The 286,519-nt window shown below is 46.0% G+C and overlaps 6 protein-coding genes across 12 annotated transcripts in view; 4 read left to right on the top strand and 2 right to left on the bottom strand.

Moving 5' to 3' along the window:
* The first annotated feature begins 7,882 nt into the window (after positions 1-7,882).
* UBP1 (upstream binding protein 1) lies at positions 7,883-65,469 on the top strand. Of its 2 annotated transcripts, XM_066351756.1 has the most exons (17): positions 7,883-7,976; positions 8,379-8,570; positions 19,455-19,606; positions 37,441-37,517; positions 40,962-41,067; positions 41,827-41,933; positions 43,711-43,863; positions 43,958-44,068; positions 44,511-44,618; positions 48,541-48,644; positions 50,572-50,626; positions 50,997-51,090; positions 54,194-54,284; positions 55,020-55,135; positions 57,454-57,596; positions 58,244-58,295; positions 63,733-65,469. In XM_066351756.1, exons 2-17 carry the CDS (start codon positions 8,458-8,460, stop codon positions 63,768-63,770), a joined length of 1,620 nt encoding a protein of 539 aa, XP_066207853.1. In that variant the 5' UTR covers positions 7,883-7,976; positions 8,379-8,457; the 3' UTR covers positions 63,771-65,469. The 2 variants fall into 2 exon arrangements, with proteins under 2 accessions (XP_066207853.1, XP_066207854.1); XM_066351757.1 differs by lacking the exons at positions 7,883-7,976; positions 44,511-44,618 and having other exon boundaries at positions 8,315-8,570.
* On the bottom strand, positions 64,923-107,493 carry FBXL2 (F-box and leucine rich repeat protein 2). 3 transcript variants are annotated; one of them, XM_066351758.1, is made up of 15 exons: positions 107,394-107,493; positions 99,499-99,560; positions 87,479-87,533; positions 87,131-87,205; positions 81,999-82,093; positions 78,511-78,579; positions 78,316-78,411; positions 77,761-77,887; positions 77,565-77,639; positions 75,473-75,603; positions 73,978-74,038; positions 73,246-73,290; positions 72,641-72,697; positions 68,586-68,798; positions 64,923-67,677 (listed from the first exon to the last, which is right to left on the bottom strand). In XM_066351758.1, the coding sequence occupies exons 1-15, from the start codon at positions 107,394-107,396 to the stop codon at positions 67,570-67,572; spliced, it is 1,272 nt and encodes a 423-aa protein (XP_066207855.1). In that variant the 5' UTR covers positions 107,397-107,493; the 3' UTR covers positions 64,923-67,569. The 3 variants fall into 3 exon arrangements, with proteins under 3 accessions (XP_066207855.1, XP_066207857.1, XP_066207856.1); XM_066351760.1 differs by lacking the exon at positions 87,479-87,533 and adding an exon at positions 99,262-99,355; XM_066351759.1 differs by lacking the exons at positions 87,131-87,205; positions 87,479-87,533; positions 99,499-99,560; positions 107,394-107,493 and having other exon boundaries at positions 78,316-78,430.
* Positions 107,494-123,024: 15,531 nt separating this feature from the next.
* Positions 123,025-162,054, top strand: SUSD5 (sushi domain containing 5). The gene is made up of 7 exons (XM_066350354.1): positions 123,025-123,057; positions 123,283-123,918; positions 124,088-124,202; positions 134,204-134,381; positions 138,141-138,259; positions 151,389-151,577; positions 160,666-162,054. The coding sequence occupies exons 1-7, from the start codon at positions 123,025-123,027 to the stop codon at positions 161,973-161,975; spliced, it is 2,580 nt and encodes an 859-aa protein (XP_066206451.1). The 3' UTR covers positions 161,976-162,054.
* A 9,485-nt stretch (positions 162,055-171,539) lies between these two features.
* On the bottom strand, positions 171,540-192,621 carry CRTAP (cartilage associated protein). Its single transcript, XM_066350913.1, has 7 exons — positions 192,053-192,621; positions 187,282-187,431; positions 185,674-185,845; positions 183,195-183,323; positions 179,279-179,424; positions 177,936-178,019; positions 171,540-172,494 (listed from the first exon to the last, which is right to left on the bottom strand). Exons 1-7 carry the CDS (start codon positions 192,527-192,529, stop codon positions 172,441-172,443), a joined length of 1,212 nt encoding a protein of 403 aa, XP_066207010.1. The 5' UTR covers positions 192,530-192,621; the 3' UTR covers positions 171,540-172,440.
* A 12,200-nt stretch (positions 192,622-204,821) lies between these two features.
* Positions 204,822-286,519, top strand: part of GLB1 (galactosidase beta 1) — an 89,365-nt gene continuing 7,667 nt past the window's right edge. Inside the window, exons 1-15 of the mRNA XM_066350945.1 lie at positions 204,822-204,996; positions 226,714-226,883; positions 229,705-229,855; positions 230,794-230,854; positions 232,350-232,444; positions 238,540-238,720; positions 241,651-241,709; positions 243,775-243,896; positions 243,995-244,035; positions 247,847-247,959; positions 262,997-263,071; positions 265,187-265,276; positions 269,578-269,691; positions 271,462-271,593; positions 274,339-274,590. Coding sequence (XP_066207042.1) covers positions 204,925-204,996; positions 226,714-226,883; positions 229,705-229,855; positions 230,794-230,854; positions 232,350-232,444; positions 238,540-238,720; positions 241,651-241,709; positions 243,775-243,896; positions 243,995-244,035; positions 247,847-247,959; positions 262,997-263,071; positions 265,187-265,276; positions 269,578-269,691; positions 271,462-271,593; positions 274,339-274,590 — 1,728 coding nt within the window. The 5' untranslated portion in view covers positions 204,822-204,924. The remainder of the gene's footprint in view (positions 204,997-226,713; positions 226,884-229,704; positions 229,856-230,793; positions 230,855-232,349; positions 232,445-238,539; positions 238,721-241,650; positions 241,710-243,774; positions 243,897-243,994; positions 244,036-247,846; positions 247,960-262,996; positions 263,072-265,186; positions 265,277-269,577; positions 269,692-271,461; positions 271,594-274,338; positions 274,591-286,519) is intronic.
* Positions 205,183-210,214, top strand: TMPPE (transmembrane protein with metallophosphoesterase domain). 4 transcript variants are annotated; one of them, XM_066350947.1, is made up of 2 exons: positions 205,183-205,272; positions 206,596-210,214. In XM_066350947.1, the coding sequence occupies exon 2, from the start codon at positions 207,146-207,148 to the stop codon at positions 208,490-208,492; it is 1,347 nt and encodes a 448-aa protein (XP_066207044.1). In that variant the 5' UTR covers positions 205,183-205,272; positions 206,596-207,145; the 3' UTR covers positions 208,493-210,214. The 4 variants fall into 4 exon arrangements, with proteins under 4 accessions (XP_066207044.1, XP_066207046.1, XP_066207045.1 ...); XM_066350949.1 differs by having other exon boundaries at positions 205,187-205,272; positions 207,037-210,214; XM_066350948.1 differs by lacking the exon at positions 205,183-205,272 and adding an exon at positions 206,115-206,299.

The raw sequence follows: 286,519 nt of genomic DNA on the forward strand, positions 1-286,519 counted from the left end.
TAATAACAGCTAAGTATTGTTTTGTATGTGTCCCGCACACTCCTTGCTTGTTGATCTTTACGGAAGATTCTTATAACAAATAACTACATCTTTGGCAACTCTCCAGTTATTTCTTTTTTTTTTTTTTTTTTTAATTTCTTGGGTATTTTTCTGAAGCTGGAAACGGGGAGGCAGTCAGACAGACTCCTGCATGCGCCCGACCGGGATCCACCTGGCGTGCCCTCCAGGGAGCTATGCTCTGCCCATCCGGGGCATCACTTTGCTGCAACCAGAGCCATTCTAGCGCCTAAGGCAGAAGCCACAGAGCCACCCTCAGCACCCGGGCCAACTTTCCTCCAATGGAGCTTTGGCTGCGGGAGGGGAAGAGAGAGACAGAGAGGAAGGAGAGGGGGAGGGGTGGAGAAGCAGATGGGTGCTTCTCCTGTGTGCCCTGGTCAGGAATTGAACCCAGGACTCCTGCACGCCAGGCCAACGCTCTAGCACTGATCCAACCAGCCAGGGCCTCTCCAGTTATTTCTTAGCAAGTTATTTTTTAATTGAATTTATTGAAGTAACATTGGTTAATAACAAATTTAAGGTATACATTTCTATAATACATCATTTATGTATTGCATTGTATGCTCACCACTCAAAATCTGGTCTCCTGTTACGGAACCATCTGAAATAGCTGAATTTAACCTAGTGACACTGATTCAGACTTCTGGCTCCTAGAACTAATACATTTGTGTTGTATTAAGCCACCAAGTTTGTGGCAGTTAGCTTCATGAAACTAATAGTAACAATTCTGAGAGAAATGGAATTGAGTTATCCTGTAGTATAAAGAGCAATTTTTTAAGGTCAGCTTTCCTGCTTCAAAATAGGCAACTTGCTTGACCTGTGGTGGCGCAGTGGATAAAGCATCGGCCTGGTATGCTAAGGTCACTGGTTTGAAACCCAGGGATTTCCTGGTCAAGGCACATATGGGAGTTGATGCTTCCTGCTTCTCCCCCTTCTTCTCTCTCTCCCTCTCTCTCACTACTCTCTAAAACAAATAAATGAATAAATAAAAAAAGAACTAAAAAAAAGTAAAGTAGCCTGACCTGTGGTGGCGCAGTGGATAATGCATCAACCTGGAAACGCTGAGGTTGCCTGTTCAAAACCCTGGGCTTGCCTGGTCAAGGCACATATGGGAGTTGATGCTTCCTGCTCCTCCCCCCTTCTCTCTCTCTCTCTCTCTCTCTCCCCTCTCTATAATGAATAAATAAAATCTTTAAAAAAAAAGTTTTAAGCCTGACCTGTGGTGGCGCAGTGGGATAAAGCGTCGACCTGGAACACTGAGGTTGCCGGTTCGAAACCTTGGGCTTGCCTGGTCAAGGCACATATGGGAGTTGATGCTTCCTGCTTCTCCCCCTTCTCTCTCTCCCCCCCCCCCTCTCTCTAAAAATCAATAAATAAAATATTTTAAAAAGAAAAAGTAAAGTAAAAAAAAGGTAACGAGCTTTTTTTTTTTTAAACAGTCAGAGAGAGGGATAGACAGACAGGACCTGGGTCCTCCGCATCCCAGTCCAACGCTCTATCCACTGTGCCACCACCTGGTCAAGCAACTTGAGCTTCTTAATGACCATTTCCATTAAGATCAGTTATCACCACCTGACTAGGTGGTGGCGCAGTGGATAGAGCATCGGACCCAGGTTTGAGACCCCGAGGTCACCAGCTTGAGCGCGGGCTCATCTGGCTTGAGAAAAAAAAGCTCACCAGCTTGGACCCAAGGTCGCTGGCTCGAGCAAGGGGTTACTCAGTCTGCTGAAGGCCCGCGGTCAAGGCACATATGAGAAAGCAATCAATGAACAACTAAGGTATTGCAACAAAAAACTGATGATTGATGCTTCTCATCTCTCTCCGTTTCTGTCTGTCCCTATCTATCCCTCTCTCTGACTCTCTCTCTGTCCCTGGCCGGTTGGCTCAGTGGTAGAGCGTCGGCCTGGCATGCAGGAGTCCCGGGTTCGATTCCCAGCCAGGGCACACAGGAGAAGCGCCCATCTGCTTCTCCACCCCTCCTCCTCTCCTTCCTCTCTGTCTCTCTTCCCCTCCCGCAGCCGAAGCTCCACTGGAGCAAAGTTGGCCCGGGCGCTGGGGATGGCTCCGTGGCCTCTGCCTTAGGCGCTAGAATGGCTCTGGTTGCAACAGAGCAACGCCCCAGATGGGCAGAGCATCGCCCCCTGGTGGGTGTGCCGGGTGGATCCCGGTCGGGCGCATGCGGGAGTCTGTCTGACTGCCTCCCCGTTTCCAATTTCAGAAAAATACAAAATAAATAAATAAATAAATAAATAAATAAGATCAGTTATCACCATACTAGCTTCAGAGCTTGAAGTTGAATGTTTTTGTAATCTGGAGCATGAATGTAAACAGACAAAGAATGAGGACCTACACCTTCAGTTCTTTCGTAAGAACCATTACTCATCTAGAGCCCTGAGTTGCATCTAGTGGTGTCCATGCCTGAAAAGTGCTTCTGTGTTTAGTATGTCACAAAAGCTGAAGCAAAGGAACACTGTTGTGACTTTATAAATATGTATATCCTTTTATGAGTGTTTTTCAGGTGCCTATTAGAAATACTCAACACTCCCAAATGAATCTATTTTCACAGAAACGAGTTGACATATAAATAACACCTTAAATCAAAAACGAAATCTATTTGGATGTAAAACAGAAAGATGTGAAACAGAATTGACAGAACATAGAAGGGAAATTTACAAAAAATCTTAAAGATATTTAGAAAAGAAGACAATTAAAATATCCAAAGTAAAAGAGGGTTTTGTTTGTTTGTTTTTAGAACACCTTTATGACATGAGCAAAGAAGAGGAGAGGATTTGTTTGCCTTTCCAGGCTTTGGTGTTTCTCAGCTGTAACCCCAGCTCTCGCCCTCTAGCGCAGAACCACCTGTTGGGCCACGTTGGCCTGGTCTTGAGCGACGCATGCAAGAGCTTGCCCTGCTGGAATTGCTTTTCTAGAACATTGCTGATTCGGGCATTCTTTTTCCTTTTATCATATTTCTTCTGAATTTTCTTTGATCGTTTTTTGTTTAAAATCCCTTCTTCCGGCCCTGGCAGGTTGGCTCAGCGGTAGAGCGTTGGCCTGGCGTGCGGGGGACCCGGGTTCGATTCCCGGCCAGGGCACATAGAAGAAGCGCCCATTTGCTTCTCCACACTCCCCCCCTCCTTCCTCTCTGTCTCTCTCTTCCCCTCCCGCGGCCAGGGCTCCATTGGAGCAAAGATGGCCCGGGCGCTGGGGATGGCTCCTTGGCCTCTGCCCCAGGCGCTAGAGTGGCTCTGGTCGCGGCAGAGCGACACCCCGGAGGGGCAGAGCATTGCCCCCTGGTGGGCAGAGCTTTGCCCCTGGTGGGCGTGCCGGGTGGATCCCGGTCGGGCGCATGCGGGAGTCTGTCTGTCTCTCCCCGTTTCCAGCTTCAGAAAGATACAAAAAAAAAAAACAAAAAAAAACAACAAAAAAAAAAAACAACAAAAAAAACCAGATTATCCAATTAGAAAAATTTGTTAATATTTTTATCAGAATTACATTGAATTTATTAGTTTAATGAGAACTACTATTACAATATTGGATGCAGTATTTTTTATGTTCATTTTGCTCACGTAGTACTTTTCTTATTAGGTTATTACCTAGATATTTTATCTTTTTAAATATTATAAATTGATCCTTTCTACCATTATATTTTTAAACATGTTTGTTTATATAAACCAAGTGATTTACAAACATTCATGGTATGCCAGCATGTTATTAAATTTTTACTTGTTTCTTATGCGATTTCCAGGTATCTGAGCATACTGTCTATGAACAGTGATAACTCACAACCTTCTCCTTTCCATGTACAAATCTCAAATTTGTTTTTCTTTCTTTTTTTTTAATTTTAATTTTAATTTTTATTTTTTGCATTTTTCTGAAACTGGAAACAGGGAGAGACAGTCAGACAGACTCCCGCATGTGCCCGACCGGGATCCACCCAGCACGCCCACCATGGGGCGAAGCTCTGCCCACCAGGGGGCGATGCTCTGCCCATCCTGGGCATCGCCATGTTGTGACCAGAGCCACTCTAGAGCCTGAGGCAGAGGCCACAGAGCCATCCCCAGCACCCGGGCCATCTTTGCTCCAATGGAGCCTTGGCTGCGGGAGGGGAAGAGAGAGACAGAGAGGAAGGCGCGGCGGAGGGGTGGAGAAGCAAATGGATGCTTCTCCTGTGTGCCTTGGCCGGGAATCGAACCCGGGTCCTCCACACGCTATGCCGACGTCTAATTTGTTTTTCTGATCTAAATCTGCGTTTAGCGCCTTCAGAAACCTACTAAGTAATAATGATTAATGTGGCTGTTCCGACTAAAAATATGTCTGTAAGTTCTTTTCTATTTATGCCTTCAAAAGATGGAGACTAATGATCCTGTTCTTAAAAGATTGAACTGAGTGAATTGCTTCTGTGGAATAGAAGTAGAAGATTGGCGTGTGGCTTTGGATATCAGGTCATAAAAGGCCCTGCAGCTTCCTTTCTCTCTGGGTTTACTTACTAGTTGCCATGTTTTGAGGACACCCAAGCAGCCCTGTGGTCCCAAATGTTGAGACACTGAAACTTCTGGCTAATAGTCATGCAAGCGAGCTTGAAAGTAGATCCTCTTGCCCCAGTTAAGCCTTCAGATTAACCCCAGCCGACATCTTGACTATCCTTGTGAGAAACCCTGACCCAGAACAATACAGCTAAGCCGTTCCCTTGGATATGTGTTGATGTTGTCTTATTTATTGGTGTAGATTATGAATTAATTCACAAGAAACTCACAAAGTTTAAATATGATCAGCTTGGACTGGGACAGTGACAGTACAACATAAAGAGAGGATCTCTGCACAACTATAGACAAGAAGCAGCTAAGAAAATTATTGACCTGTAAACATGGGCTACTTGTCATGGAACTGGAAAGGTAACTCAGGATGGAAGCAAGAGTCCAATGGATGGAGATAAGAGGCCCTTGGGTTCTCCCAGGAAATATGATGGAATCCTCATCAGGGAACTGGCAATGTTTATCCAATTGAATTTCCGAATTTATGTTGACTAGTGACCACAATGTGCCTTCTATTCACCCCTCTTTGAAGGGAAATGTCTTTAAAGGTATAATTTCCTGTGCTGCTCTCATCATTACATGCAATGTATGTGGTAGTGGTTGGGGCAGATCACTTGTCTTTTTTATTATTATTTTTAGAGAAAGGAGAGCGAGGGGAAGCAGGATGCATCAACTCGTAGTTTCTTCCTATATATGCCTTGACCAGGCAAGCTCAGGGTGCTGAACCAGTGATCTCAGGGTTCCAGGTCGACGCTTTATCCACTGTGCCACCACAGGTCAGGCACTTATCTTTTTAATTCCCAGCTCTTCATGTGGAAAGGAACCACTTAAGGAGTTACACCCAAGGAGCTGCCTTCAAAGAGCCTCACAAGCTTCGGTATGTCACAAGATCCTAGACCTTAATGCTGTAACGAAATGATAGTCTGTAAGGGTCCGGGGAGGTGATGAGTGTGTATTTCATGTGGGAAGAACTGAAAACATTTGTGGCCAGAAGGTGGATTTTAGAAATTTAAAACATGACCTCCACCCCATCGATCTGATTCAGTGGCTGTTTGACTAACAGAATACAATACAGAATAAAAATTCTGCATTAGTTTCTGGTCCCAGGCCTTAAGTGTTAAGGAAAAAATATTCAAAGACACTTGTTAAAGATGGTAAGACAGACTTTACTAAGGAGTTATCACATTATAGGGACCACTGCAATAGAATTTTGCAGTGAGGATTTGGGCTCCATATTAAGTGGGAATTAAAAGCTAAGGAGCAGCTTGGAGGTCAGTGCATGGAAAAGTACTAAGAGAAAAACAAGTTAATAAGGGGTTTCTGGGTAAACCCACCTTGCAGGATTCTTGTTGAAGGCATTCCAGCAGCCCCAATTGAGGTCTCAGTCAACAATCAGCATCAAGTGTTGTAAAGTAACTAAATCCACAATTCAGCGGGTGTTTGTAGAGGCACGTGGTCCATATAAGTTTTTGAAAAGTTTTATTAACAGAGAAAATTTATTAAATATGCCGGCCACATATGGCTGACACAGGGCAACAGACCCAAATTGTGCAGACCCCAAAAATAGTTCAGGGGCTGTTTATATACCCCTAATTATACTTGGGAGGGGAGAAAAACCTGACATCACAGCACAAGTTTATACCTTTTGTTTAGAGATATATACATTAACTACATGCTTTCAGGAGGGGACGGGTAGCTTCCATAGAGATAGATGCCTGTAAATAGTTCATCAGTATAAGAAAATATTTTAATTTAATCTTTTTCTTCCTGTACCTGGCTAGCTATTTACCCCTTCTCCCACAGGTATGGGGGAAGGTCACAGGATCCAAGTGTCCTTCCTCTTCTGCATTTACAACACAATGCCATCGGCCATCTTAGTTTTGAAGCTAATCACACAAGCATAGAAATCACACTTACAAAATCTTTCTGTACGCCTAGCCCAAATTAATAAAATGTACTTTATATTTCCTAAACTATTAATATTAATTCTGTAGCTTTTGGCACCTTACAACACAAGCAATAAACATGTGAGTACGATTGACCAATGGCAAATGAATCAGGAGACCTAGTTTTATTTACCCAAGGGTTTTAGGGTTTGCAAACCAGAAACACAACTGGATGATATTCAGACTGTTCTGAACAAGAAAGAAAAGCTAAGAATTCTTATAAATTAAAAGTATATTTAAGAAGAATCAGTCCCGGATTTTTAGCCTCTGGGTTCCAATATTGTAATCCTTTAGATGTCAGGTGGTTTGGATACCTGAACAGTCTTAGTCCTCAGGAGGTAATCAGAGGTTTATCTGAGGTTTGATGCATATACCTAAGGCACTGAGGCAGAACTGTCAAGTTCAAAAGTTTAAGTTCCCAGGCTAGTTAAAACAAGAATAGAATGGTTTTCTCATGTCTCAACCTACTTAATTTTAGTCATTTGGCAGATTGACTATAGTGAGACTCCATTTTATTTTGTATTCCTCAGTATAGAAGCCCTTGAGGTTACTTTAACCCCAGCCATCTGACTGCACCCACAGAAACATCTGTGAGGGAGAATCACTTAGCTAAGTCAGATAAGTCCCAGAACCACGCAAGACAACCACAGGATACCAGCTGTTAGTGCGACTAAACCAACACTCTAACTCAAGTCGGCCATATGGCTCCCAGCAATCAGCATTTGTGGGAAGACTTTCTAGAACCCTTTGTTGGGAGCGTTGATTGGCTTATATTTATGTCGATCAGCATTTTCTGCCCAATGGGCCTTTCGGTCCTCAGATACAGTGCGAACTTATTGGCTAAGACTCCAAGCACTATCTCATCTGTAGTGTGAACAAATTCCAGAGACTACCCAGAAAGGCCATAGAGGAGTAAAGCACCGCAGGAAATGGCGTTTAGGGACGCTTCCTCTCGTGCGGCCCAATGAACTCTTTCGGTGGGGGGTGGGGCGCAGCAATATCAGTCCTGGAGCCCGCCCAAGAGAAAGAACACTTTTATTGGTTGTTCAGTACCAGCCACAGAGACTCGCGGGAGCTTCACTAAGCGCTAGCTATTATTGTCCAGTTTACCTGTCAATCAACTAGCCTCTCCGGATGGGCGGAAACCGGCAGTCCTTTTGGCACCGCCTTTTCCTGGGCTGGTGTTCAGAGAGGCAGCAAGGCCGCAGGGGCTGGAAACTTGCCGTGTGGGCGGAGTCGCGCTGCACGGCTGGGACAGGGACTCCGCGGTGAAGCGCAGGGAGTGCTCCCAGCGCGGGGCCCTGCGGGGCGGGCCTGGGCGAGGGGTGATTTCGGGGGCGGGTCTTGGGCGGGGCCGCAGGAGGCGGAAGCGGCGAGTGAGCTCGAGCCGGAGCTGTACCGAAGCCGTCGTCCGCGCCCGCGGAGAGGCGTCGGCGGGGTTGGCCGGGGCGGTAGAGCCTGGGCGGGCGGGCCGAAGCCCGGGGGTCGAGGCCGGGGTTCGGGTGACGGGCGGGCTGAGCCCCGCGCGGTTGTTGGAGCGGGTTGAACTCCCGCCCCCGCGCAGTCCTGGGGAGGATGTAGCCGGGGGCCCCGGGGTGGGGCGGGCGGCGGCGGCGGCTGCAGCGCTAGCGGCGCAGGGGGCGGGCGGCGGCGGCGGCATGAGGCGCGGGGTCGGCCCCCGCGGGAGGGAGGCGCTGCCGGCGGCCCTGCCGTTCCCGCTGGAGCTCCTCGCCGTGCCCTGCCCGCGGGGCCCCGGCCGCTCTCGTCCCGGCCGCCGCCCGGGCCGCCGCTGGTGACCACTCGCCGCGCCGCCGGAGGCTTCACCCGCGCCCTCCCCCAGGACGCTCCCGCGGAGCTCTGGCTTCCTCGCCCCGCTCGCGGAGGCCGCGCTGCGCGCCGGGCGACGGCGAGTCCGGAAGATGGCCTGGGTGCTCAAGATGGACGAGGTGATCGAGTCCGGGCTGGTGCACGACTTTGACGCCAGCCTCTCGGGCATCGGGCAGGAGCTGGGCGCCGGCGCCTACAGCATGAGGTACCGGGCGCTCTGGGCCGGGCGGGCGGGCGGGCGGGCGGGATCCTCGGCCTCCTTGGGAAAGGCCTGCAGGACCCTGGGCCTTTGCCAGGCGCGCTGCCGTCAGTGGCACCCCGGCCTACCCGGCGTGGGGTCCGGGCCCTGCCGCGTGGCCGTCGGGACCGTGGACCCTCGCAGGCCTCTGCCCAGCCCGGCGGCGGCCGTAGAAGGACGGCCCTGCAACCTTCGACCCGGGAGCCGCGCCTGAGGGCTTTATTTTTGCTGTAAAACACACCCGGCAGTTAGGATAGTTGATGGGGGAAGGGGTTTCATTTCCTTGCAAGTGGTTTTCAGAGGTGGGATACAGTGTACGAAATTATAGGACTTACATTGGGAAAGGACTTTCCAAAGTTTTGATATCAGTTCCGACTCTGTTCTACATTATAATCTTTCCTAGTTGCAAATCTCAATCACTTGATGTTACAATAGTAGTAATTATATGTGAAAATAGCCACAGGGAAGAAAAGCACATCAACTTAGTTACGGGTTTTCGATTGTCTCAAAGTGAAATTTTTAATTTTGGGAACTACTCACTTTAGGCTGTTTTCTTTTGAAGAAGGTTTTAAGATGCAATAATTACACCACAAACAAGTTTGTTTAGTCCTCACTGCCTGCACCAGCAGCTATCCAATTTGTTTAATTTTGAGGGGTTGAAACCGACCTGAGTTTAGTCTCTGGCCTTTAGCCTGAAGAATACTGTTTTTTGTTTTTGTTTTTTTTTTAACTTCTGTCAGTTTGGCAGTTCTTTATTTTTATTCGCTTTTTCGGAATATAGTTTGCATACTATAAAATCACCCGATTAAAGTGTAATATCGATGATTTGGTAGCTTTTCGTTAATGCGAGTTAAGATTTTCCAAACCTGCTCTTTGAAGTAATGCCTGATGACTTTGAAGTGCTGTCCAGTGTCCCAGTACCGTCCGTGCGTCTCACGGAAGCGCTCGTGGTGGACGGGAGCATAATGGTCCTAAAGAAAAAGGACTTCTGGGTTAGAGTAGGTCTGGGTTGGCCTGAAATACTTCGGCTTTTAAATCTTATAAAGAAAGAACTCTCAGAAAAAGGTGATGTTTCTTAGGGTGAGGAAGTGTTTGAAGGAAAACGTTCCTTCAGCAGTGTGTCTGGCCCGGATTCGTCTCCGTGAACTTGGCACCTCTTCTCTCTGCAGTTGTGCAACTTGAAGGTTCTGGATGAGGTGGCTTGTTTTCTGGAACAACTGTTTTAGTTGAGGAAACTGAGCTACTGAAAGTCATAAGGTCAAACCGTGCGGGAGTGCTGAAGGCAGTGATTTTCTTGTGAAAAGGCGGGCCCCAAGGGCCTTGCTTAATTTCGTTGAGACTCAGCTGGACTTGCCCTTAAGGAATAAGGGGGCACGTGAAACAAAGTTGCTTCTCAATTATGACAGAATGAAAGTTTGCTGCTGAGAATTTCCTCACTTAAAGTTATTTTGAGCTTTTATTTTTCTTGAGTTCTGTTTTAGTGATTTGACCTACTAGTTAACTTTTGTTTATGGTTCATTCTGTGAAAAGGAAATAAAATCTTGGTATTAAACCTTCCCTTGACCTTTTTATTAAGTAATGTGTGACGCCTATGTAAGTGTGTGTGTGTGTGTGTGTGTGTGTGTGTGTGTGTGTGGTTTGTTTCTTTTCTTTTTTTTTTTACTTTCCATGGGGAAACTTGATTGTTTTTGGTTATTGGATATGTGGAGTGTGTCATTTAATCTAAAATTTTAAGTATATTTGAAGGCAAATACCATTTAGGGTTATTTTTTCATATATGTTTCCTCCTCAACATTTGCTCCTCAGCCACTAAGAGGAGCCATGAGAGTCTTTGCCTCTTGTAAATTCGAGACCCTTTATTTGAAATTTATGTTTAGGAAATTGCAAAACTGACTTAGTCTGGAGAAAGTCTGAAGAAGGCTTTAGGCTGTTCTGGCCCTTGACTGCACTTCCCCCGCCTGGACAGGAGCTCTGAGGGCCAGGTAGATGTCTGGAGTGCCCAGTGTCTTTCCCTGCTTGGGCAGTCTCTTTCCTCTGCTATCCAATGGGAAGTAAGGCTTTGATGCTTGTCTTTCATTTGTTCTCTCGAGTTCAAGAAGTAAACTTGAGGTGCTAAACTTGAACTTATTTGAAAAGTGACATCTTGATAAGTTACTTTGTAGCAGCTTTGCATTTTTCTTTCAAAGTGAAGTATACTTACTGTATTTGCTTTTGGCATGGTTTAAAACAAGAAGGATTTTTAAAGACTTTAGAAATTCATTTCTTCAGGTTCTGGGTAGCTGGCTTGAAATAGACCGTTTCTCTCAATAGTCTGACTTCACGTAGGAATACAGTTGCATTAAATGGTGTAGGTTGATCGTGTTGGGATAGGTTGAGGCTGATTTCTCACATTACTTTTGCTGCTCTCTTTTCCCTCAATTCATGTGTTTGTGCTTGTGTTCCTCTGTGTGTACTGTTGTACCACATTTGTATGTGCAGTATGAGCTGAAACCTGAGTGGTTTTTTGAATTTTAGTTACAACATCAAGATTCTAGAGATGAATGAAGAGACCTTAGAAAACTAATTGGGGCGGCGAACATACAATGCAGTATACAGATGATGTATTTTAGAATTGTTCACCTGAAACCTGCATAATTTTATTAACCAGTGTCACCTCAATAAATTCAATTTTAAAAAAAGGGAAAAGAACCAAAAGACCAGTCTTTTCTTAAACGTGAGTAAACCTAAGTTCACAGATGTTACAGTGATTGGTCCAAGTGGCCTGTTGGTGGCACAGCTATTACAAATGAAGGCTGAGTTCCCATTCACAGAGTGAACATTGGCTGAAACCCATTGTAACTTGAAATCTGGGTCATGTTTTGTGAAGAAGGACCAGATAACCAAATAATTTTAAAAAGTAAAACTCATTTTAAAACACCTAACGGTCTTTGGGGCCACTTTCCATCTTACTGTTCAATAAAGTTTAAAATCTGTAGCAAATTAATATTCCAGATTTAAGAAATGATGCAACTTCTTTAGATTACATATAAAAACTTTGATGTCAAATTATTACCTTACAAAGGACATTGGTCTGAGCCTTGTTAAGCTTCCCTATAATAGTATGAATCTGTTTCAAAACAAAAGTTATACTTTATATATTCTTTGGGAGGTGCACCTGTACGTAGTTTACAAATAATTTGCAAAATCAAAACTGCTTTGAGATGAAGACAAATTTCCTATATTGATTGATAGGTTAAAATGTCAGTTTACAGACTTTATGACAGGGGTCCCCAAACTTTTTACACAGGGGGCCAGTTCACTGTCCCTCAGACCGTTGGAGGGCCAGACTATAAAAAAAACTATGAACAAATCCTTGTGCACACTGCACATATCTTATTTTAAAGTAAAAAAACAAAACGAGAACAAATACAATATTTAAAATAAAGAACAAGTAAATTTAAATCAACAAACTGACCAGTATTTCAATGGGAACTATGCTCCTCTTACCACCAATGAAAGAGGTGCCTCTTCGGGAAGTGCGGTGGGGCAAGATAAATGGCCTCATGTGGCCCCCAGGGCCATAGTTTGGGGATCCCTGCTTTATGAGGTAATGGGAAATAATTCAATTTAATCAGTGTTAAGTTAGTAAAAGATTACTAAGGATATAGTTTATTATAGAGCTATTATTAGCAGATGATTTTCTTTTAGTCTTATGCTAAAACAATGTTTTTGAGTAGGTGATATGTCTTGGAAATATAGAAAAGTTTTAGAATCAGTGGAACTTTAAAATTTTATTATAGTGGTGCTTGAGACTACTTCCAGAATTGGGACTTATTTCTATAAAATGTCTCATTTCAAAGTTTTAAATCTTTTTCTAGATTTAATTTTGGCTGAATTATAAGAAAGAATTTATAAGTTGCTTATTTAAAAACATTGATTTCATTCAGGGTATTTTCGTGTGTGTGTGACAGAGAGAGTAAAAGAGGGACAGACAGGAAGGGAGAGATGAGAAGCATCATTTCTTCATTGTGGCACCTTAATTGTTCATTGATTGCTTTCTGATAATGTGCCTTGACGGGGTGGGGTGGCTAGGGCAACAGCAGACTGAGTGAACCCTTGTTCAAGCCAGTGACCTTGGGCTTAAGCTGGTGAGCATTGCCTAAAACCAGATGAGCCCGCGCTCAAGCTGGCGACCTCAGGGTCTCAAACCTGGGTCCTCCACGTCCCAGTCTGACACTCTATCCACTGCGCCACCACCCGGCCAAGCTAAACATACTGATTTCAGATAATAGTGTTTGAATTGGTTTTAAAATTTATTAACTTAAAACGGGTTGGCAAACCTTTTCTATAAAAAACCAGATAGCAAATATGTAAGGCTTTGTAGGCCAGAGAGTTCTGTCACACTTTGTTTAGTTTGTTTATAGCCCTTTTAAAAAATGTAAAAACCATTCTTAGATCATAATTGTACAAAAACAGGCTGGGTGAATTTGACCCTTGGACTGTAGCTTGTTGACCCCTGCTCTAGGATAGACCCTAACATTAGGCTTTGGTTACCTTGGGAAAAGATTTGCTGAGTATTGAAATCATATCTACAAGAAGTAACTTTTATGTAGACTAAGAATTCTCTCAATTAATTGACATTTTATTGCTTGTCCATAAGTTTTGTGTTCAATTTTGAAAATTAGAATGTCTCCTCTCCCTAATAAAAATAACAGTCAATACTGTTTGTATCTTTTAATTAGGGCTGTTTGAAACTTGATGGTTTATTGAATCTCATAAACTTGATATGTTTCATTACAGTGACACTTGCTATGTAGTGTCCAAAGCTGCTGTTTTGAAACATGTAAGAATTTTTGGAAGCAAAGATAGAAAATACCTGTGAATATTGATTAGCATTTAAAGGAGCTGTCATTTTCATATAATGACTTTGAGTAGAGTAGGACCACTGTGGGTGTGATTTTTATTCATTTATGGATACTTTGTCTCAATCTCAGATTACTTTGTTTCAATCTTGTTACTTTGTCTCAATTTCAAATTACTTTGTCTTTCATAGAATAGTATGCTGTTTTTTATAGTCCCTTCATAATCAAGAAATTTTTAAAATAACAATTACAAGCCATTATATATTATCATCTGTGTTTTCTATTTAAAAAACTATTTTCCTAAACAAAACAGTGAGAAAGTGCGCCATTATCTTATGCTTTTTGCTTATCTTTTTAATGTCTAGTTTAGAAAAACAAATAGATTCTCATATCTGCTATTGGAGTATATTGTTTTGGTTGACATACATGAAGATCCAGTTTCATATAGATATGCAGTTGGAAAAAGGAAGATTATTTTAAGAGCCCTTTTTTATTATACCAGCACTTGACAAGTGGAGGTTTCTTAAGGTTACAACTTGGAATTTGTAACTGTATCAATGTGCTTTTTGTACTGTTACATTAGAATCAATTGGTTTGTCTTGGATTTTGATCGATCCCTTAATCCTGCATAATTTTGAAATGTGTATGCATTGTTCATTTGGAAAACAATGGTTTCCTGAGTTATGCAGATCTTCTAAGTTTTGACACTTAAATATGCAGTATCAAAAAAATAACATTCCTTAATACAGGGGTCGGGAACCTATGGCTCATGAGCCAGATGTGGCTCTTTTGATGGCTGCATCTGGCTCGCAGACAAATCTTTAATAATAATAAAAAAACATTAAAATATAAAACATTCTCATGTATTACAATTCATTCATTTCCTACCGCTCATGTTCATGATTGCAGGTGGCTGGAGCCAATCACAGCTGTCCACGAATTTTTTTTTTTTTTTTTTTTGTTATTTTTCCCAAGCTGGAAACTGGGAGGCAGTCAGACTCCCGCATGCGCCCAACTGGGATCCACCTGGCACGCCCACCAGGGGGTGATGCTCTGCCCATTCCGGGGCTTCGCTCTGTCGCGACCAGAGCCACTCTAGCGCCTGGGGCAGAGGCCAAGGAGCCATCCCCAGCGCCTGGGCCATCTTTTGCTCCAATGGAGCCTTGGCTGCGGGAGGGGAAGAGAGAGACAGAGAGGAAGGAGAGGGGGAGGGGTGGAGAAGCAGATGGGCGCTTCTCCTGTGTGCCCTGGCCAGGAATCGAACCCAGGACTTCTGCACGCCAGGCCGACGCTCTACCACTGAGCCAACCGGCCAGGGCCTAAAATTTTCTGTTCTTGAAGATCTTTTCAGGCTTATGTTTTACATGTCTTTAGACAGAGTAAGCATAATTGTATACATATAATGTGAGTCCAATAATTCTAGCATCTTAAGTCTTTGGAGATATCAATCCAATCAGGAAAATAGAATCCATTTAGATGTGTCAAGCAGAGATGGTTGTAGGAAGTATCTGATTGCAGAGGTGCCAGAAAGATTTGGGGGAGAACCTGTTATTGGTTGCTCCTGGGGAACCTGCTGGAGGCATGGCTGTTGCTGCCCTGAAATTTCCTGCACCTGCAGTTTGTGCGGTTGCCTACCTCTGCCTTTCCTACTCCCTTTTAATTTTCCACCATTGCTTCCCTTTGGAGCAACCTTACAAGACTCCAGCTGGCAAGAAGTCTTGTTTGCAGAGTTTTCAGGCCTCTCACCCTCTGTAACAGGCAGAGAAGAGCTGAATACCAGTCGACAGAATCTGGAACTGGGTATATGCTATCTGTTGTTTTTGGTTTTGGTTCTTGTTTCTAGAGTCTTGTTTGTCTTTGTGTGCCTAGATATTTTGGGGTACTGGCATTTCAGAATTACTTGGAGCAATCTGAAGCCTTGAGGCTTTTCATTTTCTTGGGGATTACGCTAACAATTAAGTATTAAAACTTTCTTATTCTTTAGCCTAGTAGAAATTACGATCCTAAATTATCAGATGTTGTTTTCTATTTTAGTAATAATTGATCATGAGCCTGACCTGTGGTGGCGCAGTGGATAAAGCATTGACCTGGAAATGCTGAGGTCGCCGGTTCGAAACCCTGGGCTTGCCTGGTCAAGGCACATATGGGAGTTGATGCTTCCTGCTCCTCCCCCCTTCTCTCTCTGTCTCTCTCCTCTCTGTCTCTCTCCTCTCTCTCTCTCTCTCTCTCTCTCTCTCTCCCCCTCTCTCTCTCCTTTCTAAAATGAGTAATAAAAAAATTTAAAAAAATTGATAATGAATACTGCAGTTGTTTCTTTGCATCAGTACATATACTGCTCACAAAAATTAGGGGATATTTATCGCTTCGTATTCATTTTGAAATATCCCTTAATTTTTGTGAGCACTGTTTTTAAGCTCCTTATGCTAGATGCTGGGATCAGCAAAAAGAAACAAATTGGGGGTGGTTGGCTATATATCTGAGGGGGATATAATCCTAAGTCATGTACACTGAGAGTGACAAGCTTCGTGGATAAATAGAGCAGGAAAGGGGGATTTGGCAGTGTGGATGGGAGAATTGTGGTTGTGAAGTTGTCACCAAGGTGACATTTGAATGAAATGAGCCAGTAGGACATCGGTGGGAGAGTGGAGCCAGTGCAAAGCCCCTGACAGAGGCCTGGAAGGAAGCTGGTTTGGCTAGGGCAGAGGAAGTGAGGGTGAGCGGAAGAGGCCAGGGGCAGAGTGAGTCGGGCCTTGCGGGCACCCTGGTTGAAAGTGAGCTGATGGAAAGTTCAAAGGAATGAAAGGATCTGATTTCTGTTTGAAGAGAAGCAGTCTAGCAGCTGTGTTGATGGAATACATTATTTGGGATCTCAATAGTAAACAGTCTTTACATGTTTATATGTTAAGCTTATTTAAGAATTATTTAGCATCTACCATGAACATAGTATTTCCTGTATGGGCAATCCAGGCTGTACCCAACTGAATAAAATGGTGGCTGCCTTCTAGGATCTGAAGGAAATACAATTTTATTTACCATGCTTGAGTTTATTTATAAATAGCCATTCTTATTAAGTTATAAATCTTATTTGGGTCAACTCAAGCAGTTAGCATTGAGATCTTAAAATTGTTCCTCAAGGCCCTGGCTGGTTGCTCAGTGGTAGAGCATCAGCCTGGCATGTGGAAGTGTCCCAGGTTCAGTTCCCGGTCAGGGCACACAGGAGAAGCAACCCCCATCTCTCTTATCTCCCTGTGTCTCCTCTTCTCACTTGGAAATGGAAAAAAAAAGTTGTTCCCATGTCACCGTTCAGTATTCAGGGGGTCCATGGGTTACAACAGTCTTGACATATGACGTTTCGAGTTTATAACGCTCACTCCCATAAAAACTTTAAAAAATTGAGACATGAGAGTTTCTGTATCCACCATTAGCATGATACTTACAGACTCCATGGGCAAACTAGTTTGGTTGTGCACGGCAGAAGAATACACAATACAGTGTATGGTACAGTATATTTATGTCCTTTTCCTTTTTCTGTGGCTTAGTTGTTTTTATGTTCTAGATAGGATTTTACAAGTGTGTTAGGATAGGTAAGTGACTAGGCTAGGGTGTGTTTTGACTTACACCAAAATTTGGGTTACGTTACTATTATAGGAACGAACTGTTGTTACCCAAGGACCCCCTGTAATTAACTAATTTTTGAGTCATAGTTCTCATTCTTTTATTCCTCACCAAGAGGGCTTTAAATGTTTACATATATATGACATAGGAATATATATATACTTCCATCTATGGTAGAACCATTTTGACTGTTATGGATGATTCCATAAAAACAGCTGCTCTCTTTGTAAGTCTCCTGAAAAGTTTTTATATTTGCGTAAGGCTTTTCTGTCTGTTCACTTAAGTGGGACAAAGACTCTAGGTCACAGTATTAAGAGGGCTGGGGACCATCACTGTGCCAAAGCAGTGTTTTCATTGTTCCTAGGTATAAATAAAAGAGGAGAATTAGTGGTGATTTATTTTCTGAATAATCAGTTAGTGCTTTAATAGAAATGTATGCTAGAAGGAGGAAATACAGGGGTTTTATTTTATTTATTTCCACGTTTTGTTTGTAATTTAAAATTGATTATTTTATTATCCCATTTTATTTATTTCCACGTTTTGTTTGTAATTTAAAATTGATTAAAATGGGCCAGCCAAATATCTGACTTAGTCAGCTTGAAAAAAACAGAAGAGTAAATAATCAAATTCAGACAAACCTTTGATGTTGGTGTTACAGTAGTTACTTATTTGGATATTTTATTACTTTACTTTACATTGAGGAATAAACATAGAAAAATTATCAGTATATAAATATGCAGCTTAGTGAGTTATGTCAGTTACTTCATACATAGATGGTGGGAATGTGAAATGGTGTAGCCAGTTTGGAAAACAGTTTGGCACTTGCTTTATAAAGGTAAACAGTTACCATATGACCCAGTAATTCTTTTCCTGGTTATACATATGCCTAAGGAAATTAAACATGTCTACACAAAAACATATGCAAGTGTTCATAGCAGCATTATGGATAAATAGAAGGTGGTATATCCATACAGTGGAATATCAGCCATAGAAAGGAATGAAGTGTACTCATAAATGCTCTAACAATGGTGGGCTCTTCAAACAGACTAAGAAACAGCAGCTAATCCTAAAAGGCCACATGGTCGTATTTGCATTTTTTTTTATTTATTTTTTTGGTATTTTTCTGAAGTTGGAAACGGGGAGGCAGTCAGACTCCTGCATGCACCCGACCGGGATCCACCTGGCATGCCCACCAGGGGGCGATGCTCTGCCCATCTTGGGGCATCGCTCTGTTGCAACCAGAGCCATTCTAGCATCTGAGGCAGAGGCCACAGCGCCATCCTCAGCACCCGGGCCAACTTTGCTCCAATGGAGCCTTGGCTACAGGAGGGGAAGAGAGAGACAGAGAGGAAGAAGAGGGGGAGGGGTTGAGAAGCAGATGGGCGCTTCTCCTGTGTGCCCTGGCCGGAAATTGAACCCGGGACTCCTGCATGCCAGGCCGACGCTCTACCACTGAGCCAACTGGCCAGGGCCCTGTTTGCCTTTAATGTCTAGAACAGGCATAGCCACAAAGACAAAGTAAATCAGTGGTTGCCAGGTTTGGGGTATGGTGGAGGGAGAGGTTGCTAGTGGGTACGAGATTTCTTTTTGAGATGATGAAAATGTTCTAGAAGTAGTGGTGATGACTGTACAACTCTGAATATACTACAATCCTCTGAATTATGCACTTTAATAGCATGAATATAAATTATATCTCAGGTGTCTTGTTTTTAAGCGAACCAAACATCCATGTATGTTTATCCTCCCAGGTTACCAGAGAATATAGACAGTGCCCCAGAAGACCCCCTTCCAGTTCCCCCCCAATTTTTTTTTCTCTTGGGAGAAAAAATAGCAGCTGTTTTTACTACTACTGTTTGCTTCTCACAAGAAGCCATTGTTTTAGACTAAGCATGAAGCTTTATGCTCTCAGCATTACCAGGCTTAGCAGGAACTCTTTGTCAAGTACCCTGTTACTCAAATGCTTTGTGAGTTCATGGTGCTAATGTGACGTACCTTTGGCAGCAATAATAGTTCCTGCCTTTCAAAATAGGTAGCTCTGCGTTCTTGACTTGCTCTTTTTTTATGGAGACAATACAGAGTTTAAAGTATTTAAAGAATTTTTTAATGCCATTTTATTATTAGCGTGGTCTCTTTATTAGTATCATGGACTTTATTAACTATTAAATGCTTATTTATCTGCTTAATCATATCATAGTCATCCCTCCTCCCCACAGACACACTAGAGAGACAGGTTTAATATCATTATTTGGATGAGCCAGATTAGTATTAATAGATCTTTTATTCTGCATATCATTTCTGATCTTAAATTGTAAAAGAAACTACCCCTGAATGTGTTTATGTGCTTTTAAATATTTTAAACACACAGTAAGGTCAGTGTTGATTTTTTGCTTTTCAGTGATGTCTTGGCATTGCCCATTTTCAAGCAGGAAGATTCCAGCCTTCCATTGGATGACGAAACTAAAAACCCACCCTTCCAGTATGTGATGTGTGCCGCTACATCTCCAGCAGTAAAACTGCATGATGAGACACTCACTTACCTGAACCAAGGTTAGTATGGCTAGATCATATTTTGATGATAGAATTTGCAATAATCCTAAATGAATATTTTGTCATTACAACTTAGATTACTGGCTCTAACTTCAAGTTAGATTTTTTTTCCCTTAAGTTTTATAACTTTCATTCACAAAAATTGTAGGAATTTTACTGTGTGCCAACAAAGTTATAGTTTGTAGAAACTGATTTGCATAAAGGGGATCTGTGGAACAAGATTTATTATAGGGTTTTTCAGACAAATTCCAAAGGAGGAGCAAGTAGGAAAGGATGTCAGCTATTTTTAGGAGCAGCAGTTTCAGTGTGGAACTTGAGAATGAATCAGAAGTCCAGCTAGCAAGGAACCTGGGTCTCAGGCATGAGGCATGTTGTGCTGAAAATAGACATAAGCTACCAAGATGGAGACTGTGGCTAAAACAAATCATGTCAAATTCTGTCTACCCATATCTTGTTTATACTTGATGAGATACTATTATCTGGTGCTGAGCAATGAGGGTGGGTGGGTAAAATGGAAAATAGAGATGGGTATATTATAATTATTTCTGTCATTAAATAGAATCTTTACTGGAAAGAGCTACAGATTTTAGACTGTATACTTGTGACTAACATTCAGAAATGTGAAGGGATAACTGATAACCCTCAGTTCTTCAACTGAGGAAGACAATGGTGCAGTTTTGGAAGGATTACATCTGTGACTGCATTAGGAACCGTGCTTGAGATGATGTCACCTAGGAGTGTATGAATGGCATCCGGAAGAAGACACCGGATGTCTGTCCATGACTTCAAAGGATTTGCTAAGGATGAGAAGGTTTCAAAAATCAAGTCTGTGGTTGAGACGGCATATAGCTTTAACTTGGGTGTGGGTGGGGATGACTTAGAGGAGCCCCTAGCAGTGATTCCTGAGGAACTGACTAAGGAGGAGTTGTTGAAACAGAGAGGAATGATAGCTGAAGAAGAGGCAAGAGATACGGAAACTGAAGAAGAAATGAAAAATTCTCAATTCACAGTGAAGGGTTTAGCAGGAGCTTTAACAGATCTCAGCAAGCTCCCTTAAAAGTTTGAAAACATAGTCCCCAACACTGAAAGGTTTTTATTAATACAGGAGAATAGTCATGGTACATTATCTGCTTACAAGCAAACCACCACTAACATGTTTTCTAAAGAGTGACATCTCTTCAAGAAGAGCCTGCAGCAGGTCCTTGGAGGCAGTCCAGAAGAAGGCATTGTTAGAGGAGATGACAGCTCCTCTGTATTGTCCCTGGAGACTTTCCAGTGGGACAAGGTGTGGAGGTGGAAGACAGTGATATTAATGATCCTGACTCTGTGTTTCTGTTCTGTTTTTTTTTTTATAATATTTTTATTTATTTTATTTATTTATTTATTTTTTTACAGAGGCAGAGATAGACAGGGACAGACAGACAGGAACGGAGAGAGATGAGAAGCATCAATCATCAGTTTCTCGTTGCGCGTTGCGACTTCTTAGTTGTTCATTGATTGCTTTCTCACATGCGCCTTGACCGTGGGCCTTCTGCAGACTGAGCAACAACCCCCTGCTGGAGCCAGCGACCTTGGGTCCAAGCTGGTGAGCTCTTTGCTCAAGCCAGATGAGCCCGCGCTCAAGCTGGCGACCTCGGGGTCTCGAACCTGGGTCCTTCCGCATCCCAGTCCGACACTCCATCCACTGCGCCACCACCTGGTCAGGCTGTTTTTTATTTTTTATTTTTTATTTTAAATCAATAAATTTAGGCTTAGGCTAGATTTTATTTACTAAAGTAAAGATTAATCTTAGGCTGCATGAACTTGAAAACCATTTGGTTTAATTTCTAGATTTCTGAGAATTTTAGAATGCCCAATTTTTTTAATTTTTATTTTTTATTTTATTTTTTTTATTTTTGTGGCAGAGACAGAGAGAGTCAGAGAGAGGGACAGATAGGGACAGATAGGAAGGGAGAGAGATGGGAAACATCAATTCTTCGTTGCGGCTCCTTAGTTGTTCATTGATTCCTTTCTCATATGTACTTTAACCAAGGAGCTACAGCAGACCGAGTGACCCCTTGCTCGGGCCAGTGACCTTGGGCTCAAACTGGTGAGCCTTGCTCAAACCAGATGAGCCCGCGCTCAAGCTGGCGACCTCAGAGTCTCGAACCTGGATCCTCCACATTCCAGTCCAACTATCTACCCACTGTGCTACCGTCTGGTCAGGCTAGAATGCCAAATTCTTAAAAGTGCTTGCCATAAATTAATTTTGACAATGCCATCCAGAGGTATAAGATTGTTTCACATTTGCAAACAACACACATGCATGCAGTCATGCACAAACACACAAACAGAAACAGAAACCCAGACAGACAGACATGTACAAACAGACATTCACAGAGACTCTTTAGCCATGGGGTAAACTCACTAATGAAAGAACAATTGGATCCAAATTTTGCCCTGGGGGTATTAGCAAATCAAGTTCCAAATAACCTTCCCCCTTTTGAAAAATAAAGATAGTCAGCCCTGGCTGGATAGCTCAGCGGGTTAGAGCATTGTCCTGAAGCGCAGAGGTTACTGGTTTGAAACTCGATCAGGGCATATACAGGGACAGATGTATGTTCTTGTATCTTTCTCTCTGTCTCTCCCTTTCTTTCTCTAAAATCAATAAGTAAAAACTTAAAATAAGGGCAGCCATTTTTAACACCTCAAAGATTTGGGTTGGCCCTAACTAACATCATAGGTTGATCTATTTCAATCTTTTTTAGTTTATTTATTTATTTATTTATTTATTTATTTTACAGAGAGAAGGATAGATAGGGACAGACAGACAGGAACAAAGAGAGATGAGAAGCATCAATCATCAGTTTTTCATTGCGACACCTTAGTTGTTCATTGATTGCTTTCTCATATGTGCCTTGACCACGGGTCTTCAGCAGACAGAGTAACCCCTTGCTTGAGCCAGCGACCTTGGGTCCAAGCTGGTGAGCTTTTGCTCAAACCAGATGAGCCCGCGCTCAAGTTGGTGAACTTTGGGTCTCGAACCTGGATCCTTCCGCATCCCAGTCCGACGCTTTATCCACTGCGACACCGCCTGGTCAGGCTATTTCAATCTTTTTGAAGCTTCAAAAGACCAAATGAAATGTTTTCCATTCATTCTGCCTAATTTTACAGACAGCTTTTTCTAATTGTGTACACAAAAATCAACTTGCAAGTATTAATTTAATACTAGGAGGCACCGTTTCCTGTGTTAATTCTGAGCTGTGTAGAGTCTGAACAAATACTAGGGAAAACCAACCTTCACGGTCATGTCTCCAAACAAGCCAGTGTGAGTGATACCCCTCTAAGACTGCTTTACACCCCAGAGCAGTGGTTCTCAAACTTTTTGAAGTCAAGGCGCATTTAAAATCCTACAAATAATTGTAGATGCACTATATACAAATTTCTGAGAAATATGTTATAATAATTAAGTCAAATATTAAAGAAAAAAATATAAAGTCCAGGCGTGCTTTTATGGTAATTAAACGAAATAAATACAACAAAATTAAATTTATTCTGACATTAAAAAAATTTTTTTATGTTACATTTTTTGATTTAGGCTTTTTAGAATTTGTAAAAAAAAAGAGATGTTAAAAAATACAAAAACGGCTGACCTGTGGTGGTGCAGTGGGTAGAGCATTGACCTGGAATGCTGAGGTCATCGGTTCAAAACCCTGGGCTTGCCTGGTCAAGGCACATGTGGGAGTTGATGCTTCTTGCTCCACCTTCTCTCTCTCTCTGTCTCCTCTCTCTAAAGTGAATAAATAAAATCTAAAAAAAAAAAAAAATTAAAAAAAAAAATGCAAAACAGCCTGACCGGGCGGTGGCGCAGTGGATAGAGCGTCAGACTGGGATGCAGAAGACCCAGGTTCGAGACCCCGAGGTCGCCAGCTTGAGCCCAAGGTCACTGGCTCGAGCAAGGGGTTACTCGGTCTGCTGAAGGCCCACGGTCAAGGCACATATGAGAAAGCAATCAATGAACAACTAAGGTGTTGCAACATCTTTTTATATATATAGATACATTCTTAGTAAAATTTAGTAAATTTGGCAGGTCCCAGTGCGAATATGTTAACTTTTTTCATTCTTGTGTTTATGAGAAACATGAGCCTGATGTATCCTAGCGATTTCTTCAATGTTTGGGCATGTATTTGAAAGGCAAACTCTCATTTTCTTGTCAATACACTGAAGAATTCCTCTCTTTTTACTCTTAATTGAGGTTAGAAAATCCTAGTTCACATTATTAGGATGTTGAAAATTGTAGTAAAACAAAGCTTTTTTAGATATTGCCACATATTATTCTTTTATAGAAATCCAAACGGCTTCAGTAGACAATTTCTTATGTTTAATCATCAATCCAAAACTCCCACCATACATATCATCTTAACTTTACACCAAACAAAGGATAGAACAGGGGTCGGGAACCTATGGCCTGCGAGCCAGATGTGGCTCTTTTGATGGCTGCATCTGGCTCACAGACAAATCTTTAATAAAAAAAATAATGTTAAAAGTATAAAACATTCTCATGTATTACAATCCATTCATTTCCTACCACTCATGTTCATGGTTGCAGGTGGCTGGAGCCAATCACAGCTGTCCTCCGGGACAACACCAAGTTTTTATTGGATAATGTGTAACGTACACAGGTCATTGTATGGCTCTCACGGAATTACATTTTAAAATATGTGGCATTTATGGCTCTCTCATCCAAAAAGCTTCTCGATCCCTGGGATAGAAGAAGCTTGTGTCCAGTCTTTCCAGGGAACATGGGGGGTTGTGTAAACAATCTAGCGCCACAGTTTAACAGCCTTTTGCAACCTAATCAGGCAAGTGAGGTGGGGGGTTGGGCAGACTGTCAGCTTACAGCCAATTCCCCACACCTCTGTCCCCCAAAAATCTAAACTCCAAAAACCCTGTTGGTTTTTTGGTCCCCAACAGGCACATATTTCTCTGAAATACCGTAGTGTGCACCAGTGCGCCCTGGCACACACTTGGAGAACCACTGCCCTAGAGGAATTCTTTTCCTCAGAACCCCACAAAGATTCTGAGTCAATTAAGAATACCTGAGCAAGGGCTCGCGAGAGCCAGAATCATGACACTTTCTAAGGCATGGTCCCCAATCTCAGGCCCCTCTGTCAGGGTCAGGCCATTGCAGGGCACCCTGCCCTCTACCTGGGTTCCTGCCAGCTTCTCTGGGATCGGGTGTGCCACCACACTGGGTGACTCCCGGCCCCCGTCTCCACCACTCGATTCAGGGACCTAAACAACTATTGTGACCCTGTTGACTATTGAGGTTGGGGAAGTGTCCTTTCTCTTGCAGAGCTAAAGAGAGTTCAGTATTATTTAACCAGCAAAGATCTTGTTCAAACTGTCAATAAGCAATCCAGTTTAAAAGCAGCAACCCTTTCCCCCCCCTTGTTCCCTAGTTATCTCAACCCTGTCCACCTGAAGGATTTTCAGAGAACAGCCCAAATAAATGGCCTGCTGCTTAAAGCTAGGAGGCCCAGAGTTTTGAGAGAAACTCACCTAAGTTCACGCAGTGTGAAGCAGCTGATGAGGCACAATGTGTCCTTGTACCGAGCACCAGGTGCAGGTCTGCAGTGTAGTCCTGGGTGGCTTCTTGGAATCCTGCCACATACGCCAAGTTAAATGTCTATGTAAGAATGTCCAAACCTGTGGGCAGGTTTTTTTTTCCCTTTTTTTTTTTTTTTTTTTTGTATTTTTCCGAAGCTGGAAACGGGGAGGCAGACAGACTCCAGCATGCGCCCGACCAGGATCCACCCGGCACGCCCACCAGGGGCGATGCTCTGCCCATCTTGGGGCGTTGCTCTGCCGCAATCAGAGCCATTCTAGCGCCCAGGCAAACTTTGCTCCAGTGGAGCCTTGGCTGCGGGAGTGGAAGAGAGAGACAGAGAGGAAGGAGAGGGGGAGGGGTAGAGAGGCAGATGGGCGCTTCTCCTGTGTGCCCTGGCCGGGAATCGAACCCTGGTCTCCTGCACGCCAGGCTGATGCTCTACCACTGAACCAACCGGCCAGGGCCTGTGGACAGTTTTTATGAAAGTTTATTTGAGTCAAACTAATGACATATTACTGGGAATAAAATCTCAAATGCTTCCTTAGTGTCTTTGTTGTTAACAGAAAGTTTAAAAAGTCAGAAAACTTTTAAGTTTAGAAAAAAGGCAAAACAAAAAAAGTAAAGTTAGAAAAAATCTTATAAAGATAGAAAGTATTTTTGTACAGCTTTGTAATGTGTGTTTTACAAAAGAGTTAAGTTAAAATGAAGTATAAAAGTTATAGTAAGCTGTTAATTTGTTATTGAAGAAAATTTTTTTTTTTTTTTTTTTTTTTTTTTTTTTTTTTTCATTTTTCTGAAGCTGGAAACAGGGAGAGACAGTCAGACAGACTCCCGCATGCGCCCGACCGGGATCCACCCGGCACGCCCACCAGGGGGCGACGCTCTGCCCACCAGGGGGCGATGCTCTGCCCATCCTGGGCATCGCCATATTGCGACCAGAGCCACTCTAGCGCCTGGGGCAGAGGCCACAGAGCCATCCCCAGCGCCCGGGCCATCTTTGCTCCAATGGAGCCTTGGCTGCGGGAGGGGAAGAGAGAGACAGAGAGGAAAGCGCGGCGGAGGGGTGGAGAAGCAGTTGGGCGCTTCTCCTGTGTGCCCTGGCCGGGAATCGAACCCGGGTCCTCCGCACGCTAGGCCGACGCTCTACCGCTGAGCCAACCGGCCAGGGCCTGAAGAAAATTTTAATTTAGCGTAAGTACGTGTTTTTTGTGAAAAATTTGTTTTTAATTTATAAATTAAATTTAATGGGATGACATTGATCAATAAGAATATACAAGTTTGCGGTAAACTTCTCTATAGCATTTGAACTGTTGATTGATTGCATTGTGTGCCCAACACCCAAAGTCAGATCATTTTGCATCGTCGTATATTTGTCTCTCTTTACTCCCCTCCCCCAAATACAGTGTTTTTAAAGTATACAGTATTGTATAGTAATGTCCTAGGTCTTCACATTCACTCACCACTCTCTCATTGAGTCAGAGCAACTTTCAGTCCTGCAAGCTCCATTTCAATTCATGGTAAGTGCCCAGAGTAGGTACTATTTTTTATTTTTTATACCACAATTTTACTGTGCCTTTTCTTTGTTTAGATATTTTTAGGTACACAGATATCACTGTGTTACAATTGCCTGTAGTATTAAGTACAGTAGAATGCTTATAGGTTTGTAGCCTAGATGTGTAGTGGACTATACATTTAAGTTGTGTAGTACACTTTGATGTTTGCTGGACAGAATCACCTAACTGCATTTTTCAGAACTTATCCCTGTCATTAAGTAACACATGACTATACTTGAAAATAACAGTGACTATTAACAAAAGCATAATTATTCCTACTTTATGATGATATTAAAACTTTAGGAGTAATTTTTTCTACAGTTATCTATTTAGATGATTGAATATGCTTTTTATAAAGATTTAAACCCATAGTTTTCTGATTCCAAATTTCATTTTATTAACCAGTCTCTTTACTAGAATATTTCCAATGTTTTCTAAGTTTTAGTTAAGTGTAGCATTTTATTTATTTATTTTTTTTTTATTTTTTTTATTTTTCTGAAGCTGGAAACGGGGAGAGACAGTCAGACAGACTCCCGCATGCGCCCGACAGGAATCCACCCGGCACGCCCACCAGGGGCTACGCTCTGCCCACCAGGGTGCGATAATCTGCCCATCCTGGGCGTCGCCATGTTGCGACCAGAGCCACTCTAGCGCCTGAGGCAGAGGCCACAGAGCCATCCCCAGCGCCCGGGCCATCTTTGCTCCAATGGAGCCTTGGCTGCGGGAGGGAAAGAGAGAGACAGAGAGGAAAGCGCGGCGGAGGGGTGGAGAAGCAAATGGGCGCTTCTCCTGTGTGCCCTGGCCGGGAATCGAACCCGGGTCCTCCGCACGCTAGGCCGACGCTCTACCGCTGAGCCAACCGGCCAGGGCAAGTGTAGCATTTTAAATATAACATTTTAAATAAATGATTTATATTCATGGTTCAGAATTGAAAAGGTATGACAGGATATATCTTAGAAAGTCTTCTCCTGTCTCCCCGTTATCTGATTGGCTCATTTCAGGTAGCCACAAATGAGAACCTTTTTTTTCTAATCATTTCTTATGACAGTCTTTGTATAATGAAGATATTGAATAGTTACCATTTCATTGAATTTATTCCAATAAGCGTATCTGTCCCTGTAATGAGTGAATTACATGCTTAAATGTGCTTGTGGTAAATGTAATGGTTTTGTCACTAAAGGATGAAGTTTAAAAGAGAATTTCCATCTCTAAGGTGATACCTGGTAGAAGCTGTCATACATACTTGCCAAAGAATTCCCAGGATATATGCACCTCTACTACATATTGCATGTCCTTATGTACATTATTTAGAAACTTTTTTGTTTCTTTTCATTGTTTCAGCTAGTTATAGTGAGGAGTATTTATCAGCAGTCTCTAGAGTCGGTCTGCCTATGTTTAGATCCCATTCCACCATTTGCTAATCTGGGCAGGTTTCTTAATTTAATACCCTCACATAAAATAGTTGAGAATTAAAGTGAGGAATCTATATAAAGCATTTATAAGCAAGTTAGCATAATATGAACCTTTATTGCTGTTACTGTTATTAATAACTAGTCTTTAATGATTCCTGATTGTACTAGAAGACCAAGTATTTAGACATTGGTTGCTTATTAGTTTCAATGAGCAATTTTTACAAATGGTAAATAAGCAACCTTGGGGTTAGATACCTATGTAATGACTCAGGAAGTTTGCCAGGTTTGTTGGAAAATAATGATTATAATCTTTTAAATAAATCTGTAACAGTCAGAGTTTTGAACTATAGAAATAGCATGTTTACACTGCTTAGCAACTGGTAGGCAGAATAATGGTTCCCCAAAGATGCCCACATCCTAGTCCCCGGAACCTGCAAACATTTTACCTTATATAGCAAAAGGGACTTGGCAGCTGTGATTAAGTTAAGGATATTTTTAAAAATTATTTTTATTTATTCATTTTAGAGAAGAGAGAGAGAGAGAGAGAGAGAGAAAGGGGGAGGAACAGGAAGTGTCAACTCCCACATGTGCCTTGACCGGGCAAGCCCAGGGTTTTGAACCGGTGGCCTGTTAAGCGTTCCAGGTCGACGCTTGATCCACTGCGCCACCACAGGTCAGGCTCTAAGTTAAGGATATTGAGATAGATTATTCTGGATATTCTGGATAAGATGAGTACACTGAAATCACAAGGGTCCTTAAAAGTGAAAGAGGAGTCAGATTTGAAATGCTCTGTGCATCTGTCTTTAAAGATGGAAGAAGGCACCATGAATCAACAGTCGTAGGCTGTATCAAGAAGTAGAAAAAGGTGGCCCTGGCCGGTTGGCTCAGTGATAGAGCATCAGCCCAGCATGTGGATGTTCTGGGTTCAATTCCCGGTCAGGGCACACAGGAGAAGCACCCATCTCTTCTCCTCTCCTCTCCTCTCGCTCTCGCTCTCCTCTCCTCTTTTTCTCTCTCGCTCTCGCTCTCCCCCCCTCTCTCTTGCAGCCGTGGCTTGAATATGGCTCAAGCAAATTGGCTTGCTAAGGATGGCTCCATGGGCTCTCATTAGGCGCTAAAATAGCTCAGTTGCCAAGCAACAGAGCAAGCCCCAGATGGGCAGAGCATTGCCCCATAGAGGGTTTGCTGGTGGATCCTGGTTGGTGCACTAGCAAGAGTCTGTCTCTCTGCCTCCCCACCTCCCACGTAATTAAGACAATATTTTTTGACACGTGAGTGTTTCGGCTTATGCTGCCCCATCAGTGTCGTACTTACAGACTATGTAGGCAAACTAGCTTAGTTGTGTGTGGCAGAAGAATATGCAGTAACACAGCATATGAGGGAGGGAGTTGGACTTTTTCTGTGGCTTAGTTGTGTTTTTATGTTCTAGACTATGATTTTACAACTGTTTAGGCTAGGTAAGTGACTTAGGCTAGGGTGTGTTTCAACTTACACCGAAATTTGGGTTACGTCACTATTGTAGGAATGGAACTGTGTCGTAACCTGAGGACCCCCTGTAGTTTGAAGCCACTAAGTTTGTTGGAATTTGTTACAGCAGCAGTAGGAAACCAAGGCAAATGTGTACTAAGCAGGTGGATGCTCTTCACAGTAGTGCAAGATGAAACACTGCTATGTGCATCCATGTAGTTTCATAGGGTGGTCATCATTTACTCTAAGATTTTAGACAGACACTGCACCCACTGTACTGCCGCCTCCTAGCTTATCTCTGAAGGCCCTGTCAGAGTTGCGTCTTGTAAGGGGCATCTGATGAACCCTGAGCCCTTGGCTTGTGTGTATAAAATGTGTGCATATATGTATATTCAAATATATGGACTGTACATACATGTAATGAATATATGTGAACATAACTGTATTTGTGGAGCACACACATGTAATGGAGTGAGAGTGGTCCTCAACCTTTGCAAGATTTCCAGTCCTGTCAAACTTGAATGAAGTTCGGTTGCTTGTAAAGAAATCATCATGCAGTTTACTTTAAATAGCTTTAGATTGACTTAGTTCTTAATTTACAATAGATAAATTATTTGAAATAAAAAGGACTTTTGAAATCTTATTACCTGTAATGCTTTACAATGTCTCATATAACACTGTATTAAATAAATCTTATGCAAAATAATGCAAATATATAATCAGTCATTCAAATCAGGCCATTTTCTCTTTAGAAGAGTTTATGATAACATATCCTGCTGTATTTGTTCAGCTTCTGAGAAATGATGGTTCTTACCATTTTACTCAGAGCTTTTCTGAGTGTTGTTATTCCCAGGAGAATGTTCTGAACACCTTATGTTGGAAAAAGTAATGACTGGATATGTGTAGCTTCTCTAGCCTCATTCAGCATGCATTGGTGTTATTACCTAGAAGGCTTGTCAAAACATGGTTGCTGGGTCCTATAGTTTCTGATTGGTATTTCTGGAGTGGGGCTGGGGAATTGGCATTTCTGCTAACTTTCCAGGTAATACTGATGCTGCTAAACTGGGGACTGAGCTGATGTTTTTATTTTGAATATTCAGGCAAGTACGTGAGCTTTGCCTCACTACGTGTGTGTGTGTGTATTTTTCCAAAGTTGGAAGCAGGAAGGCAGTCAGACAGACTCCCACATGCGCCTGTCCAGGATCCCACCCGGCATGCCCACCAAGGGGCAATGCTCTGCCCATCTGTGGCGTTGCTCCGCTGCAACTGGAGCCATTCTAGCATCTGAGGTGGAGGCCATGGAGCCATCCTCAGTGCCTGGGCCAACTTTGCTTCAACAGAACCTTGGCTGCGGAAGGGGAAGAGAGATAAAGAGAAAGGAAAGAGAGGGGAAGGGTGGAGAAGCAGATGCGTGCTTCTCCTGTGTGCCCAGACCAGGAATCAAAGCCTGGACTTCCACACGCCGTGCCAGTAATGCTCTACCACTGAGCCAACCAGCCAGGGCCTCCCTCACCACCTTTTATAGATGGAGTTCAACAGAGGAGGATTGGCACATAGCAGGTGCTATGTACCATTCCTTGGCCATCACTTGGTCACTTCTGGTAGTTTCCCCTTAAAGTTCATTGCTTACCTTCTTCCTTTTGGGCAGCTGTTACTGAACAATAGTTACCATGGTGTAACACTGTAAAGAAAAATAATGAATAATGTATAGTCTAACTTAGTCAGAAATTGGAACAAGTTTTCCAAGTTGTATTATAGATGACTTCGAGTGTCAGTTTTTGTATTATTTTGAGCAATAGAAACACAGAGTTTGCCCTGGCTGGTTGGCTCAGCGGTAGAGCATCGGCCTAGCGTGTGGAGGACCCGGGTTCGATTCCCGGCCAGGGCACACAGGAGAAGCACCCATTTGCTTCTCCACCCCTCCGCTGCGCTTTCCTCTCTGTCTCTCTCTTCCCCTCCCGCAGCCAAGGCTCCATTGGAGCAAAGATGGCCTGGGCGCTGGGGATGGCTCTGTGGCCTCTGCCTCAGGCGCTAGAGTGGCTCTGGTCGCAACATGGCGACGCCCAGGATGGGCAGAGCATCGCCCCCTGGTGGGCAGAGCATCGCCCCTGGTGGGTGTGCCGGGTGGATCCCGGTCGGGCGCATGCGGGAGTCTGTCTGACTGTCTCTCCCTGTTTCCAGCTTCAGAAAAAATGGAAAAAAAAACAACCCTGTAGTCCGAACGTGGAACCACGAGAGGCTGGAGTGAGCACAGCTGGCTGGCTCTGCCTTGAGCAGGGATAGGGCTGGAATAGGCTGCCCCTGTTCTACAGCTCTAGCCGGGTCTGGGTGCTTTCACACCATATGGTATTAGTGAGACTTTTGATCTTAAACCCTTTCATTTCGGTTCATTGCTACTACTCAGTCAGAAATGCTTGTTCATTTGGAGGCCAGATTCTACTTGGAGAATCCTCTAATAATTATTTTGCAGGCAGGTTTTAGGCCCTAGGAAACACGTCTGTTGGACTTAAAATACTGTAAAATGATAGAAGCTTCAAAAAATAAAATACAATCGTGTCAATGACAGATATGTTCTGAGAAATGCCTCATTAGGCGATTTCTTGGGCATATACTCACACAAACCTAGATTATATAGCCTACTGTATACCTAGCCTATATAGGGGGTTCTCCGGTTACAATATAGTTCCATTCCTATAACAGTGACGTAACCGAATTTTAGTGTAAGTCGAAACACGCCATAGCCTAAGTCACTTACCTATCCTAACACAATTGTAATATCATAATCTAGAACATAAAAACCCAAATAAGCCAAAAAAAAGGGAAAAGGACATACTATACTGTAGTAACAGAAAAAAATGAGTGTAAAAAGAAGTTCTTACCTTTATCCCTGTGGTTGGCTTGCACACTGGAAGGGGAATTGCTACATGGGAGAGTGACCTATTGGGAAGAGGAAGCTGGAGAGGCAGGAGAACCTGCAGAAGGTGCTGGAGATACTGGGTCAGGTGAATCAGGATTGCCTAAGGAGCATGCAGGAGACGCTGGGGATAATTCCACCTGTACTATTGGTGTTTCATCTCAGGAAGCTGATGTCTGCAGAGGGTACAGATCTGTTACAAACCTTTTTTTTTTTTTTTTTTAATTTTAGAGAGGGTGGAGAGAGAGTAGGGAGGAGCAGGAAGCATCAACTCCCATATGTGCCTTGACCAGGCAAGCCTAGGGTTTCAAACCAGCGATCTCATCATTCCCAGTCGATGCTTTATCCACTGTGCCAACACAGGTCAGGCCCTCTCTACCTTAAAGAATTGTTCCAGGCTAGTCTGGAAAATTGATGACTACTTCTCTTCTAAACTAGTTCGCCCATGTAATCCATAAATATGATGATAATAGCGTGAGCTGAAACACTCAGGTCTCAGTTTTTTTTCATGTTCTTAAAGGAGTGAGCATCGAAAAGTCACATATTGGGACTGGTGTAACCCGAGGTCCCCCTGTATAAGCCTACTGCTCCTAGGCTACAAAACTGTACAGCACGTTAACTGTGCTGAATGATGTTAGGCAGTTGTAGTACAATGGTAAATATATGTGTATCTAAATGTAAAAAACGTTCAGTAAAAATATGGTATGAAAGATAAATGGTATAGAGCCCTTACCTAGACTAGATCTTACAGGACTGGAAAAGTTGTTCTTGGGGAGTCAGTGAGGAGTAAGTGAATGTGAAGGCCTGTAGCATTATTGTAATGCACTGTGCTAGGACTTGAGGATGGCTAGGATGTCACTAGGTGGTAAGAATTCAGTTCCAGTATAATTTTACAGGACCACCTTTGTATATGCAGTTTGTAGTTGACTGATACATCCTTATGAGGTGTGTGACTGTCTTTTTTGTTAATTTCATTTTACACCATCGTAGATTTCCTTGAGGTTAGCTCTGGTTCTTATTTTAAAGCTCTATTTTAGGACCTTAAAAATAAATGCTTTGAATTTAACCAAGGTAGGGTTGTCACATCTTGATTTCCATGTTGCTCAGAATTTTATCTGAGGAAGTTAGACTTATTCTACAAAGGTGGTCAGGGATGTGAACTCACAACAGTTGTATTTTTCAACTCTGTCAGTGCTTTTGTATTTCTAAACCAAAAAATGTAGTGAAAAATCAAAACATGAAAGGTAAATTCAGAAGCTAAAGCTAAAAACAGAACTAGCAACTAGTATACTATACACTAAAAACAAGTTGTATAATTTAATAAAATATTGCTGTTAACTTTGTACTTCATTAATAGTAAAACCTTCTTTACATTCCAGTTAGAACTAGATGGATATTTCAGGAGGCTATGTTACTAAAAGATTTATGGAAGGGGGTCAACTAAAAGAGGAAATTAAACCAATACTATTGAAGAAAATTGTTGGTGGAGAGGGATTTCTAAATGAGTCGAAGACATGAATAGTTTCCAGTAGGAAAATCAAGTGGAGCATAAGAATTACAGGGCTTTTTTCCCCCTTAACCTTTTGATTTTAGAATAAAATTCTGCATTGTTTTAATACAGGAGCAACAAATCATAAGATGTATAAATATTTGTGGAAACCATCTGTTTCCACAATCAAACTTTATTGAGCACAGAAGTATCCTTGTTAGATTGTCTAGGGAAAATAATATAAAAGGAGATAGGGCCATCAGGGTTTCTTCCTTAATTTGATATTTTGAGTTTTGAAGATCACAAGATTACCCTGGTAAGACAAGTTTTCTCTCCCTTCTTGGCAGTCAAATGAAACGGTTTCCAGATCACTGTGTAAATTATATACCTGCCATCAAACTGGCTGCTTTATTTAAGTTACTCTCTTTATCTTTGAGCAGTGTCTTGGCTTTCTTCTCTTTTTCTCTGCTCACCCCTTACATGATCCTGTCTTTAAACAGCTTTACCTAACAACTATATTCTGAGAAGTCCCCTATTAATATCTCCAACCCGATCCCTTCCCCTTAGCTCTATATCTGTGAATCAACTTGATGCCCCCAAACTACCTCAGACTTAATGTCTTCAATTGCACTCTTCATTTTCTCCCGTAAATCAACTTTTTGTGCTCTTCCCTGGGTCAAGAAGTTCCTTGGGTAAAAATCTGGAGTCGTCCTCAACTCTTCTCTCCCACTTTATATCTGATACACAAGAGAAGGCTTGCTCACACTCTAACTTCAAAATACCTCCAGAGAGTGCCCGCTTCTTCCATTTCCATTTTTGTTGTCATTCCATGAGTGCGACTCTTTCCCTTTAGCCTTGTCAGCTCAAACTAGAGATTCAGGTTAACCAGACAGGTGAAAAATTTCAGTGTGGTTTTAATTTGCAGTTTCTCTGATAGGGAACGAAAGTCTTCTAATACGTTTAAAAACTGTTGCCATTTCCTTTTGTTATGTATGTTCATGTCATTTTCTCATTTTTTTCTCTGATGGATGTTGGACGTTTATTAGCAATTTTGTAGATTTCTTTATATTAGGGAGATTAATTATCCCTTTGTGTGTATTGTGAGTTGCAAACATTCTCTTTTTTGCATTTTTTGTTTGTCTATCAGAATCCCTGAGTTGAAGGATATAATTAATATTTAACTTAACTGATGCAGCCAGATTGCCTTTCAGGAAGACTATGAATTTTTTTTTTTTAAAGGAATTTATTTATTTAAAGATTTTATTTATTCAATTTTCAGAGGAGAGAGACAGAGAGAGAGAGAGAGGGAGAGAGAAAGGGGAGGAGCAGGAAGCATCAACTCCCACATGTGCCTTGACCAGGCAAGCCCAGGGTATCGAACAGGCGACCTCAGCGTTCCAGGTAGACGCTTTATCCCACTGCGCCACCACAAGTCAGGCGACTATGAATTTTTTTATTAGTTAATATTCCCCCCATATTTTACATGCTTATTTCTCTTCCATTTTTGCCTACTTGATTTTTAATTAAACATTTTTTATCTGATAATTAGCACAAACATTTAAAATTTTATTCCCTGAATCCTTGTGAGATTGAGTGTAATTTTAAATGTATAATGATGCATTTTTCTCATCCAACTACTAACCAGGTCCGACCCTGCTTATTAGCTTCTAAGATCAGACGAGATCAGGCGCGTTCAGGGTGTAGACAAATGGTGTATTTTTCAAAGATGTCTGTTTGTATGCTTTATTTTCAAAATTATTTCTTATTGTTCTGAGTTCAGATCCATTGTTAAATATGCTGCAGATTTAACTTTTAAAAATTGTCTCTTGCCATAAAAGTGTTTTTTGTTAATCTCTCACAATCTGTTGAATGAATTTAAGGACTATTCCTTAGGAGCATAGTAGATATAGTTGTTTTCTTCACCAGCCTTGGAGTGATTTCGTTATATTTTGATGACTGTTCTGTTTTGATCCTATGATCTAGTACCCTTTGTATCCTTTTTATAAGCCCTATTGGGGTGTGGACAATATATACTGTAGTTATATGTTAAAGAGCCTCAACTTCATATGGTACTAATAGCACTCTTTAATTCCTACTGATTTTCTACATGGCAATTATATTGTTATTTTTATTATTTAATAACATGATTCAGAAATCATTTTTGTGGATTTGAAAGTACACTGTAAACTTTTGATAGCCGCCCATTTTCCTAATAATATAGATTGGTGTGTGAATATCCATTTGTGTTTTCTTACAGATACTAATTGAGCATGAGAAAATATGAGTTGGGTTTATTGGATTCAAGGGTGTGAAGGCTCTAGGATTAAAATTTGACTTGGCACCTGACCAGGCCATGGCGTAGTGGATAGAGCATCGGACTGGGATGCAGAGGACCCAGGGCTTGCCAGCTTGAGTGCAGGCTCATCTGGTTTGAGCAGGGCTCATTAGCTTGAGCCCAGGGTTGCTGGCTTGAGCAAGGGGTCACTCGGTCTGCTGTGGCCCCCTGGTCAGGGTACATATGGGAGAATAGTCAGTGAACAACTGAGGTGCCACAACAAAGAGTTGATGCTTCTCATTTCTCTCCCTTACTGTCTATCTGTTCCTCTCTCTGTCTCTGTTACCAAAAAAATTAAAAATTAAAAATAAAAAATAAATTTTTTGGCCTTGGCTCACACAAAAACTTGTACATATATGTTCATAGTGACATTATTCATAATAGCCAAAAAGTAGAAACAACACACATGCTTATCAACTGATGAATGGATGAACAAAATGTGGTATACTTATGCAATGAGTAATAATTGAAATAAAAAGGGATGAAATAATAATACACACTACACTATGCATGAACCATGAAAACATTATGGTTAGTGAAAGAAGCCAGTCAAAAAAGACCACCTGTTATGTGATTCCATTTATATCAAGTGTCCAAAGTGGGCAAATTCAGAGACAGAAAGTAGATTGATTAGTGGTTGCAGGGGGCTCGGAGATGGGAGTGGAAAGTAGTGAGTGCTGATTGCATCTTTTTAGGGTGACGAAAATGTTCTAGAATTGGTAGCAGTGGTGGCTGTACAGCTCTCGATAATACCAAAAGCCACTTGCATACTTTAAAAGGGTGAATTTTATAGTATGTCAATTATATCAATAAAGCTGTTATAAAAATTGGTCTCAGGTAATGGATGTATGTATAATGTAAATTTAATGTGAGAAGTGAAAATAAATTGACAGAAACTTCAGTCTTCTGTGATAGTGTAAGACGAAAAGGATTGTATGGTTTGCAAAGAGAAAGGTAAACCTTTCTAGCAAATTAACATTAGGTAATTATATGTTTTGAGAGAGAATTAATTTTTTATTTTAAACAGTGACGTTCTTTATATGGATTATTTTGATGCACAATTTCTTTACATAGGTCAGTCTTACGAAATTCGGATGCTAGATAATCGAAAAATGGGAGAAATGCCTGAGATCACTGGAAAATTGGTAAAGGTAAGGTAGATCCATTACATTCCTAATAGATACTGCCGTGGTTTTTTAAAAAGCAGTTTTGCTGCAAGAGTTTTTATTAAAAAATTATTTAATTTCACTTTAAGAAGTAATGGTTATTCTAAAGCTTCTTTTTGAGGTAATGTGAAAGTCCTTTGGAAAGGTACCATAGAAAAATTACTTGCAGTTATATGGGCAAAGACCTGCCAGCACAACAAAAACTTAAGTTTCTCTTTAAAAGTAAAGGATAATGGGAGAGAAAATATAACTGTTAAAATGAAACTTTTTAAAAGTCCTGGCCCTGGCCAGTGGTTCAGTGGATAGAGCTTCAGCCTGGCGTATGGATGTCCCAGGTTCGATTCCCAGTCAGAGCACACAAGAGAAGCAACCATCTGCTTCTCTCTCCTTCTGTCTCCCCCTTCGCTCCCTCTTCTCATCCCACAGCATTGGCTCAGCTGGTTCAGGCACGGCCCCAGGTGCTGAGGATACCTTTGTCCAGTGCCTACACCTCCTATACCTGAAATGACAGGGGATGTCCATGCACATCAGCCTCGGGTGCTAAAAGCAGCTTGGTACTAGAGAGTTGGCCCGGATGGGGTTGGCAGCTGGATTCCAGTCAGGGAACATGTGGGGAGTCTGCCTCACTGTCTTCCCTCCTTTCTTCTAAAAAAAGTTCGTTTATTTTACCTCTTAAAACTTCTCTAAGTAAAATTTGAAATCTCTGTTCACCCTCCCTATTGAGGTATCTGAATGAAGTAGTCATTTCAAGTATAGGAGGTGTAGGCATTGGCCAGCCAACTGCGTTGCTTTTAGGATATAGGTTCAGAACTGTCCGTACCACCTCCATTGTCACGCAGGGTGAGTCCTTCTACCCTCTACCTGTCCATGGTTTGTTATAAATTCCGTAGCATTACAGGGCAAGCATTATGGAAGAAGCTTAATTAGGAAAAGTCAGAACTTCAGTGTGGTCAAGTGTTAGCAAAAGAGATGTAGGCATGAGTTCTCTTGATCCTCCCCTCTCCACAGAGAGGCACGTGGCTCCCCGGTGCTGCTGGGTCGTCAGTATGGGTCTGCCAGTTTGGAGGGCGAGCATGTAAAAGGCAGCCTTGGTAGGGGGAGTGGAGACTGTGCTAATACTAGCAAAGTGGGGGTGTCTGGATAAGCCAGCTGCTCGGCACCTTTAGGCCCGAGAGTCTTTGGGATATTTTAGTGCTCCTCCCACTCCTGGGGCAGGAAGACCCTGTGAGAGCTTCAGGGAGAAGGTAAGGGGTCTAGTCTCCACTGGATCATTGTCTTGCCAACCTGGAATGCGCCTCAAACACACCTGGATTAGAAGGAGAGGTTATTGCCCATTTTCACATTTGCCGTCTGCTCTTTGAGTCTGTCATGTCTGTGCTCAGTCAGTGGGTATGGTCATTTCCCTAGAGGGTGAGTTAGATGGTCTCATTTTTTTTTATCTCCCCCCAGCCCCCCATTGTCATTCTGACCTGTAGCAAACATTGATTAGATTCACCATCTTAGAAAGTCATCAGTGTGGTTCTCAGTGAGACTGGACTCTAATGGCAAATAGCTGCTGCTTGCTCAGGAGCCTGTGTCTGGGAACAGAAGTGTGAAAATTTCAATGGCCTGTTTAATCCTATCCCTGGAATGAAATAGTAGCTGGTTCCCCAGACCTGTGGGAGGGGAAGGAGGGGGATGACAGGTAGAGAACAGAGACTTGGCCTAGAGTTTATGGAGTTGACTTTAAAGCCTTTCCTTAGGAACTTCTGTTGTATTTTCGTTTTATTTCTGGCTTTTTCCTTGCTTACCTCAGAAAACCTCACTTTTAGGTAAAATAGTTGAAGTACATTTTATATGTAGGTTCTTGGTGGAGGCAGATCTCTCCTCTTCCTCCTAGTTGACTGTCTTTTTTTGTTTTTGTTTTTGGTGACAGAGACAGAGAAGAGGACAGATAGGGAGGGAGATGAGAAGAAGCATCAATTCTTTATGGCAGCACCTTAGTTGTTCTTTGATTGCTTTCTCATATGTGCCTTGACTGGGGGCTACAGCAGAGTGAGTGACCCCATGCTCAAGCCAGTGATCATGTCATCATGTCTATGATCCCATGCTCAAGCCAGTGACCTCGAGGTTTCGAACCTGGGTCCCCTGCCCAACGCTCTATCCCAGGGGTCGGGAACCTATGGCTTGCGAGCCAGATGTGGCTCTTTTGATGGCTGCATCTGGCTCGCAGACAAATCTTTAATAAAAAAAAATAATAATGTTAAAAATATAAAACATTCTCATATATTACAATCCATTCATTTCCTACTGCTCATGTTCATGATTGTGGGTGGCTGGAGCCAATCACAGCTGTCCTCCGGACAACACCAAATTTTTATTGGATAATGCGTAATGTACATGGGTCGTTGTATGGCTCTCATGGAATTACATTTAAAATATGTAGCATTTATGGCTCTCTCAGCCAGAAAGGTTCCCGACCCCTGCTCTATCTATTGCACCACTGCCTGGTTGGGCTCTAGTTGATTGTCTTTTTAAAGACACTCAATCTTTTGCTGGCTAGCTCAGTTGGTTATAGTGTTGCCCTCATATGCCAAGGTTGTTGGTTCGATCCCCAGTCAGGGCATGTATAGGAAATCAATTAATGTATAAATAAGTAGAACAAATCAATCTCTCCTTCCTTACCTTTATCCTCTTCCCTCCCGCTTTTCCTCCCTCCCTCTCTCTCAAATCAAGAAATACAAATTAAAAAAAGACAACTATTATTTTAAATCAGTTTTACCATTGTGCCTGGGTTTCCTCTATTTTATACTATCTTTTCATTTTAGTAATTGCTGTGTTCATCCACTGTTTTCTTCATAGGAATGTTATTCTTGCTCATGAATCTTATGAGCATGTACCTTAATTTTAGAGTGGAGAGAGAAGGGGAGAAGGTGGGGAGGAGTAGGAAGCATCAACTTCCATATGTGCCTTGACCAGGCAAGCCCTGGGTTTCAAACCAGCAACGTCAGTATTCTAGGTCGACACTTTATTCACTCGCCACCACAGGTCAGGATAATATCAAATTTTAAACAAAAGGTATACCTGCCTGACCTGTGGTGGCGCAGTGGATAAAGTGTTGACCTGGAACGCTGAGGTCGCCAGTTCAAAACCCTGAGCTTGTCTGGTCAAGACACATGCAAGAAGCAACTATGTACTATGAGATGATGCTTCCCACTACTCCTCTTCTCTCTAAAAAAAAGAAAAAAAAAGTTATACTCAACCATTTTATCAGGCTTTTTATATTTGAATTCTAATTATTTGCACCAAATAAGTATACCAATAATACACGTACAGAAGAGCAAAACAGTTAACTTATCAAATTGTTAAAGCAGAATTTGTTTTTGTATGCTACTCTGCATTTTAGCTGGAACAGTTTAAAAGTACTCATTTCCCCCACTTATTCCCTAGAGCATCATACGAGTTGTATTCCATGACAGACGGCTGCAGTATACAGAGCATCAGCAACTTGAAGGTTGGAAGTGGAATCGCCCAGGAGACAGACTTCTTGATTTAGGTACAAGAGACCAACAGAAGGCCATAGAGCGAGATACGAAGGCATTTTAGCTGTTCCCATGTTGGCACCATGTGTGATTGTGTAGGGAGAGTTTTGGTGTGAGCAGGTCCTGTGTGCCATGAGTTGTTTTATAGTTTCAAATGTTGATCCTTGAACAAAGCTGGGGTTTGGGGCACCGACCCCCATGCAGTCAAAAACTTGTACATAACTAGACTCCCCCAGAACTTAACTACTAATAGCCTGCTGTTGATTGGAGGCTTTACAGATAATATAAACAGTCAACACATTCTGTATGCAATGTGTATTATATACTGTATTCTTAGTCAAGTAAGCTAGAAAAAAGAAAATCTGATTTTCAGAATCATAAGGAAGGGAAAATACATTTATAATATTTATTGAAAAAAATCTGTTTAAGTACGCTCATGCAGTTCACACTCCTATTGTTCGAAGGTCCGCTGTAGTTTTTAGTGCGAAGAGACCCTGAGCCAGGATTTTGATGAGTTCAAAACCACTTATGTAATTCTCTGTTGGCACTATCCATCACATTCTGATTTAAACGAAGTAGAAACCATGATGGGAGACAGTATGATACTCACTAGGTAGGTTTCAGTGTTGAGATTGTTGACCACGGAGAACACTGAAGAAAAAAGTTCAGCATGGAGGAATGACATTTTCACTAGAACATAATTATAGTAAGTTGTAAGCTTTGCAATTCTTCTCGGTAGATGAGCTTCTATGTAACTTCTTTTTAAAATATAGATATTCCAATGTCTGTGGGAATAATTGACACAAGGACAAATCCAAGCCAGTTAAATGCGGTTGAATTTCTGTGGGACCCTGCAAAACGCACATCTGCTTTCATTCAGGTTTGGATTTTTTACATTACTAGACATGCACTAGGCTAGTCATTTAGAGGGCTGTGGATGAGATTGAATTCATCATTACAGACTACACTTTATAAAGGCAATTGGATATGTAAAACATTATTCAGATGTTACTATTACCACTGATATTAACAATAATCAAAACTTCCATATTCATAAGGTGGATTTCTCTTAAACCAAAGTTGCCATTTAAAAGGATGTGATTGAAAAAGTATACTGTTTTAAGATTCTCTGTTAAAAACATTCTAATACTGAAATTTCAAATGTCTACAAAAGTTAGAGAATAATGACTCCCTTGTATACTCATCACCTGGCTTCAGCAGTTATTAGTAGCTTTCCCATTTTAACTTACTGATGACCACTTTAAAGCAACCCTGAGGCATTTCATTCCACCCATAAATACTCAGTTCTTTCTCTAAGAAATGAGTTTTTTAAAAACATAAATATATTGTTATATATAAAATAAAATCCACGGTAATTCTAATACCCAGGATGTTCAAATTTGTAAGTGGTAAAATTAAAATGACTGAGTAGGTGCTTTTATGTAGAAAACACTAGTGCCTAATTGCTGACCAGTCTAAGGAGACTGTGGTTTTTGTGAACAGAATCTTTGGTATTTTGAGTTTTTGTGGTCTGGCAAATATTGTCTTCCATTAATTAATAGTCACTAGGGACATGGTTCATATTCGTTGACTGTTTTCTCATTCCGTTTGTCTAACAAGATAAGTACTGATGAATGAACGTGATGTAAGAGCTGGCCTTCGATCTCGCATCGTGTACAGCACACTGCAGAGATCAGTTTTAACTTGGAGAGTCATTTGGAGGCAGGATGTGTACCAGTCAGAAATTGCCAAAATCTGTTTACTAATCCTGCGAGGTATCCTAAGCTGTCTTCATGGTGCAGAAATGGTGGAAGATGGGCGTGGTCCGTAGGATCCTTTGAGGGGTGACAGAATAGTTTAGATGGATACAAGTAGGACAAGTAGTGGGTTTTCTGAACTGCAAGTTCCCCAGGCAAAGTGTCCGAGGTTGATGTAGGTTGGAACAGCAGTAAGATGGTTGACTGGGTAGAGCTGGGGTAATGGCAGTAGAGGGCAGACAGTGGAAGCTCTGAATGATGAGGTGAGGATTGCTGTGAGTTTAGTCACATGGAAGACTTAGGACCATAGGTCTGAGAGCAGCATGGGGTCTGGGGTGGAGACGAGGGAATGAGGCAGGAAGCTGCTGTACTCGGTACCCATGATCAGAGCAAGATCTGCCTGAGAGGAGAGGCATTGGAATGGGGAAGAAGGGCTCATTCCCAAAAAGTTCTGAAAGGCTCAGTTGGATTTGTGAACAGAAAACCGTATATTAAAAGCAATCAGAAAAATTCATAATGGCCACCTGGCTAAGATGTGGGAGTTTTAAAGTAGTGGTCCCCAACCCCCAGGCCACGGACCGATACCGGTCCGCAGAGAAAGAATAAATAACTTACATTATTTTCGTTTTATTTATATTTCAGTCTGAACGATGTTTTATTTTTTAAAAATGACCAGATTCCCTCTGTTACATCCATCTAAGACCCACTTTTGACGCTTGTCTCGGTCACGTGATACATTTATCCATCCCACCCTAAAGGCTGGTCTGTGAAAATATTTTCTGACATTAAACCGGTCCGTGGCCCAAAAAAGGTTGGGGACCACTGCTTTAAAGCATATTGAATTCTAGAGGGAGCAGAATTCCAGTGGATGGTACTTTGACTCCGTCTCTAATTGTTCAGGTCCACTGCATCAGCACAGAATTTACTCCACGGAAGCACGGAGGTGAGAAGGGCGTGCCCTTCAGGATCCAGGTTGACACCTTTAAGCAGAACGAAAATGGAGAATACACCGATCACCTCCACTCAGCTAGCTGCCAAATCAAAGTTTTTAAGGTAAGAAGTGGAAACCAGGCTTTCAGTAATTAAGGCCCAGTTTGAGTGTGAAGGTGTTTGTAACCTGATGGATGAAATGTGCTTTGTTTTTTAGCCTAAAGGTGCAGACCGAAAACAAAAAACAGACCGAGAGAAGATGGAGAAGAGAACTGCTCACGAAAAAGAAAAGTATCAGCCATCCTATGATAGCACAATCCTCACAGAGGTAATGCAGAGCAGCGTCTCGGTGTCTGAAGAGAAGCAGAGGTTTGCATATTTGCACTATTTCTAAGGATGAGTTTCGCTACAAAGGGGTTGGGGAAGATTGGGGGGCATATTGACATGTTCTTTGTGAAATTTGTGGGGGAAATGTTTTATTTAAATTCTGGGGTTTTAGTGGATTAGTTTCCTGGGTGGGATCTTAAATAAGATGCTGAAATCCTAATCACGTCTCAAACAGACCTTAAAACCTTGAGGTTGGCAAGAGATTAAGTCGGGGCCTAGAAAGTGTGATTTTTTTGGTCACTGCTGGGGTTTTGCATTTTCTTTAACTTTGAATCCTGCTAGTCATGCAATTGTTTAATTGGACTACAGAGACAAAAACAGGGTATTAGGTCTTTCTTTGTATAATGAAAAGACATTGATCCCAATCTTTGGTGTTTGTCCAGATGAGGCTTGAGCCTATAATTGAAGATGCAGTTGAACATGAGCAGAAAAAGTCCAGCAAGCGGACTTTGCCAGCAGACTACGGTGATTCTCTGGCAAAGCGAGGCAGTGTAAGGGACTTCTGCTTCTCTTTTCATTGTGCAAGAAACCTTGTGCAGTGTTAGATATAGGACCTACTTCCACGAAAAGTAAAGCCAAATTTGTTGTTGATGTCCTTGTCTTGATTTAATTTGCTCTTGTTTAGACTTCCTGCTTTCTGTTTGTTCCTCACTGAGGAAAATTTCCTAAATCTAACACTTCAAAACAAAGTTGACCTTATTGGGTGGTTTTGGAGGGAAAAACGACCCTCAGAAATATGTTCCCTCACTGTCTCCTCCCTTTCCCACCCCCTCCTTGGCACACACACTTCTTCAAGAGCACCACAATTCACAGTACATTCTCGAGTGAAACAGTTATCATTTCTGTGTAATTTTAAAAGATTTTGCTTCCTCAGGTGTGTGAGTGATAAGAACATTTCATGGCTGTTTGGGGAAATGATGGCAGCAAGCTTGACAGTAAATGCACAGTACTTGTGTCCCGTTGCCCTGCATGCGTGTGAGAGGAGTGTCTGCTTCTGAGCGCCTGTTTGGCAGCATTGGGGCAAAGTCTTGGGCTGCAGAGCATTTCCTCTTGGCACTGCGTTGTGGACTGTGCTTCAGGCCGGGATAGTGCGCGTTGCTGTACTCGGACCGGTTCCCCCAACATACAGCCAGGGGACTTCTGGTTGAATACGAGCTTTGTCAGCTTAATTAAATTGCAGATCCTTACTTGACGACGCAACTCTTCATCTAACAGTCCAGAACAGCGATATAGCCACAGTAAACGGAAACACAGAGCATTAAACCTTGTCTTACATAACTGTAATCATCTTTATTAATGGCTACTTCGATTCATCACTGCAGTGTCCATAACATCAAGTTGCCAAAAATGGAATTTTCCTGCTTAAACATATATCTGCACATATCTGTAGATGATGAAAGTTACAAGCACTATCACTAGAACTTCACTTCCAAATTAAAAGCATTGAGTGAATGTTTTAAATGCTTCTCTATGAAGTAAAATGGAAAATGTACTTATTTGAAGGAGGGGAAGTGCGCTTGTTGCATTTTAACTGGGCTGATGTGAATCAGGTTATGTGGAACGGCTTCGTACTCCTTCCCCAAACGCCAGCCCTCCAATTTTGTTCTTTTCCTCTTCTGATTTCCCAGCTGAAGACTCATACGTGTTTCTTAAACTTTTGGAAAGAATCCTTGGTAACTCAAATCACTTTTCCCCTCTTGTTAAAAACTACTGAATTCAAAGAAATAGGTTCTAATCATTCACAGATTAAAGAAAACTATTCAAGCCCAGAACTAATCCGAAGATGGTAGAATTATTGATAAATTATTAATGATTCTTAAGACTAAAGTATGCAAAACGTCAGTTCATTGGCCTGGGATTTCATATTTTCCTAATGTGTGTTGCCCGCTGCCCTGGGCTGCATTTTGTTTGGTTAAGGTATTTCTAAGGGTGGTTAGAGCTCCTCTTAGAAACCCGTTTTTAAAAAAAAACAAGGTACAAGTTAATCCCTTAAGAAAGAAGGTCTGCAGCATTTCATGTATTTCTTCAAGTACCACAGAGGAAGCCCAACAGTTCTCGAATAGTTTCAAGGTGGCTGTCAGTAAAGAAAGCCCTCCAGACTAGTCTGTTAAGTCAAAAGTTGCTGTGTGGATGGCCCCACGCCGAACAGAGGCACTGTTGTTGGTCCTAAGAGCTGCTGCACAACAAAACCCATACTCAGTATGTCTATTGTTTTTGCCCCTGAGTGGTATTTTATTGTCACAGATCAGTCAGTGCTGCCAATTTCTGTGATCATTTTCGAGTCTACCTGAGGTGGGACTTTGTTCGCAGTAACCAAACCGTGACTACAAGAGCCTAGGCCAGGCAGTGCTGGAACCATAATGGATTACAGGTTGTCTTTAGGAACAGGCCCTGCACCGTCCCTTACTCTTAAGGACAGGGAAGAATGACAAGGTAGAAGAAACATTGTGAAAACAGTCCTTGATAGGCCTTCACCCTCCTGGGCTGAGGCTGCTAGAGAAACTTATAAAAATACAGGCAGGTAGGTCCTGGTGTTTCTTTCAGCCTGGTCATTTAAGAACTTGGAATCTGTTATTTCCTAAAACTAGAAGCTTCCCCATAGAACCAGTTTTGTAGTTCAGTAAATCAAGTCTCCTATTTATTGGGTCAGTTTTAGATGTCGTCAGCCCTATTCTCTACTGCTAAAAGAGTCTAGATGTATAAAAGTGAAAAGAGGTATGTTTAGGAAGGTTCAGTTTGGTGTCTGTCATGTTCCTCTGCCGTACTAACCTGAAGCTTTTGATGGCTTCATTTCCTTGGTAGACAGCTGGCAGTAATTACCAAAGCAAACTTTGGGGGGCTTGACATGAAAGGTTTGTTATTTAGCTGTGCATGTTATGCTACATTGTAGTTACTAGTATTTTGTATCTGATGAGCATGGGACACCCATAAGTTATTTGATCTGACAGTTTTGCTCACAAGATCCTGGGTTCCTCAAACTGTATAAACTGTAAGGTAGAAAGTAAAACAAGAGCGGTTGCATAAAATTTATAGTGATACTGGTATGCCCGCAATATATATATGTAGCAGTGCTGTCCAGTCAATAAATCCCTCCCTCCCTCCCTCCCTCCCATCCATCTATCTTTTTGAAAGTTGATAGTAGAAACAATACATAAAGTCATTTCCTCTATCTTCGAAGGGACATATGATGGGCAGTGTGAATAATAAGGTTCAAAATCTATCATGTATTTTCTTAGCATCTACCCTAATGGGTTTTTTTACTTGGATTTGGGGAGAGTCTCATGGCCACGGTGAGAGCTGAAGCTTGTTTTGTGTAGAACAGGAGAAGCGTGGCTATGAAAGGGGACCTTTGAAACCAAGGGCACTCTCGGGCAGATTAGTTTCCGAAAGGATCCATGGAGTGGAGTGATTGGATTCCCTTCAGAGCTCAGGTTTGAAGGCTTCGACTTGCTACCACCCTGACCTGCTCAGCATGCTTTTTTTTTTTTTTTTTTTAATACTTTGGCTTCTCTCTTTCTCGCTTGCTTTAATTTAATTTTATTTATTCATTTTTTAGAAAGTAGAGAGAGAGGGAGAGAGAGAGAGGAGAGAGAGACAGAGAGAAAGGGGGGGAGGAGCAGGAAGTATCAACTCCCATATGTGCCTTGACCAGGCAAGCCCAGGGTTTCGAACCGGCGACCTCAGCATTTCCAGGTCAATGCTTTATCCACTGCGCCACCACAGGTCAGGTCTCAGCATGCTTTTGACATCAATGTGCCTTTGTATCTTTGCTCTGTCTTTGGTCAGAATTGTGCCTAAAGCTTAAGAATATTTTTAGTTCACCATGCCCCTTCCAGAAACTACCAATAATAAACATGTGTGGTAGGTAGACAGGGCAGTTAGTCCCATACACAAGTTGTATTGGTACTGAACCAGTCTCGTATTATTGGGGGATATTAATCTTAGAGAAATCAAGGACACATGTGGGTACTGGTAAGGGCAAAAGGAGCACTAGGTAGGACACTGTCCCAGTCACCATGTGATGTCATATGTCGCTATTGAATCCTTCCTTGCCTCTGCTAATCTTCAATCCTGATAGACACCTTTTGGAGAATTGATAAAGAGGGAGGCAAAAAGTTCTTGAAAGCAAATTGTATATAAGCATACATTTTAAATGCCATCATAAAGTTTTGCTGCTACCATCACTTCCTGTCTTCTCTAAAATTGATCAGTGTCTAGATGCATACAGCAGGTAAAAATTTTCTTGCTACACAGAAGGAAATTCGATACGTTTCCATGAGGTTGCTTGATGAGTGTCAGGTGTCTTGTGTTTCATACTCTTCTTATTTGGCCAGACTAGAGAGTGAAATACGAAGTGTTTCTTCCACATACTTTAAAAGCACATCACTAATTTGTTTTTGTTTCTATCCTTAGTGTTCTCCGTGGCCCGATACCCCGACAGCCTATGCGAACAACAGCCCGTCCGCAGCGCCCACGTTCACCTCCCCTCAGCAGAGCACGTGCAGCGTCCCCGACAGGTATCTGCATGCGTCACTGTGCCTGAGGCTGGCTGCTGCTCGTGCTCGTTTCCCTTTCCCTCCGTTTGCAGCAGCCCCTGTCTGTTTATCTCAGTGCGTGTCACGGGAACAGCCTCTCGGATTTCAGAGGAAAACCACCTTTTCCTCACCTGCCAGCCTTTGCCCGGCTCCTTGCCCCCCACATTCACAGACTTTGGGCATTGTGGCAAGGGGCACTTTCAAGACACATTCTCTGTGAGATAAAAATAACATTAATGGGGTTCATAGAGAAAGAGCAGTGAGATTTGAAGGTGAAACTATGACTTGAATATGTTAAGATTGCAGTTACTATAAAGTACATTTGTCTTTAATGCTCACCATATCAAACAAGGGTTATTTCTGCTCCATTTCTTCTCCCTTCTAATAGATACACTCTTTTTAAAAGTCAGTGTTTAAACTTCAAGGAAGGACTTCGTTCCTAAGGACTTACAGTGTTTTAGAAATGGGAATGGTGGCCTTGGATTATTCTGTTACTGGCCTGGACTTGCAGCTCAGAGTCTCTCGTGAGCGCCGAGTGGGAGCAGGAGCTGTCTCAGCATCCTGAGGATGCCGCGATCCCCCAGGGGAATTTCCAGTTAGGTCAGGTCAGAACTCTCCTGAGGATGCCGCGATCCCCCAGGGGAATTTCCAGTTAGGTCAGGTCAGAACTCTCGTGTTGTCCGGAGGTTTAGGCCCCACCTCCTGATACTGTCTGTCATACTGGGTGGGGGGGAGGTTTCAGCATATGGTTTGAGGGAATGCAAACAGGGAAAGCTGATGAGGAAGCTTATTTCCGTTATGTGCTTTAAGAATAGAAAAACAGTGTGGCCTGCAGCGGCGCAGCGGTTGGAACCTCGGCTACGAGCAGTGAGGTCAGTGGTTCGAAACCCCAGGCTTGCGAGGTACCTTCAATAAGCCATCATGGACAACTAAAGAAAAATACTCTTGGACTCAGAGACAGGGAGGAGACCTGGAGACCAGCCTGAATTATCTCAGAACATGATTATTATACTAGAGATAAGCTGTGATTCATGTCCTGGCTGACAGTATTTCCTGAGAGCCCACAGTGCCCAGCACTGTTCCAGGTGCAGTGATAGTTAAGTGACAGGTCCCTTCTGAGGAGCCCAAGTTCTGGTGGGTAAAGGAGGATAGAAAACAGTCAACTATCAACATAATAAACCTATATAAAATAAAACTTGAGGACAAGTGCTAAGAAAGGAGGCGAGCGCTCGGGCGGCCACATTCCCTGGGCGTTCATTTTTGTTTTACCTCAGAAACAGAAGGACAATGGTATACATTTGTTTCCTTTGTTCTCTTGAATTTCACCCTTTTTAATCATGGCTAAATGTATTAATTAAAGGGACATCAATTTCCATTTTAATTTAGGATTATCATACCACTTCTTATACTTAGTTGTTTTCATTTATTTATTTTAATTTATTGATTTTAGAGAGAGGCAGGAACATTGATGTGTTTCTGTATGTGCCCTGACAGGTTCTATTCAGCAACCTCTGAGCTTCAAAACAATACTCGAACCAACTGGGCTGTCCTGCCAGGGCCATTGTTTTCTAAAAGTGCAGCTGTTTTCAATTGCTTATCTTTATTGATTTCTCACATTTTTTTTTTCAACTAAAATAAATGAATATCCTTCATTTTCTTGTTACCCCAGAGCCCTTTGGTTCCATACAACTTGAATCTCTTAGTAGGACAAAAGAGGCACAAATTAACAGCATCTTGTCTTAATATCATCAGCGTATTCACCCCTGACCAGTTGTGCCAACATTCTTATTGCAAGTTGATATTGTTCTGTCACACAGTGTTTTTTTAAATTTACCTAGTTTAAAAGCCTTGATTGTGTGTGTACATGTGACTGATACCTGTCTGTTCCTCCCCTCTTCCTTGTCCTCAGCAATTCCTCTTCCCCGAATCATCAGGGAGATGGAGTTTCACAAACCTCTAGTGAAGTAAGTTGCTTGTTCCTGAAACTGTCGGACGCTTTCGGGCCCTGTGTTTTTAAGGCTCTGACAGGGCCCCACTCATTGTTCAGGTCACCGAGTAGTCAGACCTAGGCTAGTCTTGGGCGTTCTTTTTACTTCAGACATGGAGGATTTTTGTGTTCTTCTTTAGAACATGCTAGTTCAAATGCCATAGAGATGTTTGCCTGAAACCTATGTGTTCTTATTGACCAATGTTGCCCCATTAAATTTAATTTCTAAATTAAAAACTATCATGATAATTGAAAAAAAAAAAGAACATGCAAGTGACCTGGGTGTTGTGGGGTTTTTTAAAGTTTAAATAGTTTCTTCTATTTATTTTAATTTTCTTTGTTAATAGCAACTTCAGCCTTCAGCGACAACCCAGGAAACACAGCAGTGGCTGCTCAAAAACAGATTTTCTTCCTACACAAGACTGTTCTCCAATTTTTCAGGTATGTGTGTGTGTGTACATGTGTGTAGGCATACACATGTATATTTTATATACTTGCTTCTCTCTGTACTTTTCATTAGCTTTTGTTGTTGTTGTTGTAATTTTAAAGTAATTATAGATTCATGAAAGGCTGTGAGCTGCTATGCAGGGAAGCCCCGTGTGCCTGTCCCCGAGGCTCCCGGGTGACCTCTTGCATACGTGCGGTACACCGTCAGGCTCAGGAACTGAAGCCCACTGCAGCGCCACCTCCCGGGCCTGGCTGCCCTCGTTTGTGTACAGGCACATACCCTCCTGCACAGTGTTTTTCACTATGTCTTATTTTGAAGTACTTTTTGCTTTACAGTAAATTGCAAAGATAGTACAGAGGTGTTCCAGGGTATAGCGTACCCTCACAGAATTCTTGTATAGTATCAGAACCATGAACTTGACATTGGTGCACTGTGCGCACAGCTCTGGCATTTCTCACACGCATAGATCCACACAGCCACTGACGGCGCAGAAGTGCGCTGGCACAGGGGTTCCTTTTTGAAACCCCCACTACCAATCCTCTAGTCCCTGCAACCAGTAATCTGTTCTCTGTCTGTGATTTTGTCATTTGAAGAAGTTAAATAAATGAAATATAATACAGTATGTGACCTTTTGAGATTGGCTTTTTTTTCACACTGCATAATGTCCTTGACTCAGTCTGAGTTGTGTGCAGCAGTAGTTTGTCCTCTATTGCTCTGTAGTGTTGCACGGTATGAGCGTGCTCAGGTGTGGTTTATCACACTGAAGTGGAATGTTGTACAGTAGGTTAAGAGAATACTTAGTGGAATTTTACAAGTGCTTCATCGGGTGGTGCAGTAGGAAACATAGAGGGACAGTAAGAGATACAGCAGGTGGGAGATTTTCCCCAAACGTATTTGGCCCTGGGATCCTTTTCCTACGAAACACTGACTGACATGTCCTGGCCACCAAGTCCTGAGAAACGCTATCCTTTGCCCGCCTGGCTGTGGGGCCAGGACAGTGCAGCTGGAGCTCTTTAAGAGGACAGAACGTGTGTGCACGTCCCCGGCCTGGGGAGGCTTGACTGCACAGAGAACGTGGCTTCCTTTGTGTCCGTTTACTGCAGTGCTTGTGTGATGGTTAGCCGTTCTTGTGTCGTCCTTTGTCTCTAAAATTAAAGGACTGGATGGAAGTCATGCTTCCAGCCACATTTCTGTATGATTAAATAAAACCTCTTAGCTGTGGAAAACGGGAAATTTACAAATTTCATTGTGTGGGATAAGGAAAAGCATCTGTACCCCCCCATAAAGACAGATGAAGAGTGAAACCCATACAGAAGCTGACTGTTGGAGCCTGACCAGGTGGTGGCGCAGTGGTTAGAGCATTGGACTGGGATGCTGAGGACCCAGGTTCGAGACCCCGAGGTCGCCAGCTTGAGCGTGGGCTCATCTGGTTTGAGCAAAAGCTCACCAGCTTGGACCCAAGGTCGCTGGTTCAAGCAAGGAGTTACTTGGTCTGCTGAAGGCCCGGGGTCAAGGCACATATGAGAAAGCAATCAATGAACGACTAAAGTGTCGCAATGCGCAACAAAAAACTAATGATTGATGCTTCTCATCTCTCCGTTCCTGTCTGTCTATCCCTATCTATCCCTCTCTCTGACTCTCTCTCTCTATCTCTGTAATAAATAAATAAATAAATAAAATTAAAAAAAAAAAAAAAGAAGCTGGCTGTTGGAACTGAGGGAAGTCCCAGGTTTGCCTGTTAAATTAGACAGATATGTATCTCCACCTAGAGACTTCTGAGCTCTTTCCACTGTGACCAGTGGTCACAGGGTATGGCCTCTTGCCTTCACCCTGAGCCTCTGGGCAGTAGAATGGTGAGGAACTGAGTTCACGCAGTCTGCCTCTTGAGCATCACATTTTGGAAAGGGTTGTGCAGTGATTGTCCAATTCTGTGGAGGGGTTCAGGATGTGCCCACACCCACCTCTGGTCACAGCTGTGAGCCCTGTTTTCAGAGGCATGTAATGAGTCCCGATAGGTTAAAGGGCCTGTGTTTGTTGAACTGACTCCATCAGTGCTCCTGTCTCAAGAAATGTGCTCCTCTGGCCTCCATTTCTTTTACGAACTATTAGGCTCTCACATTCAGAGCCTCAACAGTAGAGAGATAACCCCACCACCTTGTTATGTAGGTGAGTGGATATTTGTCCTTAGGTGAGAGGATTAAGGCTAGTAGATTTTGGAAGTCATGCCTTAATCAGAGAGGGCATCTTAATTCTCCCAATACAAACTACATCTTGAGTCTTAATAAAAGGAAAAAACAAGATTGTGGACACATTCAAACAGAAAGTACAGGGTAGAATGTGACAGACTCCTATATAACCATCCCCAGCTTCAAAAATGACCAACCTTTGGTTAGTCTTATTCTTTACCACTCCCTCCGCTTTTTGTTGTATTTTACAGCAAATCTAGACGTGTCATTTATACTTACCAGGCATTTGTGGGAGAGAGCTTAAGGTGTAACGTGCAGTCCTTTGCCCTGCTTCACCTTACATCAGGCCACTCTGACAGCTGTTACAGAACGGTGGGCACTCACTGCATGTGGCAGAAGGAGGCCGGTGTCTAGGTGTCCTACCAATTCGTGTGTGACTTTAGGCAAGTTCCCAAAACTCTGGGCTTCCATTTCCTCTTTTTGTAAAATAAAAGATTGGTCTGAATGATCTCAAAGTAAATTATTTGGGGTCAAAATTGTGTTTATCCACACAACCCTCTACACGGCCAAAATAGTGCAGGCGGTGACATCCTGTCCTGGGACAGACAGTCCTGTCAGCCCCACTCATCAATCTGATTGACCAGCTTCTGGGCATAGGCTCCTTCACACAGGATGTGGAAGAGGGAGCGTTTTTCTCCAGCTCTGAGAAAGGGGCGGGAGTGGGATGATGGGTATCTGTGTCCTTATATTATGTTGTTTACAGGAGACCGGGATGGTTTGTGCATGTCTGTGGGTGTAGTCTTGTGTTTTCGTGTCATTTAACTGTGTAGAGACAGATATCATCAAGCAGCCAGTCCTGCTGGCTCTCTTTCCATTTCTTTGAGAAGACTCTCTTTATGCTGTTCTCCAGGTGCTGACTTATTAAAACTGACAAAGGAAGACTTAGTACAAATTTGTGGTGCGGCCGATGGAATTCGGCTCTATAACTCACTGAAGTCAAGGTAAAAGGCCGCGTTTAAAGGACTGTCTCGCTTCCTCTGTGGGAGTTCGGGCAGAATGTGTCCCCACACTCAGCGGGCGTGTGCCTGTGTGCGCTGCGGAGCACAGGCAGCGCCGTGCTCACGAGAAGACTGTTTTGTGTACACCTTCAGGGCAGGCCCAGATATGATGCGGGCACTGATGAGGGCAGAGGTAGACTGTAAGACTGGTAGCAATGCACATGGGCAGTACTGAGTTCTTGAAGACGACTGGGTTTGTGGCCAAGAAAACAAACTTCTCATTTAGGTGAGCTATACAGAATCTATGGTTTTCAAGGTCATATTACTACTAAACATTTACTTAAAATGTAAACTCCTAACTATGAATTAAATGAAAGAACCGTAAACTGCTGGCTTTTAAAATTTACTATCATTGCTATTTCTAGACATGTGTGAGAACTCCATTAAAATTGAATCATACTGACTTTAAATTGTTGACTTAATCTTGAAACTTAAATTTACCAGCATCTGACAGACCATCTCAGTGGTTTAGAGTCTGGATCATCAGATTAGACCACCTGTGATAGTTGGTGTGAGGTGTGTGTTTTTATATTTTTATTAGTAAATTATTTTGCATAATGAAATAACACTGTCAAGTTCTTGTAAGGAACTAGCACTTAGATTCCTGTAGTTGTCATCTGTACGTGTAGGGAGGCAGCTTCCTCTCCCGGGCTCACGAGTGGCCTCTTGTGATTACAGGTCGGTTAGGCCCCGCCTAACCATCTACGTCTGCCAGGAGCAGCCGGGCAGCTCTCCGCTGCAGGGGCGGCAGGCTGCCGGCAGTGGAGCCGAGAACGGCAGTGGGACAGCCTATGGTAGGTACTGAGGGCATCCCAGCTTCCCATCTCTCTCTGGCGCTGGGGGACACACCGGAAGGATCTGCCTAGGACTTTGAAGGACTCCTGTCCATCAGGACCGGGGAGTTGCTGAAGCGGGAGTCTTGGCAGCATGAACTCGAGAGCCGCGGCCGGCCTTGGGGACTTCGGCCGCAGGACAGACAGCGCTCTGCTTTTATTGATACATGGCCCTGTAGGCCAGAATACCTAGTGAGGGAAGGGCGAGACTGAAGGCTTGGAGATTTGGCTGCCTTTTTAAAAAAACCTCAGGTGCAGTGATGAATATGACATTGGTATCTTGGCAAGAAAGCAGGCTAGGAGGGTTTTTCTTTCTAACCATTTTGCTAACTGGGGGAGAAAACCTATCACATGTGTACAGATGCATCTGTGCAGTGCTGACTGCAGGCCTGGTCTCAGACAAGCCTCCGGCCAGTATGGTGAGCTCTGTGGCAAGTCCGGTGTCAGGTCCTGTGTCATTGTAAATATACTGTTGTCGTCATCCTTGCATTGGGAGGCTTCGCTATCCTGCAGATTTCCTTGATTATATAATGAGAGTGGTGGATGGGGGCAGAGACCAAAACCCTGTACCCCCCCCCCCCAAACATGGTCCTTGGAAGAAAAAAAACGTGTGTATTCTCATTTGTGAAGTGGGTGTGTGGTAATCTCTGCCCTCTTTCCACATTCCAAAGCAGAAGGCAACATTCAGATCTTTTCAGGGGAAATGGACAAAGAGGCAGTTGCCTGTTCTAATTGGGCTAGAGCTCTGAAAGCTACTTTGTGGTTTGAATCTTACTAAAAACTCCCAGGAAAAGCATCACTGCTGTGAGCTCTCCCATGTGGGGTCATTTTCAAAATGAATATAAAGGGGATATTTCAAAATGAATATAAAGTGATAAAATATCCCCTAATTTTTGTGAGCAGTATACTTGGAAGGTGTACCCTCAAACATGCGTGTTTGCCTGACCAGGCAGTGGCGCAGTGGATAGAGTGTCGGACTGGGATGCGAAAGGACCCAGGTTCAAGACCCCGAGGTGGCCAGCTTGAGCGCGGGCTCATCTGGCTTGAGCAAAAAGCTCACCAACTTGGACCCGAGGTCACCGGCTTGAGCAAGGGGTTACTCAGTCTTCTGAAGGCCCACGGTCAAGGCACATATAAGAAAGCAATCAATAAACAACTAAGTTGTTGCATCAAAAAACTGATGATTGATGCTTCTCATCTCTCTCTGTTCCTGTCTGTCCCTATCTATCCCTCTCTCTGACTCTCTGTCCCTGCAAAAAAACCCAAAAAAACAAAAACCAAAACATGCGTGTTTGTCAGTAGGCATATGAAAAAATGTTTAACATCACTAAACATCAGAGAAATGGAAATTAAAAAAGGAAAAAAAAAAACCAAACGTGTGTTTGTGGAGGTGTGTGGAGATACTGGCGAATTTAACCCGAACGCGGATCAGCAGACTTTCTGTTAAAGGCCAGGCAGTCAACATCTTGACTTTGCAGACAGCTCTGCCATTGTAGTGTCAGAGCCCAAAGGCCTGGCTATGTTCTAATTTGACCCTGCACCCTGATTACAGTTTCAATTTCTAAGCTTTTCATAGTCTATAATTGGCAAAGGTTACTATACTTAATAAATACACAAGAAAAAACCCTCATTTGGGAAAGCAGAGTTCTAGCACTGATATTCCTGATGAGAACCTGGCTTGAGTCACTAGTAACTGAGCCGGACCTACAGGAATCAGCCCAGCTGCGGGATTCTGTGTTCAGGACAGTAGTTGGACTGCCTGGGACCTTCTGTAAAGTAGCAGGAGGCTTCATTGTCCCCATCCTTAGCTTTCTTTTTGCGTGCTATCTTTTTAATTTTGCAGGGAAGGAGAGACAACTTTTATTCCTTAAGATAAACTCCCAGTCATAGGATTAATGAATCAAAAACTATGACCTTTTTAGGTTTGTTAATATATTGCTAGAAACTCATCATTTTTTAAAAGAGCTTCCTTCAGATACAATTTATACGCTCTAATATCCTCCCATTGTAAACACATAATTCAGTGATATTTTAGTAGATGTACAGTTTTGCAGCCATGACTACAATCCAGTTTAGATCCATTACTCCAGAAAGAGCTCAGGGGCTCATTTGCAGTCAATTCCTGTTTGTTTTTAAGAAAAATTAAAACCTCAAATCCTTTTGTACAAAAATTACTGTTAATGTTTATATTTTTAGTACTTTGAAAGTTGTGATCTTCCTGTAGGTCCAAGTGGGAAACAAAGATTACTGCTAAAATGCTGTTATCTTTTTTATTTCAGTTTATCATGCAATCTACTTGGAAGAAATGGTTGCCTCCGAAGTTGCTAGAAAACTGGCGCTGGTGTTTAATATTCCTTTCCACCAGATTAACCAGGTTTACAGACAGGGTCCCACGGGTATTCACATTCTTGTCAGTGACCAGGTAACTTAAGTTGGCATGCCTGTTTGCTTCCCCCACTCCACTGGTGTTTACTTCTATACGTACCACTGAAGAACTATAGAAAAGTTCTGTGACTTCTTTTAACAAGTACTCAAGAAAATCATTTCAGAAAGTTAGGGATCAAAATTTGTAACAATTTATAACCAAGTTTCAGGTATCCCTGTGATATAAGGACTACAGACCACAGAGAACTGTGACTCACCTCTACTCTTAATTCAGACACTCACTGGGAGTGGGGGGGCACCGCAGGTTAGTGGGGCTTTGACCCTTTTATGGAGAGAGGCAGTTGATGTGTTTTCCTTTTGTCCACTATTTGATGACTAATTTTAAAAAACAGTGACGTTAGAAACACAGTTATTCCCAGGACCTAGGCGGAATGCTCCCCAGTGGGTCAGCTGGGTGACTGACATGACCCTGGAGGACCACCACGAGCTGCTGCCGCCAGTGCGCAGGTGTACATTTCTACCGCCTGACACTGCATTCAGGAAGTGCCGTTTGGGCCGTCATGTCCTGTACTTGTGCAGCAATATGGATATTGTGATCATTTTCCTTTACTTACTAATCTTAATCTTTTTAATCAGTCACAAAAAGACAGTTGGATCTTAACTACATCTGCTTTCTCCTTCTAGATGGTTCAGAACTTTCAGGATGAGAGCTGTTTTTTATTCTCCACAGTAAAAGGTACATTGAATGTGTGCATGTGTCTGAAAATGCTGGAGTTGTGGAAAATAATGTGTGCCTGTAGTCAGTGCTCATCTTGTGTTTACTTTTGAAATGCTGGCTTTGCTAATTTTAAGAAGAGTTTGAAAAATGAATCCAGAGAATATTTCTAATGGTTGTAATAGAAAGACACAGATGAGAAGTCAGTCCTAGATGACTGGGGGGAACTCTCAGTTTATTCAACCAGCGTTTCACTGAGCACCTTTGTCAGACCTCGTACTTGTGGTGCTAGAAAGGTCTTGAGCAAAACAGTCCAAAGAGCCCTCACTCCAGAGGGTGAAGCAAACCTGAGTGGCCCTCAGATGCACATACACTATATTAGATATTATGTAACTGAGTGATCATCCTGGTAAATCTCATAAGATGGGTCACTTTTAAAATCCATTTAGCCATCCTATGTCTTTTCATTGCTGCATTTATAGACTTTATTTTTTATTTTTCTGAAGTGAGAAGTGGGGAGGTAGAGAGACAAACTCTGGCATGCGCCCGACTGGGATCCACCCGGCATGTCCACCAGGGGGCGATGCTCCGCTGCAACCAGAGCCATTCTAGCACCTGAGGCGGAGGCCATGGAGCCATCCTCAGAGTTCAGGCCAACTTTGCTCCAATGGAGCCTTGGCTGCAGGAAGGGAAGAGAGAGAGAGGAGAAAGGAGAGGGAGAAGGATGGAGGAGCAGATGGGTGCTTCTCCTGTGTGCCCTGACCGGGAATCAAACCCGGGACTTCCACACACCAGGCCAACGCCCTACCGCTGAGCCAACCAGCCAGGGCCTAGACTTATATTTAAAGTAATTATTGATAAGTATGTACTGATTGCCATTTTGTTGATCCTTAAAAGTCTGTAAGAAGGGCCTGACCAGGCGGTGGCGCAGTGGATAGAGCGTTGGACTGGGATGCAGAGGACCCAGGTTCGAGACCCCAAGGTTGCCAGTTTGAGCGCGGGCTCATCTGGTTTGAGCAAAAGCTCACCAGCTTGGACCCAAGGTCCCTGGCTCGAGGAAGGGGTTACTTGGTCTGCTGAAGGCCTGCGGTCAGGGCACATATGAGAAAGCAATCATTGAACAACTAAGGTGTTGCAACACGCAATGAAAAACTAATGATTGATGCGTCTCATCTCTCCGTTCCTGTCTGTCTGTCCCTGTCTGTCCCTCTCTCTGACTCTCTGTCTCTGGGGGAAAAAAAAAAGTCTGTAAGAAGGGATTTTAAAATGCAAAATTAAAATGTAGATGGGCCTGACCTGTGGTGGCGCAGTGGATAAAGTGTCTGACCTGGAAATGCTGAGGTCGCCGGTTCAAAACCCTGGGCTTGCCTGGTCAAGGCACTTATGGGAGTTGATGCTCCCAGCTCCTCCCCCCTTCTCTCTGTCTCTCCTCTCTCTCTCTCTCTCTCTCTCTCTCTCTCTCTCTCTCTCTCTCCTCTCTAAAAATGAATAAATAAAATTAAAAATTAAAAAAAAAATGTTAGGTTAGCACAAAGGCTGCACCTTGAAGGGCAGGATGTCACTGTCACCCTTTCTTGGGAGTCACTCTTGAAGGGAGCAGCCCAAAACAGTGCTGAAAGTACGAGTTCGCCTTTGGCCTGATGTGCTGCGTATTGTGTCAGCTCGCCTGGAGGGCTGGGTGTTGACTCTAAACTGGTTCCCTTTATCTTTTACTCTCACAAACAGCTTCACCTTAATCCCATCTGCTTAAAGCAATACAGTTTTTCCTCTGCAAAGCTCACATTTAAAAGGGGGCATTCATACTGTAATTAGTTGCTTGGTAGCGCTCTGTGAAGTTGAGCACAGCCCTCTCTCAGGCAGCACAGGGCAATCCCTCCAGTCCCTGTGCCATTTCTCAGATTTCTATCCATGTGACAAAATTCCTTTGTTCCTTGATGAATGCCTATACTGCTTTCCCCCACTTCCTGAGGCACGGCCCTGCTCCGCACCTGTACCGCTTTCCCCCACTTCCTGACACACGGCCCTGCTCCGCACCTGTACCGCTTTCCCCCACTTCCTGACACACGGCCCTGCTCCGCACCTGTACCGCTTTCCCCCACTTCCTGAGACACGGCCCTGCTCCGCACCTGTACTGCTTTCCCCCACTTCCTGACACACGGCCCTGCTCCGCACCTGTACTGCTTCCCCCACTTCCTGAGACACAGGGCCCTGCTCCATACCTGTACCGCTTTCCCCCACTTCCTGAGACACGGCCCTGCTCCGCACCTGTACCGCTTTCCCCCACTTCCTGACACACGGCCCTGCTCCGCACCTGTACCGCTTTCCCCCACTTCCTGAGACACGGCCCTGCTCCGCACCTGTACTGCTTTCCCCCACTTCCTGAGACACAGGGCCCTGCTCCATACCTGTACCGCTTTCCCCCACTTCCTGAGACACAGGGCCCTGCTCCGCACCTGTACTGCTTTCCCCCACTTCCTGAGACACGGCCCTGCCCGCACCTGTACTGCTTTCCCCCACTTCCTGAGACACGGCCCTGCCCGCACCTGTACTGCTTTCCCCACTTCCTGAGACACGGCCCTGCTCCGCACCTGTACTGCTTTCCCCCACTTCCTGAGACACGGCCCTGCTCCGCACCTGTACTGCTTCCCCCACTTCCTGAGACACGGCCCTGCCCGCACCTGTACTGCTTTCCCCACTTCCTGACACACGGCCCTGCTCCGCACCTGTACTGCTTCCCCCACTTCCTGAGACACGGCCCTGCCCGCACCTGTACTGCTTCCCCCACTTCCTGAGACACGGCCCTGCCCGCACCTGTACTGCTTCCCCCACTTCCTGACACAGGGCCCTGCTCCGCACCTGTACTGCTTCCCCCACTTCCTGAGACACGGCCCTGCTCCGCACCTGTACTGCCCTGCTCCGCACCTGTACCGCTTTCCCCACTTCCTGAGACACGGCCCTGCTCCGCACCTGTACCGCTTTCCCCACTTCCTGAGACACAGGGCCCTGCCCGCACCTGTACCACTTTCCCCACTTCCTGAGACACAGGGCCCTGCTCCGCACCTGTACTGCTTTCCCCCACTTCCTGACACACGGCCCTGCCCGCACCTGTACTGCTTCCCCCACTTCCTGAGACACGGCCCTGCCCGCACCTGTACTGCTTTCCCCACTTCCTGAGACACGGCCCTGCCCGCACCTGTACTGCTTCCCCCACTTCCTGAGACACGGCCCTGCTCCGCACCTGTACCGCTTTCCCCACTTCCTGAGACACAGGGCCCTGCCCGCACCTGTACCGCTTTCCCCACTTCCTGAGACACAGGGCCCTGCTCCGCACCTGTACTGCTTTCCCCCACTTCCTGACACACGGCCCTGCCCGCACCTGTACTGCTTTCCCCACTTCCTGAGACACAGGGCCCTGCTCCATACCTGTACCGCTTTCCCCCACTTCCTGAGACACAGGGCCCTGCTCCATACCTGTACCGCTTTCCCCCACTTCCTGAGACACAGGGCCCTGCCCGCACCTGTACCGCTTTCCCCACTTCCTGAGACACACGGCCCTGCTCCGCACCTGTACTGCTTTCCCCCACTTCCTGAGACACGGCCCTGCCCGCACCTGTACTGCTTTCCCCCACTTCCTGACACACGGCCCTGCCCGCACCTGTACTGCTTTCCCCACTTCCTGAGACACGGCCCTGCCCGCACCTGTACTGCTTTCCCCACTTCCTGACACACGGCCCTGCTCCGCACCTGTACCGCTTTTCCCCACTTCCTGACACACGGCCCTGCTCCGCACCTGTACTGCTTTCCCCACTTCCTGAGACACAGGGCCCTGCTCCATACCTGTACTGCTTCCCCCACTTCCTGACACACGGCCCTGCTCCATACCTGTACTGCTTTCCCCCACTTCCTGAGACACGGCCCTGCTCCGCACCTGTACTGCTTTCCCCCACTTCCTGACACACGGCCCTGCTCCATACCTGTACTGCTTTCCCCCACTTCCTGAGACACGGCCCTGCCCGCACCTGTACTGCTTTCCCCCACTTCCTGACACACGGCCCTGCTCCGCACCTGTACCGCTTCCCCCACTTCCAGAGACACGGCCCTGCCCGCACCTGTACTGCTTCCCCCACTTCCTGAGACACGGCCCTGCCCGCACCTGTACTGCTTCCCCCACTTCCTGAGACACGGCCCTGCCCGCACCTGTACTGCTTTCCCCCACTTCCTGAGACACGGCCCTGCCCGCACCTGTACTGCTTTCCCCACTTCCTGAGACACGGCCCTGCCCGCACCTGTACTGCTTCCCCCACTTCCTGACACACGGCCCTGCTCCGCACCTGTACTGCCCTGCTCCGCACCTGTACCGCTTTCCCCCACTTCCTGACACACGGCCCTGCTCCGCACCTGTACCGCTTTCCCCACTTCCTGAGACACGGCCCTGCTCCGCACCTGTACCGCTTTCCCCCCACTTCCTGACACACGGCCCTGCTCCGCACCTGTACCGCTTTCCCCCACTTCCTGACACACGGCCCTGCTCCGCACCTGTACCGCTTTCCCCACTTCCTGAGACACAGGGCCCTGCCCGCACCTGTACTGCTTTCCCCCACTTCCTGACACACGGCCCTGCCCGCACCTGTACTGCTTTCCCCACTTCCTGAGACACGGCCCTGCTCCGCAGCTGTACTGCTTCCCCCACTTCCTGAGACACAGGGCCCTGCCCGCACCTGTACTGCTTTCCCCCACTTCCTGAGACACGGCCCTGCCCGCACCTGTACTGCTTTCCCCCACTTCCTGAGACACGGCCCTGCCCGCACCTGTACTGCTTTCCCCCACTTCCTGAGACACAGGGCCCTGCTCCGCAAACCGCGGCTGGTGAGCCACTTGCGGCTCTTTGGCCCCTTGAGAGTGGCTCTTCTACAAAATACCAGGTGCCGGCGCTACCTCGATAAGGAATGTACCCACCTATATAGTTTAAGTTTAAAAAATTTGGCTCTCAAAAAGAAATTTCAATCGTTGTACTGTTGACTAATGAGTTTGCCGAGCACTGCCTAGGGCATCAGGTAAAAGTAGTGATAAAGGTTTTAAATGTTTCAGATCTACTCAGAACTTATTTCCAGAAAGGTTGGCTAAAGCCTCAGTCTCCGTCTGCGTGGTGCAGAGCTGGCTGTCCCGCCCGGGGCGGGGCTCTCGCTGCTCTGCCCGCAGCCCCCTGCTGGAACGGGCAGGGCCTGTGGGTGCTGGGAGCCGACAGCAGGGCGGGCATAGTGTCTGACGAGGGTGTGCATGGGGCGTTGCCCGAGCGGGCAGGAGTGACAGCATGGTCATCAGTGGTCCTTGTTTTTCATTTATTCGAAGGGAACCTGTGTAGTGGGGGAGGAGCTTGTAGATTTCTGTGAGTTTTCAATTTAATCTTTATTTTCCTAAGTCTGGCTAAAAAAACTTATGTTCTTTCCTTTTTCTGCAGTTGAAAATAGTGGTGGTATCCACATCATTTTGAAATGATGTCTAATATAGTTGGAACTATATTCAGTACCAAATAAAGTCACACTTAAAAGTGTGTGAAGACTGAATCCAAGAAGTCTTGGAATTGGATTTTACTGTATGAAATGTTTCATATTGAAAACACAAGATGACCTTTCTAATGAGCTGTATGAGAGGCGAATCTCCTCACTGTCACTGCCATAGCCAAGCGTCCTCGTGGGAGTGAGCACGTCGGGACAGCAGGCTGCCTGCCTCTCTGGTGGAGGCCCGAGACCGACCTCCCAGAAGTGGCCTCCGTCTTTTTACACTGTATGCGGTTTGGAAATGAATGTAAAAACGTCTGTGGGCATTTACCTTTCTGTGCCAGTCCGGCCTTTATTGCCTGACCCTTCTGCTGACCGGGGGCTGGGGACAATGCTGTTGTGCAGCCAGCACGGGGTCTATCTGCGGGGACGTGGGGCGCTGAGACGGTGACTGCTGGGCAGGTAAGAGGCGGGGCGCCTTCTCAGAAGAAATCATGTCTAAGGCGTGCGTCACCCGTGACCATGCGTTTGGGGAAGAGCCACGTGGGAGGACGGGCTGGAAGCAAGCTGCATTATCAGAGTACCTTGGCAAGAGGATCAGCGTAAATCCTAATAGGTACAGAGACTTCTGTGTTTCTGCTTTGTCACAGATTTACTGAAAAACTTCTTGCTTCTGCTTCCATTTTTAGCATTTTGTTTCTGGTTTTCATTTTTGAAACCCCATTGCCTTTTAAGCTTACGTGGTTTTCTTTCTCTTTTTCCTCCATCCCTCTGTCCTCCACTGCCCCTCAGCTCACCCTGCACCTTCCCCTTCTTAAACATGTTTAAAGCCTTACCCTGACATTGGAATAGTGACCTAAGCAGAAGAGGTCGAGTTTCTGATTAGGTGTTAAGGGGTCTTCATTATCAACAAGTGGAAATAATTCTTGGAACACTAGACATCACAAATCAAACACTAAATTGTACCGTGAAAATTCCTTACACTTCTCAGATACTGAGCTTTACAATCATGAGTAAACATTCTAATGATTATTTAGAGGCTTTTTTTATACTCCACATAAATTTCTTTTTCTATAAAGATTGCCTCTTTCACAAAACTGAATGCTTGCCTACCCGTATGCTTCTCAAAGGGAACCCACTGTTTTTGCAATTTTTCCTATCTTTATCTCTTCCCTTCACCCAAAGCCTTTCCCAAAAGTCATCAGCAAGCATTTTGAGGCCTGTGGTGTAGCACGCCTACTTTGTTCTTAAACTTCAATTCCACTTTAATTAGAGCATCTCTGCCATTTAGCAGGTGTCTTGGTTTTGAATGTATTATTTGATCCTTATCTTTGTGGGACAGAAATAGGAATGAGTCATTTGGAATTTAAAATCTCTCCTAGAAGAGAAAACTACTTGAGTGGGTAAAAGCTTTGACACTTTGTTTTATTCATAAAGGGAGTTGTCTGATACAAAGAAGCACTGTGGCTAAGTATTTCCATCTTTGGTTTTAAAACATCTGTAACTCTCATAGGTCATAAAGTAGGAGAGCCTTCCTTTCTGTCATCTCCCCTTTGCTTTTGTATGACCCATGTTTTCTGTACCAATCACTTGGGAAAGGAGTGAGCTTCTATAATTGTTTTAGTTTTGCTTGTCTATTTAGCATTCCTTTTTGAGTCTCAAGATTTATGGAACAATAAATGTCATATAATGCTGTGTGCTACTTTGAATTCCTTATCAGGTTTTAGAAGTTGGATAAAAAGAATTAAAAGCTCATCAGACTTGAAATTACACCAAGTGGTGTTGAGCAGTAGTCTGTCCCAGTGAAACAAGTTAAATTATGGCACCAGCAAATTTGCTACTTTGTTTTCTTTTTTTTTTAAATAGTAGGATGTATACATTTCAGTATAATAAATGTTTCCGACTGTTTTGCAAACCTGTGTCTCATTTAAAATCCACGTTCCTGCCGGTGTCACAAGTCATAGAGTCGAGAGGCCCTGTGTACACGTTCTGAGTACACACCAGTCCAAATGTTAAATAAGAGGCGAGGCCTGTGTTGTTTTCTCAAAGCTCATGCAACTGAGGATGTGTTATTCCAGTAACTTCTACACCTGAAGCAGATTTTCTTTTCAGAGGTTCTCCTGTTTTGTGAATGAGGTCATGGGTCTTTGAGCAGTGAATACAGTAGCTGTGATGGGTTGTGTCCTGACTCAAGAGGACCCTTATCATTTACATAAAATAGAAACTATAATTCATAATCACTAAAGCACGTCTGTGTTATGTTTTATTTAATAGCGTCCTGCATCAGTCGTTTCTCCCCCTCCCGGTGGTGCAAATGTATATTTAAGTAACTGCTGTGGTATACACATTATTTTTAGACCAGTGAATACCAGAGTATATCATAAAGCAGTAAAATTGTCAGGTAATCCCACTGTGGTGGGATTATTGTGGTAATCCCACTTAAATTGATTTATGGGGTTGTATATATATGTGCCCTCTCTACCTAGAATGCAGCTGAGGCACAGTAATGCTTCTAAAACTTTTCATCTAGTCATGAGAAATGAACACTGTTCCTGGTGTGTTTGTTACTCCAGCTTCTCATGATCTCCGGCAGCTACCATTAACACAAGGTCACCATGAAGGTGGTGTGATGGGTTCCTGATCTTCAGTAAGATCACAAATGTGAAGAGCACAGGCATAAACTAGATCATCTTATCAGATTTTAGATAACATTAGGAAGATCTTGAATTTGGAAAATGGTTTTGCTCAGATAAATCTGCCATAGATTATAGCAATAAACCCTCTGATTTAGGCATTGTAGTGGATTATTCATTTTTATATTTCGAATCTAAAAGGTGCCAACACTTGACTGATCTGAGTTTTAAGTGTGTAAAACTTTTGAATAGTCTGGTGTAATTTGATTTCTAACATTTTAAAATAAACTTGGAAAAAACCACACCCATTCTACATGCATCCATTCATTATTTTTAATTGATTATATTATAGGTAACGTAAACCTTTTTCAATTCTATTGCTTTAAGGTCCCCCAAACTTTGTGAGATATGACATGATTAGCTTTTCTCCTGTAATGAAACTGTGCTAATAGCATATGCCAGAACTTAACATTTCCAGTCAAAGCAACACGAACTCAGAGTTGACTTTTTCAGTTTTTGGTTTTTTGGTCCCCAAAAGTGTATATGACAAGTTACAGAGGTGAAGACCCTGCTCCGCCCAGTTTAGAGTCCTCATTTCTTTGGTGTCTCATGGAAACTTCTTAACGTGTCTTCCACATAAGTCTCTACATATAAAACTATCAGGTATTATGAATTTGCAGTATAGTCACTTTGATAAAGTTGCTATTTAATCTTCAAAGTGGAAAAGTCCTGCTAATCAAAATGGAATCATTGTGGATTAAAGTAGGCCACTCTGAAGTATCAGGTAGAAAATCAGCAGCTTGTTTTCTCTGCTCAGTTTGTGCTAACACTGGTGGTCTGTCTGAGGAACGCCGGCAAAGCCGAGGACAGGACTTTGGACCTAGGAGGGCACACCCACCTCTTTAAGGACGCAGGTTTCTTGCACAGTCCTGGCTGCACTGAGACCACTCTTGCCACAAGGCTTTTGATTTGATTGCATCGCAGCAGAATAAAGGTGACAGCTATCACCATAGTTACTACAGTCCCTACAGAAGTCTTTACCTGTACGTGCCTTTCCCAGTGGAGAGTCAGCAGATTGTGGTGACGGCGGCGAAGGTGGGGAAGACTCGGGTCTTCTCTGGAGGAAGGGACAGCTCCTCGTGCGGGGGGCCCGGGCAGCTGCTGTCAGAGGATGACACAACACCTGCACAGCCGATGCCCACTTCCTCCCACTGCTGTCGGGGGCGTGACAGGCGCAAAGTAGGCGTGGACTTTGACATGAGGGAGTTGCGCCTGGAAATGAAGCGGAATCATCGTTAAATGCTGATGGCTTTGGGGTCACAGGCACAGTCCTAAAGAAGCCCATAGCTCTCCATGTAGAATCAGCCTCACTTTACTATTAGGCAAACAGTAAAGAATTTCTGGGGTGGGTTAGAGGTCTTCCTGTTTACATAACACACCCCCTAGAACAGACTGCTGCCCCTGGGTGGTCACTGGCCCTGGGAGCACAGTGAGGCAGTTCTCGGCTGCTGCAGCGTCCCGGGACTGTTTCAGGGCTCAAGGCCAAGGTCAAAACTTAAAGCATGGTCAGGAAAACGATGAGGGTGAGCTATGTGTGGAAAGAAGACCACATTCTAGGAAGCATTCTCACCTGGAAATGAGCCAAGACCACATTCGACCTCCTACTGTAATGACCTCAAGCCCCTTATAAGGGTGCTGATCACCTGTAATGCCAGTGGCTGAGGCCAGGCAGGTCCACACTGGATTCGGGCAGATGGTAGAGAAACTCCAGAGCCAGACAGCAATGGGCCATTACCATTTAATAGTCTCCCAAAGGCGGGCGGGCAGGGGAAAACCGCTTCTCAGGCAAACAAACAGCAAAATGGCCCTGCATAGTGGCGGGCGGGCAGTCCGCAGTCTGCCGAGGGCAAGACCTTACATAAACTACACACACGCGGCACTACCACATGCTCACACACTAGTGAGCAGGCCTCAGCTGTTTCCCCAACGTCACCAGACTGCGTGGAGCCCATTCTGGAAGTTGACCCCTCCAGGGTGGGCTCTGATTGACACTAGTGTAGCACATCAGTGTGCATGACCGTGGGTTTAGGACAGGACGGAGAACCTGGACGCAGGTTCTCGAGTGTTTGTTGCTGGCTTAGGAGTTGTGCCAGGTGTCCTGACTCCTGCCCCTCGCTCACCCGCATGCGCTTGATGCCTGCGCGGGTGACCTGCTGACAGTCATACAACTCGAGGCGCTCCAGGCCACGGCAGCTCTCCAGGTGTTCCAGGGCCACATCGGTGATGAGGAGGCAGTTGTCCAATTCCAATACTCGCAGCCTCTCGTGGCCACAAGTGCTGTTGCTCAGGTGCAGGATTCCATCATCTGTGATGAGCTCACAGTGGGACAAACTCTGCAGCAGGGACAAGAACAGGTTTGCAAGGCCCTCACTCCAAGGCTCACGGCCCAGCAGGAAACAGGAGGCTCAAACACAGAGCTGTGAGGCCCTCGGGTCTTGGTTAGCTGCAGCTGGGCAGTGGTCTCCCCTTTCATACTGTAAAAGCAAATTAACATCGCAAGGCTTGGTCTTATTCAAGATGGCGACGTAGAGGATCTTGACCACCTCCCATGAACAGTCCACAGCTATGGATGGTACAGCTTCTGGAAAAAAACCTAAAAACTGGCTGAGTGACTTCTACACACTGAGCCTGTGAGAGAAGGCCATGTGAAAGCAGGAGAGTGGTTGGGACACAATATGGCCATCAATGCCAGCGACCTGCAGCTGGACGGAACACAAACCCCGGGGCTTCTCCCTGCTGACTGAAGGGTTAAAATCCCACACTGGGCAACCCCGACTTTTAAGACCTATACCTGAGAGACAGACCCTCCAAAGAACTAGCTTGGAAAACCAGCAGGCTCAAGGCCACAAGACTAGCAGTCTGAGAAACCGTTCTTAAAGGGAAACACTTGGCCTCACCAGCCCTCAGACCCCCACATGGAAACGGCCAATCGGGGGGCACCGGGACAAATGGAGAGACACATTTGTTTTCCTGGAGCACCAGCCTGAGAGCAGGCTCTGACTAGACACCCAGTTGGGGGTCTTCTTGGTACTCTCTGGTGATAGAGACTAGTGGGTGTGATCTTGGGCACTCCTGCCTGGTGGGTACCATATCTGTGCACCCCCTCTGCCTCTCCAGCTGGTGGGCACCGTCTCTGCACTCACCCTCGGCCACACTGCGGAGTGCCATTGTTTTAGAGGGGAACTTTTACATGTCTGGTGTCCTGGCCGTATTTGTGGTGCCCAGTTACTGTGGCCAGGTGGGCTTCCACTGGTAAGTCCCACAGGACCAACCCACAGAGATAGAGTCTTAATTAAGCTGCTGCCACCTCAAGGGCACAGCAAGCGCCAACAGTCCAAGGAAGCTCAGTCTTCCTGCGGAAGAGGCCTATTAGCTTATCATCCTAGCTGCAGCCGACAGGCAGGCTTCAAAATCGCATCCACGCCTAAGGGCTGACTCGTCCCTTCTAGAGACCTCGGAAGGAGCTGCCGCTTTTGTGCACGCCCCTCTGCCATACTGCAGAGCGCTGGGCTCTCCTGGGGGTGCCAGAGCCATGAGGCAAGGGACAATGGAAGAAGTAAAACTGTTGCTATTTACAGAAAATATCACATATGGAAACTCCTACAGATGCTGCCAAAATTACGGTTAGAACTAACCAACAAATTCAGTAAAGCTGCAGTATATATACACAGTCAATATACAAAAATCTGTTGTGTTTTTATACACTAGTAACAAGTTAGCAGAAAGAGAAATTAAGAGAAAACAATCTAATTTACATTTGCATGAAAAAGAATAGGCCCTGGCCGGTTGGCTCAGTGGTAGAGCGTCGGCCTGGCATGCAGGGGTCCCGGGTTCGATTCCCGGCCAGGGCACACAGGAGAAGCGCCCATCTGCTTCTCCACCCCTCCCCCTCTCCTTCCTCTCTGTCTCTCTCTTCCCCTCCCGCAGCAAGGCTCCATTGGAGCAAGGATGGCCCGGGCGCTGGGGATGGCTCCTTGGCCTCTGCCCCAGGCGCTAGAGTGGCTCTGGTTGCAACAGAGCGACGCCCCGGAGGGGCAGAGCATCGCCCCCTGGTGGGCAGAGCGTCGCCCCCTGGTGGGCGTGCCGGGTGGATCCCGGTCGGGAGCATGCGGGAGTCTGACTGTCTCTCCCTGTTTCCAGCTTCAGAAAAATTAAAAAATGAAAAAGAATAAAATATTATACCTAGAAGTAAATTTAACCAGGATGTGAAAGGCCTATACAGTGTACTGAGAACTTTTAGGCATCAATGAACAGAACCAAAGATACAAATTCCACGCCGGAAAATTGTTAAAATGTTCAAACTACCCAAAGCAATACCTATCGAAATTCCATCGGCATTTACAAACAATCCTAAAATTTGTATGGAACTACACAAAAGACCCTGATAAGTAAACGCAATCTTATGAAGCTGGAGGCATCGTACTCCCTTATTTCAAAGTATATTATAAAGTTACAGTCATTTAGAACAGTACAGCATCAGCATAAACCACACCTGTTAGAATGGCTGTTATAGAAAAGACAAGAAATAACAAGTATTGGTGAGAATGTGGAGAAAGGAGAACCCTTGTGCATTATTGGTGGGAATGTAAATTGGTGCAGTTACTACTGAAAACAGTAATTTCCTTAAATTAAAAATAGAACTATTAGATGATCCAGCAGTTCCACTTTTGAGTATTTGAAGAAAACAGAAACGCCAATTCGAAAAGATTATATGCACCTGTGTGTTCAAGGCAGCATTATTTGCAAAAGGCAAGATGTGGAAACGGCCCTGGCTGGTTGGCTCAGTGGTAGAGCATCAGCCTGGCGTGCGGGAGTCCCAGGTTCGATTCCCGGCCAGGGCACACAGGAGAAGCGCCCATCTGCTTCTCCACCCCTCCCCCTCTCCTTCCTCTCTGTCTCTCTCTTCCCCTCCCGCAGCCAAGGCTCCACTGGAGCAAAGTTGGCCCGGGCGCTGAGGATGGTTCTGTAGCCTCTGCCTCAGGCACTAGAATGGCTCCGGTTGTGGCAGAGCATCGCCCCCTGGTGGGCATGCCGGGTGGATCCCGGTTGGGCACATGTGGGAGTATCTGACTGCCTCCCTGTTTCCAACTTCAGGAAAAAAAATGTGGAAACAACCTAAGAGTCATAGGAGAAGAAAATCAGAGACAGACACACACAGTGGAATAGTCAAATATTCAGCCATCTTAAAAGGAAATCTTGCCCTTTGTGACAACACAGATGAACCTTGATAGCATTATGCTAAGTGAAAGAAGTCAGAGAAAGATTTAAACCTTATTATGGTCTCACCTATGTGGAATCCAAACCAATTTTGAAGTCAGGACATCATTAGAACTATAAAATTATCTGTAATGTGTAGATGGGAAACTATTTAGCCAGAATCCGGATACAGGTAGGTTCCTGACTCATCTCTGAACTCTGACCCCAAACTTTTGTACAAGTCCCGGAGCTGTCCAAAGGGAAGAGAGCTGTGGACATAAGGAAAACGGTGGGCACAGTATCTCAGGGCCAAGTGGGACTTTAATGATGTTATAAAATTCTAGCCTTGACACAGCTGTTCAAAGACAACAGAGAAAGCTGGCTTAAGAAAAATCCGGTGTGTGTATCAGGACTGGGAAGACCAGACCCCGTGCCGCTCAAGAGGTCGGCCTCTGAGCAGCTGTGTAACTTGGAGAAAGTTCCTTTCCCAGATTTTCCAATAAAATAGGATGCCCCCAAGTCACTCAGGGCTGTGGATGGGACTGAGTGAGACTGTCTAGCAGGGGTGGGTAGCAGTTTCCAGGGCCCTGATTAATGAACAGGGATTCCCCTGCTCCAGGCACCCGGTCAAATAGCTGGGTGTGAAATGTGCGTGTGAGGGACAGGGTGACCCTGCTCTGCTCACTTTAGATCCTTTAACTCCGTGTGTATGTGGACATGAGATGCAGGTGCAGTTTTCACTGTGCCTGACATGCCGAACAGGAACTTGAGTGAAGTGTAAGGACACGGGTCCCTACGTTAGGTTCACATCCTAAAACGGAAGCAGTTAACACTTAGATACCCTGCCTCCCACATGAGCCCAACTAACACCTCTGGAACCAAGAATGAAGCCACCTTTACTGGCAGGAGCCCCGGGTCCCTGCCGCTGTGGGAGGGGCCCTCCCTCGCTGAGGGCTGACAGACACAGCCGCGCACTCACCAGGGCCTGCAGCTGGGGACAGTGCACGGAGAGCTGGATGAGCGTGCTGTCGGTGATCTGGGGAAAGACGAGCGGCGTCAGCGTGGCCCCACCAGGACTTCACCCCTCGTCCTGGCTGCTTGGCCCGAGAATTGAGGCGCAAAGGAGAATTAAAAACTCCTCCCAGGCACTCGGGCAGGGAGTGCCTCTCGTCATCAGCAGCCTCAACTCTCCCATTCCTGGAGACAGCTGTCCCCTGGTCTCTGCTGCCCTAAGGGGACCTCGGGGCAGGGGACAAAGAGGGAGTGGGCGAGGAGGATCCCCGGGATTCTGTGCGGTCACCTCATCACTGGACGTGCAAACATTTCTCTCCAGTTCTGTGAAAATGGGACTGTTTTAATGTTTAGCAAAAGATGGAGCTATTCTGAACTTGGCTGTAGCTGGCTGGTGACTGAGAACTGTCTGAAGTTCACACGTCCCACTGCCATGGCCTTCACAAGTCCCCAGGCCCGGACCCCCACACTGGGCAAGGCTTGTCCGAGCAATGGCCAGGCGGTGTGTCTGGCCACACCGGCTGGCTGGCAGGGGCTGAGGGACAGCCCCACAGGCTGCTGGCGTCCACTCACCAGGATGCATTCTTCAAGGTCCATCTTTTCCAGGTCGTGGCAATTCTGAAAGAGTCCACGGACATCACTCACCAGGCAGTCAGTTGTGAGGGCTACCCTGGTGGCTTGCCCTGTCCCTGAGTACTGGCCCAGTGTCCTGTTCCTAAGTGACCAGTCAGCCAGCATTTCTAGACGGCTGCCCTTTGAACGTATTCACTTGGGAATGGGAGGCCTGCCCGGGCTGCATCTCCTTCCCGTCCCGCAGAGGCCTGTGCTCCTCCTCCTTGCAGACAGCAGCGCAGGACGGGGTCTTTGAGGGCACGGGGTGGGGCGCTGAGAGAGAGTGGGCAGGTGAGGGCTGGGGTTGGAGAAGCAGTATCAGCACCCCCTGGAGGACAAGGGGCCCCGCGGTGGGCAGCCTCTGCAGGGCAACGTGGGAGACGAGCGGAGGCAGAGTGCCGCCCAGGCAGGGGCGGCTGTCGGAGGCTGAGCTGAGGTCTGTGCGAGGAAGGGAGGGCACCCTCTACTGCGGTCCCACCTGACCAAGGGAGAGAGAGGGGCCTGGACCTGCTACAAACCCGGCCCGCGCTCACTTTCTGACCAACTGAAAACAGGCAAAACAGCCGAGGAGACGCTTCTGCTTGGTGCTGCCATATCCGAAGGCAGGTGTTTGCACCCTCCAAAACCACTCCAAGTCACTTTGAGTGAGGGGGTGAAGTAGCGTTTGGTTACCTTTTAAGACCTAGGTCTTACCCGAGCTAAAAGTGTAAAGCCTGCGTCAGTCAAGTGGGAACACCGGGCAGCCTCCAAAATCCTGGGAGTGCAGGGGAGAAAAAGGCATGACTGGTTAACAGAAACCATGCTCAGTGACACAGGCTCCTTTATTCTCCTTGACACAGACTTGCTTCTGGGGAAAGCCCGAAGGGTTGTTGATGCAAATACCGCCCCGACTGGGAGGAATGCGGCCTGCCCCAAGCCCCGATGTCCCACCCCAAACTCGGGACAGGAAATCCAGGCATCTGCCCTCAATACCGGTACATTGTTGCTACTGTTTTGATTAAAAATAGTTTTCTAGTATTTTTTGACTTTTAAACAAATTGAATTATTTCTCAACAAAATTTTGTTAAATACTGCATTTATTGAAATTCTCAATTACCATATAGGGAAATTTAAAATTTTACAGCCAATGAAAGATAAGAGTTAATTCTCAATGCCCATACATAACAGGCATGGATGCATAAATGGTATTTTTAAGTTAAATACTCCCTTATAGCAACAATTTTGACCTCATTTCTGACCAGTTTTAATCACACAGATTCCTCCTACTATTCACAAATATCAAAATTATCTAGACTCTTCCCTAATGTAACAGTAAGAAAAATGGGCAAAAGACAAAAGTAGACAACCCTTAGAAGATATGTAACTGATGTAAGCATAAGAAACGGGTCAGTTTCGTTGGCAAATAAAATATAATAAAACAAGTATTCTTCTCTCTACTGTACAGGGCTGCAGACTGCTGGACCCTAAGGCCTGCTCCACAAGTCCGAGCTCCAGCTTTACTTCTTACTGACCATGTGACCCAGGGCAAAGGATGTGATTCTCTTTGAGTCTCAGTTTCTCCTCTTCAAAACAAGTGAGAAGAATAGTACTTACCTCCTAGGGATGTGGGGAGGATTAAATAAGAGGGAGGATTAAATAAGATACTGCTTATAAAAGAGCCTAACAGAGCCTGGAGTTTGATGTTAATTAACTATGATAAGTATTCTGAGCCATTATTAAAGATTATATATCCACAGTATTAGGTGGAGACACAGAAAATAAATCATTATTTGTTAAAACTTCTGTCTAGGAGGAGAGGACAGATGAGGCGACTGGAACGCCATGCCCCCCATTCCATTTAGAGGTGAGACCAGTGACATCTGGATGTGAGGCTGTCATCCTGCTCAAGGTCAAATCCGCCTGATGTCACAGTCCTAACAGGATGAGGTAGCTCAGGGGGGCCCATGAGTGCACTCCCTCAAGACAGAGGTGCCACTCCCTGGTGGGGGACAGTTCGGCACTCACTCCCCCCTTCCCAAAATGACCAGGATGCTACACTGTCCCACCCCAATCCATCCAACAACAAAACCACTGCCTCACCAGCCAGCACCTGTTCCACCAGCTGGCAAGCATTTCCCCTCCTCCAGGAAGCCCTCCTGGTCAGCCCAGCCACACTCTAAGCCGCCAAGCAGAAGGCATGCGCACTCACTGAAGCCTCGGGCAGTTCAAAGCCAGGGCTGTGAGGGAGGCGTCCGTGAGGTTGCTGCAGCCGGAGAGGCAGAGGGCCTGCAGCCGCTGGCAGCCCCTGCAGATCTGCACCACGCCTTCATCCGTGATGCGCTGCGGACCAGAGAGGAAGGCAAGTCAGAGGCCCCAGCAACCGGCCTGAGCAGCGGACGGGACCTCCCGTTGGCCTGTTAGCTTAGAGCGCTAGTTACGAGCATTTTATCCTAGTCATTGAAACAAAATAAGGTGAAGTGCATGGCAGACGTGTATTTGTTATTTCTGCACAGCTACAAAAATATTCTCACATTACTGATGAGAGTGATACTTTAATTTTTTTTTTTTTAAGAGACAGAGAGAGTCAGAGAGAGGGATAGACAAGGACAGACAGACGTGAACGGAGAGATGAGAAGAATCAATCATTAGTTTTACGTTGCGCGTTGCAACACCTTAGTTGTTCGATTGCTTTCTCATATGTGCCTTGACCACGGGCCTTCAGCAGACCGAGTAACTCCTTGCTCAAGCCAGCGACCTTGGGCTCAAGGTGGTGAGCTTTTTGCTCAAGCCAGATGAGCCCGTGCTCAAGCTGGCAACCTCGGGGTCTCGAACCTGGGTCTTCTGCATCCCAGTCCAACGCTCTATCCACTGCGCCTCCGCCTGGTCAGGCAAGAGAGCGATATTTTAAAATTCCACTTCCCTTCCCAGATTCACTGGATTATTTTTCAGGAAAAATCATAAACTTGCATTCACAATCAGATTAAATAAGGAGCTCATGAGACTTAAGTGACATTAATTTTTGGTTGAATTTCTATAGATTCATGCTTTAATTACCTACTACATAACTCCTGTGTGTCTATAACATGTCCTCAAATGTTTAGAAAACAGCAAAATTAAATCACTAAATTGTTGATAAATGAACATTCAAAATATCTTCTTTTTTTCTTTTTTTTACAGATACAGAGAGAGAGAGTCAGAGAGAGGGACAGACAGGGACAGACAGACAGGAACGGAGAGATGAGAAGCATCAATCATTAGTTTTTCGTTGTGCATTGCGACACCTTAGTTGTTCATTGATTGCTTTCTCATATGTGCCTTGACTGCGGGCCTTCAGCAGACCGAGTAAACTCTTGCTCGAGCCAGAGACCTTGGGTCCAAGCTGGTGAGCTTTTGCTCAAACCAGATGAGCCTGCGCTCAAGCTGGTGCCCTTGGAGTCTCGAAACTGGGTCCTCGGCATCCCAGTACGACACTCTATCCACTGCGCCACCGCCTGGTCAGGCTCAAAATATCTTTAAATAGACTAATCTCTGCGGAAATAAACATGCACATTTATCTTATACTTCAGAGATGGTCAGTGTTTTATCCTCCGTGCGATTTAAGGTCTAATTCTAAACAGTGCAGGCCCATAAAGTCAGTGTATGTCCAGAAGAGTTTTTCCTTTACCTCCCATTATCAGGGACCCTAAAGATTTATGATTCATTCAGTAAATGCCAAAGGGAAGAGACTTCTCTTTATTTTCTCAACATCAATGTCTGCTTTGAGAAACCCGGTAGGATGCAGAAAGCATCGTTTTCAGTGATCAGCACTGGCAATGGCAGGGAAGAAGGAACAGCAGCGTTCGTAGGATAACGCTCATGAAATTACACTTTGCTCTTGCATATGCCCTTTAAAAGCATTTTCATATCTGTTGTTTTTATTTATTGAAACAACATGAGAATTATCACCATCACCAGCTAGAAGTTAAAAAAAAAAAAAAAACCAAAAAGCAAAAAACAAAACCACGGAGACCTCACCATGATTTTGTTCAGGTTAGTAACAGCATTCCTGGTATCTTAAAATAACACCAAGACCCCGATCCAGATATATTATTTGTAAGGGAACGTCAGTGGCTTTGTAGTGGCCTCTCTGTTTAGCCTGTTACTGTTTCGTCCCGCGGCAAAGGGGCAGATTCTGGAAGGACGCGGGCTGAGAAACGGCGGGAAGGCCACCGTCCCGCCTGCGGGGGGTGCTTTGGGGCCGCAGCGATTCCGGCGGGAGGAAACCCGGAGCGGCAGGGTGCGCGCAGGGCCGCAGTACTTACTGAGCAGGACTGTAAGTTGAGGCTCACGAGCTCGTGGCAGTAATTCTGAATGTGTTTCAGAGCTTCATCTTCTAGCTGAGTAGACAGAGAAAACCAAAGAGGGATGGAACCGGGTGAGGGGCCAGCGAGGCCCCTACTGAAGCGCCCTTGCGGGACCTCGGCCGGTAAGGGACCGCACCGCACTGACCCTCCGTACCTGCGTGCAGCCCCGCAGCAGCAGGGCTCTCAGGCCGCGACAGCCGCGCACCAGCGCCTCGACGCCATCCTTGGTGATCTGGTCACACCACGAGAGGTTGAGGTACTCCAGGCTCCGGCAGCCCTCACTGCGAGCACAAGAAACAGAACCACACATGTACAGGGCACCCTGCAGGGAATTGTTTTTTTTAAACATTTTTATTAATTTTTAAAGAGAGAGCAGAAAAGAAAGAAACATCAATTTCTTGTACCACTTATTTATGCACTCACTAGTTGATTCTTGTATGTGTCCTGGCCAGGGATTGAACCTGCAACCTTGGCCTATTAGGATGCCACTCAAACCGACTGAACTTACCTGGCCGCAGCCTATCCTGCAGAGATTTCATTACCAACTTTGAGTTTGGTAAATCATAAGCAATTCAGCGGATAGAAGCTCTGTGACTTGTACGAGTCACCTACTTTCTGCTCCACTGGGACCATTAGAAAGGTTTCAGGCACACTACAGTGTTCATAGCTTTGGGTATTTTTCTTGATCACACACAACAGGCACTCTTACCTGATCCCCTTTAAGGAGCTGTTGGTGATGGACACACAGGAGGTCAGATCCAGATGTTTCAGCTTGGAGCAGAACCTGCTAAGGCTGTAACACGTGCTGGAAAAGAGCAGAGGCACTAAAGGTATTTTCAACTGTGTTTCTCTCCTCTCTGTCTCCCACAGCCGATTAGTCACCACGCTAATTTTCATCACTTACCTGTCAGTGATTTTTGTGCACCCATTGAGGTTTAAATGTTCGATGTTTCGACAGTTCTGTGCAAAGGTCCTGAAATGAGAAAAACATTTAAGAACTCCCTGCAAGTTGCTGGGAAGCCACTAGAGGGCGTGTGTAATCACATTTAGAATACTGCTCCTCGCCTGATCAGGCGGTGGCACAGTGGATAGAGCATCAGACTGGGATGCAGAAGACCCAGGTTCGAGACCCTGAGGTCACCAGCTTGAGCGTGGGCTCATCTGGTTTGAGCAAAAGTACACCAGCTTGGACCCAAGGTCGCTGGCTCAAGCAAGGGGTTACTCAGTCTGCTGAAGGCCTATGGTCAAGGCACATATGAGAAAGCAATCAATGAAAAACTAAGGTGTCGCAATGTGCAATGAAAAACTAATGATTGACGCTTCTCATCTCTCCGTTCCTGTCTGTCTGTCCCTGTCTATCCTTCACTCTGACTCTCTGTCTCTGTAAAAAATAAAATAAATAGAATACTGCTCCTCAAAACTTGATTTTATTAGGCAAAGAACATTAACATGATATCTACTTGCTGAACAAAATTTTAAATGTACATTATTGTTGACTATAGATAATAGTGCTCCTCTAACTTTAATGTACACACAAAAAGCCTGGGTTCTTATCCCAGTGCAGAGTCTGATGGCAGATCTAGGCAAACTGCTTGATAGCCAACAGCTGGAAGAAGCCCCAGGCATGCCAGGACTGCTGCTATGGGAACCACACTTTGAAAAGCAACGTCTCAGCTGTATGTAACTCCTTCAAAGCAGTCAGAGGGAAAATGACATGTTTCTGTATAGAGAGACAAAAATAAAGGTGACCAAAAATTTCTCTTTGGTAACAAAAAAGCAAGAAAACAGAAGCAGCATCTTTAGACAACTGAAAACAAAAACCTGTCAATATAGAATTCTATACTTGGCAAAACTATTTTTCAAAAATGAAGAAGGTAAAAAAGAGAATTATTTTTTCAGACATAGAAATGCTAAAAGAATTCATCAGACCCGCAATTCAAGAAATGTTCAAGAATGTTCTTCTGGCTGAAAAACGGTGACACCAGATGAACATTTGTGTCTACACAAAGGAACAAAGAATGCTGGCAACAAAGCCAATATTTTAGTTACTTAAAATAATTGTTAAAACATAAATATTAATAATCTAGTGTAAAGTTCATATCATATATAGAATTAAATGTTTAACAATAACAACATGAAGGCTGAGTGAGGAAAATGGAAGTCATGTGTACTATAATTTAAGGGTAGACAATAACTTAAAGATGTACATTATAAATTCTAACGCAACCACTCAAATTATGAAATGAGTTATAGCTACTAAGCAAAAAAAAAAAAAAAAAAAAAAAAAAAGATATAGAATGCAATCACAAAAAATAATCCAAAAGAAAGCAGAAAAAGAAGAAAAGGGGAGCCCTGGCCGGGTAGCTCAGTTGGTTAGAGAATTGTCCCAACACAGCAACTTTGCAGGTACATTTCCTGGTCAGGGCACACACAAGAATCAACCAGTGACTGCATAAGTAAGTGGAACAACAAATCCATGTTTCTCTCTCTCAAATCAATAAAAAAAAAAATTTTAATAATGGTTTTTCCTTTTTTTAATGTTTATTTTACTGATTTTAGAGAGAGGAAGAGGGGGAGACAGACAGGAACATCAATCTGTTCCTGTATGTGCCCTGACCGGGGATTGAACCAGCAACCTCTGCACTTCCAGATGATGCTCTAAAAAACCGAGCTATCTGGCTAGGGCGATAAAAAGAATTTTTATACAAAAGAGAACAAAGGAATGTATGTGACAAACAGAAAACAAATAACATACCATATCAATGACATTAAATGTAAATTAGCTGAACACCCAAATTAAAAAGCAGAGATTGTCATAATGGATCAAAAACATAAGACCCAACTATATACTGCCTATAAGAATCTAACTTTAAATATAAAGATACAAATCAGTTAAAAGTAACAATGGAAAAACACATACCATGTGGACACTAATCAAAAGAAAGTTGGATTGGCTATATTATTCCAAAGTAGACTTCAGAGCGAAAAATTTTACCAGGGATAAAAGAAGGCCACATGATAATGGAAAAATGGCCAATTCATCATAAAGACATAGTGATCTTGAATGTTTATATACCTAATAACTTCAAAATACATGAAAAAAGAAAATAATAAAACTGCAAGGGAAAACAGACAAATCCAAAATTATAGACAGAGACTTCAATACATCTCTCTCAATATTTCATCAATCAAGAAGTCAGAAAATCAGAAAAGGTAAAGAACACTATATCAACATTCTCGACCAACCGGACCTAATTGGTATTTATAGACCACTCCACCCAACAACAGCAGAATACACAGTCTTTTCAAGTGCACACGGAACACTTACCAAAATAGACCATATTCTTGGCCATCAAAGAAGTCTCAATAAAATTAAAAGGATTCAAGTCATACAAAGTATATTCTCTGATCATAATGGAACTAACTAGTAATTAATAACACAAATCTGGAAAATGTCCAAATATTTGAAAACTAATGTTTTCAAAATAAACCATGGGTCAAGGAAGAAATCAAAAGGGAAAGAGAATGCATTTTGAACTAAAAATGCAAACACAGCATTAACTTCCTGAAATGCTACTAAATCAGTACTTCAGTTGAAATTTATAGCACTAATGTTGTACATTAGTGAAGAAGAAAAAAAGGTCTCGTCCTGGCCTGTGGTGGCGCAGTGGATAAAGCATCAACCTGGAGTGCTGAAGTCGCCGGTTCAATACCCCAGGCTTGCCTGGTCAAGGCACCTATGGGAGCTGATGCTTCCTGCTCTCTGCCTCACTAAAATTAATTATTTTATTTTATTTTTTTGAGACAGAGAGTCAGAGAGAGGGATAGACAGGGTCAGACAGACAGGAATGGAGAGAGATAAGAAGCATCAACCATCAGTTTTTTATTGTGAGACCTTAGTTGTTCATTGATTGCTTTCTCATATGTGCCTTGACCGCGGGCCTTCAGCAGACCCGAGTAACCCCTTGTTGGAGCCAGCGAGCTTGGGTCCAAGCTGGTGAGCTTTTTGCTCAAACCAGATGAGCCCGTGCTCAAGTTGGCGACCTCAGGGTCTTGAACCTGGGTCCTCGGCATCCCAGTCCAACGCTCTATTCACTGCGCCACCACCTGGTCAGGCAATTATTTTTTTAAAAAAATCATCTATGAAGTTTTTAAAAATTAGAAACTGACTCAGCGAGGTGAAAAAATTTGTCCCAAGGTTATATCCCTAACAATGGAGCTCAATTTCTAACCCAGGCCTGCTGACTCCAAAGTCACGGTTCTCTCATTACTGTATGCAAATTACCATGGAAAGAATTCAACGGCAGAGAAGCACACAGTCTGCCCGGCTGGGTTCTGCTGCTACAGACGCCAGCTGCCCGCCAGGCCGGCTGAGCCCCGAGACCGACTTACTTCAGGGAGGAGTCCCCGACGCCGATGCAGCCCCGCAGGCTGAGCTTGCGCAGGAACCCACCACACCGCTTGGAGATGTTTTCCACCACTCGACCCTTGAATCAAGAAAGTTGGAAAGAAATTTTGTTTTTTATGCTGCTTACCTAACAGGACAATAACCTGAAATTTAGGAACTGTATATTTTTCCAGATGTAATAGAAGATATTTTGGAACATTCCTCCAATACCCCACGCTGTCCCTGACGCAGAAAGACGCGGCATGCACTGAAAAATGTTTTCAATTAAAACGTTGTGTTTTGTTTTTTTTTAAATGCATTACTTTTCGAAAGCCTCAACCCTGGAGTCAGATCTACCCAGGGTTCATAGCTACTCCACCAATTACAAGGCTCTCTGAGGTCCACTGTGGAAACGGGCTGTTGGGCAGAGATCTGAAACAATGTTGCTTAAGGAAAGAAATTCTATTTTAGTTAAACATGATCACTCCAAAGGTTTGAAAATGTGTCCTATAAATGTCTCCTCATTCTCCTTAGCAATAGCCTATTTAAACATACCTGTTTTGGAGGGAAAAGTATGGCTGACGACTGGCAGACAGAGAAGGAAATGGAAAATGAACACTGATTAAGCATTTTCTTTTCTTTTTCTTTTTGACAGAGACAGAGAGAGGGACAGACAGGGACAGACAGATAGGAAGGGAGAGAGATGAGAAGCATCAACTCATTGTTGCAGCACCTTAGTTGTTCATTGATTGCCTTCTCATAAGTGCCTTGACCAGGGGGACTCCAGCAGAGCAAGTGACCCTTCACTCAAGCCAGCGACCTTGGGCTCAAGCCAGCGACCATGGGGTCATGTCAATGATCCCACACTCAAGCCAGCAACCCTGTGCTCAAGGTGGTGAGCCCACACTCCAGCCGGCAACCTCAGAGTCTCAAACCTGGGTCTTCCCCATCCCAGTCCAACACTCTATCCACTGTGCCACCGCCTGATCAGGCAGCACTTTCATTTTTGCAGACTCAATTTTAACACTTTCTTGTGCCTATTATGGCCCATTTAATATCCACCACCACCTCCCAGACAAGTACTCCACATCAGAGGGAAGGGAGAGCACATCTGGAATTCAGTAGACCCTTTAGTATTAGCATGCCTCTGATTCAAGTCAATGGAAAACTGCAAGAAGCCAGTCCAGACAGGACTGTGAATGGCCCCCACGCCCCAGGAATGGGGGTCTGGGTCATCCCCCCCCCCCCACCGCCCCGTGAAGCACCAGGACCAGCCCAGGAGCTTGCTGAAGACAAAGGGAATGGAGAATGGGTAGTGGGAGAAGGCAGTTATAAATTCCAACGAGGACCACGTGACCAGTTTTTGGACCTGAGGACTATAACTGCCATGGGTATTTTCTCCCTGTTTTGTTGTAAATGTGCGTGTTTGAGCATACAAGGGGTCCTAGGGTCAAGACAGCCTCAACATACAACGTTTCGAGTTTACAATGCTCACAACCATAAAAACTTTAAAAAATGGAGATATGTATGTTTTGGCTTATGCCTTTAGCATCGTACTTACAGACTACGTGGCAGACTAGTTGGGTTGCACGTGGCAGAATACACAGTAACGCGGTGTATGAATGAGGGCGTTGGCGGCCCCCAGTACGCGTACTTATGCCATTTTGGACAGTTAAAAGCACAGTGTTCCATTTGTGTTAGGGTAGGGTGTGTTTCGACTTACACCAAAATTCGAGTTACATCACTGTTGTAAGAACAGAACTGTATTGTAACCCGAGGATCCCCTGTATATAAAGCAAACATACTTGTTTTCTTTCCTCTCTGGTTCTCTTATCATGCAATATAGGATGCATTAACTTTATATTATAGTATTTAAGAATTGCTAATTCTACGCATAGTACTTAAGCACAGGATATCAAAGAGAAGCATAAGCATCACTTAAATACTTGACCTCCTTTTCTGAAGCAGGGCTTAGTGTGTTTTAGGTGGGATTATGACCTTGTTATTTTCTTTATTTAGAGATTACGTCGTATTTGAGGAGATGCATATACGAGCCCAGCTGACAAGGAGTGATCTTGTAACGATTAACTTTATGTATCAACTTGACTGGTGACAGGGTGCACAGACACTAGGCCAAACATTATTCTGGTGTACCTAACATTTGAATCAGCAGACTGCGTAAAGCAGATTGTCCTCCCTGGTGGGCCTCGTCTAACCAATTGAAGACCTGAGCAGGGCACACAAGGCTAAGAGGAAACTCCTCCTGTCTGACTGAGCTTAACTTTGGTCTTTCCGGCCTTTGGACCTGTACTGAAACATCAGCTCCTCTCGGGTCCGAATCTGCCAGCACTCAGACTGGAATTCATTCATACCAGCGGCTCTGCTGGTTCTCAGGCCTTCAGACTCGGACGAGGCTGCCTCTGGGCTCTCCTGCGTCTTTAGCCTGAGGACAGCAGGTCTGGGGACTTCTCAGCCTCCACAGTCACATGACCCAATGCCTTACAATAAATCTCTGTATCTACATATACACATATCCCACCGGTTCTGTTTCTCTAGGGGTCCTGACTAATTCAGATGGGGTCTATGACCTTCACTTTGCAAATACAGAAATTAAATAATTACATTGCCAAGGTTACATGTTCATGAGTAGAAGTGCTGAGGTTCTGACAGGTTTAACAGATCCTACCTCCCTAAGGAAGGAGACATTGAAAAGTGCCGTTTTGTTTTGTTTTTAATACTGTTATCCTTCCTTTATAAAACAGCGGTCCCAGCACTGCCCCCTGTGAGCACTAAGAATTCACCAGGACACATCACACCACAGGACCACAGGGTCGGGACCCACACATACTGTCACCTGGCTAACAACTTAAGTTGAATCCAAACTCTGATATTGCTAGTAGCTTTATTTAAGCTTCTGTATTACTGAAGTTAATAATTAGTTGTTTGGGTTTTTTTTGTATTTTTCTGAAGCTGGAAACGGGGAGAGACAGTCAGACAGACTCCCGCATGTACCCGACCGGGATCCACCCGGCACGCCCACCAGGGGCGACGCTCTGCCCACCAGGGGGCGATGCTCTGCCCCTCCGGGGCGTCGCTCTGTTGCGACCAGAGCCACTCTAGCGCCTGGGGCAGAGGCCAAGGAGCCATCCCCAGCGCCCGGGCCATCCTTGCTCCAATGGAGCCTTGGCTGCGGGAGGGGAAGAGAGAGACAGAGAGGAAGGGGGGGGGTGGAGAAGCAAATGGGCGCTTCTCCTATGTGCCCTGGCCGGGAATTGAACCCGGGTCCCCCGCACGCCAGGCCGACGCTCTACCGCTGAGCCAACCGGCCAGGGCCAATAATTAGTTTTTGAAACAAAATTCTAGCCAACTGTAAAGTAAACCACTGTCATTGGGGGGAAAAATGACGATGACTTAGAAACCCAAGATAAATACATACTGAAAAAATAGCAAAAACAAACTCTGCAGCAATCTACAAATGGAGCACACAATATATTTTTTTCCATTTCAAGATAGTTAGATGTATATTAGCTTTCTATTCTTCCTTTCTTTGGTGTAAAAGTTGTTGTACTGGAATAAAAAAAATATACACCCAGAATTTTCTGCTCTATTGTTTCCAACTAAGAAAAAAAGTGAGCAAATTTTTTCTAAAAGCAAAATTCCCGTCAATGACTCTATATTCTCTATCAGGTGGGCTGCAGGTGTACATCTAGAATGGAGGGCCTAAATGGAGAGACCCTTTGCAAAAAAATTTAAAACAATGACTCTTCACTAGCCAGTAGAAATAACTGCAGTTCAGGCAATTTGATGTTCTCCTCAACATCACTAAGTAAACACAACGAATAAAGATCTAGAAATTGTCAGTTTGAAGAGTAATTACATGTCAGCACGTCTGGGAGAGGCACTGCTACAATCATTGCTGTTAAGTCTGGAAATAGCACCGCAGAACTCCTGATTCCGGGACCACAGTCCCAGCCAGGAACGAGAGCGTAGGGCTCCAGGACGGGGGTGAGGCCCTGAAGGCCCCTCCGCTTCCAACCCCAGAGCAGCGGAGAGGAAACCGAGGGTGGGAAGCCCCGTACTCGGCCCCCCTAAACACATTAATTTCCTTATCCATTAAAAAAGACACAAAACACATACTTTGGTGAAAACACCAGCTGAACATGCTCCATCCGTAACTGAATTAAATGCAATTCCACTACTGTGACTGAATTGGCTACTGGAAATGAATGAGATTTTATGAACACTGGGTAGATAATAAACTTCAGAATCTCCTGCCCCTTAAAACAGCACTCCCGACAATTGCTATGCACAGTGCTCTTCACTAAAGCCCGCTTTCCTTCTTTTTGGTTAGAAATGGGACTTTAATATTAAGTTGTTTTAAAAGTAACTTTTCTCACTTGGTCAGGTTTGTTTACTACTCTTAAATGGAGATACACATCTTTGCAGATGAATACACCAGAATCCAGGAATTACGAAAGACTTTAAAGATGACTTGATAAACAATAACACTGAGTGAGGCACTGAGAAAGGGCACGGCTCACGTGCCGGGCTGGAGTGTGACCGAACGGCTCTGCTTCAGCCATTCCTCCTTTCTTGACAGTGACTGAGAACTCTCAGTGGCTCTTTCAGATCAACAACTATTTGTCAACAGTCTCTGAATATTAAGGCGGGGAAGCAGGTGTTAGGAGGCACGCATGAGGCCTTAAAAAGCTGAGCGCTAAAACTCAGATTATAAATATGAACAAGGAGAAACAGTAATCTGCTACTATCCAGAGCAAAGTAGAATACAAGCAGAAATTTTATCTTGATGAAATACCTTCTCCACCACTCTATTCTACCTTGCCACCTCAACATTAAATCTAAATGCATGAACCTGGAACCCTGAGGTCGCCGGTTCAAAACCCTGGGCTTGCCTGGTCAAGGCACATATGGGAGTTGATGCTTCCTCCTCCTCCCCCCTTCTCTCTCTCTCTCTCTCTCTCTCTCTCTGTCTCTCTCTTCTCTCTCAAATGAATAAATAAAATCTTTAAAAATAAATAAATCTAAATGCAGGAACATAATAAAAAGGCAGGACAGAGCGAACCATTCACTTATGTTTAAAAAGTCTTTTTTCCAAAACAAGGTTAACTTAACTTACCTCTACATCTGTTTGAAAGTTAAAAAGGTCTATTCTTTGCCAGTTGCTTCCATCCAGGGCCAAGATGTTCCAAGCCTGGAGGTGGGCGTGGAGGAGGGGGATTGGCAGGGAAGAGAGACACTGGTTGAGATCATTAAAGGAAGTCTGGATTCAGCCTTTGTGTTTTCAAACTTTAGTCTTGATATACATTAAGTTGATCATCAAATATGAAATTATGACAATTATAACTGTGTTACGTTACATATAAAAGATGACATTTTAATTTTTAACTGTTTACTTGAACTAAAACTCATCCTCATTCTAATAAAATTTGATATTTACTGATTAAAAATCTGGTAAATATCCTACCTTGGAAATCTGTGCACATCGGCACAAAGTTACTATATCCAAGAAGGAAAATATTCTAGGAAGAAAGAGGGGGAAAAAAAACACACAAAAATGAGATGGTGTTAGACATTTAAGGATATTTATAACTTGAAACATATAATCTAATGCGTCATTTGGATATATGGGTTTTTTTCCCCAAGATTCAATTTGACTACACAAGTATGCTATAATTTTACACCCTACTGTGAAATATGAAATGTCTGCACGGTTCCAAGCTGTTTCAGACACACTGCACACATCCCCTTAAAACAAAACTCTTTAAACTTTTATTACCCTTGTTCTAGGCTTGGACACAAAACAGGTCATAACTTGTTCTATTCAAAGACCAGCTCTGTAATCCTGGTGAGAGCTCAACCCTTCTCATCCCGGTGCCCCTAACACGGCCAAACCCCTTCTGGTGACAGAGGCACTAGAACAGGTTCAGATCCCTGAGTCTCAAAGAACATGGCCAAGGAAAGTTCAATGATGAAGCCCATCCGGGCAACACAGTGGAGCTCAAGGTCTGTAAGTGACTGGGTTCCTTTCTGTGTGCAAAAGCCAAGAAGCCGCAGAAGATGGGAGCGACGGAGAACAGAAAGGCGGAGAGAGGCAAACAAAACCCTAGCTGACATCAATAAGGCCCCCAGAGGCGGCAGGAGCTGTCACGCAGTGTCTGAGCCTGGCCCTGACATTCTGGCCGTGGAGGAGATGAGTTGCTGATGACAGCAAGGTGGCAGCCAGCTGTGTGTGCCTTCAGCCTGCACAGCGACAGCTGAAAACAAACAACAGCTTTTCTAGGAGAAGACAGGTGGGCGGGGTGAGGTCAGGGACAATAATAGGATCTCAATTCTTAAAGTCCTGGATGGCAGACAGGAGGCTGTGCCTGTGTGTGGGGAAGGCGCCGGAGGGAGATGGCAAACAGCCACCCGCAAGTTCTTCAAAATTCTTCACAGAAATGATCAGAAGCTGACGATCACCGGCTCAGGGAAGAATGGTAATAAAACACGAGTTGTGCCCTATGTTGGGGCACCCACAAGCAGCAGCACAAGGCTAGTGTTGGCGTAAATACCATTCTACAATCTAGGCTGCAACCCTTTTCTAGTAAACAGCAAAGGACAGACGCACGAGGGCTGCGCCAACCTTGAAAGACACAATGGGACCTTGTACGCAGGAAAATGCTAGTGGCTGAAAATCTGTACTTAAATATATATGCGAAAACATACTTCAGGGCCTCTGCACACCTACATTGCCCCTGTGAGAATACATCTTGCCCCACCTACAAGCCCTCCTGCCTCCAACGTCTGTTCGGTGCCATATGACCATTCCGCAGGGAGCCACACTTATCGTCAGCTCCGTAAAAGCGAGGACCAGCAGAGAGACAAGCGTGCTACAGCAGAACCCTGTGTCCTGCTGGGCTCGGTTCTAAAGCACATGCTGAAGGTGGAAAAGGAGTTCGCTAAGTTCTCCTTGAAAATCCCTTATGAATGTACCACCCTGGAGACCACGTATTTGATCATCTCTCGGTAGTATAACGATAACAGTAGTTAACGCTGAGTGTGTACTTACCATGTGGTAGCCACAGTTGATCCTAGTCATTTAATTGTCACAACACTGCTCTGAGGTGTTACTATCATCTCCACTTTACAGATAAGGACACTGAGCACAGAGAGGTTAAGTGTCCTGCCCAGGCCACACAGATTGTAAGAGAGGAGCTACGATTTGAACCCAGGTAGCAGTCTGGCTTGTGAGCCCAAGCCCATAACCACTCTGCAATCTGCCTTGAAGTTTGACACAGCTGTTTTCCCTCAGGACTGGACTAGATGCTATTTCTTTAACTGAACAGCAGATGAAGCAGTCTGGGTTTAGTGAGCATGCTGTACGGAAAACACGTATCTTTAAACGTGAGCATCCTAGTAACCGAAGCAAGAGGCTCACACAGTCAGACACCCAGGAGACCCTGCAGCTGGAACACTAGGGCACACCTTTCATTTCATGCTTTCCACTCAATCTTATGGCTGCTGAGCAGAAGGGTGGAGTGTCTTTGGTATTGACATGATTTGGGTTGGATTTTCACAAGTTCACTGGCATGACAGGACTCCACACTGCCAAATATGCCAAATTCCTGAACCATGTGTCAATGAATGAAACAGATGCCGTGAGCGACAGAGCCGCGGACACCGGCAGCAGGAACGGGGGTCGCCAGAGGAGCTGGAGTGGCGGGGACACTGAGTTCTGGCACTTCAGAAATGTGTTTTTCTGGAAATTACTTCCGACCTCAGCTCTGAGCACTTCACCCTTAATCAGGAAAGTGGTGCAATGGCAACTTGGTAATCAATACATATATAGGAGAGTACAGAGAGCACATGTGCTTCTGGACTCTGCATTCTGTTCCATTGGTCTGTTTGTCTACCTCTGTGCCTATGAGACCACTTTAATTAGGAAGCTTTGTAAGTCTTTTTTTTTTTTTAAACTCCATTTTGCTCATGACATCTGGGGAAATTTTATTTGCTTCTTTAGTATTATTATTAAAATAATTTTTGATCATCTTCTTAACACTGAATCCTATGCTTTGTAAGTCTTGATGTCTGGTAATGTAAGTCTTTCAATTTGGTTCTTGATTCATCAAGATTACCTTGGTTATTCTTGGCTCTTCTTGGTTGTTTGAACTTTCACTTATGTTTTAGAATCAGCATATGAATTTCCAAAAGAAAACTTGATGAAATTTTTAATGGGATTTCACTGAATTTATAGGAACTTGTGGAGAACTGAGATCTTTACAATATTAAGTCTTTTGACCCAGAAATGCACCAATAACTACAAGAGAGGAAATCTACAGACCAGCCTCTCTTGGGAACATAATGCAAAAATCCTAAACAGCATATCAGATCAAATCCAGTGATACATAAAAACATTTAACATACGGTCAGATTTAACATTGATTTAACATTTTAAACCAATCAATACCATTTATAGTAATAGAATAATAAAACCCTATGATATCTTAAAAGATGAACTGTGGAGTAACTATAAAAGATGTAACACACACACACACTGCCTGACCTGTGGTGGCACAGTGGATCAAGCGTCGACCTGGAATGCTAAGGTCGCCGGTTCAAAACTATGGGCTTGCCCAATCAAGGCACATATGGGAGTTGATGCTTTCTGCTCCTCCCTCCCTTCTCTCTCTCTCTCTCTCTCTCTCTTTCTCTCTATCTCTCTCTCTGTCTCTCTTCTCTAAAATGAATAAAAATAATTAAAAAAAAAAGATGTAACACACACATAATGGCAATACCAGAAGAAATCCTGGAGGCAATAATGGCTGAGAAGTTTTCAAATTTAATGAAAGGCACCAAATCATAGATTAGGAAGCTCAGAGAATGCCAATCATGACAAATGCCAGCCTCTAATTTACAGTCTGTTTTTACAACATCCTCTGTCAGTTTGGTATTAATAATTCCTCTTAATCTCATCTTAAAAATCCCTTTTAATCTATTCTTAAATTTTTTCAGCTACTTTGCTCCAAATATTACCCCTCCTATATTATCTCTCATTCCTCATCTATAATTTCCTTTACACATATGTTGAATCATCTAATCCCATCTTCTACGTCTCTTAACCTTTATTTCCATATCTTTATCTCTCTATGCTGAATTACGTATAAATTCCCTATCTCTACTTTCCAGTTCTCTAAATTCCTTTTCAGCTTCATCTAATAGAGATTTAATTCATTTACTCTCCCTTATGGCAGGTCACTTCCTCGGGCAGCTTGTAATGTTTTATCATGACCTCATTTTCATCTGATTATTGATGTGGAAAGCTTACACATCTTGGATTTTGAGATGTCCCTAAAAAATTTTACATTTGATTCTGCCAAGTTCTCCCAAAGGTTTCATCTTTCTGGCTTAAATTTTACATTGATTTCTAAGCTTGGAATTTCTAAATCATGTATACATGAGATTAGATTTCTCAAAAAAGATTTTTTTCCCCTTCATCTAAAGCCCTGATCAGATACAAGTTAGTTTGTTTGTTTTCTGGGTTTTTGGTTTTTGTTTTGTTTGTTTGAGTCCATCTTACATAATGCAGGGAACCTTTCCAGGGTCCCTGCACTATGTTGTGGTCATACGTTCAGCTCCTCCCCTTGTTCACGCAAGGCTTCATCTCTTTGCCCAGGTGACATTGAAATCCCAGCCACTGCTGGTTTGCTAACCACTCCAGTTACAAGTACACTAAAATGACTTATTTTTTGAACTATGTATTTACTCTTCGTTTTAATTGTTTCTTCTTGTGCTTTCGTGCTAGCCCAATTATAAGGTTATGGGACCCAGAAGTCAGGTGTTCCTTTTCTTTGATGGCAATTAACAGTGTGGTATACAGAATGCTGTCTACAGGGTAGAGTATCAACCATCCTTCACTTCCATTACTGTAGCAAAAAACAGAAAACAAAAAAATAACTAGGTACATGGGCTAGTTTATTTTTGATTAGACATATGACCTCTAGTGCTGAATAATCGGTTAAACTGGAAGTCTTTCTCTGCTGAACAGAATAATAATTATATGCTTTATCTTTTATAGGTAGATATATATGAAGATATGTGAGGATTTTTGCTTTGGGTACAATCTTTTTGACTGAAGAGCAGTAAGATACAGAAGGAAGAACTGAAGATTTAGAGTCAACAGGCCTTAATTGAAGTCTCAGATCCACATAGACCAGGGGTCTCAAACTCAACTCAGCATGTGGGCCGCAGAGCAAGATCACAGCCGTTCGGCGGGCCGCACTAGGTCTACAAAAGGCAACTGTTACGCAACACTTTTCAGTGTCACAAAATGACCAGAAACTGTAGTTCGCATCACAACTGCTGTTAACTAAGCTAATATCTAGCTAGGATGCTAGAGAAATGAAAAATACAAGTAGGCCCCTAGGCTTACTTAATTTTATCCAAAATATTTTGAACTTCGTGCATTAGTCTGCGGGCCGCACAAAATTGTTCGGCGGGCCGCATGCGGCCCATGGGCCGCGAGTTTGAGACCCCTGACATAGACCTTTCAAACTTCAAATCTCATGTTTTTACCAACTGTGGAATCTTGATCAACTCACTCAACCTTTGAGCCTCGGACTTTCATCTATAAGCTAAAGATGATTTAAACTGTTCTACTTCAAAAGATTAGTTTGAGTATCAAGTGATGATTATGAAATTGCTACAGTGTATACTTTCTTTTCCCCCCCCAAATAATAATCAGTAGTAGACATTAGACTGGAGGGGCCATACAAACTGAGAACAATTTCTAAGAAAAAAAAGAATAAGTGGAAATATGGCCAGTTTCTTTCAAACTGGAGGCAGAACCTTAACAGAGCTTTGGGGAAGTGCGGGGAACATCACCCATGAACACCAGCTGTTCTGCTAGAAATCGCTGAAGGTTAAGAGTGGCAATAAGCCCCAGAATGTGACAACCGGGGGCATTTCTGTACTTGTACACTTCCTCCATATGCTTAGATCAGCTAGGATAAGTGATGCCAGGTCCTTCACTTTTTTTTTTTTTTTTTTTTTGTATTTTTCTGAAGCTGGAAACGGGGAGAGACAGTCAGACTCCCGCATGCGCCCGACCAGGATCCACCTGGCACGCCCACCAGGGGGCAACGCTCTGCCCACCAGGGGGTGATGCTCTGCCCCTCCGGGGCGTTGCTCTGTTGCAACCAGAGCCACTCTAGCACCTGGGGCAGAGGCCAAGGAGCCATCCCCAGCGCCCGGGCCATCTCTGCTCCAGTGGAGCCTTGGCTGCGGGAGGGGAAGAGAGAGACAGAGAGGAAGGAGAGGGGGAGGGGTGGAGAAGCAGATGGGCACCTCTCCTGTGTGCCCTGGCCGGGAATCGAACCCGGGACTTCTGCACGCCAGGCCGACGCTCTACCACTGAGCCAGCCGGCCAGGGCTCCTTCACATTCTTCAAAGAACTACCTAATAGAGTGATACCCTCAAAGATGAAAATACAGGCTCAGTGCTTTTGTGCAAATGAATAATCTTTGAAGTAGGAACACACACACACAAAAACAAAACTTTTCCTAAAGACCACTAAGCCTGTGTTCATACACCAAGGCACATTATTAACAAGGGAAAACTATGTTCGTTAAGCAAATGTTAAATTTGAGGTTTTAGAGTATTGGTTTAGTGGTGTTTTTTAATAGAAATAAAAACCTTTTAATTCCACGAGTCGTCTTTTAAAGGTATCTCCAAAGAACTCAAACGTGTACATCTACTTGAACTGCTGAGATGAGAAACTTCGTGCTTAATTCTGTCGTGCGTCCACATAAATTTTAAAAGGGAAAGAATGGTGATTTAAGTTTTTTAAAAATGTCTCTAATAAGAGGTTTCTTTCATTATTGTTATTAATAAGAGCTTTGTCTTCCCAAAATGCTTTAAAATATTTATTCTCAATAAATTCAATAAAATTAAAAATATATATACAGGGGGTCCTCAGGTTATGATAGTCTAAACATATGTTTTGAGTTTACAATGTTCACTCCCATAAGAGCTTTAAAAAATTGAGACGTGAGTGTTTTGGCTTATGGACTACCTGGTCCTCTGCTGAGGACCTTGTTCAGCTGGAGAAGCTGCTGATTGAAGAGGAAGAGACAGAAACCCCAGAACCCAAGAGATCTAGCAACGGTTTGGCAGAAGGTTTTTCTTTTTTATTTTATTTTTTTCCTTAAGTGAGAAGCAGGGAGGCAGAGAGACAGACTCCTGCATGTGCCCAACCAGGATCCGCCCAGCAAGCCCACTATGGGGTGATGCTCTGCACATCTGGGGCCCTCAGTCTGTTGCAACCGGAGCTATTTTAGTACCTGAGGCAGAGACCCTGGAGCCATCCTCAGCGCCCGGGCCAACTTTGCTCCATTGGAGCCTTGGCTGCGGGAGAGAAAGAGAGACGTAGAGAGAAGGGAGAGGGGAAGGGCGGAGAAGCAGATGGTCGCTTCTTCTGTGTGCCCTGGCCAGGAATTGAACCCAGGACATCCACACACTGGGCTGACGCTCTACCACTGAGCCAATGGGCCAGGGTCTGGCAGAAGAATTTTCTATGGTAGAGGGTTGGTTGGCAAAATTTCAGGCTGAGGACCCCAGAGATGACAGACTCAGTCAGGTCTACAGAGCTGTTATGGATGCCTTGCCATGCTATAGGCAGATTTTGGATGAGAAGAAGTCATCAACCTTCCGGACTAGCCTGGAACAATTCTTTAAGAAGGTAGAGAGGCCTGCAACAGACCCTGTACCCTCTACACCAGCTGCTTCTCGAGATGAAACACCTGTAGTACAGGTGGAATCACCTCCAGCGTCTCCTGCATGCTCCTTAGGCAATCCTGATTCACCTGACCCAGTGTCTCCAGCACCTTCTGCAGGTTCTCCTGACTCTCCAGCTTCCTCCTCCCAATAAGTCACTCTCTCCCACCTTGCAATGCCCCTTCCAGTGTACAAGCCAGCCACAGGGATAAAGGTAAGGATTTTTTTTTACACTGATTTTTTGTTATTTTTTTTCTGTTACTACAGTACAGTAGATTTATGTTCTTTTCCTTTTTCTGTGGCTTAGTTGTGTTTTTATGTTCTAGATTATGATTTTACAACTGTTTAGGATAGGTAAGTGACTTAGGCTAGGGTGTGTTTCAACTTATACCAAAATTCAGGTTACGTCACTGTCGTAGGACGGAGCTGTGTCATAACCCGAGGACCCCCTGTACATATTTACTGCATGTAGCACTCTCTATCTGTTGTGAAGCAATCTGCATGTGCTTTTACTTCATCATTAACATCTGAAAGCAAGCATAATAGAAGTAAAAACTTAAGGTCAAATTAATATTAAAATTTATAATGTGAGTCTGGAACCAGTATCTGACTCACATAAGACTCCTTTTCTCTCCTGGCCAGGTGGCTCAGTGGATAGTGTCCTGGCACACCGAGGTCACGGGTTTGATCCCCAGTCCAGGCACGTACGAGGAGCAATCACTGAGTGCACAATAAATGGAACGAGTGGAAGCTTCACTCTCTCACTCTCTCTCACATCAATGGAAAAAATTTTTTTAAAAGACACCTTTTCCCAAAAGAGGAATGATTTCTTCCAAGAGAATGCCTTTTTTATAATGCAAAATAACTATCAGTTGTTGTAATACCACCACTGATCTGCTTAAGCCCTAGCAGTGGTTGGTTTCATATCCGATGGTACTATGCACTGGCCACTGTGCACCAGATTGAGTTAGTCCAGGCTGATGAAGCACTGGGCTCCATTCCCTCACTTCCTAAGCAGGTTCTCTACTGACATATGGTGAGCAGCAGCAGCATATGGGAAGGGCCGTATCAGGACAGCTTGCTTTTCTCGGCTGTCTGCATTAAAACTGAGTGCATGGTTGAACAGCACTGATTAAGTATTCAGGCATCCAAAACTGATATTAATTAAAAACAATAAGCTAACATTTAGTTAACATTTATTAAATGCCAGGAACTCTAAGAGCTAGCAACAATCCCATAAGGTAAGAAATATGACTATTGCTATTTTATAGAAATGGGAAATTATGGCCCAGAGAGTTAAGTCACTTTGTGGTCACAACTGGTAAATGGGGAGAGCTGGAATCTCAGCCCCGTCTGGCTCCAAGAGTAGTACAATAATGAGGAAAAACATATGTAATGACAACACAACTCACTAACAGATATGTAGGTTACAAAAATGAAATACCCCCATTGTTATAAGCATTATATAACTGACTCCCAAGGACAGTAAAATTACAAACTGTATTGTTGAACCGTGTGAGTGAAGAGCAGAGAAGGAGAACTTGAACGCCTTTAATTTATGAGTGAAAGCTGGGTAGAAAAAGCAAAATTGTAAAAACATGTTAAGTAACAAGCTAAAAATGGGTGGTAGATGAAATCTGTGAATGAATAATACTGGGCTGTCTTAAAACTAGCAATAAGATGATCAGCTGAAAACACCAACTCACAGGTTTTTCTGAGTGATTCAAAGTGACAGAATTGGATGCAAAGAAGCAGGTGACCCCAGGCCACGCTTGTTAATGGTTCCAAAGGGAAAGCTGAGGCCCCGCCTGCTGTGGTCAGGAATGGAAGCCAGTGGCGAATCTAAGAGGGTGGGAAGAGGCAGTCAAAACGGCCGGAGAGCCGAGGGCCTCAGCTACAGGCAGGAAAGATTACCATCAGGTCAGAGTCACATCCACTGATGAAGTAAGACTGGAGGTGAACAAGAATTCACAGGAAGAGGAACAGCGGTCTGCACTGTCACAAAGAAGTGTACAATGTGAAATAACACTGTACGCCCAGGACAGGCTGAGAGAATGAAGACAGCGTTTGAGCAAAAAGAACCCACACTGAGGCTGCAGGAAGTGGACACTGTGACACTTACTTTACTGTGGGATCCACTGATGATGAACATGGCTGCTCTGGTAGTCGGGCTCATAACCCTTCAAAGGTTTGCTTAGAAAGGTTAGTTAGGCGAGGGAGAGCTACTATCACTGAGAATGGCAAGTCTGAGAGTGAACTGGCAGGCATGTTATAAAAGCCAACGGAAATTAAAATAGCATGATTGGCTAGAGTTCATTTTGAGACTCATGAGCGAGAGACCTGTACTGGCAGTAATTTAAAACTTAAATTCCTGCCTGACCAGGTGGTGGTGCAGTGGAGAGTGTTGGCCTGGGACACTAAGGAACCAGGTTCAAAACCTGGATGTCGCCAGCTTGAGTGCGAGATCATAGATATGACCCCAAGGTTGCTGGCTCGACGGGAGCCCCGCCCCACACCTTCAAGGCACATATGAGAAAACAATCAGTGAACAACTAAGGTGCCGCAACTATGAGTTGCTACTTCTCATCTCTCTCCCTTCCTGTCTGTCTGTCCCTGCCTGTCCTCCCTCTCCCTCTCTCTCAAAAAACAAACAAACAAAAAAAATCTTAAATTCCCCTTACAGACTCCAAAATAAGGACAGAAGTGGGAACACAAACCTATGAATAGATATATTCTGCACATGTGCTCTCACATGGCAATTCTTTTTGTAAAATTGATCTGTGTCTGAGCCTTGTGGCATGATTCAAAAAACTCTAATTCCAGGATTCTAAACAGCTGGCTCCATCAGGGATGTTTAGAAGAACTAAAATTTCTAAAACAGCAGTTTAGAAGTCACACTAGCAGAGGAAGTAATATAATGCCCCCTCCGTTTTGTGGATAATAGAGACTGTTCCATGGCTGAGTAGTGTAAAAGCTAAACCCGGAAGGGGAAAACTATGAAGTTAGCCGCCCTGAGTCAGAGACAGCAGCAGCGTTCACGAGCCCGGTGGACTTCAATCACACCCCAGTGCTGAATGACTAATACGGCTCTGCGTGGAGCTGGTGATGATTCCCCAGAGTAAAAGTGGCATACGCATATTAGTGCTTGATATCTGTGCTAAAATTTGTTCAGACCAAGAATGAAAAATCGCACTATTCTAGGGGACACCATCCGTTCTGTAGACTGTTGAGGATGGCAGCCCCCACAGCTGTATACTAACAGCCTGCCCACCTGAACCCAGCCATATCGGTTCTAATGACTTACTGTGCTTAAGCAAGGCCTATGGGCTTATCTGATAAACATATCGTTCCTTTCTAGTTACTACTTGCCTAACTTTAAAACAGTCCAAATGCCAAAAACATTGTCTTATCCAAACAGATGTTTGTTTTGTTGAAATATAATACAATCGATGCATTTTCCACATGATCCTGTCATGAGCTGATTTTCTTTTTTATTAACTGAGTTGAATGAGCTCATGACAACATGGACAAACACCTGATGACTAAGGAAAACACCCTCTGCAGCCCCTGAAATGTGATCACCACCACAAAGAAGCTAAGTCCTCACCCTGCTTCTGACTCAGGAAAAACAGTCTAACATACTGAGGACAGCAAAGGCTAGCAATCTGTGGCATTTCCAGACGGCGCTGCGGTGAACTCCAATATGTAACAAAATTCACACTCATTCCCCAAAACTTAACATGAGATTTAGCACAGCCCGGGAACAGAGTCATCTGGCTAATCTCTTACTGTATGTCAACATTGCCCCCCAATTTTTTCCACAGAATACTGAAAGGGTTGTCCACGGTAAGTTTAAAATGTCGCAATTCTCCATCTGGGAGCAGCACTCTGCTATGAGCTTACTGAGGCTCTGAGAAGTCAGGCTGTAAAGAAACGGGTTTTGTTAGCCTAGTGTTCCCCCATACTTCTTTGTTCACAAAACCTGTTTTTGTTTGGTGGAACATCAGTAATATAAGAAGAAATAGGGACATGCCACGCAAAGCTTACTATGTATATATGTATTAAATATTTGTAAACAATTAAAATGTAGCATCCAAAACTAAAATGCGATGGATTTTATGACTGCAGAGTAGTAAGGAAATTGCAGTGCCTCAGGGTCAACAGATGTTGGTTGAGAGATTTGGTAAAGTGACAAGGAAAACACCATTACTATACATTCAGTGATGCCAAAGGACAAAAAGCCTATTTTATATAGTACTCACTGTCACATCATAAAATGGATAAGAACGTATCAATTCTGGGTTGAGAACATTTTAAATGCTCAGTAAGAACATAAATGAACTTACTTTAAAACCAATTTTATCAAGAAAACTAAGTGTCTATGACTTCAGAAGCTCATAACCTTAACACTAATCTCTCCTCGTGTTATTAACTACATTGAGATTATCTACTGGTACCAAAACAACGGCACCAACTGAAGATTATTACAATACTTACCACATTACAAAAAGAATCCAGACCAATGCTATGCACATACTTAGTACATTCTGGATTAGACCAAGTAAAATTTAACAACAAGCTGAACAGCATTCTATAAAACAAAAACAAAAAGTCGGTTAGGCTAATTCTGTCTGTTTTTCTGTGCTATGGACTCATAGTGAGAAAGAAGACTCTCTTGGAATTTGATGATGGAATCAAATCTGAATTCTTTATCTAAAGCTTATCTACACTTACCTTAAAAGAAGTTCTTTGGGTAACTTTTTGTTAATAAGGCCTTCATCATTATTTGCGAAAACCTAAAAGAGGAAGAGAAAAGGAAATTGTTAGTGTTCCTCAATCAATTAAAAAAATGTTACCTGTCCTTTAGATCAGAACACCCAATCACTGTGCTACAGACAGGATACTAATTTGATGAAGCCACCACACTTCAATATTGAAAGATATAAGAACAGTTGATACTCTATCACCATTTTATTAAAATGGCAACACACAGCCATTTCTATACTATATTGTATCGGAGATTATAGCCAAGGTTATTAGGCAAGAACATAAATAAAAGGCATGTTGATCGGAAAGAAAGATGTAAGACAACCTCTAGTCACAGATGACAATCTTGTATATAGAAAAAAAAATTAAAACTATTAGAACTAATCAAGGAGTTCATCAGGGTTGCAGAATACAATATACAAATATATGATATACTTAGATAAAATAAATTATATTTCCATACATTAGCAATGAACCTCAAACTAACATTAAGAAAGAAATCTTGCCCTGGCCGGTTGGCTCAGCGGTAGAGCGTCGGCCTGGCGTGCAGGGGACCCGGGTTCGATTCCCGGCCAGGGCACATAGGAGAAGCACCCATTTGCTTCTCCACCCCCACCCCCTCCTTCCTCTCTGTCTCTCTCTTCCCCTCCCGCAGCCAAGGCTCCATTGGAGCAAAGATGGCCCGGACGCTGGGGATGGCTCCTTGGCCTCTGCCCCAGGTGCTAGAGTGGCTCTGGTCGCGGCAGAGCGACGCCCCGGAGGGGCAGAGCATCGCCCCCTGGTGGGCAGAGTGTGGCCCCTGGTGGGCGTGCCGGGTGGATCCTGGTCGGGCGCATGTGGGAGTCTGTCTGACTGTCTCTCCCCGTTTCCAGCTTCAGAAAAATACCAAAAAAAAAAAAAAAAAAAGAAAGAAATCTTATTTACAACAGCATTAAAAAGAATAAAATACTTAAGAATAGGCCCTGGTCGGTTGGCTCAGTGGTAGAGCATCAGCCTGGCATGCAGGAGTCCTGGGTTTGATTCCTGACCAGGGCACACAGGAGAAGTGCCCATCTGTTTCTCCACCCCTCCCCCTCTCCTTCCTCTCTGTCTCTCTCTTCCCCTCCCGCAGCCAAGGCTCCATTGGAGCAAAGTTGGCCTGGGCGCTGAGGATGGCTCTATGGCCTCTGCCTCAGGTGCTAGAATGGCTCTGGTTGCAAGAGAGCATCGCCCCCTGGTGGGCATGCCCGGTGGATCCCGGTTGGGCGCATGCGGGAGTCTATTTGACTGCCTCCCCGTTTCCAACTTCAGAAAAATACAAAAAAAAAAATACTTACGAATAAATTTAACTAAAGAAGTGCAAGACTTATATATCAAAAACTTATATGAAACATTAATGAAAGTTAAAAAGACAAATATACTCACATCCTATCTTCATGAATTTGAAGATTTAATAGTGTTAACAACATTTCTCAAACTGACCCATAGATTGAATAAAATCTCTATCAAAATGCCAAATACCTTTTTATTGAAAAATTTAAAAAATTGAACCTTTGAAATTCATATGGAAATGCAAGGGACTTACAACAGCCAAAATAAAATCATGTGCTGCATAACAATGTTTCAGTCAGTGAAGGACCGACCACATCAACAACGGTGATCTCATAAGATTGTAATGGAGCTGAAATATTCCTGTCACCCTAGCGATATCATAGCCATTGCAACATCGTAGCGTGACGCATTACTCATGCGTTTGTGGTGATGTTAGTGTACAATCTTTATAAAATCTACAGTAGTGTTACAGTAATGACGTAGGCCTTCACATTTATTCACCATTCCGATTCACTGACTCACCCAGAGCCACTTCCAGTTCCGCGAGCTCCCTTCACATTAAGTGCCTTATACGGATATACCATTTTTTTTCTCTTATACTGTGTTTTTACTGTATCTTTTTCAATGTTTAAATGTGTTTAAACACACAAATACTTACCATGTGTTACAGCTGCCTACAGTATTTTCAGTACAGTAATATGCTGTACACAGGCTTATAGCCTAGGAGTAATTGGGCTATATACCATATAGTCTAGGTATAAGCTGCACCATCTAGCTTTGTGTAAGTGCATTCTTTGATGCTCACACAATGATGAAATTGTCTAATGATGTATATCTCTTAATGTATCCCTTTCATTAAGCAATGCACAACTGTAATCTTGAAAAAAAAAAAGTGGTGGGATTCACACTTCCTGACTTTAAAACTTACCACAGAACTACAGGAATTGAAACACTGTGGTACTGGCAAAAGGACAGACACACAGCTCAATGAAATAGAACTGAGAGTACAGAAATAAACTCTTTGAGGGCAACTGAGCTTTGGCCAGTGTGCCAAGATAATTCAATGGAGAAAGAACAGTCCTTTCAGCACATGGTGCCAGGACAACTGGCTGTCTACATGCAAAACAACAAAGTTGATCCCTACCTCACATCATATAAAAAATGAACCCCAAATTAATCAAAGACCTAAATAAATATGAGTTAAAACTATAACCCTTAAAAGAAAACAGTATAAATGCTGGTGACCTTGAATTATGTAATGGTTTCTTAGATATGACACCTGAAGCACAAGCAACCAGAGAAAGAAACAGGTAAATCGGACTTAGTCAAAATTAAAAACCTTTGTGGTTTAAAGGGCATCATCAAGAAAGTGAAAAGAAAATCCACACAATAGGAGAAAATATCTGCAAATCACATATCTGATAAAAGGACTGTATCTAGAATACTGTATATATAAAGAATGTTCATAATTCAACAATAAACAGATAAATAAACCAGTTAAAAATGAGCATGGGATCTAAACAGACATTTCTGCAAAGATATGCAAATCACCAATAAGCACAGTAAAAAAAAAAGTTCAACATTATTAGTCTTCAGGAAAGTGCAAATCAAAAACACAAATGAGATACTTCACAGCCAGAAGGATGGCTCAAATCAGCCAGATAACAACACATAATGATGAGAACGTGGAAAATTTTGAACCCTCATATACTGCTGGTGAGAATGTAAAATGGTGTATCCACTTTGGAAAACAGTTCGCAGTTCTTCAAAGGTTAAACATAGAGTTCCTATGTGAACCAGACATTCCAACCATGGGTAGCTATCTAGAAGAAATAAAAATGTGTTCTTAAAAAAACTTGTACACGAACGTTCATAGCAGAATTATTCATAATAGCCCAAAAGTGGAAATAATCCAAATGGCTATCTGCTGATGAACAGATCAACAAAATGTGGTGTATCCATACAATGGAAAATCATTCACCAATCAAAAGGAACAAAGTACCAACATATATTACAACAGCAATGAGCCTTAACAATATTATGCCACATGAAAGAAGACACAAACAAAAGGCCACATAGTGTATGATTGTGACTCCACAAAAACTTTCCCAGTGACTTCCCTGTTCTGCTTCCTTAGACACCTGTGCTCCAGTCCCATCTCTTTCAGAGACACCCCAGTTCTGGAGGTGCCCGTGGCTGAGGTAGACACTACAAGGCAGACGTGAGACAAAAGTGAGGTGCGGAAGGCAAAGGTCAAAGTGTAGTCCAACCCAAAGCTATATCTGGGGGTGAGGGGGGGGTGGGGGGACACAGGAGGGAGAAGGGGAGCCAAGTAAATCCTGCGGGATGTCATTAGACAACTAGGAAGTTTGTCATAAAATAAAAAAGAGCTTGGTGGCTCCATGGATAAGACACTGAGACTCTTAATCTCGGTGTAATACATTCATACCAGGCATGGGCACAATCTTCAGTTTGGAAAGAAGCCATGGTGTAATGGTTAAGAAGCCAGACTTTTTTTTTTTTTTTTTTTTTTTTTTACGTTTTTCTGAAGCTGGAAACAGGGAGAGACAGTCAGACAGACTCCCGCATGCGCCCGACCGGGATCCACCCAGCACGCCCACCATGGGGTGACGCTCTGCCCACCAGGGGGCGATGCTCTGCCCATCCTGGGCGTCGCCATGTTGCTACCAGAGCCACTCTAGCGCCTGGGGCAGAGGCCACAGAGCCATCCCCAGCGCCCGGGCCATCTTTGCTCCAATGGAGCCTTGGCTGCGGGAGGGGAAGAGAGAGACAGAGAGGAAAGCGCGGCGGAGGGGTGGAGAAGCAAATGGGCGCTTCTCCTATGTGCCCTGGCCGGGAATCGAACCCGAGTCCTCCGCACGCTAGGCCGACGCTCTACCGCTGAGCCAACCGGCCAGGGCCAAGAAGCCAGACTTTGAAGACAGACGGGCTGAGTTCAAATCCTGCCTCAACCACTCGCCAACCACGTGACCTTGGGCACGTTGCCTAATCAATCTGAGGGTGTTAAATAGGTATAATGCCTATCTCCTAGGGATGTTGGAAGGGTTAAATGAGATGTGAAGTGATCAGCCTAAAACTAGGCACAGTGAAAGGCTCTATGAAAGAGAATTACTGTTACAATTAAATACTAAAAATTATGTTCCGGCCACAGTACAGACAAAAGGGAGACCAACATTGTCAAGGGTAAAAAAAAAAAAAAATTAATAGAGAAACCTCTTCTTTTCACAATCTATTAACATAGGTCTCATTATATAAGCTCTCTTGATTATATCATGTGATGGCAACAGAACAAAACTCTGTAGACCTTGGATATACTTTATTGTAAAGTTCCCCCCCACCTCGTGCTTCCCAACACCAGTATACAAAGAGAAGTGTCAAAACGGGAAAGTCCAAGAGAAGGAAGGAAAATGGGGAAACTGTACGATACAATGTTATTTTATGTTTCCAAAGAAGAAATCTGCCTGACAAGCTGAAGTGTTAATAACAAAAACTTGATGGCAATAAGTATCCTAATGTATATTTTGATCCATATGAGTTAAAGTATAAACAATTATTTGATGTCTTTTTGCAACAATTTTAGAACACACAACTAAAATAAATGTAATTACTATTAGGAAAAAATCCACAGAAAATTTTATTTCTTAAAAGTTTCATCCCCCGAGTCTAAATGGCTTTAGGTAAAGCACTGGTCTTTATGATTCTCAAAGAGTTAAGTGTCAATTCCTAAACACAAAGTGAAATGACAGGAGAAATTTACAATGCTGTTACAGCCCCGAGTATGAACCCTAATCTAATAACCTGTCTACATCTATTCCTTTTCATTCCATCTTTGTGAAAGAGGGGAGGACCAGGGAGGGGGAGGCGAGGCGAGGCATGCCTCCTCTGTTCTGTAGTATCTAGTCTACTGCCAGAAACACCAAAACACAAGTATTTCTCAGTGCTCAAGACTTTAAAATCCAAAGAAGAAAGAAAACTGATCTCCTAACATATATATGGCAAACATTTATATATTGGGAAACATATAAGATACGCTATACATTACAGTATAATCCAGTGTTTACATAAGCAGGTTCTGCGGCAAACTGACCCGTTTTGAAATCTGGTTCAGTTTATCAGCTGGGTGACCTGGGCAAGTTACTTTACCTCTCTGTGCTTCAATTTCCTCATCTCTAAAATGGGAGGGCTGTTGAGATGGTTAAGTAAGACATAAAGTGCTTAGGAAAATGTCTTGCTCATAGACTATACGGTACAAAAATAAATGTCAGCTGTCATTATTTTTATAGAGGCAACAGAAACAAGTGGCTTAATTGAAGAAATTTTCATAGAGAAATAGTTAAACAGAGTTCCAAAATCCACATGCAAAGTCATTTATATCAACTGCTAAAGTTGTATGTTTAAATCCAAGCATTTAATGAAGGGTAATGTTAAGATCTCGAATACAGTTTTGGGGATGATACAGGTGGCTTCCTCAAGCCCCCTCCTACAGCCACCACTCATCCCCCACGTCCCTTCGAGCCTAGGCATCAGCTTTTCACTCAACTGAGTCTCTTCCATGATATAAATCCTTAATGCTTAACGATATACAAAAAAGGCAAAGCACTTCTAAGTTTAGCAAAGCAACCACTAGTGTACAACTACAGTAAAATGCTTTTCTGTTAAGAGTAAATAAAGCTCCAGAATCCCTAAATGAATCAAGGTGGACCGTGGGTCAGAATGGAAGGGGTGGAGGAAGGAGAAGAAAGGAAAATGAACAGGAGGAATAGGAGACTTCAGAGACTTCAGAATTAATTCTTGACTAAGGTGACCACCTTTTTTACAATAAAAAGGACAAAAATAAATTGAAGAAAACAATATCGTAAATAAAAGAAACATTTTATTCATTGCAACAATAATATATCATAATATGATAAATGCATAATAAAAACATTTGTAATATTTTATATTGTAATTATGCTTACATGCCTATTAATTTTTAATAATAATTGTAAGAAAAAAGTATTCATTTAGATACAAATACGTCACATCACATGCAATGGATCGACTCTGCATTGATCGAATACAGACATTTACAGATTAGTCTTCCAATATCAAAAAGGAGGACATGTAGGAGGGACACTTTTCCAGGGAGGATGGAACTTACAAAAGGAGTGTCTTCCCTAAAGAAGGACGATTGGTCACCTTATTCTTGACTATTCTTCCTTCCTCCTTGCTATAACTGTAAGGGCTTTTCTCACATATAACCTATAAAAGTAAGTCACTGCAATATTTAAAACACTAGAGTTTTTTAAAATTCATTTTCTGAAACTCCTGTTGGCCCCATTCATTCGTCACTGTAAAGCAGCTCTAGATGAAAAAGAAACACATAAAATAAAGAAGACATTGCTGTTATTTGCCGGGAATGTTCTTCTCCTTGTTATCAACAAGCCACACACCTGGCACTTGTTTTTCCAGAGCCAGTGAGAGCTGGACTATCCCCCTTCTCTTCCTACAGTAACACCCCCTCCTTGGTTAACAAGAAAAAGACAGCACCAGCCCAGGGTTCCAAATGGTAGGTTTTCTCTCCAGAAGGCCAACTGGCATTCGGGAAGCACCCTGCATTCTCAGCTTATTAGTACTTCCACTAATCTACACTAAATTGCTGGTGATGTAAAAAAAAAAAAAAAAAAAAAAAATGTTTCCTAAAATCGAGCATTTCCTTATTACTCACCCTACCCCCTCTCAAAAAAGTGTCCGCAAGCAGATAGTCCAGCTCTTGTCTTCTCTTCCGGCCTCTGGAGAAAACACACCTTAGGTTGGCAGTTTCCTGAATCCTATTTAAGTCAACACGCAGCTGAGTCTTCAAAGCAGGTTTTCAAAAAGGAGCCGAGTGGGAGCCAGGTAGCACGCCCGCTCTCTGGTTTATTAAGTGAAGGTACTGACTTAAGACATCACAGGGTACTAGGCATGAAATTCCTGGGGGTGCTGCCCTCGGATAAAAACCTCTAGTTTAATGCTCCCTCTTTTTTTAAAAAAAAGGAGGGAGAAATCTCCAAAATTACAAATTTATATTTGCACATGCTAACATACCTGCCTAAAGAATGAGTTTAAAAGAAATACACGTATATTTTTTATATGTAACTGTAGAAACAAGACAGGAAGCACACAGACTGCAATAAATAGAGTGTTACTATGAATATCTATGATATTGATACATAGCCCTTTTTTTTTTTTTTTTTTTAACCACACCCTCTCTGGGTGGCTTCCCAGGCTCGCAGGAGCCAAAGAACGTCCCCTTGTCCGGCGGTCCACGGGGAGAGGGGTCCCAGCAGTGGCCCAGACATTCCACAGCCGAGACAGCTGGGTCGCGGTCGCCAGGGGCACGAGGCGTTCGGCGCGTCCCCCGGGTTCCCTCTCCCCGGGCCCGCCCAGCCCTGCCCAGCCCCGCAGGCCGCAGCCCGGCCCCTCCGCGACCCCGCCCGCCCGAACCCAGCAGGGGGCCTCGTGGTGACACACCGGGGTGCTGGGAAGGGCGGGGCGACCCCCAGACTCACCATGGCCGAAGTGCCGCCAGCGCGCCCACCGCCCCGGAGTCACAAGGCGCCGGCAACGCCCGTTGTCCTGGTGACGCCAGCTGGGCGCCCCGCCCCATCCCCAAGGTGGGCTTGGGCACTGCCATTGGAGACGGCGAGCACGTGACACGAAGGGGTGGTGCCCTTCGGACCGCCCCCACCGCCCCCCACGCCTTGACTCTTGGGCGGGGCCTTTTCGCTTTGCCTAGTTTGTACCTGGTCCACCGTCACCCGGATCACCTTGACATCCCTCACCTGACACATAACCAGGCAGCAGACTGCCCAGCTGGACAAGCCCTTTATGGATTCTTCACTTAAGAATCTGCTTACACAGGTAATACATAATAATTGAAGACATTTTAAATGAACTATAACAAGAATGAGAAAGAATAGAACCAGGCTAAATCCCGGCACCTGAGGTAACCCCTGCTTTATTTTCTGGTCTATCGGCCTCCAAGCTTCCCACACACACATAAAAAATGTTATATTGTGTTCTTAAAAATGGAAGCAAACCATATGCACTTTTATAATCCACTTTTTCTATTAAAAATTATCTTTGCATGTCAATTCATGGAATAGCATTGTATATGTACACTCTAATGAATTAAATCAATTGTCAATTTGTTGGATATTTCTAATATGGTCGAAGAGAACTTTAGGTATCCTCAAACCCAGGCCATGAAGTCTGTGAAGAGACATAATACCCACCCTGACATCTCCCTTGAATGTCTAATAGACATCTCAAACTTAATAAAGCCCAGATAAGGCTTTTTTTTTTTTTTTTAATTTTTAGAGAGGAGAGAGAGAGAGAGAGAGAGAGAGAGAGAGAAGGGGGAGGGAGGAGCAGGAAGCATCAACTCCCATATATGCCTTGACCAGACAAGCCCAGGGTTTTGAACCAGTGACCTCAACGCTTTATCCACTGCACCACCACAGGTCAGGCTCAGATAAGGCTTTTGATCCCAGTTTCTCACGCTCCAGTCTTCCTCATCTCAGTAAATGTTCCCACCATCCCCTTGGCTGTTCAGGACAAACAACTATGAATCATCCTTGAGTCTCTCCCTTCCTCATGTCTCACATCCAATCCATTAACAAATATTATTGACTCCATCTTTACATAAATCCTGAATCCTTTTCTTGCCATCTCCAGATCCCAGCCACCATTGTCTGTTCTGTACATGAGTCTCCATGCCATCTGTCTTCCCTTGTACAGTGTTTCATGGTTTCTTGTGGCATTTAGGAAAAAGATCCAAACTCTTCCCATGGTCTACAGGTCCTCCATGATGCGGTCCTTACCTACTTAAGTTCATCTCCTGACATTCTTCCCTCCATCATTCCACACCAGCCATGTTTTATTTCCTGAAGGTCCTCAAACACGTCACTTTACGACTTAAGAGCCTCAGCAACAACTCCTTCCTTTATTTGAAATATTCTTCCTCCAGAACTCACACTGCCCATTCCTTCACTTGATACAAATCTGTTCTCTTCTCAAATGTCATCTTCACAGAAGCCTTCAATGACTGCTCAGTCTGATGTATCTCACCCCAGTTTTTCTTTCTCAACCCAGCCATTCTCTCTTATAATTGTCTTGTTTTAAAAAAAACTTAGCGCTTCTTGAAATTACCTTTTAAAATTTTTGTTATATTAATTACTGCCTGTCTCTTCACCCTGGAATACAAGAGGTCCACCTTGTTCCATCTCTGTGTTCCTAGTGTTTAGAACAGTTCCTGGCCCCCTCGTTGGGGGTTAGGATTTTAACATATGAATTTGGAGGAGAGACATTTACTCCATTGCCCACCCTTTCCTGGAAAATACAAAGTCTTTAGAGCATCTTAACTCCATGTTGTCCTCCCAACCTATATGCTGATTACATGAATTTTAGTTAATTAAGCATTTTAAATCCCATTCTCATTATTGTTGTTTTATGCAGTCAATAATCCTATCTATTTATTTATTTATTTTGGTATTTTATTTTTCTGAAGCTGGAAACGGGGAGAGACAGTCAGATTCCCGCATGCGCCCGACCGGGATCCACCCGGCACGCCCACCAGGGGGCGACGCTCTGCCCACCAGGGGGCGACGCTCTGCCGTGACCAGAGCCACTCTAGCGCCTGGGGCAGAGGCCAAGGAGCCATCCCCAGCGCCCGGGCCATCTTTGCTCCAATGGAGCCTTGGCTGCGGGAGGGGAAGAGAGAGACAGAGAGGAAGGAGGGGGTGGGGGTGGAGAAGCAAATGGGCCCTTCTCCTATGTGCCCTGGCTGGGAATCGAACCCGGGTCCCCCCGCACGCCAGGCCGACGCTCTACCGCTGAGCCAACCGGCCAGGGCCTATTACCATTTATTCTTTCCTGTATCTCTAGTATACCTTTATGGTCATTTTCCTTCTGCCAGAAAGACACCTTTGGTATTTCCTTTAATGTAGGTATGCTGGTGTTCTGTCATTTTTTTTATGTCTGAACACAAAAGGTGCTTATTTTGCCTTCTTTCACAAAGGATATTTTCACTGAGCCTAGAATTCTATGTTAGCAGTCATTTTCTCCCTGTAATTTCAAAACATTGTTATTTTGTCTTCGGATATTCATTGTCTCTATGGGCAACCATCTGTAGTGGTTTTGTTGTTTCTCTTTTGAAAATAATATTTCTTTATTCTTTAGCACTTTTAGGTTTTTTGGGAGGTGAGGTGGACAGGGCTTCGAGTTTCAGCAGTTTTACTATAATGTGCAGAGGTATGGCTTTCTTTGTATTGAACCTTCTTGGCTTTGTATGTCTTCTACTATTTGTGGCTTGATGTCTTTTATCAATAGAGAAGAACTCTCTGCCATATCTCTTCAAAATTTTTTCTGTCCCATTTTTATTCTCTTTCCCTTCTAATACTTAACATTATAATATGTTTGATCTTCACACATTCTCTGTATTGTAATTTTCTTTTTTATTTTAAATATTCTTCCTTTTGTCTCTTTATGCTTCATCCTAGATATTTTCTTCCCATATATGTTCCAGCTCACTAAATCTCTCCTCAGCATTTTTTTTTTTTTCTTTTAGACAGAGAGAGGGACAGATAGGGATGAAGAGAGATAAGAAGCATCAATTCTTTTGTGGCACCTTAGTTGTTCATTGATTGCTTTCTCATATGTGCCTTGATGGGCTGGGGGCTAGAGGTGCTCCAAACGAGCCAGTGACCCCTTGCTCAAGCTGGTGAGCTTGGGCTCAAGCCAGCAACCTTTGGGCTCAAGCCAGTGAACTTGGGCTCAAGCCAGTGATCATGGGGTCATGTCTATGAAACCATACTCAAGCCAGTAACCCCTGTGCTCAAGTTGGTGATCCTGCGCTCAAGCCAGATTAGCCTGTGCTTAAGCCAGTGACCTCTGGGTTTGGAACCTGGGTCCTCTGTGTCCCAGGCCAATGCTCTATCCTGGTCAGGCTCTTCAGCAATATTTAATCTGCTATTAAAAATATTCACTGAGTTTTTTTATTTCAGTTACAATTTTTAGTTGTAGACTTTACATTTTTGAAATTTTTATAATTTCTAGCACTCTGCCAGATTTCTCAGGCTTGTCTTTTATGTCCCTGAATATAATGAATAGAGTTATTTTAAAGTCTGTGTCTGACAGTTCCAATATCTAGTTTCTCCGGGGTTCTCTTTTTATCATTGGCTGTTTCCGTTCTTGTTTTCATTCCTTTTTTTCCCTTTTGTCTTTTGTGTGTCTGTTTTGTTTTCACTGTAGGCCAGATATTATTTGCAAAATTGTTTGTAATTTCTTTTTCTCCAGAATGATGTGTTGTTTCTCTAGAGAAGTTTTCATTTATTTCTGGTAGGCACTTGCCACATTTGGCCAAGAAATATGAGTTACCTTCAGCCAAATTCAGTGACTAAAAGTATTCAGAGCTGAGCTGCAATTTCTGTAAGGACCTGCTTTTCTTTATAACCTTACTACTAATGTGGTGTGTGGAGATCCCAACTCAAAGCAAAGGAACACCCCTTCTTGGTTGAACCACATCATTTTCCTGTTTCCGTAGCCTGACAAGGCTATCCAGAAAAATCTTCGGTTTCTCATCCTTGCAACAGTCCCCTCTATAATGAGGAAGTTATCCCCCAGGAGAAAGAGGTTTTATTTTTCAATTGAATTTATTGGGCTGACACTGGTTAACATAATTATACAGGTTTCAGGAGCCCAACAGCACATCTCTGTACACTGTATTGTGTGTTCACTCCCCCAAGTTAGAGGTTTTCATTACTAGGGTTGTCTCTCTGAGCCCCTGCCCTTCCGTGGGTCCTAGTCTAAAAATTAGTCACTATGTTATTAGCAGCCTTATGCCTTTAAGTACAGTTTTTTACATTGTTCTTATCCTCAGAAAGAGATATTTATTTCTTTATTATCAGAAGTAAAAATTTCCTTAAGCCTTTTCTATTTATGTCCTATAGAGATATAAATTTCATTAACATAAATAAATAAATAGACTATAAATAGATATATAGATATAGGTACCATACAGTATTATCTAGAGCAGTGGTCCCCAACCCCCAGGCCACGGACCAGTACCGGTTCGTGGGCCATTTGGTACCGGTCCACAGAGAAAAAATAAATAACTTACATTATTTCCGTTTTATTTATATTTAAGTCTGAACGATGTTTTATTTTTAGAAAATGACCAGATTCCCTCTGTTACATCCGTCTAAGACTCACTCTTGACGCTTGTCTCGGTCACGTGATACATTTATCCATCCCTAAATCCCTAAAGGCCGGTCCGTGAAAATATTTTCTGATATTAAACCGGTCCGTGGCCCAAAAAAAGGTTGGGGACCACTGATCTAGAGAATATTTTTTACATGAACAGTATTATAATTTATATTCATTAGATTTTTGTTGTTGTTGTTTTCTTAACAGTATGTCTTGGTTTTCCTTATTCTTGTTTGAAAATAGCCACTAAACTCATACTTGTGTATATCCCTGGTAAGGTAAAGGTATGTCTTCACCTCAGTTAGTAGTCAAAGGGTACTTTGCCTTTTATGTAACATTTTGATTTTTTTTATAAGATGAATAAATTCATTTTGACTTGCATAGTTAAAATTTTGAAAAATAAGTAGAGTTATCCTGGTGAAAAGAGGAAGAACAGGAGACCTTTGGGAAAGAGCGTCATTTTGCCAGACAACTCCTTTAGCACTTGGGGGTTATTCTCAACATACTGTGTCTATAGTACCTTTTCCTCTGCAGCATTTCCAAAGATCCTACTGCTCTTCCATTTGTTCCCTACTAATTTTTTTTTTTTTTTCGTATTTCTCCGAAGCTGGAAACGGGGAGAGACAGTCAGACAGACTCCCGCATGCGCCCGACCGGGATCCACCCGGCACGCCTACCAGGGGCAACGCTCTGCCCACCAGGGGGCGATGCTCTGCCCCTCCGGGGCATCACTCTGTCGCAACCAGAGCCACTCTAGCGCCTGGGGCAGAGGCCAAGGAGCCATCCCCAGCGCCCGGGCCATCCCTGCCCCAATGGAGCCTTGGCTGCGGGAGGGGAAGAGAGAGACAGAGAGGAAGGGGGGGGGGTGGAGAAGCAAATGGGCGCTTCTCCTATGTGCCCTGGCCGGGAATCGAACCCGGGTCCCCCGCACACCAGGCTGACGCTCTACTGCCGAGCCAACCGGCCAGGGCCATCTACTAATTTGGTCCATATCACCACCTAATCCATCCATACAGGGCCCTTCCTCCACGGGCAGCAGAGTCTTTTTCTCCGACTGCTGAGTCATTCTTTCCAGGCTTACCCCTTTGCTTCTGTAGGCACACATTGTGCATTTTTGTGGGACCTGGAGAAGCCCAAGTTCAGAATTTGTTTATTTTTTCATGTGAATGAAGATAAAGTTCCTTAAAGACCAAGTTGAATAGCTACAGAGCAATCCTTTTATTTGCTCATTTACTCGGGCACACACTAGTTGGCAGGACCCTCTTGAAAGTCAGTAGACAGGAAAATATGCTGTCTTAAAATATAATGTAATGAAAAACAGTGGGCTTCTAATTATTCTCCCAAGGCTATTTCTACGCTTTTTCAATAAATTAAAGCAAACCTGGCCACCTTTTCTTATGGGTGGCATGAAAAGTAAACAAGGACTGAGACAGCAGATGGCGTGCCTCGCAATCCGAGATGCAGATAATGCAAGTCTCCCCAGAGCAGGGACGCCCTTCCACGGGGTTCAGTTGGGCACCAATTCAACACGCCTATACAGTATCTCCCATGTGCTATAGACGTTCCCTCTTAATCCCAGCTCAGCTTCGTCTCTAGACTCTCCCAGTCCACCTCCTCCAACTTGAATGTGCCTTAAGACTGCTTCTCAACTTCTTGTTTCCTTGTTTGCTGAATGAAGGAAAGAAGGAAGGAATGCTAAGGAGTTTGTTCATGATCACAGTACTATCAGGCGGTGGAACTCACTTGTTTTCCTATTCAGTACTCTGACACTCACTGCAGGAAATAGAGGAGAAACACATACTATCTTCCTCTGCTTTTCTTATTACCTATCAAGTCCAGGTCAATTTTAGTTCCATGCCTGGGAAATTGTTATGTGTATAGAGATGTGTATATACTGTTATTTTTGGATTACTTAACCTAATTGTTGATTTTCTAAGTCAGCAATGAGTGGTTTCACCTTCTAATACATAATCTTAAAAAAAGAAAATATCTGCACATAACTTGATATATATCTTCAGACAATAAACTAAGGCTCCAAATGAATAAAAAAATATTTAAATTATTTGAGTTGGTCTGTTGAACAGTGGGCATACATGTGATCAAAACACAAATTTATTTTTACCACCTGTAGTTCCTTTGAACATTATTTAATGGGGATGATCTTCCCTGTTCCCCAACTACCAGTGGGTCCATGTCCCCCCCCCCACTTCTAAGTATGGTCCTACTAGCCCTTAAGTTTACAAATATGGTTTTGTTTCAGAAATTGGGACCAGACACTTAACTATTGAAATACACAACTTTGCTTGGCACTAAGTCATCTCCTCTTCACCTTTTGGGCCCCCTTGTCCCTTGTCAATGCATTTTTGTTTTGGGACCCCTTCCAGCTCTTTGCTCAGCCCTTGGGCAGTGTACATAAACCTCTGTCCCCTTCCTGCTGAGGTCTCTTTGCCTTTCTACATGGCCTTGTGTGGCAGGACCATGACAACTCTCTTTGCAGCGGGGTCCACTTTTGGCGCCATGTTCTGACAAATTTTGGGAACATGGGAGTGGAGACTTCAGCTCTACAGGGGCCTATAGGAGACATTCTAAACACAGAAAACAACTATGCATGAAGAAAGGGGCCATTGGACCCAAACAGAATAATGGAAGTCTCCTTAGAAGAGATCCCTCTATTGCTGGGCTTTACTGAACAAAAAAAGAAGGGCAAAATAATGTTAATCCAACAATAGGTTGATGACAGACCAAGAGTAGAACCCAGTTTTCTGATGGCCAAGTGTCTTGGGCCCATCTATCACACTACTCCTCAAAGTAAAAGTTAAATGATCTCTGTCTTGTAACAGTTCAGTAAAAAGCAAAATCAACGTAGGAGCTAAGACGAGAGATATTTAACATGTCACACCATCAGATTACGTTATTCCTCCCTTATGGCCACGTCCCACATACCTGAGGACCATTCTTCTGGAAATGAAGATTTGGATGCATACCCTGATAAGTACATGTATACCAATGGGTTCAATGGGACTATTATTAATACATGGACTATGTGAAGAAGATCTGGGATGAACAGTCCTTAAAATAGCAGCCATTGTGTTTAATGATGGTGAGTTCCACAGGGAATTTAGCAGAAGTTTGCTAGTTTGCCTTACTTTCCCAGAGCAAAGGGATGTAGTTCAGTAGTTACTCTGAGACCTTTAAAAGGAGGATCTTAATGTTAGACATGATAAAAGACTGGTGGATACTTATCCTTCCTGCTGTTGTAGATTAGCCTTGCTCAATTCACCGTCCTTTTATTGGCCACCTACTCTGTGCCATGTATTGAGCTAGAAGCTAGATGCCAACCAGGACTCAGCCCTTGCCCTCAGGTGGCTTACAGAGCACTGCAAGGTGCTAAGGTACCATGCATGTAGAAATAATTATGGATATCGTTTTACCTGAAAAAAAAAGAGTTTTTTGATTTACAAAGTAATTCCAATCTCAAAAACCCTGTAGCACGATTATCTCCATTTTATAGGTAAAGAGACAGAGGCCCAGAGTTGTCAAGTGATGTGTCCATGGTTCCATAGATATTAAGTCACAACAATCACACCTGAACTCAGTTCTCCCAACTCCGTTGCAGAGCTGTCCCTCTCGGTGGCATTTCCCTAGCGGTAAAGATCAACGTGGTCAGTGAAAGCTGCGGGATTCACAGCAGGGACGGCAGGAGATATTTGGGAGACTGGGGCACAGGGGTCCTGCCAGGGGTCCTTGAAAAGCCAGCACAGAAGCAACCTGGAAATGAGTCTTATCCTGGGGGGTAGAACTTCAGCCCCAGTCCTTGGCTGCCCTGAACTGCCTTCCTGCCAAAAACCAAAGCCGGTCTTTCTTTGTGGCCAGAGCTTCTGAATTGCTTTCTGAGGGTTCATTCCTACTTTTCATTAGATTAGGTGCAAACACCCTGAGTAAACTAGAGCTCCCTGCCATTGGCAGGCCGCTGCTAACTCCTGACACCCTGGATGGTTTTCTTTTAGTTAATAATTCAATCTCAAAAAAGGAGAGGGGCTTGGCAGGGACTTGGCTCCAGCTGCAAATCAACTTCAGACCCCGGAGAAACTTGAAAGAACTACCAGCGCCCACAATGACTCTTCAGTGCAGCCTGTGTTTACTCAGGACCCAGCCCACAACCTCCATAGCCCCGAAGGCAGCCCGCATGTAAATGCTACATTGTGCAGTGATTTTTCAGTTATGTGGCTTCAGGCTGGTGGCAGATGATTTGTGAGACTGCTTCAGATCCATCAGATTTGAAAGTCTACATTAGCTGGACTATATTGCTTTTGAGGCCCATGTAGTCCTCCCTCCATTCATTGAAGCTTCCTGTGTGTGCTAGGCACGGTAGGGGCGAGCCGCCTTAACAAGAAGATGCTAAGCAGAGACCCGTGTAACCCCTTGGCAAGTTTCTTATTTTATTGAAAGCATTACCATGATCCTTGACATGCTCTCCACTCGGGGTCCTTGGATGAGATAAGCCAATAGATCAGAGTTAGTTTTTTATTAATTTATCGAACAGGTTGAGAACCTACAGTGTGTCCGTAAAGTCAAGGTGCACTTTTGATCGGTCACAGGAAAGCAACAAAAGACGATAGAAATGTGAAATCTGCACCAAATAAAAGGAAAACTCTCCCAGTTTCATACCTATTCAGTGCAGTTCGATGTGGGCTCACGCACAGAGTTTTTAGGGCTCCTTAGGTAGCTATCCCATATAGCCTCTACAGACTCGTCACTGACTGATGGCCTACCAGAACGGGGTTTCTCCACCAAACTGCCTGTTTCCTTCAACTGCTTATCCCACCCAGTAATGTTATTCCTATGTGGTGGCGCTTCGTTATAAACGCGCTGATATTCACGTTGCACTTTGGTCACGGATTCAAATTTAGCGAGCCACAGAACACACTGAACTTTCCTCTGTACCGTCCACATCTCGACTGGCATGGCCGTGGGCTGCTCCGCTGTATACACGGTGTTATGTCATCATCTGCGCATGCGCACATGCTGCCACATTATCCTACAGAAACTGGGAGGGTTTTCCTTTTATTTGGTGCAGATTTCACATTTCTATTGTCTTTTGTTGCTTTCCTGTGACCGGTCAAAAGTGCACCATGACTTTATGGACACACTGTATTATGCACCAGGTACTTCTCAAGGCACCAAGTTAAAAACACAGAAAAAACATGGCTTCTGTCAAGGACTTTCAGACTAGTGGGAGAGATGGATCTGCAGAACAGTCGTTCCTAAGACAACTGTTCAGGGTACGGGGAGAGCACAAAGGAGGGAGTAGAGAGATGGGGCTAAATCACAAAGAAGACCTCACACAGCAGATGACACTAGTATTGAGTCAGGAAAGACGAGTAGGTGTTAAACCAGATGGACTGTGGGAAGTGAAGTGTCCACAAAACCATGGAAAATACCCCTCTCATTCCTTCATCAGACATGTATCAAGTACCTATTGCCAGGCACTGCAATAGCAGCTCCGGTAGACACTGGTGATACAGAGATGGTAAGACCCTGTCCCTACTCCCATAGAAAGGGATAGACCCGCAAATATAGCATCAGCATACAGGGACCTAAGCTCTACCGTTACAAGGTGTTCAAAAGATTGCTTATGGTTTCTTTCTCACACCTGGACATAGGATGTCAGCGTAAGATTCTGCCTTTCTACAATTCAAATCTAATTTAATGGGAAGACATGGTTTCGGGGTATCTAAGAGGCAACATGGTGTGAAGGTAAGAGTAGAGACTTTAGCATCATATACAGGTGGGTTCAAATCCCAATTATGCCATACTAGCTGTGTGACCTTGGGCAACTTACAGAACCCACATAGAAAAATTATCTTTCTCTCTCATCTACAAACTGACTTTGGAGTTGTTATAAGGATTAAAAATAAAAAATACAGATTAAAGTGCCTTGTTATCATAGGTGATCAATAAAAGGTAATTCTTAGTGCACATACAACATTTAGGACAATCACTATTCATTACTTCACTGTTAAAATAACTATAATGAATATTAAGCCTTCTGACATTCTGTGCCCAGGAGAAATCTGGACATAATAAATATGAATGAGGCCAGCTAGACTGACTAAATTTTGAAATCCTTATTGGTTATACCAAGAGCTTCTATTTAATGATCCAGGCCAAAAGAATCCCTGGTCAGACTTTAAACAGAAAATCAACTTCCCCTGCAAATGAGATGATTCATGGATTATCTAAGGATTTGAGCACGACCAGATATTTTTATTTTATTTTATTTTTTATTTCTTTACAGGGACAGAGAGAGAGAGAGTCAGACAGACAGGAACGGAGAGAGATGAGAAGCATCAATCATCAGTTTTTTGTTGTGACACCTTAGTTGTTCATTGATTGCTTTCTCATATGTGCCTTGACTGCAGGCCTTCAGCAGACTGAGTAAGCCCTTGCTCGAGCCAGCGACCTTGGGTCCAAGCTGGTGAGCTTTTTTTCTCAAGCCAGATTAGCCCGCGCTCAAGCTGGCAACCTCAGGGTCTCAAACCCGGGTCCTTCTGCATCCCAGTCTGACGCTCTATCCACTGCGCCACCACCTGGTCAGGCAACCAGACATTTTAAATGCATGAACTCTGAAATCACAAAATTAAAGCAAAATCTTTTGAATACAAATAATCAGACTCTCAGGTATAGTCTAAGTTCCCTCCATATGTCATTTACAAATTTAATTGCTGTGGAATGTTTCTGAGTGGCATGTTTGTTTGTGATGATGGGAAGCTAGGGGAAAAGGGGAACTGAAAGGGGAATGATTTAGGGAGTGGGAGAACGTTAAGAAGAGAGAGGGAGTAGAGAACAAAAGAAGATGACCATGGAAAATGGCAGAGGGCCAAAACGACTAAGAATAAGTAAGTCTAGCCTGACCAGGCAGTGGCACAGTGGATAGAGTGTCGGACTAGGATGCAGAGGACCCAGGTTCGAAACTTTGAGGTCGCTGGCTTGAGCACAGGCTCATCTGGCTTGAGCGCGGGGTCGCTGGCTTGAGCATGGGATCATAGACATGACCCCAAGGTCGCTGGCTTGAGCAAGGGGTTACTCACTCTGCTGTAGCCCTGCCAGGTCAAGACATATATGAGAAAGAAGTCGATGAACAACTGTGGAGCCGCAACAAAGAACTGATGCTTCTCATCTCTCTCCCTTCCTGTCTGTCTATCCCTCTCTGTCTCTGTCACACACACACACACACACACACACACACACACACACACACACAAATATTAATAATGCTTAAGTCTAATACAGTAGTTCACCCTGATCCTCAGAAGATGTGTTTCAAGACCTCCAGTGGATACCTAAAACTGTGGATAGTACCAAACCCATATATACTATGCTTTGTCCTATACATACACACCTCTTCACTTAAAGGAAGCACTTTATGGCTTCTCTTTGGAATACCCAAATTGCCAGCATCACTACTCTTGTGGTTTGGGGCCATTTTTAAGTAAAATAGGGGTTATTTGAATACAAGCACTGCAATAATATGTATACCTTAGTCAATAACTGATCACTGAGATGACAAAGTGACTTACTGGGAGGGTACCATAAGTAGGTACAAAAGGTGATTTGCACCCAGGGCAGCATGGAGCAGAACAGCGCAATATTTCACCATACTACTCAGGAGGACGTGCAGTTGAAAACTTATGAGTTGTTTATTTCCGGAACTTTCAATTTAATATTTTCAGAACACAACTGACCATGGGTAACTGAAACCATGAAACTAGAAACTGTGGATAAGAGGGTGCTGCTGGGCTCAGTGTTAAGTTGTTTGCATTTATGCAAAAATATTCACTTTTCTAAAACCTTTTTTTTTTTTTTTTGTATTTTCCTGAAGCTGGAAACGGGGAGAGACAGTCAGACAGATTCCCGCATGTGCCCGACCGGGATCCACCTGGCACGCCCACCGGGGGGCGATGCTCTGCCCCTCCGGGGCGACGCTCTGCTGCGACCAGAGCCACTCTAGCGCCTGGGGCAGAGGTCAAGGAGCCATCCCCAGCGCCCGGGCCATCTTTGCTCCAATGGAGCCTTGGCTGCGGGAGGGGAAGAGAGAGACAGAGAGGAAGGGGGGGGTGGAGAAGCAAATGGGTGCTTCTCCTATGTGCCCTGGCCGGGAATCGAACCCGGGTCCCCCGCATGCCAGGCCGACGCTCTACCGCTGAGCCAACCGGCCAGGGCCTCTAAAACCTTTGATAAAAGACTGTTTCATTGGTAAAAAGCCTTAAGCGAATAGAGTTTTGAAAAAAATTTAAAAGAAACAGAACTCCAATAAGAATTCCACATTTGAGTGAACACCGGGTAGAAATAAAGGGAGAGACACTTTTGGTAGAACCAGAAGTGGGGGCAGTAATTTGAAACCCAAGTGTCTTAGAAATTTTCAGAAACCTTTGGGTGGAATCTGGACTTTTCACAGAATGTTGTGACTTTGTTAAATTAACATTTGTGAAGTAGAGACACCGAAGACTGGAAGGAAAAGTGAAATAGAGAAATGTATTACTTCCAGGTTCCCACAGGAAGTACCTGGCACGCTTCAAGTGGCCACGTGGGGAGGCCAAGGCAAGGTGCAGGCAGAGAGGGCATTCCTAGGGGTTATTTTTTTCTCCGCTATCTCTGCTATATTTTCTGGGACATTTTCTCAATTTTATCTTCCAACTCATCTACTGAGTATTTTGTTTCTGACCTCATTTTGATTTCCAATAAATATATATATATATTTTTACTCTGGCTATTCATAGTTTTTTGGTACATCTATCTATCTATATCTATATCTATCTATCTATCTATATATATATATTTTTTTTTTTTTTACAGGGACAGAGAGAGAGATAGATAGGGACAGACAGACAGGAATAGAGAGAGATGAGAAGCATCAATCATCAGTTTTTCGATGCAACACCTTAGTTGTTCATTGATTGCTTTCTCATATGTGCCTTGACCACGGGGCTTCAACAGACCGAGTAACCCCTTGCTCAAGCCAGTGACGTTGGGTCCAAGCTGGTGAGCTTTCTTTTCTTTTCTTTTTTTTTTCGTCAAGCCAGATGAGCCCGCGCTCAAGCTGGCAACCTCAGGGTCTTGAACCTGAGTCCTTCTGCATCCCAGTCCGATGCTCTATCCATTGCACCACCGCCTGGTCAGGCACATCTATATTTTTTAATGCAGTATCTTATCTCCATGAAGGCAGTAAGGTTATTGTGTTGAAGTTTTCTTGTCCCTGCATGATCTCTGTCTCTTCTAGGTTGCTCATGCCTATTTCTTTAGTTGGGGCTCTATCACATTATAGGGATCCCTCAGATATCTGGTCTTTGTCTATGCTTCAACATGTGAGGTCATCAGGAGACGTATGCTGTGACATCTACTACACACGAGGACCCATATCTCCATTTTCTGTTTAGATGGTTACATAACTTAAATGTTATTTCGAGGCATCCACGCCACAGACATTCATAGATTCCAGATTTGTTTACCATAAGCAACCCTAGATAACCTAGATAACCAGGTACATCCCTCTAAAAGCATTCCAAGGATAAGTCTGCCACTGTTTGCTAGAAGTTTGTTTGCTAGAAGTCCTGCCATTAACATGTTTAAAGAAGGGTTTTACAGATCACCTTTCTTCCTGGTTATGTCTCCCAAGTAATAAAGAAAATGAATTATGGACCCATTGCTTAGTGGTTTGCAACTGCCAGTCCGCAGACTAATCGGCCAGAAATTTCATACCAGTCTGCAGAAGAGTTAACCCATCCTGATGTTGTATGAAGATTATAGACCCCATGATCTTAGTCAGATTCACTGATGCTCAGGGTGACTTCTGCCTTAATGGTCCCTGAAATAATTCTCCTAATTTCACCGGCTCCTCAGTGTACATAGGTTGAAAACCAGCTAGCGCCTTACTTCGCTGTGTTCACAGGGTGCCGGGACCTCTCATTTAATCACAGCAAGAACTCTATGGGGTTGGTGTTATTACCCCCATTTATTTATTTATTTATTTATTTATTTATTTATTTTCATTTTTCTGAAGCTGGAAATAGGGAGAGACAGTCAGACAGACTCCCGCATGCGCCCGACCGGGATCCACCTGGCACGCCCACCATGGGGCGACGCTCTGCCCACCAGGGGGCGATGCTCTGCCCATCCTGGATGTCGCCATATTGCAACCAGAGCCACTCTAGCGCCTGAGGCAGAGGCCAAGGAGCCATCCCCAGCGCCCGGGCCATCTTTGCTCCAATGGAGCCTTGGCTGCGGGAGGGGAAGAGAGAGACAGAGAGGAAAGTGCGGCGGAGGGGTGGAGAAGCAAATGGGCGCTTCTCCTGTGTGCCCTGGCCGGGAATCGAACCCGGGTCCTCTGCACGCTAGGCTATTACCCCCATTTAACAAACAAGGATGTGAGTGAGGCTCAGCCCTTAAATTGGTTCCCCAAGGTCGTGACATCTGGTAAAATCAGAAGGGCCTCAAATGGCTAACCTCAAGTGTTCCTCCTGATTGTGTTCCCACCGATAAGGTCCCCTAGCCGAACAACCCTTCTTATCTCAAAGAACAGGCACAGTTTCGGGGGGGGGGGGTTTCTGCAGAGCAAGCCTTAGTTCCCCACCAGCCTGAGGAATTATTCAGACAGGACAATCTCATCCTGCCATGGGAACCAGAAGTCACCTGACCTTGTTACTGCAAAGCCTATACTCCACAGCCGTTTCTTCTGTCCCCAAGTGCAAGCCCTGAGTGGGCCTGCGTGGCATAAAGTGTCCTTCACCCATAGGTTGTAAGGATTTGTAACTATTCAACTGCTGTCGGCCTAATCTGTCTAGTGTTGGGTGTCCTGTATTGGGCCATCCTCATGACCCCTAGGGGGAAAAATAATAATAATAATAAAAAAATAGAGAAGAGGCCAGGAGCCCCAGCATGTTAACAGTGGGCAGTAGGCACACCCCCTGGGTGAGTCAGGCAGGATCTCTTGCGGCTGCCACCCCCACCAGCTCTCTTGGTGTTTGTTAGTTGAGAAACGTTGCCCGTCCCGAAGGAAGAGGCCGAAAGATGCCCCTCTCTGAGTGATTTCAAACTACGCTCTTAGGGAAGAGGAGTCTCGCTATTCGGGGGCGTTTCACTCCTTAAGAGCGAGGCTGGCGAGTTTGAATCTTCTGTCATGTTCCTCCGCTGAAGGAGGACGCCAGCCGCAAAGTCAAGAGGCAGAGAGGACAGAGTTGGGCGTCGTGTTCTAACGGTCCTGCGGGAGGAGCTCGGCCTCTCGGGCCGTGTCACCCTTTCGACGAGGGTCCCCGGGCCGGCGAGGGTTCCCTGCAGCAGCCTCCGCTCCCCGCGCGCCCCGCGCCCTCACCCCCCGCCCCGGCGGCGCCCTGGGAGCTCCCTGTCCGGCGCAGCCTCTTTTGGCACCGAGGCCTCCAGGTGCCCAGCACGAAGGCGGAGCCGGGCTACAGCCGCCTCCCCGGCGCCACGGACAGGACCCCCGGGAGCTCGGGGCCCCAGCGCTGCGGCTCCCGCGCCCCACGCGCCCCCGGCGCCCCCAGCCTCCCGGGCCGTCCGCGCTCCTCCCTCTCGGGCGCGCCGGGCGCGAAGCCGGCAACGCGCGAGCGGAGCGCAGAGCGCAGAGCGCAGAGCCGAGTGGCGCACGCTGGGCAGTGGCCCAGGCAGCCCGGCCCGCAGCCAGAGCCCTCGCTCCAGCCCGCCCGCCCGCGGACGCCCGGACCATGGCCGCCGAGGGACCCGGCCCCCGCGCGCGGCTCTGGACGGCGGCGCTGCTCCTGCTCGGTCTGCCGCGCCTCTCCGTGCGGGCGGATGGTGAGTGTCCACGGGCTGTCCCGGAGGTGGCCGGCCCGGGGTGGCGCGCGGGGTCGAGAAAGCGGAGCTCGCTGGGGTGCTCATTCGGACGAGCCCAGAAAACCGCCAGCCAGGGAGGGAACGAGGCGAGCGGCGGTCCTCCGTCCTCTCCCGGCCCACTGAATCTCAGCTCGCCCCAACGCCCCCGACCCCCGTGCCCCTGAACCCTCTCTTCAAGCGCCGGAGAACGACAGAACCCTGGTCCTGCAGTCCTGCCGTTAGCTTTCCTAAGATCTCCACGAAAGGTCTTTAAAATGGAATCACGTCTGGTGTGCCCCAGAACCTCTTCGGCAGAGAGCCACTTTTCACGTCTATTAAATGTGCTCCTGACATCAAGGCCAGTGATTCTAAGACTCGGTCGGTATTTTGGCTTGGTCCAAAAAAAAATCTAAAAGATGAGTGGGAATCACTAGGCAAAGGGGAGAGGAGAGTGTCCTGGTAGAGAGAAGAGCACGTGCAAAGGCCCTGTGCTGTGACTGGCAGGGGAAATGGGATAAATGATAGAGTAGCTGGACCCATAGTGCAAGGTGAGGATGTCGTTTTCCATGAGGCTTCCAGATCCAGGTAAGAACCAGAGTATTGCAGGTTCTGAAAACTGGCCCACATCTGTTTGTTTGTTTGCTGTTTTCTGAACTGAAATCAGCTTTCAATACTTCCCTTAAATTAGCACGATCACAGCCTTATACGGTTAAATTTCGAAAAGCTTTTTGATTTTAGAACAAAACCCCGTTGATTTGGTGCAGGAGGGTCTGAAAGAAAAGAAGCCAGCTGTTCTCACATCCATGAGGGGTTTCTAGTCAACCCAAGCTTGAGACAAATTAGATTGATGAAGGAGAAAAATCCTTGGCTGATTTCGGATGCATTGTATATTTTTAAACGTCATTGCTGTTTAGCAAACCAGTGTTGGGAGAAACTAGACAACAAAAAGAAGCATGGTGGTTAGGCAAGGGGGAATGCAAAAAAACCTTCAGCTATTACCTTAGAATTTTTGGTACTCTTTATCCTAAGTGCTAGCTGAAAGAACTATTTATTTGCTCATAATTGAGAATGAATGTCTTATTTCTCCATATCCCCAGAGAAAGGGTTAGGAAATATTTTTAACTTCAAAAGTTCCTTATGATCACTGTCAATTATTTGTTGCTTTTCTAAAATCTATTTTTTATTATTTGTTCACTGTCAATTTTTAATTGAGATATAATTCATGTAAAACTTACCATTTTAAAAGGTACAGTTCAGTGGATTTTAGTATGTTCGTTATGTTGTGTAACCCTCACCACTAATTTCCAAAAATTACTATCACTCAAAAAGAAATCCCCTATCTATAAGCAGTCAATTCACTGCTAATTCTTGTATTGTATTTGCTTGACACTGAGTCATGAAAATTAAGCTGATTTTAAAGAATCCAAGTAGAATAAATTGGAGCTAGTATTATTAACTTTTGAGGGATATATACCAGTGTATCAATTTTAATTCCTTCTAAAGAAATATTTCTGCAATCCCCAAGGCTTTAGAGTTTCTCCCCATTGTAGCTACTGAAGTGCAATGCCAGGTTGATACGGATCAATATTTTGCACCAACCTGGCTGCATGTGGGTCACAGAAAATTGAAGGCAGAAATATCATTGGACAAGGAGATAGTAAGATCAGCACTCAAGCGCGTTTCTGTTACAGCTTGCCACAAATGCCTCCTTTTCTGCCTTCTCCTATCTCTCCTTTTCTCCTCTTCCTCGATGGAGAATTATAGGTACACTTGCTTTCAAGAAACTTCATTTGCTGAGCTCCAACTTTTATAATAGGGCCATTGAAGAATTACAACATATTATGAAAGGATTCTTTACTAAATATACGCTTAACTATATTTGCACCACTTTGCACATTTAGTCATTTATGTTCAACAGTCATGGAAGGAGGAAGCAGGAACGTTCAGCTACACTGTGATGCATTGCAGACATTTGAAGAGAGAGAATTGTAGTTAGTAAAAACTCCATGGGCTTATTTAAATATAAGTCAATGAGGTAAGTTCAAATGAAAAACATTGAGTCTACATTTGACTAATTAGATATGCATCTCATACCTAAAACAGGCCTGCTGCTGTACTTTTAAAATACTTTTGAAACTGAAAAAAAAATATTCATATTAACTGAATAAAAACTAACTCTATTTGGGTAATGATTATAGAAAACGATTCATTAATTCAACAGGTAATTTATTGGGTCTCTACTATATACTAAGGTATTGTCCTTGCTGTTGAGAATAGAATGGTGAGGAGGAACAGGTCCTTGCTGTCAGGGAACTTAAAATCCAGTGGAGGAGTCATTAAGCAAATAATTATATGAATGAAATGTGAGATTGCAATTTCGATGCATGATAAGGTTCAAGGACAGAGGTACTATGATAGCATATCCTAGGAGATTTGATTTGTAGGAGAATCTGAAAGATGAGTAAGATTAACCTGGCAAAGGCGGAAGAACGACTGTCTGAGTGCATGTACAAAGAAACTGAGTGGCAGAGAAAATGGGACATGTGATAAGAGACGGAATGACTGGAGCCAAGAGTTCAAGGTGAACCGTGGTTCAAGATGATGCTAGGAAAACTGGTAGGAGTGCCACGATGTGGAGCCTCATCGACCACATCTTGTTTTAATCCACAAAAGGAAAGAAAGCCATGGAATGGTCTCTCCAGTAGTAGAGTGACTAATGAGACCTGCATTTTGAAAAGATCGCCCTGATTGTGATGCGAGGAGAATGGATGGGACCAGAGCAAGATTGGATACAGGAAGGCCATATACAGTATGCTATTCTAGTTGTCCAGGTGAGAGAGGCTGGGGTTGGAAAGGTGGATGGGTGAACAGAAAGGGGCTGGACTGAAGAGAACAAGGTGAGTCACTGTGTAAGTATGGTCTTTGAAACCATGTGTGTGGATGGAATTCCAGGGGAAGGTTTTACAGTGAGAAGAGAGATGACTTAGAACCGAGCCTGGAGTGAGGAAAACAGATGGTTATTGAGTCTTTGTTCCTGAAATGTATCGGCCTGTAATTTTTATTTGTTGTAATATTTTTGTCAGGCATTGGTGTCAGGGTTATAATGGTTCCTAAAATAAATTTGAAAGTTGTTCTTTCTTCTGTTCACTAAAATGATTTCTGTTGGGTGAGCTTTTTTGTTTGTTGGCTGGTTGGCTTTTTAATGTTTGGTAGTGAGGTCACATGTGTTTGGAGTTTTTCTTATGGGAAGATTTTAAAGGATTAATTTAATTTCCTTAGTAGATAAAATAATATTTATATTGTCTGATTCATTTTGTGTCAATTTCGCTGTTTGTTTTTTTAAGAAACTTGTCCATTTCATTTAAATTTTCAAATGTACTACCATATATTACTCAGTAATCTCTTATTATCTTTTCAGTGTCCATGGGATCTGTAATGATGTCCCCTTTCATTCTTGATGTTGGTAATTTGTATTCTCTCTCTCTCTCTTTTTTTGTCTTGATCTTCTTGCTAAGGGTTTATCAATTTTATCATTCCTTAGAACAGGGGTCCCCAAACTTTTTACACAGGGGGCCAGTTCACTGTCCCTCAGACCGTTGGAGGGCCGGACTATAAAAAAACTATGAACAAATCCCTATGCACACTGCACATATCTTATTTTAAAGTAAAAAAACAAAATGGGAACAAATACAGTATTTAAAATAAAGAACAAGTAAATTTAAATCAACAAACTGACCAGTATTTCAATGGGAACTATGCTCCTCTCACTGACCACCAATGAAAGAGGTGCCCCTTCCGGAAGTGCAGCGGGGGCGGATAAATGGCCTCAGGGGGCCGCATGTGGCCCATGGGCCATAGTTTGGGGACCCCTGCTTTAGAAAGAAACAACTGTGGCTTTATTTTCTTTATTGAACATTGGCTTTCCATTTCATTGGTTTCTGTTCTGTTTTTATTATTCCTTCTAATTCTTTAGAAGCTTTAATTTTCTGTTCTTTTTTTCTGTGTTTTTGAGATAGAAATTTAAATAATTAATTCTTAACCATTTTTCTTCATTTGAGGCTATAAATTTTCCTTCAGTACAACTTTAGTTTCTCTACAAGGTTTTGTCAATTAAATAAAAATGTTATATTTCAATTGTATTTTTGACTTTGAACCCAATTGTATTTTTGACTTTGAAGCCTGATTATTTAGAAGTATATTTTGTAATTTCCATGCACAAGGGAAGTTTTCTAGTTATTACTCTGTTATTGAGAGGCAGTATTATACAGTACTAAGGATCACTGACACGGAGCCAAATGGCCTGATTTTCTATCCCCGCTGTGTAATCTTGGACAAATCATTAATACTCAGTTTTAACAATAAAATGGAGATAATAACACCTACATCATCGAATTATTATAAGCACTAATTTAATGTATACTAAATTTGAAAGCAATATTGAACACCTGGCCCAAAGTAAAAACACTATATATGTGTTGGATAAATAGCACAAGAGATTTTAGGTTGTTTGTATTGTAGTTTAAAAAACATGCTTTGTATGATTTAGGTCTTTTGAAAATTTTTTTAGATTTGTCCCATAGCTCATTATTTGATCAATTTTAAAAATGCCTTGTGTGTGTGTAAGATGTGTATTCTGTAGTTTACATTACTACGCAGTGGCCTTGCACCCAGTGTGTTAATTTTGTTCCTTAAATCCTTTATATTCTTTCAATTTTGGTTTGTTTTGTCAATTACTGAGGAGGATAGTGGTTATTATTTTTGTAAGTATGTGGGTTTTTCTATTTCTCTTTGTAGTTTTGTTAACATTATCTTTTAACAGTCTGGAGTTGTTATTTAAAATTCTTTTATATTACTCCTGAAATATAATATAATCTATCTTCATAAGAGAATCTATTCTCTAGCAATACCTTTTTAAATAACAGCTTTATTGGAATATAAATCATACACCATACATTTCACCCATTGAAAGTGTGTGATTCAGTGATTTTTAGTATACTCACAAAGCCATACACAATTATAGAACACTGTTATTACCCCCCAAATCAACCCTGTATCAACTAGCATTCACTTCCCATTTCTCCTCCACCCCTCAATCCCTTGGCGACCACTTACTTGTTTTCTGTCTCTATGAATTTTTTTTTTCTTTTTTCTTTTTTCTTTTTTTTTTTTGTATTTTTCTGAAGCTGGAAATGGGGAGAGACAGTCAGACAGACTCCCGCATGCGTCCGACCGGGATCCACCCGGCACGCCCACCAGGGGCGATGCTCTGCCCACCAGGGGGCGATGCTCTGGCCCTCTGGGGCGTGGCTTTGCCGCGACCAGAGCCACTCTAGAGCCTGGGGCAGAGGCCAAAGAGCCATCCCCAGCGCCCAGGCCATATTTGCTCCAATGGAGCCTTGGCTGCGGGAGGGGAAGAGAGAGACAGAGAGGAAGGAGGGGTGGGGGTGGAGAAACAAATGGGCCCTTCTCCTATGTGCCCTGGCTGGGAATCGAACCTGGGTCCCCCACACGCCAGGCTGACGCTCTACCACTGAGCCAACTGGCCAGGGCCTCTGTCTCTATGAATTTGCCTGTATTGGACCTTTCATGTAAATGTAATCCTAGAGTATATGCTTTTGTGAGTGGCTTCTTTCACTTTACACTCGATTTTCAAGGTTCATCCATTTGTAGCATGTATCAGTATTTCATTTTGCTTTATTGTCGAATAATACATATTGCATTATATGGATGTATCATACTTTGTTGATCCACTTATTGATAGTTGATACTACTTTTGGGCTATAAGAATTTTACAATTATATATTTAATTTATTATTTATTATAAATATGCTGCTATGAACATTTATATAGAAGTTTTATATAAATATGTGTTTTCAGTTCTTTCGGGTATTTATGTAAGAGAGCGATTGTTGGGTCATGTGACAACTCTATGTTTATCTATTTGAGAGACTGCCAGTGGGTTTTCCAAACCAGCTGAGCCATTTCACATTCCCGCCAGCAGTATTTGAGGTTTCCAACTTCTCCACATCCTCACCATCACTGATTACCTGTCTTTTTGTTGATAGCCATCCTGGTGGGTATGAAGTAGTATATCACTGTGGTTTTGATATCATTTCTCTGAGGTGAATGATGTTGGGCATCTATTCATGTGCTTATTGGCCATTTGTATACTTTCTTTGAAGAAATGTCGATTCAGTTCCTTTGCCCATTTTTTGTGCCATTTTCACCATTTCAAAGTATACAGTTCTGTGACATTAAATACATTCACATTGACGCGCAAACGTCACCATCACTCATCTCCATAACTTCTTCATCTTCTCCAACTGAAACTCTGTACCCTTTAAACAGTAACTGTATTCCCTCTCTCCCTGCCCTGGCAACTACCACTCCTGTTTCTGTCTCTATGAATTTGACTACTCTAGGGACTGCATGTAAGTGGAATCATACAGTATTTGTCCTTTGTGACTGACTGACTTCACTTAACATAATATCTTCAAGCTTTATCCATGTTGTAGCATGTGTCAAAATGTCCTTCCTTTTAAAGGCTAATAATATTCAATTGTATGTATTCTGTGCCGCATTTTGTTAATACATTGGCTATCAATGGACACTCTGGTTGCTTTTACCTATGGCTATTGTGAATAATGCTGTAATGAACATGTACAAATATCATTCAAGTCCCTGCTTTTATTTCTTTGGTCATATACCCAGAAGTGGAATTGCTGGATATGGTCATTTTATCTTTAACTTTTTAAGTAATTACTACACTGTTTTTTACAACAGCTGCATCATTTATAATTCCACCAGCAATGCATAAGTGTTCCCATTTTTACACTTCTTTGCCAACACTTGTTATTTTGTTTCTTTTTAAATAATAGCCATCCTAATTAGCCTGAAGTGCTATTCCATTGGGGTTTTGATTTGCATTTCTGTAACAAGTAGTAACGTTGAACATCTTTTTGTGTTTTATTGGCTATTTGTATATCTTCTTTGCCGAAATGTCTTTTCTACTTCTTTGCCCATTTTTTAATCAGGTTGCTTGGGGGGGTTTTTGGTTGATGCTGAGTTGTTGGAGTTCTTTACCTACTCTACATATAAGTTTCTTATTCTATATCATCTATATTTTATATGTATATATTTGCAAAATTTTTCTCCTGTTCTGTGAGTCTTTTCACTTTTTAGTATTGTCCTTTGAAGCAAAAAGTTTTTAATTTTAATGAAGTCCAATCTATGTGTTCTCTTTAGCTGCTTTTGCTTTTGGTGCTGTAGCTAAGAAACCATTGCATAGTCCAAGATCAAAGATTTTCTCCTATGTTTTCTTCTAAGGGGTATCATTTTAACTCTTACATTTAGGTCTCTGATTCACTTTGAGTTGATTACTGTGTCTAGCGTGAGGCAGGATCCAACTTCATTCTTTTGCATGTGGCTATTCAGTGGTCTCAGCCCCATTTCTTAAAAAGAGCATGTCATTTAACATGGAGATAGTTTTACTTCTTTCCAATCTGATGCCATGTATTCCATTTTCTTGCCTAAGTGTCCAGCTAGAACCACCAGCATGTTGCATAGAAGTGGCAAGAGCAGACATCCTTGTTGACAAGACTCTTAGGGAAAAGCTCTCGATCTTTCACCATGAAGTGTGATGTTAGCTGTGAGGTTTTCGTAGCTGCTCTTTATCAGCTTGAAGAAATGCCTCTCCATTTTCAGCTGTTGACTGTTTTTTTATCAGGAAAGAATATTGAATTTTGTCCAGTGCGTTTTTCTGCACCTATTGAGATGATCATATAGGTGTTGTCCTTTAGTCTATTGATATGGAGTATTATATTACTTGATTTGGGGATGTTAAACTAATGCTGGAATAGATTCCACTACTCACGGCGTATAATTTGTGTGTGTGTGTATGTGTGCTGCTGTATTTGGTTTGCTAATATTTTGTTGAGGGCTTTGGTGTTTATATTCATAAGAGGTATTGGCCTGTAGTTTTCTTGTGATGTCTTTTGTCTGGTTTTGGTACAGGGCAATGGTGGCCTCACAGAATAAGTTCAGAGATATTTCTCCTTTCTGTCCTATTTTTTAGATGGATTTGTAGAGAATTGGTCCTAATTCCTCTTTATATGTTTGGTAGAATTCACCAGGGGAGCCATCTGAACCTGAAACCATTAATAATTTTTAAATTATTAATTCAGTCTCTTGTTAAAAGTTTGTTCAGATTTTTCTATTTCTTCTTGATACAAATTTAGTAGTTTTTTTTTTATTTCATCTGAGTCATCTAATTTGTTGGCATACCAGTTGTGTATCGTAGTGCACTTTATATAATACTTTTCATTTCTGTAAGTTCAGAGTAATATCTGTGCTGTCATTCCTGATTTTAGTAATTTGAATATTTCTTTATTAATTTATTTGAGTTACATTTGGGTTCCTAGCACCAAGGCAACTCTTCCAACAGTCCCTCGGGAATGAGAGAAGGGGCTCTTCTTTATTCTTATTTATTCTCATTCTGAGAGTGTAAGCCTTCAGGGTCCAGCATCGTGTATTATTTACGTGTGTGTGCTGGGGGTGGACGGGGAGGAGAGGTCTGTCAGATTTCCCACCTCATGTGAGCCCTGGGGCTCGACCATCAAAACTTCAGTTTAATTTTATAACATTTTTTCCCCAAGATAGGTAAATGACATTAATACAGAGTATCTTGGGACGCGTGCTTACTTCTCCAGGTAGGGCCAGCAGGTGTAGTGATTCAGGCTGTGTGCTGTGTGTTCCCACCAGGTCTAAGGGAGCACCCGTCACCTACAGATATGTTTATTGTGAAACAGTTTGCATTTTTATTATAACTTTTGATTCCAAAGCTGAGGGATCATTATACTTCTTATAGTAATTCTGTAGTAGGTGACAGTTCAATGTCTTACGCTAATAAAAGCAGTATAGTATGACAATTTTGGGGACAGATGGAAGTGACACATCTCATTTTAACTGGGTTTTCTCTCTCCTGTCTTTACCTTAAACTTCACTTGACAACCCAGGTATTGCTTTGTCCCCTGTAGGCTCCTGGGGACCACGCTGCTCCCCTCTACAGCAGGGGCTTCTTCTAAGGCGCTGTGTTGCTCTTGGCATCAGCTCCCACCTCTGCCTGGATTCGTGTTCCCATCTCACCCAGCTGTCACACGTGTTATGATGCCCCCACTACGTGCCCACGTATGATGTGCTTACTCCTCCAGTAGGGCCGGCAGGAGTAGTGGTTCGGATTGTGAACTGCGTGTTTCCGCCAAGCCTAAGGAAGGGTGCACCAGACCTGGCTGCTCTTGTCTCATCTCACTGGGGGGAAATGAAGCGAACTAACTGTGGCCAGGGCCTGATGATGTCTTAAGACAGCAGAGCAGAGAGAAAAGAAAGGACCCGTTATGTACGCGGTCTCCCCAGGGCTAGGGCATGCAAAAGGAGGCAAAACTGAAGCCAGGGCCGTGGACACCAAGTGACCCACCTCAGGGAAACTTGAGACACTGAGCTTTGCCACGTGGTGTTTGTAAAACATCTTTTTATATATTTTTAATCGTTTGTTATTTTCCAATTAAAGTTGACATAAAGTATTATATTAGTGATTAGACATTAGATAACTTATTAAGTGATCATCCTGGTAAGTCTCGTACCCATCTGACACCATCCATATTGACTGTACTCCCTCCAGGGGTCCCCAAACTTTTTACACAGGGGGCCAGTTCACTGTCCCTCAGACCGCTGGAGGGCCGCCACATACAGTGCTCCTCTCACTGACCACCAATGAAAGAGGTGCCCCTTCCGGAAGTGCAGTGGGGGCCGGATAAATGGCCTCAGGGGGCTGCATGCAGCCCGTGGGCCGTAGTTTGGGGACGCCTGCCCTATGCTGTACCTCACATCCCCATGACTGTTCTGTAACTGCCAGTCTGTACTTCTTGTTCCCTTCACCTTTGTCACCCAGCTCCCTGATCCTCCTCCCCTCTGGCAGCCATCAGAGTGTTCTCAAGAAATGTTTGAAGGGCTTTTCCAGATAAACATGCCAGAGCAGATGGTTAATTTATTTTTCCTTTAAGAAGACGAGAGCAAAAACTGGGTTAAAAACACCAGTGTGACTGTCAACACCTAGTCCCAGGGATGAGTGCCACGAGGTGGTCGCTACCCTGGCGTCTTCCGGCAGATGGGAAACTGCAGTTCGGACAGGTGTCTGCCAGAGAGTAGGGCTGCCGCGATCACATTCCCACGGACCCTGCAGTCAGCCTGTGTTCGTGCCTTCCCCACACAGGGAAGCTGTTTGTGCTGGAGTCTCAGAATGGCTCTCAGGGGCTGGAGCTGGAGGCGGCGCGGCTCTCCTGCCGGAGCCGGGGAGCTCACCTGGTGTCTGCGGAGGAGCTGCAGCGGGTGGTCCAGGACTGCGCCTTCGCCGTGTGCACCACGGGCTGGCTGGCGGATGGCACGCTGGGGTAAGTCTGGCGAGCAGGGCTAGCTGTGCCTCCAGTGCCCCCGCTGCCCCACCAGGGCTTAATGGGGGCTGACTGTCTCCTGGCGGTGCCAGGGATCGGCAAAATGCAGTGGGCAGCGGATTCCAGTGCCTTCTTGTTTGGTTCTCATATAGAAACATTTCTCTGGAGTTCTGTCTGTTTATTCCCCCTGACTTGGTTACTTGAATTTCCTTATTAAATTACAGAAATAACCCATCGTTGTAAAAATTTCAAATAATACAGATATGTATGAAGTACAATGAGTCTATCTTCTTCCCACCTCAGAGGTAATGACTCTTAACTTTTTGGTGTGTGTGTGTGAAACTCTGTACCGTGTGTGTGTGTGTGTGTGTGTGTGTGTGTGTGTATAATGGTTGATTTTAGAGAGACGGAGAGAGAGAGAGGGAGAGAGAGAAGCATTTATTTGTTGCTCCGCTTAGTTGTGCCTTCATTGGTTGCTTCCTGTCTGTACTCTGACCAGGGATCAAACCCAAAACCTTGGCATTTCAGGGTTATGCTCTAACCCACTGAGCTAACCAGCCAGGGCCTGGTGTATATTTTTAATCTGATTTGCTCTGTGGATATGCATCTGCATGCATATGAATAGGAGGATGGTATGGAGGTTTTAAAATACAGCCACAAACTCTTTCACATTGCTTCCATTGAAAAGTGAATCTGGCAGAGCAGAGTACTGCCCTGACCGATAGCCTACACCAGGGGTAATACTATTTGACTTCTGAGATTAAGTCAGAAAAATCAGTGCCCGGCGTACTGAGAACACTCACTTTTGAGACGCCACGTAAGAAGCCTGACTATCCGGAGCCGGCTGTGCTGTGCGGAAGCCCAGATAGGATGGAGATTCCCCAACTAGGCCCTGTCACCAGTAGCCTCCAACCAGTGTCCTAGCGAATAGCCATCACTAACTGCCAGCAAGGTGAGTGAAGACGCCTCCAGGTGATCCTAGCCCTCAGCTATTGAGTTGTCACCAGCCTGTGAGTCTTCCCAGCTCAGGTCCTTAGACATTATACAGCAGAGACAGGCCATTTCCATGGTGCCCTGTCTGAGTTGCTGACCCATGGAATCCTTGTGGAGAAGTCACTGCTGTGGTCAGTGGGGAGACAACGTCCATTGGTGCTGCTAACTGCTTCTTTTGCCAGACTCAGGGGAGGCAGGGGCCATTCCACTGGGAAGGGAGTGGGCTCCAACAATTACTTCGGTAGATGAATGACCCTGAAGATGTCTGGCTGGCAGGTGGTCATGGAAGACACACACAACCATGCTGTCTCGCGTCTCTGGTGTGCCACATGTGAAGCAGCAACTGAAGAAAGAGGACAACCGAGGCTTCCCCCAAAGCTCAGCAGTGAATCTGGAGCTATGGCCCCCTCTGCCCTCTGTTTTTACATCCAGATTCCTAAATAGACCGCATGTGTCCTGTGCATGCATGTTTCCATTATGCAGTAGAGCATGGGTATTTTTCATAGTCCTGATATCATCCCTGAATCAGATAACCAGGGTTTTCAGAGAGTCTGAAGGACCAGCTTAGAGCCAGGCTTTGATCTCCCAGACACTGCAAATCAGGACTGAGTCATTGAAAAGGTCCATTTTCTCTGAATAAAGAACAGAAGAAGAAAGGAGGAAAAATTTAGAAGAAAGGGTAAAAGGCAAAGAAGATGCATGTGATTGGAATTCCAAAAGGAGAAGGAAAATGAAGCAAAAGCAATATAAGACATATACACAACTTGGCACAAAGGAATTCACAGTTTGGCACGTCACGGCAAAACTGATTTAGAATCAAATAATGTAGAAAAAAATATTAAAAGTAATAATAAGAATACAACAAAGGAATGACAATAAAAGGCCAAACACAGTTGAATGACTCCTTCAAAATGCTAAAAGAAAATTATTGCCACCCTAGATTTCTATACCCAGTGAGGATATTTTCCAGCAATAAAGATAAAATACATTTCCAGATAGACTAAAGGTGAGAAAATTTACTATATCCAGCTACACTAAAAGAAACACTAAAAGCAGGAGAAAAACAATTGCAGGTGGAAGTCTGCAGATACAAAAAAAGTTGAATGGAAGAGTAAATTGGGAGGTTGTCAAATCAAATTATGTAATTCCATAAAGCAATAATAATAATACCAAACAGTAAAAAATGGTATAACAGTCAGGAAGTATTTTAAGTATATTAATACATAGTATTTTAAGTTGTGTCATTGGAGAAGAAGGTAAAAATAATGTTAAATTTTAGTAAGTTGAGCAAATGTGTTGTGATTTCTCAGGTAACCACTAAAAGAAAACTAGAAGGATATGTAACTTCCAAACCAATACAGAGGATAAAAGAATGCCGAGAGAAGAATTAAAACAATCAAAATAGGGGAAAGAAAAGAGAGGAAGGAAGGAAGGAAGAATAGGCAGGACTAATAGAAAGATAGCAGATTTAAATTCAAAGAGATCTGTGATGAATTAAATAGATGTGATGCTCCAATTAGAAACTGACTCTCAGATGGATTTTTAAAAATTCTATTTGCTGTTTACAAAAAAAAATCCCTAAATAAATCATGAGACAAATATAAATTATAATGGAAATTAGCATATAAATAGAACTGAATGATATTAAAACTGTAACATAGTCAAACCCATGGGATACTACTAAACCTATACTTAGAAATGTAAAGCATTAAGTGCTTGTGTTAAAAGAAGGAAGAGGTGCCTGACCAGACAGTGGCACAGTGGATAGAGAGTCAGACTGGGACGCGGAGGACCCAGGTTCAAGAACCCCAAGGTCGCCCGCTTGAGCGTGGACTCATCTGGTTTGAGCAAGGCTCACCAGCTTGGACCCAAGGTTGCTGGCTCAAGCAAGGGGTCACTCTGTCTACTGTAGCCCCCCAGTCAAGGCTCATATGAGAAAGCTATCAGTGAACAACTAAGGTGCCGCAAAATGAAAATTGATGCTTCTCATCTCTCCCTTCCTGTCTGTCTGTCCCTATCTGTCCCTCTCTCTGACTCTCTCTGTCTCTGTCAAAAAAAAAAGAGGGAAGAGGCTTAAGTTTCATGAACTAATGATTTATCTTAAATAAGAAAAAGAACAGCAAAACAAACCCCCCGAAAAAGAGAACAGAATTTTATGAAATAAAAAACATGTACTAGAAGAGATCAACAATGTATTTATTGCCTCTGAAACCTGAGTTCAGCCTGATCAGGCAGTGGCGCAGTGGATAGAGCATCGGACTGGGATCCAGAAGGACCCAGGTTCAAGACCCTGAGGTCGCCAGCTTGAGCGCGGGCTCATCTGGTTTGAGCAAAAAGTTCACCAGCTTGGACCCAAGGTCGCTGGCTTGAGCAAGGGGTCACTCAGTCTGCTGAAGGCCCGCGGTCAAGGCACATATGAGAAAGCAATCAATGAACAACTAAGGTGTCGCAACGAAAAACTGATGATTGATGCTTCTCATCTCTCCGTTCCTGTCTGTCCCTATCTATCCCTCTCTCTGACTCTGTCTCTGTAAAAAAAAAAAAGAAAGAAAAGAAACCTGAGATCATACATATGACCTCAACTTAAGCAGCACCTGTGCCATCATGATTTTAGACCTTTGGGAACAGTGTTTCCATACTGATGCTTTCAGCCAGAGCTCCTGAATTAGAAAAATCACTGCTGATGCCAACTTTACAGCAGCAAAGAATGTTCTTTCCCATTTTTAGTTAGTTCTCTTACCCAGGTGTCTTCTTTGCCTATTTCAGGACCACCGTGTGCAGCAAGGGGAGTGGCGAACAGCAGGTGCTGAGAGCTGTCGACGTGAGAATTGAGGGCAGCCCGGCTCCCGGTGGCACATACAGTGCCCTTTGTATCAAGGATGAAGGTCAGTGCCAGACCCTTGTAAAGGTTCTGGAGGGTGGCAAGGCAGCCAAGTGGTGAGGGGAAAACCGTAAAGGAGTCGCCAGGGCAGCATTTCATGCGCGCTGAGATAAGTCCACCTTCATTATCGGAAACACGGGCTGTTCAAAGGGAACGTTCGTGCAAATGGAGAGGCAGCAGCTGCCGACCCCTCAGTCGTAGATAGGCGCCAGTCAGCACCAGGTGGTACTGCTTCCCCGAACATTGGTCTCGTCTGGGAAGCGTCAGGAAATGCTGCCGCCTGGGTGCCAACTCCAGAGAATCTCATACAAATGTTCTGGACATTGGGTGGTTTTTTAAAGCTGCCCCTTGAGTTTAACATGTAGCCCAATGTTAAAGGGCTACTTCTCTAATGAAGAGATTCCCAAGTCTCTGTGATGATGAGGGATACCAGACGAACTTGTTAGAAATACAAACCCTCAGGCTGCATCCCAGAGGCACCAAATTCTAATCTCCAGGGAAGACGTCAGAGGAGGAAGTAAGTCAAAGCAGCACAGTGGGTGGGCGCTTGTTTGATGCTTGTTAGTGTAGGCGGCTCCGCTGCTCTGGAGCATTCCTCCAGAAAGGGTCCTTCCTTTGCCGATTGCTACGGAAGAGAGGTGGGAGTCCCTGGTACCATCTGTCCAGTCAGGTGAGTGACAGACGTGGCCTTGTTCTGTAACGGCCTGGGGACATCAAAAGCCATGGTTTGTTTTTTGAAATCACTTAAGTCAATGAAATGATCCCTTGAATCCCAAACGTAGCCAGAAATTCAGACGTCGGAGGGAGAGGAGGCAGAGCAGCCAGAGGAAAGCCAGCGTGACCTTCATTCCGCAGGGATCTCACAGGACAACGCAGGGCTTCTGAGTCTCCTCTCTGCCCCCTGACATACAGGAACTATCAGTTAGCTTTAGCTGTGTCACATATTATCCCATAAGGCAGTGGTTTAAAACAACCGTTTAGCCCTGGCCCATTGGCTCAGCGGTAGAGTGTTGGCCCAGCGTGTGGAAGTCCCGGGTTTGATTCTCAGTCACGTCACACAGGAGAAGCGACCATCTGCTTCTCCATCCCTCCCCCTCTTGCATCTATCTCTCTCTCTCTCTTCTCCTCCCCTCCTGCAGCCAATGACTTGATTAGAGCAAGTTGGCCCCCGGTGCTGGGATGGCTCCATGGCCTCCACCTCAGGCGCTAAAAAAAATGGCTCCAGTTGCAAGGGAGCAAAGGCCCCAGATGAGCAGAGCATCACCCCATAGTGGGCATGCCGGGTGGATCCTGGTTGGGGCATATGCAAGAATCTGTCTCTGCCTCCCCTCCTCTCACTAAAAACAAAAACAAAACAACAACAAAAAACTGTTTAGTTGTTTATTATTATTATTATTATTATTATTATTATTATTATTGATCAGCAATTTATATTCTTCTGCTGGTCTCAGCTGGGTTCAGTCATGAGTCTACCGTCAGTTGCTAGTTGTGGCACCTTGCTGCTGGGAGCGGGCTGGCTGTTGGCTGGGGTGATGGGGGTGACTAAGCCATGTGTTTCTCATCATCCAACAGGATAGCCTGGGCTTTCTAGCTCACAGGCCTTTAAACAGGTTGTGTGCATGCACTTGTGTGCCCCTTTTACCCAGAACTGTAGTGTGTGAAGCCAGAGGTAGAAAACATCCATTCACATCCTACAGGGCACCAAGGTCAAAGCCATGATGGAGACTCCAAAACTGAGTAATTGCGAAACCGATGTAATGTGCTTCCTGATATATTGCACTCGGAGGAACACGACTTCAGTTCAGTAATATGCCTGCCCCAAATGCATAATTATGAAGAAACTTTAGCCAAACTCAAATTAAGAAACAGCCTATAAAATGACTGGCCTACAACTCTTAAAAAATGTATAAGGATAAGAAAGACAAAGACTAAGCAACTGTTCTAGCTTAAAATAGACTAAAAAGACTTGACAACAAAATGAAATCTGTGATCCTGGATTATATCTGGATCAGAAGAAAATAATATAATATTAAGTAATTAAAGTAATATAATATTAAATAGTATTAAGTATATTAAATAATATCTATTCAATATAGCTATTTAATATATTAGTATAATATAATGAAATCTGAATATGGATTATGAATTAGATAACAGTGTTGTATTACTGCTTACCTTTCCCTGATTTTGGTAACTGTATTGCAGTTATGTAGGAGAGTATTGTTGTTCTTGGAAATAAAGCCAAGGCTTTTAGGGACAGAGGGACACCATAGCTACAACTTACTCTCAAATGGTTCAGAAAAGAATTACAGGTATCGATATATACATATGTGCATATTCATATATATATATTTGTTTCCCTATCTCTAGATATCTATAGTATATGTCTATATTCTCTATTTAGAGATTAGAATGATAAGGCAAATGGGGCAAAACGAAAAACCATTGGTGAGTCTGGACAAAGGGTTTTATGGGAGTTCCTTATTCTTACACTTTTTCTATAACTTTGAAATTATATAAAAATAAGAAACTTCAAAAGAATAAAATGATCTACATACTCCTCAAAAAACAAAAAAAACAGGAAAGGACCCCACTCCCAAAAGCCCCACTAAAACCCTGAGTCATGGGGAGCCAACAGGAGAAGCAAATTCATGACACCTGTCAATGTACGTGAGGACTGGTGCCATTAGAGAAGTGAGCACGGTGTCACTGGAGTCACCGTGCTCAAGAACCATGCGTCCCAGAGCAGTTGTCCTGAGCCTCACCTGGCCTCCCGCCACCTCCCGGTCAGTGGGAAGGGCCTATGTGGAGAAGATTGGAGTCTTCGTCCCCCAGGGTCTCATTAGCGAGGAGGTTTCACGTGGGCCATGAAGGGGACCCAGGAATGCGTGCTGAGGTAGGATTGGGGTCAGAGAGTTTCTCTCCCTTGAGTTTTCTAGAAAAGCAGGATGGATTCCCCCAGGATACTCAGGGCGAGCTCTGTCCCCGTTCCCCTACCTTTAGTCCTTTAGAAAGAGCGTGTGAACCGCTCCCACGTGCTCCTCCACCGGCTCGGTGGAACCTCTGTTGACAGCGCAGGCGCAGGGAAATCGGGCAGGAGGGCGGTGCAGGGCCTAGCAGAGGCCGAGCAGGTGCTTCCAAGGGGTCCTGCAGGCACGCGCTGAGGTCTGGCTCCGCCCACCCCCTGCTGCAGGGTCCACTCTCTAAAGGCCGCCTTTCCCCCGACGGAGCCTCAGGTGCTACTTCGCTCAGGTCTGGCTCCGCCCACCCCCTGCTGCAGGGTCCTCTCTCTAAAGGCCGCCTTTCCCCCGACGGTGCCTCACGTGCTGCTGCTTCTTCGCTCAGCTCCGTGCGTGCTAACTCCAAGATCGGCAGATGGGCGCCTTCTAAAGCGCCCAGAAGGAAAACAGAGCCAGTGGAACATTCTGGCAGCTTCCTCCTGTGTTTCTTTTTTTGAAATAAAGTTCATCATGAATGGAGACTTTCCTCATTTTCCTAACAGTGCTTTTGTCTGAGAGAGAATTTCCAGTCCTATGGTGACCTCACTTAAACTAATAAAGGGAGGTTATTTATAACCTACTGGATGCTGCTGGAATACGCGGCCTGCGCTTGGGTCCTCTGGCTCTGCTTCTCTTGGCAGCTGGTGTGGGGTCAATGGCATGGGGTCCCGAGTGTCCCACAAGGCTCCACTCTGAGTATACTTCTGTCCCCTGGCTCCCAAGCAAGGCTCTTCCCCTCCAGCCCACCTCAGCCACCCCACCTTCTTAACACTGCGTTCCACCTCCCCTGTGTACTTAATGATTGCCTATGCTTCCCTTAAAAACAAACGGAATCATTCCCTTTCTTTTTCTTTTAAGCAAGAGACAGAGACAGACAGGAAGGGAGAGAGATGAGAAGCATCAATTCTTTGTTGTGGCACCTTAGTTGTTTATTGATTGCTTTCTCATATGTGCCTTGACGGAGGTGGGATGGAGTGGGAGGTGTCCAGCCAAGCCAGCAACCCCTTGCTCAAGCCAGAGAGTGAACTTGGGCTTCAAGCCAAGCGACCTTTGGGCTCAAGCCAGCAACCATGAGGTCACTCAAGCTGGTGAGCCCGTGCTCAAGCCTGATGATCCCTTCCTTTCTGTCATCGAGATGAGAGCTGGATGCTCATCTTGAGAGCGATCAGGAGGTTTGAGAGCAGCCAATTGCCAGGTCTTCCTGGAGGAGGCCCTGGGCCTCAGGATTGGCCTTGGGGAAGTTCTTTGGCTGCAATCAGGCGACTGGAACCAATCACAGTGCTTTGAACACCTGATAGAACTTATTTATTTCAGGGTCTCCCAGGGGAGTGTGGAAGTTTCTGAGCTCGTTACCATTGATCTGACATTAGCAATTTGTTTATTTGTGCAGGGTAATGCAAACGCCCGTGCTCAGACTTGTGGGTGATTCGGATGGATGGATGCATGCATGCATGGACGGACAGTTGGATATAGAGATCTTATTTCCACACTTGAGGAGTTGACAGTGTATAAAGAAGAGATAAATGTGTTTCCATGACACAAAGGAAGAACGTAATTAGGGAGACTTCCTGAGGCAGTGGTCATTAAGGTGGAAGTAGCTGTTAGAGAAAGGAGGAGAGGTCATTGCAGACAGAGAGAACAATGGTTTGGGACACTAGCTCTGGAGAGCCATGGTATGCCTGCTTCAGGAGAGAGGGTTGGATTCAGAACATCCCTGGTTGGCTCAGGTAGCTACTGGGGCAGGTCTGAGGGGGACTCAAGGGGCAGCCCAAATCACCCCCATCGCGGTAAGCAGGGAGGCCCCTCCTCTGCCATCCACACACCCAGGCCCAGATAGCATCAGGTCTTGCTCTCCCAGGCCTGAGGCCTTTCATTCCAAAAAACGGAGCTAGATCAGTCCTGATGCCAAGTCAGTCAGTTCCCGGGAAAGCAGAGTGTCTGAGCAGCCAGAGAAATGGCACCAACAGGTCCATGTTCTGATGGATCGTATGAACCATGTTGTTTTGCCTTTCCTCCCCCCAATTCCTGTTCAGCCGTTATGGGCTTGGCTATATTTGGTTTGAGGGAACTGGGCATTCAATTACCATCAGTTCTTGAAAAATGATTCAAAAGACCATCAAGTCTCCAACTTACTTGGGAAATGGAATTCACGTTTATTTATGACCCTATTAAAATTCCGGGTATAAGTTCACTTAATTCTGGTAATAACCTAATGATACAGGTTTCATTAGCTCCATTTTATATATTTTTTAAATGTATTTATTGATTTTAGAGAGAAAATCAAGGGGGAAAAGAGAGAGAGAAGGCTCGCGCGCGAGAGAAACACTGATTTGTTGTTCCACTTATTTATGCACTCATTGGTTGATTCTTGTCTGTGTCCTGACCGTGGATCAAACCTGCGATCTTGGCATATCAGAACGACACTCGAACCAACTGAACTGCCTGGCCAGGCCCAGATCCTTTTATATCTTTAATATATTTTCTAATTGTAAACATGAACCTATGGTCATTACAGTAGAAAGTATAAAGAACATTAAAATCACTCATCATGGGTTAAGGTCTAGAACATTTCTCCTTCACCCCAGATAGTTCCCTAGAGCCCTTTTCCACAAGTGCTTCGCCTCTCCCCGTTCCAAAAGTAAGCTCTATTCTGATTGCCATCACCATATATTGATGTCACTTGTTTTCGAGGGTGCAATAGTTATCTAGAGCAGTAGCTCTCCAGGGCTAGTCCCTGGACCAGGACTATTCACATCACCTGGGAACTTGCTGTAAATGCAAAGTCTTGGGCCTTAACCTTGATTTACTAACTCAGAAACTCAAAAACACAGCAAAGAGATGTGTTACAAGTCACTTCATGTGATTCCCATGCACATTCACGTTTGAGAAGCAATGATAGCGAGTTTGAGAACAAACAATAAAATTGGGTGGAATGAGGACAGTGCTGGTTGTATACTGGGTGGATTAAGATGAGTGGAGGGGGCCCTGGCCGGTTGGCTCAGCGGTAGAGCGTCGGCCTGGCGTGCGGGGGACCCGGGTTCGATTCCCGGCCAGGGCACATAGGAGAAGCGCCCATTTGCTTCTCCACCCCCCCCCCTCCTTCCTCTCTGTCTCTCTCTTCCCCTCCCGCAGCCAAGGCTCCATTGGAGCAAAGATGGCCCGGGCGCTGGGGATGGCTCCTTGGCCTCTGCCCCAGGCGCTAGAATGGCTCTGGTCGTGGCAGAGCGACGCCCTGGAGGGACAAAGCGTGGCCCCTGGTGGGCGTGCCGGGTGGATCCCAGTCGGGCGCATGCGGGAGTCTGTCTGACTGTCTCTCCCCGTTTCCAGTTTCAGAAAAATACAAAAAAAAAAAAAAAAGATGAGTGGAGGGCTGGGCAGGTGGACACCAAAGACCAGTTCACATCGCTTAGGAGAGGTCAAGCATTTGTGCCTGAATTTCCACATCCTTGGTTTGTGAAATAATAATAATGGGAGGTGGCAGGCTCTACTTTAGAATTTCAAAAGTCACTTTGGAAGCCTTAAAAATTCTCACAATAAAAGAATCAGCTTTTTTTTTTTTAAGCTTCAGCTTTTATATGATTTCTAAACACCGTGGAGACTGGTAATCAGAAGCTCTGAATGGCAAGCAAATATGTCCTTTTCCATTGAAAACAAGTCATCATTCGTTAATATTATTTGTTTGAAAGATAAGATCTCATAAAAGCTCTTTCCTTGGAAGGGAGAATAATAGAGATTGCCTTTTCTGTTGAAACAGTTGAAACCCAGCCTTGAGAAGTCCCCAAGCCCCAATCCCTGCCTGTGCAGTAATTGAGAATAGCAGCAAAAACTGCTCAGTGACAAGTTTCTTAAAAGAGAAGAGGGCCCAGCCTGACCAGGCGGTGGCACAGTGGATAGAGCATCTGACTGGGGTGCGGAGGACCCAGGTTTGAGACCCCGAGCGCGGGCTCATCTGGTTTGAGCAAAGCTTGGAACCAAGATTGCTTGCTTGAGCAAGGAGTTACTTGGTCTGCTGAAGGCCCATGGTCAAGGCACATACGAGAAAGCAATCAATGAACAACTAAGGTGTCGCAATGAAAAACTGATGATTGATGCTTCTCATCTCTCTCCATTCCTATCTGTCCCTATCTATTCCTCTCTCTGATTCTGACTCTGACTCTCTCTCTCTGTCTCTGTTAAAAAAAAAAAGGGAGAGAGAGAGAGAAGAGGGCCCAGGTAAACAGCCAAGCTATTCTCTATAGCTCCCTCATGAGGTTAAAGATGGGAATGTTAGTGAAAGGAGCTAATTCAAGTTGCACCTGGCCACAGGTGGTGTTTGGGGTACACAGTTTGATATGCTAAGGCGTGGAATTGTTGTCCTGGGGCTTCTGAAGTCCCACCCCCTAAGAAGCAGTGTGTTTCCTGTCTTGAACATTTGTGGGAAGTCCAGAAACACATGGTACATGTGCCCACACTCTCAGGAGCGTTACTGTAGTTTTCCTGAGCCAGAATCTAGCCCGTGCCATTCTGGAAATGACATCTGAGGCAGAGGGTCCCAGGAGTCTGAGAGGGTGTGAATTTGGCCTGAATTTCCCCCTTTACTCACAAGACAGTTACCCTACTCCTGCATTTCCTCCCAAAGAGTTGGTGTTCCGTTCCATGGACAGAGCTCCATGGGGATGAGAGTATGTATTTACTAGTGCTTTGATACTGAGTGTTTGATGAAAGGCCTACAGTTTCCTGAAACTAGATCCTGGGACGAGGAGAAAAGACCGAGACATCCAGCGTGAGTGTAGGCAGCTGAGGGTGGTCGAGACAGAGACACAGCCTTTTGCCTCTGAGATACCAGCTGGCATTTGGCTCAACCTGATTTGACTGAGGCGCCTGACTTTGGCCCATTCTTCTCAGGATGCCCTGTTCAGACCAACTGAACCCAAGGATGATGCCTCTCTGCTCGGTAGAGAGCCCCTGGGTTGGTGGCAGATTTCAGTTGGCTGCCTGTCCCTACTGGCCACATTGATGCCATAAATCGTTGATCTCTTGGGCTACAGTCAAGGCAGTTTTGGCTAAAATGCAGCGTTCTGTGCTGACTTCCTAAAGTACAACCATACCCTTTTTCATTCAATGTTCTCTCCTGTTAAAAAAATAAATAAGCCCTGGCCGGTTGGCTCAGTGGTAGAGCGTCGGCCTGGTGTGCGGGGGACCCGGGTTCGATTCCCGGCCAGGGCACATAGGAGAAGTGCCCATTTGCTTCTCCACCCCCCTTCCTCTCTGTCTCTCTCTTCCCCTCCCGCAGCCAAGGCTCCATTGGAGCAAAGATGGCCCGGGCGCTGGGGATGGCTCCTTGGCCTCTGCCCCAGGCGCTAGAGTGGCTCTGGTCGCGGCAGAGCGACGCGCCCCTGGTGGGCAGAGCATCGCCCCCTGGTGGGCAGAGCGTCGCCCCTGGTGGGCGTGCTGGGTAGATCCCGGTCGGGCGCATGGGGGAGTCTGTCTGACTGTCTCTCCCCGTTTCCAGCTTCAGAAAAAGAAAAAATAATAATAATAAAAATAAATAAATAAATAAATAAATAAAACCACGCATAGCAATGGCTCTCTCTCTGAGAAAAGGCCACCCAAACCACAGCGGTGAGGCCAGTCAAGGTGGCTTCATGCACAAGTTGTGTTTCCTTTTTCCGTCTCTTCCTAGCCTATCTTCTTTTAAGCGATGTGCTTCTTAGGTGATTTGACTGCTTATGAACGAAAGGCTTTCCTTTCCAACATAAAAAATGAGAAGAGGAAATTTGAATTTAAAATGATTTCCTTTTCAAAAATAGGTCCCCATCACTTTGAGGCAGCAGTTGCACTTCTAGAAGTTTTTCCTAATGAAGTACTTACTGTATATATATACAAAGATGTCCATGTGAGCTGTTCATTGTGGCATTGTTTATAACAGTGACAACTTGGAATCAGCCTGAATGTCAGTGTGATGATTAAATAGTGTGTGCTATAATGTAGCCTTTCAAAAGACTGAGGTAATTTATAGTTCTAATGTGGAAAGACCTCTGAAATATTAGGGGGGGAAATGACTTCGAGTTTCTGGTCTAGCATGTAAGGAAAGAAGTGGAATTAATAATTAAGTACCCAGGCCCAGATGAGTTCAATGGTGAATTCTACCAATTTTTTTTTTTTTTTTTTTGTATTTTTCTGAAACTGGAAACGGGGAGAGACAGTCAGACAGACCCCCGCATGCGCCCGACCGGGATCCACCTGGCACACCCACCAGGGGCGATGCTCTGCCCACCAGGGGGCGATGCTCTGCCCCTCCGGGGCGTCGCTCTGCTGCGACCAGAGCCACTCTAGCGCCTGGGGCAGAGGCCAAGGAGCCATCCCCAGCGCCCGGGCCATCTTTGCTCCAATGGAGCCTTGGCTGCGGGAGGGGAAGAGAGAGACAAAGAGGAAGGAGGGGGGGTGGAGAAGCAAATGGGCGCTTCTCCTATGTGCCCTGGCCGGGAATCGAATCCAGGTCCCCCGCACGCCAGGCTGACGCTCTACCGCTGAGCCAACCGGCCAGAGCCGAATTCTACCAAATTTTTAAGGAAGAAATCTTAATAATTCTCTATAAACTCTTCCAGAAGTTAAAAGCAGAGGAAATACTTTCTAACTCATTCTATGAGACCAGCATTTTCCTGATATCAAAATGAGAGAAAAACATTACAATAAAACTACAGACCAATACGAATGAACATAGATGCAAATATCTTCAATAAAATATTGGCAACCTGAATCCAGCAATATATAAAACGAAATATAGACAATATTTATTGTCTGATGTATAGACAAGTAGATCCCCAGGTATGCAAGGCTGGTTCAATGTCCAAAATCTCAGTTAATGTAATTCATCACAAAAAGCACATGAACAGATTGATAGATGCAGGAAAAATATTTGACAAAACCCAACATTCATCATGATAAAAAACTCTTGGGGCCTGACCTGTGGTGGCGCAGTGGATAAAGCATCGACTTGGAAATGCTGAGGTCGCCGGTTCAAAACCCTGGGCTTGCCTGGTCAAGGCACATATGGGAGTTGATGCTTCCAGCTCCTCCCCCCTTCTCTCTCTCTGTCTCTCCCTCTCCTCTCTAAAATGAATAAATTAAAAAAAAAAACAAAAAACTCTTGGGGCCCTGGCTGGTTGGCTCAGTGGTAGAGCATCGGCCTGGCGTGTGGAAGTTCTGAGTTCTATTCCTGGCCATGGCACACAGGAGAAGCGCCCATCTGCTTCCCTACCCTTCCCCCTCTCCTTCCTCTCTGTCTCTCTCTTCCCCTCCCGCAGCCAAGGCTCCATTGGAGCAAAGTTATCCCGGGCGCTGAGGATGGCCCCATGGCTTCCACCTCAGGCACTAGAATGGTTCCTATTGCAGCAGAGCAAGGCCCCAGATGGGCAGAGCATTGCCCCCTAGTGGGCATGCCAGGGGGATCCCGGTCGGGCGCATGTAGGAGTCTGTCTACCACCTGCCAACCCCCCACTCCTCCCACCCCCACTTCTCACTTCAGAAAAATACAAAAATATAAAATAAAACTCTCAGCTAAGTAGGAATAGAAGAGAACTTCAACTTGATAAAGAATATTTACCAAAAAAAGAAAACAAAACCCTCCAGCTGACATTGTACTTAATGGTGGGCAATTTGAAGCTTACCCACTAAGATATTTTTAGTATATTAAATGGGACTGATTCTGTCTCTACCTGTGAATGCCCTGACCGCTGGCCGCCTTGGGACTGGAAGTCTGACGTGGTTGGCGCAGGCCCCGGCTCTGTAACCATTAACCTCTTCCCTCAACATCAGTGTCATTCCCCGTGGGGCTGTGTTTGGGTCTGTCCCATGGATCTCTGAGCCCGAGGGTCCCACCTGAGCCGGACATGGCAGCTCCTGCTGGTGTAGGAGGAAGGCTGGAGGGTTTCCCTCCTCACCTGCTGGGTTCCCTCGCCGGCTGAGTGCTTGGGCGGCCCCTTCGTGGCTGCCCCACGACCAGCCACAGACTTTTCATAAGCGATTTACAAGTTTTAATACAAACCAGTCTACATTCATTTCTGAGAGGCTCATTTCCAGTAAAGAACGAACACCGGTGTCGACGAAAGAATTTCCATCCTATAGGAAAGTTTTATAAGAGTTTATTTGAGCCAAATGTTTGAGGACATGCCTGAAAAGCGAGATCCGAGTGGATTGAGAACATGCTCCGGAGAATGGCCCTTTTGTAGCCTGTTTCAAGCGTTAGAATCAAAGGAGGAGACGTAAAGAGGGTTGCAGGAACTCCGGCGGGGGCAGGAGAAAGCAAGTCGGGGGAATCTCTAGAACTGGATAACAAGCAGGGAGAAACACGCACTTTGTACATTGGTGGGTTCCGGATAGTTAATAATCAGCATTTGCAGCACACAGGGACGTATGTAGGGAACAAGACAACAAAGCGGGGTTCTGTGACCTGGTGGTCTTGTGCTCTGATGTCTGTGGTTGTGCCTGGGAAGGGTCTAGGAGAGGAAACGACTCTGACATTTCAAAGGTATGTTATCCTTGACGCACAAGAACAGTGGACAGCAGAGACTGACCTTTGCTGAGGAAGCTGTAGGTGGGATAGTGACCACCACCGGGCCTACTCAGGGATTTATGATCAGACTAGCTTGTGTGGTTACTTTTGGTCCCTGGGTTTGTTAGGCCTGCCATGTGGACCACCCTGAGCTTGTCAGGTTTGTTAGGTGGCCCTTTTTCTCTTTCTTTCTTTCTTTCTTTCTTTCTTTCTTTCTTTCTTTCTTTCTTTTTTTTTTTTTTTTGTGGCAGAGACAGAGAGAGTCAGAGAGAGGGACAGACAAGCAGGAAGAGAGAGAGAGATGAGAAACATCAATTCTTCATTGCAGTTCCTTAGTTGTTCGTTGATTGCCTTCTCATATGTGCCTTGACCGGGGGGCTACAGCAGACCGAGTGACCCCTTGTTGGAGCCAGAGACCTTGGGCTCAAGCTGATGAGCTTTTGCTCAAACCAGATGAACCCACGCTCAAGCTGGTGACCTCGGGGTCTCAAACCTGGGTCCTTCCACATCCCAGTCCGACGCTCTATCCATTGCGCCGCCGGGTCAGGCGTATGGCCCTTTTTCATTCGCACCAGTAAATAAACCTCTCACGGGAGAATGAGGGCTGAGAGTTAAAAGGAGACATGTCCCCCAAGACTGACTCCGGAGCCAGCTTGGGGGCAGGCACGGGAAGAGATTCCGGGCCCAGGCGGGGGCTCTTCTCCATCTTCGGATCCGAGTGTGAGGCTCCCCTCTGAGTGAACCCAAATGCAAACTGAATTCGGGGTGGTAATAATGTGTTGGTATCTGTTCCTCAATTACAACACAGGTCCTGCTCTGGTATGGGATGCTGACCATCGTTAGGCTGTGCTTCTGTGGGGTGAGGATATAGGACCTGTCTGTGCTTTGTGCTCAATTTTGCTGTGACGCTAAAACTGCTCTAAAAATAGTTTTGGGGTATTTTTTTAAAGCAGGGTCTCAGTAATATGTACATATGATATGATCCCATTTATGTTAAAAACCACACACACACACACACACACACACACACAACTATATCCATTTAGATCCTTCTACCCACCTGTGTGCGTATGTGTGTTTGTATATGTCTGTATCTGTATCTATATTTATTGGTGTACACGAGACTGGTCACAGTGCTACCGTCGGGGATGAAGCTGGAGGAGGGGAGGTCCCCTCTGCTGAACTCTACAATCTAGAACATTTTAGCTTGGACGACAAGGACCTACTCACTTATGCAAATAAGGCAAAGGAAAGGGAGCTTGCTGCCTGCCGGGCATGTGTCTCTGGGTCCTCCTTCCAAGGAGACATTAAAGGACAATGGTTGGCAATTTTAAAATACAAAGTTGTATTTTAAAAGCACATTTATTCATTCCACAAGTTTTTGTTTGTTTGTTTGTTTGTTTGTTTGTTTGTTTGAGGGCCTCATTTGCGCCAGCCCTTCTGCCTGACCCTGCGGGTGCCAGAGTGAAGGCGTGTTGGGGGGGGGGGGGGGGAGCAGGCAGCACCCGCGGGAGGGGAAAGCTGTGTTTTAAGTGTGTTTCCTCGGGACTGCAGAAGGGCCGCACTGCGTGGGAGAGCTAACTGTGGTTCCCTCTCCTCAGAGAAGCCGTGTGGAGACCCGCCCTCGTTCCCCCACACCATCCTGCAAGGGCGCACCGGCCTAGAGATGGGGGACGAGCTGCTGTATGTGTGCGCCCCGGGCCACGTGACGGGCCACCGCGAGAGCGCCTTCACCTTGCTGTGCAACAGCTGTGGGGAGTGGTACGGCCTGGTGCAGGCCTGCGGGAAAGGTAAGCCGCCCACCCCGGGGCCGCCACCTCCGCCTGGCCTCGCGTCCTGAGCAGAGTGGCGACCCATGGTGGGCTCGTCTCCACAAAGGGCCCTTTGAAAAGAGGCTTCCAGACATTTCCCCTGAGTGCTGGCCCTGGCAATGTGTTCACCCGGGTGTTCCTGCAGCATTTCAAATGCTGTCTGCCCACACCTGAGCTCTCCATCTTCTGTGCTGGGGGTGAGGGGTGGACAGAGCCCTTTTCTTCCACGAGGACAGAGTTGGCCTTGGGTTGAACTTTCTGACTTACTTCCTTGGAGACCCCATCAACGTGGGATGCTAGCTGTGGTTCCTAGCAACAATCTTACAGTAAAAATGACCCCGATTGGTACACTGGGTTGGGAGGACTGTCATGAGCACAGGAAAGGAACCCCAGCCTTGGGCTTCCCTGGGTGGGCTGATTCCTGTGACTGGGCACAACCCCTGACAAGAGCTGTTGGCTCTTGTGAGGCATGGGGTCTGTCAACCAGGATGGGTCCACAGCCACGCATGCAAGTGCTGTTCCCCTGTACTTGAGCAATCACGAGGGGGTCAGGGGTGGAGGTCGGTGCCGCAGGCAGAATAACCCCACGATGGCTGCGTGGATGGTCCCATGACCAGAACAGCCTTGAGGCCCATCGGGCCTGTGGCCTGTGGCCTGTGGCCGTCATGTGAGTCTGAATATTTAGTTAAGACTAAAAAGATTCCTGATGGGCGTTGAGCTTCCAAAACCTGATCAGATTGATTTGAATTGATTATTTACATACTGTAGTAGAGGTTTGTTTTTTTTTTACATAAAACTTTTTAAAACATTAATGTGTTGCAAATATGCTCTTCCATTCTGTGGCTTTTTCCTCTTGGAGTTTCCTTGAAAGAATAGGTTTTTAAAAATTATTCTTATTGTCTGTTTTACTACTTCTCATGTTTTCTGTGCCCCATTACATTTTTTCTAGTCATTGGCAGACAGATACGCTAGTAAAATGCAGTAAAAATGAATTAACATCAAGCTAAATTAAGCAAAAATATCCCAACTAGGAGCACAGCTCTTTGTTAAATTAGACATACAGTTGGCCTGCCGTGTTGTTAGAGAAGCTTCTAAAACCTTCCGCTCAGTGGACGCACTTGCCTTGTGGCATGCTTGTAACAACAGGATGCCAAGGGGGACAAGTTCTGGAAGCATACTTGGAGCGGTGTTCTCGCACTTTCCTCATCTTTCCCGTGTTGCCGCGGCTTGCCGGCAGGCAGGGGCTCCTGGCCAGCCCCCGATCGTTCACCTGTCTGAGAGAATCAGGCGGCAGGCCCGAGTTCCTGTTTGTTGAATGTGTCACCTCAAAGCAGACCCGTCCTCACCCTGAGACAGTTAATGAGCTGGCGTTCCTCCTGGTCAGGCTCTGTAGCTGCACTATCCCCTGGGCCACACCCACCGGCCGAATGGCTTGTTTACTGGCCCCAGTAGAGCGGGAACTAAATGCAGGTTTTGTGTGTCTGAAAATGGTGTTTATTTTCTCACTGTAAAGCAGAGCTGTTAGGGCTTTCAGCTGCCGGGCAGGAATTTCGGTTTCTACACTTGACTGGGTGTACAGACTGTTATAGTTTTCATTACTCTGTGGATTTAATATTTAAAGTCTCTGTGTCATTACAAGAACAGTGTGTGTGTCTGTATGTGTGTCTGTGTGTGTGTGTTAGTGTTACAAGAATACCATCACCGAATATTTCACTCCATTTTGCATTTATTTTTCCAAGGAACATCAACCCCTTGTTGATTAGGGAACTGTTTGAAATTGGAAGGAAGTCATTGAACGTGTCATTTTGGGGTCATGCTTCTCTATTCAGAGGTGCTTGGGTCAGATTCACTGTTCAGATGTACATGGTTTGTCGAGGGAGAAGGGGGTCAGGGCAGCAGGACAGGGAAGGAGGAGGACCTGAGAACGTGGCCTCGGCTGGACTCCGGCTTTGCCTGGTCCCACGGGGACTGTGGGGCGTGAGTTGCACCACAGGGTTGGTCCTGCTCGGAAGCAAAGGGGGGCCAGCCTTGAGTTCTTCTATAGCCGTCTGTCACTGTCTGCAGGCTGCCAGGCGGGGAGGGCAGATGGCATGGACCCTCCCAAGTGAGGCTCCCGTCCCAGCAAGCCCGTAGCTGTGACCCACTAGCTGGTGGCACTCACAGCAGCTGGGGGATGGCTGCGCTGGGCTGGGTTAAGGGGACACAGACAGGACGCTAATAGCATCCACTACAATAGAGAACGGAGTTGTTCCATCAGTTCAGTGGACCACGGGTTAAAAAAACAACCACATTTATTAGTAAGGTAGGGACTGCCTGAATTAGCTTGCTGAAATTTAGAATTTATAATGATGAGCCAGAATGAACCCAGAGGGGCGCACGCACACCTGGGTGGGTGAACGGAGCCAGGTGTCTCAGCCACACACAGCCCGGCTTGTACGTTCACCACAGCGCTAAGGTCCAGCCACCAGTGGTGGCGGGGAGGTCTCTCACTTAAACGCAAGGATGTGTCTTCGCCTTGACCATTAACCTCGATGGTGGGGACTTCTTTAACTGCCATTTTATCCCCTCTGTGGGTGAGTGTTGCTCTAGCTTTGGTTCCTAGAATCTGAGTCTGACTCTGGCCATTTCGTTTTCCATTCTCCCGTCCAAATCCACACATCTTCTTGGTTTTCATTCCCAGTTGGGCAGCGCGAAATATCTGTCATGCCTCTCTAACGGTCTCAATATCTAACTATAACTGGTTGCTGGCCGGATTGCGGACTAACCCGATGCGCTGCTCCTTCGGCGCGCATGCGGCAGACTTCATGCTGTGTTTGGGTTTCTTTGGGCCTCTTCCTCTGCCAAGACCCATATCCGTCTCCAAGGCCGTGTTTTCTCTCTGGCTGCTTGAGCCATAAGACCAGTCTCTGACCTCCCAGCATTCCAGGTGGCCACCCTTGGCTACATTACCTCAGTGTCAGTGCCCACACGAGTCCCACTTGTGGCCTTTCTCAGGAGCCCCCGTGGTTCCCCTGGCATCCTGACCACTCTCCTACCCAGCCTCCTGGCCTCACGCTGTCTCCGGACTTTGACGCCCAGTGGTCCCGGGGCCTCTGCCCTGCGTTGCCGGGGAGGCTTTTTACCCCCTCTTTGTGGTTGGGGTGGGAGAGAGCAGTGGCATACGACAGACAGCCCAGCAAATGGGAGACGCGTAGACCAGCGGTCCCCAAACTTTTTACACAGGGGGCCAGTTTACTGTCCCTCAGACCATTGGAGGGCCGGACTATAAAAAAAACTATGAACAAATTCCTATGCACACTGCACATATCTTATTTTATTTTATTTATTTATTTATTTATTTATTTATTTTATTCATTTTAGAGAGGAGAGAGAGAGAGAGAGAGAGAAGAGAGAGACAGGGGGGAGGAGCTGGAAGCATCAACTCCCACATGTGCCTTGACCAGGCAAGCCCAGGGTTTCGAACCGGCGACCTCAGCATTTCCAGGTCGACGCTTTATCCACTGCGCCACCACAGGTCAGGCCTGCACATATCTTATTTTAAAGTAAAAAAACAAAACAGGAACAAATACAATATTTAAAATAAAGAACAAGTAAATTTAAATCAACAAACTGACCAATATTTCAATGGGAACTATGCTCCTCTCACTGACCACCAATGAAAGAGGTACCCTTCCAGAAGTGCGGCAGGGGCCGGATAAATGGCCTAAGGGGGCCGCATGTGGCCCGCGGGCCGTAGTTTGGGGACCCCTGGCGTAGACTCTTCTTCCTCTGTGATTTGCCCTGTTCCTCCTTTAGAACCTGCCCCGACCGAGAGCGTCCGCCTCGTGCTATGACAGGCTCCGAAAGGCCTTTACGACCTTCCACCCCCAGCTCCTCGGCTTCCGCTCTGTGGTGTCAGGAAAGGGAGCGACCCCAAGCCTGACCTCACCCAACCAGCCCCACCACCTCCATGCCTGTTCCCCTTTCCTGCTCTGTCGCAGGCGCGGAAGCAGGACACTCTCCCCAGTCAGGCAGTGCGGAAAGAACTGTCACCAACCGGGCCAAACTAGCTCTGCTCCATCTCTATCCCGGGAATGTTATTGTTTTATTGTTGTTCTGGTTTTTTACCGACTCTATTGAGGTGCAACTAGCAGGCGGTAAACTGTACTCATTTAAAGTATACAAGTCTCGCCTGACCTGTGGTGGCGCAGTGGATAAAGCGTCGACCTGGAAACGCTGAGGTCACCGGTTCGAAACCCTGGGCTTGCCTGGTCAAGGCACATATGGGAGTTGATGCTTCCTGCTCCTCCCTCCTTCTCTCTCTCTTCTCTAAAATGAATAAAAAAATAAAAAAATGCTGGAATCTTTAAAAATAAATAAAGTATACAAGTCTCTGAGCTGTCACAACCAAAACATAGGACAATTCCCATCCTCCCCGAGTCCCCTCAGACCCCTTTCCATGAGAGGAGTATTACAGGGTTCATCCCTCATTTAATCTTCCCAAGGATATAGGGCTTGTCCCAGTGTACAGATGGGGAAACTGAGGCACGGGCCGGTCCAGTGACTTGCCTGGGGCACACAGCCAGGAAGCAGCAGGGCCGGGGTGTGAAACCAGGCGGGCTGCATTCCAGCCTCTGCCTCACGTCCCTGCTCCCTCCAGGGGCGGCCAAGCCTCTGGAGAGCCCGGCGTCTGGACAGCGCCAGGCTCTCTGTGCAAACCGGTTCTTCCCCCAGAGCGTTCCTCTGCTCTTTCCTCTCATTTCTAAAGCCTTTCTTTCCTTTCCTTAAATTAACTTCAGTCCCTGTTTGTCTTCATCTTTTGGACTTCACTTCCTTCGTAGAATAAAACATGAGACCGAAACTGAATTCAGACTTTGTCGATATTGCCATATTTGTTCAGAGGTTCATTGAGCCAGTGGTTATTTCTGGCTTGTCTGGTTGTCTTTTTCAAAATTACTATTTTTAAAGGCTGTGTAGCCAAGACCAGAGGAGGAGGGGGGAAGAAGGTACGTGTGGGCTTCCAGAAATGCAACAACATGAAAAATGATGAACAGCAACTAGGAGAACCCCAGGCCTCTGGGCTCCGGCCCTGCACACGCCACCCCGTGACCTTGTCACACCCTGACCGACTCAGGCAGGGCGCAAGTGAGCCTTCTCCTCGTACGCCTGAGCTCTATCTCTCTGTGGTCTTCCGTTTTCCTGAAGTAACAGTTAAATAAAAGCCCGCAGGCGCATGACTTGATTTTTGCCGAGAGAACTCATGAAGTTTACGTTTTCCTGGACTTGTTGGTCTAACCCACAAGGCCACATGGGTGTCCGCACAGGTTTCGGGCGGAGCGTGGGGGCGGCAGAGGGCTCGCTGGATGAGGAGGAGAGGGCGGCAGACTCGGGAAGGCCGGGGGCAGGTGAGAGAAATGGCACCTCAACCGGCAGAGAGCGGGGCTCCTTCATCTGGTGGACAGATTGTAATCTCCAGTTGAAATTCAGTGAGTAACAAATGTGACTGTCACTCAAGAGGAGAAAAACAGGCTTGGGACACTTCCTTAAGAGGAGACTATGTACAAACACTCAGTGTCCTTGTCTTCATTTGAGGTTTTGGGGAAACTGTGACATAGTAAGAATGTGTTTCTGAGCCAGAATCTTTTTTTTTTTTTTTTTTCCATTTTTCTGAAGCTGGAAACGGGGAGAGACAGTCAGACAGACTCCCGCATGCGCCCGACCGGGATCCACCCGGCACGCCCACCAGGGGCGACGCTCTGCCCACCAGGGGGCGATGCTCTGCCCATCCTGGGCGTCGCCATGTTGCGACCAGAGCCACTCTAGCGCCTGGGGCAAAGGCCACAGAGCCATCCCCAGCGCCCGGGCCATCTTTGCTCCAATGGAGCCTTGGCTGCGGGAGGGGAAGAGAGAGACAGTGAGGAAAGCGCGGCGGAGGGGTGGAGAGGCAAATGGGCGCTTCTCCTGTGTGCCCTGGCCGGGAATCGAACCCGGTGAGCCAGAATCTTGATTTGCAAACCTGGGGGACCAGAAGCGCTTAGCTCAGGGCCCTGGGCTGCCGCCCAGAGATGCTCTAGGCTCAGGAAGCCCTAGGGGCAGACCCTCCAGACAACAGACAGACAGACAGACAGACAGACACACACACACACACACTGAACTCACACTGACCTTAAGGTCCACATCGAGGCGGGCCTACCCATAGCCAGCGGGCTGACCTTTCCCAAACCCTCAGCTCTAACTTTATACGTTAAGCCAATGTTCCCCGCATGGGGGAGGAAAACACGGCTCGTCCTGCCCAGACTCCAGGTGCCTTTTGGCTTCAGCACTTATTTAGGCTCAGGGGTGGGCTAGGTGGGAGAAGGAATTGAGCAGACATGGATTATGGTCAGTACTAGCACGAAGAGGTCCTTCGCTCTTCTTTGCTACTGTCACGAAGCACACCATGCCCTGGCTGATGGCCTTTCCAGAATGAATCGAGCCTTATCAAAACGGGCTGCCACAACTCACTTATTCACCTCTTCACTCACTCATTTATTCATTCAACAAACATTCATGGAGCACCTGCCATGTGCCAAGCACCGTGCTGTGTGCTGGGAATACAAGGCAGAGCGGGCATGTCCTTGTTCTCTGAGTTCCCCGGGCATGGAGGAGCTGGGCGGGGTGTGCTGGGAGGGCAGGGTGGCGTGCCCAGTGCAGGGTCACTGCCAGCACAGATGCGTACTATTCCCACAGTTCCAACGAGTGACACATTACTCCCAAATGAGACCATTTAAGGTTTATGTCTCAAGCATCAAGGTCTAGTTTGATTTTACCCTGTCCATGTAAGGGTGAGAAAGGCCTCTAAATTATCCTCAGCCTATCCCCATGTCATAACTACTTTTCATTTTACCAGTGTCAGCACGGACGGTCCCTCGGGGCCGTATGTGGGCAGGAATGACAGCAAGGGAGGGGACCCAATGGTGAGCAGCAGCGACGAATCCTGGTTGGACGGCTACCCTGTGACCGATGGGGCTTGGAGGAAGATAGAGGCAGAAGAGGAGGAAGTGGAGGAAGGGGAGGACAAGGGGGACGGGTCAGTAGGGCAGGAAGAATGTGTTGTATTTACTCCCTACCAGCCCATTCTTGTGGAAGTTAATAAGTCCAGGAGTAGCACCCTCACACCCATTTCTAGTAGTTATCATGGTAGTTAATGGGACACTATGGTCACCTATAGAAAGCCGTTTTATTTTACTTTATTTAGTTAGTTATTTTTAAGATTTGATACTTTTTTTAGATTCTAGTTATTGATTATTAGAGCGAGGAGAGAAAGAGGGCGGGGGAGGAGCGAAGCAGGAAGCATCAACTCATAGCAGTTGCTTCTTGTATGTGCCTTGACTGGGCAAACGCAGGGTTTCGAACCAATGACCTCACTGGTCCAGGTCAATGTTTTCTCCATTGCAGCACCACAGGTCAGGCCTAGAAAGCCATTTTAGACAGTCAGGGTGCTAATTAGCAAAGCAATGGTTTTGTTCAAGAGACAGATAACAGAAGTACTTGCAGTAGCCACATCTAGAGGATGCGTTTCCTGATGAGAATGCTAACTGTCCACTCCTCAACTGGGCATGCTTACTTGTTTTTTTTTTTTGTTTTTTTGTATTTTTCTGAAGCTGGACACGGGGAGAGACAGTCAGACAGACTCCCGCATGCGCCCGACCAGGATCCACCCGGCACGCCCACCAGGGGCGACGCTCTGCCCACCAGGGGGCAATGCTGTGCCCCTCCGGGGCGTCGCTCTACCGCGACCAGAGCCACTCCAGCACCTGGGGCAGAGGCCAAGGAGCCATCCCCAGTGCCCGGGCCATCTTTGCTCCAATGGAGCCTCGGCTGCAGGAGGGGAAAAGAGAGACAGAGAGGAAGGGTGGGGGTGGAGAAGCAAATAGGTGCTTCTCCTATGTGCCCTGGCTGGGATTCGAACCCCGGTCCCCCGCACGCCAGGCCGACGCTCTACCGCTGAGTCAATCGGCCAGGGTCTGGGCATGCTTATTTGGAGGGCCAGAAGCCACTGGTTTCCAGCTGAATGGAAGCAGCATACAGACTATCACAGTGTCTTATTGAAACCTTTCAAAGTATAGACAGCTTAAGAAAAATGAATACCTACTGTCTTTATAATTGAATGACATCTTAACAAAGGAGAATGTTGTTGAATTCCATTTTCTCTCCCTCAAAGCTTACAGACATTGTTCTTTTGTCTTCTGTGGAATGCTGAGGAGAAAGTATAGGCAAGCCTGATTTCATTTCTGTTCATGCTCATGATCTGCCTTTTCTGCCTGGTTGTCAGTTGAATTATTCCTTTAACCAAATTCTGTGTCAGTTATTTTTTCTGGAACACAGAGCATGTTTTTCATTGTTTGTTTCAATTTTTATTTAAGAGTAACGTAGACACAGAATGTTTCAAAAATCAGAGGTTATAGAGCTCAATGAATTATCATAGCATAAACCTGTCCATGGAATCGTTACCCAAGTCAAGAAGCAGAATGTAGGCCCTAGCCAGTTGGCTCAGTGATAGAGTGTCGGCCTGGCGTGCAGAAGTCCCGGGTTCGATTCCCAGCCAGGGCACACAGAAGAAGCACCCATCTGCTTCTCCACCCCTCCCCCTCTCCTTCCTCTCTGTCTCTCTCTTCCCCTCCCGCAGCAAGGCTCCATTGGAGCAAAGATGGCCCGGGCGCTGGGGATGGCTCTGTGGCCTCTGCCTCAGGCGCTAGAGTGGCTCTGGTCACAACATAGTGACACCCAGGATGGGCAGAGCATCGCTCCCTGGTGAGCAGAGCGTTGCTCCTGGTGGGCGTGCCAGGTGGATCCCAGTCGGGTGCATGCGGGAGTTTGACTGTCTCTCCCCGTTTCCAGCTTCAGAAAAATACAAAAAAAAAAAGAAGCAGAATGTCACCAGCAATCCCCAAACACTCCGTGTTTCCTTCTGGTCACTCCCTCCCCAGAATAACGACTATCCAGACTTCTATCACCATGAATTAGATTTTCCCAGCTTGACCTTTATTTCAGTAGCTCTGTGACCTTGGACCTAATGAGGTGTTCTTTTTTACCCCTTTCCTTCCAGATGAGGCTGAGGTACACATTGACTATGAGGACAATTTCCCTGATGACAGATCTGTGTCATTCAGGGAGCTCATGGAGGATTCCCGGACAGAGGCAGAGGAGGACAGGGGTCAGGGAGAGGCTTCTGAGGAGGTTCCAAGACAGGACCGTCTGGTCTCCATTTCTGTGGGGAGAGAAAACACAGCCCGGGATACGGCCTCAGTGCCAACTACAGGCTTGCCCGGCGGCGCTGGGAGCAGTGTCACCACCAGCCTGCCCGGATCAGTCCTGAAAGGGAAGTACTTGTTTTGGCTTCCTGCTGAGACCTTTCACAAGCTGGAGCTGGAAAAGGAGATGGACGATGACACGAAAAAGCACTTTCCTGCTGGAGACAACCTCAGCGGCATAACGTCGGCCCCAGGTGACCCTGAAACCAGGGTGGTCTACAGCAGCACGGACGGTCCCTCGGAGCCGTACGTGGGCAGGAATGACAGCAAGGGAGGGGACCCAATGGTGAGCAGCAGCGACGAATCCTGGTTGGACGGCTACCCTGTGACCGATGGGGCTTGGAGGAAGATAGAGGCAGAAGAGGAGGAAGTGGAGGAAGAGGAGGACAAGGGGGACGGGTCAGTAGGGCAGGAAGAATGTGTTGTATTTACTCCCCACCAGCCCATTCTTGTGGAAGTGAATAAGTCCAGGAGTAGCACCCTCACACCCAGCGAGGACATGACTACTCGTAGTTCAGTTCTCCCATCCCAAACACTAGATGTGGAAACTTTTGCTCTCGCACCCGAGAGTGTGTCCGAAACCAAGAGTCCCAGCGAGGGGGATGGCGACTTGACCAGGTACCAGTCGACCGTTCCATGGAGATTTGCCACCGAGAAGTCTCCCATGGCTACCCTACCCCCTGAACTCACCAGCTCTACCCTGGAGACGGTAACAACTGCAGTCCTGAGGATGCCTAACCACCTTCCCTCAACTGTCATGGCGGCCACCCAGACTCCCACGGAAACCACTGCTCCTGAGGTCCAGGATAACTTCCCCTACCTGCTGTCTGAGGACTTCCTGGGACAGGAAGGCCCCGGCCCAGGTGCAAGTGAGGAACTTCTTCCCACCTTGGAGCCATGTGTAGGAGATGCATGTCCGAGCCTCAGCAGAGGCCCCATCATTGCCACCATTGTCACCGTCTTGTGCCTGCTGCTGCTCCTGGCAGGCGTGGGGGCAGTGTGGGGCTACCGCAGGTGCCAGCACAAGAGCTCGGTGTACAAGCTGAACGTCGGCCAGCGGCAGGCTCGGCACTATCACCAGCAGATCGAGATGGAGAAGGTGTAGCCGCCTTCAGAGGGGGCTGTCCCAGAGCCGCTGGGGAGGAGAGTAAAACTGTGACACCTCGTGTTGATCACACTGAAAAGTCACTAGAGCATGAAACAGGAGGAGTAAGGCTTACCATTCCCCCCCCCCCCACCCCGCGCAAGTCTTTTTTTTTATAGTCTGGGAAGTCTCTCTGGGGACACCTGGCAGGAAGGCTTTGATGGTATCCTCACCCACCACAGAACCTCCTCAGCCACCTGCTGCGGAAGGAACTACACTAGTCCCAGACCTGGGCTCTGACTCCGCCGTGAGGCCAGAACTCACCTCTTGCTTCAGTATACTATTGTCTTCTCTTCTTACATTTTTTTTTAAAGAAATAAATGGACTGACTCCATGACCTGACACTTTTGAAATAGGCATGATAAACGGAGCATTTGAGAGCAGCGTTATTCAGGATACGGATGGATATTTAATCGTTGGGAGTGGGGTATAGAAGAAGAGTGAGTTATTTCCTTTTCATGTGATCTTGCTGAGGGCGGATGAGCCAAGAACTAGGACATAGTCTAGAAGCTTCCAGCCTTCGTTTTCATTGTTTGTTGAAATTGGAGAGGACTTAAGACTGACCTTTTGTGATGAGGTGGGTTGGGGAGGTGAGGAGTGGTTGGCCACACATCCACTTCTGTGGCCTCCATTCTGTGGGATGGCTCGTCTTTTTTTTTTTTTTTTTTTTTTTAATAAGGTTAGCTTTGTACTGGTAAGCACCATTTCCTCTCGGAAGAAGTGGCCTAGTTGTCCTTGACCAGTCTGTGCCTAGGAATGTCTCAGAATTGTTGCCAGGACTAACAGAACTCAGTTTTTGGTTTCCTCTCTCAGGATGAACCATTTCTTTGAACTCCAATGAGAGCATGACATGGGAGGGGGGAAAAAAAAATTTTAAGACGGCCAAGGCCTAGGACAGGGGTCGGGAACCTATGGCTTGCGAGCCAGATGTGGCTCTTTTGATGGCTGCATCTGGCTCGCAGACAAATCTTTAATAAAAAAAAAAAATGTTAAAAATATAAAACATTCTCATGTATTACAGTCCATTCATTTCCTACCACTCATGTTCATGGTTGCGGGTGGCTGGAGCCAATCACAGCTGTCCTCCGGGACAACACCAAATTTTTATTGGATAATGCGTAACATACACGGGTTGTTGTATGGCTCTCACAGAATTACACTATAAAATATGTGGCGTTCATGGCTCTCTCATCCAAAAAGGTTCCCGACCCCTGGCCTAGGATATCAGGTGTGGGTACCTACTTGATGGACAAGCGCAGGAATGAAAACTACGAAGTGGTCTCTGCCAGTCTCTCCTTCACTCCGCTGTGGCACAGTGACTTTTTTATGAAACCAGCATGAGTCCAGGATGCACTCATCTGACTGTTGAGCAACCCATTTCATTGTCTAGATCATCTCATGGGGGCTCAGCAAGTATCTTTTTTTTTTTTTTTAAAGGTTATTTTACTTTTTTATTTTTATTATTATTATTTTTAGAGAGGAGAGGGAGAGACAGACAGAGAGAGAGGAGAGACAGAGAGAGAGAAGGGGGGAGGAGCTGGAAGCATCAACTCCCATATGTGCCTTGACCAGGCAAGCCCAAGGTTTCGAACCGGCGACCTCAGCATTTCCAGGTCGACGCTTTATCTACTGCGCCACCACAGGTCAGGCTCAGCAAGTATCTTTTACGACAGTGGTTCTCAAAGCGTGACCCTCAGGCCAGAGGCATCCACATCCCCTGGAAACTCACTGGAGCTGCACATTTTTCTGGTGCTGCCCAGACACATGGAGGAAACCCCGGGGGTGGGGCCTGGCTCTGTGGTTTAACCGGCCCGCTAGGTGATTTCAGAGCACACTCAGGTTTGAGAATCATTGGTTTATGATGAGGGTTTTTTTTTTTTTTAATTGATTTCAGAGAGAAAGGAAGGGAGAGAAAGGAACATTGATTTGTTGCCTCACCCACCTAGCATTCATTGGTTGAGTCTTGTATCAGCTGAGCTACCCGGCCAGTGCAGTTTATGATGAGCTTTGAGCATTGAGGCCCGCTGAAGCTCTAGAGGCCCAGAAGATGAGTAACACCTGGGTTCGTCTTGCACGGAAGTCAGTGTGCCCCGGAGGCAGCGTTTGGAGCTGCTGAAACACCCCCTCCAGTGGTCTCCTAGGTATCGGCACGAGAACTAAACGCACGACATGTTTCTAGTATGAATCACCTTCTTAGAAATTGTTTCCATTGGTAAAAAAAAAAAGGGACGAAGGCATACATTTCTTTTTGAGACTCGAAGAGTCTAAGTCTTCTTGTGTGTCCTAAGAGAGATCCTGAACTTCTTTTCAAGTGAAAAGTTGTTAGTGGTGTTTTACCTAAGGAAAGAAAGAATTCTTGCAACATGCTTTCTACCCTGTCACCTCCTTCCAGCACAAGCTTTGGAAAAAGAATAGTCTAAGTAGCTATAAAGATGGTACAGCAAAATGAAAGACCTTAGTCTCCACGCTGGGTAAAACAAAGACCTGAACGTGCCAAATGGGAAGCCTCTGTGTCAGATGGAATCTTCTAGAACCAGAGGAATGGAATGCCTGCTGCTTGTAGCCAAAGCAAAACACAACACAATAAAAGCCAGAGTCTGTGTATATTTATAAATTAGATTCTTTTCTAATCTATTACATGATAACTTTTCTACTTTTAACTATGTAAAATAACCTCCGTCTCAACATTGGGATTGTGTTATCCAACTATATGTAATAATTCAAGAACATTCACTTAATACCAACCCCCAAATAGGTAACATTAATACAAATGTATTAATAAATTTATTACAAATACATTAATACATGTAAACGTATTATTTTATAGACACGAGCTGCAAAATAAGCCCCAGCAAAAGTTTTAAAGTTTTTTCATTGATTTGGTGTCATCTAAATTCATGTTATAGGATCTTAAAAATGCACGTAGAAAGGGCATGATTAAAACACTGTCATTATGCATGTTTTGAAAATAGTAAATGTTTAATGCTCATGAGAACTGGGGGAGGAAGGATCCATTAACACAAAGCTTCAGAGATATTTAAAATAAATAATGATTTCCCCAAATAGTTGCCTACTGTATTTTATATCTAGGTTACATCACAGTGGCTTTAAAAAAAATTGTCTAATAGCCTGACCAGGTGGTGGTGCAGTGGATAGAGCGTCGGACTGGGATGCAGAGGACCCAGGTTCGAGACCCCGAAGTCAACAGCTTGAGCGCGGGCTCATCTGGTTTGAGCAAAAGCTCACCAGCTTGAGCCCAAGGTCGCTGGCTTGAGCAAGGGGTTACTCGGTCTGCTGAAGGCCCCCGGTCAAGGCACATATGAGAAAGCAATCAGTGAACTAAGGTGTTGCAACGAAAAGCTGATGATTGATGCTTCTCATCTCTCTCCGTTCCTGTTTGTCTGTCCCTATCTATCCCTCTCTCTGACTCTGTCTCTATAAAAAAAAAATTGTCTAATAATCTTGAAAATAATGTCTTAATATTTGCTGTCTAAAATTGCCCCATCCAAGCCTTCCTCTCCCTGCAGCAGGATTTCAGGGAAGTGGGCAGAGCTCCTGCCCCTCCCCCCCTCCCCCTTCCCCCTCTTCCTCCCCCAACCAGAGATTACTCATCACTTGCACAAGGCTTTGCTTCAAGGGATCCAGACCCAAGACGTCTGTCAGCGCGCACACTCTTCCTCCCGACATGGCCACTCCAGTCCTGGCTTGTCCACTGTATCCTCTACCACTCTTGGGCTGACATCCGCCTCTCTGCTTCGAGCAGCTGATGTCTGAACTCCCCCGCCCGGGGTCCCTGTGTTTGCCCTGGCTGGGCCCTCACTCTCTCCACCTGCCTCCTTCCACCCTCTTCTCCTTCTCCTTGCATGCCCTTTAGGGATCTGCCTGGCACTTGATGGCTGTTGGCAGTCAGGTCTGAAGATGTTTTTTGGTCCTTGTTTAAAACAGGAAATATTTTGTCACTTCTCAGACTTTGGCAAGGAGGGAACATCTCATCCAAAGCAAGCCCTGGATTCAAAATGTTTGTTCTAATGGGATCCTAGATCTCTGAAAGAGAGCCTTCCTTAGGAGAGCGAGCCTCTATCTTCCGACAGGCCCTCAGCTCGCTTGGGCCGCCAAGGGCCACCTGCTGCGTGATCTGAAAGCCTTGAGGCAGGGTTCTGCTTTGCTCACTCAATGTCAGAAATCTCCTGAACCTGAGAAAACAGAGCTCATTAGAACATACACCCAGAAAGACTGGGTGTGGTTAACTCAGCCAGTGGACCAAGAAAACAGAAAGGAGTAAGCAAAATAAAACACCAAATGTGATTTTTTAAAATTGTTTTCCAGGCCCTGGCCAGTTGGCTGAGCGGTAGAGCATTGGCCCAGCGTGTGGAAGTCCTGGATTCGATTCCCGGCCAGGGCACACAGGAGAAGTGCCCCTCTGCTTCTCTACCCTTCCCTCTTCTCCTTTCTCTCTCTCTCACTTCCCCTCCTGTAGCCAAGGCTCCACCGGAGCAAAGTTGGCCCCGGCACTGAGGATGGCTCCATGGCCTCCGCCTCAGGCACTAGAATGGCTCTGGTTGCAACGGAGCAACACCCCAGATGGGCCGAGCATCGCCCCCTGGTGGGCATGCCAGGTAGATCCCGGTCGGGCCCATGTGGGAGTCTGTCTCTCTGCCTCTCTGCCTCTCGCTTCAGAAAAATGCAAAAAAAAAAAAAAATCATTTTCAATAATTTTCTAGGTTCTAATTTCCCACAAGAGCAAGACAGTATCAAGCACAAGACCCCAAGGAGGAAGGGTACAAAGGACATCAGCAATCTATCGCTTGGCCTGCTAGCACCAACCTACCGTGCGCACTAACGCTCTGGGATCAATCGTGTACCTGTTGGCCAAATTTTCTTCCTATTCTTTTCTTGTAAAATGAAGCACCAGTATCTTACCCTATCAGCTCCAAGGGCATAGTGAGCTTATTCATTTATGCAACAAGTCACCAGCGCCAGATCTTTGTGGGGTGGGTGGGGGTGGCAATGTCAGGTGGTAAGGCATGGCGGCTCACGGGACCGCCCAAGAGAGAGAAGAAGCATTCCACCACGGCATAAAACACAGCCGCTCCCGACTCTTATTCTTGGGGTAGGAGAGGGTCAGTCCAGGCGAAGCGGGGCCGTCATGGTGTCTTCCCTCTCGAGGAGAGGGCACGGGGACCAGGTGGGGCACAGCCCTGCCCTGGCTGCAGGCACAGGAAGTCCAATGCACAAAACCTTTGGCTGAGGCTTATTTAAGGTTCCTTTCCCTTTCCCCCCCGCGCCTTGTATATAGTTTAAACTCTCCACACTAGGTCATTCAGGCCTGGAGTCACCAGAAAAAAGAAGTCGCTGTTTGGGGGATGGCAGATGATCAAGAGCTCAGACAGCTGCGATGAAGGATTAGTTGTGGGTTTTTCTCAGCGCCTCGCGACAAACGGTGTTGGAGTTCCATGCGCAAACACTATTAAATGAGAATGTTTTCTCTGGCTGCCGTCCACCTTCTCCCCACAGTTTAAGTATTGATTTTTTTAAAATAAAATAAAATAAAACTGAAGGCGCTTGGGTTTACAGTTCACATTTAAAACTTAAAAACGGTATTTCCATAAATGCTGGCAGAAGCTGGCCACTGTTTACCCCACCCACAGCCATAATAAACCCTTTCCCGTTGACAATCCAACAGATCATTTTCTGTTTGCCGCCGAGTTTGGTTCAATAAAATTTTTGTGTTCTTAAAATTCCTTCAGTAAGAACTCCTAAAAGCAACATTTCCTAAGGTGGCCTTTATGATCAGTGTACCCCGTGGCTCTCTGGGACCCCAGAGGTGAGGACAATAGGTTCGTGGCAGTAAACAGAGAAGTCCTATGACTCAGAAAAGATGTATGTTGAATATGTTGGTATGTGAGACGCTTCAGACAGTTAGTTCCTTTTAACTCGACTGTACACACAAGCCTTCAGCCATTCACTGCTGAAGTCTGAACGTTAGGGGGCCCCGGGGCAGCCGTGAGACCCTACCCAGTGCGTGCCCCTGGCTGGGTGACCAGGACGACAGGCGGGCTGGACCAAGCCCAGCAACCATTTGGTGGGTCAGAGGGCAAGTGAGGCATCTTAGGCGGGTCAGGAAATTCCCACAAAGCTTATGAATGTGTTTGTTTTTTCAAAAGACAGATCAGACTGATGCTGAACGCGCATGGGGTCTCAACCCAGGTATCTTCTGGGCTCCTCTGAGAAACCCGCTCAGGGAGGCGCTCAGTGGAGGTCCTTGAGAGCTGCCGCTCCCTGGGGTTTCGGGGAAGGCTTGGAGAAATCGGCTAATTTCTTCTTCTTCTTTTTTTTTTTTGTATTTTTCTGAAGCTAGAAATGGGGAGAGACAGTCAGACAGACTCCCGCATGCGCCCGACCGGGATCCACCCGGCACGCCCACCAGGGGGCGATGCTCTGCCCACCAGGGGGCGATGCTCTGCCCCTCCAGGGCGTCGCTCTGCCGCGACCAGAGCCACTCTAGTGCCTGGGGCAGAGGCCAAGGAGCCATCCCCAGCGCCCGGGCCGTCTTTGCTCCAATGGAGCCTTGGCTGCGGGAGGGGAAGAGAGAGACAGAGAGGAAAGGGGGGGGGTAGAGAAGCAAATGGGCGCTTCTCCTATGTGCCCTGGCCGGGAATCGAACCCGGGTCCCCCGCACGCCAGGCCGAGGCTCTACCACTGAGCCAACCGGCCAGGGTCCTTCTTCTTCTTCTTCTTATTATTTTTTTAAACAACAGTTTGATTTCTTTTGAAATAAAAAGTAGTACTGTAATTCGGTTCTATAGTTTTCAATCAAAGCAAAGGACTGACAGAATTGATCACACTGTCCCCAGGGTTTCTTCCTCAGGGGACATTGCTAGGATGGGGGGGTGGAGATGTTTTTCAATCCCATGAAGAGAGGCCAAGTTCAAAGTGAATGAGGACCCCACCACCACCACCACCACCAAACCCTTGGCAGAAAAACATCGTCCACAAGGAGCCCCGCCCACAAAGAGCCCCGCCCACAAAGAGCTCCGCCCAGGCTCGGGATCTAAGGAAGAGGACCCCATGGACACTCTGCAGGGCATGGAGGCGGAGTCGCCCAGCCCAGCCTGTCTCTGTGGTGCTCTCCTTGCTCTTCTCCTGCGGGAGCTTGGGGGGAGTTAAAGAGTTGCTGGTGCACCAGCTCCATGACTCGGTATTCCCGGGGCAGGGCATCCACTCGCTGGGTCCCCCTCTACTTTGTAGTTAGTCTTGCCCTATGACCCTCTCCCCCACTGACTTCCACAGGAAGTTTCTCTGGTGGAGTGAAGGGTGGGACAAGGGAAGAAAGGAGAACCCAGCATTCCATGGGCAGGAGCCATATAGGATCTGACTCATTGACCTGGGGATGCCCTGATTGCGGGCGCAAGTGCCGCCATCTATAAGGCCAATAGCGCCCACTCCTTCCGCCACTATCCTGTGTTCTCTGACCTCAGAGGTGGCTCCTTCTCGGGTTCTTTGGTGGGTTTCTCATTGCCCAGGGGACCCTGGGGCTCTGTCCTTGGCCTTTTTCTCTTGCTTCTCAATATATACATACAATCTAGGTGCCCCCATCCAGCCTCCTGGCTTTAAGTACCATTTACCCCCAGACGATTCAGTAATGGGCGCTATGGAGCTTCTCCCAGATGCGCTTCACAGGGCTGGGGCTCACAGTCCCTTGTCCAGAGTTGGGCTGACCAGGCCACTTGCCTTCAAAGGCACACCCCTGCCCCTAAAGTACAGTCTATAACTAACTGATGGAGGCTTTCCCAGCAATTAGCCACATGCATTCAGGTCCCTGTTGCAGGCTCTGCTGAAGACCTGACCTGAGGAAACTCAAATTTTTATTTGCAGCCTGAACTTCTCATCCCAACCCCGGCCTGCTTTGCACTAAATTCCTTACTCACTCCTCCCGCCCCCACGCACACACCATCTTCCCCATCTCAGTAAATGGCAGCTCCATCCGTCCTGTTGAGGTCACTGTCAGCCCCTCTTTGTCTTCCACTCCACATCCAAACTATCAGCAAATCCTATCGGCCCTGCTTTCAAAACAAATCCAGTCCGTCCCCTTCGCACCACGCCCGTTACAACGTCCCAGGTCCAGGTCTGAGCCCGCACTGCCCTCGCCCGGAACTTTGCAGTAGCCTCCTACCCGGTGTCCCTGCTTCTCCCTTTGCTCACTGTTTCTCACAGCAGGGGGGCTAGAAGAATCCTTGTAAAATGTAAGTCAGGTCAAGGCCCTCCTCGGCTCAAACCTTCCAGGCGCTTCCGTCTTGTTTAGAGGAGAAGCCACGGTCCTTACACGGCCATCTGTCCTTTGCCCGGCCACCCCCTACACTTACACCTCCCGAGCATCTTCTCCTTCCATTCTTTTTTTTGTTTTTGTTTTTTTTGTATTTCTCTGAAGCTGGAAACGGGGAGAGACAGTCAGACAGACTCCCGCATGCGCCCGACCGGGATCCACCCGGCACGCCCACCAGGGGGCGACGCTCTGCCCACCAGGGGGGATGCTCTGCCCCTCCGGGGCGTCGCTCTGCCGCGACCAGAGCCACTCTAGCGCCTGGGGCAGAGGCCAAGGAGCCATCCCCAGCGCCCGGGCCATCTTTGCTCCAATGGAGCCTTGGCTGCGGGAGGGGAAGAGAGAGACAGAGAGGAAGGGGGGTGTGGAGAAGCAAATGGGCGCTTCTCCTGTGTGCCCTGGCCGGGAATCGAACCCGGGTCCCCCACACGCCAGGCCGACGCTCTACTGCTGAGCCAACCGGCCAGAGCCTCCTTCCATTCTTCCCCCACTCTCTCCTCTCGTTGGCCTCCTTGCAGTTCCCTGACCACAGCGAGCATGGTCTCACGGTAGAGAGTTGTACATGCTGTTCCCTCTGCCTGGAATGCTTTTCCCTAAGGTCGCTGCTGCGCTGTCACCTTCTTGGAGAAGCCTTCCCTGACCACCCAACTTATAATGGCAACCTCATCTCCAGGCTTCCTTACCCCCTTCCTGCTTCATTTCTCTAGAGAAATGACCACCCTCGGTACCTTGCGTACGGGTATTCTTGTTTATTTGTTGTCTGTCTCTCCTTGTAGAAGTAGGCTCCAGGAAGGCAGGCATTTTGTTGTTATTGTTTTTGTTATTTTGTGCAGTATCTCCAGTATCAGGTCAATGCCTAGCACATAATAGGTGCTCAATAAATATTTATTGTTAGAACAGATGAAACCAGAGTCCCTCTGCTTTCTTCCATTTCCAACTCGGAGACTGATAAATGACTGTTGTCCTCAACTGGAATCGACCGACCACTGTAAGACTTTGGAGATGCAAAAGTGTTGGGCAAAATCCACATTTCTGTACTGGACACTGTTACCCAACTTCTTTTTCCATGGGTGCAGGTCTGACCAGGTGTAGACCGTCACGGGGTGTGGGGACATTGTGCCTTTGTCCTCTACCAACTTTCCTGGGTCAGGGCATGGGGATAAAAAAAACCTAAAATCTGGAAGTGCAGAAAGGTTTTCACAATGATCATGTTTTAGCAGTTTTTCTTCTTATTTAAAAAATAATATTGATCTCTGTAGGGAAAAAAATGGAATACTGTTCTTTCACCCAAAATGGTGAGAAAGAAGAAGAATGAACATGAAGAAGGCAGATGGGAAGATGGGGAGGCAGGTGTGAAGATAGGGAGGCAGGTGTGAAGATGGAGAAGGCAGGTGTGAAGATAGGGAGGCAGGTGTGAAGATGGAGAAGGCAGGTGTGAAGATAGGGAGGCAGGTGTGAAGATGGAGAAGGCAGGTGTGAAGATAGGGAGGCAGGTGTGAAGATAGAGAAGGCAGGTGTGAAGATAGGGAGGCAGGTGTGAAGATGGAGAAGGCAGGTGTGAAGATAGGGAGGCAGGTGTGAAGATGGAGAAGGCAGGTGTGAAGATAGGGAGGCAGGTGTGAAGATAGAGAAGGCAGGTGTGAAGATAGGGAGGCAGGTGTGATGATGGAGAAGGCAGGTATGAACATGGAGAAGGCAGGTGTGAAGATGGGGAGGCAGGTGTGAGGATGGAGAAGGCAGGTGTGAGCATGGAGAAGGCAGGTGTGAAGATGGGGAGGCAGGTGTGAAAATGGTGAAGGCAGGTGTGATGATGGGGAGGCAGGTGTGATGATGGAGAAGGCAGGTGTGAGCATGGAGAAGGCAGGTATGAGGATGGAGAAGGCAGGTGTGAGGATGGAGAAGGCAGTTGTGACCATGGGGAGGCAGGTGTGGTGATGAGGAAAGCAGGCTCGCCCCATATTATCTGTAGTGAGAGATGGGGCTTCCCTTTCACTTTGTAGAGTAGAGAAGGCTTTGAGGTATCAACAACTTGAGCTATTTGGAAAAGGAAGACAAAGAATCTGTGTTTCCTGAACTTCGAAGGGAAGTCTCTTTGGCTGCTATGGACTAGCTGGTCTCCTCCACTTCCAAGAGGTCATCCACGTATTCCACCACCTCTCCCTGGAAGAGACAACAGGACACCGCTGTTAAGTGGGCTGCCTGACTTGCAAATGCTGGTGAGCAGAGGCTGTTCCCAAGAGGCCATTGCCAGCTGCATGCTGGGGCTCGAGCAGCCTTTCTCCCCATCCTTGGGCCCAGCGGACCTGACTTCTCCCTGGGACGGGACTTGGCTTCCACTCCATGTTAACTTGGAGTCAAGTGCTCTGCAGCCCCACAGATGGCCTGAGTGAAGCGGGCAGTCCAGCCACTCTGGGAAGACCTCGCTTAGTGCTCCGTCTTCTGCGCCTCCCTCCCCACAGCTCTAGCTCCCTTTAGCAGTTGTCCCACAAGAACACTTTCTGCCTGACCAGGCGGTGGCGCAGTGGATAGAGCATCAGACTGGGATGCGGAGGACCCAGGTTCGAGACCCCGAGGTCGCCAGCTTGAGCGCGGGCTCATCTGGTTTGAGCAAAAAGCTCACCAGCTTGGACCCAAGGTCACTGGCTCGAGCAAGGGGTTACTCAGTCTGCTGAAGGCCCGCGGTCAAGGCACATATGAGAAAGCAATCAATGAACAACTAAGGTGTCACAACAAAAAAAACTGATGATTGATGCTTCTCAACTCTCTCCATTCCTGTCTGTCTGTCCCTAGCTATCCCTCTCTCTGACTCCCTCTCTGTCCCTGTAAAAAAAAAAAAAAAATGAACACCTTCTATCTGTTCCTTTTCTGCCTTGACCGCCAGTCCACAAGCTTCTCAGGACCTGGGTTACTTTTCTGAATGTTTCCTCATCTGTCACATGAGAGAGATTTACTGAATCTTCATGACAAAAACATCCAACAAAGTAGGAACAGTAGGGGGACTTCCTCAGCCTGACAAAGGTACTACAAGATCATGTTTTCTATGACTCTAGTGGTGGTTTCACTTCTTTTTCAATACGGACGTCTTTTATTTAATTTTCTTTGCTAACTGCCCCGGCTAAAACCTCTAGCACAATGTCAAATAGAAAAGTGAGAGTGTACATCCCTGTCTTATTCCCAGTCTCAGAAGAAAAGTATTGTTTCAGTATTTAGTATGTTATTAACTATGGATTCTTGTTTTTGTTTTTGTTTTAGGAGTGTCAGGTTGAGGAAGTTCCCTCTATTCCTACTTTGTTGGGTATTTTTATCATGAAAATTCAGTAAAGCTCTCTCATGTCCCAGAGGAGGAAACAAATTCAGAAAGGTAGAGTGACTCACAGGTTTACAGTAGCAATATATAAATATCAACTGTATTTCTACACACTAGCAGTGAACAATGGAAAAACAAACATAAGAAAATGATTCCATTTCAATAGTATCAAGAATAACAAGCCTGACCAGGTGGTGGCGCAGTGGATAGAGCGTCGGACTGGGATGCCGAGGACCCAAGTTCGAGAACCTGAGGTCACCAGCTTGAGTGCAGGCTCATCTGGTTTGAGCAAAAAGTTCACCAGCTTAGACCCAAGGTCGCTGGCTCGAGCAAGGGGTTACTCGGTCTGCTGAAGGCCCGCGGTCAAGGCACATATGGGAAAGCAATCAATGAACAACTAAGATGTCACAATGCGCAATGAAAAACTAATGATTGATGCTCTCATCTCTCCGTTCCTGTCTGTCTGTCCCTGTCTATCCCTCTCTCTGTATCTGTAAAAAAAAACAAACCAAAAAAAGAATAACAAAACTCAAGAAAACCTTGTTGAAGGAACATAAAATAGACCTAAATAAATGGAAAAGCAGACCATGTTCATGGATCAGAAGACTTACTATGGTTAAGATATCAATATTACCCAAAGGGATCTTCATATTCAGCATAGTTCCTATAAGAAATCCCAGCTTGTCTTCTGCAGAAATTGACAAGCTGGTCCTAAAATTTATATGGAAATGCAAGAGACCCAAAAGAGCCAAAACAATCTAGAAAAAGAAGAATGAAGTTGGAAGGCTCACACTTCCAGCTTCAAAATGTAGTACACCACTACAGCATTCAAGACAGAATGGAACTGGCACAAAGGTAGAAATCTAGATCAGTGCGAATAGAAGTAAGAGTCCAGAAATAAACCCTCACATTTATGGTCAGTTGATTTCCTACAGGGGTGCCAAGACAATTCAGTGGGGAAAGTATTTTCAGCAAGTGGTGCTGGGATGACTGTATATTCACATGCAAAAGAATAAAATTGGACCGCTAACTCTCACATCACATGTAAAATTTACTCAAAATAGACTGTAGATCTAAATGTAAGTGCTAAAACTCTAAAAATCTTAAAACATAGGAGTATATTTTTGTGAACCTGAATTAGGCAATCATTCATTTCTTAGCTATCACACCAAAAACACAAGCAACAAAATAAAAACAGATAAGTTGGATTTCAGCAAAATTTAAAACTTTTGTGCTTCAAGACAGCATTAAGAAAATGGAAAGACAAGGCCCTGGCTAGTTGGCTCAGTGATAGAGCATTGCCCGGCGTGTGGAAGTCCCGGATTCAATTCCTGGCCAGGGCACACAGGAGAAGTGCCCCTCTGCTTCTCCACCCCTCCCCCTCTCCTTCCTCTCTGTCTCTCTCTTCCCCTCCTGCAGCCAAGACTCCATTGGAGCAAAGTTGGCCTGGGCGCTGAGGATGGCTCCATGGCCTCCACCTCAGGTGCTAAAATGGCTCTGGTCGCAACGGGCAACACCCCAGAGGGGCAGAGCATTGCCCCCTGGTGGGCATGCCAGATGGATCCCGGTTGGGTGCATGTGGGAGTCTCTCTGCTTCCCAGCTTCTTGCTTCAGAAAAATATAAAATAAGTAAATAAATAAATAAATAGAAGAAAATGAAAAGACAATCCACAGATTCTGAGAAAATATTTGCAATTCATATATCTGGCAGAACATATAAAGAACTCTTACAACTCAACAATAAAAATACAAGTAACCCAATTAAAAAACGGGCAAAGAACTTGAATAATAGCCTCAACATTTCTCCAAAGAAGATATCAAAATGGCTAAAAGCATATGAAAGGATGTTCAACATTAGTCATTAGGGAAATGCAAATCGAAACCACAGTGAGACAGCACTTCCCACCCACTAGGATGGCTATAATAAGAAAGACAAACACTATCAAGTGTTGATGCAGATAGATCAAAATCGGAACTCACATATCACTGGTGGGAATGTAAAATGGTGCAGTCGCTTTGGAAATGGTCTGGCAGTTTCTTAAAGAGTTAACCATAGAGTTACCCAAAAAGTCTACTCCTAGTTATGCACTTAGGTGTTTACTCCTGGGTATGAGAACTGAGAACTTTTGTGCAAATAAAAATTTGTACACATACATTCACAGCATCATTATTCAAAAGAGCCCAAAACTGGAAACAACTCAAGTGTCTGTCAAGAGAAGAACAGGTAAACAAAATGTGGTAGAGCCACACAATGGAAGATTAATCGGCAATAAAGAGGAACTGTTACAGATAGCATGACACACGTTACAACACGGCTGAACTTGAAAACGTTATGCTCGGGAAAAGCAGCTGGCCACAAAAGACCGCATGCCCTATGAGTCTGTTTCTATGAAGAGTCAGAACAGGTAAATCCATAGAGACGGATAGATCCGTGCTTGCCAAGGGCTGGGTACAGAGGTGAGGGGGGCAGGGGGGGAGGAATGAGAAGTGACTACCAACAGGTTTCTTTCTGGGGTGATGAAAGTGCTCTGAAACTAGATAGTGGGGAGAGATGCACAACTTGCTGAATACCACCACTGAACTGTGGACTTTAAAAAGGAGAATTGTATATAGCATGTGAATAATATTTCAATAAAGCTCCTCTAGAAAAACCTAACAAGGAAAACTGCTCATGTTATAATGTATAATCACAGTTGAGTTTATAATAAATATATGCTGGGAGATGTGTAGAAAATACTGGAAGCATATAAACCAAAATATCAATAGAAGCTTGCCTCTGGATAATCAGAAACTGAACTCCTCCCCCTTCTGCTCAATATACCTTTCTCCACTTTCCAAACCGCAGCAGCCAGCTGTGCTTGTAGCTAGACAGGCAGCATGTCTTCCTCTGCAGCACCCTGTGGTACTACCTCACGCTCCGCTTCAAGGGAGCCCAACCCAGACACGTGACCCGCGTACTGCGTCCTAGTTCACAGAGCCCCTCCACCGGGAACACAGTATTTCAGGCCCCCAGCCCTGGGAGGCCAACATTACTAGTCCCCCTTTCCAGATAAAGGGCTGAGGATCAGGGACGTTCCATGAATGCCGGTGATGGGTCCGTCGCACGCAAATGTGTGCGCAGAAAGCAAATGCGACACCGTCTTACTCAGAGGCGTTTCACAGGAAATTGGGCAGTGGTTAAGATCAGACACGGAGGCTCGGGGCCGCTGGGTCTGGCCTTGCCACTCACAGAACCTTTTTTTTTTTTTTTTTTTGTATTTTTTCTGAAGCTGGAAACAGGGAGAGACAGTCAGACAGACTCCCGCATGCGCCCGACCGGGATCCACCCGGCACGCCCATCAGGGGGCGACGCTCTGCCCACCAGGGGGCGATGCTCTGCCCCTCTGGGGCGTCGCTCTGTTGCGACCAGAGCCACTCTAGCGCCTGGGGCAGAGGCCACAGAGCCATCCCCAGCGCCCGGGCCATCTTTGCTCCAATGGAGCCTCGGTTGCGGGAAAGGAAGAGAGAGACAGAGAGGAAGGAGAGGGGGAAGGGTGGAGAAGCAGATGGGCGCTTCTCCTGTGTGCCCTGGCCGGGAATCGAACCCGGGACTTCTGCACGCCAGGCCGACGCTCTACCACTCACAGAACTTTCTTGTCCCCTGAGCTCCTCACCCGTGAAGTGAGGGGTCAGACCAGAAAGAGCTCACAGCAATCTTCCAACTCCAATGGCTGGCAAGTCCCTCAGCTGTCTTAGAAAGCATTTTCCAGCCTGTCCCAAACGTCTCTCTCTAAACGCTACCCCTAAACACAGCGTTCCCGGGACTAGCTGCCCGACCACCGCAGCACTGCTCCGTGAGCCACAGACGGGCCCGCTCAGCGACAGTCAGGGACTTCAGGGGATCTCAGAGAACGATCAGGTGACTTAGAACAAGGACCTAATTTACAAAAAATAAAATAAGATAATTGCATATAGAAATTGGGGTGGTGGTTTCCAAGTGTCTTGAGAGTGAGGAATCATTGAAAAGTCACTGTGTTTTTCTAACATTAAACGATGACAGCTGGCCGGCTCCTGCGATGGCCTGGGGGCCCCGGCCACACTCGCTGCCGGGAGCTGTGGCCGTCCAGCCGCGTTCCTAGAAAGCCACACTCACCCAGCCAGGGCTCTGATTTGCGTCAAAACGCCCACAGGAGCGGCATTTCTCAAGGTCCTCTTCTGTTTCTTATTTCAGGGATGACTCGCCTCCCAGGGATTTTAGCAAAGATGTGAGTCATGTTTTCTCTGAGCTAGACGGGTGCTGGACATGAAAACTGACCTCATCATCGTCCATGATGTTTTCCTTAGCAAAGTCGTGCAGCTCCTTCTGGAGTGTCGTCACGTTAAAGAACTGAACCGCCTCCTGTTCAGGCACAAACAGAGGACAGTCTGTATAACCAACCTCCTCACGTTAGGACCGGGAGGAGGGAGGGACAGGGCGGCGGATGGAAATATTTAAAATTAGGCTGGGGGGGATCACAGTTGCACAACTCTGTGAATATGCTAAAACCATGATGTGTACTCAGAAGCGTGATTTTATTACATTTAAATTATTATCTCTCCTAGTGAATGAGAGTGTGTGTGTGCGCGCATGTGTGTATAGGTGTGAAGGAAGATGTATGAATGGCAACCCAGGACCGCACACAGAGAACCCCATGAAAGCCCACGTGAAGAGCAAACATCATTTAGAAAAGATCTTGTGAATGTAATATGCCATCCGTGGAGTTCCCTAACACATGGGAAGCTGCTTTGTCCATCATGGGGATTGAGTGATGGTTCATTCATAAACAAGCCTACCACGAAGCTGTTGAAAAGAATAACAAAGTAGGTGTATGAGTATGACGTGGAAAACAGTCACGGTGCATTGTTAGAAAGACAAAGCAAGTGGCAAAACAGTATGTTGCCTGTTTTTGTAAAAGTACATACGTGTTCTAGAGATGACGGAATGCACAGCTATCAGGCAGGGGTGAAGGGCAAGTGTGGACCGATGGGGGAATTTCGCCTTATAAGTAAACATTACACCTTCTGTAATGTTTGCAATTTGTAGAATTTTTTTTTTTTTTTTTGTATTTTTCTGAAGCTGGAAACGGGGAGAGACAGTCAGACAGACTCCTGCATGCACCCGATCGGGATCCACCCGGCACGCCCACCAGGGGCGATGCTCTGCCCACCAGGGGGCGATGCTCTGCCCCTCCGGGGCGTCGCTATGTTGCGACCAGAGCCACTCTAGCGCCTGGGGCAGAGGCCAAGGAGCCATCCCCAGCGCCCGGGCCATCTTTGCTCCAATGGAGCCTTGGCTGCGGGAGGGGAAGAGAGAGACAGAGAGGAAGGAGGGGGAGGGGTGGAGAAGCAAATGGGCGCTTCTCCTATGTGCCCTGGCCGGGAATCGAACCCGGGTCCCCCGCACACCAGGCCGACGCTCTACTGCTGAGCCAACCGGCCAGGGCCACAATTTGTAGAATTTTTACAGGTTTAAAAATCAGAATAAAGCAATAAAATCTTCCAGGAGAAAACACAGAAAAAAGTGAGTTTCCTTTCATTTCCTCGGGTGCAAAGCCCTCTCCTGAAAGGGAGAATGACGAGGAGGAGAGGAGCCGTGATGCCCGGCGCTCTGGCACTTACTGGTCTGGGCTGGAAATGCTCGTCTGACAGGCCCCACTTGTCCCTGTGGTACTGGTAATACACCAGGTTCTGCTGCATGACCTTGTCGCTGGGGTCAAAGAGCAGGTAGCTGACCGCACAGGGGGCTGCGTTCCTCAGGTCGTTCACTGGGGTCAGGGAGAGAGAGGAACAGGAAATGGATTGCATCCTTAAAGCGCAGTTTCCTAAAGGAAACACGTAGTCCCTCCTTCGGAAAGCCTGCAGCCAACCAGAATCACCCCTGGACGGGCAGGTCAGACTGGGTCCCCATGGCAGCCTGGAGTTTTAAAACAGGGACAGTCCCTGCTAGGCAGAGGCCTTTGCAGAAATGCCTACTATGTCCCATCTCAGGCTCCGGCGACCCGAGCGCGTCTCACATCCCTGGAATTGAAGAAGGCTGGGTCCCCAGACCTTGGCTGTCGTGAGGCTGAAGGAGTTGGGGAGGATGTGCCTAGCAAATGAGCCCCCCGCCCCCCCCCCCTGTATTGGGGTCCCAAAGTGCTGGGTCCCATCTGGATGCTACCACAATCCCCCAATCCAGGCAGGCCCTCCTACAGCTAAACCCGAAAGGATGGTGGACTCTCTGGGCTGGAAGAGATTTGAAAAGTCACTGGGACTTTTCATCTCCTGGAGACGAGGCGCCCACCTCCAGCCTCCCTCCTTCGAGTTGTCCTGCCCACGACAGCACCATCAGCACAGGAATTTTGCAGGGGTTGAAATTTGTTTTAGGGATAAGGGACAAGGTAGAAGTAATGAGACACAAGCCCCTGGGTATTTATTCTGGCATATTCCACCCCCAATTTGTAACCTGGGAACACTATCTTTGCTATAAAGCTCTGGTTGACCAGAATAACCAAAGCGTGGAGATGAATAAATCCTGCCACCTAGTGATTGTTTCTGGTAATGACAACCTTAAAAACCAGGGCTTTATATGGGCCACTTATTCACAAGGCGTGGGGGGGGTTATGAAAGGGTTCAAGTGTAATTAACTGTACCTGCCTTCAAGAAATTAGTACAGTAGGTAATCTGAGGGAGTTCGAGACAGGGCAGACTTTAAGGAAGCCAGTTGCTGAGAAGTAAATTTTGCTTATACCGTGTACCTTTAACCTCAGTAAGCAAAACTAGAAGTTTTAGTTCCTTAAGTGTTTGGAACATTTCTGAATCTCTCCTTTCTGGCTTTGTGCCGGCAGATCCAACCCCTGCTCAGAGGACAGTCCTGATGCATTCCTCCCCACGTTTCAGAGTCCAGCAGGAGGCTTGCTCCCTGAAGGGCCAGCACAGAGTTTCACGGAAATGAAATAAAAACACTAGCTGTTGTTTCCCTCCAACCGAAAGCATTTAAACTGTGAACCCAAGATCGGCAAAGTGTTGATAAAAGTTGAAGCTGAGTGATGGGCAGGCTACAGTTCATTATCCCAGGGGTCCCCAAACTTTTTACACAGGGGGCCAGTTCACTGTCCCTCAGACCACTGGAGGGCCGGACTATAAAAGAAACTATGAACAAATAAATCCCTATGCACACTGCACATATCTTATTTTAAAGTTAAAAAAAAAAAAAAAAAAACGGGAACAAATACAATATTTAAAATAAAGAACAAGTAAATTTAAATCAACAAACTGACCAGTATTTCAATGGACACTATGCTCCTCTCACTGACCACCAATGAAAGAGGTGTCCCTTCCGGAAGTGCGGTGGGGGCCGGATAAATGGCCTCAGGGGGCCGCATGCGGCCCGCGGGCCTTAGTTTGGGGACCCCTGCATCATACCATCCTCTCTAAGGTGTTTTAAATTTTTCACTAAGTTCTTTTGAAAACCACAGACATGATGTTTCATCATTTGCACTAAAACAGGCTCTTCCGAGTGTGGATGGATAAAAGCAATCAGTTAGACCTGGGAGGGAGGAAGGGATGAGGAAGGAGGGAATGAGTTGTGTGCTCTCTCTGTAGCTCCCAGCAGTTTGGTTTGCTGCAAAACTGGACCACAAGCCTTTTTGAAAGAAAGTACTAATCAATTGCTTATATTAAAAACAAACAAACACCTGGCCTGTGGTGGCACAGTGGCTACAGCATCGACCTGGAACACTGAGGTCGCCGGCTTCAAACCCTGGGCTTGCCTGGTCAAGGCACATATGGGAATTGATGCTTCCTGCTCCTCCCCCTCCACACACACTTCTATCTATCTATCTCTCTTTCTCTCTTTCTCTTCTCTAAAATGAATAAATAAAATCTTTTTTTTTTTTTTTAAAAAGGAAGGGCTCTTCACAAGCAAAAACACTGCCTAGTAGGAAACTATCCCCTTAACACTAGAATCTAGTCAATAAATAATTGCTGGGAGCCTACTGTGAGCTCAGCGCATGTTTGTAGATTATATAGAACATGACTTTTGTCCTCTATGCTAAAAGATCCTCTACCAAACAGCTGGTGCCAGGGTTACAGTGACAATTAAAACCTCATCCCTGCCACCCATGAATGGGAACTTTTAGGAAGGACCCCTGTTTAAAATACGCCTCGTTCTCTTGTTGATCTGGGAAATGTACCGACTGAAAAGGTGAAGCCCTTCCCGGCATCCTTCGCGGATGTTCGGGCTGCCAGGAGACCAGGTTCACTACCGAGAGAGGCCAGCTGCCTTACCCAGGAAGTCCTGGTGTAAACGACTGGTTCAGAGGAACGATCTCGATTAAAAGCATAGATTTGAAATATGTGTGTAGAAAAATCTTCTTTCCTTTTCACCTTCAGCAGGCAAGTCTTTCAGTGTGTCCTGAAGAGGACAGGAGACGGGGTAGAAAGGGAGGTGACTGCGGCAGGAAGGGGGAACTCAGTTAAGAGCAAGATGCGCCCAGATGGGAAGGAATGCTGTGGAGGCCAAGGTCACCTGTCACTCCTCCTGGGACAGCCCCGCATGCCCGAGACCAGCCGCTCCTAGGTCTGAAGGGTGGCCCAGGGGAGTCTAGCCAGACGCTTGCCACTGGAGCGAGGCACGTCATCAGTAGGGCACAGTAGTCCCGCTGCAAGTGTCCCTAATACTCTTCCCGGGCTCGTCACTGAGCCACCAAGGTGCACGCTGCTCAAACACGGGGCCCTCGGCGAAGTCAGTCACAGGGAGAGGAGGAAAGGACAGAAAGGACAGGCTCTGAGGCCGGAGCTCGGAGCTACTCTCCCTCGTGCCGCTTCCCCCCTTTGTTCTCCTGGAACGTTCTGACTGATGAACTCCAATCTCAGGCCAAGGGAAGGCCAGCTGGAATGAAATCTGGCAGTCAGAGGAGCGAGTCCCAGGATGGTGAGGAAGGGAAATAATGACAAAAGGAATAAACACTTCTGCTTGACCTGTGGTGGCACAGTGGACAGAGTGCCGACCTGAAACGCTGAGGTCACTGGTTCAAAACCCTGGGCTTGCCCGGTCAAGGCTCATACGACAAGCAACCAGTGAACAGCTAGAGTGAGGCGTCTATGAGTTGATACTTCTTGCTCCCCTCTATCCCTCTCTCTCTATAAAATCAGTAAATAAAATCTTAAAAAAAAAAAAGAACACTTATATAGAGTATGCTATGCAGAGTGTATGAATACCCCCAGCATCCCCACCTACCAGCTGATTTAATCCTCACCTGTCTCTTATGGGGTTAGTGCTATCTGTCTGCTTTACAGATGAGGAACCTGAGACACAGAGAAAGGAGTAAGTGACGAAGTTAGAATTTGCACCCAGGCAGTCTGGTTCCAGGGTCTATGCCCTGTGTCACCATGCCATGCTTGTTGCCTTTTTGTGCAAAGCATGGCACTTGCCCTTGAAGAATCCTCTCAAAACCGTAAGTAAGGGTTATCACCTCTCTTCTAAGGAGGGGGAGGCTGAGCCTTAGAAGGATCAAGTACCTTGCCCGAGACCTCATAGAAGAGGACTACTTACACTTATAGTAAGCAAACTGCAAATAATGATACATGGTGGCCACAAATTTCTCCACTGGATAGCCTCCCACCACGGGGGTGAGGTTCTCTTCACACTGCAGTTTGCACTCCAGAACTTCCACATAATGATCTGAAAGAACACATGCACATTTTCAGAGCCCTGCACGCATTACTTTCTTAGTAGCACTTCCGCGCCCACCTCCCAAATGATAATGATAAAAGTGGTAAGTGATAAAGGTAAAATATTTGCAACTCAATAAAAGACTAAAATCTTTAATGTGCCAAGTTTCTCAAAAGTAATAAGGAAACAACAAATACCCAATATAAAAACGGTCAATAAGTTGTTAAGAGAGAAGAAATAATAAAAAGTGGCTAATAAACATTGTGAAAAGATGCCAAACCTCATCTGTAATTAGGAAATGTAATTCTGCCTAATCATTTAAAACTGTTATATTGGCAAAATTTTGAAAATACGCGACACCCAGTGTTAGGGAGAGAAGGGTGAGACTTAACACTCTCACATTCTGTTGTTAGAAGCAAAACAGGAACAAATTTTTCAAAGAGTAATTTGGTGAAAATTTATCAAAGGTTAAAACACACATATCCTCTGACCCAGCAGTCTAGCTCTGGGAAATTTTTTTTAGACATGGTCCCACATAAGCACTGTTCATAACAGCAAACAATCTTGGAAACAGCCTAAATGCTAATCAACAGAATGATGATTAATTACGGTACGTAAAAACAGTAGAATCTATATAGACTTTGAAAGAGAATAGGTCTACCTAAATGTGGTAACATAGAAAGATATCAAAGACTACATTTCCCAGCCTCCTTTGCAGTTGAGTTGAGGCCATAGGACTAGCAGTGCCAATGAATGAGAAAAGCAACAACTAATAAATATGACTTCTGGGCCTGCTCTGCAAAAATCTCCCTCGTGATCCTTGGTCCCCTGCCTTTTCTCACTTCATGCAACCAGAAGCAAAGGACTCCAGAATAATGGTGCACATTTTGTTGAAAAAAAAAAACAACTGTAGAAGAATAAGCACTCTTTTACATTGCTGGTAGGAACACAACATGGTAACAAAATACTGAACAATTTACAGAAACACTCTTTGAGCAATTGATCCCACTTAAGTTGATTCTGAAAGCATGCCTCCATATTTAGAAAAAATATATGTAATAGCAAAATATTGGAACAACCCACATGTCCATCAGATAACTGAATAACTGTGGTTGTACAATGCCCCCCTGCGGCCAAGGAAGTATTTGGCAGCAGTAAAGAATAGTGACTCTATCTCAGTGTACTCATCAGGTTATACTGTTTAGTGGAAAAGATAAAGAACAGAACAGTGTGTAAAGCATGGTACTTTTATTGTATGAAAGAAGCAGACATTAAAATAAGAGGAAAATAGACTTGTATATATAGCCTTTATAAAAAAATAATAATTCAGGCAAGAATCCCCAATAGATGCTGTATCAGAGGAGTGGGTGTGGAGGAGAGACGGAGTTTGATGGAGAGCAAGTTGTGACTCTCTGCAAATTATTTATTAATCTCAAAAGGGAAGAATAGTAATTATATTGTGGAGAAACTAGAAGCTGAAAAGCCGCCCACGGCCAGTTACAAAGAAACCTCAGGGTAATATGGACTACGTCTGGATGGTGTTTTAAATTTCCCTTCTTCATTCTTCCCTGTGTTTTTCTAAACTTCCTACAGTGAACATGCATTGTTTTATAATCAGAAAATATTTTTCCAGGCCCTGGCCGGTTAGCTCAGTGGTAGAGCGTCGGACTGGCGTGCAGAGGTCCCAGGTTCAATTCCCGGCCAGGGCACACAGGAGAGGCACCCATCTGCTTCTACACCCCTCCCCCTCTCCTTCCTCTCTGTCTCTCTCTTCCCCTCCCGCAGCGGAGGCTCCATTGGAGCAAAGATGGCCCAGGCGCTGGGGATGGCTCCATGGCCTCTGCCTCAGGCGCTAGAGTGGCTCTGGTCGCAACATAGCGACGCCCCGGAGGGGCAGAGCTTCACCCCTGGTGGGCGTGCCGGGTGGATCCCGGTGGGGCGCATGCGGGAGTCTGTCTGACTGTCTCTCCCCGTTTCCAGCTTCAGAAAAATACAAAAAAAAAAAAAAAAGAAAATATTTTTCCAAAAGTTACCATAATGACAACTACTCGTTGTACTCTTCATTGTACCTTTATGTGTGCTGAAGAATTTCCACTATTAGAGTTATCTGGGCCCATCTCACTTTTCCAAAAGCCTATGGGAGCTGTAATTGGGCAGGGCTGATAGGTCAGCCTTCTGTGGGGAGCGGTAATTGGGCAGGGCTGATAGGTCAACCTCCTCTGCAGGTCCGTGCTTAGGCACTATACCCACTATTTCTTCCGAAGCCCCTGCCAAGTCTGCCCTACGTCAGTGCTGGCCACACTCAAAAGTTCCTCAGAGGCCACGGGCATTTACATCTGGGAATTCAGCCCCCACCAACCTGCTATGGAAAGATAGAAGTCCTTGAAGTCCTTGATCTCCCTGGAGCCCTCGCAGGCTGCGAGACACTCATAAAAGGCTTTGAAGAAGTCAGGGAGGGCCAGCTCCATGTCCGTGACGGAAGTCCTCCAGTTCTCGCCGTTGTAAGCCCGCACCGCGCGAATGAACAGGCTCTGGAAAGCAAGGGGCGGCTAATGAAACTTCCAGACCTGAAGGGGGAGGGACCAGTCCTCCCAAAGGAATCAGACCAAACAGAGCTCCACTCTCATTAATTCTGAAGAAACCGCGCGACCCCTAACTAAATATGAAATCAATCGGTGACTACTATTTATGGCTAGTTTTTTCTGCCCTGTGTACAACGGTACGCTTCTTCTTTCACTTAATTCAAAAAGTCTCAGGCGCTTAATCATAAACTCAAGTTCAAACCAAAGATAAAGGGTAAACGATAGTGACAGAAATCACAGCGGTGGCCCCCCCAGGGGTCAAGGGTTGAGACAAAGGCTTGACTGCAAAAGAACATGAGGGAACGTGGTCTCCTCCATGGAGGGAGCATTTTAGGAGAAATGACAATATTCTATATCATGATTATAGGACTGCATGTATTTGTCCAAACTCATTGAATTATACATTTAAATTCTGTACTTAAATTTTAAATTAATTACACCTAAATAAAACTGATCTTAAAAATTGAAGCAAGAAAAAAAATATAAGCTTGAGAGCAGGTGTCCAATACCTGTCCCCTAACAGTGAAGTAATAACTAGGAAGGCCATACATTGTCAGCATGAGTGACTGGGGAAGGCAGCCACGTGCCGGACAGGGGAAACTTCAAGGAACTTCTGTTGACCAGACCGGGTCAAAGGGAAGTAACAAGGGTGGAGGAAGCAGCTTGGTCTCACAAGAAAGAGGGATGTTGGACACACGCGAAACCTGCTAACCCGGAGGGACCAGGACAGGCCTGATGTAAGCAGGGGACTCTCCATTCGGCTTTCCTTCTCAGCTGCTCCAGAAAGGGGGCATCGGAGGGACACCCCTTGGACTTGGAATTGTCACCAAGTTTCAAACCTCTGGGAGAAGGGTGATCTCCTTAAGCCTGGGCAGGGAGTAAGACAGGCAGAGAACTGAAGGGGCCTTGCCTGGCGCCCGGGGACACGGGCAGCTACTCCAATCAAATTACTATATTTCTAAAAGGGAGCATTTAAAGGAAGGGTGGCTTTGAAAGCATCACGGAATGTAAAATCTCCTTCTTAAATGGGTCAAATTTGTGCCAAAGTCAACCATTTCTACTGTCACGGTATTCATTGAATGTCATCAAAAGTCACTAGAGCCTGACCTGTGGTGGTACAGTGGCTAAAGAATTGATCTGGAACGCTAAGGTCGCTGGATCAAAACCCTGGGCTTGCCTGGTCAAGGCACACATGGGAGTTGATGCTTCCTATTCCCCGCCTCCCCCCCACCCCCCGTCTCTCTCTCTCCTCTATAAAATGAATAAATAAAATCTTTAAAAAAAAAAGTCACTAGAAGTCCTTAGATGTCTATAGATGGTCACTGAGATACACTTCTTCAACATTTCACATGGCGACTGACCACTGTGTAAAACTCCCAATATACCTCGTATGACTTGGTTTCCAAGTCTTTAATGTAGTCTTCGGCGTCAGGCAAGCTCTTGTAATAAGCCATGTTTCTCTTCATCATTTCGTCGTCAGGATGCTTCAGGAGAAAGGTGTGAGCTGCTGCGATGGCTTTTGGGAAATTATTCGCCTAAAGTACAAAGGAGAAAGACGAAGGCTACTTACTCAATGGATGGTGAGCAGTGATTTTGGCAAAACAAGGTGTGCTGGGTCCTTCAGTAACTCAGTGTTGCTACACAGTGTTTCCAGCTGAGAGTTCAGTGACTTCCATGGGCCATCGAGACCTGGTCCAGCCACTCTCAGTGAGCGTTTATTCCCTGAAGGTGACCAGATGGCCCCTGTGGGCCTTTTACACTCTACTGTCCCCCATCTCCACCCTGCTTTGTACCCCAGGAGGCTGGCCTTTATAGACTAGAACAAAGGACTCCTTTGCCTTCTAGCTTCCAATAAGAGACTAAAGGGGGGGAAGCGAGTAAGTTTGGGTGAGTCTCCTGGCTCCCTCCCTGCCTAGTACAAAGGCTGCTGTGCACACTAGTAGCTCTCCTTATCTCCCAACAACCTTGATTAGGAGCCTCTCTTTCATTACCCATGCTCTGTTCCCCCTTTTCACACCACCCTGTGGGCTCAGCCAACGCGTCTACCTCCCCCTCCAGACGAGGATCTTTTAGGACCCAGAGGTGTCATTCATGTCTGCATTCCTCATGCCTGGCACACTTCCTGGGACAAGGAGGACACCGGGTCCAGTATTTGGACATGAGATTATGACTACATAATATATATATATTTGTATTTTTCTGAAGTTGGAAACGGGGAGGCAGTCAGACAGACTCCCGCATGCGCCCGACTGGGATCCACCCGGCATGCCCACCAGGGGGCGATGCTCTGCCCATCTGGGGCGTTGCTCTGTTGCAACCAGAGCCATTCTAGCGCCTAAGGCGGAGGCCACAGAGCCATCCTCAGCGCCCGGGTCAACTTTGCTCCAATGGAACCTCGGCTGCAGGAGGGGAAGAGAGAGACAGAGAGGAAGGAGAGGGGGAGGGGTGGAGAAGCAGATGGGCGCTTCTCCTGTGTGCCCTGGCCGGGAATCGAACCCAGAAATCGAACCCGGGACTCCTGCGACTACATAATATTTTTTTTAATTATTTTATTTTATTTATTAATTTTTAGAGAGGGAGAAAGAGAGAGAGAAGAGCTGGAAGCATCAACTCCCATATGTGCCTTGACCAGGCAAGCCCAGGGTATCGAACCGGCGACCTCAGCATTTCCAGGTCGACGCTCCATCCACTGCGCCACCACATGTCAGGCCCAGGGTCAGGTTCTTGTGAGAGCGTTCCATGAGAAGGCAGCCAGGAAGAGACCTCTCACCACACTGTACCTAGGTCTGTGTTACATAATATTTTTAATAAAACAAATACATATTTTCCTCTTTTCCCCTTTCTCTTCTCTCCCGTGAGGCAGTGGCCAACCGATTCCGAGTTTTACTGCTTTAGGAGAGGTAACGTCTGGTCGGAATGCAGAAATTAGCCCTGTGACAAAAGCCCTGTGCCCTCGCAAGAACTTGGCAAGTGTGAGGAGAGAAGGAAACTGGGAGAGGGAGCAGAGGCTTGGCCTAAACGACTGGCCTAAAGAAGGAGAGGGAGAGAGGGTCCCCTAGGCTAGAAAACAGTTCCCCTTGGCATCTGCAGGAGAGGCAGGGTCTGTGACCCGGGGCTGCAGGTGTGGCACCCCTGTGGGCAGGGCCCAGGAGGGCAGAAGTCTTCAGAGAAGAAAGGTGTGCTGTGGGGGCAGGGGGGGTTCAAGAGGGCAGAAGACAGAGACATGGCCACCTCCCTGTGCAGACACGTGACCAGCAACCAGCGCCCCTCCCCCATCGATGCCCTGGCTCTGGCTGTCCCCTACAATCATGGCACCACCTGGTGCGGGCAGGGGAGGCACCCATCCATGTGCACAGAGACTCCTTCGGCCAATCCAAAGGGACACTCGGAGGCAGGGATGAAGGAGCTCGTTTAGGAGAGAGAAAATGAAGGGATATTCGCTACACTTGGATTTCTTCTGAGGATCAAAGGGTAGCACATATCTGTATGAAATTCCCCCAGAATTGGAGCCAACTCATTCAGATACAATGGCGGTGGCTGCAACAGAGAAGCGGTGGGTGGTGATGAGGGCAGAGTCCACATGTCAATGCTGAGACTTTGGGAACAGCAGTCCGTGGCCTGAGGCGGGACTGCATCTGAAAGAAATGCACAGAAGCTGTCGAGTCCTGGCCAGAAAGGGCCAGTGTGGCAGCTGGCAGGAAGGGAGGCGTATGAATGCAGCCCTTTTAAAGCCTTTACCAGTGAAATTAGACTCCCTGATTCTCAGAAGAGCACATAGAAAGAGGGGTGCAGAGTGGGATCCGTAAGGCCCCTCACTTAGGACCTGAGTTTACAAAAAGGAACCCCTTCCCAAAGAGGAGACGGTGACACTATTCACCAGAATTCAAACTCTGCCCGCTGAAATGTGAAGCCACATCTCAGGAGCTAAAAGGCAGCCAGAGCCCAGCTGTGAGCTCCTGAGGGGCAGCAGGACAGTCCCCCCCCCCCCCAGCTACCTCCTGCCAGGCGAGCCACTCCTCACTCGGTGTGGTGGCAGGCCTTCTGGTTTGAGACAGAACAGAGTCCACATCTGGGCAAAAGGTGGGGCGAGAGAGCCTGTGAGGTGGCCAGCTCTGTCTGCTCAGAGTTCAAGGTCATTAAGGATTCAGTAAAGTGCTGGAGCCCTTTCTCCTTGGCCTGTGAGGAAGATGAGCACTTCCAGGAGATGCCAGCCACAGAGAGAACCCACAGCGAGTGACATGAACCTCAGGTAGGCTGGTGACATGAAATCGATCATGGGCTTGAGTGGCTACACACCAGGAGGACGGCCCCTTCCCTTCTCTACAAAATCACACATGCACGCCTCCTCACCTCTCCGACAGTCTGAACGCACCGTCCCTCTCTGTGTGTTCAGATCAATCATTTGTCCTTAATCACTGGAACAGACGCCCACGAATCAGACCAGCACAGGAGTATCTACCCCAATCCACCCACAGCAGGCGCCCCATCTCTCTCTAGCCTTCAGGGTCAGGTAGAATGTATGTGCCTGTCACCAGTCATTTTCTCTTTATCCAGAAACAAAATTTGAAAATATAAACATCATTAAGGAAAGAAAAACATACAATATCACCACCTAAAATCACTTTCTCAGTGATTCTCAGTTGCAGCAATGAAGATTCATATTTATTGATAAAATTAATGTTTTTTCTGCCCTGCAAGAGTACTCAAAATACTATGACAGATGGTATTTTACCGACTTTTAAGTAAGCGATTGTTAGAAGACCTATAAAGGGTTTTGAAGAGAGACTATGAACTTCCTAACCTTTGAGGACGTCATGATGAAGGAGAAAATCAGGCCCTAGGCTCACACCCAGTAAAATGCTCTTCCCCTTTTCCCTAAGTCACTTGTTTCAAATTCATCTATATATATACTAAAGAAATCAGAGATTTTGGCATTCTGAAGTCCTAAAAATAAAGTGTTTCCCCCTCGACTATACAATCCAATTTTGCTTCTGACTGTATTTGCCAAAAGCTATGCAAAAAGGAGAAAGAATTAAACAAGTCATTTTTAGTTTAAAAACAGTACTGGTATGAGCCAGCCTTCATATTTCAATGTCCTGGAAATTTATTAATCTTGTACCCAGTTCCATTTCAAAACTTTTTTTATTGCCAGGACTAACAGCCACAAAACCAATAAGTTACATAAACTGCACCCAAGCATAAAGTAACCCAGCCTCTCTTCTTTTGGGGATTTTGTGCTATTTTATTGCTCATAGGACTGCAACATACATGTGACTGTTTCAGTGGAAATATGAAAAACACATCTTGCAGGCCAAAGATTCAAAGCTAAATTAAACAAAATAACCATCTTCTATCTCCAGAGTCTGGCAAATGCCATGCATCTAACTTTGTAGTCATTAAAATACATGCAATATATTCCTTTAAAAATCATTTTCAATTATATAGAAACTGGGCTTTGAGAGGGCTCTCTTGGCAAAACCCAGCAAAGACCTGCCAAGGTAAAGCCTCTTATCCAGTAACAGGGATTTCAGCCCATTCTTAAAACTTGTGTGTCCCCAGAGTAAGGACGCAGAGGATAGAGAACTGTAATTTGTGGCTATTTTTAGCCAGCAATCATATACGATCTAAAGCAGCCGAAAAAAGGAGGAAGGCAACTGTTAAATTCTACATGAAAGTGGACAGCGGAGAGCGCCAACCCTGACGAATCAGTGCGTAAAGCCAGCTCCTCCAGGCAGGGACGTGTCCTCCCTACGTGTCCCTGCCCTTTCCCGGTCTCAATTTCCTCTTTAAAAGGGACTAGCCAGCTGCTCAGGTCCTCTTTGGCTCTATGTCATCACTGTACTTGAGAAAAAGGGATTTTAATGGCATGTACTGAAAAGAGGAGTCTGTCTTCCAATAAAAGGTAACAATGGTCAGGCACTTGGCTGGGTGCCGGACACTGCGCCGGGTGTTCTTTTACGTATGCACTGCCTTAGAACAACCCTTCAAAAAAAGTATTTCCATCTCTAAGATGAAGAAGGGTCACAGGATTTGGAGGAATCCTCTGGCTGGGTGTTAAAGAGAGCCGGGCCCAGAAACCGCGGTGGAACGCTGCCTCCCGGCACGGAGGGGGCGGGGCTTGGGCCTAGGGCGGGGCCGGGGGCGGGGCGGACTTGCCTTGAAGTAGGCGAACTGCAGAAACTTGTAAGGCTCCCGGCGCTGGAAGTCGGCCAGCACCTCGCGGCTGGGCTGCGACTGGCGGAAGGCTGGCAGGCCCTGCTTGCAGCGCTTGAGGCAGTGCGCCCGGCGCAGCAGGCCTCCGAAGAGGCGCAGCTCCGGGTAGCGGGCGAGGCTGGGGTCCGGCTCGGGCTGGGGCTGGGCCGCCGCGCTGCAGTTGCGGTGGCAGAAGGCCTCGCTGTCGCGCAGCAGGCGGTGCAGCCGCAGGCTGATCTCCAGGTAGCCCACGCTCTCGGCCCAGCGCTCGCCGCTGTACTGGTCCAGGGCGTGCCGGTAGGCCGACTCGAGCGGCATCAGCTCGTCCCGCGGGAAGCTGCGGAAGCTGTAGCGCTCGTACTGGGCGCGCCCGCAGCGCAGCGCGCAGCCGGCGCACAGCAGCACCAGCAGCGCCGGGGCCGCCCCGCGTCCCGGCTCCATCGCGCCGGCGGAAGGAAGGAAGTAAGGAAAGGAGCAAGAAGGAAAGGAAGGAGGACGGCACGGTGGAATGGCTGGGAGGCGGGGACGCCAGCCTCTGTCCCGCCCCGTCCGGCCGCCCCTCCCCATCCAGACGGGGGGTCCCGGCGCAGCCACCCGCACGGGCGCGGGTTCCTTGGGAAGGGCTCGCTGTCTTCTGGTTCCTACACTGTCCCACCCGTGCTGGCGACTCCGCTGCTCATTAATATGGAGCCGCCGGTCTGCAATCCAGACGCTGTCCTAATAGATCACAGATTAGCGCCACTTAAACTTTATAATCACTTAGAAGACGTGAAAACTCAGATTCCTAGACTGTACCCCCAGTTTCTGATTCGGCAAGTCTGGGGTGGAAGTCTGAGGGTTTGCATTTCCTTTTTATATATATAGTTATGACTCAGAATTTTATTGTAATGTCTCTTATTTTATTTTTCAAATAAGTTTACATTCAGCGTAATTTTGTCTTAGTTTCAGGCGTACAGCACAGTGGTTAAACAATCATATACTTTACAGTCTATTTAAAAATAGAATATAGACCTGTTATCTTTAAAAATTTCTCTCATTTGGGGTTTCTCTGATGTTCCCTCATGATTAGATTCAGATTAAGCTCATTTGGCTAAAATATCACAGAAGCAATATTGCATTCTGCTTTGATGTCACATGGGAGAAACACAATGTCCCTTATCAATGATGTTAATATTGATTACTTTATTACAAGTAGTGTCCATTTTCTCCACTTCATGTTTTTCTTTTGAAATTAGTAAATGGTTTTGGTATAAAATAGCACTGTTCTTAACAGCAGAAAACAGAAATAACCTGTCCATAAACAGAAGGATGGATGTTTTTAAGTGAGACTATGTAGTCAAAGACTCTTTTGCCTGACCAGGTGATGGCACAGTGGATAGAGCGTCAGACTGGGATGTGGAGGACCAAGGTTCGAGATCCCGAGGTCGCCAGCTTGAGCGCAGGCTCATCTGGTTTAAGCAAGGCTCACCAGCTTGAGCCCAAGGTTGCTGGCTCCAACAAGGGGTCACTCCATCTGCTGTAGCCCCATGGTCAAGGCACATATGAGAAAGCAATCAATGAACAACTAAGGAGCTGCAACAAAGAATTGATGTTTCTCATCTCTGTCCCTCTCTCTGTCTCTGCCACACACACACACACACACACAAAAGACTATTTTACATCAGGGGGAGATGAAAGAATCATAACTACACATCACACAGTTAAATCTAAAAAAAATTTTTAAAAAAGAGGATAATGCCATTTGTCTAAACTATGTTAAAGTACACAAAATATTAGGAATTTAAATAGTAGAGTCTTATCTCATACAAGCACACATGGTGAAACTAATAAAGAAGGAACTATGCACAAAAGCTTTGGATAATGATTTCCTGTAAGGCGGAAGGAAGGGCATGGAATTGGGAAAGGGTCACGTGGGAGTAGGGGGTGGAAGTGAGTATGAAGACATCCCCTGCGTCATTTTCTATGCTGTACATGTATAAATATTTTTAAGATGTTGTTTTATAGTTACTCTTTATTTTAGAACCTATTTTAGAAAAAAAATTGCAATAGTGATGTGAAGAAAATAAAACACGGGAATGGGATGGGATGGGGGAAGGTTACACTTTTTATAGTGAAACAAGACAATGTCTGGATCAGCCAGACAGACTGTTCGTCCTCAGCAGAGCTGTAAAGGCGCCAGTGTTCTCCAGGTGGTTTTAATGAGAAATTCTCTTTCACATCATTCATTTAATCAGTCTTCCAACCCAGTGTGTAGCATCCACCTTTTACCTGGTCCTTCCCTTAGCCCAGAATGCAAAGATGGATCAGATATATAGCCTTGACTGCAGGGAACTTCCAGTTGAACAGAGGAACTAAGTGATCTATTTCTTTTCTTTGTGTTTTGTTTTGTTACATAAACTTACAGTGAACTATTGTGTGCCAGGCACTGTATAATAGAAATAATATCAAACCCTTACCCCAGGGAATTCAAAGTCCAGAGAAGACAGATAAGTACATCTTCAATTACCTGCCCATTCGAGCTGGAATAGCGAAGTGAGCAGAGTCCTGTGAGGGCCCCAAAGAGGGCTGGGTACATTTCAGGCTGCTCTAACCAAAATGCCACAAACTGGGTGGCTTAGGAAACAGAAATTTATTTCTCACAGTTCTAGAACCCAAGAAGTCCAAGATCAAGTTGTTAACACATTCAGTGTGTGGTCCGGGCCAGCTTCTTGCTGTGTTCTTACATGCAAGGGTGAGAGGGACAAGAGAGCTTTCTGGGGGTCTCTTACAAAAGCACTAATTGGATCCCTGAGGGCCCTGCCCTCATGACTTAATCACCCAAAGACCCACCTCCAGATGCCATCCCACTAGGGATTAGGTTTTAACTTACGAATTTGGAAAACATGCAAACAGTCGGTCCACAGCAGTCATCTAGTCTGCAGGTGAGTCTGGGAAGTTTTCTGACAAGAAGCCATACTTGAACTCCTATAAAATGTCTGGAATGAACTAGAAGTTGGCTGGAAGTAAAACAGAGAAGGAAAAATTTCCCACAAAGGGAGTGATACATGCAAAGGCTCAGCTGGGGAAGAAGATGATGGGGCTGGAAGCCAAAAGAACAGTCTAGGAGGACCCCAAAGTGATCGTCATAAGATAGGACCTGAACTACAGCACAGGACATAAAGAGCCGTGCCACAGAGAAAGATAAATGTCATAAGTCAGATATGTCCTTCAGCTACTGCCATCAGTATCTTTAATTAAGAAAGGCATTAAGCTCTGACTGGATAGCTCGGTTGGTTAGAGCATTGTCTCAAAGCACGGAGGTTGCTGATTTGATCCTCAGTCAGGGCACATACAGGCACAGATCAATGTTTCTCTCTTTCTCTCTCTCCCCTTCCTCTCTTTAAATAAATAATATATTAAAATTTTTAAAAAGAAAGAGGCATTGCCTGACCAGGCAGTGGCACAGTGGATAGAGCATCGGACTGGGATGCGGAGGACCCAGGTTCAAGACCCCGAGGTCGCCGGCTTGAGCGTGGGTTCATCTGCTTTGAGCAAAGCTCACCAGCTTAGACCCAAGGTTGCTGGCTCGAGCAATGGGTTACTTGGTCTGCTGAAGGCCCGCGGTCAAGGCACATATGAGAAAGCAATCAATGAACTAAGGGGTCACACGAAAAACTGATTGATGCTTCTCATCTCTCTCCGTTCCTGTCTGTCTGTTCCTATCTATCCCTCTCTCTGACTCTCTCTCTCTCTCTCTGTAAAAAAAGAAGAAGGAAGAGGAGAAGGAGGAAGAAGAAGAAGGAGGAGGAGGAGGGGGAGGGGGAGGGGGAGGGGGAGGGAAGAAGAAGAAGAAGAAGAAAGAGGCATTAAATCTAAGGTTTGAGTTGGGACTGAGCTGTGACCTGTGATCCTAAAAGCAAAACCTAGGAGGGCATCCTCAAAACCCTGGGTTGAAGAAAGCTCAAGAAATTTACTCAGGAAACGGTAGGCTGCCAGGCAATTTCATCATGCTGAGTAAATAATTATCTCAGCCTGGGCTCTCTAGAAAACAGAGTCTGAGGCAAGAATTAAATGCAAAAAGTTTGTTTGGGAGACACAGTCCCTGACAGGGCATGATAGAGGTTGAGAAGCAACGTTAAGTGATGTGCTACTCTGCTGACTACTGCTTCATAAGAGCCTTGGACAGGTCAGTCAGTTTCTTGGCAGGTGCACCACGAGACCACGTGGAATGTCTCTGGATAGGCTGTACCGAGAAGCCACACCTTGAAACAGTTCATCTGAGGGAGAAAGGGAGAGGAGATTTATTCACTGGCTCTTTCTCTGCTCGGGTCTCCCACTGCTCAAGGTTTTTCCATGGGGAGTAAACACGCCCGCCCCTCTGGCAGTGCTCCCCAGCCTCTGTGGTGCTCCCCAGCCAGCTGGGAAAGGTGGCACTTTATTCCAGAGAGTCCAGATGTGTCTAGAAGGGTCAGATAGTTGGTTTGGGGTGGCAGAAATATTATAGGGGCAGCTGAGAGGGAACAGGCAGCCTGGGGTTTGGGAGACTGGTGACCAGTGAACCTAAGGTGTGTCTGATACAGCAATCAGAGAGGGGTGATCACATTACCAGAAGCTGCAAACGTCAGTCTCTCCTAGAGCCTGCAGATCATATCAAAAGTGACGAGGAGGCCCTGCCCGGTCGGCCCAGCGTGCGGAAGTCCCTAGTTTTATTCCCGGCCAGGGCACACAGGAGAAGCGCCCATCTGCTTCTCCATCCTTCCCTCTCTCCTTTCTCTCTGTCTCTCTCTTCCCCTCCCGCAGCCAAGGCTCCACTGGTGCAAAATTGGCCCAGGCACTGAGGATGGCTCCCTGCCTTCTCCTTAGGCTCTAGAATGGCTCTGGTTGGAACAGAGCCATACCCCAGATGGGCAGAGCATCGCCCCCTGGTGGGCATGCCGGGTGTATCCCGGTCGGGCTCATGAGGGAGTCTGTCTGTCTGCCACCATCGCACCACCTCCACTTCTCATTTCAGAAAAAATACAAAAATAAATAAATAAATAAATAAAATAAAAGTGACGTGGAGCACGTGGAGATGAGTGCCGACTGGAGGGACCTACCGTGCCTTCAAAATGTCCCAACGTATCTCCAATCTACTGTTACTCTATGGCAGGGGTCCCCAAACTTTTTACACAGGGGCCCAGTTCACTGTCCCTTAGACCCTGTTGGAGGGCTGGACTATTAAAAAAGCTATGAACAAATCCCTGTGCACACTGCACATATCTTATTTTAAAGTAAAAAGAAACAAAACGGGAACAAATACAATATTTAAAATAAAGAACAAGTAAATTTAAATCAACAAACTGACCAGTATTTCAATGGGAACTATGCTCCTCTCACTGACCACCAATGAAAGAGAAGCCCCTTCTGGAAGTATGGCAGGGGCTAGGTAAATGGCCTCAGGGGGCCGTAGTTTGGGGACCCCTGCTCTATGGAATGGTGGGCCTGGTGTAGCCAACCTTCTGATCTTTGAAGAGAAGCTGGAAATCCAGGTTAAGTAAATTCCCCAGATTAAATATTGACGACCCCGTAATTATACAAAATTTAAGATGTTGGTAAGCCAACGTGGTGATTGTCAGAACAAACAAACGCTCTGGCCATATCTAGTTGTAACCTTCCATTGAGAGAGAAAATTCCTGTGATCACTGAGAGAAGTGAGCCACGCTGAAGAGAGGGTGGGCTGAACCTAGGGGCCCAGGGGGAGAGGAAACAACAGGCCCAGATCAAACAGGAAGGGGGGAAAAATACAACCCTGCCAAGACGCGGCTGAGAGACCCTGGGGAAGCGGGTGCTCTTGACAGGTAGGAAGGTGGTACAAAGAAGACAGGAGAGAAGCATGTTTAAAATGAAGTCCTCATTTTTTCCCCCTAAAGCAAGCCTCATTTGGGGCGTTTTCTATTCTTGGATAATCATACCTGTTTTTAGAAACTGAAAGGGAGTTTGAAAACATAGGGACAAGGACAGCAGCCATCAGCAACATGGAACACTCATGACTGTCATGTGGTCTGCTGTTCCTGGCACACAGCTGGTAACTGTTATTGCAGCTGTGGGGTACTCTCAGCCCATCATGGCACAATTTTATCTCTTATGTTTTCATAACCATACCCATCAGTGGGTTGCACAACCTGACCCCTGGACACAGGTCTCAGGATTTTCTGTGTGAGAAAATCTAAAGATGTGAGGAAGATAAGCAAATTGCTCCACAGCCGAACTGTCCACACCTGCAGGCTGGAGTCTATTTATTTATTTTTTTAAATTTCTAGTTTTTTTTGTTTTTTTGTTTTTGTTTTTTTTTACAGGGACAGAGAGAGAGAGAGAGTCAAAGAAAGGGATAGATAGGGACAGACAGACAGGAACAAAGAGAGATAAGAAGCATCAATCATCAGTTCTCGTTGCGACACCTTAGTTGTTCATTGATTGCTTTATCATATGTGCCTTGACCGCGGGCCTTCAGCAGACCGAGTAACCCCTTGCTGGAGCCAGGGACCTTGGGTCCAAGCTGGTGAGCTTTTTGCTAAACCAGATGAGTCCGTGCTCAAGCTGGCGACCTTGGGGTCTTGAACCTGGGTCTTCGGCATCTCAGTCCGACACTCTATCCACTGTGCCATCACCTGGTCAGGCAAAATTTCTAGTTTTTTAAATTACTTTTCTAGGCCTGACCTGTGGTGGCGCAGTGGGATAAAGCGTCGACCTGGAACACTGAGGTCGCCGGTTCGAAACCCTGGGCTTGCCTGGTCAAGGCACATATGGGAGTTGATGCTTCCTGCTCCTCCCCCTTCTCTCTCTCTCTGTCTCTCTCTCTCACTCCTCTCTCTCTAAAAAATAAATAAATAAAATATTTTTTAAAAAGTCATATTAAAAAATAAATAAATAAATAAATTACTTTTCTATTTTGAGATAATTCCTGTATGCCCTTTCCCTAATTCATCAATGGGTGACATTTTGCCTTATTTGTTCCATCATTTGCTCTGTCATTGTATGCATGTAATACATATGTATATTTATATAATATAGAAACATATACACATTATCATCACCATTTGAGATTAACTTGAAGACATTATGCTCCTTTACCTCTGAATATTTGAGAGTATATTTCCTAAGAACATAGGCACAATATTATTTTCAAAATTAGGAAATTTAAATTAATAAAATATTGGGCCTGGCCGGTTAGCTCAGTCGATTAGTGTCGTCCCGAAACACGAAGGTTGTGAGTTTGATCCCTGGTCAGGGCACATTCAGGAAGCAACCAATGAATGCACAACTGAGTGGAACAATAAAGTGCTTCGCTCTCTCTCTCTCTCCCTCTCTCTCTTCTTCTCTCTGTCTCTCTAAAATCAATCAATAAAAAATTAATAGAATACTATTTTATAATCCATAGTTTATATTCAACTTTTGTCTAGTGTCCCATAATATATTTTGTAGTTATTATTTTTTTTCCTGATCCAAGAGCCAATCATGCATCACAATTTGTTGTCATGTCTTTTTTTATTTTATTTTATTTATTCATTTTAGAGAGGTTGAGGGGGAGAGAGAGGAGAGAGTGAAAGAGTGGGGAGAGGAGCAGGAAGCATCAACTCCCATATGTGCCTTGACCAGGCAAGCCCAGGGTTTGAACCGGCGACCTCAGCATTCCAAGTCAACGCTTTACCCACTGCACCACCGCAGGTCAGGCTGTTGTCATGTCTTTTTGGTGGAGGCTTGTTTTTTTCCTTGCCTTTCACATTTATCTAAAACCTATTGTAAATTTCAATAATATTAATGAATTTTTAAAAAATATTAGCTATGTAAAACTAGTTACATTTTTACACTGAAAGAAGATCAGAACTGACATTGGGACTTGAAATTTGCCAAATAGGAAAGTTCTGTTAGGACCACATGGGAAAATTGATCAATCATAGGAACCGAGATTGATTTTGAACTTGTGTGCAAAGCCTTGTTAGGATAGACAAGCAAAGTTTTCACCTGTGTTATTGGGCCACCCACCTCTCTTCCCTCCATTGTTCTTTTATTTTTATTTTTATTTTTTAAAATTCATTTTAGAGGAGAGAGAGAGAGAGAGAGAGAAAGAGGGGAGGAGCAGGAAGCATCAACTCCCATATGTGCCTTGACCAGGCAAGCCCAGGGTTTTGAACCGGCGACCTCAGCATTCCAGGTCGACGCTTTATCCACTGCGCCACCACAGGTCAGGCTCTTCATTGTTCTTATGCTACTGATGAGGCCTCTGTGCTTCTCAAACTACCTTTTGGTGAAAAATCAATTTTGTTTCTATGGTTATCAGTGCTCTTTCCCATCTATCAAGGACCAACCTGTTGTAAAAATATGATGAGAATAAATTACTAGAATAAGCAAATAAAAATAAACATGCAAAATTCACACCCACCTTTTCATTATTAGATTTAACAGACAAATTTCACAAATTGCTACAAGTTTCGAAATAGCTACTTTGAATTTCTGTGCTTAAGCCACTCACTATCTTTGAGTAGCGCTGCTCTGTCTCAGGCATTCACTATACTTGGTTGTGTATGCGAACATCTTTTTCATCGCAGATGGGTCCTCACAGGGCAACAGCTTTCTCATGGTCATGTCCTATTCCTCGCGACCTGGAGTAGAAAGTTTTATACCACAGCATACTGTATATGCATACTTCATTGAACAAGAACTGAAAAATAAAGCGTGGGCAGAATTAGGCGTGACCTTGTAAAGATAACCCAGGCTTCAAAGTCAGACAATGTGACTTTAGAGACGCCATCACTTCCTGGCTCTGTGGCTCTCGGCAAGTCATTTAACTCCACTGTGACCCAGCTTTCACATCCATGACATGTGGGTAATAACACGCCACTTGGATCTTCAGGCAGAGTGACACTCAGGTAGAGCAGTCAACACAACTGTGGCTGTTATTATGATTGCTGGTTTGACTACAATAGTGTCAAGTACTAAAATCTCAGAAACAAACTACAATCTCCAGCCTCTGGGCAAGGTTTTACTATGAAGGGCAAGGCAGAAAATATTTTAGGCTTTGTGGGCCATAAGGTCTCTGCTCTAACTACTCTACTCTGCCACGCTAGTGTGAAAACAGCCACATGCAATGTGCAGAGAAGTGGGAGTGGCTTTGTTCTAATACAACCCTACAGGACCCTGGCCTTTCAGTCTCATATTGTTTTCAAATGTCACAAAATACCACTCTTTTGAATTTTTTTCACCCATTTAAAAATGTAAAGATGAATCTTCACTGACAGGCCACACACAAACAGGCATCTGGTGGGATTTAGGCTGCTGGCTTTAGTTTGTTTAGCACAGCCTTGCGCTAAACATTTTCTGCCTCAATTTGGTTAAAAATGCCTGCTGCGTATTGTAACCTTGGGTCTATAGGCTGAGGGAAAAAAGGTGGGAAAAGTTGAGACCCTGGCTGGTTGGCTCAGCAGTAGAATGTTGGCCTGGTGTGTGGAAGTTCCCGTTCAATTCCTGGTCAGGGCACACAGGAGAAGTAACCATCTGCTTCCTGCTTCTCTACCCTTCCTCCCTTCTCTCTCTCTCTCTCTCTCTCTCCCTCCCTCCCTCCCTCCCTCCCTCCCTCCCTCCCTCCTGCAGCCATAGCTTATTCAAGCAAATTGGTGCTTGGCTCTGAGGATGGCACCATGGCCTCACCTCAGGCGCTAAGAAGAGCTCAGTTGCTGAGCAACAAAGCGATGTCCCAGATGGGTAGAGCATGGCCCTCTAGTGGGCTTGCCAGGTGGATCCCAGTCATGATGCGTGCAGGAGTCTGTCTGCCTCCCCGCCTTTCACTTAATAAAAAAAAAAAAGTTGAATCTGCCTTTTGCTAAGGGTTAAATTTTTAACTTTATTTTGCAATAATTCAGACTTAGAAAAAAGTTGAAAAAACAGCAGAAAGAATTCCTTGATTGATTTTCCTAATGTCAACATTGTACCACATTTGTGTGTGTTTATACACATTTTTTTCCTCTGAACTGTTTCAAAATTAGTTGCAAAGATGATGCCCTTTTGTTTCCTAAAAACAAGAACATTCTCTTATAAAAGCATAGTGCAGTTATCAAAATCGATAAATTAATGTAAAACTATTATTTAATCTTTAGATTCTTGCATTCGTATCAAAATCAAGCCTAATTCTGATTTCATCAACTGCCCCACTAACATCCTATAAGTGCCAAGCATCTTATAAATATCACCTCTTGTAACTCCCCCAACAATCCAGTGAGTTTGACATTATTATCCCTATTTTACCAATGAAAGAACAAAGGCTCAGAGAAGTTAAGTAGCTTTCGCACAGTCACCCAGATATTAAGTGGCAGAGCTAGAATTCCAACTCTAGTGTAACTGCCTCCAAAGCCCTTGCTCCTTAGTTCTGAATGACGACTGCCAAGTTTAGAAAGGACTTAACAGAACAAGTTCTGCATTCCAGGCAAGAAAAGAACTGTGAAAGTAAAGCCAGTGACTGTTTCTCAGTCTCTCAAGGAAATGTTCAGTGGAAAAAGAGAAGGGAATGAGCAAATGAAATTGTAGCTATTTTGTGACACAAAGTATAAGTTTTTTTGGAAACACAGTTAAGGTTGTTTTTTAACTATTTAAAAGTAAAATAAGAAAATAACTTTTTAACTAACTTTTTAAAAGTTAAAAAATAACTTTTTAACTTATTTTAAACACCTACACAGGAAAGGACTTAACACAAATAAATAACTTACTGAGTTATAGTTTGGCTCATACTCTTGTAACCACTCTGGTTCAAGAAGCAAAACTTCAGACCCAGAGCCAGAGGGAGCCAGTGATCCTTGGCAAGTTAACTCACATTTCAGAGCCTTTGTTTTCTCAGGTGTAAAGAGATACTACTCCAGTCATATGCCGCATGATGACTTGTCAGTCAACAATGGGCCAACAGCAACCCCACAAAATTTTAATGAAGCTGAAAAATTCCTATTGCCTAGTGATGTCGATACTGTAACATCCTAGCACAACACATTCCTCTCGTGTTTGCGGTGAAGATAGTGTAAACAAATGTGCGGCACTGCCAGTCGCGTACACGTATAGCACATACAATTATATACAGTACATTCTACTTGATAATGATAATAGGCAGCTATGTGACTAGTTTATGTATACCTTCTATTGTTTGCATGTATACTCTTTTACATATTAAAAAAAGTTTACTGTAAAATAGTATGCCATGTTTATCTTGTGTCCTGATTGCATATTTTCTCTTGTACTTGATTATTATTATTATTACTATTATTATTATTGAGAGGCAGAGAGACAGACTCCCAGTGTGTGCCCTTACTGGGATCCACCTGGCAAGCCCCCTATGGGCTGATGCTCTGCCTGGCTGAAGCGTTGCTCCGTTGCTCAGCAACTGAGCTATTTTAGCACCTGAGGTGAGGCCATGGTGCCATCTCAGTGCCTGGGGCCAACTTGCTCAAATGAGCCATGGCTGTAGGAGGGGACAAGGGGAGGGGTTGAGAAGCAGTTAGTCACTTCTCCTGTGTGCCCTGACTGGGAATCAAACCGGGAACTTCCATATGCTGGACCAACACTCTATGGCTGAGACAACCGGCCAGAGCTCTTGTGTTTGATTTATCCTCGTGCTGTTTTATACAGTAACATGCTGTACAGTCTTGCAGCCTAGGAGCAATGGGCTATACTATATAACTTAGGTGTGTAGTGGGCAACACCATCTAGGCTTGAGTAAGTCAGCGATTTTCAATCTTTTAATTTTTTCTCATGGCACACATAAACTAATTAGTAAGGGAAAAGAAGGCAGTGCCCCTGACTAAATACCACCATTTTCGTCTCATGACACAAACAGATTAGTTCCTAAGGAAAGAGGTCAGTACTCCTCTTTCTCCTTAGTAATTAGCTTAGGTGTGCCATGAGGGGGAAAAAAAAGTTGAAAACCACTGGTGTAAGTGGTGTTCACACAATGACAAAATCACCTAATGTTGCATTTCTGCATGACTGTATTTTTACCCTGATTTGACAGATCTGTCTACATTGGTATCACAGGGCTATTGAGAGGCTCAAGTGCAAAATTCAAAGGTGGGAAGTGTTGCTCTTATCTCTCTAAACCCAAAAATGAAATAAAAATTCTGCAGACCCTGCTGTTTTTGAAGGTTGGCATTTGGAATGGGTTTACCACGGCTGAACCATACCTCTAAATTTTTTAGTAACCTAGAACAGTAGTTCTCAAACTTCAGCAAGCACGGTATAACCTGGAGGGTTTGTAAACATACAGATTTCTGGACCCTCTGCCTAGAGTTCCTGGCTGAGAGTTTCTGGGGCGGGGCCTTGGGATGTGCATTCCCAGCAAGTTCCTGGTATGCAGTTGGTCCAGGGACTGACTGCACTTCGCGCACCCCTGGTTTACAGTTCTCCGGAGAATCCGGTATGCAGGGCGAGGACTCTATCTAGCCCGCTTAGGTTTATCTGGTGTCAGCTTCCCCTTTCTGTCCTCTGAGGCAGCCAAGGAGCACGGAGACCCTTGTTAAAGTCCAACCTCCGGACGCGTTATCAAGCCGCTGACAGCGGGGCCTCCCGATCGCCTTTGCAAAGGGTCCGGTCTGGCCGAGGCCGACAAGGGCCAGATAACTCCATCCTGCAGTCACGCGGCCGCGCGTGGCCTCCGGGCTGGTGCCGCGCGGGTTCCCCGCCCCCGGCTCTGCTGTCACCGGGAGGAGCGCGGGGCGGAGCAGGCCCCAGGGCTGCGGGCAGGACCCGCGAGGGGCGGTGCCAGACCGCGGGTCCTCAGTCCCGTGACGCCGAGCGGCTGGCCGGGGCGCCGACTGCCGGAGGAGTGGAGAAGCCCGAGGCTGGACATGCCGGGGGTCGTCCGCGTCGTCCCTCTGCTGCTGGTGGCGCTGCTGCTGGGCGCTGCGCGTGGCTGGCGTGTAAGTCCCCAGGACCCCGCGCCGGGATGCACTGATAGGCGACATGCTGGCGGAAGACAGGGCTGGGGCTGCGGCCAGCCGGGGTCCTGCAGGGCGAGGGGCCTGGGAGCCCGGGGGCGCCACAGCCGACGGGCAGCCTGCGGGGCGCAGGCAGCGGACTGGCCCTCCCGTCGGGGGCGGGCCGGGCGGGGCGCGCGCGTCCTTCCCGGTAGCCAGTCGCTGTGTGCTCCGCTCCGGTCGCCGGTTTCGCTGGGGCTTCACGAGGGGGTGAACGAGGTGCGCCCACATCCTTCCAGCTCTGCAGTTTCCCGATAGGGGGGTTCCGAGTGGCGCGCGTCACCAGAGGAAGTCTGGGGCTCTGGCTTGGGGCGCCCTCCTTTGCCTAAGGTGCGCTCCGCGGGGCGCTCCGGAAGGAGAAACACGGGGTCAGGGGAGGTCCCCGCAATGGGAACTTTGCGTTTCCTACGAGGCGTTCTCCAAACATCTCGGGCCTTCTCGCCACTGGGTCTGTGCAGGGACTGGCGGCCCGGGCCGAGGGCGGGCAGGAGGCGGCCGGCAGGTGCAGCCGGAGCCGCTGGAGGGAGGTCTGCGGGAGCGAGTCGTGAGGAGAAGGGAGGGCGCACGTTTGGCGGGAGAAGGAGGCCAACAGGGAATTGAAACCAGCACCTGGCCCCTCTGCAAGTCCAGGGAACAACTTCGCTTCCGCCCGAGTCTGGGTGGGCTGAGTCTGGGGCACGTTTTTTAAGCAGAAGTCCTGAAATTGCAACTGGTTGACCCGGAAATCACACCCTTTGATCAAAGGCCTTTTATAACTTGCCTAGAGCAAAGCCAAACGTTTAAACCGAAGAATCTTAAGGATGTGGAAACACCTGCTGAAAAATTTTAATTTGGGGTTCTTGGGAAAAGGTCACCTTTGAACATAGTATTTGCTAACCCTTGTCTAGTGGGGTGTGTGCTTTCTCTGTCCCTTGTTTTTGGCTAGGAAGCCTAGAAGACACCCCCCCCCCCACATATACACACACTCCACCCCCCAACCCCCCGGGGCCAGGTGAGAGCTAGCCGATGTGTGCGAACCACTGGGAACAGTGGCAGAGGATGATAGGTGCAGGGAAGACAAATCATTCTATTTAGGGGGGCTGTGGGAAGGGAGAGATATGGATGAGCTGGTGGACAGGGCAGTCCCCTGAGTAATGGTTGCTCATCACTGTGCAGCATTTAGCAGCGGGGTGCCCTCATTCTGCCGTGCCAGGGCCTGTGACACGGAGGCTGGCTTCATTCACCCCAGGAATTCTTCAGTGTCTAGGTAGGTGTTCTTCCTGGGCCCAGACACCGAAGAAAACTACCAGCGGAAAAGCTTTCAGTGACTTCCTTGTTCACATTTACTTAGAACAGCGGTTCTCAAACTTTTAACTGTCCTAGAAATTAAAACTAGATTTTAAAATATTTATTAATTTACTTCAGAAACAATAAATCTATTACATGTTAAGATACTTACATTTTTTGGGGTGGGACACTAATAGTGTTTCCCCCCCGAGTTTTAGGGCGAAGGGTGGTATTGGTTTTCATTTTTGCAAATCTCTTTCATGTCTGTCCTAATAGATGACAGTCGGATTCTCCTAATTGCTTCTGCATTCAGTATTGCCATAGCATACGCCACGTAGCCTCTGGAAAACTCCACCGTACACACATGAGAGAATGGGAAAGGCAAAGGCAGTTATGACCCGGTGTTACTATGAAAGCAAGTTTAACTGAATGGCCCCCTGGAAGGGTCTCCTCAGACCACACTTTGAGAACCACTGACTTAGAATAAAGCTATTCTTATATTTAGAAGAAATTCAGTATGCATTGTGGGAAGACTGGAAAGAAGACAATGGAAACGGCCCACCATGTTATAATCCAGTGTATTAATCATAAAGTGTCACCACTGACGGGTGGCTTGGATCCAAGGCTGGTTGGGCAGATATAAGTGGCCTTCAGGTTTTGAATGGGGACAAGAAAGCTCTAATATTCCACAAAGTTGATGCCAGTTCCTGGTTGCAGGCGGACCTGACCTGGAACCCTCTCCTTGGCCACTGTCCTTTCTAAGGAACTGACCTTCCAGAGCCTACCTGCACAGGACGGCCAGGGGACCCTGCTAGGAGCGGAGAAAATGGTGACCTTCAGGCAGCTGTCCCTGGGTGCGAAGGCTGCCCTGGCCGCTGGCACCGTCTTCGTGTCCATGATTCTCTCCCGCTCCTACCTGTCCGAGAGCCTGGAGCTCAGGGCCTGGCGTTGGCTGTTCCGCCTGCAGCTGGCCCTGTTTGTCAACTCGCTCATGCTCATTGGCTCCCTCTACATCTGGCGTAGCGCTGTCAGCAACCTTAGCCACTCCCCAGCCGCAGAGTCGGCCTGTTTTCAGCTCTGGAAGATGGCGGTGGTGACGTTCCTGGCCCTGGCCCATTCCAGTTTCTTCACCATGCTCTTTCTCGTGGCCGAGGAGCCCTACCTCTTCTCCTTGGCCGCCTACACCTGCCTCGGGGCGTACATCATCATGCTCTTCTTCCTCGGTACCCTCAGCGGCATGGAGCAGGCCTGCCAGCTCTTGGCCTGGCGCAGTGGTAGGGTCGTGGGCAGCCTTGACAAGACAAGAAAGCTGGTCCTCAGGCCGGCCCTGGCCGTGCTGGTAACCGCCGTGCTCAGCATTGTCGGGCTTCTGAACGCTGCCCAGCCTCCGGCGGTGAAAACCGTGGAGGTACCCGTCCATCGGCTGCCCCCTTCGATGGACAAACTCAAGATCGTGCTCCTCTCGGACATCCACTTGGGCCCCACCGTGGGCAGGACCAAGATGGAGATGTTCGTGAGGATGGTGAACATGCTGGAACCAGATGTCACGGTGATCGTGGGTGACCTCTGTGACTCGGAAGCCTCCATCCTCCAGACAGCTGTCGCTCCTCTGGGCCAGCTTCGTTCACGCCTGGGCACCTACTTTGTCACAGGGAATCACGAATACTACACGTCAGATGTCAGCAACTGGTTTGCGCTGCTGGAGTCCCTGAACGTCAGGCCCCTTCACAACGAGAACGTGAAGATTTCTGCCACGCGGGCCCAGCGCGGCGGTGGTGGTGAGGATGCCGACTGGATCTGCTTGGCTGGGGTGGATGACATCGAAGCAGACATCCTACACTACTCTGGCCATGGCATGGATCTCGAGAAGGCGCTGGGGGGCTGCAGCCCAGACCACGCCACCATCTTGCTAGCCCACCAGCCCCTGGCTGCCAAGAGAGCCCTTCAGACTCGGCCGGATATTAACCTGATCCTTTCTGGGCACACGCATGCTGGGCAGATCTTCCCCTTGAACGTGGCGGCCTATCTCCTGAACCCTTTCTTTGCTGGTCTCTACCGAGTGGCCCAGACCACGTTTGTCTATGTCAGCCCAGGCACGGCCTACTATGGGATCCCCATGAGACTGGGTAGCAGGGCAGAGATTACGGAGCTCATCCTGCAGCGGGCTCCCTGAGCCTGGCCCTGCCCCGTAAGCCTCTTCATTACCCCTGGCCTCCCTTCTCTGTTCCTCTTCAGAACGGGTTGCCTGCTTTGTGCCCTCCAGCCTTTTCTGCCCAGCCCTGCTGACACACCCTTGTCACAAGCCTGGCTTGAACTGTTGATTCCTGGTGGGGCTGCCTGGCAGGTTCACCCTGTAGATGGCCAGTTGCCTTTTTTATGTGCATTAGTGAGGCCACTAACGTCACATGCGTAAGAACAGGCATCCATTTTCCAGACGATGTCGCGTAAACCCGAATTTACAGGGCTCCCAGGGATAAACTGAAACGGTGGGTTGCTTGAAGGAGATACCGCTAAGCAGAGTAGGGAAGAAACGCCGAGTGCTTTTGGAACCCTCTGGAGGACTTCGGCAGTTTCGGGGGGCACTGACGCAGAGCTTTCTGGGCGGGTCGTGTTGCTAGGTGAGCTGAGAGGGCCGGGGAGAGGAGGTGTTGGGCAGGTAAAATATATGCTCACTTTGTTAAAGATGGTGCTGCCCACATGGAGGCCATCGCCAGGTGATATTAATGTGTGTTGGGGGCAGGCTGTGGGCAGGCAGGATCCTTGTAGCCTGGGGCTTGGTTTTGGGATTAAGCCTTCCCCACCCTTTTTGATGTGGGGTGGTACAATCCAATTATGCCTCAGAGAAGTGACTTTGTATTAGAGACTTCCCTATTTTGTATATTGAATTAAAGGTTTGGATTTCTACACTATAAAATAGGGGCAGAGCGGGAGCTTGCGCTCTTGGTTCCTGAGATTATCATTAGAGGAGAGAGCAGAGCAGAGAGCAGAAGGAGGCCACATGAAGGAGGCCAGGAGAAGCAGCCAAGATGGTGGAGTGCTGAGGGAGAAGCCAGTTTGTGCAGAGTTTGTGCAGGGAGAAGGAAGGAGATGGGGAACAGAGGTGAATAAGTCTGGTGAGCTAGAAACCTTTGATTCTAGGAAACTCGGATAAGTCAGTAGCTTTGTGAGCACTGAATGTGAGTGGGTTTTAGAGCCCAGTGTGTGTTTTTGCTTGCCCGCCGGGTGCAAGCTAGGATTAAAGATGATGGCCCACCAGGCTTTGGCTCCGTTGTTTCTTTACCGACTGTCCGAATCCAATGCAAACCTGCATGGTCCAGGCGGCTGTGATAGTGGCCCTGGCCGTGGCCACTGGCTTTACAGGAGGTCTCCTCAGGCTGCTGGGGAAGCGTGTTTTCTTCCGCCTTTGGCTCTGTCGGCGTCATATTTATTGAGGGAGTCGGCCAAACCTGCCGGAATGCAGAGCACATCTTATGCCAGACCTCGAGGGGTGCTGTTTTACTGTCTGTGCTCCTGAGCGTCGGGACCTGACGGGGATGGGGCGGATGGAAACGGCGCCCCTGGGCTCCGCGGCAGGTGATGGCAACAGTGCTGGGTGGGACTTCAGGGGCTGTTTGCCTCCTTTTTTACAATTGGGTGAGGTGGTTTGGGACACACTGCTTAATTAGAAATGAGGAAACTGAGACAAAGAGCTGTAGGTAGGGCATTGGCAACATGACAAAGTTTACAGGAGATTCTGAGCTAGAAGCCACGCCTTCTGCCTCCAAATCTAAGTGTTCTTTCCACTCTGGTGGTTCAGTAGCTGTATCGGTTACAGATCAGTCCAGGATTCAAACATTCACCAGAATGAAGAGAACAAGGACCTAGATCCTGATGTTCTTTCTTTCTTTCTTTTTTTTTTTTTGTATTTTTCTGAAGCTGGAAACGGGGAGAGACAGTCAGACAGACTCCCGCATGCGCCCGACCGGGATCCACCTGGCACGCCCACCAGGGGCAACGCTCTGCCCACCAGGGGGCGATGCTCTGCCCCTCCGGGACGTCGCTCTGCCACGACCAGAGCCACTCTAGCGCTTGGGGCAGAGGCCAAGGAGCCATCCCCAGCGCCCGGGCCATCTTTGCTCCAATGGAGCCTCGGCTGTGGGAGGGGAAGAGAGAGACAGAGAGGAGAGGAAGGGGGGGGGGGGTGGAGAAGCAAATGGGCGCTTCGTGCCCTGGCCAGGAATCGAACCCGGGTCCCCCGCACGCCAGGCTGATGCTCTACCGCTGAGCCAACCGGCCAGGGCCCTGATGTTCTTTCAAAGTGGTTTACTTGAGACTGATTTCAGTTCACCCATAACTACGGGGCTCAAGGCCTGGAAGGAAGTTGGCTAGTCTCAGTGTAGAATGTCTGTTAACATTGGAAGAAGAATCAGGAAGTTGGAGTCCCCTCCCTGGGTCTGGGCCTGATTTTTGTGTGTGTGTGTGTTAGAAACTTAGGCTCACTCCGTACCAGTGGGGAGTGGCAGGCCTCTGCTCTGGCCCCCCACTAGGCCCTGGCAGTGGGGCGGGGACCGTCCTTCCTTACCACTTGGCTTCCAAAGCCTTGGCCTGACCTCGTTAGAGCTGACCTAGGACTCTGGCCACAGAATTGTAGGGCCATCTGTGCTGGCCACTGGACCTATAAAGAAACAGACGGGTTACCCTGTCGGCAGTGACCTTACCTCTCTTGGTCCGGCCCTTGTGCCAGACTCGAAAGCCCCTTTGACCCTGGGGTAGCCGTAGCAGTCCTGTTAGGAAAGGCCTCTCTGAGAAGACGGAGGACCTGGGCTCAGCATTGACATTTTTGTGACCAAGGGTCTTTCTCCGACAGGGAGAGACTCAGCCTGCTGCCCACTGGTCAGGCAGTGTGATGGGCAAATGGCTTGACTCACTGAGTGCTGGTTTCCCTCGCCGTAAAGTAGGGATAATGATCACATCTACCTCAAGATTGTTTCAGGGGAGGGGCTGAGACAGACGTGCATAGGTTGCGCGTGTCATGGTCACAATGGAAGCACTCAGTGTTGTTTATTTGTAAACATCCTACTGGGGCTTCCTAAGGAACTATGAGTGGGTCGCATGCCGGCTGCTGCCGAGATCCAGTGATTTCTGGGGGGTTGCTTTCCTCTGCCTGGTGTATAATGGAATCCTGGTGGGGGAGGGTCCTGAAGACCACCCTACTTAGTTCCAGAGAATTGACAGCAGGCTTTTCAGTCCAGTGTGACTGATTCCTCCCTGTGAGACACAAAACAGGTCCAAGGAATAGTCAGCAACACCTTCTCATACTTGACTTGTATTCCATGGCGTGGTGGGAGTTTCCCAGCGGAAGCGTCTCCATTACCGTCCAGATGTGACCCTGAACTGCCCCGCTCTTCACGGCACCCTTTGCATTTCTGTTCTTCACCCCAATATCTTCTCTCTTAATGGCTTGGAGCAGGTGATGAGAAACATTTACTTGGAGCTTGAAAAATTCTTTCGATTTCATTTTAGTTTCTCTCTCTTTTAAAATCCATCAATGCGAGTTCAAATGAAATGCTTTTGAAAAGCAATAGCATGCGTAGTATGATCCTATTATTGTAAAATTTCAGTTCATGAATCCAATTGTCATTCGTTTCAAACATCCATCCATCTTTCTGTCCCTTATTTTGTTTGTTTTAAACTCTTCATTGTGAAAAAAAAAAAAGTTAAATATGCACAAAACGGAGAGGACCTCTTCTTAAATCCCCACGAACTCGTCACACGGCTTCCACAGCCTGTGACTGTCCTGCTGTTCTTTCTCATTTATCCCTGACCCACACTCTCTTCCTTTGTTTTTTCTTTTTTGGCTGGACTAGATGAGGCAAACCTTAGAAAATATCATTTTTACCCCAAAATACTTCAGCATGAATCTTTTCTAGAAAAGTACATACATAATGCTGTTATATCCAATGAAATTAACCAGAGTTCTTTAATATCATCTAATACCTTGTTAGGTGGTTTGGGGCTAGAAGCCAGGTCTTCTACCTCTCAGTAAAAGTAGGGTTTTCTTTCCGCCCTATGAAGGTTAAGAAACTGAATCTGTTACAAATGAGTAACAGGATTCAAATGCAGTTTACTGTCGAAAGTGTTAGAATTATTGTCTTCATTTTCTTTTCAAATTGTTCTTTGTTAACATATAGAAACACAAGTGATTTTTGTATGTTGATCTTGCTTCCTACAGTTTTGCTGAACTCATTTATTATTCTTTCTTTTTTTTCATTTATTATTGTAACAATTACTTTTTTTGGTGTTTAGAATCTTCAGGGTTTTCTACATATAATATTGTGTCATCTGTGAACAAAGGTAATGTAACTTCTTCCTTCCCGATCAAACGCCTTTTATTTATTTTTTCTTGCCCAGGTGCTCTGGCTAAGACTTCCAATACTGTATTGAATAAAAGTGGTGCTAGCGAGCACCCTGGCCTTGTTCCTGATTGTTGAAGAAAAGCTTCAGACTTTCACCACTGAGTGTGATGCTAGCCGTGGGCTTTCATGTATTGCCTTTACTATGTTGACATCATTTCCTTCTATTCCAAGTTTACTGTTTTATCATGAGAAGGTGTTGAAGCCTGGCACGTCTATTTCTGCCTCGATTGAGATGATCATGTGGGTTTTGTCCTTCATTCTGTTCGTGTGGAGTACTACTACATTGATTGAGTTTTTGTATGTTGAACCATTCTTGCATTCCCGGAATATATCTCACTCTGTCATGGTGTATAATCCTTTTAATATGTTGCTGAATTCAGTTTGCTGGTATTTTGTTGAGGATTTTTACATCAATATTTATTGATGTAAAATAACTTATTGGTCTGTACTTTTCTTGTTACATTTTGTCTGGCTTTGGTATTGAGGTCATGTTGGCCTCATGTAATGAACTTAGAATGTTCTCTCCTCTTCAATTTTTTGGGAAAGTTTCAGGAGGATTGGTGTCCATTCTTTTTTAAATATTTGCTAGAATTCTATAGCAGAGCCATCTGGTCTTAGGTTTTCTTTGAAGATTTGCAGTTACTGAGCCAGTCTTACCAGTTATTGGTCTGTTCATATTGGTTTGTTCAGATCTTCTCTTCTTTCATGATTCAGTCTTGGTAGGTTATATGTTTCTAAGAATTTATTTCTTCTAAGTTATCCAGTTTGTTGGTATACAATTGTTCATAGTAGTCTCTCTCTTTTTTTTTTAAGAGACAGAGAGAGAGTCAGAGAGAGGGATAGATAGGGATAGACAGACAGGAACGGAGAGAGATGAGAAGCATCAATCATTAGTTTTTCGTTGTGACACCTTAGTTGTTCATTGATTGCTTTCTCATATGTGCCTTGACCGTGGGGCTATAGCAGACCGAGTAACCCATTGCTCGAGCCGGCGACCTTGGGTCTGAGCTGGTGAGCTTTGCTCAAACCAGATGAACCCGTGCTCAACCTGGCGACCTCGGGGTCTCGAACCTGGGTCCTCTGCATTCTAGTCCGATGCTCTATCCACTGCGCCACCACCTTGTCAGGCTCATAGTAGTCTCTTATGATCTTTTTTATTTTTGTGATATCAATTGTAATGTTTCCACTTTCATTTATTTTTATTTTTTTAAAGACTTTACTTATTTTTTTATTAACAGGGGGTTAGACAAGAAGTAGTTGCTTCATTCTAGCTGTCCATCGGTAGACATGAAAGAGGGCCTGGCTTGTGGTGGCGCTTTGGATAAAGTGCCAACCTGGAACTCTGAGGTCGCTGGTTTGAAACTCTGAGCTTGCCTTGGCTAGGCACATATGTGGTGGTGTTTAATATGTTGTCTACTTCTCATATTTTCTGTAAACTGCTATAGCTAAAGATCTGTAAAAGTTAGAGCTGGAGGCTGGATAGATTCAAGTTTAACTTTGCCCCTTTCTTGATAGGAAGACTTTATTACTTCCAATGATACTAAGATTGACCCATGGGTCCAGGTGTTGTTAGCCTGATCCCTTCACTAGAAAGTTCCTCATCAACTTTTCATCTAATGTTTCAGCAGTCATTGATGAGTGTTGTCTAAATTCATTATTCCACTTGGGATTGCAAAATGGTAATTAAAAAAAAAATAGTGTGATACCTGTAATTCAGACTTGAGTAGGCCAGAGTACTCAATAGGCTTTCTAGGAATAGTTAGTCTGTTGTTATATATTCTGGAGACAATGGGAACTTCTTTCACCTCAGGTTATGCATTCTGAAGGGGTTTTTATGGCACTCAGGGATATAATCCTGCCATCAGCCCTGAAAATGGCAAGTTTTAATTTCATCATGTCTTTTGAGTTTACTAGTTGTGGTTCTTCTACAAAGAGATCTCAGCAGTTGTGTGGTTACTCTGAAAAAAAGTCTGTAATAAAGGCACGGCACTCGATTCTCCTCCTTTATTCATCAGTGTTCAGGTCAGTGAGCTGCTGCCCCAACAATCTTCAAGGCTAAACAATAAGCTTTTCTTTGGGATGGGAGGGAGTATTCTAAATTTGGCTATTTGTATATATCTAATGTGTTTCAATCTGTTGATGTGATACCTGTTTTGATGCTTAAAACATCCCTTCCTTGGCCAGTTGGAGCCCCTTCAAATTGGCTCTTATGTCAATTTGTTGTGACCCTAACAGTTTTTGATAGTTTTAGGCTTATTTTGGACATATTGCGCACCAGACGTAGATTAAGTAATTTCCTGAAGGAGCCTGGTCCTTCTTAGTGGGAAGTGCTTAGAGACCATAATTTAAGTGCTAGAGAAACTAACTGCTACTGGCTAGTGTAGTTCTAAGCTGTTTCAGTGGATGTTGCTAAGAACTATAAATTTTTATAGAAAAAGAAAAAAAAGTAAGTTCATAATAGCATTTACAATGAAGATCGAAGATTATGGGCTTTTTTAAAAAAAAAAATTTGAGTTTATGTTTTAGAGCAGTTTTATGTTCACAGTACAATTCAGTGGAAGGCACAAAAACTTCCCACGTGTCCCTGATTCCAGGGTTTATACCTGACTTTCTTTGATTTTGTTTGTTTCTCTTTTACGCTGAAATTTTTGATTCCTAACAACCCCGTGCAATTACTTTTTCCTACCTATATATAAATATTATAGATTCAAAATAGTAATGCGGTACGATTACTAAGATAACATCTCCTGGATTCAGGTTGTGTGTGTATTTTACCTGACAGTGTTTGTGAACCCTGGAGGATTGGGAACTGGTTCCAACTGTCCTCATTTCTCCTTCCTTCTCTCATATCCCCTCTTCTTCCATTTTAATTTACACTCTTTAGCCACAGTCTTTTGGAATACCGAACAAAAGTTTTGCAGAATAAGACAGGCCTAAATAAATCAATAAAAATAGAATGCATAAGATTTTGCAGTGTGTCCACGGATTTCTCCAGATCCATATTGATTCTTGCCTGTCTGATGTTATGGTGTTTCCATGGCATTTCCTGTTTGCAAGATTCATGGCAAGATCTGGCATAATTCAAGTATGTTTTATTATCTGAAATATGCCTTCTCTTTCTCTTTGTTCTGTGAGCTAAAGGCTCTGGGAAGCCCATGGTGTGTAAAGACTCGCCCGCCCCTATCTTCTCTCCTCCCCTTAATCCCTCTCCTCTCAACCCGAGAATGCTCGCAGCCTGGGAGGCTTGGATCTCTGACTCCTTGGAATAAACAGCTCGTGTCAGGAATTCTCCACGCTCTTGAGTCTCTAGGGCAGGGGTCGGGAACCTTTTTGGCTGAGAGAGCCATGAATGCCACATATTTTAAAATGTAATTCCATGAGAGCCATACAACGACCCGTGTACTTTACGCATTATCCAATAAAAATTTGGTGTTGTCCCAGAGGACAGCTGTGATTGGCTCCAGCCACCCACAACCATGAACATGAACGGTAGGAAATGAATGGATTGTAATACATGAGAATGTTTTATATTTTTAACGTTATTATTTTTATTAAAGATTTGTCTGCGAGCCAGATGCAGCCATCAAAAGAGCCACATCTGGCTCACGAGCCATAGGTTCCCAAGCCCTGCTCTAGGATGAGTAAAGGGTAGGTAGGGTACTGGGAGAGGGATAAGTGCTTACCAGAGTTTCACAGAGGAACTTGAAGACGCATCTTCACATAATCGGCATGACCCAAAACCCGTAATGTCACTGAGTTCCTTTTGTTTCTTTATTCTAGTTGAGGAATGTGCACAAGTAATGCAAATATAATTATTGTTGTTCCTGAGGATTAGGAAATTTAGCAGGTGTTCACATTACCTGGTGATGTAATATGTGTTATGTTTAATTACTAGGTTTTTTAAAATATAAGGTCTACCAGAAAGTTCTGTCCGTTTTTGGAATAAAACAAAATACAAATTTTTCTTACTGTCAGTAAACTTTATTAAATAATATATTTCCACACCAATCCTATTTTCCGAATATGGTCCGAAATGGTTTGCTGAGCTGAATTAAGCCTTTCTGTGATCTCCGATGCTGTCAGAAAAGGATCTTGCTCCAACATGGTCTTAACAACATCGTCATCGATCAAAGATGGTCGCCCAGAACGTGGCTTATCAGAAAGGTCAAAATCACCTGTTTCGAATTTTTCCAACCATCTTCTGCATGTCCTATCAGAAACTGTACCTTCACCAAACACTTTCAATAAATTTCTACATGCTTCTGTAGCATTTCTTCCTTGTTGAAATTCGTATACAATACAGTGGCGTAAATGAACTTTATCAGTAGCCATGGGTACACTATCGCTTCACACATAAGACTAACATGAATCAACTTTGTTTTAGTTAATTTGCTACATCAGTATGTATACATTAAGTGATAAAAATAGAAAGGCACACATGCGCCAAATAAACGTGCTTACGTGTCGAAACTTGTTGTGATAGAAATGGACAGAACTTTCCGGTAGACCTTATACTTATTTACTACTGAAATAATCTAAACTAAATAAGTAACTTTAAAATTATTATGTTGAGCTTGACTGGTGTTGACACAGTGAACAGAGTGTCAACTTGGGACGCTGAGGACCCACGTTCAAAACCCCAAGGTCACCAGCTTGAGTGCGAGGTTGCCAGCTTGAGCATGGGATCATTGACATGATCTTATGGTGACAGGTTTGAGCCCAGGGTTGCTGGCTTGAGCAAGGGGTCACTGGCTTAGCTGCAACCCCTTGGTCAAGGTAGTATGAGAAGCAATCAATGACACAACTATGAGTTGATGCTTCTCATTTCTCTCCCTCCCTATCTGTCTGTCTTTCCCTTTCTCTCTCTGTCTCTGTCTCCCTGCCTCTTTCTTACTAAAAAATAAAAATTATGTTGGACAGTATTAAGTCCCTGATGTATGTTTGGTCTGAGGGTATTTATACTGCTGTGTTTTTTTTTTTTCCTCCATTAATATATGTATCATGTACATGGGGGGGCCTTGGGAAAGTGTGGGATTGACCTGGCTTGGAATTACTTTTATTTTATATGTTTTCTGTGACTTCATGCATTGTAAGCACTGACGCTACTACTCCCCTGCAAGCGTGAAATAAAATTGGCTCTTCAGCGTTTTGTCCCAGTGCCAATTAATTTAGAAGGGGTGGAATTTGCCCACAGGGCACATTTGGCATTATTTTCATTTGGGGGGAATAGACTCTAAAGGCAGCCTTTCCTCCTCCCTCCTCCCCTTGATCACCTGTCAGTGGTGCCACAATGGAGAGAGATTAAGGAAGCTGGCTCCTTTAAGCTGGCTCTTCTCAGATCCTTGCATGTTCTTTGGAGCTATGAAGTAGATTTTCCCCGTTAACCTTGATGGCGACAGTCGCCATTTGGAAGCTTCCTCTTGGGTGACGCTGCTCCTGCAGCTGTCTGTATTGAGTCTCTCCGTGCCGCTTGTCTAAGCTTCAGTTTCAGAGACTTGGCACTGCTCCCCAGGTCCAAACTGCGTTGTGTCATTTATATATTAAAATAGAGGGGCAGCCCCTGGCATGTCAACCTCACAGTCAAAAGTTTTCTCATGGGAGACAGCGGGGCTGTTCGCCGGGCACTGGCACGAGAGAGGGTGTGTGCTGCTGTCCTAGCCACTTACAAACCGCTCTTGATCCTTCTTACGGATAGGTTTGAAAAGATTAGAACGGTAGCCACCAACCAAATGCCAAAGGTTGTGTTGATCGGATTTTAGTAATCCCACACCCACGGGGCAGCTGCCACTGGGGCTACTACTTGTTTAATAAGTAGGCAGATGCCATCATCCACCGGGATCTGTCCGTGTTTTACTGGGGCTCACAGGTCATTTGGGTGGGGAGATGATGGGCATGCCCTGTGAGTCTTTGTGGAGGAGGCACTATAGCTGCAATTTCAGGAGGAACTATGGCTTTGCTCCAGATTCATCTTGAGTGGAGGGTCCAGTGCCAGGATTTCTACTTGACCCTTTCCTCCATAATGGCTCTTCCTCAGGGTGCCGGTGCTGGGGGTTGTTAGGTAAAACCATCCCAGCTTGTACTCAGGACCAGTGAGATAACCGTAAGGTAGGTCCTCTGACGCGTGGGACCTGCTGTGAGAAGGACTTGGGCCAGGGCCCCTTTGTTCCCTTGGCTTCTCAAAAAGCAATAAGGGACAGTGACAGCGTTTCAGGTCCCCTGGTATCCGTATCGGCTCAGATCATTTCCAACAATCCTCGGAACGTCTGGGGGAGCCGCTTTCCTTAGGACACAAGTCCCACTGAGGAAGGATTGAAGGACTGTTTTGTGTTCAATACTTGGGATGACATCGCAGGGTCCTCCCTCAAGGGGGACTACCAGCCTTCGGTTCAGTCAGTTTGTCAGAGAGCTGCCCCACAGCTACCAACTGGAGGAAGGGATCCATTTTCCATGGCGGTGGCCGACATCAGCCTTTTGCTCATGAGATCTTGATTTGTTTTTTCTTGTTAGACACCCTCTCTGGTTGCTCAACCGTCGCGCTGTCTAGGAACGCTACGGTTTATGAGCCACTGCCTAGGATGCCCACTGCTCAGCACGCCCTGGCTGCCACGGTGGTCTTGCTGGCCACTGTGGTAATTATATGCACCTGCTCCTCCTGATGGCCGAGCGCTCTCTCTCCTTTTTAAAGATTTTATTGATTGCTGTTACAGAGGAGAGGAGGGGGGAGTGAGGAAGAAGTATCAACTCAGAGTTGCTTCACTTCAGTTGTCCATTGGTTGCCTGTCATATGTGCCTTGACCGGGCAAGCCCAGGGTTTTGAACCAGTGACCTCAGCATTCCAGGACAATGCTTTATCCCCTGTGACACCGTATGCCAGGCATGTGGTCGCTCTTTGATTGTCAGGAGCTCATCGTCCCCAATGACACTACCGCAGAATTTTCTGTCACCGTTGGCCTACAGAGGACAAGTACCCACGTTGGGCTTTTCAGAGATGCCAGGCTCCTCACTGGTGCAGTCCTCCCTGGAGGGAGTGCCCTGGGTTGAAGGGTTGTTGGTGGGTTGTTGAGTCACCATGTTTACATTCCCAGTGCTCTGAGCCATCTTGCATCTTCCTCAGGATGCCAGCGCCGTGCTGGCATCTCCGGACCATTTCCTGGAGGCCTGAATTGCACCCGGGTTCCGGGGAGCGATCCCCACAGCGCAGGGACGAGGTTCCGGTGCTTCACCAAGATGCTGACTGGCAGGTCACGGAAGAGCACGCCATTGCCAGCAGACTCCCGCCATCCACCCTTATGTTCTGGCCCTTCAAGATGCACTCCCAGCATTCCCTGCGATTAAAGCCCTGAGCCTGACTTTTCTGGCACAGATGTAGGTCTCTAATCGTTGCCACGGAGGCCTCTGCGTTCACAGAATGCTCTGAGTGGGTGGCTGGCATGAGCCTCTCAGCCAGTCTCTTTCTTCAAAGCTTCCAAGTCTGTACAAAAGCCAGGCAACCTCACAGTCCTTACACCTCCCAGCTACACTGCCTCCCACGCCCCATTCCAGGGGGAGAGCTAATGCAGGTGCCACGGCTCCCCTCTGCCCGGACCGCCTCCCAGGCCGGCACAGGTGAGGGCTTTAGTATTTGTACTGCATACCCGGGGGTGTCCCCACCCACTTAGCGCCGGCTGCTGGGTTCTTGTTGCTGATTGACATACACAAGACGGCCAGGCTCAGACTCACATCCTGGGGCTCTGCTATACAGGTCGATCCTGGCACCAAATGTCCTCCTCCCGGGCTCCTCTGCAAGCCCGCCATGAAATGGGCTCGGGTGCAGGTGGCCAGAGAAGTGATTCAAGAGTGCAGGAGTGAGGGGCAGGTGGGAAGAAGCAAAGCCTCTAGAAGGATGCGTCTCGTGGGTCTCACTCTGGGCAACGGCCGTGATTCTGCCAGGGAAGGTGTAGACAGTGTCTCCGGGATTGTCTGCCTAGAGCTCACCCCCGCTGGTTGAGGGCTGGCCGAGGGGCATGGACTCCCAGTCCTCCTGGGCTCCTGGCAGATAATCCCGGAGCTCCTGGCATGGACTCCCAGTCCTCCTGGGCTCCTGGCAGAGCAGGGTCCTGTGGTGTTGGGGCAGAAGGGCACAAGTTGAGATGTGAGTTTGAGTTGAGACACTGTCCTCACAAAGTCTACCGAGCTCATGGCAGTGCTCTTGGTAGGAGCTGCAGCTGACAGGCGTGTTTTTAAAAAAAGTTCTCCCCTTCTCTTAGTCTCTCTGTTGGAGAGCTTTCCACGATGTCAAGAGTGGACTTCACGGCCCTGGCCGGTTGGCTCAGCGGTAGAGCGTCGGCCTGGTGTGTGGGGGACCCGGGTTCGATTCCCGGCCAGGGCACATAGGAGAGGCGCCCATTTGCTTCTCCACCCCCCCCTCCTTCCTCTCTGTCTCTCTCTTCCCCTCCCGCAGCCAAGGCTCCATGGGAGCAAAGATGGCCCGGGCGCTGGGGATGGCTCCTTGGCCTCTGCCCCAGGCGCTAGAGTGGCTCTGGTCACGGCAGAGCGACACCCCGGAGGGGCAGAGCATCGCCCCCTGGTGGGCGTGCCGGGTGGATCCCAGTTGGGCGCATGCGGGAGTCTGTCTGACTGTCTCTCCCCGTTTCTAGCTGCAGAAAAATACAAAAAAAAAAAAAAAAAAAGAGTAGACTTCATTACTCTCAGGTGCAATATACTATTGATATTTCATCATATATGTATATATACATACATGTAGATATACACACTATAGGAACCATAATGTACTCATCAGTCCACTTACTTGTATCAACATTTTACTAGGAAAAAACTTCAGACGTACAGAGAATTGAGAGAATTGTCTACCCATGACCCAGATGAAAGTATTAACATATCACTGTCGATCTACCCCTCCATCTATCCATCAAGCCATTTTATTTTTTGGATACATTTCAAAGTAAGTTGCAGACATCAGTGCATTCACGTCCCTCCCCCCCCTTCTCCCACCCACACAAATATTTCAGCACCTATATCATTAACCAATTCCCACATTGCATTAGGCTGTTATGCCTCTTAAGAGCTCTTTTATTTTCTAACAATACTCTATGTTACTTTGTTTGATTGGTTAGAGCGGCTCCATCACTGGACTTTCAGAATGTCCTACATTTTGCATTCGACTTAAACAGCTTTCATGGGTAGCATTGGATTCAGGTTCAGTAATGAGGGCTGCTTCTAGGAGAGGCTGTGCACTTCCTGTGGAGAGATATGTCTGCTAATTCCATTTTCATGAGGCCGATATTGAGCAGCGGGCCCACATAGCATCTGCCTGATCCCTTCTTTATAAAATTTCCACCAACCTTGCTGATGGTTTTAACATCCACAGATGATTTGGCTTAAATTCATGACCTCACTATGCGTTAGAAAAGGGTATATTTTTCAGATTCTGTTATTCCATCTTCATTTAGTAGCTGGAATCCTGTGGGATAATTTTCCACTGTTGACTTGTCGGTTGCCCTGAAATACAGTTTCGACGGGAAAGGGAAGTAAACCACTCAGTTCATTCCCTTTGTCTCTCATTTTTGTTCGGAGTAAAGAGTAATCTAGAAATCTCCAAAGGCGACCAGTGAGTTTATTCCCCTTCTGTGCATCATTATAAACTCACAGGTAGTAATATCTATGCAATCTTTTTTTTTTTCCCTGTTGATATTTTTCTTAAGTCTCTATCTCTCTGTTTTTAAAATAATGCTCAGAATTTCCCACCTGGGGCCAGTGGAGCCTCTAAGCTTAGCCCCTGTGCCCTACATCTAACCAAGCCCCTGACCCTGTGGGGTCCACCCCCCATCACCACTGCCCACTCCCCTGTCACCAACATGGACCATGTCTCTGCTTCCTTTTATACCACTTTCAGGAAAAGGCAAGAGTCCCAAATATTTGAAAAGATGTGTTTGAGTCTACCGCTCTTCCGTTGAAGTTGTTTTCCATTGCTCTTTTTTTTTTTTTTTTTACACAGGGACAGAGAGAGTCAGAGAGAGGGATAGATAGGGGCAGAGAGACAGGAACGGAGAGATGAGAAACGTCAATCATCAGTTTTTTGTTGCGACACCTTAGTTGTTCATTGATTGCTTTCTCATATGTGCCTTGACCGCGGGCCTTCAGCAGACCAAGTAATCTCTTGCTCGAGCCAGCGACCTTGGGTCCAAGCTGGTGAGCTTTTTGCTTAAGCCAGATGAGCCCGCATTCAAGCTGGTGACCTCAGGCCTCGAACCTGGGTCCTCGGCATCCCAGTCTGACGCTCTATCCACTGCGCCACTGCCTGGTCAGGCTGTTTTCCATAGCTCTCGGCAGAAAGTTCAGGCCCTTAAACTTGGGCTTCAGGGCTCAGTCGGTCTGGTCCCTGCCCGTCTCTGTTTCTGCAGCTGTTGTGCTCTATCTGTGTGGAGGTCTATTGCTCCTCTTCCGCTGCCTGCCATCTCGCCACCAGTCACACACACACAGTTTCCTCTGGCTACGTCCCTGTGCCCCTTAACTAACTCTTCTTCTTTTTTTGTTTTTCAAGGCGGGAGGAAGGGAGATAGTGAGGCAGACTTCCACATGCACCCTGGCCAGGATCCAACCAGCAACCCCATCTGGGGCTAATGCTTGAGTATTGAGCTATTTTTAGTGCCTGAGGCTGACGTGCTCCAACAGAGTTATCCTCAGTGCCCTGGGCCACGCTCGAACCAGTTGAGCCACTGGCTGTGGGAGAAGAAGAGGGAGAGAAGGGGGAGAAGGGAGGGGAGTAGAAGCAGATGGTTGCTTCTCCTCTGTGTCCTGGCTAGCAATTGAACCTGGGACGTCTATATGCCGGCCTGGTGCTCTATCCACTGTGTCAGTGGCCAGGGTTCGGCTAACTCTTCTTCATCCTAGGGTTTCATTTAGACCAGGTGTTCTCAAACCTGCCACACATTACCTCATCTGGGGAGGTCTAAGAAATGCCAGTGCCTGGGCTCCACCCAAGATCACTGAAAATATGAATGTCTGGAGGGTGAGGCCTGACTTCACTATTTTTAAAAGCTTGCGTGCAGCCAGCATGGAGAATCAGTGTGGAGTGTCCCTTCCTCAGAAACTTGCCCTCGCCACCCCCCACCCCACCCCCCGCCTACCTGGGTTACATGTCATTTACTACCCTTGTGGCGTTCTCCTCAAATCCTTTTTTATCCCCAGCTTTGTTGAGATAGAGTTGGTGGATAACAATGTGTAAGTTTAAGGCGCTCAACGTGATGATCTTGTCTTTCTCGTCTCAGCCTCACTGTGTTAACTCCTGGCTTTCTTCCACGTTAGACGGAAACTCCATGCAGGCTGTGGTCCACCTGGGTGCTCTGGGCCTCCTTAGCGCAGAGTAGGTGCTTGGCAGTATTTCTGAATGGATGGTTGGGAGGGGTTTGGGCTGGATTTCGAGGTTGTTATAAATACAGGGATGGCCCTGGCCGGTTGGCTCAGTGGTAGAGTGTTGGCCTGGCGTGCAGAAGTCCCGGGTTCGATTCCCAGCCAGGGCACATAGGAGAAGCGCCCATCTGCTTCTCCACACCTCCCCCTCTCCTTCCTCTCTGTCTCTCTCTTCCCCTCCCGCAGCCGAGGCTTCATTGGAGCAAGGATGGCCCGGGCGCTGGGGATGGCTCCTTGGCTTCTGCCCCAGGCCCTAGAGTGGCTCTGGTCGCAGCAGAGCGATGCCCCGGAGGGGCAGAGCATCGCCCCCTGGTGGGCAGAGCCTCGCCCCTGGTGGGCGTGCCGGGTGGATCCCGGTCGGGCGCATGCGGGAGTCTGTCTGACTGTCTCTCCCTGTTTCCAGCTTCAGAAAAATACAAAATAAATAAATAAATAAATACAGGGATGGCACTTTGCTATGTGAGATGAAGGCCAGATTATACGGTCTGCCAACGTAATTTCTCACCAGCTCATCCCCGGCTTTTCTGAACCCCTCCCTCTAGACACGCGGATGTCACACAGTCCTTTCCTGTCACCCCGTTCCGCCCAAAGCTACTTATTCCCTTCATACCTGTTCAAAGAATGTCCCCAACCCACAGGCTCCCTTTGAACTCAAAAGAGCTTGTGGGAAACCCTTAATTGATACCCTGTCATATGCGTGCTGTGAAAATGTTTTCAAAATTGAGGCGCTTGGGATATGAAATAATTTCTGTAGTTTGTGAGTTTTTTTAGGAATATCTTGCCAGAGCCTTGGTTTATCAGAAGAATAAACTGATGTTAAAATGATTTTTTTATCGTTATTTATTTTTCACTTTTGGATAGCTTTATTGAGGTGTAATTCGCACACAGTGAAGCTTCCCTTTGGCCCCAAAGCGATCTCCTCGGAATGGTTTAACTTACAGTCACAGGGCTCTGATGTCCTTGTTGGGCTTCAGGCCATGGGTCTAGGAACTATGCTCTTGGTTGCTTCAGAAATGATTGCAAGGCTCCCTCACATCCCCCGCCCAAAGCTCTCACAATCTGTGATGATGCTTTGAAGAAAAAAAAGTTTTAAAAAATGTCTGTATAGTGACCTTGGAAGCCTAAAACTACACAGGCACCTTACCAACGAAATGGTTTCTTGTATCCCTGGTTTTGTTGGCCCCTGTGGCCTGCTGCTGCCTTTTTCATCCACCAGAGGGCAGTATTTCCCTCTGCCTAATTGTTGGCCTCCCCTCTGAGGTTCAAACCCCTAGCATTTCCAGCTTCTGAAGTCGTGCCAGAAGAGTGTTTCTTGACATTTGATCTGACTGCTAAAGATACCTCACATTGCAACCGCATGGAGACGTACATACCCCTGCAATCCTAAATACGTATATATAACAAAAGCTTCACAAAATAATACTTGTCTTTATTACGTGCAAGACACCCTCTTTTCTAGTCTCTTGTATTAGCAAAAGGTGCCCATCATCATCCAAACTGAGTTCGTGAACCACAAATTGGGTTGCAGCCCACAAGTTGAAAAATACTGCTTTAGAGTTAGTTCACTTAGTCCGACATCCTGCGTTTTTACGGATGAGGAGATGCTGTGGAAGGGAACTGCCCAGATCACTCTGGAACTTTGAGCGACACCTAGGATGAGGCTCCAGGGCCTTGCACTTCTAATCTGTTGCTCTCAGCCCACTGACATTCCTGTTGTACATCCGGTGCTCCAGCAGGTCACAGCCACACGGAGGGAGGCGTGCTTGTATGGGCGCTGTATTCCCGGCACACTGGCCTTTGCTGCACCAAGCGAGGGTCACCTCCATCAGGTTTTCTTTGGGGGAAGTATAACCTCCGCATCTCAGCCACTGACGGTCAGTTCGGTGCTGGACTCTGGACGGTCAGCCCTGCACGTGGGTCCTCCGTGATTTCTGTTTCCTGAGCGCCTACCGTGAACCTGGTTTAGCCATGGTTTGTTCTGTAGCCCAGAAACCAAACATGGACCCCCACCAGCACCTGATGCAATTAAATAGGCAGGGAGTCGGCCCTGGCCGGTTGGCTCAGTGGTAGAGCGTCGTTCTGGCATGCGGGCGACCCGGGTTCGATTCCCGGCCAGGGCACATAGGAGAAGCGCCCATTTGCTTCTCTACCCCCCCCCTCCTTCCTTCCTCTCTGTCTCTCTCTTCTCCTCCCGCAGCCAAGGCTCCATTGGAGCGAAGATGGCCCGGGCGCTGGGGATGGCTCCTTGGCCTCTGCCCCAGGCGCTAGAGTGGCTCTGGTCGCAACAGAGCGACGCCCCGGAGGGGCAGAGCATCGCCCCTGGTGGGCAGAGCATCGCCCCCTGGTGGGCAGAGCATCGCCCCTGGTGGGCAGAGCATCGCCCCCTGGTGGGCAGAGCATCGCCCCCTGGTGGGCGTGCCGGGTGGATCCCGGTCGGGCGCATGCGGGAGTCTGTCTGACTGTCTCTCCCTGTTTCCAGCTTCAGGAAAAAAAATACCAAAAAAAAAAAAAAAAATAGGCAAGGAGTCCCGTGTCACTGTCATCGTGCTGAAGGTGCAGGTTCTCAAGTGGTCTCACCCTTGCTCTGCAGAATGCCTCCCGGAAGACGTTCGAGATCGACTACGACCACAACTGCTTCCTCAAGGACGGCCAGCGCTTCCGCTACGTCTCGGGCAGCGTGCACTACTTCCGCGTGCCCCGCTTCTACTGGAAGGACCGGCTGCTGAAGATGAGGATGGCGGGGCTGAACGCCATCCAGGTGTGAGTAGGAGGCCCTGGGCTCTCCCCGCGGCCTGGACGCGCACATCTGGGGAGAGGGTGCAGCGCGCTTCTCAGTGCAGCCCTTTCATTGCTCAGCATGGGAAACAGTGTCGCCTGGTGACCTGGCAGGGGCTCGTCATGAGCTTGATTGACCCTTCTGATAATTCATCACCTCTTCTAGTTTTGAACTTCATCGCCAGAAATCATAGAATGAATATCATCTTAAAAAGGCGAAGGGAAACCTGACCTGGTGGTGGTGCAGTGGATAGAGCATTGACCTGGGACGCTGAGGACCCAGGTTCGAAACCCCAAGGTCACCGGCTTGAGTGTAGGCTCACCAGCTGGAGTAGAGGGTCACTGGTTTGAGCGCAGGGTTGCTGGCTTGAGCGTGGGATTATAGACATGACCCCATGGTCGCTGGCCTGAGCCTAAGGTTGCTGGCTTGAGCAAGAGGTCACTGACTCAGCTGGAGCCCCCCAGTCAAGACACGTATGAGAAAGCAATCAGTGAACAACTAAGGTGCCACAACTATAAGTTGATGTTTCTCATCTCTCTCCCTTCCTGTCTTTCTGTGTGTGTCTCTCACTCACTCTCTTGCTAAAAAAAAAAAAAAAAAAGAGGCAAAGATAAGTAACAATGATTGAGCGTCCAGCATGTGCAGGGCACTTGATGTGCATGATTCCATTTCTTGAAGGTCTTACCATTCCGGTGTACAGCTGGTTGAACTTGAAATTCACCTCAGGACATATTTTTGGCCGGAGGTCCAGCTAAGATTTGAAGCTACAGGTGTTTGTAAGCAGTGATAGTGTCCCTCAGCTTAGGGGAAGATGCCTTACCTGGCCTGTCTTCCTGGTTCCTCTGGGTTCATTCTGTAGCCCGGGGTTTTAGAATGACCTCAGCAGCTATCTCTCTTCATCTCTTCTCTCTGTTGCAAGGTGACTAATTGGGAAGCTTTGGGGCGGCTGGCCAGTCTGGGTTTTGCACTGCTGATGTAAATTGCCGATAACTTTGCAAAAATATAGAGTGAGAAAACCCTGAGGCAGATTCCTGGGACAGATAATTTAGGGGGAACCCCACTTGTTATTCTGGTTCTAAGATCCCTGGGGCTTGTCCGTAATTTCAACCCCGTGTTCGAGGGGACTAAGACTATCTGTTCCGGGGACCCCTGAAACTATAGACTCTTGGGGAGAGGACACAAGTCAGGGTCATCAGAGAGACCTCTGTGACCGGTGGTGGGTGGGTCTCTATTTAAATGTATATTCCATGCCAGAGGCAGAGAGGGAAGCTGACAGGGACTTTTGTCATTTACTTCCTGAGTGGTGTTCCTGACAAAGTGTTTGGCTAGGAGGATGCAAGGGTTGAAGCTTCTCTCATTTTATTAAACAGTACTTTTCTTTTCTTTTCTTTTCTTCTCTTTTTTCTGTTGGGCCATCATCTAAACAGTACTTTTCAAAAAGTAAGTACGTACAGTCATGCACTGCGTGACAACGTTTCGGCCAATGACAGACCGCGTGTATGAAACAGTTCTGTAAGATTATAATGGAAGTATAAGATTTCTATCGCCCAGGGATGTCCTATGACGTCATAGCCGCTGTCACATCGTAGTGTGGCACGTTCCCTGCATGTCTGCGCTGATGCTGGTGAGCACACCTGCTGCCCACCCGTCGGAAAAGTGGACCACACACAGTGATGCACAGGACATTATCATGATAGTGATGATAAGTGACCGTGTTACTGGTTCTGTATTTACTCTACTTTTTACTGTTATTTTAGAGTATACTATTTCTACTGATTTTAAGATTTTTTTTTATTTATTCATTTTAGAGAGGAGGGGGAGAGAGAGAGAGAGAGAGAGAGAGAGAGAGAAGGGGGATGAGCAGGAAGCATCAACTCCCATATGTGCCTTGACCAGGCAAGCCAGGGTTTTGAACCGGCAACCTTAGTGTTTCCAGGTTGACGCTTTATCCACTGCGCCACCACAGGTCAGGCCAATTTTAAGATTTTTATTTATTCATTTTTCAGAGAGGAGAGAGAAGAGAGAGAAAGAGAGAGAAGGGGGAAGGAGCAGGAAGCGTCAACTCCTCCATAGGTGCCTTGACCAGGGAAGCCCGGGGTTTCGAACCGGCGACCTCAGCATTCCAGGCTGATGCTTTTATCCACTGAGCCACCACCACAGGCCAGGCACTATTTATTTATTTATTTTTTTTAAAGAGTTTGTTGTAAAACAGTATGTGGTGTTATTGTGGCCACAACCTCATCCATCTCATGTTTGTGGCGCCTCTTGACAGCATCATTTTCTCTTGTGCTTGATTTAATTACGTGCGGCTTTGCTGCACAGCCTTGTAGCCTAAGGATCAGTGGGCCAGACCAGCCAGGTTTACCAGGGCAACTCTGTGATGCTTGCACAGCGACAAAACCGCCTCACGACGGTTTTTAGAACGGACGCCTGCCGTGAAGTGGCGCTGACTGCATACCTCTTATTACTTTAACTCGGGTATTTTCATCTTTCCTGAGCCTTATACACAGTGTCATTTTTACGTAGTAACAATTTGTGTTTATGTAATTCCGTATCTTTTAAAAAGTCAAGCAGCAAATAGGAATGGACATTCTTTGTGGGTCCTACGTGTCCCCCGCCCACGTCTGATTCTCTTGGGCAGCCGCCGTGAAAACTCGGAACAAAGCCTGTTTCCCAAGAGGCTGCCCGCGGGAGAGGTCTGCGCAGCCCGCGCGTCTATAGCTCTGCAGACAGCGCAGAAATCCCCGTAGCACATCTGGACTGTTGAGCTGTTTCCGGGAAGGGGCTGTGTGTGTGTCTTGACAGATACGTGCCCTGGAACTTCCACGAGCCCCAGCCGGGACAGTACCAGTTTTCTGAGGACCATGATGTGGAATATTTTATTCAACTGGCACATGAGCTGGGGCTGCTCGTCATCCTGAGGCCTGGACCCTACATCTGTGCGGAGTGGGAGATGGTGAGTGGGTGCAGGACTGGCCCTGGTGTGTGTCCCGGGGCAGGGGGTGGGCTGGCAGGCAGGAACCTGCGGGAAAGGGAATCAAAGCAGTTTAAATAATCCTCCAGGCCCTGGCCAGTTGGCTCAGTGGTAGAGTGTTGGTTTGGCATGCAGGAGTCCCGGGTTCGATCCCCGGCCAGGGCACACAGGAGAAGCGCCCATCTGCTTCTCCACCCCTCCCCCTCTCCTTCCTCTCTGTCTCTCTCTTCCCCTCCGGCAGCCGAGGCTCCATTGGGGCAAAGTTGGCCCGGGCGCTGAGGATGGCACTGTGGCCTGTGCCTCCGATGCTAGAACGGCTCTGGTTGTAACAGAGCGACGTCCCAGATGGGCAGAGCATCGCCCCCTGGTGGGCGTGCCGGGTGGATCCCGGTTGGGCGCATGCGGGAGTCTGTCTGACTGCCTCCCCATTCCCAACTTCAGAAATAAATAAATAAATAATCCTCCAATTCCAGGTAACGCAGAACCTGTGACTGTAACCAGTGCAGGTGTCTTTTCCCTTCAGAGGTGCCCAGGCAGAGGGGAACAGGTGAGGGTCAGAGGTACGGGCTCCCCTCTCGTTGGTCACTCACCCAACTCAGTGCCCTCCTCTGTAAAGAGCAGGTAAGGGGGTAGGGTCTGTCTACCTCACAGGGGAGCTGTGAAGTTCAGTGGAATGAGCGATATATATAAAAGGCTTTGAAACATTGCATTGCATTCATGAAGAGTGATCATATTTTTACCATGTTCCAGTTTCTTATTTCCCTAAAAGTTTCTAAATCAGGATGCCCAACGCCCAACTCGAATACCCCTTCTCATAAAACGTTTCTCCCTTCACTGCTCCTAATGATTGTTATCTCCTCTAAGTGCCTTTTCATGAAACGGGCCGTCTAATGGCTTCCTTTCTCTCTTGCCTCTCCCAGGGAGGCTTGCCTGCGTGGCTATTAGAGAAGGAAAGCATTGTCCTCCGTTCTTCTGATCCAGGTAAGTTGTTGCAGATGCCCTGAGAGAATTTATGAAAGCTCAGACAACGTCTAGCAAGAGGAGCAAGTATATATTTTGAAGGCTGGAGTACCTCTGGGCAAACATGTCTGAAAGGTCAGGGAAAGTGCTTATCGCTGTCCACTGCAGAACACCAGACATCGGAAGGGAACGGAATAGGCTTTCTTGAACGACTTGACCAGATCTTGCTGACAAACTGATAACTCTCTGAGTTGGCATTGGGCCCTGTCTGCGGCTGGCTGACTGACGTGAGCGCTCTGTCCTCCGGCGTTTAGAGTATTGCAGGACCGGGGAGAGCGTCGGGCTGATCAACACTGCAGGCGCGCTTTCTGGAATGGTGTCTCCGGATTGCTTGGGACCACCAGGGCTTTCTACCCTTTCATCATCCCTGTGGCAGAGTGATGTGTAAATGATAGGGTTTTGTTTGTTTGTTTTGTTTTGTTTCATCAAGAGAGACAGACAGGAAGGGAGAGAGATGAGAAGCACCAACATGTAGTTGCACTGATTGCTTTCTCATATGTGCTTTGACCAGGGGGGCTCCAGCTGAGCCAGTGACCCCTTGCTCAAGCCAGCGACCTTGAGCTACTAGCCAGTGACCTTTGGACTCAAGCCAGTGACCATGGGGTCATATCCATAATCCCACGCTCAAGCTGGTGACCCTGCACTCAAGCTGGATGAGCCCGTGCTCAAGCTGGTGACCTCCGAGTTTGGAACCTGGGTCCTCAGCGTCCCAGGCCAATGCTCTGTTTGCTGCGCCACCACCTGGTCAGGCAAATGATAGGTCTTTATTTCTTGTCTGTTTAAACCACCAGAGGTTATTCTAGCTGTGAACCCCCGTTAGCTGCATGTCGACCTTCCGAAGCTTCAGTTTCTCTTGGTGGTGGTGGTGGTCACAATAGCAGCCGACGCTGATGAAGTTTACTGTGTGAAAGGCACATGTGTGTCACGCTCTGTGCGTGTTTCCTTCTTAGTGCATTCCCCTCACGTTTTGCACTCTTAACATCCGATTAGTGTTTTCACACGTATGATCTTCTCATTTCATCCGTACGGCAACTGTATGAAGTACGTACTCTATTATCCCCAGGAGGCAATGTAAAACATATCATTTTTTGGAACTTAATTGTAAAAAGAGAGACAACCCTATTGTGACAGAGAGGCAGACCCACCGTTCAGTCACCCTTTTCTTCATTGAACACACAATGGCAGGCTGCCCCCTACACTCCAGGTTTGTGTCCCAGTGGCAGGGACAGACACCAGGCATACCGGTCCTTGACCACTGAGAGCTCAGCAGCGGTGACAGCTCCCGGCAGGACAACTTGTACCTGACTCTCAGGCCATGTGGCTGCCTCATTTCAGAAGGTGGTTGTTGAACCCGGTATTTTCTAATCTCTGCAGCCAATCCCAAGGTAATAAATTTGTGCTGTGTCTATTTGTACTAAAAGGTGCATGACGGTTTTAAAGCTGTCTTGTTTTCCAGATTACCTTGCAGCTGTGGACAAGTGGTTGGGAGTCCTTCTGCCCAAGATGAAGCCTCTCCTCTATCAGAACGGAGGGCCGATTATCACAGTGCAGGTAACCATGGAGATGTGCATGGGCTGCTGGTGGGGGAAGGCCTCCATCCATTCACTGTATCTATAGGAGTGATGCGGACCTGAACTGCAAACGTCTGTTTCTCTTAGAGGCAATACCATAGACAGTGCTTTGATTTAAATTGCATTCGGGGGAGGCATTGCCATGTTTGAATGCCTGCTATGTGCCAGACTCTGTTCTGGATGCCCTGCGAATGCTACTCAGTTATTTCAACCACTGTCTTTGTACAGTCAGTTCATACTGCGTGGACAGCTTTCTATCTTCATTTTCTTTTTACTTTATTCTTACGTCATAAGCATTTTTTCCTATCATTAAAAATTCTCTTGCCTGACCAGGCGGTGGCGCAGTGGATAGAGCATCAGACTGGGATGCGGAGGACCCAGGTTCGAGACCCCGAGGTCACCAGCTTCATCTGGTTTGAGCAAAGCTCACCAGCTTGGACCCAAGGTCGCTGGCTTGAGCAAGGGGTTACTCAGTCTGCTGAAGGCCCACAGTCAAGGCACATATGAGAAAGCAATCAATGAACAACTAAGGTGTCGCAATGAAAACTGATGATTGATGCTTCTCATCTCTCTCCATTCCTGTCTGTCTGTTCCTGTCTATCCCTCTGTCTGACTCTCTCTCTGTCTCTGTGTAAAAAAAAAAAAAAAGAATCTCTACACTCAAGCTTTATGGTTGATTTAACTGGCGACCACTTGATTCTTAGAACCCTCAGTTAGTGCCTCTCTCTGTCTGTGACGCATTTGTGGAAGTTTATCTCCTTCTGTCCCTGCCCAGGTGCCTCTGTAGTCTGTTCTGCTTCCCACACGTCTGCCCGGCAGCCAAGAGGTCACATCCCATGTGTGTGAACATCGCATGACTACCAAGTGGTCTGGAATCGAGTAGAGGCTGCTGGGTTAGATAAGCAAGAAGCTGGCATTGGTGGCCAGTGTTTCAGTGCGTGGATGTTTCTATAAGAGCTGATTTCTATCTCTGTCTTAATTCAGTCCAAGGGGCATTAAGGATGAGTACACCCCCGTTTACAATGCTGGTGCTTTCTCTGGGTGCCTGGAGGGTTTGAAGAGGCCACCAAGGAGCTGTGTCTGCCAGCAGGGCGAAGATGCTTTATACCAGAAGGTTCAGATCCCTGCCTGAGGGTAGTTAGGGCCCTCAACACTATTGTCTGACAGTTATGGGAAGCCCAGCCTGGACCTTCACTCATCCTTATGATTCAGCCGTAGACATCTCTATGATTCGATGGTAGAAGCAAATACTATCTTCTGGAAGTATTAGCTAGACCAGTGCCATGGAAACTGGTTTGCACTTGTGGACGTTTATCTCAGGCTGCACCAAGACCACACATAAGAGAAGGAAAGCCACATACACCTATTAATGACATCCCGGGTGAAAACAATATGGAGTGGGAACCTGCCACCCACAACATCGCTTCCCCCAATGTATAGAGCATTAATCATGAAGTAACAGCCTGTTTCTACCTGTTGCTGTGGAGAATCAACTACTTTACTTATTTTTAGAGGGAGAGAGAGAGAGAGAGAGAGAGAGAGAGAAAGGGGAAGAGCTGGAAGCATCAATTCCCATATGTGCCTTGACCAGGCAAGCCCAGGGTTTCAAACCGGCAACCTCACTGTTACAGGTTGGAGAATCAACTACTTTAAAAGCCCACAGTGCTTCGTTGCTTCGCTGAGGAGCTTACAGGATGGGATAGTTACTCTAGAACTAAGACGTGCAGATGATGGCCCATGAGCCAACTGGCCCAGCTGCCAGTCTTTGTAAATAAAGGTCCATTGGAACACAGTCACACCTGCTTGTTCGTAGCTGGGCCATGGCTGCTTATATGCTGCAATAGCAGAGACTCGTCATTGAGTGGACATATGGCCAAAAGGCCTAAACTATTTACTCTCTGGCCCTTTATTAAAAACTGTTCACTGACCCCTGCTCTAGAAAAATCCGTGTTTCTCTGAGTCGCACCGTGACTCCTCCGAGTCTGTCGAGCCCTTTTCTCCACGTGTTTCTCCTCTCCCCACCCCTGCCTTCCTGCACACCTTTTTTCTCTGGTTGGCAATCATATAGAACTTGAGAATGCTCCTAGCTGCTGGTGTTTTGAGCACTTACTGGGTGCCAGGCATTGTGCAAGCCTATTCGTGTATTGACACAGATTATGTGCATGAAATAAAGTCCTGTTTATGTCAAGGTACTTAGTACAGTGATGGATAAGTGAGTCTTGAAAAAGTAAGCAGAGAGAAAAGAGGTTGGATTGGGGCGTGGGGGTGGGCAGAAGAGAACACAAGATGCAAAGGCTCTGGCCCATAGTTGGTAGAGCTGACCCTGAAATGTAGCTCTGAACTTGACAGCCAAATGATGAAGGAGGATGGCCATTTAAATGGCTCTTCTTAAAAGAGAAAAAAGAAAATGAGGGAGACGATACTTCACCAGTATTTGCAGAGCTTTTCTTTTATTTTTTTTATCTTTTATTTTTTTGGTATTTTTTTTTTTGAAGTGAGAAGCAGGAGGCAGAGAGACAGACTCTTGCATGTGCCCCACTGGGATTCACCCGGTATGCCCACCAGGGGGCGATACTCTGCTCATCTGGGGCATTGTTCCGTTGCTACCGGAGACATTCTAGCACCTGAGGCGGAGGCCATGGAGCCATCCTCAGCACTGGGGCCAACTTTGCTCCAGTGGAGCCTTGGCTGTGGGAGGGGAAGAGAGACACAGAGCGGAAAGAGAGAGGGAAGGGTGGAGAAGCAGATGGGTGCTTCTCTTGTGTGCCCTGGCCGTTAATCCAACCTGGGACTTCCACACGCCAGGTCGACCGTCTACCACTGAGCCAACCGGCCAGGGCCTGCAGAGCTTTTTTAGCATTTATCTCAATTGTTTCCAAAGGGACCTCTGTGGGACTAATCAAAGTATCAGGATATGCCGCCCAAGGGGAGTTTTCTACTCTGTGTAAGTGGCAAATGCCTCCTTTTTCAGGATGGCTTCTTGACCAGCGAAGCCCTTGGGACTGGGCATGCTGACTGTGCTCACTGTGGTCTGTTTTATTTCTTAAACCCAAAACCTGAAAGTATTGTCAGAGGGATCCTTTCCGGAAAACACTCATCCATTAAACCATTTGGGGGCAGGACCATGCCGATGATGATGGTGGTATTCAGTTCATCTGCATCACCCACCCACCCTTCCTTTGCTCCTCCCGACTCTGTCCACAGGCCATCGGGCGCTTCCGCAGTGCACACCCGGGCAGGACGACTTCCCACCCGTCCCCGCCCCCGCCAAGTGCCTTCCCTTGCAGAGCGGCGGCGGGCAGCCCCTCCGAGGAAGCCTCCTTGCCCGTCTGTCCAGCCTCCGTCAGGCTGGCCCCCTCCTTCCTAGGGGCTCACAGCTCTTTGTGCTTATGTTTAAAGATCACGTATTCCTGGAATCACAATTTTTTTTTTAGATTTTATTTATTCTTTTTTTTTTTTTTTTTTTTTGTATTTTTCTGAAGCTGGAAACGGGGAGAGACAGTCAGACAGACTCTCGCATGCGCCCGACCAGGATCCACCCAGCACGCCCACCAGGGGCGACGCTCTGCCCACCAGGGGACGATGCTCTGCCCACCAGGGGATGATGCTCTGCCCCTCCGGGGCATCGCTCTGCCGCGACCAGAGCCACTCTAGCACCTGGGGCAGAGGCCAAGGAGCCATCCCCAGCGCCCGGGCCATCTTTGCTCCAATGGAGCCTTGGCTGCGGGAGGGGAAGAGAGAGACAGAGAGGAAGGAGGGGGGGTGGAGAAGCAAATGGGCGCTTCTCCTATGTGCCCTGGCCGGGAATCGAACCCGGGTCCCCCGCACGCCAGGCTGACGCTCTACCACTGAGCCAACCAGCCAGGGCCTTATTTATTCATTTTAGAGAGAGGAGACAGAGAGAGACAGAGACAGAGAAGGAGGGAGGAGCAGAAAGCATCAACTCTCCTATGTGCCTTGACCAGGCAAGCCCAGGGTTTCGAACCAGTGATCTCAGCATTTCCAGGTCGATGCTCTACCCACTACGCCACCACAGGCCGAGCACAAAATTTTGTTTTGCACTCGAAGCAACGAAGCACTGTGGGCTTTTAAAGTAGTTGATTCTCCACAGCAACAGGTAGAAACAGGGCTGTTACCTCATGATTAATGCTCTATTAATGCTCTGAGTCGCACCGTGACTCCTCCGAGTCTGTCGAGCCCTTTTCTCCGCGTGTTTCTCCTCTCCCCTCCCCTGCCTTCCTACACACCTTTTTTCTCTGGTTGGCAATCATATAGAACTTGAGAATGCTCCTAGCTGCTGGTGTTTTGAGCACTTACTGGGTGCCAGGTTGAGATTTTCCAGTTGGGGATTAAAACAATTGTCTTTGTCAAATTATGAGCTGTCACACATATGTAGATGTGCAACATTACAAAGCATTATGATGTTTTCTCCCTCACCACTCTCCAAGGTGAGAACTAGCCCGTGTCCGGACCCTGGAAGCCTCGCGGTGTCCTTGATCACACCCCACTTCCTCCCAGTGTCCCGACTTCCGCGCCGTCAGTTTCCTGCTCGTTTTTTTGATATGCTCTCACTCCCTGTGCGCGGTACACACCCGGACTCCACCGGTTGGTCTTGACTGCTGTGCCTCTTCTCTCCGGGGAACGGTACTGGCTGTCGTTCTCAGGGTCGCGCTCCCTCCCCTCGGCAGTACACCTCTAAGGCTCTGTGGTGCACTGGGTGGAGCCGGAGGGCGTTCATTTTATTGCTTTAGAGCAGGGGTCTCAAACTCAACTCAGCATGTGGGCCGCAGAGCAAGATCACAGCCGTTCAGCGGGCCGCACTAGGTCTACAAAAGGCAACTGTTACGCAACACTTTTCTCACTGCAGTTGAAAACAAAAAAAAATCAGTACAACAAGCACAATCGTACATGCAGTTTACTCAGTGTCACAAAACGACCAGAAACTGTAGTTTGCATCACAACTGCTGTTAACTAAGCTAATATCTAGCTAGGATGCTAGAGAAATGAAAAATACAAGTAGGCCCCTAGGCTTACTTAATTTTATCCAAAATATTTTGAACTTCGTGGATTAGTCTGCAGGCCGCACAAAATTGTTCAGCGGGCCGCGAGTTTGAGACCCCTGCTTTAGAGCAAATGTGTCATAGCCTTTTTTATTGCTGCTCCCTAAAGAGCCTCTTTAGACATTTTTCCTAGTTGCCTCTATGAAATTTTAATGCCTGCAATATACCGTATAACTGTCCATATCTGTATGTCTCTACTTATATATAAAAAGAATAAGATTTTTTAAAAATAGATGAGTCCATTTCCACCTCTTGAGGGTGCCGTCCACCCGGACTGTGAGTGTATGCTTCAGAGCAGGGTACCCCCCGCCAACCCTGTTTTGCCATTTTGCACCCAATAATTCTTCATTGTGAAGGCCAACAGTGTAAGATATATGCCATCTTTTGGCCCCTACCCACTAGATGCCAGTAGCACGCCCCCTGCTGGTTGTCACAGCTATGTCTGAAGTACATGACAGCGGACCCATGTTCAGCATTCACACTCCTTACTGGCATGGATGTTTGCATGACATGTAGAGGGGAAAGTAATGTTATAACGAGTGCACGCAATATGATACCGGTTGTGTGTGCGCGCGCGTGTGGAAGACTATGCCCAGAGGCTTACAGTGATTGTCTCTGGATAATAGAATTAACGGGTAATTTTTCCTTTTTTTCCCCATTTCTCTCCATATTATAATATTTCTAACATGGGAAGGTATTATTTATGTAATGCTTACAAGATCTATGATCTATAATAGCGTAGAAATCACTACAATCCGAAAACTAGCACACTGATTTTTGTTTCCTTTTTTTTTTTCTTTCTGGGTGGGAAGGTAAGTTTTTATGCTGAGTTGCTTTTTGGAAAATGGGTTCGGAGGACTGAGTGTAGGGGATATAGTTTTAGCGATCTTTAAGCCTTGTTATGTCACCACAGATGGCTTAGGTATTTTCTCCAAACGAGAACGTGCAATAATAGAATGGCTCCACGGGGATCTCTTAATTTTTCCCCCCCACCCTCTTCTTTTGTGATCTGCAGGTGGAAAACGAATACGGAAGCTACTTTAGCTGTGACTACGACTACCTGCGCTTCCTGCAGAAGTGTTTCCGCCACCACCTGGGTGATGACGTCATTCTGTTCACCACCGACGGTGTGAACGAGAGACTTGTTCAGTGTGGGGCTCTGCAGGGGCTGTACGCCACCGTGGACTTTGGGCCAGGTTGGTGTTTGAAGTAACAGAAAACCCAGCTAAGGCCACGCGTGTGAGCGTGGGCTCTTCGCGCGGTCGATCGCTCCGGTTGGCTGTTGTTTTCAGTGGCATCAGCCTATTGAATGAGATTTCCTCTGTCAAGTAACAGGTAAAACAGAATCGTTGATAAAGCTGCCCTCCGTGGCTAAGATGATTTTATTTAAGCTGATTCAGTGTTTAGGACCAGAGCTCCGTTTTCAGTGCTGACAGGGCAAGGCGGGGTCCCCGGGGTGCTGTCCTCTTAGGGGCCGGGAGCTGTGCCAGCTCTGAGAAGCTCCGCCCCAGGGCAGTCGCCTTTCAGACTCCTTCTCTGTGTGTGTGTCCCCACCCCCCATGCCCCGCTCCCGCCCAAATGTGGCTGGATGCTCGGGGGCTGTGTTGTGGCCATAGTGGACTCTGAGGTCAGCCACTGGCTGGGCGGTGTGGGCCTGTCAGCCCTGGAGTGCAGGAACTCACCTCACACTCTCATTGTCTTTCTGTGACCTGTCATGGGCCGGAGGTGGTTTGGTAGATGCTACAAAACTCGTCTTGCCTGACTCGTAAGTGGTGGAGGTTCCACAAGTGAAAGTTCTGGGGAAGGGCGGCGTGGCTAAGGTGCCTCTGGATATAATCAACTTCCGGCTCAACTTCTCTTCCCTGAGGTTGAGAGCAGCATTCACAAAGGACACCACAGCTAGCTGCAATCCTCTGGAGGATCCTGGACTAGACTTTTTTTTTTTCCCTCTTAATTTTTTGCTGGGAAGAGCATTATTGTGACAATTGCACTCTGAATGCAGTCTGTAGATTAGATTAGATAATAGTATTGTATTCCTGTCAGTTTCCTGGTTTTTAATATTTGTATTGTGTTTGTTTAAGGGATGCCCTCGCTCTTTAGGTTGAGCACACTGAGTAAGAGTAAAGGGCTATTCATATCTGCAACTTGTTTTCCAAAGATTTTAAAAATACATTATGTCTGTCTTTCTATGGAGAAAGAAATTGATAAAGTAAATGTGGTAAAATGTTAACAACTGGAGAATCTGAGGGAAGGGAATACTATTCGCACAACTTTTAAGTTTGCAGCGCTTTCAAAACACAAATTATTAACCACCCCCAGAAGACCAGTTCTTCAGGGAGCAGCACAAAGACCCCGCTGTTCTCCCGTCTGAGGACTAAGATACTCGATGCACGTTGCAACGTCCCAACAGTTACCTGCCTTCTCCTGAGAAGGATGTCATTGTATTTTTAAAGGGATTCTTCCACATTGAAGAATGAAAGAGATTCAGAAAATAAAAGCACTGGTTGTATGTGAGTTGAGTGTTTCTAGAAACACGGTCCACTGCTGAGAGCACTTGGTGATGAAATCACTCATCTACAAAGAGCCGCACAGGAAGCGGCTTGCTGGCTTCCTCCCGCACTGCACCGCTCCCGCCCAGTGATGAAAAAGCACAGTACTCTCTGTTGGGAGGAACAAATGCAAGATTAGCCCAAGTGCATCGGGATAATACACTTTTGCTACCTGTGGGTTGAAGGACAGACCACTGCAGGGCCAGTGTGTGGGGGGGGCTTGTGGCAGCTCCATTCATTTGCAGGGCTTTGCCTGGGGGTCAGAGCACGGGAGGAGGCTCCTGAGAAGAGAAACTAAAGGTATCAACGTCATCTGATGCTTAATAGGGAGAAATTTACAGCCATCAGGTAAATAGGTAAATGAGATGACACTCCTTGATCAACACACTCTCTCCTGAAAGCTGGCCTTCCAGAGAAGCCAGCGCCCCTCCGGGAGCCAGGGGTAATGGGGAGGTCTTGGCTGCTGTCACTTCTACTCCCGGATACCTGCTGTGGGGACTGGATCGGGAAGTTTGGGGCCAGGGTGTCCTGTGCTGTGGCTGGAGAGACACTGGTCATGCTCATTCTCTCCTGATGTAAGGCAGCCATGACCCCTCTGTGGGGAGACTCTTTCTCTTGGTAGAACAGGAAGGGAGAAGAGAAGACATGGGAAGAGAGGACACAGGCATCCTCAGGAGTATTTCAGAAGGAAAAATGGACAGCAACTAGCTGATGATGTACAAACTAAAATTCAGAGGATACTCTATTATTTAGGGATAGGCACAATTTGTTATTGTTGTTTTGACAGAGACAGAGAGAGAGTCAGAGAGAGGGCACAGACAGACAGGAAGGGAGAGAGACGAGAAGCATCAGTTCTTCATTGCAGCACTTTAGTTGTTCATTGATTGCTTTCTCATATGTGCCTTGACTGGGGGGCTACAGCAGACCTAGTGACCCCTTGCTCAAGCTGGCGACCTTGGATCCAAGCTGGTGAACTCTGCTCAAAGCAGATGTGCTCAAGCAAGATGTGTTTGAGCTCAAACCCCATGCTCAAGCTGACAACCTCGGGGTTTCGAACCTGGGGCCTCCGCATCCCAGCCCGACGCTCTATCCACTGCGCCACCGCCTGGCCAGGCGGCACAATTAGACCACATTCATCTCTTTGATTCATTAATTAATCGGCAAATATCTGTGGCACTATTCCTGGGTGTGGCACTGTGGAGGCTACAAGGGGATGTCTTCAGAGCATCTTGTGGGGAGCATCTGGGTCAACCAGATGTCCATGTGAAGAGAGACTCACCGGGGACATGTGTGCAGGCTGTGGTGAAACACAGGTGAAGAAGACGAGTCCGTGACGTGAACCCAGGGCAGTGCAGTCAGGAAAGGCCATGCGGACCTGTGGAGAGGAGGCAGTGTTTTGTGGTCCACATACATCCATTGGTCCGAGTGCACCCTGAAGCTAGCTTGGAAGTGTTCCAGGCCTATGGGAGTGTGGGGAAGCGTTGGGGCCTCCGGTTCAAGTCCTACAAAGGGCTCTTTTTGTTTCACTTCTTGTCATTCCCGTGACTGACCTTTCTTCTCCCTCTGGTAATGTTCAGGTGGCAACATCACAAATGCTTTCCTAATCCAGAGGAAGTATGAACCCAAAGGACCCTTGGTAAGCATGGGGAGTGGATGTGGAGAGACCGCTGTGCCAACTTCAGTACAATGGTTGGGAGAAAGATCCGGCCCTGGGGTCGTGGGGACGCAGCCCTCCGGATACCTGAGTGACAGCAGCAGCAATGCTCCTGCTTGAAGCGGAGGCCCGGCCCTGGAGTGGAATAGGATGGGGACTAGCAGGATCGTCCTGTCGTCACCTGGCTTCGTGTTCTTGCCTATCTCATTTCAGCTGGTCCTCATGGCAACTCTCATAAGTGGTATTTTTATTGATTGCTTGATTTGAGAGAGAGAAAGAAAGAGAAACATCGATTTGTTGTTCCACTTACTTATGCATTCATTGGTTGGTGTTCCTATGCGCCCTGACCAGGGATCAAACTTGCAAACTTGGCGTATCGGGATGATGCTCCAACCCAGTGGTCTGCAAACTCATTAGTCAACAGAGCCAAATATCAACAGTACAATGATTGAAATTGCTTTTGAGAGCCAAATTTTTTAAACTTAAACTATATTGGTAGGTACATTCCTTATCAAGGTAGTGCCTGTACGTGGTACTTTGTGGAAGAGCCACTCTCAAGGGGCCAAAGACCCGCATGTGGCTTGTGAGCCGCTGTTTGCCGACCACTGCTCTAACCAACTGAGCTACCCGGCGAGAGTCATAAGTAATATTTTTTATCTCCAGTTTCAGTGAGGCTCAGACAACACGCCATTGTCCAGCTAGAGAGTGATAGGGCCAGGGTCTGAACTCGGGTCTGTGTTTCCATCTTTAATGTGCTTATGAATCACATAAGAATCTTTTTTTTTTTAATTTTTAAATTTTATTTTTTTTTACAGAGACAGAGAGAGGGATAGACAGGGACAGACAGGAACGGAGAGAGATGAGAAGCATCAATCATTAGTTTTTCATTGCGCGTTGCAACACCTTAGTTGTTCATTGATTGCTTTCTCATACGTGCCTTGACCGCGGGCCTTCAGCAGACCGAGTAACCTCCTGCTTGAGCCAGCATCCTTGGGTTCAAGCTGGTGGGATTTTGCTCAAACTAGATGAGCCTGCGCTCAAGCTGGTGACCTCGGGGTCTCGAACCTGGGTCCTCTGCATCCCAGTCTGACGCTCTATCCACTGCGCCACCGCCCGGCCAGGCACATAAGAATCTTGTTAAAATGCAAACGTGGATCAACCAGAGTTGAGGTGGGGCCTGAGCTTCTGCCTGACAGGCAACCAGCTGGCACTGGGCTGCAGGTTAGCTGATCGCGCTTTGACTTGTAGGGCTTTGGAGCATCGTGCTGTGTAGGCAGCAAGGAGGAGGAGACGGTGGCAAGGTTCATGCAGGTGGACAGAGGCCATCAGTCCAGAACTCTGTTCTTTCCTTCTCTGCTCTGTTTTTTTGTGACTTGCATCAGTTTAAGGGCTTATGCCCTGTGCTTTCTCTGTGGCAGGTCTGGCTGCCCCACCTGTGGTCAGACCTTTGTACCAAACAGCCTTTTCTGAATCTGGCCTCGGCTTAGTGAGCAGTGTAGAACCCGCACTCACAGGCTTTGGGTGGAGTTATAGTATTTCCTGAGGTGAGGAGGCCCCAGAACATGCCTAGATTTCTTTTTCCTTCTCTAGACCAAGTGATTGCTGGTGGTGCCCAGGAGAGACATGAAGTGCTTAGGGCCTGTTTTGCAGAATACTTGGACAAGTTACCTCCCTTTAAGTCAATCCGAGATCTGAAAATCAAAGGGTCAATTTGGAGCTGGTCATATTATAACAATATTTTGCCATCTGATTCTTGTGCCCAACAAACTTCCCTACCGTATTTAAACTGGGGATTGGTTAACAAAATGTTGATGCAGGCATTACTTTTCAGGAATACCAGATTATCAGTGCCTGAGTACTGAGTTTGGGCGATGCTATTGTCAGAAGTCCTCATTGGTCCCCACCGCTCTACTTTAAGCAGCACAAGTCAACTCCTCCCTTCACCTGTCCCTTGGTGGGGGACCTGGGGTGACAGTTACAGGGCAATAGCCCCAACATTTAAAAGTCATCACTCTATCCTAAGTTCCATGTCTCTTTCTCTTTTTAGATCAATTCTGAATTCTACACTGGCTGGTTAGACCATTGGGGCCAACCTCACTCCACAGTCAAGACTGAAGCGGTAGTATCTTCCCTAAAAGATATACTTGCCCACGGAGCGAATGTAAACTTGTGAGTGTTCATTTCTGGAGCGGAGGGCGTTCCCCCCGGGCCCCCTCCTCCAGCTGTGGGCTCACAGTGAAGTACTGTGTTCTCTTGTTTCCTTATAGGTACATGTTTATAGGTGGGACCAATTTTGGCTATTGGAATGGTAAGAGCAATCTAACATCTGCTTGTAGAAGCTTATGCTTATATCAATATGTTTCAGGTGCTGGATTTGGGGGGGGGGAGTGTCTACAGACAATTTTTATTTTCTACTTTTGTTTATCTTCTATATTTTTTAATATATAAGAGTCACCTATATAATTTAAGAAAAAAATTTTTTTCAAGAAGTTTTTAAGGGTCATCAGTTGTGCATTGAAGAACTTGATTGTTTTAAACCAGGCTGGCTCCGTCGGCCTCCGTCTCAGTCTCTGGCTATAGCTCACTTGTGTGTATATGTTCCGCTGTGGTCATTTTTTCTTTTTTAACATTTTGTTTTGTGGAGGTATAATTCACGTGTCATGAAATTCACGATTTTAAAGTGTACAATTCAGTGTTATTTAGGATGTCACAAAGCTTTGTGACCATTATTACTACCATCTAATTCCGGAACGCTTTTATCAGTTCACAAAGAAACCCCACACCTGGGAAACTCTCCACTCTCCCCCTGCCAGCCCCTGGCAACCGCTGGTTTACTCTCTCTCTGTGGATTTGTCTACTTTGGACATTTCATATAAATAGAACCATACAATATGTGGTCTTTTGTGTTCAACATCTTTCATTTAGCATGACCTTTTAAGGTTCATCCCTGTGGTGGCATGTATCAGTACCCCGTTCCTTTTTATTGCCGAGTAACATCCCATTGTATAGATGCACAACATGCTGTTTATTCACTCATCAGCTGATGGATATTTGGGTTGTTTCCACTTTTGGGGCTATTTTGAACAATGTATGAACATTAATGTATGTGTAAGTATTTGTTTGTATCCATTTCCATTTTGAAGGGTGTATGCCTAGGAGCGGAATTGCTAGGTCACGTTATAACTCTGTGTTGAGGGAACCGCCATAGTGTTTCCCATAGTGGCTGCACCATTTTACATTTCTATATGGTTGTGGGTTTTTATTTTTGCAGGAAAAATTATGACAAAATTCTCTTCATTGCCATTAATTTTTACAAAGACATACCGTGCTCTGTTGGCCTTTCCCTAATCCTTATTCCCCACCTCTCTTTACATCTGTATTTTTCTCTCTGAATCGGGAAGGATGTCCTACTGTTGAATTTTTAAGGGTTAGTTTGAACCTTATTATCCTAAGATCTTTGTTTGTATACTATCTGCTCTTAATGAATTTTCTCCTTATAACAGCTGTCTTTGATGCAGGGTAGGGTGGGCTAGGAGAAGGCTTGGCTTACTAGCATTATTAATGTTACTAATACTTTGCCTGATCAGGGGGTGGCGCAGTGGATAAAGCATTGGACAGGGACACGGAGGACCCAGGTTTGAAACCCTGAGGTCACCAGCTTGAACACGGGGTTGCTGGCTTGAGCATGGGGTCATAGACATGACCCCATGGTCGCTGGCTTGAACCCAAACTCTCTGGCTTGAGCAAGGAGTCGCTCTCTCTGCTGCAGTCCGCCCCCCCACCCCCCCACCCCCGTCAAGGCACATATGAGAAAGCAATCAATGAACAACTAAGGAGCCGCAACGAAGAATTGATGCTTCTCATCTCTCTCCCTTCCTGTCTGTCTCTATCTGTCCCTCTCTCTGTCTCTCTCTCTGTCTCTTTCACACACACACACACACACACACACACACACACACAAAAGAAATAGTTACTACTACTTGTTAGAGCCAAGAAATGAAGAATTAGAGTTTTAGTCCACCCTTTAACCGCCCAGCCAGGTTCCCCGCCTGGGTTCCCTTGGCCTGTGAAGTTTGCTTCCGGAAGTCACACTTGTTCAACTCAACTTGGCAGCTGATAGAGCTCCTCTTCCATCCTGGCTGTGGCGGGGGTCCGGGTCAGTGAGGCCACACCTACGTCGAAGGTGCATGCATTGTCTAGCGTGCAGCGCGAGACAGCAGAAACACAGGTGGCCCAGTCTCTGCCACTTTAGAACTAGAGAAGGGACTACAGAGAGAAGGTGAGCTCTCCTTGCAGAAGGGGATGTGGTTTTCTTTTTTCATTGCCTCTCACAGCAAAGGATGTGTTTTAGATACTTCCAAATGCAGGCTCTGTGCAGAGAACTAATGAAAAAATGTCTTTACGGGGATGACCTGACCCTTGGCCTGGCTCATGTTGCCAAGTCCACCACCCGAAGGCCACCCAGGGCTGACCCATCATGGGTGAGCTGTGAGAACCACCCCAAAGAATTTGTCACTAAGTCATACGTGAACTCTCAATATTGGGGCCTCATTCACTTAAACTTCAGGTTGGATAAAAGATTATTCTAAAATAACTATTCCCACACACTGTAACTATTCTTATACTGCAAAATGCTCCGTGGAGGAGAAGTGAAAGGGGTGGTCCAGAGCCTTGCTGGTCTGCAGACAGCGGTGACGTCAGTGTCACCTGGGAGCCGGTTAGGAATGACGAGTCTCAGGTCCCACCCTAGACCTGCTCAATCAGGGTCTCAGGTGGGGCTTAGGACTCTGTTTTAGCAAGCTCTCCATGAGTCTTTCATGCTTGGAGTGGATTTTCTAAATTCACTGGCATCCGGTCATGGCCCAATGTTGCACACAATTCCTCCCTGTGAATATTACGTGTGACGAGGTTGGGGGCCTCTGTTCTAGACTCCGCCCCCTCGCAGTCATTGCAAGACCGTTTGCTTTCCTAGTCTTTGTGTACACCCAGGCTTGGCCTTATTTTCTGCTCTCTGTTGCGGGCTCCGTTCCCCGGGAAACAGACTTTGAGGCTACCCAGCAGAAGGTTGAAAGCTCTTTGGGCTGTGCCCTCTCAGAAGCTCACAGACACCCAGGAGGGAGTGGGGGAGGATGGACTGAGCCGAAGGAGAAGCTAGGCTGTGATGCGGTCTCACAGGGAGCTTAGCTGCTTCCAGAGGGAGCTCTGGATGGAGCTGGGATGGCCCTTTGTGACAAAGGGACTCAGTTTTTATATCCCAGGGGTCCCCAAACTTTTTACACAGGGGGCCAGTTCACTGTCCCTCAGACCGTTGGAGGGCCAGACTATAAAAAAAAAAACTATGAACAAATCCCTATGCACACTGCACATATCTTATTTTAAAGTAAAAAAACAAAACGGGAAGAAATACAATATTTAAAATAAAGAACAAGTAAATTTAAATCAACAAACTGACCAGTATTTCAATGGGAACTATGTTCCTTTCACTGACCACCAATGAAAGAGGTGCCTCTTCTGGAAGTGTGGCGGGGGTCGGATAAATGTCCGCAGGGGGCCGCATGTGGCCCGCGGGCCGTAGTTTGGGGACCCCTGTTATATCCCCACATCAGTCAGTTGTTGGATATGGGCTGTCCCAGGAGGATTGTAACTATAAGCAAGGCAGCCCAGCGGAGGCCAGTGACCAGAGAGGGACCCCTCCACTGACTGACCTTTTCTCAGCCCCAGAGTTCGAGGTCATGAAAAAGATCACAGGGTTAACCGTCAGAGATGCAGGTCATGCCATAAGCCCTGCCTTGACTGGTTGTGATGAGCAAGTCTCGTGGAGAGTTTCGGATTCTCTGCTTGTCCCGTGGCAGTGGTATCTGCTGGGCTCGCCCTGTGAGCTCTGCCGAGGGGGTGGGGAAAGGGCTCGCTAGACTCCAAGGTGCTTGGTAAGGGCCCCCTGTGGGAAGACACGAATGTCTCTAAACCTTGCATCCAGAAGCCCACCTCTGTCGCACTCAACAGTTGGTTCAAATGGGTCCTGTATTTTCTCCCTCCATAATGCTGAACCCGTGAATCTCAAAGACCTTGTCCCAGGCAAGGGCCTTCAGTAGTAGCTAATGGCATGTTTTGTCTCCTAGGGGCCAACATGCCCTACCAAGCGCAGCCCACCAGCTACGACTACGACGCCCCCCTGAGCGAGGCAGGTGACCTCACCGAGAAGTACTTTGCCGTGCGAGATGTGATTCGGAAGGTGGGTGGAGCTTTGTATGGCCTGCGGTGGGCTGGCCTTGGACAGAGACGCCTGGGACTCACTGTGCCCGGTAGGACAGCTTCCCAGGGCGTTGGGGCTTCCAAGTCCAGGTGAAGGCCAGACGGACTGGGCCTTGAGCCTTGGCCCCCGCCTGATGCAGAGTGAGCCTGTGAACAAGTTATTCCACTAGTTTATTCCTTTGTAAAACGGGACCCACTGCTGTTTGTGCTGGGAGGACTAAAAAGAACCTACATAAGGCATCGTGTTGTCCAGTAAGTCGTAGCCGTTACTATTGTTTGTACTCAAGGTAAGAAACTGTGTGTCTGTATAAATAGCTAAGCTGTGTCGGAGAGAATCTGTGGCAATGGAGCAAGGTGCAAATGTGAGCTGTCAGCACGGGCTCATTTGTCTATCTGGGACAGTGTTTGCTGGCCTGCCACCTGAACTGCTTAGACCTGCTAACGTTGTGACCTTTTGAGGCATCTAGAGCACCCAGGTGGGGTTTCCTGTCTCTGCTGTGGGTTAAAAAAAACCCACAGTTTTTCTGCTCAGTCACCTGAGATTGAAGTTTAAAAACATAGATTTTTCTGCCTATAAATGGTTTGAACTATTTTTTGTTTAAGTATGCTGTAGTCTAATTGTAAGATGATGAACTGCATTAAACATATTGAAAGAGATGATCTGTACTTACCTAAGAATTTGTCTACTTCATCTAAGCTTTCAGATGTGTGGTTAGAATGTTGCTCGTTCTGTCTTTTGCTATGGATTTGATCACTGCAGAATTTGTAGTGAGGACTTGCAAGCTCTCTCTCATGTGCCTGTTCTCTTTCAGAGCTCTCCGTTTCTATCTTCACCGCTTCCTTCTTTTATTTGAAACTTAGCTTTTTTTTTTTCTTAAGTGAAAAGTGGGGAGGCAGAGAGACAGAATCCTGCATGTGCCCCAACTGGATCCACCCAGCATGCTCCCTATGGGGTGATGCTCTGCCCATCTGGGGTCATTGCTCCATTGCTTGGTAACCAAGCTATTTTAGCACCTGAGGAGAGGCCATGGAGCCATCCTCAGCGCCCAGGGCCAACTTGCTCCACCTGAGCCATGGCTACAGGAGGGAAAGAGAGAGACAGAGAGAAAGGAGAGGGAGAGGGGTGGAGAAATAGATGGGCACCTCTCCTGTGTGCCCTGGCCGGGAATCAAACCAGAGACATCCATATGCCAGGCTGATACTCTACCACTGATCCAACCAGCCAGGGTGAAATTTAGCTTTTTAATCAAGCCTTTCTTCTTTTCTAATACAAATATTCATTCAAAGGTGATACATTTCTTTCAAGTACAGCTATAGCTTCATCTCATAAGTTTTAATACAGAACATATTTATTATAGTTTGCTTCTAAATTTATTTATTTTGATATCTCTTTGACCCTTGAAATGCTCAAAAGTGGGTTTTTCAATTAGTAAACATAAGTATTTGTCTAGTTTGTTGGTTTCTAACATATTTTCATCTGTTTAGAGAACAGTCTGTATGATACCTATTCCTTAAAATTTGTTAAACCTAATCATAGAGTCTAACATATACCAACGTGTCCCTGAAGAGACTGCAGGTTTTATACTTGGACACAGTCTATATACATGTTTATTAGATTAAGCTTATCAGTGCACCTGTTGATAATTTTGTTATTCATTCTTTTTTTTTTTTTTTTTGACAAACAGAGAGAGAGTCAGAGAGAGGGACAGATAGGGACAGACAGCAGGAAGGGAGAGATGAGAAGTATCAATTCTTCGTTGCGGCTCTTTAGTTGTTCATTGATTGCTTTCTCATATGTGCCTTAACTGGGGGCAAGTGACCCCTTGCTCAAGCCAGCAACCTTGGGCTCAAGCCAGCAACCATGGGGTCATGTCTATGATCCCATGCTCAAGCCAGCAACCCCAAGCTCAAGCTGGTGAGCCAGTGCTCAAGCCAGATGAGCCTACCCTCAAGCCGGCGACCTCGGGATTTCAAACCTGGGTCCTCTGCATCCCAGTCTGATGCTCTACCCACTGCGCCACCGCCTGGTCAAGATCATTCTTTTTTTTTAAGTGGCAGGATGGGTGATAGTGAGACAGACTCATGCATGTGCCCAGACCGGGATCCACTTGGCAAGCCTCATCTGGAACCAATGCTCAAATCAACCTTGCTATATTTAGCACCTGAGGCTGCCACTTTAACCAACTGAACTATCCTCAATGCCTGGAGCTACATGTGGACCAATGAAGCCACTGGAGGCAGGAAGGGAAGAGGGAGAGAAAGGGGAGGGGGAGGGGGAGAGAAGCAGATGGTCAATTCTCTTATGTGCTTTAATTGGGAATCAAACCCAGGACATCCATAGACCGGGCTGACACTCTATCCACTGAGCCAGCCAGGGCCTTGTTATTTATGCTAATTATTGTTTGTTTGTTCTCTTATTGAGAGAGTTGTTTATGAACCTCTCTTCATAGTTCTATGACTTTTTATGGTCAAACTATTAGATATGCAAATTCAGAATCAAATCTTTTAGTATCCTTATGTGTTAATCCTCTATCTCTACCAATGCTTTTTGTCCTACACTCTTTTTTGTCTGATACTAATAGAGTTTGCCTGCATTGTTCCAGGTATTATTTACCCGGTATATCTTTCACAATACTTTAATTTCAACTTCTTTATATTCTTTTTTTTTTTTTTTTTAGCATGTCACCCATAGCTGGATCTTTTCAAAATCTAATTTGAACATTTTTGTCTTTTAACTGGTGCATTTATTCATTCTCATTTATTATAATTCGGGATACACATCAATTCACTTCAACCATCTTATTGTATATTAATCGACTTGTCCAGGTTTTCTCTTTCGTCTTCCCTTTATTACTTCTTTCTGAATTGTGTGATTAATTCTTTTCCCTTATTTCACCTCTCTCCCACCGACACACACCCCAGTTTGGAAGTTATTCTGATATTTTTAGCCCACTAGTGGTTATCTACTGACGTGTAAAATGTGCACTCCCCACAAAAGCACAACTCATAAGTGTATATTGCTCAGTGGATTTATGCAAAGTGAACGCGCCCCTCTAACCAACACTCAGCACCCCGGAAACCCCCTCATGCCCCTTTCTAGTCGTGACCCTTCCATCCCCAGGGTTCACTGCTGTCCTGACCTCTGTCACCAGAGGTTAGTTTTTCTTCTTTTCCGACTTTCTATGAGTGGGTTCACACAGTACACGCTCCTATGTGTCCATCTCTCAGAAACACTTTAACATTCAGTTTTAACCTGTAATTATTCAAAATTAATCCATATCTTTCCTTTCTCCATACAGAACTTATTTCCTCCTTTGGTTTTTAAAGATTGCTTTTTTTTTTTTATTTAATTGTACAAAATGGGCGAGGTGATTTTAGGCATTTCCTCTATGGTTGCTAAGATTTCTGAGAGAGATGTCTTCCACTCTCCTGTCTGTAAGGAGCAAGAAGGGGCTGACTGGCAGTGTTCCAGGCCCCGGGGCAGGGTTCTAGTGTGGGTGGTTACTGTTTACTACATATATATAATCACATTACCCCTTTTTATTATAATAACATGTCCCCAACTGTGCAGCGTACCCTTGAGCTCAGTGACTCTGGTTTCTTCTCTCCAGAGAATAAATCCCTAATCTTTACATATAGCCTTCACCCAGTCCCCCTTACTTTAACACCTGTAACTCCCAGTTCCAGAAGGATCTGGTACTGCCAGTGTCGAGCCTGTTGGTAATTCTGCAGTCAAATTAAACGGATTCTTAGTTTTCTCCTATCCTGAGTTAGGACCTGGCTTTTCTATTACTGACTTGCTATTCATTTGTCCATTTTTCAGTTGTCAAACTTTCCTTGCTGTTATCACCTCTCCTGTTCCTCAGCTCAGTGTATTTATATCTTAAAAGCCTTTTCACCGTGACTTTGTGGGCATTCTGGGAAAGAATGAGATAGATGTGTATGCTTAGAATACCTTAACCCGGGTGATCTCATTCTCTTGAACAGTTGCCTGCTGTAATACTATTTATATTGACTGCCATTTACTTAATCAGTTTTTAAATGATGGGCATTGAAATTATTTTCAACTTTTAAATGATATGTCATGTACCAATATAAAGACAGCTACAAGGAAATTTTCTTGAGTTGGAATTAGTGGGTCAAGTTGCTTGCACCCAACGTTTTGATAGTTCTTACCAAATGGCCCTTCAGTAACATTGCATCAGTTGAGTCTTATGTCTCCACAGTTTTACCAATATTGGGAATTATTAGGTTGACTGCATGCTGTTTGATTGCCTCTTCATTAACCACCATATCTGCGATCTTGTCCCTCTAGAGAAAATGGAAATCTTTCTCCCTAGCATGGCTGATTGGAATTTTTAGTATTGATAGTTTAGAAAAACAGAAAGCCTCACATGTGGTTACCGATTATGTTGTATAAATACTTAGGATTGTTATCAAAATCGGGGCGATCTGTCTCCAGTTCTTTCACACATGAACTGTAATATTTAGAAGAAATTTCTATAGACCTGTTCCTGCCCCACGCCTTTTAAACCTTATTTCTCCTCCACAGCTCACACGCGTTGCAAATGAGTCAGCATAGTGAGTGTTAGGAATCATCTGTGGGCGATAAGTTACCTCCTCAGAGACTTGACAGTGAACCGTGTAAATATACTCCATACCCAAATCAAATAAATCCCCTCCTCAGCTCTCCTTTGGTTAAATCCCAGAGATGCCTGCAGTTCCTCTGAACCCTCCCGATGCAAGAGCGTGTGTGACACAGGGGAGCGGGTGCAGAAGGAGACAGGGGTCTTAGCCTGTTGTGCTTAAATGATATCCATTTTGCAGATTTTACAAAGACCCATACCCACGGGAACACTGGGATGACCCTGCCTTGGGGCACTTCCGGATGCAGAAGATGAGTTAGGGGGCTGCTCTAGTGACCTGGGAATGAGGTGATAGCGGGGGCAACAGGCAATGGAGAGGAAGCAATTGATTTTAAAAACAGGAAGTAAAGCCTGACCAGATGGTGGCGCAAGGGATAGAGCATTTATCTGGGATGCAGAGGACCCAGGTTTTAAACCCAAAGGTCACCAGCTTGAGCACAAGCTCATCTGGCTTGAGCCTAAGGTCGCTGGCTTGAGCAAGGAGTCATTGGCTCAGCTGGAGCCCCTCCCTGGTCAAGGCACATAGGAGAAAGCAATCAATGAACAACTAAAGTGCCACAACTACAAGTAGATACTTCTCATCTCTCTCCCTTCCTGTCTGTCCATATCTGTCCCCCCACCTCTCTCTAAATAAATATATATATATAAAAGGAATAGAAAATAAAATTGGTCAGGTTTGGTGATGGACTTAACGCAGATGAGAAAAAATAAGGAGTTGTCAGTTTGACAGATTACAACCCTCGTTGGGTAACTGGATGGGTATTGATGTCGGCAACTCAGATAGGAGATGGCAGAGAAAGCACAGGCTGGGGTAAGGGGCAGAGAGCAGTCAGTTCTGGGCTTGTTCAGCTCAAGATGCCTCTGGTGACATTAGGGGGAGGTGTCTGTCCAGCAGACAGCTCACTTAGGAGTGAGAAGTCATTAGAGCAGGCTCAGATTCTGGGGTCAGCCGTGGACATGGAGGCTAAAGTCCAGTGAAGGTTGAGATTGAGCATGGAGAGCTGAGCGAGAAGGGCGGTGAGCGAAAGACAAACCCAGCGCATAATCAGGGACATAGCAGATGAACCCATGAAGGACGCAGTCTTCACAAATACATGTCATTCAATAGTTTGTAACGGATTATATATAGCTTAACCTCTAGGCATCTCCCCCCCCCCTTTTTTTTGATGTTTTAAGTTTGGAAGAGGGAAGTAGACTACTTTAAAAGTAGGCTCTCTTTCTTATGAGATTTTGTAGACAGTCAGTTAGCTAAGTGGTTTTCAACCTTCTTACACTTGGCGACCAGTGAAAACAGGAAAATTGCTTCGGGGACCACTAAGGCAGAAATCACCCTGAGCATAAGCAGATTCGACTAAGATCACTGAGTCTGTAATCTTCTTATAACATCAAGGTGGTTTGCCCTTTCTCAGACTGGCACAAAATTTCCGGCAAGCTGGCACCGGTCCGTGGACCGGTCATTGAAAAACACTGAGTTAACGGGTCTATTAAATGATATTCAAAATACTTGCTTGCAACAAGAGAAATAATGGGATCATAAATACCCCCTCTTATAGCTCTTCCTGCCTCTTTCCTTTACCAAAGACGTACAAAGTGGAATGGGTCTCTTCTTTAATCTTTGCCTCTTGTTTAATTAGTTGGGAGATGATGGACAATATCTTTCACTGACACGGACTCCCAGGGATAATTTCCCAGCAGGCTGCACAGGTCTGTTTTCAGTAGTGAGAGCTCCAGGTGGCCCCTTGCATATATGACTCTTCAATGCATGACAGAGCTCATGACATTTGCATTTTCTAAGGTGTTCTCTTTGGTGTGGGTAAACTCAACCAGACATGGTTAACACTTCGACCTCGAGGTTGAACCATAAGACTGTAGGACAGCACCCTTCCTCTACCCTACTAATCCTAAAAGGGGTAGTGGGGAGTTTATTTTTGTATGCCTTTGAATGAATTTAAGACCTACTTTTTAAGATTTCTTCATCAAAGATAAGAATCCAGTGGCTTTTTGGAGATGGGTTATTCTGCAGAAGTTAATCATGTAATTGTTGAGGACCTTGATGATTGGAGTGGATTTTGGGATTCCTTGAAGTGGTTATTGGGGCTGACCGTGGGAGCAGAGGGAAGGGCTGGGGATGTGAGAATGCCACAGTGATTTTCAATCCTTCAAAAGTTTAGTGAAGTTTGCAACTTGGTTCAAGACCAGTCTACAATGGCTGATTATCTTCTTGGTCTTCAGCTGGAATGATATTAGCTCAGTGTGCAGACACAAGCTGTCTCTTGCAATCATGGTGCTGGTGGAAACACAGTGTGGTATGTCTGATCATGAAGGGTAATAAAGTCAAGAGACTTAATGAATGTTAGTCTTTTAAAGCATCCTCTGCACCCTTGTGGCACTAGTCTTTGTATTTCCTACAGACTTGGCTTTTCTCATCTGTCTTCCAGAGTGATTTCTCTAAAGCACCGATCTGGTCAGGAAGCCTTTTACGACTTGGCCCCATTTTCCTCAAGCTTCATCTTCCAATTCCTCCCTTCTCTGTGACTCTGTGGCCTGAAATGAAGGTCCTTAAAATTCCCTGAGAGGGACAGTGCTGTTTCTAACTCTCGGCCTCTGCAGATGCTGTTCCCCTGAGCACACCTCAGTTACCTTCTCCACCGAGTCGTCTTTGTCTGTCTCTCTGCAATGAGTCACACTTTGTTTTCTGCCACCACCTTGTAGTGTAGAGATCTGGAATACACAACTTCTCCTAGTGAATTCATTAACTTGCTTACACCCCTGTCACGCTGTTAGAAGTTGTTTACATTGCCAGTACCAAGCAAAGGACCTGACACAAAGTACATATTTTTTTAATAAGACTTTGTTACATGAATGAACAAAAACATTACAGATAATCTTAGGGAAAGAAAAGTTTGTCACCATTGAAGCTATGGGCTTCCATTGGGAAAAGAGCAACTTCCCGTATTGAACTTGTTCAGCTAAGTAAGTAGGACAAGAAGAATGACCTTGGCCAGAGGCTCAGTTGATAGAACATCAGCCCAGTGTATGAGTGTCCTGGGTCTGATTCCCCATCAAGGCACACAGGAGAAGCAATCGTCTGCTTCGCCTCTCCTTTACCTTCCTTTTCTCTCCCTCTTCCCCTCCCACAAATAATAGGTCAATCGGTTTGAGCATGGCCCTGGGCACTGAGGATAGCTCCATTGGAATACATCAGCCTCAGGCACTAAAAAGAGCTCAGTACTCTAGCATCATCCCTAGATCAGGTTGCTGGGTGGATCTCAGTCAGGGTGCATGCAGGCGTCTGCCTCACTAATTCCTCTCCTTTCACCTAATTTTTTTTTTAAAGTAATATTTATGATTAGTCTGAAAATTATGGTTAAAGCACAAATCATAATGGAGAATAAAAGTTCTGAAGTATAGGGCCCTGGCCGGTTGGCTCAGCGGTAGAGCATCGGCCTGGCGTGCGGGGGACCCGGGTTCGATTCCCGGCCAGGGCACACAGGAGAAGCGCCCATTTGCTTCTCCACCCCCCTCCTTCTTCTCTGTCTCTCTCTTTCCCTCCCGCAGCCAAGGCTCCATTGGAGCAAAGATGGCCCGGGCGCTGGGGATGGCTCCTTGGCCTCTGCCCCAGGCGCTAGAGTGGCTCTGGTCACGGCAGAGCAACGCCCCAGAGGGGCAGAGCATCGCCCCCTGGTGGGCAGAGCATCGTCCCTGGTGGGCGTGCCGGGTGGATCCCGGTCGGGCGCATGCGGGAGTCTGTCTGACTGTCTCTCCCCATTTCCAGCTTCAGAAAGATACAAAAAAAAAAAAACAAAAAAAAAAAGTTCTGAAGTATAGTGTTTTCGTATATTTGTCTATTTCTTTTTTTTTTTTTTTTGTATTTTTCTGAAGTTGGAAACGAGGAGGCAGTCAGACAGACTTCCGCATGTGCCCAACCGGGATCCACCTGGCACCCCACCAGGGGGCAATGCTCTGCCCATCTGGGGCATCACTCTGTTACAACCAGAGCCATTCTAGCTCCTGAGGCAGAGGTCATAGAGCCATCCTCAGGCCAACTTTGCTCCAGTGGAGCCTTGGCTGCGGGAGGGGAAGAGAGAGACAGAGAGGAAGGAGAAGGGGAGGGGTGGAGAAGCAGATGGGCACTTCTCCTGTGTGTCCTGGCCAGGAATCGAACCCGGGACTCCTGCACGCCAGGCTGACGCTCTACCACTGAGCCAACCGGCCAGGACCTATTTGTCTATTTCTTTTCTGAAACATTAATTAATTGAATAGAAAGATTAGGTCTTTGCTACATGATAATCAATGAAAAACAACTAAAACTGTTAAAAAGAAAACGGAGATGGTTGTGGCAAATGAGATAGACAGAGGGAGACTTAATATTGATAAAATGAGTTCATGCCACTGATTTAAAAATCAAGATCCAAACAGATAATTGGGCAAAAAACATAAACAAGTATAGACCTTTGATGAAAACCTTGGTATACACTATACTAAGAATCATATAAAATGTTCATATCACTTGACCTGGTAACCCCTCACTTGGGGCTTTATTTTTTTTAAAAAAAATTAAGCAATAACTATGAAGTCCACTGCAGCATTATTTATATTATCAAAAACTAGAAATAATCCAATTCCTAATATTCAAAAGATGGTTATATAAATTCTGTCATATCCACTTGAATATAATATGCAATTAATCAGTGGTAGTCAACCTGGTCCCTACCGTCCACTAGCGGGAATTCCAGCTTTCATGGTGGGCAGTAGAAGAGCAACCAAAGTATAAATAAAAAGATAAATTTAACTATAGTAAGTTGTTTTATAAAGATTTATTCTGCCAAACTTAGCGAAAATCCGACATAAAGTACTTGGTAAGTAATTATTATTATATGCTTTCACTTGCTGTAACTCTGCTTTATAAATTTTATAAAGTAAAGTTACTTCCCTACTTTATAAATCACCATTACTGTGGAACCGGTGGGCGGTTAGAAAATTTTACTACTAACAGAGATACAAAAGTGGGCAGTAAGTATAAAAAGGTTGACTACCCCTGCAATAAATGAACTTACTGCTAACATTTGGTCATGCCAAAAGCGCTTTTAATAAGCGGTGATAGCAAATTAACAAAATTACCTCTTACCTTTATACTGTATGTGTATAAGGGGAGGGCCTGGGAGGGAAATTGGGAGAGAGAAGGTTTAGTGGCATGTTTTTAGAATGATGCGTTGAAATGAACAGAAGACACCTTCTGTTATTGTTACAACAATGAAGGAGGTAAGATGGAGCAATAGAAACAGAAGTAGATGTAGAGTCAAAACCCCGGCCCCGGGCCTGGCCTTCTTTATAATCTTGAGCAACTTCTTCAGTCTGACCTCTAAAAAAAGAAATACAATAGCTATGAGGGCTTTTGTGAGTAGTTGACAAAACTGTCATATAAGGGCCACATCAAAGTTAACTGCATGTAGGTTGGATAAAGATGTCTTTCTGCCAATGTGGAAAAAGAGATTGTAGTCCTAGTTATATTGGAATTCACTGTGACTGTAGGAGTTAGCCATGACAGGGTCACTACTTTGTACAGGTAAATAAGAACCTCAGAAAACAAATAATACTGCTTCCAGGTCCCCTGTGTGGATTTGTGTTTCCTGCTTTTATTGGCCAGCATGTGAGTGAAAGAGGAAGGGGTGGGCCCTGGCCGGTTGCTCAGCGGTAGAGCGTCGGCCTGGCGTACGGGGGACCCGGGTTCGATTCCCGGCCAGGGCACATAGGAGAAGCGCCCATTTGCTTCTCCACCCCCCCTCCTTCCTCTCTGTCTCCCTCTTCCCCTCCCACAGCCGAGGCTCCATTGGAGCAAAGATGGCCCGGGCGCTGGGGATGGCTCCTTGGCCTCTGCCCCAGGCGCTAGAGTGGCTCTGGTCGCAGCAGAGCGACGCCCAGAGGGGCAGAGCATCGCCCCCTGGTGGGCAGAGCGTCGCTCCTGGTGGGTGTGCCAGGTGGATCCCGGTTGGGCGCATGCGGGAGTCTGTCTGACTGTCTCTCCCCGTTTCCAGCTTCAGAAAAATACAAAAAAAAAAAAAAAAGAAAGAGGGAGGGGTGGACCCACTGCCAAAGAAGAAAGAGTGTGGTCTAGACTTCAGGGACAGCTGGGAAGAAAGATCTTAACATCTTGCTCTAAGATCAACAGTAATCTTGGCCCTGGCCAGTTGGCTCAGTGGTAGACTGTTGGCCTGGCGTGCAGAAGTCCCAGGTTCGATTCCCGGCCAGGGCACACAGGAGAAGCGCCCATCTGCTTCTCCACCCCTTCCCCTCTCCTTCCTCTCTCTCTCTTCCCCTCCCCCAGCCAAGGCTCCATTGGAGCAAAGTTGGCCCGGTTGCTGAGGATGGCTCCATGGCCTCTGCCTCAAGAGCTAGAATGGCTCTGGTTGCAACAGAGCGATGCCCCAGATGGGCAGAGCATCGCCCCCTGGTGGGCGTGCCGGGTGGATCCCGGTCGAGCGCATGCAGGAGTCTGTCTGACTTCCTCCCCATTTCCAACTTCAGAAAAAAACAAAAAAAAACCCAGTAACTCTTTGGCCTCACATTCAATATGAATCATGATGACCATTTTAATATGACCTTTTAAAAATGTCATAGAAATATAGCGTTATAGAATACTGTAAATGCAAAGGACTCTAAGTTCCAGATGGTTGACTGAGCACACATTAATCTCTTCTTCCTTTCAAAATGTTACTAAGTGATAAAAAGAAAATTTCTTTTTCATGAAGCCAATAAGACAGGTGCTGTCTATGCACGAGAGATTTTTAAAGATGTCTGGGAAACAGAAATAGGAGGAGGAGTGCTGACTGAAGAAGCGGGGTGAGGATGTCTAGGTCCCCAGTAAGCGTGGAAGGGGTTACAGGAGCAGAGACTAGATTGGCCTGGACAGCTGAGGTCCTGGAGGCGCAGGTATGACAAAGGACAGAAATGAAATGGAGCTGAAAATGGGAGGGCTAATTAAACTCTTTCTCCTGTCAGGTCCTTCCCACCTTTGAAATACTTTCTAATAGACTGCCCATCAGGGAAGCATCTTTCTGCCAATCAAAATAATCAGATTTTTTTTTCTTTAAAAAATAAATGCTCAGCCCCAAAGCAAAGATCCTACATTTTATATCTGACTACCTGTCAAATTGCTCTAAAAAAAGTGTTCCCCAATGCATAAGCTTTTTCCTCTTCACAGAGCAGAAAGGGCTAGAAAAGATGATTATGCAAATGTTGGTGCATTTATTTGCATCACCATTAAATATGAATGGACAACCTAGAATGGCCAGAGGTTTGAGAACATCTATAAAACCTGCAATGGGAAAGAAAAAGACCAGGATGAAGTAAACAGAAAATTAATCCTGAAGGCAACAGAGAAAGAGCTTAAGCAAAACAAAGCAAGCCCTCTCAAATTTATATTCCGTAAAGATTTGCGAAGATATTGAATCCATTAAATAGTAATGAGATGCTTTGGAAAAGGAGCAGTTAGGGAACAAGAAAGGGTTATTGGAAAATATAAATAATCCCCTAGAAATAGAACCAGAAGACAGAGATGGAAATTGGAAATGAGAGATGTAGAAGAACAATCTGGGATGTATAACTTACAGGAAAGAAAAAAATGGAGAAAAAGATAATATCAAAGACACAGTATAGAATTCTTTTCAAAACAGAAAAAGATACTTGAGTTACCAACATAATGAATGTAAAAAACATATGTATCCAAACATATTTTTGGAAAATGTTAAAACATAAAGAATAAAGCACCTATAAGCTTCTACAGAGAAAAGGCTGGTTACCTTCAAAAGAACAAGAATGAGCATACATAAGCCACACTGGATGATAAAAGACACAGAAGAATACCTTTAACATTTTAAGGAAAGATGATTTTCAACATAGAAGCTACTTCCTAAGATGCTCCAGTGTAATGATGTAGTCGTGAAACCCTAAAAACAGGAGCTAAAAGCCAGGACAGTAATGAAGAGGAGTCTCAGGATATCAAGTTGAGTGGAGAGTCAGTCCCTTGGAGCAAGGAAACTGAGGGTTCCACTAGGGAGTTTTCTAAGGGAGAAAAGGGGTGTTTAGAAAAACTTGATACCATCTTTGAAAACTTGGAGCAACCTAAAGAGGTGTTAACCTAAAGGCAGACAGGAAAAGAAGGAAGGCAATTAGAAACCTCCGGGAGGAAAATGAACACAAAAGTCTGAGTAAAACAGAATGTACCATCATAACACACACCACGTGGCTGTACAGAGAAAACTATGTATAGAGTTTTGTTTTTTTTTGTGTTTTTATTTTATTTATTCATTTTTAGAGAGGAGAGAGAGAGGGAGAGAGAGAGAGAGAGGAGAGAGAGACAGAGAGAGAGAGAGAAGGGGGGAGGAGCTGGAAGCATCAACTCCCATATGTGCCTTGACCAGGCAAGCCCAGGGTTTTGAACCAGCGACCTCAGCATTTCCAGGTCAATGCTTTATCCACTGCGCCACCACAGGTCAGGCTGTATAGAGTTTTAATAGTGTGATCACTATTAGTCGATTTTGAATTTAGAGTCAATATACAGATGAAGAGAAGACTCATGGCTGTAGGACGGATTGTTTTAACCTTGACAATGGGAAAGGATAGCTAATGGTTTGGAGTAGGGAGGAGAGCTCAGGGAAGGAAGCAAATAGCTTTGTCTTAAAAAAAAGTGTGGACACGAAGGATAATCTTAATTGAAGGAACTAAGAAATAAAGGTATAGGATGTTATTTAAATCTGCAAAGCTAACCAGTAGAGAAATTGAAACTGGTGATATAACCATGATTGCAAGAAAGGGATATCCGGAATAGTACAACTGAACTAAATTCTCATGTACTGGAGAAATCAATGATAGTAGTTGAAATGGATCAGACAAGAATAGCAGGTAAGTGTATTATTTAGAGACCAAAATAAGCAAAAATAGGTACAATTAAATGATTTTAAAATGGTTCCCGCTGAAGAATATAACTAAGAAAATAGTGAGTCAAGAGACTATTGCTTTTCCTTATACCAGTGTCGTGTCCTCTTCTTTTTAAAAATTACTTTTAGAAAGGGAAACAAGAAAGGGGTGAAGGAAGGAAGGAGGGAAGGAAGGAAGGAAGGAAGGAAGGAAGGAAGGAAGGAAGGAGAGAGAGGGGAGAAAGAAAGAGAGAGACAGAGAGAGAGAAAGAGAGAAAGGAAGAAAGAAAGAAAGAAAGAAAGAAAGAAAGAAAGAAAGAAAGAAAGAAAGAAAGAAAGAAAGAGATAGAGAGAAAGAAAGAAAGAAAGAAAGAAAGAAAGAAAGAAAGAAAGAAAGAAAGAAAGAGAGAGAGAGAGAGAAAGAAAGAAAGAAAGAAAGAAAGAGAAAGAAAGAGGGGAAGAAATCCTAAAAGGTCATAATGCAGTCTACTTGGAGATTCCAGATAGACAGACTTTTCTAAGACCTAAGAGTTACACCCATATCTTCTGATGTTAATATGTGTGTGTACACATATTTAATAGGGTTTTATTATTTCATTTTTAACTTTTTATTTAAAAATAATTTCAACTTACATAAAAGTTTTTTGTTTTTTTTTAAATTATTTTTATTTATTTATTCATTTGAGAGAGAGAGAGAGAGAGAGAAGGGGGGAGGAGCAGGAAGCAGCTTTGACTCCCATATGTGCCTTGACCGGGCAAGCCCAAGGCCTTGAACCGGCAACCTCAGCATTCCAGGTCGATGCTTTATCCACTGTGCCACCACAGGTCAGGCCCCATAAAAGTTTTAGGAATAAAAATTATTCAAAGAACATTTGTATATTCCTTACTCAGATTTACCATTTCATTCTATTTGAGCCAACATTTACCCTTAACCCCCTCCTGTGTTTTCTAAACCATTGAAGAGTTACACTCATCATGACCTGCACCATGAAGTACTTCCGTGTATGTTTCATAAGCATAGGTAGGAATGTGCTCTTATATAACCGTGACAATTTTAACATTAATGCAAAACCTTAATCTATCAAGAAGACTTAATGTAGAAATAATATTTTTCTACCCTGGGCTACCTCCCTTTAGCCTCTGTATCTTTTTCCTTGTCTTCCCCCCACTCCAGTCTTCTGCCGTCAGCTTCATTCTATTTGTTTTTGCCCTCTGTTTAGAAATCTTTAGTCTATAATTACTTAAATGATTCCTGGAGTTTAAAACAGAAACACACGTGGAAGTAAACACTTAACCAGATCCCGTCTTGGAAGGACGTCTTTTGTTCCTTCGTTTTTCCAAAGCATCGCTGGCACTGTTGTTACGGTCTCTGACCTTCCTTTTGAAAAATGAATTGTATAGATATGTTTCTGAGGGTTTAACGGCTGTTTTTCCTTTTCCCCCCTCTGGTTTATAGTTTGAAAAAGTACCAGAAGGTCCTATCCCTCCGTCCACACCAAAGTTTGCGTATGGAAAAGTGGCTCTGAGAAAGGTAAGAAAGTAAAACCAACAGAAACACTGAGAGTGAGGAAATGGAATTTAGTCGCCGGGAGTGAAAGTGTCATGCTGGGGAATCGGTTCGTTATTTTTCTGTGAATTTGTTTTCTCCGAGACCGATGGGGAAGATGATGTTTCTGGGGAAACGAGGAAATGGGAGGCGAGAGGGTGTGTATGCATGTTGACAGAGTGAGCAAACCAGGCCCGGGCAGGAGCAGGGAGGCGTTCCAGATCATCCCGGTCATTTTGGTTCAATTATCAGCTGTCCAAAGCCGTCCCAGGTGCCTTTGAAGGAATAACGTGCCACCCTGTGTGGCTGGTGAGGTTCTTTTTCATAATTCACCTTTATTTTAGGGGATTCTCAAAAGCCACAGGCATCTTGATCGGTCTTTGCCCTAAATTGTCCACTCCCATCTCAAAATCATGTCCTAATTTTTGTGGTCTGTAGGGTAAATGAGACATCAGAGGGGAAAGCTAGAATTCAATCAATAAGAGTTAAGGACATTTTATTCTAGGAAAAGAGAAAAAGTGACGTAAGCCAAAGTCAGTTTGTTTTGACCATCTCTGTCTTGAGGTTTTCCCCTTTTATCATCCCTAACTCCTACATGAGTGAACTCACAAGAAAAAGAAAAAGAAAAAAAAAAACCTGAACAGTTGCATGTTTCTTAAGAATCTTGATAGTCTAAAATAGCATCATAAGTTCTTATCTTTAAGCAAAATGCCAAACATGATTGTATGAGTTTTTTCCATTCATGAAGCCCTTTGATATTACGGTTGGTTGAGTTCTTGTAACTTTTTCCACCTAGTGTCAGATACGTGTGTTACATCCTACAAAGAATGTGGTAGGTCTGCCTGATAGGTATCTTTCTTCAGACTAATCAAGCTTTAATCAGACCTGTGAAAGGAGCATGTTCGACTTCTTCATTGCTCTTGCCACTTAACGAAAAGTTGGTTTGTGGGATTTAGAGCTGTGAGGAATTTTATTTTTACACAACAGAAAATAACTGAACGTGGCTAATGCAACATTACTAAAACAAACCTAGCTTAGCGTTGAAAGCGCGTTCTGTTTACTGTGAAAGAAAATCGTGTGAGCAGAAATGGCTTCTCCTTGTTAACTAAATACTTAGAATGTAAGAGAGCAAATCAGCATATAGCTGAATTAAATTTATATAGAACAAAGTGACAGAGGATGAAACCTTTCACCGTTGAGTTGAGTTGTCCAAGTGGGAAACGTCTGAGTAGCCGACTTGATAGAATTGGATTTGAGATTATTCCCACCCCCCTCGATGCTGCCCATCAGCAAGGTAACCATGGATCATGCTTATAAAATTCCTAACCGGTATCGTGGCGTGGAAAGTTCTGGGTTTGGAGTCCAACCTAACCGCAAATCCTGGTTCTGCCAATGCTCAAGGGAGCTTCTCTGAGTCCCTAACTTCGGGACAATAATGCCTCCCTCACTGGGTAGTTGGGAGGATTCGATGAGTTGTGTGTGTGTAAAGCTCTGTCTCCCTAGGAGTTTGCTAGGCAACCAGTGTTGGGTAGCTGTTGTCATTGTTACTGCACCAGAATAGGCATCCTGTGTTGGAAGAATTCACAATTATTCAGATTGAATATGTGTATTTGTTGGGCGGCTGCCGTGTGCCGGGCGTTGGGGGTAAGCACAGTACAGACCCAGCCCTTGCGGAGCGGACAGTCGGGCAAAGGGACACAGCTGGTGAACGAAGGAGGCGTGGAAGGTGTGCTGCAGACAGACTCAGAGGGTGCAGTCATGGTTACTTTGCTCGGAGGGTGTTGGGGAAGGCTTCAGAAGAGACGGCCTCCCGAGCCTCGGTTTTCATTTATTTTAAGAGCTTTTTCTATACGGGAGCTTGTATTTGCAAATAGGGATGTTTGAAACTCTTTTTAAGATTACCATCAGGTGTGTGCTGCATCAAAAGTTAAGAAAGTGCTAAGAGCCGAATAAAGGTGACTGGAGAACAGTCTGAACCATTTAGGTTTATTTAGGGGTTTGGTCCAACCCACTAACTTTAATGATTTACAAATGACATTCCCGACTCGGATGACCAGGGAGGGGTGACAGTGAGTGAACGCCGCTTTTGTGTCTTTTCAGTTAAAGACAGTGGAGGAATCTCTGAACATCCTGTGTCCCACGGGGCCTGTAAAAAGCCTGTATCCCTTGACATTTATCCAGGTGAAACAGGTAGGTCTTCAAAGGTAACGCTTTAGCTATTTTCTACTTGGCAGAAATGTGCTTTGTGCCCTGCCTTGCAGTGTCTGTTCTGAGCCCAGGGACCAAAACAGTAAGCAGAGACATCAGACCGCAAGGAACCTAGCGGTGGATTTCCAGGCTCTCTTTAGCTTTAAGTATATGGCACATTAGGCTGGCCTTTTCTGTATCTCCCCCGTTTCGTATTCTCACTCAAATAAGTTGTAGCCCACCGGATTTCAACATAATTGTGTGCAGGTTATAAATTAAGTGCATTTCTGATCGAATTACTCTTTCTTACTAGGTAACCAGTGGAAAACCGCTATTTGTTATACTCAAAAGCGACAATTTAATTTGTCCTTAGTTAGCTCAAAGGTTTAAGGACTATGTTCTTACTAGATTAGCTTCTTAGAGGTTACTTTGCCTGCTTTTGAAGAGAACAGAAAACAAGCACTGTGTGTGTGTGTGTCTCCAGGCATTGCCTCATCCTTAATTTAAAAGCTTTTCCGCCTGACCAGGCAGTGGCGCAGTGGGTAGAGCGTTGGACTGGGATGTGGAAGGACCCATGTTCGAGACCCCGGGGTTGCCAGCTTGAGCACAGGCTCATCTGGCTTGAGCAAAAGCTCACTAGCATGGACCCAAGGCCACTGGCTCAAGCGGGGGGGGAGGGGAGTTACTCAGTCTGCTGAAGGCCCGTGGTCATGGCACATATGAGAGAGCAATCAATGAACAATTATGGTGTCTCAACGAAAAACTGATGATTGATGCTTCTCATCTCTCTCTGTTCCTGCCTGTCTGTCCCTATCTATCCCTCTATCTGACTCTCTCTGTCCTTGTAAAAAATAAAAAAAATTAAAAGCTTTTCCAACTTTTTATTTTGGAAATTTTTAAATCTAAAAGAGATGCAAGAATAGTGCGACCAACAGCTAGCTCCCACCTAGATTCACCAAGTGTTCACAGCGGCTTCCCTTGCTTTATCTTTCTGTGGGTGTATGTCACCAAGCGCTGGTTTTGTTTTTCTCTTATAGTCTGAGTGAGTTGTCAACATCACGACACTTCACACCTAGGTATTACTGCATATATCTTTCAAGAAGAAGGACATTATCCTGCATGACCACGATATAATGATCACACTTAAGAAATTGGATCGCTTCTCGGCCAAGTGAAGAAAGTTGACATTGATGCAATCTAATTATCTAATATACATTCCAAAATCAAGTATCCCTGGTTATTCCAGTAATGTCTTTGATTGCCTAACTTTTTTCAATCCAGTTTTCGATCCCCGATCGTGCATTACATTTTATACTGTCTCTTTCGTCTTCTTGCATTGGAAACTGTTCCTAAGTCTTTTTCTTCTTCTTTCTCTAGTGACATCAACATTTCCAAAGCATTCAGACCATTTGTTTGGTAGACTACCTGCCCCTCACTGATTAGATTCAGTAGAACATTTTTGGCACAAACACAACAGAGGTGATTTGTCTTCAGGGCGCCCATGAGGTCAACTTGTCCGTTTGGTACCATGTTAAGTCCGAGCACCCGGTTAGGAACTCAGCCCCATTTTTTTTTTTTTTTTGTATTTTTCTGAAGCTGGAAACGGGGAGAGACAGTCAGACAGACTCCCGCATGCACCCGACTGGGATCCACCCGGCACGCCCACCAGGGGCGACGCTCTGCCAACCAGGGGACGATGCTCTGCCCCTCCGGGGTATTGCTCTGCAGTGACCAGAGCCACTCTAGCGCCTGGGGCAGAGGCCAAGGAGCCATCCCCAGCGCCCGGGCCATCTTTGCTCCAATGGAGCCTTGGCTGCGGGAGGGGAAGAGAGAGACAGAGAGGAAGGAGGGGGGGGTGGAGAAGCAAATGGGCGCTTCTCCTATGTGCCCTGGCCAGGAATCGAACCCGGGTCCCCCGCACGCCAGGCCGACGCTCTACTGCTGAGCCAACCGGCCAGGGCCAGCCCCATTTCTGGAGTGGGTCCTCCTTTCTGACTTTCTGTAGCGATTGCCTTCTGGAAGGTGTCTGAACAAAGTGATAGAATAATAGCATGTCTAATCTTCATTTAATGCATTTTGCCTCCAATGACTATTTTTACATGTGTAACGTTTTACAAGTGACTATACACTTGTAAAATTTTACAAGAACCTTCTATTCCAACAACTCTGATTGATGTGAGATCGATAAAATGCATAATTAAGCTCCCCACCCCATACTTTTTCATCACCGTCGGGGAGAGTTCTTCCTCTGATTCTAGCACGCACTGGCTGTCTGTGCATGTCTTCACTAGAAAGTAGAGCACGCCTGTTCTACCTGGCAGGGCCGTGGAGCACATCAGAGAAGACCTGGTCACTAGAGCTGCTGGAGCCTAGGAGTGAATTCCAGGTTAACGTGTAGACACTTACAGTCTCTGTTCTTTCTCAGGACCCTTCCGCTTTCTGATCGTTGACCGGGGCGCTGCTCACGGATTGGGTGGGACTCCCTGACTGAGCCCTGGCTCTTTCGGGTCTAGGGCAAGCCCACAAAATGTTGAATTCCAGTGAAACCCGTGGGAGAGCGCAGCTGCAGGGAGTGGGGTGCAGCCCTGGCACACCTCCTACCGCCCCCCAACTTCAGAAGCTTCAGCTCCACCTTTTCAGGGACCATCAGAGTTTCCACTCCCCTCTCGGAAGCTTTGGCAGTTTTCCTCAGCCTCTGAGTTCACACCTGCCATTTTGGTTATTTTCAAAAAACAAAACAAAAGACAGCTGGATACAGACTCGGCGGAGGGGAGAGAGGCATCCTGGACTTGAAGGTTCGGTGACGGCACCAAAGGCACTTCTTGAGTTCGGGCCTCTCCTGCAACACAGGAACACGCGTTAACAATGTTTTTTTTTTGTTTGTTTGTTTTTTGAAGCTGGAAACGGGTAGAGACAGTCAGACAGACTCCCGCATGCGCCCCACCGGGATCCACCTGGCACGCCCACCAGGGGCAATGCTCTGCCCCTCCGGGGCGTCGCTCTGCCACAACCAGAGCCACTCTAGCGCCTGGGGCAGAGGCCAAGGAGCCATCCCCAGCGCCCGGGCCATCTTTGCTCCAATGGAGCCTTGCTGCGGGAGGGGAAGAGAGAGACAGAGAGGAAGGGGGGGTGGAGAAGCAAATGGGCGCTTCTCCTATGTGCCCTGGCCGGGAATCGAACCCGGGTCCCCCACACGCCAGGCCGACGCTCTACCGCTGAGCCAACCGGCCAGGGCCAGAGTTAACAATGTTTCTCAGCTCTTCCAGGTCACCTTTCCACTTGCCTGAGGTGCACCGCCTCGCTTTCCAGGCCCTAGAGACAAGGAGCTTTTTCTCTGGTCCCTGCAGGATTTTGGTCTGCATTCTTTTCACTGACCCAGGACTTGGTCCGGCTTACCCTGGCTAATGTCCACAGCAGGAGGGTCACTCCCCGAGGCGGTGGGCGCTGTGGCTGCCCAGGGCTGCCTGACTGGGGCCTCTGCCTGTTTGGGGCCTCTGTTCGGAGCAGGGATTCCAGTGCCGAAAGTGTTTTCTGACTTAGCAGCAGGTTACGCCCCTCCCTGTCACTGTCTCCGTTTCCCCCACTCCTCCACTCTCAACAGTTTCCGATTGACTCTTGTTTTGTATGTTAGAGCCTGACTGAGGCCAAGAGCCAGGAGTCTTGTTTCACTGAACATCCTTGGCTTTATCGTTGGTTGTCATTTTTTTGTTTCTTTGTTTTGTTTTGTGTTTTTGAGGTAACATACATAACCATGTATGTGATAGGATGCCCCTTAGTGATTCGGGGCAAATCACTGAACACGTCCCAGAGTCGCATTTTCTCATGTTGGGAAGGGATGTTTTAAACAGTTCTCTTTTATTTATTTTTTAATTATTTTTATTTATTCATTTTAGAGAAGACAGAGAGAGAGAGTTAGAGAGAGAGAGAGAAGGGGGGGGAGGAGCAGGAAGCATCAACTCCCCTATGTGCCTTGACCAGGCAAGGCCAGGGTTTTGAACCGGCGACCTCAGCGTTCCAGGTCGACGCTTGATCCACTGCGCCACCACAGGCCAGGCCGGGAAGGGATGTTTGATGAAACGCTCTTCAGGGATCTTTGACGTTCCCTGGTGTGATAGTCACTCTGGGAGCTACAAAGTGAAGCCAGTCCCCTTCTTTCAGACTGAACTTCTCCCAGAGGCTGGGGAAGCATTTCATCCCTTAAGGTTTTAGAAGCGTCACTGTCATGCAGATCGAGGGTGACCACATTCTGGTAAAACAAACAGCAAAAGCGATGAATTGTTGTTCTTTCATCCTTTCCTAACCAGTATTTTGGGTTTGTGCTGTACCGAACGACACTTCCTGAAGACTGCAGCGACCCAACCCCCCTCTCTTCACCGCTTCGTGGAGTCCACGACCGGGCCTATGTCTCTGTGGATGGGGTAAGGATCGTCCCTGAACTGTGTGTATCTGCCCCAGGGGGGGGATGTGGGTCTGCACTCGGTGACACAGCGTTCAAGTCCTTCGCCCACCTCTCCAGATGCAGGCTCTGCCCCCTCCTCTTGTTGTCCCTTAGCTGTACCCCTTACTAGCTGACATGGCCTCCTCCACGTTCCGTCTGCCCGGAACCACCCCCCGGACCCATCTTAGCCTGGACGGCCATGCTCAAGGCCCCGCCTTCTCCAACACCTTCCTGGTCTCCCCAATCCAAGGCCATCCTCTCTGACTGACCACCACATGTCACCCAATGTCTTCTTTGCCTCCTGGAAGACAGGGTCCGTTTTGTACATGCCAGAGTGGTGACTCATTGATGAGAAATTATATTCCGGAGGATTGTTCATGATAATTCTAGCTCAAACCCACGGAGAACGTAGTTTCATAACGAAGTAAAGGTACCTGTTGGGATTTCCCTTTGTCTCCCTGAAATGTTCATGTGAAAGAAAGAACACAGGAAAAGTTGTTCGGAAATTTTACATGAAAATATTACCATTTCATTGTCATCACCAGCTTCCTTTTCAGTGGGAGCAAGTTTCTAAGCCATGATGTGGATACTGATGGCGACTGTCTCTTGGATTTCAGTTCGGGGGTCCTGTTAATGAATTACGATCAGCAGCAATTTTTTTTTTAAATTTTTTTTTAAGTTTTATTTATTCATTTTAGAGAGGAGAGAGAGAGACAGAGAGGGAGAGAGAGAGGAGAGAGAGACAGAGAAGGAGAAGGTGGGGAGGAGCTGGAAGCATCAACTCCCATATGTGCCTTGACCAGGCAAGCCCAGGGTTTCGAACCAGCGACCTCAGCATTTCCAGGTCGACGCTTTATCTACTGCACCACCACAGGTCAGGCAGCAGCAATTTTTTTTTTAATCTCATCTTTTTAACTATTAGGAATACGTTGCTGCTAAAATGCCTGCTGTTCTCGTTCATTCCATTATATAATGTTGGTGGTTCGTGCATCATATCGGGCATTTTGAGGTGACTCTGCTCCACCTAACTCTCTGATTTTTATCTCGTTTATCTGATTCCATCTCTGCTCACCATGTTGTTCAGAAGCCACTTTTTTTGTGACTGCCTTCTGTGCTAGAACACGAAGAGGTTCCCGTGACACGAAGCCTGCCCTGGGATTTTCGGGCTTCCATTCCCTGTCTATTAAAACGAGACACAAAACAAACCATTGCAGAGCAGAGGAAACCAGAGGCGGATTAAGGTCGGTTGAGGCCCCGGGTGCAGAAGAAAATATTGGGCCCCTTAAAAAAGAGAGAGAGAGAGAGAGACAGGGAAAATAAAAATACATGTTAACCATGTTTTTAAATAAATAAAAAATATGCTGTACTATTCATGTTAAAATTGCACATAGGAAACCAAACTTGGTGTCATTAAGAAAAAGGTGTCAAGTTGGGGTTTTGCGGGGCCCTTCCGAAGTCGGGGCCCAGGGTGCGTGCCCGGTGCGCCCGCCGTGCAATCCGCCTCTGGAGGAAACCAGTCTAGACCTTGCCATGCACAGAGCAGCGTCTAGCGACTTTCTCGTGTAGAGAGCGGCGATCGGAGGAAGCTGTCCCCCTGCCTGGTGACTTGAATTAAGGGGCCATCGAAGCATTTCCTCCCCAGTCTGGTGCCGCTTCAAGGCAGGAAAATGAGTGCCGGATTCACTGAGCCAGCTGCCTCTCGGCTGGCCTTGTCACCTTAGGTAATTCTCACTTGGCATTGAACCCACAGGTCCCCCAGGGAATCCTTGACCGAGACTTCGAGGTCACTCTGAACATCACCGGGAGAGCTGGGGCCACTCTGGACCTTCTGGTGGAGAACATGGGACGCGTGAACTATGGCCAATTTATCAATGATCGTAAGGTAGGACCAGCCTCGCTGTTCGAAGGTTGGCAGCACTGTGCCCGAGCCGTCCCAGAAAGCTGTTGTCATTCTGTTTAAAAACGCTCATGTACACATTCTTTCCCTCCAACCCTGTTACCATAGGAGCAGTTCTTAAAAGCACACACACTTTGTGACATCTGACGAGCGAACCTACCCTGATTTGTTATGCAACCTGGAAGGTGGCTCTTTTGAAGACCCGTTTTCCTCTGCCGGGGATGAGAAAGTTGAGCTTTGCAGACAGAGCGCTTCCCTTGTGTCTGAGCTCAGTCACCCAGTAGAAAGAGAACAGAAGAGGGAAACCCCTCCACTGGGCCTTTCCTTTGCTTATAAAACCCACCTTGCCCTCAGAAGGCACTCACTCCCGTGCCAACAAGGCCAGCTTGGCATTCGGTCTGCTGTTTTCTGGGTATGGTCAATCCCCGACAAACTGGCACCGTACAAAGCCTCAGTGCACTGCTCACTTCTGTCGGTTACTCTTTGCCCAGGAGTCTAATCCAAATATGTTTTTCTCGCACATATTATTAGAGCCTTACTCAACAGACATTTGTTTAGTGCAGGGGTCCCCAAACTACGGCCCACGGGCCATATGCAGCCCCCTGAGGCCATTTATCCGGCCCCCGCTGCACTTCCGGAAGGGGCACCTCTTTCATTGGTGGTCAGTGACAGGAGCATAGTTCCCATTGAAATACTGGTCAGCTTGTTGATTTAAATTTACTTGTTCTTTATTTTAAATATTGTATTTGTTCCCATTTTGTTTTCTTACTTTAAAATAAGATATGTGCAGTGTGCATAAGGATTTGTTCATAGTTTTTTTATAGTCTGGCCCTCCAATGGTCTGAGGGACAGTGAACTGGCCCCCTGTGTAAAAAGTTTGGGGACCCCTGGTTTAGTGCATACTCTGTGCACGGTGCTCCATGACGTGCTTCGGGGGATGCAGAGATGTTGAGATCACTCCCTGGCCACCTCACCTTCTGCTGGAGGAGAGAAGGCCTGCACTGGAGTATGGCACCTCCCGGTGCAGGGCGGGACGGGGGCTGGGGCTGTGTCCTGACCCTCTGCGTGGCAGCCCAGAGGGAAGGCGAGTACAGCCTCAGGGAGCGGCCATCCTGCCTGGCTTTCACCGGCCACGCTGACTGATGGAGGGAATGGGACGCTTGTGTAGTCTCTGGATCTCCAGTTCCCAGCAAAGAGCCTGGCACACGGCTACCTGGTTAATGTTTATTGAATCACTATATGGGCAGTTGAGACATGCTCTTGAGGGATGCCCTGAGATAAAATTGGGATTTCAGGAGGAATGGAGGTGTTCTCCCACAAAGAAGGCCAAGAAGGGGAAGTTAGAGGAGCCGTGAGCAGAGGCTTGGATGGCGGTGGCCAGTGCCGTGGACACCTGCCCTTTCAGGGCAAACAGAGCCATTTCAGAATACACATCTGACAGTTCACCACCATCGTCACTGCCCCCGATAGGCCTTCACAGACCCAGTGTCCCCTTAGCCGCGGTATGCACTTTCCACAGTTTCAGTTACCCACAGTCAGCCATGGTCTGAACCTATTACATGGACAGTTCCAGAAACCATTCTAGTTTTAAACTGCATGCTGTTCTAGTTAGTGGGATGAAATCTCGGGCCATCCCGCTCCGTCCTGCTTGGAAGCTGCGTCATCTCCCTGTCCAGCATCTCCACTGTACGCCCTACGGCAGGGGTGTCCCCAAACTTTTTACACAGGGGCCAGTTCACTGTCCCTCAGACTGTTGGAGGGCCGCCACATACAGTGCTCCTCTCACTGACCACCAGTGAAAGAGGTATCCCTTCCAGAAGTGCGGCAGGGGGCCGAATAAATGGCTTTAGGGGGCCGCATGCGGCCCATGGGCCGTAGTTTGGGGATGCCTGCTATGGCTTGTCTCTTAGTCACTCAGTGGCCATCTCAGTTACCAAATCAACTGTTGCTGTATCACAGTGCTTGTGTTCAGTAGCCCTCGTGTTACATAACAGTGGCCCCAAAGCACAAGAGCAGTGATGCTGACGATTTGAATATGCCAAAGAAAAGCTATAAAGCGCTTCCTTTAAGTGGAAAGGTATGTGTGTGTAGGACAAAGCACAGTATAGATGGGGTTTGGTACTACCCTCAGTTTCAGGCATCCACCGGGGGTCTCGGAACAAATGCCCCACAGGGAAGGGGGAGACTACTGTGTCCAAGAATTCTCGTATGTATTATCTCGTCCAGTCCTCACAGCAGGCGAACGGACTCAGGTGTGTTCGTCCTTGTGAGTGCGCTCAGGAGCTCAAGGGCAAGACTTGCTTGCTCTGGGTCACATGTCGTGGGCAGAGTCTGTCCCCTCCCTCCGCGTGCAGTGAGCTGAATGTCCTTTTGCAATCTTCAGATTCCTTCTTCTCTCCCGTCCCAGCAATGGCTCTGGAGGCTCGAGGTTAAACGCTCCAGCGGCTCGGCCCCCTCACTGGGAGGCAGGACTCTGGGCCTTCCCTGGGGACAGCCCAGCCTGCGAAGGAAAGAGAAAGCTGTGGTTTGGGAATCGCACTGCTCCCCGGGGAGATGTGACTCTTCCTAGGGCAGATCTGCGCCACTTGGATGGACACGCTGTTTGAGTTCCGTTTCTGTTGGTGTTTCCTGTCCCAGGTTGCTTCTCCCAGGAATCCAAGGCCGGAACGCAGAGGCGCTTAAAGCCTTTTCCTTCCCGCCCCAGCTCATTGCCCTGTTTCTCCTTTGCAGGGTCTGATCTCTAACCTGACCCTCAACTCCAGTGTCCTCACGGACTGGACGATCTTCCCGCTGGACATTGAGGACGCGGTGCGCCACCTGGAGGGCTGGCATGGCGATGACAGGAGCTGCCGCGGCGAAGCCTGCGCCCACAGCCCATCGAACTACACACTCCCGACCTTTTACGTGGGGAACTTCTCCATTCCCACTGGCATCCCAGACTTGCCCCAGGACACCTTCATCCAGTTTCCTGGATGGACCAAGGTACATGTCTTCCTAGAAAGTCTTTGAACTCAGGCCTCGAACACCTGGTTTTGAGTGTTTGAGAAAGAATCAAAAAGAGCTGCTACTTAAATGCCACGTGACAGTTTGGGGAGTGGAAGATGTCGTGCGCTAGGTTACCCGTCCCTCGGAAGGGGGGCCGTGGTAGATCTTCAGGGATTCAGTGGCCAGCTTGGAGGTGGCACCATCTAAACCATTTTCATTGCCTGACAACTTCCTTAGTGAAGGACAGCTTTTCTGCTCCCTCTAAGAAAACATATAGCCCCTTTAAATACTGATTTTGAGGGCTACTTTCTCTTTATAATGAGGGAAATCTGGCCCAGGCAATGGGATGAATTTGTGGGAGAGCCTGTTTTCCTTTCATCCGAGCCTAACTTCATATTGCCATAACACCCCGCCTTCACACAGCCTCATGCCCGGGGCACCCCCTTTGTCTACTCTTGGCCATTTTACAGCGTGATCTCTCTCCATGGTTCTTTGAAGACATGTGCTTAGAGGGGGAAATGGTGAGTGTGAGGAAGGACGCAAATATATGAAACACAGAGAAAAGGGAGTGTAGTTCAAAGAAGAAGCTAGAAAGTGGGTGGGGACCAGATTAGAATAGACCAATTAAATCACATTATTAAAGTTTTGTCTTTGTGATAAGCCTCTCTGGCTGCAGTCTGCAGAATGGGTTGAGTGAGCATATGTGTGAATTCAGGGAAACTGTCTAGGAGGTTGGATCATAGTCTCCTGGAGAGACTGGGATGGTGGTAGTCAAGGTGGAGATGACATCAACTATTTGAGAAATGTTTGAAATGAAGTCAATAAGCCGTAATGATGGATTGGATAGGAGAGTTTCAAGAGAAGGACCTATCCCAGATGACTCTTAGGTTCCAGACTTGCAACTAGACAGATGGGTACCATTGACTGAAAGAAGAAATTTCAGAAGAGGACTTGGGTTGGGGCAGCGAGGTCATGAGTTTGGAATTGGACATATTGAGCTTGAGAAGCCTTTGAGAACAGCTCTGAGAAGATACTGGAGGAGGGCTGTTGGATTTAAGGGTTGGGAGTTCAGAGGAGGGGTCTGGGATGGAAGTGTAATGTACATACAAGATCATTTGCATATGGGTGGTCATTGAAGATACGGGATAGATGAGGTCCTCTACAAAGAGAGGCTACAGAAGGAGAAGAGAGGATCTGAGGCTGATCTTTGAAAGACACAAACATGACAGAGAGTGAGGAGAAGAGACCAAAGAAGTAAGAGAAAAACCGCACGGCATTTCCGCTACTGAGAGGACGAGTGAAATGAAGACGGAAACATTTCTGATGGATTTAGCAACAAGGAAGTCCCTGGGACCCTCGGTGAGGGCTATGCCGGTGGACTGAAGCATCTGCAAACCAAGTCGCTTGCTCTTGAGAAGTGAAGGGTAAGGGAGTGAACACATGGACATAACTGGATACTTGGATGTAAACATTCTTTTTGAAAAGTTTGACGCTGAAAAAGAAACAACATCTTCCTAGCTAGAAGAGAACAGGGCAAAAGAGGCACATGGAGTGTGTTCAATAAATGCCTTGTTGTATTTTTTGCTTTTTAAGTATTTATGGAAATATATTTTCATTATTGTTGGAATACCTTCTGATATCTCCTATTATCTCTTCTTTGAGCCATAGGTTATTTAGAGGTGTGTTGTTTTATTTTCACATATTTGTAGGAGATTTTTAGCATATTTTATTTTTATTAATTTCTCATTTAATTCCTCTGTGGAAGTTCTAGAAGAAGGAGAAAAATCTTTATGACCCTAGGTTAGGCAAAGACTTCTTAGATTTGAGACTTAAAGCATGATCCTTAAAGAGGAAAATTAATAAATCAGATAGCATTGAAATTTAGAATGTTTTCTCTTCAAAAGAAACCAATAAGAAAATAAAATTCCAAGCTATAGACCAAGAGAAAATATTTTCAAATCATATTTTTAACAAAGGACTTGTATCTAGAATAGGAAGACAAAAAAAAAATGGGCAAAGGACTGGAATAGACATTTCAGCAAAGAAGGTATACAAATGGCTTGTAAGTACATGAAAAGATGCTTAACAGTCAACAACATTTATCTTTAGGGAATTGCAAGTCAAAATCACAATGAAATACTACTTCACACCCACTAGAACAGTGGTTCTCAACCTTTCTAATGCCGTGACCCTGCAATACAGTTCCTCATGTTGCGGTGACCCCAAACCAAAAAATAATTTTGGTGGCTACTTCATAACTGTAATTTTGCCACAGTTATGATTTGGAATGTAAATACCTGATATGTATTATGTATTTTCCGATGGCTTTAGGCGACCCCGCTGGGGTCGCGACCCACAGGTTGAGAACCACTGCACTAGAATGACTATAATAATAAAAGACGGACAATCACAAATGTTGGCAAGGATTATGGAGAAACGAGAACCCTCTGACATTGCTGTGGGAATGTAAAAAGGTACAAACCCTCTGAAACACAATCTGACAGTTTCCTCCAGTGTTGGACTTAGAATTACCACTGGATTCGACAACGCCACTCCTTAGTATATTGTCGAGAGAAATGAAAACATGTCCACCCAAAGACCTAAGTGTCCATATTCACAGCAGCATTATTTGTAATAACCCCAAACCAAAAATAATTCAAATGTTCCTCAACTAATGAATGAATGAATGGATAAGTAAAATGTAGTGTATGCATACAATGGAATGGTATTCCACTGTAAAAAGCAAAAAGACTACTGATACATGCTACATCGTGGATAAATCTGAAAAACATTACGCTAAGTAAAATAAGCTAGACACAAAAGACCACATATTATATGAGTCCATTTCTATGAAATATTCAGAAGAGGGCAAATCTGTAGAGACAAAATGTAGACTGATGGTTGCCAGGGACTGATGGTATGAATGGAGAATGACTGCGTAGGTGTGGAGTGTGTTTGGGGGGTGATGGAATGTTCCAAAGTTAAATTATAGTGACGGTTCCATAATCTTCTTAAATTTATTGAGACCTGTTTTATGACCCAGCATATGGTATATCTTGGTGAGCACAGCTCTGGAATTTTAAGCTCTGATATCCGCTCTCTGGCCACATGTTTCTATGCCCCAAGCTCTCATGCCTCCCAAGCCTGCTCATGGATCTCACGGATGACCGGAAGCTTCCTGCCATTATGTCTGCAGTTCCTTCCTAGCCAGCCCAGATATCACCACTATTCTTTTTTTAAGAGCCGTCAATCCACTGACCCCCTCGCCCTTCTCCTCTGTCTGCTCGTTCGTCCTCCATCTTGAGTGGGTCTCCCATTGGCCTGTGCTCGTTCACCAGTAATTGACGAGTGCTGGGGGCCTCTCCCCGGTGCACTTAGCAGGGCCATGATCCTCTCCCTGTCTCCAGCCCCTGGAGGACCTCAGCTTCCCCAGGAGACCCCGTTCTGTCCTTTCCCCCTTCCTCAGCTGGCCTCTCTAACCTTCACCATTCTCCTTAGGTCACCTTGTTCTTCCTGCCACGTCCTCCGGCTGAGGACTCACCCTTCGTGACTGCTATCAGGTGTGACTCCTTTGTTCCCTCAGCTTCCTGTCAGGCTTATCTCTGTGCCTCCACCCTCACTTCCTGCCCAGTGGCCCCTAAGAGGAAGTCTGAGCTCTGAATCCCCTCCCCACCTTCTTCCTCAGGCCAAGATATCTGTTCTCATACTTCTTTCTCCTGCATTTGTCAACCTTTCCATCGTGTCTACCAAGTCCTGTGTCACAGCCAAGAAGTGATACCTGGGGTGGTTGTCTAGGAGCTAAAAGCAGAGGATAACCTCCTGGAGGTTCCCACTCTCGCTGCAGGCTCGTTCTTGTTCCCTTGCTTTCTCTCCCCCCCCCCTCCTTCCTTCCCCCACCCCCATCACCTTCTTGGTGTTCTGCTATGTCTTAGACTTCCCTTATTCATGCTTTTTCATTCCCTCACTCTGCCCACCGGGCCATCACATATTCATATGTCAAGACTGGCATCACTCCTCAATGAAACCTTCCTAGACCCTCGGTCCCAGAAAGGATTGGCCCCGCCTCCTCTGAGCCTCTCTGTGCCCCGCCTGGGCTCAGCACCATGACTCCTCATCGCACTCAGGTCGACACGTCGGTTTCGGCCAATGGGGCATATGCTTCATGAGGGGAAATTATTTTTTTTTTAATAATTTTTTTTCTTTTTTTTTTGAAATAACAGCTGTTTTTTGTTTTTTGTTTTGTTTTTGGTTTTTTTTGTTTGTTTGTTTTGTTTTGTTTTTTACAGAGGCAGAGATAGACAGGGACAGACAGACAGGAACGGAGAGAGATGAGAAGCATCAATCATCAGTTTCTCGTTGCGCGTTGCGACTTCTTAGTTGTTCATTGATTGCTTTGTCTAATGTGCCTTGACCGCGGGCCTTCAACAGACCGAGTAACCCCCTGCTGGAGCCAGCGACCTTGGGTCCAAGCTGGTGAGCTCTTTGCTCAAGCCAGATGAGCCCGCGCTCAAGCTGGCGACCTCGGGGTCTCGATCCTGGGTCCTTCCGCATCCTAGTCCGACGCTCTATCCACTGCGCCACCACCTGGTCAGGTTGAGGGGAAATTATTAAAGCACCGAGTTTATTCCCCATCCTATCCTCCTCCTGGGCCGGGGTGCTCTGCCCACGCTCTCAGGTGAACAGGTGCACGAATGCCCATGCTGCTGACCCCTGGGAAGACAGCGACTGGGAGTGGTGAGGGGCTTTGCTGGGCGCTATGGATTCAAGGCCAAGGCAGAGGAGAAGATGCCAACACAAATCATTGCTCACCAAGTGCTGTTAGCCTAGTGCCCGAGAGAAAGGACTTTCCAGAGGTGCAAAGCAGAAAGAGAACAGACCTGTTATCAGGACGCTCAGAAGTGCCGGGTGGCTCAAACAGAGCTTGACGCAGACCTGAGGGATGGAACGCCCCTCGTCAGAATCAGAGGGAGGTTTGTCAGGGAAGGAATTTCAGGTAGTAGAAGCAAGGGTGGACATGTGAGAGCAAGGGATGTTTTGGAGGTCAGAGGGGGTTCACCTTGGCCAGGTCATAAAGCCGTCACACCCAAGAGTTAAAGACCCAGGCATCTGCACATCTCTGCAGAGACACTATCTCCATAATCATCAGGAGTGGCATATGTGGTAGGATGTTGTATCATTATCTCCAGTTGGCAGATGGGCAGATAGAGGCTCAGAGGGCTGGGTATCTCCTATGAGGAGGCAGGGACGTAGGTGGGGGAATGGCTCCCTGAGCCCCAGGCCCATCTGACTGGAAGGCCCAGTGAAAAGGCAGAAAGGCAGGCAGCACTGAAGATGGCCACGGAGGCCAATGAGGAGCTTGTGCTAATGATGTAGGCAGGGCTCTTGACTTATCTCATCAGTCTGATGAGCGGTCTGCACCTTCATGCTTGAAAAGTATATATCCACACAATGTCTGTGAGTGTGCCAGAGGGTTCAGAACCCCGAAAGGACATCGAATCCATACGTCCACGTAAGGACTGGTCCATATATGGTCACACCAGCATTATCCAAAATTGCCAAAAGGTGGAAAAACCCAAATGTCCATCAACTGATGAATGAATAGACAACATGTAGCATGTGTCTGTAATGGACTATCATTCAGCAGTAAAAAGAAGGAAGTACTAATACATGGTAGGACATGGATGAACTTTGAACACATGATAAAGGAAAGAAGCCAGTCAGAAACCATTCATCTGGTTTTGATTCCATTTATGTGAAATGTCCCAGAACTGGCAAATCTGTGGACACAGGAAGATTAGTGGTTGCCTAGAGCAGGGAGAGGGGAGAAGGGGAGTGTTGGGGTGGGGCATGGGGAATCACTGTTAAAAGGGTGCAGGAGGCCCTGGCTTTTGCTCAGCGTAAAGGCGGGCCTGCATGTGGGGAGGTGGGTTCATCCCGGCCATGGCACAAAGAGAAGCACCATTTGCTCTCACCCCCACCCATCCTTTCTCTCTGTCTCTCATCTTCCCCTTCCGCAGCCCGAGGCTCCATTGGAAGCAAAGATGGCGCCGGGCGCTGGGGATGGCTCCTTGGCCTCTGCCCCAGGCACTAGAGTGGCTCTGGTCGCGGCAGAGCAATGCCCTGGAGGGGCAGAGCATCGCCCCCCTGGTGGGCAAAGCGTCGCCCCTGGTGGGCGTGCCGGGTGGATCCCGGTCGGGCGCATGCAGGAGCCTGTCTGACTGTCTCTCCAGGATATCTTTTTTGGAGTGATGAAAATAATCTAAAATTGATTGTGGTGACAGTTGCATAACTCTGTCGTATACTAAAGACCACTGAATTATAAAGTTTCAATGAGGGAATTGAATGGAAGTGAATTATATCTCAACAAAGCTTTATATACACACACACACACATGCCCATCAGCAAGATGTGTGGCCCGGGGTTGCGTAGGTCTGCAGATGCGAGGACGTGCCTATCTCGTACACACAACAGCGTCTGTGTTTTCTGGCGATCAGTGGTCCTTGGTGCTGAAGACTGCCCCAGCCAGCTCCGAGGGTTCTGAATGATCAGCATCCACAGAACAGACAGATCCTTCCCCCACAGGTCTCTGATTTCTGAGTTTTGGGAGAAGGAGCACTTTGGCAGTTGTGGGGGCGGGGACAGACTGAATGGCCATCGGGTGGCCCCATCAGGACTCCTGTCTCCAGCCTCCTGGGTGATGCTATTCTATTCACTCGCTGTAAACAAACGACCTTGATTTAGCGAATGAAATCACTGGTACAAACGATGATGCAGGAGATAAACGGAATCACTTCTGACCACTTTGGCTTTGCTTGAGTCAGATGTGGCTTTCTGGTTAGTTCCTGAATGTGAGCTGGGAAGGCAGTGGGAAATCAAGCCTGTTTTGCTGTATCCGAGGGACACGGAGCTCTGGTCTGACCACACCCTCCCTAAGAGAGCAGTGCCCCGACTGTGTCCTGCCAATTCAGTGACACTTGTACTGTCTCTCCTGCCTTCAGGTGGCTGTGGATGAACCTCTATGAATCTCCTCTGCAGCTCTCCTGCATTGTTTTAGCCACTTGTAGGTTTGGGTATATATCAGAGCATGTCCCACTTTTCCTCGACCAGAACCAGGCTTTGAAAAGCTAAGAATCGGCCCTGGCCGGTTGACTCAGTGGTAGAGCGTCGGCCTGGCGTGTAGAAGTCCCGGGTTTGATTCCTGGCCAGGGCACACAGGAGAAGCGCCCATCTGCTTCTCCACCCCCCCCCCCCCCGTCCTTCCTCTCTGTCTCTCTCTTCCCCTCCCGCAGCGAGGCTCCATTGGAGCAAAGATGGCCCGGGCGCTGGGGATGGCTCCTTGGCCTCTGCCCCAGGCGCTGGAGTGGCTCTGGTCGCGGCAGAGCGACGCCGCGGAGGGGCAGAGCATCGCCCCCTGGTGGGCGTGCCGGGTGGATCCCGGTTGGGCGCATGCGGGAGTCTTTCTGTCTCTCCTGGTTTCTAGCTTCAGAAAAATTCAAAAAAATAAATTAATTAATTAAATTAAATTAAAAAAAATAAGAAAAGCTAAAAATCAACATAGAATACTGACTGAAAGCAGTTTTATTTTTTTTTATTTTTTTTTATTTTTTGTATTTTTCCAAAGCTGGAAACGGGGTGGCAGTCAGACAGACTCCCGCATGCGCCCGACCGGGATCCACCCGGCATGCCCACCAGGGGGCGATGCTCTGCCCATCTTGGGGCGTTGCTCTGCCACAATCAGAGCCATTCTAGCGCCTGAGGCAGAGGCCACAGAGCCATCCTCAGCACCCGGGCAAACTTTGCTCCAGTGGAGCCTCGGCTGCGGGAGGGGAAGAGAGAGACAGAGAGGAAGGAGGGGGAGGGCGCTTCTCCTGTGTGCCCTGGCCGGGAATCGAACCCGGGACTCCTGCACGCCAGGCCGATGCTCTACCACTGAGCCAACTGGCCAGAGCCAGTTTTATTTTTTAAAGGCAAACATGACCTCTTTCAAGACATAAAAAAAAAAAAATCACAAGATAAAAATTTAGGACGAAAGACTGACAAAAATCCCTTTGTCACTGGTCCTATCCTGAGATTGGGTCACCCAAAGACCAAATGATTAGAGGGTTGGAAATTTCAGCTCCACCCCCAACCTCTGGGGTAGCATTGGGATCTGAGGCAGGAGGTGGAGCTCTAGAACGAGGAGATTGGGAGAGTGTCTGGGTCGTGGACACACCCAGGTGCTGGTAGGTGCACCGGAAGAGGGTGGAAGCTCCACCCCCCACCCCCGTGCCCTGTGCCCTATGCGTGTCTTTCTCCCATCTGGCCATTCCTGAGGTAGATCCTTTATAATAAACCCACGCATGTAAGTAAAACATTTTCCTGAGAACTGTGAGCCATTCTAACAAATAATTAGACCTCAGGAGGGGGGTGTGGGGAACCCCCAATTTATAGCTTGTCCAGAAGCACAGATGGCTTGAGGCTTGTGATGGGTGTCTGAGTGGGGGGGGCAGCCTTGGAGGACTGAACCCTTTAATTTGTGGGGTCTGACTTCAACTCTAGGTAGGTGGTGTCAGAACTGAGTTGGTGTCAAAGAATTGGGGAATTGGTTGAAACCAAAGAAAACACCTCGGAAAGCATGAGAAGCAGAGTGGTAGAAAATGCATTTGAAAAGGTGGTTTCGGGGCCTCAGGGACCAAGAAATTTGGATGTGACCTTGAGAACTTTGTAGAACGAGGGGAGATTCTAAGCATCAAAGTGTTCTGAATGGACGTGGTGGCAGTGTGTCGAATGTTCCAGAGCGGAGAAGTGGCTGTTGATGACTGGCTGTTGAGCATGTCATCATGACAGACAAGGTGGTGCTAGTAGGGAAACATCACATTTCTTTTCCTCCTGATGGTTACTAGAGTAGTCTTGTAAAACACCGTGGGCGTGGGCGGTGGTAGAAGGACCAGATCTGTATAGAAAAGAAAAGGCAAGATTTGCTGAAGGACTAAGTGCGCTGTTGGAGAGCAGGAGGTGTCAGTGTCAAGGAGGACTCCAGAGTGTGGGGCCACCGGAGGGTTGGAGCTGGGTCACAGGCGGCGAGACTGGGGAGAGCAGGCGACACCAGGAGCTCTGTTTTGGACACGTTCAGTCTCAAATACTGACCAATCGGTCAAAAGAAGCTGTCTACTCTTGGCCATCAAAGAGGTGGCCATACCATCTGGAAACACAATAAAAATAATAGTAATAAAGTTGCATTCAGTACAAGGAAATAGTATCATCTATGTTTTCAGGTCTTTTAGCCATCCTGTAGGAGGCCTGTCAGCCTGTATAAGTCTGTATCAATCCAGAGGTGGGTGTCATATAAGTTCAAGGTAGGTGTTCAGTGCTTGTAATGGGACTGCAGAGGGAGGTACCTGTGCCAGGTTTGGAGCTATTAGGAAAAGCTGGCCACCAGTAGAACTGACTCCAGAGTGGAGGGCAGCGAGTAGGAAGGACTCTTCTGTTCCCACACTCCTCTGAAGCTGTCCCCCTGCCAAGGCCCCCAGGGGCATGTTCCCGGACTTTCTTGGGACTCATCTTACTTGACCTTTTGGCATGTGGCATCTGATACAAGGAACCACTTCCTCCCTTGAAATTCTTCTCCTGGCTTTTTTTTTTTTAATTTTTAAAAAACTTTTTAAAATTTTATTTATTGATTTTTAGAGAGAGAGAGAGAGAGAGAAAGAGAAGGAGGGACAGAAAGAAGCATCAACTCATACTAGTTGCTTCCTGTGTGTGACTTGACCAGGCAAGCCACCAGGGTTTTGAACTGGCGACCTCAGCATTCCAGGTCGATGCTTTATCCACTGTGCTACCACAGGTCAGGCTCTTCTGACTTCTGTGACCAAACTTCTCCTGGTTTTTCTTCCCCCAATTTATTCCTTCTCAGGCTTCCCTTTCAGTTTCTATGTTTCAGATATAAGGGCATGGTTCTAGACACCCTTCTTACACTTTCAAGGGATGTCATCCCCACAGATGTGCTGGTAACACCCAACTCAGCCTTTTTGAGGACCCAGAGTACCACACCTCCTGCTGACCATGAGGGCCTCAAAGGTACCTTCAGCTTTATTCACATAAAACAGAACTCTTCCTCCTCTTTTCCGGAAAACCTGCTACTCTGCTGGAGAAGTGGTCCAGGGAGAAAGGATGAAGCTGAGACCAGGGTAGCAGTGGGGACGGAGGGGAGGGTCCCGGAGAGGAAATGAGTAGTAACAGCCACAACGCTGACGGCTTGCCACGTGCCAATCATTGTGCTGAGTGCTCACACGTGTCCTCTCAGCCAGTCATTCTCAACAGCCCTGAGAGGGGCACAGACCCAACTGCAGTGGCCCTGACAAGATTTGGTGACTGACCAGGGAAAGGCAAACCGACTAGTAGTGGATGACGCCACTGTTTTTAAATTGGGTTTCTAAACGTAATTACTTTATTGTAGAGCAGCATGCTAATGCACCTGGATGTGTATCAGTTACCTGCTGCAGCATAACAAATCATCCATTTCAATGGTTTAAACAGCCATTTATACGGCTCAGCTATCAGGACCATCGGAATAAGTGGTTCTTCAGCTGGTCCCCCCCGGGCATGTCCTCCTCGTCAGCGAGGGGTGCTGCTCCGGGGTGTTAGCTGGCTGTCTGCTGGGGTTGCGGAGGAGACTGGGTCATGTCTCCCTTATCACCCAGAAAGCTAGCTCAAGCTTGTTCCCAGGGCGACTGGCAGGGTTCCCAGAAAGAATGCAAGTATGGGAGGCTTCTTAAGGCTCAAGTCAGAATTCATATGTCACTTCTTCCACGTTCTTTGGCCAACCCAAGTCACTAGACTATTTCCATCCAAGGGATGGAGAAGCAGGTGCTGCCCCTTGACAGGGGAAGCTGCAAAGGAGTGTGGTCGTTTTTTGCAATCTGCCACAGGTCCTAGGACCTTGTATTTGACCTTGCTTTCATTCTGAGTTTGACATGCTTTTTAAACTTTTCTGACCTGATTTACAGTTATTCTTACCCTTTACTCGTTCCATCAGATTTTTTTTAATTGAATGTATTGGGATGACGTTGGTTCACAAAACCATACGGGTTGCAAGTGCACAACTCTACAAACCACCCTCTGCCTGCTGCATGGTGCACCTTCCGCCCCTAGCAACATCTCTTTCTGTCCCCATCCGCCCCTTCGCCCACCTCCACGTAGCCTGCCTGGCTGTCCCCACGCTGTTGACTGAGTCTGTGTGTTCTGCATGTATGGTTTTTTTGTTTTGTTTTGTTTTGTTTTTGTATTTTTCTGAAGCTAGAAACGGAGAGAGACAGTCAGACAGACTCCCGCATGCGCCCGACCGGGATCCACCCGGCACGCCCACCAGGGGGCAACGCTCTGCCCACCAGGGGCTGATGCTCTGCTCCTCCGGGGCGTCGCTCTGTCACGACCAGAGCCACTCCAGCGCCTGGGGCAGAGGCCAAGGAGCCATCCCCAGCGCCCAGGCCATCTTTGCTCCAATGGAGCCTTGGCTGTGGGAGGGGAAGAGAGAGACAGAGAGGAAGGAGAGGGGGAAGGGTGGGGTGGAGAAGCAGATGGGCGCTTCCCCTGTGTGTCCTGGCCGGGAATCGAACCCAGGACCCCTGCATGCCAGGCCAACGCTCTACCGCTGAGCCAACTGGCCAGGGCTGCGTGTATGTTTTTTGACTGATGCCTTCACCTGTTTTCATCCAGCCCCCCCACCCATCTTCTCTGACAGCTCTCAGGTTTCTCCATGTGTCTCTGCCCGTTTCTGTCTTGTTCATCGGTTTATTCTGTTCATTAGACTCCACATTTAAGTGAATCCATCTAATTCGTTGTTTCTTTTCACAAGGCCTGTGAACTCGGAAACTGGATAATCGGATTGCTTTCTGTAAATACCTGTGAGCTCAGTGACAACGCTGGGGAGGCCTGGGTGGAAGCAGGG

This window comes from Saccopteryx leptura, chromosome 10, assembly GCF_036850995.1.
Source record: "Saccopteryx leptura isolate mSacLep1 chromosome 10, mSacLep1_pri_phased_curated, whole genome shotgun sequence".
Classification (NCBI taxonomy): domain Eukaryota; kingdom Metazoa; phylum Chordata; class Mammalia; order Chiroptera; family Emballonuridae; genus Saccopteryx; species Saccopteryx leptura.

What these genes read in the sequence shown, in the direction of transcription:
- UBP1 (XM_066351756.1), top strand. Translation starts at nt 8,458, where the DNA reads ATGGCCTGGGTGCTCAAGATGGACGAGGTGATCGAGTCCGGGCTGGTG. An exon ending in GCACATCTGCTTTCATTCAG is followed by an intron (nt 41,934 to 43,710) that starts GTTTGGATTTTT and finishes CTAATTGTTCAG; the next exon opens with GTCCACTGCATCAGCACAGA. An exon ending in TTTATTCTCCACAGTAAAAG is followed by an intron (nt 58,296 to 63,732) that starts GTACATTGAATG and finishes CTTTTTCTGCAG; the next exon opens with TTGAAAATAGTGGTGGTATC.
- FBXL2 (XM_066351760.1), bottom strand. An exon ending in TCAACTTACAGTCCTGCTCA is followed by an intron (nt 75,604 to 77,564) that starts GTAAGTACTGCG and finishes TCTGGTCCGCAG; the next exon opens with CGCATCACGGATGAAGGCGT. An exon ending in TTGAACTGCCCGAGGCTTCA is followed by an intron (nt 74,039 to 75,472) that starts GTGAGTGCGCAT and finishes CTGCACTCCCAG; the next exon opens with GATTTTGGAGGCTGCCCGGT.
- SUSD5 (XM_066350354.1), top strand. Translation starts at nt 123,025, where the DNA reads ATGTTAACAGTGGGCAGTAGGCACACCCCCTGG. An exon ending in GCAGTAGGCACACCCCCTGG is followed by an intron (nt 123,058 to 123,282) that starts GTGAGTCAGGCA and finishes CCTCCGCTGAAG; the next exon opens with GAGGACGCCAGCCGCAAAGT. An exon ending in CTGGCGGATGGCACGCTGGG is followed by an intron (nt 134,382 to 138,140) that starts GTAAGTCTGGCG and finishes TGCCTATTTCAG; the next exon opens with GACCACCGTGTGCAGCAAGG.
- CRTAP (XM_066350913.1), bottom strand. Translation starts at nt 192,529, where the DNA reads ATGGAGCCGGGACGCGGGGCGGCCCCGGCGCTGCTGGTGCTGCTGTGC. An exon ending in TGGAAACCAAGTCATACGAG is followed by an intron (nt 185,846 to 187,281) that starts GTATATTGGGAG and finishes CTTGCTTTCCAG; the next exon opens with AGCCTGTTCATTCGCGCGGT. An exon ending in GCAGTTTGCTTACTATAAGT is followed by an intron (nt 179,425 to 183,194) that starts GTAAGTAGTCCT and finishes CCCTGACCCCAG; the next exon opens with TGAACGACCTGAGGAACGCA.
- TMPPE (XM_066350947.1), top strand. Translation starts at nt 207,146, where the DNA reads ATGGTGACCTTCAGGCAGCTGTCCCTGGGTGCGAAGGCTGCCCTGGCC.